Source organism: Canis lupus, chromosome 4, assembly GCF_011100685.1.
Source record: "Canis lupus familiaris isolate Mischka breed German Shepherd chromosome 4, alternate assembly UU_Cfam_GSD_1.0, whole genome shotgun sequence".
Lineage (NCBI taxonomy): Eukaryota > Metazoa > Chordata > Mammalia > Carnivora > Canidae > Canis > Canis lupus.
This window is the reverse complement of record NC_049225.1, coordinates 40,630,897-40,881,178: the sequence shown is the minus strand read 5'-3', so window position 1 is coordinate 40,881,178 and position 250,282 is coordinate 40,630,897. Positions and strand designations below refer to the sequence as shown.

At 46.1% G+C, this 250,282-nt stretch overlaps 1 protein-coding gene, 3 long non-coding RNA genes and 1 other non-coding gene across 11 annotated transcripts; 3 read left to right on the top strand and 2 right to left on the bottom strand.

The window, feature by feature from the left end:
* Nucleotides 1-25,241: 25,241 nt before the first annotated feature.
* On the top strand, nt 25,242-61,934 carry LOC119871509. 2 transcript variants are annotated; one of them, XR_005358184.1, is made up of 4 exons: nt 25,242-26,190; nt 58,166-58,422; nt 58,890-60,255; nt 60,759-61,934. It is a non-coding gene; the product is annotated as an uncharacterized LOC119871509 (long non-coding RNA). The 2 variants fall into 2 exon arrangements; XR_005358183.1 differs by having other exon boundaries at nt 58,890-60,372.
* Nucleotides 37,210-140,907, bottom strand: SH3PXD2B (SH3 and PX domains 2B). 3 transcript variants are annotated; one of them, XM_038534749.1, is made up of 14 exons: nt 140,801-140,907; nt 110,704-110,784; nt 99,718-99,793; nt 94,698-94,774; nt 82,319-82,410; nt 78,289-78,314; nt 70,579-70,713; nt 65,541-65,645; nt 64,125-64,208; nt 60,819-60,936; nt 57,569-57,795; nt 55,587-55,636; nt 54,561-54,686; nt 37,210-46,629 (listed from the first exon to the last, which is right to left on the bottom strand). In XM_038534749.1, the coding sequence occupies exons 1-14, from the start codon at nt 140,873-140,875 to the stop codon at nt 45,106-45,108; spliced, it is 2,796 nt and encodes a 931-aa protein (XP_038390677.1). In that variant the 5' UTR covers nt 140,876-140,907; the 3' UTR covers nt 37,210-45,105. The 3 variants fall into 3 exon arrangements, with proteins under 3 accessions (XP_038390677.1, XP_038390678.1, XP_038390679.1); XM_038534750.1 differs by lacking the exon at nt 140,801-140,907 and adding an exon at nt 118,085-118,151; XM_038534751.1 differs by lacking the exon at nt 64,125-64,208.
* On the bottom strand, nt 62,182-62,306 carry LOC119871697. The gene has a single exon (XR_005358767.1). It is a non-coding gene; the product is annotated as a small nucleolar RNA SNORD22 (small nucleolar RNA).
* A 676-nt stretch (nt 140,908-141,583) lies between the features above and the next one.
* LOC111095542 lies at nt 141,584-159,273 on the top strand. 3 transcript variants are annotated; one of them, XR_005358181.1, is made up of 7 exons: nt 141,584-142,225; nt 145,087-145,179; nt 146,339-146,630; nt 147,515-147,722; nt 157,196-157,403; nt 157,973-158,186; nt 158,756-159,273. It is a non-coding gene; the product is annotated as an uncharacterized LOC111095542 (long non-coding RNA). The 3 variants fall into 3 exon arrangements; XR_005358182.1 differs by having other exon boundaries at nt 146,336-146,630; nt 147,610-147,722; XR_005358180.1 differs by having other exon boundaries at nt 146,336-146,630.
* Nucleotides 159,274-214,223: 54,950 nt separating this feature from the next.
* Nucleotides 214,224-219,119, top strand: LOC119871634. Of its 2 annotated transcripts, none has more exons than XR_005357614.1 (3): nt 214,224-214,370; nt 218,707-218,870; nt 218,969-219,119. It is a non-coding gene; the product is annotated as an uncharacterized LOC119871634 (long non-coding RNA). The 2 variants fall into 2 exon arrangements; XR_005357615.1 differs by lacking the exon at nt 214,224-214,370 and adding an exon at nt 216,710-217,621.
* The last annotated feature ends 31,163 nt before the right edge of the window (nt 219,120-250,282 follow it).

Genomic DNA, 250,282 nt, shown 5'->3' with positions numbered 1-250,282 from the left:
ACCCGCGGCCTGGGCTCCGCGGGCCCGCCCGGAACGACCGGGGGGCGGGGCCGCGGGAGGCCGCGCGCTGATTGGCTGCGGGCTGGGGCCGCGAGCGCAGGGCTGGGGCGGCGGGGGCGCCGAGGCGAAGCGGGGATCCGTCCGGGGGCCGAGGCCGGGAGAGCGGCGAGGAGGGAAGAAGGACGGGGAGAAGGGGGAGGAGGCAGGAAAGGAGGGACCAAAGTGGGAAAGGAGAAGTGGGGGCGGTGAAATCGAGTTTCTGGCTCCTCCTCGGGCGTCAGCCTTTCTCTTTCTAGTGGAAGCGGGTCGGAGGGGGCGCAGAGAAGTAGTAACAGGAGCCTCGCCGACGAGGACGGGGCTGCACCCGAGCTGCGGCCGGGGCGGGCGGGGCGGCCCTGCCTGACGGTTGAGCACCTTTGGGGTTCTAGAATTCGGTGGACTGGAACGCCGAGCCTGCGCTCCCCGTGTTTGCCCCGCTCCCAAGCCACCCCCCCAAATCACTGTGCCCCATTATTAGACGTAGAGGCGGTCATCGTGGTCGCCAGCTGGAGCCGATTACGGAGGCGAGGCACTCCGTGTAGCAGAGATAAGCGCTGACCGTAGTTCCGAGGGCGTGGGTTCATTGCATCTTCGCGAGATTGATTATTCAGACACAACGCTACTTCTCAAGAACCTCCCTCTAGGTATCTTAAACCGCCTTTAGAACAAAATGAAGTATAAGAAAATAAAATACCCTGCTTTTTCTAAACTGGAATTTGGTACATGGACCACGCCCGACATTCTTGGCGGTCGCTATCTTAACCTAAGCCAAATCCTTAATGGTCCCTTCAGAATTGTGTTCTGCTAGGATGCCTTAAAATTTTTATCAGCCTGCTTGGGCCTTTATAAAGCTTATTTCTGCCCAAGCTGTTTTAACTATCCACTCCATTTTTATATCAGACTTTCTTTTTTTAACATCCTGGGTCGGCTTTTGCTTAGCATTAAAAAAAAAAAAAATTTTTTTTTTTTAAGTGAGACACCTAAGAAAGAGACTCTCTGCAGCTTGGAATTTGCATTTAAATATATTTTCATACACTGCTGGTGGGAGTGTAAATCGGTTCAGTCTTTTTGCAAAGTAACTTGGAAACAAGGATCAAGAACCTTAAAAATGTTGGTAACCTTTGACTTGGGATTATCCCACACATGGGTATCTAACAGAAATAGTCCAAAATGCAGAGAAAGGTTTCCGTCCTTGTATTTATTTGGTAGTCATATAAAAATGAGGGTTTGACAAACAAAATCCTATACTTCTATAAAAGCACAGAAATGTCTTGTGAGAAATAGAAATCTGCTATATTAAAGTTATACTGACAAATTATTGTTGCCCTGGGTAGTCATGAAAATTCAAAAAAGCTTATGTGTGACCGTGTATTTATGAGTTTTCAGAGGTTGCTCTGACATTCAGGTACTGCGTCACAAAGCCCTCTTCTATTTGATCATTCTCAGCTGAGTATTCACATTGGCAGATAGACATCACTTCATCACTTCCCTGAAGGAGAGAAGCTGCATGTTGAATATCTTCAAAGAGATTGCTTTCTCCCGAAATTTGCTCTAGAAATTACAGAAACCAAGACTTCCACAATGTCTGTTAAAACAGATGATCAGATGACTCTGATGAGCACTGAGGGGTTGCCCTAGGAAGAGAGCCATGTCATTGGGAGATTTTCAGTTATGGGTGTTCTCCACCTTGCCTTTATCTTAGAGTAGAATCACAAGTTCGCAGGAGACAGAATAAAGTGGCAGTTAAGGGCCCCAGCTCCGCTATCAACTTCCTGGGTTGGAATCTGGCTTCCATTCTGTGCTAGCTGTAGAACCTTAAATTTCTATACAGCTCAATTTCCTTAACCTGTAAAACTGGGCCAATAACAGTGCTCTAAACTCTGTGGGGGCTCTTTATTAACTCTCCTCTACTTCATGTCTAGCATCACCTACTTACTGCACGGCTCAATCCACTTAAGACCTTTGTATAGAAACTGTGCCTTCTTTGTGATCCTGTGTATATGGGTGTGTATGTGCTTTATTTTTTAGTAATGTGTTTATTGAGATATAATTCATATACCATATATTTCACCAGTTTAAAGTGTATGATTCAAATTGGTATAGCCACTATGGACAACAGTATGGAGGTTCCTCAAAAGGTTAAAAATAGAGCATTGATCTATTTTTATAGATCTGGGGATTTATATCTGAAGAAAATGAAAACACTAACTCAAAAAGCCATCTGCACCCCCATGTTTATTGCAGCATTATTTACAATAGCCAAGACATGGAAACAAACTTAATTTGTTTGTGCCCATCAATAGATGAATGGCTAAAGAAAATATGAGATACACACACACACACACACACACACATATCCACACAAAGGAATATTATTTGGCCATGAAAAAGATTGAAATCTTGCCATCTGTGACAACATGGGTGGACTCTGTGGGCGTTATGCTAAGTGAAAGAATTGAAACAGAGAAAGAGAAATACCTTTTGATCTCACTTATATGTGGAATTTAAAACAACAAAAACAAAACCACTCCAAGCTCAAAGATAGAGACAGATTGTTGGTTGCCAGCAGGGGTGGGGGCAGTGACAGAAGAATGAGTGAAAGGGTCAAAATGGATAAACTTTCAGTTATAAAATAAGTAAGTTGGGATGCCTGGGTGGCTCAGTGGTTGAGCATCTGTTTTTGGCTCAGGTTGTGATTCTGGTGTCCTGGGATCAGGTCCTGCTTCAGGCTCCCTGTCTCCCTCTGCCTAGGTCTCTGCTTTTCTCTGTCTCTCATGAATAAATAAAATCTTTAAAAAATAAAGTAAAATAAATAAGTCATGGGAATGTAATATATGTCTATACAAGCATGATGTCTAAAGTAAATACTGTATTGCATATTTGAAAGTTGCTAACAGAGTGAATCTTGAAAGTTCTCATCACAAAAAAAATTTAACATCCATATATGGTGATGGATATTAATTAGACGTAATCACAGTAATGTGATTATTTTGCAATATATACAAATATTGAATCATTATGTTGAAACTAATGTTATATGACAATTATACCTTGATTAAAATAATAAAAAATAAAGTGTACAATTCAATGGTTTTTAGTCTATTTACAATCAATTTTAGAATATTGTCATCACCTCAAAAAGAAACCCCATAGCTATTAGCAGTCACTCCCCATTTGCTCCCAATTCACAGACCCTGCCCAGGCAACACTCATGAATTTTTTTGTCTCTGTGTATTTGTCTATTCTGGACATTTCCTATAAATGGAATCATATTTGGTCTCTTGTGGCTGATTTCTTTCATATAGCATAATGTTTTCAAGGTTCATCCATATTGTATAATGTATCAATACTTCATTCATATTTATAGCTGACTAATTTTCTATTGTGTGGACATAGCACGTTGTGTTTATTCATCAGTTGATGAGCATTCGGGTTGTTTCCATTTTGGGGGTATTATGAATAAAGCTGTTATGCACAAGTTTTTGTGTGGACATATGTTTTCAATTGTTCTGGGTATATACTAAGGGTAGAATTGCTTGAGCCTATGGTAACTCTATGCTTAACTTTCCGAGGAACTGGCAAAGTATTTTCCAAAATGTCTGCACCATTTATATTCCCACCAGCAATTTATAAGGAAATGTGAAATAGTACAGCTGTTTTGGATACGTAGGGTATCTCATTGTAGTTTTACTTGCACTTCCCAAATGACTAATGATGTTGAATGTCTTTTTATGTACTTACCATTTGTAGATCAGTTTTTGGAAAAATGTTTACTCAGACACTTTGCACGTTTTGAAATAGTATTATTTGTCTTTTTATATTGGGTTGTAAGGGTTCTTTCTATATTCTGACTACAAATCCCTTAGCAGATACATGATTTGCAAATATTTTCTCTGATAGTTCCATAATTTTCTTGATAGTGTCCTTTGAAGCATGAAAGTTCAATTTTCATAAAGTTAGTTCATTTTTCTGATTTTTTCTCTGGTTACTTATGCTTTAGGACTCATATCTAAGAAAACACTGTCTAAAGTCATGAAGATCTGCACCTATTTTCCTCTAAGAGTTTTATAATTTTAGCTCTAACATTTAGGTCTTTAACCCACTTTGAATTAATATCTTAGTATGGTGTGAGGTAGGGGTCCAACTCCACCCTTTTGCATGTGGATTTCCAGTGTTCCACCATTTGTTGAAAAGACCATTCTTTCCCCCCTTTTAATTGTCTTGACATTCCTATTGAAAATCAATTAACCAAAAAAAAAAAATCAATTAACCATAAATGTATCAGTTTATTTCTAGACTTAATTCTATTCCATTTAGTCTTTTTTTTTTTTAAGTCAGGTTTGTTTGTTTGTTTTTAAGTAAGTGCTATGCCCAATCTGGGGCTTGAACTCACCACCCTAAGATCAAGAGTCATGTGCTCTACTGACTGAGCCAGCCTGGTGCTCCTATTCCATTGGTCTTTATATCTATCCTCAGGCCAGTACCACATAGTCTTGATTATTGTAGCTTCATAGTAAGTACTGAAGTGAGGAAATATAAGTCCCCTGATTTTGTTCTCCCTTTTGTTTTGGCTATTCTGGGTCCCTTATACTTCCATATGAATTTCATCAGTTTGTCCATTTCTGGAAAAAAAAAAAAGGAGCTGGAATTTTGATGGGAAATGTGTTGAATCTATAGATCAATTTGGTCAATCTATCTTTTTTATTTTTATTTTTTAGAGATTTTATTTATTTATTCATGAGAGACACAGAGAAAGAGAGAGAGGCAGAGACACAGACAGATGGAGAAGCAGACTCCCTGTGGGGAGCTTGAGGTGGGACTTGATCCTGGGACTCCAGGATCACAACCTGGGCCGAAGGCAGATGCTAAACCACTGAGCCACCCAGAGATCCCCTCTTTCCACTTATTTATGTCTCAAATTCATTTCAGTGACATTTTGTAGTTTTCAGTGTACAAGACTTGCACTTCTTAAATTTATTCCTAATATTTTATTCTGTTTCATACTATTGTAAATTCTATGATTTGCTATTTACAAATGGATTTATTGTCTTAACTTCCTTTTCAGGTTTTTCATTACAAGTGTATAGAAGTACGATTGATTTTTGTATATTGATCAAAATATTACAACCTTGCTGAGCTCATTTTTTAGTTCTAATAGTTTTCCCTTCATGTATTTTGGGTCTTTGTTGTTTGGTGTTACGTGTTTATAATTATTAGACCTCCAGAGCCTTCTTTACTTAGCTAATTCTTCAAGGGGAATTGGCAAGAGAGAAAGAAAAAGGAGAAGTGTGAAAGAAGGGAAAAGAAAAGGGGGGGAAATGAAGTCCAATAGCTGTCAAACTTTAGTATGGATTTCAGTGACCTCAGGAGATTTTTAAAATCATGATCTCACAGAGATTCTGATTTGGTCTGGGGTGGAGTCCGGCAACCAGCATTTTTAACTCACATATCAGGCATTTTCTGATGCAGTTTAGAACACAGATGGGATTTTAAAGAACACATGGACTTGAAAAACTCAATTCTCCCCACTCAGCCAAACTGTTCTTTAGTCTTTTTCATCCTCCACAAATGGCACCATAATCCATCCAATTGCTCAAGTCCCAGACCCAAGAGTTACTGATGATTCCTTCATCTTCTTTATCTCTCACACCTTATCCATTACCAAGTCCTTTTCATTCTATCCATTAAATATATTCTGAGTCTCTAGGCTCAGTCAGTTACATGTCTGCCTTCTACTCAGTTCATGATGCCATTGTGCTGGGATCAAGCTCCATGTTGGGCTCCCTGCTCAGCAGGGAGTCCGCTTTTCCCTCTCCCTCTGCCCCTCCCCACTGTTCATGCTCTCTCTCAAATAAATAAAATCTTAATAATTATATATATATATTAATTTTTTTCTGTCTCTATTGCCATCACCAACTCCCACCTTGGCTACTAGTCTTTCTGTGTCCTTTCCTGCCTCATCTTACAATACATTCTCTAGTCAGCATGATTTTTTAAAAATTTAATATACTACACAGCACATATTTAATACATGTACCTTTTCATAAGTTTGACATGTGTATACACCTGTGAAACCATTACCATAATCAATATGTCCATTCCTCCAAAAATTTCCTTAGGCCCTTTGGTAATCCCTCTCTATTGCATCTCCCCAGTCACCTGTCCCCAGGTAACCACTGATCTGCTTTATGTCACTATAGGTTTTTCTGCATTTTCTAAAAATTTCTGTAAATGAATATATACAGTATGTACTCTTTTGGTATGGCTAATTTCTTTTTTTAATTTTTTAGTGTTTTTTTTTTAAAGATTTTATCTATTTATTCATGAGAGACACACAGAGAGAGAGAGGCAGAGACATAGACAGAGGGAGAAGTGGGCTCCAAGCAGGGAGCCTGACATGGGACTCGATCGTGGGTCTCCAGGATCAGGCCCTGGGCTGAAGGCAGCGCTAAACCGCTGAGCTACCTGGGATGCCCTTTAATGTTTTGTTTTGTTTTTTTCTAAGATTTTATTTATTTATTCATGAGAGACAGAGAGAGAGGCAGAGAGACACAGGCAGAGGGAGGAGAAGCAGGCTCCATGCAGGGAGCCCGATGCGGAACTCAATCCTGGGACTCCAGGATCATGTCCTGGGCCAAAGGGAGGTGCTCAACCACTGAGCCACCGAGGCATCCCAATTTTTTTATGTTTCAAAGGTTTTGTTTATTTGAGAGAGAGACAGAGACAGAGAGCAGGAGCAGGGAGGAAGGGGAGAGGGAGAGGAAGAAGCAGACACCCTGCTGAGCAGGGAGCCCAATATGGGACTCAATTCCAAGATCCTAGGATTATGACCTAAGCCAAAGCCAGACACTTGACCAACTGAGCCACCCAGGTGCCCTAGTATGGCTTCTTTCACTCAGCATAATAATTTTGAGATTCATCCATATTGTAAGGTTTATTATTTTCAGTTAATGAATAGTTTTCCATTGTATGGATATACCAGTTTGTCATTTGTGTGGGTATATAATGTTTTCACAATCACAGGTAAAGTTGCGATGAACAGGATGCCTGGGTGGCTCAGCGATTGAATGCCTCCCTTTGGCTCAGGGTGTGATCCTGGGGTCCTGGGATTGAGTCCCAAATCGGGCTCCCTGCATGGAGCCTGCTTCTCCTTCTGCCTGTATCTCTGCCTCTCTCTCTGTGTCTCTCATGAATAAATGAATTCAATCTTTTTTTTTTAAAGTTGCTATGAGCATTCATATACATGTCTATATATGGGCACATATTTTCCTTTCTCCTGGGTAAATGCCTAGTAGAAGAATGGATGGAACATATGGTAGTTTGTTGTAGTCATTTTTTTTTTTTTAAGAAACTGCCAAACCATTTTCCAAGGGTCTTAACATTACATTCCTACCAGTATTACACGAAAACTCTACCTCCTTCACATCCTCGCTAACATTTGTTTTATTTTTTTATTTTTATTTTTTTAAGATTTATTTATTTATTCATTCATGATAGAGAGAGAGAGAGAGAGAGAGAGAGAGAGAGACGCAGAGACACAGGCAGAGGGAGAAGCAGGCTCCATGCTGGGAGCCCGATGTGGGACTCGATCCCGGGACTCCAGGATCGCGCCCTGGGCCAAAGGCAGGTGCTAAACTGCCAAACCACCCAGGGATCCCCTAACACTTGTTTTAGGTTAGTTTTTAATAGTAACCATTCTGATAGATGTGTAGAGAATATCTCATTGTAATTTTATTTTTATTTATTTTTATTTTTTAAAAAGTCTTTATTTATTTATTCATTAGAGACACACAGAGAAAGAGGCAGAGATATAGGCAGAGGGAGAAGCAGGTTCCATGCAGGAAACCCAATGTAGGACTCGATCCTAGGACCCTGGGATAACGCCCTGAGCCAAAGGCAGAGGCAACCACTGAGCCACCCAGGCATCCCTCTCATTGTAATTTTAATTTCCATTTCCCTAATGATTGATGATTTGGGACATTTTTTAAAATTTTTTTAATTTTTATTTATTTATGATAGTCACACAGAGAGAGAGAGGCAGAGACACAGGCAGAGGGAGAAGCAGGCTCCATGCACCGGGAGCCCAACATGGGATTCGATCCCAGGTCTCCAGGATTGCGCCCTGGGCCAAAGGCAGGTGCTAAACCGCTGCGCCACCCAGGGATCCCTGGGACATTTTTTTTTTCATGTGCTTATTTGCCATTTGAATATCTTCTTTGGTAAAATATAAATTCAAATATTTTGCCCATTTGTAAATTGGGTTATTTGTTTTCTTATTATTGGTTCTGATAGTTCTTTATATTTTCTGGATGTAACTCTTTTATCTGATATATGACTTGCAGATACTGACTCCCAGTCATTGTCTTATCTTTTTATTCTCTCAAAAGTGTCTTGTGAAAAAGCAGAATTTTAAATTTTTGATAAAGTCCAATTTGTCAGTGTGTTCTTTTATGTATCCTGTTTTAGCTATCATATAGAAGTAATCTTTGCCTAAACCAAAGTCAGAAAGGCTTCTCCTAGGTTTTCTTCCCGAAGACTTAGGGTTTGGAGGTTTACATTTAGGTCTATTATCCACATTTGGTTAATTTTTGTATATGGTGTGAGGTATGGATCAAAACTTGTTTTTTGTTTTTTAATATAGATTCAGCAACATTTGTTTTCATGTGTATCTGAGGTTTTTTGTTTTGTTTTGTTTTTGTTTTTGTTTTAGAGAAAGAGAGTGGGGTGGAGGGGCAGAAGGAGAGAATCTTAAGCAGGCCCCAAGCCCAGCGTGGAGTTTGATGGGGGGGGGGCACTCCATCTCACAACCCTGAGATCATGGCCTGCGCTGAAATCAAGAGTCAAAGACTTAACCAACTAAGCCATCTAGGCACCTCTTTTCAGCATTTGTTAAGTGATGCCCTTTCTCCACTCAGCTGCATTTGCATCTTTGTAAAAAAGAGAGTTGTCCATATACACGTGGACATCTATTTCTGAACTTTCTACCCTGCTTCGTTGATCTATTTGTCTCTCTTTTTTTTTTTTAAGATTTATTTATTCATTCATTCAGAGAGAGTGAAGAGAGAGGCAGAGACACAGGCGGAGGGAGAAGCAGGCTCCATGCAGGAAGCCTGATGTGGGACTCGATCCCGGGTCCCCAGGATCACACCCCAGGCTGCAGGTGGTGCTAAACCACTGCGCCACCAGGGCTGCCCTCTATTTGTCTCTCTCTCTTTTTTTTTTTTTAACAATTTTTTAAATTTGTTTTTTTTTTTTATTTTTATTTTATGATAGTCACACACACACACACACACAGAGAGAGGCTGAGACACAGGCAGAGGGAGAAGCAGGCTCCATGCACCGGGAGCCCGACGTGGGATTCGATCCCGGGTCTCCAGGATCGCGCCCTGGGCCAAAGGCAGGCACCAAACCGCTGCACCACCCAGGGATCCCTCTATTTGTCTCTCTTGATGGTAATACCATATTGTCTTGATTACTGTAACTTTATAATAAGTCTTTTTTTTTTTTAAAGATCTTATTTATTTACTCATGATACAGAGAGGGGGGGGGGGGCAGAGACACAGGCAAAGGGAGAAGCAGGCTCCATGCCAGGAGCCTGACGTGGGACTCAATCCTGGGACTCCAGGATCGTGCCCTGGGCCAAAGGCAGGCGCTAAACTGCTGAGCCACACAGTGATCCCCTATAATAAGTCTTGTTATTAGGTTGTATTAATCCTCCAAAGTTGTTCTCTCTTTTCTTTTCTTTTTTATTTTTTAAAAGATTTTATTTATTTATTCATGAGAGATACAGAGAGAGAAAGGCAGGGACACAGGCAGAGGGAGAAGCAGGCTCCATGCAGGGAGCCCAATGTGGGACTTTGATCCTGGGTCTCCAGGATCATGCCCTGGGTTGAAGGTGGCACTAAACCACTGAGCCACTGGGGCTGCCCTGTTCTTTCTTTTCAAAGTAATTTTGACTATTTTAGGCTCTTTGCATTTCCATATGAATCTTAGAATTGTCCTTTCAATTTCTACCAAAAAGAAAACCTGTTGGGACTTTGATGGAGATAACAGAATATATAGATAAATATGGGGAGGATTGACATATTAACAATATTGAATCTTCCAACCCATGAACATGGTATATCTCTCTTTATATATATCTTTAATTTCTCTCAGCAATGCTTTATACTTTTGATTGCACAGGTCTGGCATACCTCTTGTCAGATGTATCCCTAAGGAATTCAGTTTTTGATAGTATTGAAAACAGTTATTTTAAAAAGATTTATTTATTTATTTGAGAGAATAGGGAGGGGCAGAGGAAGAGAATCTTCAAGCTGACTCCTTGCTGAGTGTGGAGCCTGATGTAGGGCTTGATCTCACAACCTTTGAGATCATGATCCAAGCTGAAACCAAGAGTCAGATGCTTAACCAACTGAGCCACCCAGACACCCTGAAAATAGTATTGGTTTTATAGTTCCAGTTACTGTTTATTAGTACATAGATATACAATTGATTTTTGTATGTTGATATTATATGCTACAGACTTGCTAAGTTATTTGTCAGTTCTAGTACTTTTGGAAATTCAATTGGATTTTCTAAATAGATTATTATATTGTCTATGAATAAAGATAATTTTGCTTTTTCTTTTCCAATTTTTTTCCTTGCCTAATTTAACTAGTTAGTAGAATTACAATATTCAATGGAAATAGTGAGAGTAAGCATTCTTACTTGCTCTTTATCTTAGGGAAAAAGCATTCATTCTTCATCATTAAGTATGATGCTAGCTATAGGCTTATTTTATTTATTTTTTTTAATTAATTAATTAATTTATTTATGATAGTCACACAGTGAGAGAGAGAGAGAGAGAGAGGCAGAGACATAGGCAGAGGGAGAAGCAGGCTCCATGCACCGGGAGCCTGACGTGGGATTCAATCCCGGGTCTCCAGGATCGCGCCCTGGGCCAAAGGTAGGCGCTAAACCGCTGCGCCACCCAGGGATCCCTATAGGCTTATTTTAAAATAATGTGGCAACATATATATCACATGAAATTTTGGTATTAGATATTTTAATTTTATGGAAGGAAGAAAGGAACTCTAAAGAACACAGGAATGGCCAACTAAGAAGCAGCCATGTCCCTCCCACCCCAGAGCTGAGATCATGTATAAGGAAGAGGCCCGTCTAAGGTTAAGAGCCAGACTTTCTTAGGGAGCACATGGACCTGGATCTATGAATGGTAGAGAGGTTATTGTTGTGCCATACCAGTGAAGTTGCTGGAAACTACTCTCCAGGAATGGCTCGAAGTTTGTTCTGTAGGGTGCTGGGAACTGTTCATAGGATGTATCTCACTATAGCCATGAAACTACCTGACAGTCTGTGCCTGTGGAGGCTGCTACTTGCTAGGTATTGTTAGCTCCTGTATACAATGGGAGCAAGGGGGCTTAGGGAAACTGCTGTAGTTTCAGGGGCATGGCATTGGGGCAGCTGTGTATCCTGAAGTGCATTAGAGAAGCTCTTTTTACTGCAGGATCTAGATAAGGGACAGGTTTACATTCCTCAGAGGCCTGGCTCTGGAGAAGCCACCCCATGCTGAGCTTACTGAGTAAGTGAATAATTCTTCCTGCAACGTCTCTCCAGTGCCCTCTACTGTCAAAGCTTAAACATGTGCCAAATGACAAAGGCACAATGTTTAAAGGGCCCATATCCATTTTCACAGAGCAGGCAATGAAGAGTGAATTTGGATCTGAGAAACAATAATTTGATAACTGGCATAATTTCCTACCTGAAAACTTAAAACTTTTATACTTAACAATGATTAGGTATAAGGGAATTACTGAAGTTACAGAATTGCTGCATATCAGAATCTATGGGGCAGCCCAGGTTGCTAAGTGGTTTAGTGCCGACTTTGGCCCAGGGCGTGATCCTGGAGACCCGGGATTGAGTCCTGCATCGGGCTCCCTGCATGGCACCTGCTTCTCCCTCTGCCTGTGTCTCTGCCCCTCTCTCTCTCTCTTCTCTCTGTGTGTGTCTCTCATGAATAAATAAATAAAATCTTAAAAAAAAAAAAGAATCTATGAGATATATGTAAAACATATATCCCAAGGAAAAATTCAAGAAAAATTCATATCCCTAAAGCCTGTATTGATGAAATTAAACAATAAATTTAATTAAATTAAAATTCACTAAATTTCCAATTTAAGTTAGAGAAAGAACAAAAGAAACCACAAGGAAGGGGCATCTACATAGCGCAATCAGTTGAATATCTGACTCTTGGTTTTGTTTGTTTTCTTTTTTGTTTTTTTGTTTTTGTTTTTGTTTTTGTTTTTTGACTCTTGGTTTTGGCTCAGGTCATGGTCTCACAGTTGTGAGATCAAGCCCTGAGTCAGGCTCCACACTCAGCACAGAACATGCTTGAGTTTTTTTCTCCCTCACCTTGTGCCCACCCTCCTCCAAAATAAATAAATAGGGATACCTGGGTGGCTCAGCCAGTTAAGTTCATGATTTTGGAGTCCTGGGATTGAGGCCTGAGTCAGGCTCCCTGCTCAGTAGGGAGTCTGCTTCTCCCTCTGCCTCTGCCTCTACCCCCTTTGTGTTGTCTCTCTCTGTCTCTGTCTCTCTCAAATAAATAAATAAAATCTTTAAAAAAATACATCTTTAGAAAAATGCAAGAAACCACAAGAAAGAACATAATAGATAAAAAAAAAAGCAGGAATAAAGAACTAGAAAACAGTAGATCAAAATAAATAAAAATTCTGGTTCTTTGAATAAAGTCATAAAATAGATAAACCACTAGCTAATTTTACTTAGAAGTGTATGCAGAGGATAAAGCAGAAATGTGCAGAATAAGAAATGACAAGAGGAAAGTAATTATTAATACAGAGGAAGCCAGAAAGTCATAAAGTGTCCTTTATACAGATAGCCCTATACAAAAAAAATTTTAAAGCTAATGAATGGTAATACCTTAGGAAAATATAGTTGACCAAAATTGACCTTCCCAAGATGAAAAGTTAAATCAATCTCAAAGAAGAAATATAGAATGTTTTTTTTTGAAATATAGAATGTTATCAAAGAACTATCCCACATCAAAATACAAGCTCAGATAGTTTCACAAAAGAATTCTATGAAATCTTAGAAAATAGTCCTGTTACTACATAAATTGTTCAGAGAGAAAAAAATGGTAAACTTCTAAATTCTTTATATGAAGTAGTTTAGCATTGATGTTTCAAGCTAATAAAGATACCCTACACATGATAAAATTATAGACCAATATCATTTACAAATATTCTTTTTAAAAATCTGAAATAGGGCAGCCTGGGTGGCTCAGCGGTTTAGCGCCAGCTTCAGCCCAGGGCCTGATCCTGGGGAACTGGGATTGAGTTTCACGTTAGGCTCCCCGCATGGAGCCTGCTTCTCCCTCTGCCTGTGTCTCTGCCTCTCTCTCTGTCTTTCTCTCTCTCTCTCTGTATCGCTCATGAATGAATAAATAAAATCTTTTTTTAAAATAAAATCTTTAAAAGATAAATAAAAATATTTATTTTTATAAATAAAAAATTAAAAATTAAAAAATATTTATATATTATAAAATAAAAATATTTATATATTATAAAATACAAAATAGGGATCCCTGGGTGGCGCAGCGGTTTGGCGCCTGCCTTTGGCCCAGGGCGTGATCCTGGAGACCCGGGATCGAATCCCATATCAGGCTCCTGGTGCATGGAGCCTGCTTCTCCCTCTGCCTATGTCTCTGTCTCTCTCTCTCTCTCTCTCTCTGTGACTATCATAAATAAAAAATTTTAAAAAATTAAAATAAAATGAAAAAAATAAAAAAAATAAAAAAATAAAAAATAAAAAATATTTATACTGCCAAACTCAAACACCACATTAATAAAATAATAAATCATGACTAAATGGGGCTTATAACAGAAATGCAAGGATGGTTCAATATTAGGATATCCATTAATATAATTCAACAAATTTATAGATCCAAGAAGATAAATTATGTGATTATTCTCATATGTGCTTTAAAAACATTGACAAAATTCAACATCCATTCCAAAAAATGAACAAATAAAAACTAACTGAAAACAAAAACTCTTGTGGAAACAGGAATGGATGAATACTTCCTTAACATGATGAAATATATTACCTTAGTCCTAAAGACAGTATCTTATTTGAGGGGAAAATACTAAAGATCAGGAATAAGGCAAGAATAACAACTAACCCTACTATTGTTTAAGATTGTACTAGGAGTGTAAGCCAATGCAATTAGACAAGGGAAGTAAAGATAGGCAACATAACTGGAAAAAAATATATAACTTTCTCTTTCCCAAAGACATGATAGAATACCCAATAAACCTAGAGAATCAATGATAATACTATCTCAAACGATATGAGAATTCTGTAAGGTATAATATATAAAATTAACACAAAAAATTAATAGTTTTCTTTTTTTTAATATTTTACTTATGGTTTATTTACTTATTTTAGAGAGAGAAGGAGAGAGCATGAGCATGACTGGAGCAGAGGGAAATGGAAAGAGAATCTCAGGCAGACTCCAAGCTGAGCAGGAGCCCTGATGTGGGGTCCATCTCATGACCCTGAGATCATGACCTGAGCTATAACCAAGAGTTGGACACTTAACCAACTGAGCCACTTAGGTGCCCTTTAATAGCTATACTATACACAATAATCAATTAGAGGATAATATTGTAGTAAAAAGAACCATTACATTACAATAGCAAAGAAGATAAAACATTTATGAATAGTGCAAAATCCATATGAGGAAAACTGAAACACTCTTGAAGAATACAAAAGTAGACTTGAGCAAATGCAAAAAACATCCCTTATTCTTTATTAGAGCGATTCAACTTTCTCTCTAAATTAATTTATAACTTTAACCTAGTCCCCTGTAAAAACACCAACAAATACCAACAAACTTTTTTTGTAATGAGCTGGACAAATTGACATTATACTTCATATGGAAAAGATGGAATTTTTCTTAAGTAGGTGCTACAACCTGTGTGGAGCTCAACATGAGGCTTGAACTCATGACCCTGGGATCAAGACCTGAGCTGAGGGAATCCCTGGGCAGCTCAGTGGTTAAGCGCCTGCCTTCGGTCCAGGGTGTGATCCTGGAGTCCCAGGATCGAGTCCCACATCAGGCCCCTTCATGGAGCCTGCTTCTCTCTCTGCCTGTGTTTCTGCCTCTCTCTCCCTGTGTGTCTCTCATGAATAAATAAATAAAATCTTTTTTTTTTTTAAAGATTTTATTTATTTATTCGTCAGAGACACAGAGAGAGAGAGAGAGAGAGAGGCAGAGACACAGGCAGAGGGAGAAGCAGGCTCCATGCAAGGAGCCTGATATGGGACTCGATCCCCGGTCTCCCGGATCACACCCCGGGCTGCAGGCAGCACTAAACTGCTGCGCCACCGGGGCTGCCCAATAAATAAAATCTTAAAGAAAAAAAAAGACCTGAGCTGAGATTAAGAGTTGGATGCTTAACCTACTCAAGCATCCAGGTGCCCTTGCCCTGAAAAGATGGCATTTTAAATAAGTAGTGTTGGGCTAAGCAGAAAACTGTTGGGAAAAAGTGATAAAATGAAATTTCTTTTCCTTTCTTCTTTCTTTTCTCTTTCTTTCTTTCTTTCTTTCTTTCTTTCTTTCTTTCTTTCTTTCTTTCTTTCTTTCTTTCTTGGAGTGGGGTAGGGGAGAAGAGGGAAAGGGAGAAAGAGAGAGAAATCTTTTTTTTTTTTTTAAAGATTTTTATTTATTTATTCATAGACACACAGAGAGAGAGAGGCAGAGACACAGGCAGAGGGAGAAGCAGGCTCCATGCAGGGAGCCCGTTGTGGGACTAGATCCCGGGTCCCCAGGATCACACCCCAGGCTGCAGGCGGTGCCAAACCGCTGCACCACCAGGGCTGCCCGGAGAGAGAAAATCTTAAGCAGGTTCCACACCCAGCATGGAGCCCCAAGTGGAGCTTGATCTCATGACCCCAAGATCATGACCTGAGTCAAAATCAAGAGTCAGACACTCAGGGGCAGCCCAGGTGGCTCAGCGGTTTAGCGCCACCTTTGGTCCAGGGCCTGATCCTGGAGACCCAGGATAGAGTCCCTACGTCGGGCTCCCTGCAAGGAGCCTGCTTCTCCCTCTGCCTATGTCTCTGCCTCTCTCTCTCTCTGTGTCTCTCATGAATAAATAAATAAAATCTTTTTTTAAAAAAGTCAGACACTCTACTGACTGAGCCACCTAAAGTGCCCCTAAATTAGATTCATACTTAAATCCCACTGATTAGATGAAATTCCAAATGGATCCGAGTTCTATACATAAAAGATGAAACCAGATGACCAGATAAGGATTAGAGCAAAACATGGGTGAATTTCTCCATAGTCTGGATATAGGGAAAGCTTTAAAACTGTGTCTTAAAATCAAGATCCAATATTTAAAAACTCATTCATTTAGTCTGACTACATAAAAATAAAAACCTTTACTTTTTTTTAAATTTTTATTTATTTATGATAGTCACAGAGAGAGAGAGAGAGAGTCAGAGACACAGGCAGAGGGAGAAGCAGGCTCCATGCACCGGGAGCCTGATGTGGGATTCGATCCCGGGTCTCCAGGATCACGCCCCGGGCCAAAGGCAGGCGCTAAACCGCTGTGCCACCCAGGGATCCCTAAAAACCTTTACTTGACCAAAAACACCGTAAGCAAAGTTAAAAGACAAATGACCAACAGGGAAAAAATATTGTAATTTATATCACAGATAAAGGATGAATATCTCTAATACACAAAAAACTTCTAAAAATCTGAAGAAAAAGACAAAAAGATACCCTATAGAAAATTTGGCAAAAGACAGGACTATACAACTCACACACAAGATATCAAAATGGTCATTAAACATGTGAAAATATGTTTAACAACTCATAGTAAAAAAAAATAAAATGATCTTAAGAATTCTGTGTTAAGAAATAAACCATTTTAGGGCGGCCCCGGTGGCACAGCGGCTTAGCACTGCATGCAGCCTGAGGTGTGATCCTGGAAACCTGGGATCGAGTCCCACGTCGAGCTCCCTGCATGGAGCCTGCTTCTCCCTCTGCCTGTGTCTCTGCCTCTCTTTCTCTCTGAGTCTCTCATGAATAAATAAATAAAATCTTAAAAAAAAAAAGAAATAAACCATTTTATTTATGGTCAATTGATTTTCCACAAAGGTGTCAAAATAATTTAATGGGGAAAGAACAGTCTTTTCAATGAGTGGTTCTAGGACAAATGAATATCCACATGCAAAAAAATGAAGTCAGACTCTTGCCTCACAATATATATAAAAATTAACTCATAATGAATCAGACCTAAATGTAAGAGCTAAAACCACAAAATTCTTAGAAGAGGGATGCCTGTGTGGCTCAGGGGTTGAGTATCTGTCTTCGGCTCAGGGCATGATCCTGGGGTCCTGGGATCGAGTCCCGAATTGGGTTCTCTGAGGGGAATCTGTTTCTCCCTCTGCCTATGTCTCTGCCTCTCTCTCTGTGTCTCTCATGATTAAATAAATAAAATCTCTAAAACAACAACAACAACAAAAACTCTTAGAAGAAAATATAGCGGTAAATCTTTATGATCCAGGGTTAGACAGTGATTTCTAAAGTATAATGGCAAAAGCACAAACAATAAAAGAAAAAAATAGATACATTGGATTTCATCAAAATTTTAAACCTTTGTGTTGAAAACAACACTCAAGAAAGTGAAAGGACAACACACAGATGGGAGAAAATATTTGCAAATATATATGTGATAAGGTTTAATATCAATAATACATAAATCCTATAACTCAATAACAAAAGGACAACACAATTAAAATGTCAAAGGATTTGAATAGAAATTTCTCCAAAGAAGACATATGGGTAAACAATAGCACAGGCAAAATGACTCAGTATCATTAGTTATTAGAGAAATACAAATCAAAACCACAATGAGACACCATTTCACATCTACTAGACTGGCTAAAATGAAATAGACAATGAACAAGTGTAAGAATCTGGAGAATTTGGAACTCTCATACATTGTTGTGGCAATGCAAAATGGTACATGTCTTTGGAAAATTCTGGTAGTTCCTCAAAAAGTTGAATATATACCTATCATATGACCCAGCAATTCATCTCCTAGGTATATATCCAAGACAACTGAGAACATGAATCTACATGAAAACTTGTACATGAATGTTCATAGCAGCCTTATTCATAATAACCTAAAGTTGAAAGAATCTAAATGCCCATCAATTGATGAAAGGATAAATAAAATATGATATATCCATATATCAATAGAACAATACTCAGCAATAAAAAGAAATACATGCTATATGCTACAACATGAATGAACCTTTAAGATATCCTATGTGAAAGAAGTCAGTCAAAAAGACCACCCATTGCATGATTCCATTATTTGAAATGTATGGAATAGGCAAATCTCTAGAGAAAGATAGTGGATTAGCGGTTGCCTGGGGCTTCGGGGGAAGGGAGATTTGACTTCTAATGGACATGAGTTTTCTTTTTGGGGGGTGATGAAAACATTCTAAAGTCAGATTATAATGATGATTATACAACTCTGTAAAGCTACTATTAAACATTGAATTCTATACTTTACATGAGGGAATATTATGATATACAGTTGATCCTTGAACAACATGGGGGTTAAAGGTACTGATCCCTGTGTGGTGAAAAATTCACTTACAACTCTTGACTCTCCAAAACCTTAACTACTAATAGCCTACTATTGACAAGCTTTACTGATAACATAAGCAGTCTATTAACACATTTTTTATGTTATATGTATAACACACTGTATTCATACAATAAAATTAGGAAGAGAAAAGAAAATGTTACTAAGAAAATCATAAGAAGGGGCACCTGGCTGGTTCAGTCAGTAGAATATGTGACTCTAATCTCAGGATTGTAGGTTTGAGCTCCACATTGGGTATAGAAATTACTTTAAAAAGAAAATTATAAGGAAGAGAAAACATTAATGGTACATTGCTGTAAAAAATTTGCATGTAGGGGCACCTGGATGGCTCAGTGGTTGAGTGTCTGCCTTTGGCTCAGGTTGTGATCCTGGGGTCCTGGGCTCGAGTCCTGCATCAGGCTCCCTGCAGGGAGTCTACTTCTCTCTCTTTTTTTCCTTTAAGATTTATTTATTTGTTTATTCATGAGAGACAAAGAGAGAGAGGCAGAGACACAAGCAGAGGGAGAAGCAGGCTCCCTGCAGGGAGCCCGGTGTGGTGTGGTACTCGATCCTGGGACTCAGGATCACGCCCTGGGCTGAAGGCAGAGGCTAAACCGCTGAGTCACCCAGGTGTCCTGGGAGTCGGCTTCTCCTTCTGCCTATTTCTCTCCCTCTGTGTGTGTGTCTCTCATGAATAAATCTTTAAAAAATTAAAATTAAAAATTTGCATGTAAATGGACCCATGCAAATCAAACCCATGTTGTTCAAGGGTCAGCTGTATAAATTATATCTCAATAAAACTGTTTTTTTTTAAAAATATTTTATTTATTTGAAAGAGAGAGAGAGCAGGGGAAGAACAGAGGGTAAGGGAGAAGGAGATAATCTCCAGCAAATTCCTTGCTGAGCACAGAGCCCAACATGGGGCTTGATCCCAGGACCCTGATATCATGACCCCAGCCCAAACCAACAGCTGGACACTCAACCATCTGAGCCACCCAGGCACCCTCAATAAAACTGTGTTTAAAAAACCACAGTGAGGGCAGCCCCAGTGGCTCAGCGGTTTAGCACCGCCTGCGGCCAGGGGTGTGATCCTGGAGACCCGGGATCCAATCCCACGTCAGGCTCCCTGCATGGAGCCTGCTTCTCCTTCTGCCTGTGTCTCTGCCTCTTTCTCTCTCTCTCTCTCTCTCTCCTCCCTCTCTTTCTCTGTCTCTATGAATAAATAAAGTAAAAAATCTTAAAAAAAAGGTCTACTTTCTTAAAAAAATAAAATAAAAAATAAAAAATAAAAAAAACATTGAGATACCATTTCTCTACCAAAATTTAAAATATTGATAATTCACTCTGTTGGTGAGGCCTCATAGAAGCAGGCGCTCTCATACATTGTTGGTGGGAATGCAAAACAGTTCAACCACTGTAGAAGAGAATATGGCAATGTCTAACAAGATCATGTATGCCCTTCCTCTATACCCAACACTCTCACTCACAGTGGTCTTCCCTGAAGATATACCTCCAGGAGTAGTTAAATACATACACATACACAGAAAGTTTTTCATTGCCACATGATTTGTAACTGCAAAATACTTAAAATGACCTAAATGTCTACACATAGGAGATAGGTAGAAAAAAACTGTGAAACATACAGTGGGTTCTCTGCAGCTGCAAAAAAGAATGAGAACAATCTTATGAATTGACACAGAGTGCTTTCTGACATACATTATTAAGTATGAAAAGCAAAATGAATATATAGAAAGAGGATACATAAGAGGACAGGCATCTGCTTATCTTAAGTAAAATAAACAGTATATCTGATATCTGATTATCTGTCTATATCTGTATCTATATATAATTATTTTGAAGAATTGGCTCATGTGATTATGGAGGCTGAGAAGTCCCATGATCAACTGTCTGCAAGATGGGGACTCAGGAAAGCTGGTGGTATAATTCAGTTGAAGTCCAAAGACTTGGGACATAGGGGTGCTAATGGTATAAATCCTTGTCTGTAGGTCAGAGAAGATGAGATGAGATGTCCCAGTGAGGCAAAGGGGGCAAATTCCTCCTTCTTCTCCCTTTTGCGTTATTGAGGCCTTCAGTATATTTTTGTGATGTCCACCCATGTTGGAGAGGGTCATCTACATTACAGAGTCCACTGATTCAAATGCTAGTCTCATCCAGAAACCCCTCACTGATATCCCCAGAAATAATGTTTAATCAGTCAAATTGACACATAAAATTAACCGTCACATATGTTTATATATATGTATTTATATATGTATACATATAAGTAAATTTTATATGTGTGCACATGATTATGTATGCATGTGTAGCTAGAAGCAAAATAGTTATTAGCATGTTTCTTACCCAGATCTTGGGCTTTAATACCATTCCACACTACCTGGAAGCAGGACTACTTGTAGAAATGGTATATTTCACGACAGAAGAAAGTACAAAATGAGCTCAAAACATCTTATTATGCCATAAAATTAAAAGTGCCAAAAAAGAATAATGGAGATGTGTCACAAGGACACCAGAGCCAGTTTGAAGGGGCTGTCATTGGCCAAATCTAGGACAATTTGAGCACCAAAATAATTAAGGACAGTAATGAGTTATAAATCATTGAAGATAATAGAAATCCACTAATATATATACACATATATGTGTATATATACACATAACAATTAGATAAATAGGTGAGACACAGAGAAGGCTCTTGCATATAGTAGAATGTGGAGTGCTGACTGGTGAATATGAAGGAAATGCTGGAGCTGGAAAGTCATCATTTTTCAAGTGTAATAGTTGCAGTGGACTGAATGTATGTGTCCCTCCCCCCAAATTCATGTCAGAGCTCTAATGTGATGGTCTTTGGAAGTAGGACTGTAGGGAGGTAATTAGGTCATGAGAGTGGAGTCCCTATGATGGTGTTGGTGCCCTTATCAGAGAGGAAGAGAGGTAGCCCTTTCTCGTTTCTGACATCTGAGGATACAAAGAAAAGATGGCAAACAAGGAAGCAGGCCTTCACTGGAACCCGACCATGCTAGAACCTGATCTCAGACTTCCAGCCTCCAGAACTACGAGAAAGAAATGTTTCTGGTATTCTGTTATAGCAGCCTGAGCTAAGACGACAGCAAAGATTGGTTCAGGCAAAAGCCATCAATGGATGCTAACTATCTGAAGAAAATTTTGATAAAGAGCTGGATATTTGCATTGTCTTAAAATATCTCCCCACAGATTGCTTATTCATTCCGGGTGGAAAAACAGTAATGATACAGAAGTTAAAAAGTACACAATACCTTGACCAAATGATTAAATGGACATCATGTGCCTCCAAATGGGATTCTCTGAGGATTACAATGTCACTTCTGTGGTATTCTAACTAGAGATGTGTAGCCTGAAAGGAATTAGGAGAAAGTACTAGTTAAACACAAAAGGAAGACATTCTATAAAAAAATGAAGGGAGAGGTTGTATTTTTTAAAATGTCAATGTTATTAAACTCCAAGAACAGCGAAGAAACTGTTCCAGATTACAGAAGACTAAGGAGACATGATTCCATAGAGAACATTATTGGTTCAATTGATAACATTGAATGAAGGCCAGCCTCAGGCATCTCTCATTGCCCTTGGGGCAATATGTTAGACACAGTATGTTCTTCTCATGGCTAAGGCAGCTGTACAAGAAGACACAGTCAACTGCACAAATATAGGTTGAGATCTCTACTGTGGTGCATCTGCCAACATCCCCCTGGCCAAGGCAAGTGACATGGCCAACCCCAAAGTCAAGGGGTGAAGTCCATTCTGTCCCTAGTGAGAGAAAATGAAAAATCCCAGGCAAAAGGAGGATACAGGGATGGGCGAAAAATTGGAGGCAAAAATAATTTAACCTTTCACAGGCAGCCAACATGAATATGTGGTAACTATTTAGAAAAATACTTGTTAGGGCAGCCTGGGTGGCTCAGCGGTTTGGCACCTGCCTTCATCCCGGGACATGATCCTGGAGTTCTGGGATGGAGTCCCACGTCAGGCTCCATGCATGGAGCCTGCTTCTCCCTCTGCCTGTGTCTCTGCCTCTCTCTCTCTCTCTCTCTGTGTGTGTGTCTTGAATGAATGAATGAGTAAAATCTTAAAAAAAAAAAAAAACCTTGTTAAATTAGAGCAAGTCAGGATGCTAATTGGTAGGGATGAAAATATTGCTTTTTTTCTATAATTTTGCCTTTGAAAAGGGCAATGAGGCAGCTAACATGTAGCAAAGAGAGAGGCTGATTGGGATCCCTGGGTGGCGCAGCGGTTTGGCGCCTGCCTTTGGCCCAGGGCGCGATCCTGGAGACCCGGGATCGAATCCCACGTCGGGCTCCCGGTGCATGGAGCCTGCTTCTCCCTCTGCCTGTGTCTCTGCCTCTCTCTCTCTCTCTCTCTCTCTCTCTCTCTCTGTGACTATCATGAATAAATAAAAAAAAAAAAAAAAAAAAAAAGAGAGAGGCTGATTGCCTCAGCCTGCATTACTGACACATCATCTCCACTTGTGGAGCCTTCCCTAGAAGTATCTGATTTTTATCTTTTCATCAAGGGAGAAAGTACAGGGAAATGACAAGGAATAGATGCATACAGTGGAATGACACACTATTCATCTATGTCTGGAAAGACAACTATTGGTTATTTGTGCCAGTCTCTCTCCTAGTATGGCAGTGGGAACTTTCAAGAGATCAAGTTAAGAAAGTTGCTTGTTAAGCAAATAATTTGAGCAGATGGAGTTGGAGCTTACTTAGAAATGCTTGTTACCTTATGCCTTTTCTTTCTCTAGTCTGCAGATAAGCAGATGTTCTTTTCTCTAGATAGCTGCACTAATCCTGAAAATCAGAGTATTCTCTCTGTGTTGAAGAAAGTCTTTGCCCACAAAGTCTTGCCCTTCAACAATTTTCTGGACCCCATACAGAGCACTGTATTATGACTAGACGATGGACTTATTGAAGCAGCTGAATGAAGGGTCGATTTTAGTTTGTGTAGTTTGTGTTTGCCTTGGTATTCATTCATCCTTCCTCGGGTAATAGTGCTCTGAATTCCCTTTGAAGACCCAATTTCTCCCACTCATGACTCAATGCATATGGTTCTCATGGAGCCCATTCCATCCCCTACTCCAGGTGGTCCTGACACCCAAACTTGAGCCAATCCGTGTATTGCAAACCCATGATTGGTTTAGGAGGGATTCACTTTGGGAGACAGTAAGAATCAGATCCAGGACCTTTTTTTTTTTTTTTTTTCCAGCAACTGTTTAGAAGAAAGAAGCTCCTTTTTCCTGAACGCTAATTTGGGATGAAGTAAACTTAGAGCTGCTTGGATTCCCCATTCAGGGGAAAATTGAGACCACTTTCCAATGCGGGAGAGCCTACCCAAGAGGGAAGCCAACATAGAGGGAAACACAGCTGAGAAGAGAAGAAAACACCAAATCCTGAAAATCGTCTGAGCTGGATCCAGTGATGCCTAAATTTACTTTCAGTTCCATAAGTCAATACAGCTTAATTTTATTCCCCTGCACATTTTATTCCCTGTAAATCTGTTTCAGTGGGGTTTCTCTTGCTTGAGAGGAGGAGCAGGTTTTATTTATCTTTGTCTCCCAAGAACCTCGAACAATCCCTGTCACACTTGTGGAGAACCTTCCTTGTATGCCAATTTAAAGGGTTTAAACTATTGTGGGCAGGTGCGAAGTAACAGAAGGGCTCTAAGGAGCAAAGATATGAGGCCTTTTACGTATCAGAGCTTTAGGTGGGTAGAGCTTCGTGTCTTTGCTACATTCAAAAGTAAGCAATGGGGGACACAATACTATTACCTCATTGCCCCCTAGCTAAATCACATACCCTCTGACCACAAGAGAACAGAGCCCTGAGTTATGCTCCCTCCATAGGTATGTGAGAGTTCGGGTTTCTGTTTGGTAGTTCCTCACCAAACGCCTCCCCCTCACCTTACCTGGACTGCTCTCATATGGAGACTTCTAGGTAGGACGAGGCAGGTGGGCACACATTTAGGGCGGGCATAAAGCACACTTCATTCCGCATGGTAATAGCAGGCACTCGTTAAAGGCATACACTAGCTGTGGGTGATTAAAATCTAATTGAAATAGGCATCCTGTGAATGGCTTCCAGTACCCAGGCAAGAGAACACTCTTAAATGCCTGCAAATTGTTTTATGGTAAAGCGCCCATCATCCCTTCTCTTCTAGAAGGTCCTATGGCAGAACTGGTCTTCCTCTATCTCCTGCTCTATGACACATGTAGCCTCTCAATTACAACATGTATTATGGTATGACTGTGGAGTTTGCATTCCCTTCTAGATGTGGACCTTGAGAGCAGGGACAATCTTATTAATCTTTATGTTCCCTGCTCTCCCACACACCTCACAGTGCCTGTTGGGTGAATTGACTTGGTGAAACTCAATCTCTAAACATGCCTGATGCAAAAAAGTGATTGAAGATATACATACTCTCTGACTAGCTATGTTTATTAGGACTCTTCTGTGGCCACTGACAGAAACTCAACTCAAACCGACCCAAGCAAAAAAGCAAAACCCAAAACCCAATCATCCCTTCACCTCCAGGCACAGCTAGATCCAGAGTCTCAAACAGACTCTCTCTCTACACCTCTCTGCTTTTCTTCGCTTTGGACTTCATTCTCAGGTAAGCTCTGCACTTGAGGTGAAAGGCCGGTCACCAGCACCTGGAGGCTAAATTTTGCCAGCTAAGCAAGCCCGGCAGGTACGAGCTCCTGGTGTCAAAATCTCTGCAAAGATCCAGTCTCATTGGCTCGGTTGAGGTCACGTGCCCATCACAGAGCGGGTTGTAACCGGGGGACTGCGCTCTCCTGATTGGCCAGATGCGGGTCACGTGCTCAGTCGTGGCACCCGGGCGGGAGGCCCGCCCCACCCAAATCACGTGGACGGGGAGTCGGGGAAAAGTGGTTCCTCGAAGGAAGACGGGGGGAGTACTGCTCGAAGAAAGGAGGATAGATCGTGGGCAGCCAGAAGCCACAGTGTCCGCTCTATACAAGCATTTGACAATGCGCGTGTGTGCGCGGGTGTCATTTCGTGAATTACAACAGTAACAACGAGAGCTACCGTCCATGGTTTACTACGCTCCCGCGCTGTTCTGATCGCTTTGCGTCTATTAGCTCATCTGATCCTTACACCAACCCTGTTATTAACTTCAACGGGCAGGAATTCAGGTCTAAGCGAATTAATTACCATGCTACGAGGTCTCACAGTAAGAAACGTTGGTCGGAAGCCTACCGGAGTATTTGGGGTTTTCTCTTCCCCTCCCCCGCTGGGGCGGATTCACACAGCAGAGGCTGAGCGCTGCAGGCGGCCGAGGCCTCCGCCAAGTAAACACTCAGGAGACAGAAAAGTAACGGGAGATCCCTGCCCGGAAGGATCCCAGTCTGGTGGGGGAGACAGACGTAAACACCGGATTACCGTGCAATATGGTAAGTGTTACAGCAGCGTTCTCCACAAAGAATTCTCCCTTTTGTTTCCTTCCACATAAAGGGGTTTAAAAAGTCTTGTTATACTTCGGTAGTGCTATGAAGAGAGGATCAAAGACTTTCAGTTAAAATAGAAATTATTTCTACCATGGACCTCATTGAGCATTATTAGATCCAGAAGAGAGTCATCAAACGGGGGTGGTCCTGTTCAAATTACACTTTGCAATTAGGAAAATGTACACACTGCTCCCCAGCTGCCCCAGCTTCCTCGGTGCTGTGGCTACCCTTTCACATTTTTCCCACCACGTCTAGTCTTCTGGTTAAGCTGTCCTGTGCCCCCTAGACCTAACCTAACAAAAACATGGAAATTAATCCAGTATATTTGAAAGTGTGGGAAAGGCAATTTGGAGTGGTACTTTTATATGCATGAAATGATGTTGAATTACTGTCTGCAAGTCGTTACCATTTTCAGTACTCGCGATTCTTTTAATGACGTATAAAATCTCACCTTGGTGTTAGCTTATCTTTAACACCTCCTCAATATGTGCTGATTCCCTTTTAACAGGGGGAGAGAGAGAGAGAGAGAGAGATGGAGAACTAGAGGGCCCAGGCCTCAATGTCAGAACTTTGAATAGGTAACTAACTAGACCTAGTGGGTATTCAGTGACACTATTTGGCTTTTCTTATGTTTACTTTTAGAGTTACCTTCTCTTTATGTCACAGTGTAAAGCTTCCCTTCAGAGAAACATATTTAATCTTTGAGTTGGTCAATTTAAAGTAAAATATTAAGTAAATGCTGGTAGAGCTGGGATGTGGACATAGCAGCGTTCCTGTGTGCACTCAGTTCAAATTTTGGAAACACTGCCCTCACCTTTTGGATCCCCTATTTTTGGCTTTTCATAGTTTTTTACCCCCAGGCAGGTTTCCCTTCCCATTCTGTGCCCCTCAGACATTTTGTTTTTTTTTAAAGTTTTATTTATTTATGATAGTCACACGGAGAGAGAGAGAGAGGCAGAGACATAGGCAGAGGGAGAAGCAGGCTCCATGCACCGGGAGCCCTACGTGGGATTCGATCCTGGATCTCCAGGATCGCGCCCTAGGCCAAAGGCAGGCACCAAACCGCTGCGCCACCCAGGGATCCCCCCCTCAGACATTTTGCGCAGAAACTGTCTTATAGTTCTCTCCAGAATTGCCTGCAGTGGTTTCTAGGTCTTTCTGGCTAGACTAGACTCTCTGTCCCCAGCTTCCAGCACCAGGTCTGGCCCAGAGAAGTCCCCAGGATTAGGTTGCTTGCTCCTGTGCTCTCATGTATGAAGATGGAGCTTTCAGGACTGTCTGTGCAGCATCTAGGCTCAACTACAGCATGCCAAGGCATCTCCACCCCTGGAAATCTCTGTAGCGTGGATCCGTTAGAGTCAGAGAGGAGGCGTGTGAAGGAATTTCAGCAAGGGCACACTGGATTCCTAACTGATGTGAATGGCAAGGGAACCATACAACCCAGGGTGTGTTCTTGGCAGGTGTTACTGACCCACTGCTGGAGGCGAGGGGCAGACTCTGATTCTGAAGGGGACACATTGCCCCCATAGGCTGAAAGAAAGCAGTTTGCAAGGGGGGGCCTGCTCTCTCTTCTCACTGTCTGTCACCGGAGCTGCTCGTTAACCTACCACTGGGCAGCTGTCTTTTCAGGCCACATAGACGGGACACAAGTTGATGTTGACATTTCCAGCTTTCAGTGATGAGCGCCAAGCACAGAGATGGGAGCCCTCATCCTGTTCATTGAGCTTATGTATGTGTGTGGGTAGGAAAGGACAGGGGATGGGGAGGTAGCATCTGAACACCCAACCTTGGCTTTGTTTGGGTCCTTAGTCCCGATTCTGAATATTTGAGAATTCAGGAGTTTCCTTCCCACCCCAACCCCACCCCAAACTTGTACCCTTTAGCTGAGAAATTACCAAGTGTTTTCTGAAGGTAATTAAATACAGGCAGAATTTAGTAGAAGTGCTCCCCACTACATGACTAGAAGACTGAAGAGTTTTAAAAAGCAGGAGGTTCTCGGAAATATTTGCTTTGATAAACAAGCCCTTTCTGCCCACACTTAGAGCACTATCATGGGGCTTATTTCTGAGAATCTCTACGGCTCATCCTCCATAGGGTGTCTGGTTTTGATTGATAATGAGCCTCGTGAGAAGAGTACACCTGGAAGGAGAGTCTCCTAATTGGCTTTGGCCTACTTGCCAGTGGCAGGAGTGATGAATCACTTGGTTTCTCAAACTTTACTAACTCAAGTTCCCACAAGGGCATGGCCCGAAGCCCCCCTGAAGCCCATGTTTCTTTGAAGTCTACAGTTTAATCTTAAAACTGCGGGCACGTTTTATTTTTTTTTTCACATTTTATATTCTGCATAACAAGTCTTTGTTTGTTTCAATATGAAAATGTGTAAAATAACTGATTAAATTGCTTAAATCTCTAATCCCCACTGTTTTTTTCCTATCACCAATTTTTGGGTAAACATGAAATTCCCGAAGCAGCTTCGAGTATCTTTGAATACAGAGTCAGCCCCACTGTGAAAGTAAGTCACTAGGTGATCCCAGCACTTTCCAAATGCCTTCCAGAGCTTCTATACATTTTCTTCCATGTGGAGGGTGCTCATGAGATGTGGGGAGGCTGGTGGTGAAAAGACTGTCCAGCTGGGGAGGGTCGATGTGCTCATCCCTAGGGGTTGGGACGGTTAGAGGGAAGGTTAGAATTAAGCAGGAGGATTGTTTCTTCACTTGGGTATAAAACTTCTCTATGAAAATGTTTAAATTTTGCATTTTCATTTTGATGATTTTTAAAAAAGATTTATTTATTTATTCATGAGAGATACAGAGAGAGAGAGGCAGAGACACAGGCAGAGGGAGAAGCAGGCTCCATGAAGGGAGCCTGATGTGGGACTCAGTCCCAGGTCTCCGGGATCTCCTCTGAGCTGAAGGCAGACGACTAACTGCTGAGCCACCCAGGCGTACCTTGATGATTCTTTTTGTTTTTTTTTTTAAGGATGGATAGGCATATTCTAGATAACTGAATGTTGATCTTAACAACTGAATTCTGTTAGCAAATAAATTGGGATCCCAGGCTAGTACTTTCAGTTCCATGGGCTAATGAGAAAAGAACCAAGTTTGACTTTATATATGTTATGGAATGAATGTTTGGTCTCCTCCCTACTCCATTCATATGTGAAAATCTAATCCAATGTGATGGTATTTGGAGGTGGGGTCTTTGAGAGGTGATTAGGTCACGAGGGTAGGGCCCTCATGATTGAGAATAGTGCCCTTAAAAGCATAGGCCAGAGAACCAACTTGCTTTCTATCAAGTGAGGATACATAAGAAAGCACCAGAAGAAAGCTGTCACCAGAACTTGACCATGCTGGCACTTGACCTCAGACTTCCAGCCTCCAGAGCTGTGAGAAATATATTTCTGTTGTTTATAAGTCACCTAGTCTATGGTACTTTGTTAAAGCAGCCTGAACAAACAAAGATAATACCTAAGTGAAGTATTTGCACCAAAAGATGGCTAAATGCAGCATGAGGTACTGCTTCAACAAAGGTTTTCCTTGTATTTATATTAGAGAAAGAGGAATTGTCACAATGCACAGGATATATAGGCATATTGACTAAAAAAAAAAAACAAACAAAACAACAAACTTGTTCCAATGTGATTGTCTCCATCCTGTCACTGTGAGTGGAGATACAGTTTTGGCAAAGCAACATCAGCTCTTATATATATTTTACCTTTTAAAAAAAAAGCAATTCTTAATTCTCTTGTTAATGTTGTTAAGATAAACTCTATTAGGGGTTGCCTGGGTGGTTCAGTTGGTTGAGTGTCTTAATCTTGTTTTTGGCTCAGATCATGATCTCAGGGTCATGAGATCAAGCCCCACATGGGGTTCCATGCTCAGCAGAGTCTGTTTGAGGGTCTCTCCCTCTGCCCCAACCTCCACTTGTGCGCGCTCTCTCTCTCTAAAATAAATCTTAAAAAAAGAGATAATCTCTATTGGTTTTGTAGTTGTGAGTTTAACCTCTAAAAGTGTTCACTTTTTAATTCTCAAAGTTCTTTTTACAAAGAGAACATGTTTATGCCTGGTTTATGTTAGGTAATGTTATGATGAAAATCATTTCAGTCTAAACACTGGGTATCTATAAGACTTTTGTTATTTTTTAAATGAGTAGACACAGGGGGCATCTGGATGGCTCAGTTGGTTGAGCCTCTAATTCTTGATTTTGGGTTGGGTCATGATCTCAGGGTTGTGAGGTTGAGCCCCACATAGGTTGAGCTCCATGTCGACCATGGAGCTGAGATTCTCTCTCTCTTTCTCTTCCCCTCTGCTCTTCCCCACCACTTATGCACATGCACTCTCTCTAAAAAAAAGGGGGGGGGGGAGGAGGTACAAAATCAAACTTGAAAAAATCATTTTTTAAGGAATATTTTATGTATTTATTTGAGAGAGAGAACACACACAATAGAGAGAGTATGAGCATGAATTGGGGGGCAGGGCAGGGCAGAGTGAGAGGTAGAAGCAGGCTCCCCACTGAGCAGGGAGCCCAACATGGGGCTTGAATCCCAGGACCCTGGGATCATGACCTGAGCCGAAGGCAGACACTTAACTGACTGAGTTACTCAGGGGCCCCTGAAAAATAATTTATAAACATAAGAAGGTCCACCTTAAAAATGTGGCCCATGCCCACTCTTGCCACTTTTATTTAACATAGTACTAGATATCTTAGGACAATTAGACAAGAAAAGAAAAAAAAAAAAAAAACAAACAGCATCCAAATTGGAAAGGAGGAATAAAACTGTCACTATTTTCAGATGACATGATATTCTATATAGAAAACTCTAAAGATACCAGTAAAAAACTAGGACTAATAAATGAATTCAACAAAGTTGCAGGATACAAAATGAATATATAAAATCTGTTGTGTTGCTATACACTAATAATGAACTGTGAGAAAGAAAAATTAAGAAAGTCCCCTTTACGGTGGTATCAAAAAGAATAAAGTACTTAGGAATATAACCAAGGAGATGAAAGACCTGTACATTGAATACTATTAATATTGATGAAAAATTGAAGAAGATACAAATCATTGGAAAGATATACTCTGCTCATGGATTGGAAGAATTAATATTGTTAAAATGTCCATAGTAACCAAAATAATCTACAGACTCAGTGCACTCCCTATCAAAATTCTAATGGATGTTTTTCCCCACAGAACAAACAATCCTAAAATTTATATGGAACCACAAGAGATTCCAAATAGCCAAAGCAATCTTGACCAACAAAACAAAACAACAAAGTAGGATGTATCATGCTTCCTAATTTCAAACTCTATTACAAAGCTACTGTAATCAAAGCATATGGTACTGTATAAAAACAGACAATGGAACAAAATAGAGAGCCAAGAAATAAATCTACGTATACATGGTCAATTAATTTACAACAAAGGAGTAAAGAACATAGAATAGAGAAAATACAGTCTCTTCAATAGTGTTGGGAAAACTGGACAGCCACGTGCAAAGAAATAAAACTGGAGCACTATCTTACACCATACACAAAATTAACCCAAAATAGATTAAAGACTTGAATGTAAGGCCTGAAACTATAAAATTCCCAGAAGAAAAAATAGGTGGTAAGCTCCATGACATTAGTCTTGGCAATGAGTTTTTGAATTTGACACCAAGAGCAAAGGTGACAAAAGCAAAAATAAAGAAGTAGGACTACACTAAACTAAAAAGTTACACAGCAAAGGAAACCATCTGCAAAATGAAAAAACCTATCAAATAGAAAATATTTGTAAATAATATATCTGAAGGGGTTAATATCCAAAATGTAAACAACTCATACAATTTAATAGCAAAACACCACAGACTGAAAAATGGGCAGAGTATCTGAATAGACATTTTACCAAAGAAGATGTACAGATGGCCAGCAGGTACGTGAAAAAGTATTCAACTAATCATCACTAGTCATCAGGGAAAGGCAAATCAAAACCATGATGAGATATCACTTAATACCTGTTAGAATGGCTTTTTGTTGTTTTGTTTTTAAATAAGAGATAACAAGTGTTGGCAAGAATACAGAGGAAAGGGAACCTTTATACACTGTTGGTGGGAATGTAAATTGGTGCAGCCATAAAAGAGGGAAATCTTGCCATTTGTGACAACATAGATGGACTCTGAGGGCATTATGCTATGTAAAATAAGTCAGAGGAAGATAAATACCATATGATGTCACTTACATGTGGAATCTAAAAAAAACAACAGAACTCATGGATACGGAAAACAGGTACTTGGCAGAGGTGGGGAATAGAGGGTGAGCAAGATGGGAGAAGGGGGTCAAAATGTACAAACTTCCAATTATAAAATAAATAGGTCATGGAGATGTAGTGTACAGCATGGTGACCATAATTAATAAAACAATATTGTATATTTAAAAGTTGCTAAAGGGCTGGGCCTTAGATGTTCTTATCACAAGAAAAAAATTTTGTGACTATGCGTGGTAATAGATGTTAAGTATTGTGATAATTTCACAGTATACATAAATATTGAATCATGTTAAACATCTGAAACTTTTTTATGTCAGTTTTAAAAATGTGGTCTGGAAATTAACAGACATGGAAAAGTTGCAGCTACTATGGAAAAGAGTATGTCAGTTTCTTTTTACTTTTCTTTTTTCTTTTCTTTTTTTAAAGATTTTATTTATTTATTCATGAGATACACAGAGAGGCAGAGACATAGGTGGAGGGAGAAGCAGGCTCCCTGCCGGGAGCCCAATGTGGGACTCGATTCCAGGACTCCAGGATCACGCCCTGAGCCAAAGGCAGATGCTCAACTGCTGAGCCACCCAGGCATCCCAGTACGTCAGTTTCTTAAAAAATTAAACATAGAATTACATATAATCCAGCAGTTTCACTTCTTGGATATATACCCAAAAAGATTGAAAGAGACTTAAATAGGTATTTATACTCTCATACATAGCATCATTATTCATAGTAGCTGAAAAATGGAAGCAATCCAGTGTCCACTGGCAGATGAATAAATAAAGCAAAGTGGTAGAAACATATCATGGAATATTATTCAGCCTTAAAAAGGAAGGAAATTCTGACATGTGGTGGAATATAGATGAACTTTGAAGACATTAAGTGAAATAAACCAGCCACCAAAGAATGAATACTAGATGATTCCACTTATTTACCTGAGGTACCTGGGAGAGTCAAAGTCAGAGGCAGAAAGTAGAATGGTGGTTAGCAGAGAGTGGGGAGGAGTGGAAATGAGAGTTGTTTAATGAGTACCTGAGTTTCAGTTGGGGAAGATAAAAATGTTCTGGAGAGGTATGGTGGTGATGATTGCACAACATAGTGAATATGCTTAATACTGCTGAACTATACACTTAATAATGGCAAAAATGGGGATGCCTGGGGGGCTTAGTGGTTGAGCATCTGCTTTTGAGTCAGGTCGTGATCCCGGGGTCCTAAGATCAAGCCCCGCATTGGCTCCCTGCAGGGAGCCTGCTTCTCCCTCTGCCTATGTCTCTGACTCTCCCTGTGTGTCTCTCATGAATAGATAAATAAAATCTCTTTTAAAAATGGCAGAAATGATAAATATGTTATGTGTATTTCACCACAATAAAAAAAGAATACGTAGTGACAGTAGTTTAGCAAATCCATGTTCACAATAGCAAGGACATGGCCTGGTTCTCAAATCTCCAAGGACACACAGAAGCTGCTGTATACTTCCTAAGGCACACAGGTGCTATAATCACAGGCATTTGGTCATTCTAAGAGAGACTTCCTTGAGGTTCTCCAAGTGAACATTGTCTCAGTCCTACGATAAACACTGAGAGAAAAATCAACAAAATCTATAGTTCTTTCAAACTAAAGACCAAGTTCTCCTGGTTACTCTGCTGAAGACAGTAACACATACGACCCAAGTCAGATTCCTCAGATGTAGGCATTATGGGGCACAAATTCAATTTCATGCAGTGAAATTCTGCATAATGATTAAATTATAGGATCTATAGTATAATTTTCCAAAGTATGTTCTGTGGGATATTCTTAGATGTTACGTGAGAAAGAGAATTCTGTTATCAGATACATTTTGGAAATTCTGGATTAAACCAGGACAAACAGCTGCTTTACTGCAGGATTTTCAGAGCCTTTAATGTGCTAGCATGTGACACGGATCTCCAAGGAAGGAGGCCTGGAGAATCCTTATACAAGTGTCTGCCAAAGGGGTTTGGCCACATGATTCTTTTTCATGATCATATGAGGGGCTGATGTTCTATAAACACACTTTGGAATACTTCCATTTAGAGGAAAAGTTATGAAATAGAAGTTGAATGTAGACTAGACCAAGGGTCAGCAGACTGTAGCCCTTGGGCCTAATCTACGCAGCTGGGTATTTTTTCACAGATTTGTACATGTTCAAATGGTTACATTTTAAATATGTAAGTCCTTGCATAACATTCTAGTTTTGACTCTTGGCTCCCAAAGCCTGAAATATTTACTATCTGATTCTTTAAGGAAAAGTTTGCTAACTCCTGTAGTGGGCAATGAAAATTTCTGAAGACTTAATTCCTTTTACTCTTCATAGAAACCATAATAATTATGGTGTGCTATTAGAAGTGCCTACTATTTGCTAGGTGTACATTGTTTCCATTAATCTTCACAACTGTGTGAGAAAAGCATCATTGTACCCATTTTACACACGAGGATGCTAAGTATCAGAGACGTCAAGTGTGTATCAGAACCAGGACTCAAACCAGGATCTGTTTAACCTCAAAGGCCATAATTGTTCCTTTGTCGGTGTTTTACCAAGTGGGGTCCATACATCCCAGAAGGTGGATAAGACAAGTTCTTGGGAGGGTAGCTGTATTCAAAACTCTTGTTTTCTACCTGTGTCCCCTGTGTCTTTCTTTCTTGTGTGTCTCCTTTACTACTCACACAGAACACTTCACTTCTGATGTTTCTGGTCACCAAATGTGTGGGTTTTCCCCCCACACCAAGCAATTCTCTGCAAAACCAGCTGTGTGTCCTACAGCTTAACTTGATTTTAACACTATCTACCTGGAGACACTATCAGATACTACAGGTTAAGAGCTCAGTCCCACAAGATGACACCCCCCTCCCCCCGCCCTACTTCAGATGCTAACTGCAAGTATTAAGTCCCTAGGTTACCTACAACTTCTGATTTGGCTACAAATTAGGTTTCCATGACCCCCTCCTCAGGTTCAATCAATTTCCTAGAGTGTCTCACAGAACTCCGGGAAACAGTTATTTACGTTTACCAGTTTACTATAGAATATGATGAGGGATACAAATAAACGGTCAGTTGAAGAGATGCATATGGTGCGATCTAGGAAGGTCCTGAGTGCAGGAGCTTCTGTCCTTGTGGAGTTGGGGTGCATCACCCTCTGGGTGTTGGTGTGTTCATCAACTTAGGAGCTCTCTGAGCTGCATACTATTGGGGTTTTTATGGAGGTTTCCTCATGTGGACACAATCCTTAACTCTGTTTCTAGTCCTCCCTTCTCAAGAGGATGGGGATGGGCTGAAAGTACCCAGCTTCTGATCAGGGCTTGGTCTTTCTGCTGACCAGCCCCTCTTCTGGAAGCTGTCCAGACCCCAGAAGCACCTTGTTGGAACAAGAGCTACTCCTTTCACCTAGGAAATTACAAGGGTTTCAGAAGCCTTGTGTCAGGAACTAGGATCACAGAACAAATATTAGAACAAAAGATGCTTCTGATGCTCTTATCAGTCAGGAAATTCTGTATGAGGGTTTCAGGAGCTCTGTGCTACGAACTGGGAGCAGAGACCGATAGAGATCTCTTATTATCTCAGGGTAGTGAAAAATTACCTCTTTTAATTATTTTTTAGCTTATCCTTTACTTTTAATTACATATATTTTTATTATAATATATAAAAACTACTATAATAAATTAGCTAAAATTAGCCTAATCAGTAGCCAAAAGGCAGTTTAAAAAATAACAAAATTTATTCATGAGAGACAGAGAGAGAGAGGCAGAGACACAGGCAGAGGGAGAAGCAGGCTCCCTGCAGGGAGCCCCACGTGGGACTCCAGGATCACGCCCTGGGCGGAAGGCAGGTGCTCAACCACTGAGCCATCCGGGTGCCCCCGAATAGTCAGTTTTTAAGGAGCCTAACATACAACTTGCCTTTTTCCTCACCTGAGGTTAGAATTGAGAGAGACAGAGGGACCTGGGAACTGAAAAACAAAACGGCAGCTTTCTTCCTGAGAGAGCCATGGAAGCATCTGGCTCAGGTGAGATGGGCAGAAGTCACCTGAATTTCCTAAGCCTGAATCCCAGAATTAGACATGTTCTCCGAAAATCACAGGGCTCCTTTTGTGGGGGCTTCTTTTACCACTAAGCCTCCGCTGACTGGGGCCAGGTGGAAGGGGTGCTCCCTGAAGACGTCTGACCCTAAATAGGAGAGAAGGAGTGTGCTATGCTCTACGGGCCCTTGCTTCCCTAGATAGCAATCATCTGAAGAATTCCCTCTTCTCACCTAAAGAGAGAGAAGGCTGGAGTATTATCTTAGTGCAGCTCCCTTCATGTGGAACTGAGCACCAAGCATGGAGTGTAAGAATTTACTACCTAAACATACAGTACATAATATATTCATTTAGTAATACATTTCCATACCACATATATGCTAATTTTTAAAAAAATTTTTAAATTTTTATTTATTTATGATAGTCACAGAGAGAGAGAGAGAGGCAGAGACACAGGCAGAGGGAGAAGCAGGCTCCACGCACCGGGAGCCCGATGTGGGATTCGATCCCAGTTCTCCAGGATTGCGCCCTGGGCCAAAGGCAGGTGCCAAACCACTGCGCCACCCAGGGATCCCCTAATTTTTTTTTTTAATTGATTATACTCAGTGAAAACTGTTTGGTGATGACTATTGTAAACAATACTGTACGAGTGTGGCCCAGTTCTTTGTAGTTGAAAGGAAGCCAGAAAACGTAGTTAATTGTAGGATCTGGGCCCCCCGAGTCTGAAAAGGAGGTGAACCCAGGCTTTATTAACTTGCGTTGGAATGCTCTGAACACTGCTATTAATTTACAGATCTCTAATGGAGAACTTGCTTATGAGGTGGAAAACAAACTGTGTTCCTGCAGGCTGTTTTCTGAACAGTTTCCGACGGGGTGATTTCACTATAGGGAAGTCCATTCAGATTGCTTCAGGTTAGACCCACCTCCAGTAGGAAACCTTGACGTTCATGAGCAGCTCTCCATTCAGGGAAGTATTTTGTACTGGCGATGCTGTGAATGTTTGTCAGCTTTGAAGACTGGGTTGCAGTGAGGGGCAGAGTCACAGCCTGAATCAGGGTGAGGAATCAGCTAAGGATGGTGGCTTGGACAGAATTCAGGAGAGTTGAATTGTAAACTTTGAACTTTTCCAGAGTTTGTGACATGAAGCACTGTTTCTGCTAGATGCTCTGTGAATGGTTTCACCATCAAGTCTGTTTGAGGAACCCCCTATAAAATCCCCCTCTCGGACATTCACATTGCATGTTATTATGTGAAGCTTTGAGATGTCCAGTAATAAGGCAATTATTTAGCTTTCCTTAACCCAGTGTTTCTCAAAGTTTCCCAGTAAGTGTCCACAGAACATTTATTTCAGAAAGCTATGAACATTTGTTCTGGAAAACACACTTTGAAAAATGCTGAATGGAGAGATTATACGTTTGGAAGCTGTGATGGTCTATTAAGATCAGAGGCTTTGGAGTTAGATACCGAGTTCATTCTCTTACTACCTGTGACCATAGATCAACTTAATCTCTCAGACTATTAATTTCCATCCATAAAACAGACATATTAATTCTAGAAGAACTGTACTGAAGGTTGAAGACGAGTATCTATAAGGTACCCAGCCAATAGCTTGTACTCAACAGAAGTTAGACCTTTTTCCTCAGTTATAGAATTAGGTTTTTGGAAAAGGAAGTCTTTTTCTTTAAGGTTTTATTTATTTATTCATGAGAGACACACAGAGAGAGGCAGAGACACAGGCAGAGAGAGAAGCAGGCTCCCTGCGGGAAGCTCGATGCAGCACTTGATCTCAGGATCTCGGGATCAGGACCTGAGCTGAAGGCAGACGCTTAACCACTGAGCCACCCAGGTGCCCCAAGAGGAAGTTTTTTTTTTTTAAAGAGGAAGTATTTTTTGAATAAGATTTTGAATCCTGGAACTAACTATATCAGGACTAGATATGTACTTTGATTAGCATTTGGGAGGGGACATAGAATAGGATAAGAGTCAGCTTTAGGACCAGATATTGTGTACTAGCTATGTGACACTTTGGTCTGGTGCTTTCACCTTTCTGAAATGTACATAGTGTCTTCAAATATAAAATGCAGGTATCTACCTTACAGAGCATTTTGAGGATGAAATAAAAGTGTACGTAGCCTGGAACACAGTAAATGCTCAGAAGAATAATGGTGACATTGATAATAATAGTATATGAGGTGTCATTTTGAATACTGAAGACCATTACAGGTGATGTGCTGAGTCTGGCCATTTCTCAAAAGTGGAGTATACAGACCACTTCCTCATAAAGTACTCTTAAAGGATGCAGATATTTGCCGACTTCCACTTTCATGGGTTATGGCCCAGAAATGAGGACCATTACAGGTGATGTGCTGAGTCTGGCCATTTCTCAAAAGTGGAGTATACAGACCACTTCCTCATAAAGTACTCTTAAAGGATGCAGATATTTGCCGACTTCCACTTTCATGGGTTATGGCCCAGAAATGAGGACTTTGACAAACTCCCTGGTAAGCTGTATGTATGGTTTCTAAAATTTGAGAACTATTGATTGGGGGCAAAGGTTGCAAGATGGCGAGGAACCACAGCTAGACTGGATGGATACTAACTAGAAAAGTGATGGACATGAAACACTCTGGATTCGGAGAAGAGTGGCTCCATGACCTGAGTCTTAGACATAGATTTACAGTGACCTCTTATAGGGTCATGGTAAGGAAAGTGGGAGGGAACATGTGTGACAGCTGGATTGTGTTTGGCCTGGCATTTCTGAAACAGTATAAAAGGGAATGGCCAATGTGCCAGTTTCAACGGAGACCTAAAGACAATGGGTAAGCACCCTGAGAGAGTAAGTCAGGTTTGGCTCCTCACCATGATCCAGTCCCCATCCCATCCCATCCTGTGAGGGGAGGAGGGTCAGGTGCCCCTGCAGACCTGCTCCAGGAATCCCATGCCATTATCAGTTATATTCTTATGAAGGACCACAGTTAGTTTGAAGATTTGGGAGAGAATGCTCCCAAGGGGTGGGGCGCCTGAAGCACATCACGCTTTTTCCTTCTTATGGGAACAGAGACTGATACTTGAATGACCATTATTCTTAAGCAAGGTGGTCCATCAAGAAGGTCATTGCATTCTTTGAAATCATTCCTTCAAGGAAGGATGACTATTGAATGTAAGTTCCCCCTTTAGACATTCTGTCCAGGGACTCTGCTGGTTCTATTCTTTCCTCCCCAGGAAGGTGGGTGATGGTGTCATTGTGTTTAATTATTCACCTGAGGCCAAGGAGGCTCCACGTTGGGGGTTGGTTTGGCCTTGCCTCTGACCTTAGCAATAGCACATCAGGCAATGCCCTCCAGATCCCAGAAGCAAATGGCTTGAGCAGTCCCTGCGGCCCCACCACGGCTGCACCCCCATCATCCACCACATGCTCTTGCCCATCAGTAGGCAACACCAGTGAGGTTCAAGACATCTTAAACGTTTTCCATCTTTAGGCACAGAGCTAAGAATATGTGGGAAATGCCCAGTGAATACAAGGACACTTTCCCTTAGTTTCTGGACACTGTAATTAAAAGAATCAGGATGCACTAGGATCCAGAGGAGTCACCCCTATTGTTCCAACAGCTCACCCAGGCTTCGGTTCTTTTGATTCCCAAACTCGAGCCCAAAATGCCAGGGCAGAAAGCTATGCCTCACCACTTTAGCTAAATAAAGTCCATAGACACTGCATCTTCACAATGAAGCTTGAAACCAGTCAAGCATTTTTATTAAAAAAAAAAAAAAAAAGAGAAAGTCTAATGGTATATAGTCTATACATGCTACAGCTAATTGTTCACCACCCCTCCCCCCTCACATTATATATCCTCATGTATTTGTGTGTGTGTTAACAGGAAACAAACAAAACACCACCAGAATTTGTCAGTTTGCCAAGAGGGTATGAGGAGTGCTAGGATTTTCAGGGATCTCCAGGGTCACTCTATGAGTAGACATGAGGAGGTGAGGCAATGCTATCAGAGCCCCACCGTTCCTGGAGGGATGCACAAAATTTTCTGGTGACTTGGTGGTGCTCTGAAGCAGGAAATGTGGGGACAGCTAAGGTGACCATAGTTTATCATCTCCCCTGTATACGAGTGAAAGGGGCACTAGTAACAGTTACGTGGACACAAAGGCAGAGACAGGCACACACTGGGATAAAATATGGACACCTTACTTGCATCAGAATTGCTTATTGCTATAACAAGCCTGATTTTGGGGGGGGGGGGAGCGGACCGCCTTTTGTACATTTATAGAAGACCTGAAAGTGAAGGCTGCTGGCTGTGGCACTGGCTCTGGCCTCTTCAAGGACAAGAGTTGAGTCACTTGTCCTGATTGGCGCTGGGAGGCCTCCTTTGGAGTAGAGATGGGAAGGAGGGAATGCTGAAGCATGGTGAGGGCCTGGGTAACTTGGCAGGGTAGCACCAGAAACCAATCATTACCCCACGGAGCTGGATGTTCAAGTCTGTGGGAAGGGTCCCTGGCACGTGGTCCACAAGCAGGTGGAAGACCATGGGGCCTCTGGGTTTTAGCTCCGCAGATCTGGGACTGTCACAGGCTGTGGTCCATCCAAATGTCCAAACCTTAGCCAAGTTAGGAGTAATTCTTCCAGGCTAATGGAGGGCATCCTACACCCTCAGGCCTCAATGCAAACCAACTTCCCACTCCTCCGGGCCACAAAGTTTGACATTAGGTAATCTTTGGTCTATCATAGGGTATGGTGTGCTCGCTTCGGCAGCACATATATCATAGGGTATGGCTGGTTTGCAAAAGCTCTGGCCTGGATAACCAAGTCGGGGGGGGGGGGAGGGATGGACAGGACTGCCAGGCATGGCGCAGGCTCTTATGCACCCATGGCCACAGTACAAAGAGAAGGGCAAAACCTCCCAGGGAGCAGCCTGACCCAACACTTAGACTTGGGCATGATGAAAGAATGGGAGCCAAGCCACGAATGTTCCTGTTCTTGATGATGTTGAGTCACCAGCTCTTTGAGGGCAGGAGCAACTTCTTTATCCCACTCATTGCTTTGTACTCGATACAGGCTGTATAAATACTGGACTGTCCATGCCTTGGCCTAAGGACCTTCTGAAACCTGGGGCAATTTGGCACCTGCCCTTTCATGCGGCAAGTTTGTTTTCCTACACTCCACCTGGTAATGTGATCCCCAGTGGGCTCAGAAACATCTTAAGGCCAAAAGCTTTGCCTAAGAAACTGGCTACATGGGGAGGTGTTGCGGTGGAGGCTTAAAATGACTATTAGAAACTCACTATGGGCTCTAGCAATTCCTCAGTGAGGTAGGGCATTAAAAGTGGTTCAAGCCAGGCCCCAGCTCCCCCCTCTCAGCCTGGGACAATGGCATAAAGTCACCAAACAGCAGAGATTTTGAGTGAACATTTTGTGAAGGCCTGTTTTGCCAAGCAGTGATCCTAAAACTCAGATTTTCCAAAGATTTGGTGGCACTATGAGCTGTGGTTTTTACATGCCCGCCTTCTTTTTTTTTTTTCCATGTCTGCCTTTTGGGCTAGCATTTGGCCTGTGACCAACTTCCACGTGTGATCATGGGATGAAGAGAGTAGAAACCTAAATTATGTGGGAGGGTCACCTGTTGCCCTGGAAGGGCCATGCACATTTTGCTAACATCGGAAGAGGAAAAGCCATGGGCACTGGGGAGAAGGCACCCCTGGATTCAAGTCTCAGCTTGGTCATGATCTGGATGAAACCGGGCATTCGATTTCACCCCATGTACTTCAACCACCTCTTCACAGCTCGGGGCTGGTCCTATGCACCTTATAGGGTTGTCTTGAGAGTTAAGTTAAGAGGGAGTTTAAGCACCAGTGACCTGCCTGGAGCTTGGCACAGAGTTCTAACTGTGGTCTTGGGCATTTGCTGCGAGCGTAACCTCAGGGGAGTTTTGCATATGCTGTATCAATTGCTCACAGAATGGTGGCCACAGGGCTGGATGCTGTAAAGCTAAGTCCTCAGGCCTGGACAGCTAGGGGGAGCCCCCGGCCACCAGGTCCCCCTACTTCCAGTTGCCTGTATAAGTGCCCACCACTGTGGCACATGGAGCCGGAGAGGGGTGTCCTCAGGCCATAGAAGTGTCCTGAGCAAAGAACGGTGAACAGAAAGAAACGTGGTTTCAGTACCTTCAGTTCACGTCAGAATAATAATAAAAATAATAAAAATAATAAAAATGCAAATTCATTCATTTTCAGGAACACTTTTGCCCACAGAAAGGTGGAAGTAGTCCACTCCCACCCATCTGACCTTCAGCACGAGGGAATGAGGCCAAAGATAAACCCTTTGGGTGGAAGCAGCAAAAAATCCCATAGCTCTCAGAGCCAGGCATGGAGCCACGTGTATCCTGGTCTTACCCAGCGCCAAGCACGTGGTAGGCGCTCACAAAACACTTGAAAAGGTCAAAGAAAGCAGAGAGAAAATCAGAGAAAAAAAGGCTGAGTTCTGTCTTTTGAAATGTAGTCAAATCCTGCATAACAGCTTCATAAAAGCTGTTTCAGCCAAAGTGGGTCAAAAACTCTGGAAAACGTGCTATGGGCTTCGTTCCAAGTGAGGGTACCTCAAAAATGTGGGTGGCACTCTCCCAGCCTCCCTTCTTCCCGGACTGCTATCCTCCACTACGGTTCTGGGCACAGGGCCATGGGGCAAGTGCACACTGCCAGGAGCACCTCGGGGCCCTGCCCCCAAAATCCTTGGGGATGGGGCTTACACACTGCCTGAGGGAAGGAATAAAGATGCTACTGTGAATCAGAGAACACTCCTTCTCCTGTAGAAGCATCCAGAGCCCATGTGGCCTTGGGGGGAAGGGAGAGCAGAGGAGGGCCATTTACACAGAAATCTTTGGCACTGCAGGTGGACAGTGGGTGTCCCCAGGAAAGCTGGCCCTGCGGTCCCCAAAGCATCACAGCAGGTAAACATTGAGTTGGAGATCTCTGAGCTGGATCCTCTTCCGCAGGGTGGGTGGGGTCTGCCCTTTTACCCACCAGGGCAGCCTGGTCCACGGGCAAGAACTCTGGGCCGGGAGCCAGAAACTCGGGGTTCTGATTCTAATTCTGCAATGTTGCTTTGCCTCTACCTGCCTTAGTGAACACATCTGTCCAAATGGAAGGGAGATGACAGGGAGAGTGCTTGTACAGAACAGAGAGAAGTACTCTGCGAATCCCAGAGAGGAGCAGGAAGTAGCAGCAGAGAGGGCTGCGAGGTCTCTGCCTGTGGCAATCCAGCTGCTGGTCCTTGGCCATCCACGACCCGCCCCCACCCCGGCCAACAGGCTGTCATGCGAGACCACCTCAGCTCCACAAGCTTTATCTCCCAGAAGGGGCCCCAGCACAGCAGCAGGAAATGGGGCCCTGTGGCAACCGCCAGAGCCCTGGGCATTCCCCTGCCATGGAGGAGGAGCTGTGGAGGGTGCAGGGCAGCCTCCAGTATCAGCTGCACCAGGTCGGAGGGGTGGTGGGTGTGGGAGCAGCCACTAACGCCCCCTCACCCACACCACAAGCAAGCCACTTGGCCACCTGCTTCTGGCAGTTAGCTTCTTCCTGTGCCCCTGCCTGATGAGCCTCCTACGGGCACAGGCATCGAAGTCAGGCCAGTTCAATTCAAGTCCTCTTTCCTCTTCTTCCTAGCTAGTGTGCCCTTGGCACGTTGAGTTCGAGGTTCTTTGTCCATAAAATAGGCATAATTACACAGGAAAGGATTGATTTGAGGGATAAAACAGGAATGTAAAGGGCCAAGGACAGAGCCTGGCACCTACTAGCTACTCAGCAATGGGATGCTCACGAGGTACATGGATTGTGAGTGGCTCCTTTCTTTCTTTCTTTCTTTCTTTTTTTTTCTTTTTTGAGTGGCTCCTTTCAAACAAACTTTGAGGTTCTCGCTCTGTGGAGACGAAAGTGGAATGGCCCAAGGTGGGGTGGAGGTTCCTATTTAAAAAGCCCTGCGCAGGTAAATGAAGCACCCCTTTAGGATCTGTCAGGGTCCCAAGACAGACGATGGGAGGCAGAATGGCTCAGTGGACCTTCTGGCCCACTCTTGGGGCAGTTGAGATGCTCATGGGCCCAGAGCCTCGAGGAGGACATCTCCCTACGACTGGCGGTAGAGCCAACTTCCAGGGGATGGAGTTCTTTCTGGTACCAACAAGCATTTTGGAAACTCAGGAAATCAAGTCACTGGACTTTGAGAAACGTGGAGAGGCTGGAGCCAGCCATCAGGCTGGGTGGGGTGCCGGCAGTGAGACTATTTCTGCAGTTTCCAGACAATGGGTTCTGGTCTTGGAGAGTCATGGTCCCGCTGCAGGGCGGCCTACAGAGGGTGGCAGTGCCACTGGCCTTAAGGCAGGGATGCTGACTTGGAGAGGAAGCAGGAGGTTGGCCTCTGGGCTGCCAGGGGATGCTGTGATGGGAGGGGGTACTCTCTACCCCAGGGAGGGAAGAAACCACAGTATTCCAGACTCTTCCTTCCTTTGAAGCTGCATGAAGGATGATAAATTAAGAGGCATATTAAATACGTGGGTAAGCCAGCAGGGATGCGCGGGACCTCCAGGCAGGGAAGGAGGCTACGGCTTCTTTTTGAGATAGTTGGAAGGGATCCACCCTTCCCAGGAAGGTGCCCCACTCAGCACTTGGCAGAACCACCAGCCACTGCTGCTCTTTTCCCGGACCTCGAACACCGTCCCCTCCTGGAAGCTGCTGGTGTCTTTGTCTCCTTCAAAGTTGGCCACTGCCACGTATAAAGAGTCCTTCGAGCCGTCAGCACTGGGGAAGGGGGCGGCAGCTACTTTCTCCCTGTTTTCTCCTATTTTGCCCACCAGCCACGGTCCCAGACCACCTTTGCCTCGCATGTCATCGTGGCCGCCTGAGGAGTTGGAAAGAAAAGGTTTGGCTTTAGGAGGGACCAGTAGGGCCCGGCCTGGAGCAGGAGCTGCTTTGCCTTCACTTGCTTCCCGCTGTGGCCCTCTGACCTCCGGGAGGGGCCTGGAAGATGAGGTTTTTTTGGGGGGTGGTGGTCTCCGGGGCAGGACCACGGGTCGCTGCGGGGAAGCCTCTTGGAGAGGGGTGGGCACATTCTTAGGCACAGGATCTGCGGTCTTGACCGGCTTTGGAGGGGCTCTGCAGGGCACCTCCTTTGGGCTGAGCCCGTCCTGTTTGCCCGTCCTGTCCTGGGTGCGGCCAGGCCCTTCACCCGGGAGGAAGCTCCGGCTGCAGGCCACATCTTGGCTGCCCTCTCCATCCAGTAAGGGCTTCTCTTGGGACTTGGCAGGTCTCAGCTTACTCCTGAGGTTGCAGATGTCCACTTGGTCTTCGCCCTGAGGTGGTTCTGTCCTGGGGGAAGGAGCTGGTTTGGGCCTAACCTGAGGTTTGGATTTCAAGAAGGGATTCTGAGGAATCCCTTCTGGCTTCTCCTCTGGCAGATCAGCTTTGGATTTGGAGATGGGTCGGAGGTTGGGCTTCTTCACTTCTTTGGCCAATACCTTGTGGCCACACTCCAGCCCCATCTCATTTTTCAGCTGGAGCAACTTGCCTTTGTCAGGTTTGGGCTCTGACCTCCTGCCATCCCGGGCTGGAGGTGTGTGTTTGGCTGGAATCATTGGCAAAATCATGCCTGGAGGTTTGGGTGAGGAGCCTCTGAGCTGCTCCATCCTCTGCCGCTCCCTCTCCTGCAGCTCCCCTTCCGACTTGATGATAGATTCTTTCCGGGGGGGGAGGCTGGGTTTCTCCTCCAGGTCAGGGCTTGAGATCTCTTCGTAGCCAGCACATGAGGACATGTCAGAAGACGCCTTCCTCGGGACCTCCTTGCCTCCCTTCCAGTCCTTGGACCATGGCATCCCGGAGTCCATGGCGCCATGTGGTGCATCTGGCAGGGGCCGGGAGGGGCCGATGGCTTCGCTGCCTGTGTTGTTCTCCATGGCTGCTGCATCCCCCAGATGGAGCTGGGTCACCTCGTTGGGCAAGGGAGCCAGGAAGTTGGGCCTTGAGGCATTGCTGGTCTTCTTATACTTGTCAATGAAGGTTGCTGGGGCCCATCCTTCCTTATCTTCGATCTGAATGTACCACCAGCCACTCAAGTTCTTTTCTATCACCTGGAGAGGAAGACAGAGGAGAGCACTTGGTAGGTAAGGTCTTGAGGACAGCAGAGGAGAATACTCTGGGAGAACCCACATGTAACTAGATTCTAGAAGCAGGGAGTTTTCACTCAGCAGATTCCCAAACAATGGCTGTGGTGGACCACTTATGGAGATTTTACTGGGTATCAGAAACATCTTACATGGGAGTAGGTTCTTGACTAATTTAGGATATCCCCCAAAGCAGTCCTGGGGATGTGCATTTGGGTACATGTAATTAATTTGAGAGGTGATTTCAGGAAGTGCAAGTGAGGAAATGGGAAAAGAGAGAGCCAGTTATGACATTATTGTTCTGGGTTACTGGGGCATAATCTGCCAGGGGTCCCTTTGACACCATGCAGACTCATCCCAACTGGGGGATGGAGACATTTATCTCCAGATTCCTAGTCCCTGGCCCCCTTGGGTCATCAATCCCTTGGCCTTTCTGGGCAGGTGCCCTCAGGCAGGTGTAGGAGGTGGGAAGCTGGGGGATACAGGGACCTGTGTGTGGCTAGAGGTCAACTCAGGTGGGTCGGGGTATAGGGGTACAGGCTGCCAGCACTGTCTGCCACATTTCTAAAGCAGTACAAGGCAAAACCCACATAGCCAAATTAGCCTTGATTGTTGCTTTTTTGGTTGAGCACCAGATGAAGCTGTTGGCTGGTGTTCACAGTCCATGCAGTATAAAAAATGCATACCCTTAAATGTGGGAATCACATTCAGCTTGTGTTTAGATAGAGGGGAACCTCTGCTGATGAACCTCTGCTGATGATGAAGGTAAAAGAAACTTTTATCTTATCTCCTTCTCCCTCTGGGATACACACCCATTGACTGGAACAGTGGGTGGAATCACCCATGAAATTTAAGATCTTTGGTTTCCTGTCTCCTCTTTGTTTAGTACTATGGCTGAATTGACTGAATGGCTGAATGGTGTGTCTGTTGCATGTTGTGGGCTGAACTGTGTCCCCTTCAAATTCATATGTTGAAGCCCTAAGTCCTACATCTTAGCATGTGACTGTATGTGGAGACAGAATCTTTTAAGAGGTAATTAAATTAAAATGAGGTCATAGGCGCGAGCTCTGATCTCACATGACCCGTGTGCTTATGAGAGGAGATTAGGGCACAGAGAACATACAGAATGAGGGACAACCATGTGTAAACACAGCAAGAAGACAGCTGTCTCTAAGCCAAGGCGAAAGGCCTCTCGAGAAACCAAGCCTGCTGACACTTTGATCTTGGGCTTCTGGCCTCCCAAAGTGTGAGGAACCAAATCTGTTGTTTACACCACCCAGCCTGAGACATTTTGTGATGGCATCACAAATACACTAGATTCCCTAGCAGGCCCTGGGTGTAGGAGACCTGATTAATGCCTGTAACTGCCTTATGAGATGAGGATTATCATCCCATTTTACAGATGCAGAACCGAGCCTCAGGATACCTGAAGACCTGGAGAGGGTCATGTTAAAGTTAATGGTGGAGGCAGGAATTAAAGGCAGGTTGGTGGGTTCTAGAGTCCGAGCCTTTACCACTACTCGACCATGCCTGGAAAAGGGAAAGAGCCCTGCTTGAGGTAATTTTGAAAGCGCCAGGGGACAAGGGGGGTTACGGGTGCAGTCCTGCCCACCACACTCCTCTGCCCAGCCCAGCCCAGTTAGAGAGGAATGGTGGTTACAGACCCCTCAGGAGGCAGAGGCTGGGCTCTGGGGCCTGCATAGGAATCCAGTGTATTAGTTTGTTTATTGCCTGTATGGCCCTGCACAAGCTGCATGCCTTAGATTCTACAGCACGAGATGGGGAGGATGGTGAAAACAATAACACCCACTTGCAGGATTTTTCACAATGACCACATAAGCTAATGTAGACAATAGCCCTCAGTATATGCTGAAAAGTAAATGTTCCCTATTATGAAATTACAGTGGAGATCATTAACAAGGCAGGATGCATGTGACAGGTGTATACTTAAGGAGTCCAACTGATTTCCCAGAAAAGGTACTGATAAATGCAAGCCCTTTATGTGACAGGGAGCAGTGTCTGACCAACACTCGGTAGCTCTGGTAACAATTAAAATTGATTCTGGGCATACAAATCACTGTTGGCACATCCACGAATTCAAAAACTCTTAAGTGTGTATGTGAGAAAATGAAAATAGGACAATAATCACAGTGAAATATATGAATGAGGATTTGTTAAGCTTACGCTCTGTGTGAAGTACTATGGCAGAAGCTCTAAACATTTGTGTTCCTGATCACGATTTATGGGAGTGTTCATTTACTAGAGAGAAGCCAAGAGCTATTACAAATAAAAGCAAATGCCAGATCAGAAGAACGGAGGGGAAAGAAAAGAGTCTGGGTTTTAAAACCAGAGAGACCTGGGTTCAAATTCCAGCTCCACCATTTATTAGCTATATAATCTTGGGTACTTGACTTATCCTCTCTTTGTCTCAGGTACATCTGTGAAATGGGCTGAGACTACCAACCTCTTAGGACTTCTGTGAAGCCTAGTTATCAAATAGGTATGGTACCTGGCACAGAGGGTATCTATCGCAGCATCATCATCATCATCAGTAACACATGTTTTGAACATGCATAGACCAGGTAGGGAACTACGATGTTCTTAGTAGCTCCACTGCTAGACCACCGTGGCTCCATTAATGAACTCTGAAGGCTTAGATGAGATTGAAATGAACCAGGAAGCAAAAGTGGAAAATATTAGCAAGTACAGAATTGCTCATGAGAAAAGAATACTTGGTTAAGCCAAAAAGTTTAGTGGCAGGGCGCCTGGGTGGCTTAGTCGGTTAAGTGTCTGCCTTCAGCTCAGGTCATGATCCTGGGATCCTGAAATTGAGCCTCACGTGGTCATCAGGCTCCCTGCTTCTCCCTCTGCCAATTCTTCTGCCACCTGCCCTGCTTGTTTTCTCTCACTCTAGCTCTCTCTCAAATAAATAAATAAATAAGCAAAATCTTAAAAAAAACCCCCAAACTTTAGTGGTAATGACTTCCTACTTGGGTCCCTCAAGCTACCACTGGCAGAAACATGCTGACATCATGGAACAATAAGCAGAGAAGTTTCAAGGCTGAGTTATATCTGCGCTTTCTGGAAAAGAATGTTGGGTATGTGAGCTTTTTATTGGACCAGCTTTAGCAAAGAGAGATAGGATAAAGCCAGAAATTAAAAACAAAACAAAAAAACAACCCAACAAGGAGACTGGTTCTAGTTAAACTGGAAATGGGGCCAGGAGAGAGGCTCCCAACACCCCCAGAAAGCCCCAGGGACCCATGAACTCTTTGCTGCACGCAGAGTCAGCCCTCAGCTTCAGTGCATCGTCCACCATCCCGAGCTGCCTTGGCTGATTTCAGAACATTCTGAGCCAGGGAGTGGTGGTGCCTATCGGCAAATGTTCAGATTGCCAGTATGCTCGAACAATGGTGTGTGTTTGTACAAAATGCTGGAAACTCATGGTCTTAAAGGAGGTGATTTTATCATGTTTTTTTGCAGTGCTCTGAGGAAAAAAGAACCAAACCTTTATACTATGTAACTTAGACTTCCAATTCCAACATGAGAGATGGAGTGAATAGCAGCTTCCTCTTTATGCAACAAAGGCATGGAAATAAATAAATACAAAGCCAAGCTCAGAAGGAGGAGAGGGGGATGTCAGTGGAATGGGAATTATGAGGACTCACAGATGGATAGAAGCAGCAGAGGGTAGCTGTGGCCGAGGACTGCTGCAGGGGTACCTGCTACAAAAGGTAGGAGAGAGCTAAGGGCTGCCAGACTTCCAAAGTGGTGGAACGGGGGAACAGGGAGGTGCAAGACCAAGTGACAGGGAATTAAGAGATACCATTACTGAGAAGTAGCCAGGCTGGTTGGCCTCTTCTGCCCCTTATCCCATCCTTACAAGGCAGGTAGAATAAAGAAGGCGACTGTTCACAAGTGGAAGCAGTGAATGTGGGAGTTTGGCTTAGAGACACCCAACACTGTTCAGTGGCTGGCTCAGAAGTCCCCCACCTTGTGCTGAAACCAATGGCAGGTGTCTGGCCCCTGGTGTACCTACCCCGGCTGGGCCGCTTGACCATCTGCTTCCTTTTCTTGTGCAGCCCAAGGCAAGTACTAACACCATGAGAAGAAACAAAATGAACACCAACACCACGGGAAAGGGGGCACAACTGAGAAGAGATATGGGCTATAATAATAATAGGACCTTAAACTCAACATGTTTACTATCCTTAGAGAGAGATGTGGAAGGGCATCATGTTCCTAAAAGAACAGGCAATGCTGAAATACGAACAGGAGACCAGGAAAAAGAATCAGTAAAGAGCTCTTGGATATGAAAATTACAATGCTGAAATAAAACCAGAGAAGAGCTGAATTGTTAAAGAACAAATGAATGAGCTAGAAGGTGAAGCGGAATGCTCTAGGAATGCAGCACACAGGGATGAAGATAGAAAATGTGAAAGAAAAGTTAAGAAATGTGGAGAATAGGTCTTGAAGGTCACAGAGCAGTATAATAACTGCCCCAGGAGGAAAGAATAGAGAGAGTGGAGAGGATGCAATATTTAAAAAGGTAGAAGTGAGGAATTCTCTGGGAAGATCTCCTGAGGCCTAGATTGAAAAGGCCCACCACCTGCTAAGCAGAATAAAAATAAAGTCACACCTACACACACTTTAGTGAAATTCCAGGATATTAAAGATAATGAGGAACTCTTGAGAGAATCGGATAAATGACAGATAATGAACAAGAGGACAAGAATTAGGTAGGTAGGAGCTTCTGACCAGAAGCATTAGATGTGAGAAGAGGACAGAGTGATCTGTTCAAAATGCTGAGGGAAGAGGACTTTCAATCTGGAGTACAAAATCCAAATAGTCCTTGAAGAAGGAGAGGAAAACCATACTCACGTCTCATGATGTCAAGAAAGCATGTACAAGGGTGCCTGGGTGGCTCAGTTGGCTAACATCTATCTGCCTTTGGCTCAGGTCATAATCCCAGAGTCCTGGGATTGAGCCCCATGTTGGGCTCCCTGCTCCGCGGGGAGTCTGCATCTCCTTCTCCCTCTGCCTGCCACTAAATCTGCTTGTGTTCTCTCTCTCTCAAATAAATAAAATCTTAAAAAAGAAAAGAAAAGAAAAAAAGCATACATAGAAGTGAGGGACTGCCTTCAGCTAAAGATTGAGACATATGGTCCTAGAGAAGCCATGCAGGGCAGGGAAGGGAAATCAGTATGAATCAGGGGAGACTTCCCAGAGGAAGCAGGGATTTGAAGAATGAGTTGGATTTTGAGATGCCAAGTTCAGTTAAAAAAATGACCTTGCATGACTTCTAGGAGAAGGCAGGTGGAGCTCTAGGAGCTGGGTTAAAGCAAGGTGATTCCTTGCTTTAAGAGAGAGCAAGAGAGCTGGAGAAAGTCCAGCTTGACCAGCAGGGATGACAGAAAAGAGATGGGAACAGGCTTTGTTTGGAGAAAGCCTTGGATGTGAAAAGATGTTAGGAAGAAGGCACAGGTTTCAGGTGAAAATTGGATATATAAGTTTTACAGCAGCAAAATGGAGACCCTGGACATAGAATGATCTTGTAGCACAAGCAAGATGCCTTGAGAGTTCTCTCTGTAGATCTGAAGTTGGGAAGAAATGAAAAAAAATGAATGAGTGAAAAAATGAATGAAAAAAATGGGTAGGAGAAATAGCTAAGAAGCCTTTTAGAACTTTGTGGGTAGGGCAGCCCTGGTGGTTCAGCGGTTTAGCACTGCCTTCAGCCCAGGGTGTGATCCTGGAGACCCAGGATTGAGTTCTACATCCGGCTCCCTGCATGGGGCCTGCTTCTCCCTCTGCCTATGTCTCTGCCTCTATCTCTCTGTGTGTCTCTCGTGAATAAGTGGACTAAAATCTTAAAAAAAAAAAAAAAAAAAAAGAACTTTGTGGGTATTTGTTTTCCCCTCAGTCTGTCTACCTAGATTGCGATTTGCATTTTATAAAAATTAGTTTGAGAGACTAGCTCAGCTTTATTTATTTATTTTTAAAAGATTTTTAATTTATTAATGAGCGACACAGAGAGAGAGAGAGAGAGGCAGACACACAGGCAGAGGGAGAAGCAGGCTCCATGCAGGGAGCCTGACATGGGACTCGATCCCAGGTCTCCAGGATCAGGCCCCAGGCTGAAGGCAGCGCTAAACTGCTGAGCCACTCGGGGCCACCCACTAGCTCAGCTTTAAATATCCCTGCAGAGAGCCCTCCTGCAATGGGTTGAAAGACACTTGGCTTGAGGACAAGCTTCTGGAGAGGCCTGGGCAAAATCAATGGTGCTGAGGCCCAGCAGGACACACATTTAGGAAGCTACCTTCCACTGAGCTGACTGGGCACCTGCTCCAGGGCGCAAGAGGTAAGAGAGAGAGGCAGGAGGTATTCAGACTGGAGGGAAAACAGTAGGTGCTTTGCAGATCTCCTAGAGAGTGATTAAAGACCCTCAGGGCACACCTCACTTATGCACTGACTTAAAAGTCAGAAATTTACTTTCTTTCCTCTAGTCATCCACCTATTCATTCCTACAACAATGGCTTACTGAACACCTACTGTGGACTAGCCTCGATGCCAGGGCTATGGGCAAGAATGAAGAAGACACCCCTACTCAGGGTTAAGCAGGAGGCTAGTGGGGAGATAGATTTTCATTGGTTCAATAACATTTCTTGGGAATCCTTGGGTGGCTCGGTGGTTTGGTGCCTGCCTCCAGCCCAGGGTGTGGTCCTGGAGTCCTGGGATCGAGTCCCGCGTCGGGCTCCCTGCGTGGAGCCTGTGTCTCCCTCTGTCTGTGTCTCTGCCTCTCTCTCTCTCTGTCTCATGAATAAATAAATAAATTCTTTAAAAAAAAACAAAAACCAAAACAAAACATTTCTTGCAGACCTACCATGTGCCAAGCACTGTGCTAGCTATAAGGATATAGGAGTGAAAAACAGTTATGGTCTATACCCTCCCAAATGTCCAGCAGATAAATAACAATAGCATGTTAACATCCTTGGTTCAAATCTGGAGATAGGCATGGGTTCAAATCCTGGCATTGTCATGTTTTAGCTGTGTGATTTTGGACAGTACCTTTCTTCCTGAGCCAGAGCTTCCTCATCTGAAAAAATGCAGATTGTTAATGGTCCTGCCTCACAAGAGTAAAGGATTAAGAGAAAGACTGTATGTGAAGTATTCAGTGTCTGGCACCTAACTGCTCCACCATTATTTACAGGCTCTCAAGGAAACATGGGAAACAGCTCAAGCTCTAACTTCACAAGGAAAGAAAAGAAACGGAAGGGGGAGAAAGGATTTATGTTGGCCCTTGTGCAGGAACAGAGCAGACAAGCAATAGAGTGGGAAGAAAAAGGAGAGAGAGAAGCAAGAAGTGATGTAGGTGGTGATAAAAACAGAATACAACGCAGTCACAAAAGATCACACAGTGTATGATTCCACTTATATGAAATGTCCCAAACAGGCAAAGCTATAGAGACAGGAAGCAGATTAGTGGTTGCCAGGGCTGGGGGCAGGGGGTACTGGAGGGATTGGGAGGAAACAGGAAGTGGAAGCAAATGTGTACAGAGTTCCTTTTTTGGGTGATAGAAACGTTCTAATGTTCTGAATGTGGTGATGGATGCACAACTCTGTAAATGTACTAGGAAATATTGGGTTGCATGCTTTAAATCAGTGAATTGTATGGTGTGGATTATATCTCAGCAAAACTGTCACAAGGAAGGGAAGCAAGAAAGAAGAAGGAAGAAAGATAAAAGGAAAAGAGGGAGGGAAGGAAGGAAGAAAGGAAGAGGAAGGGAGGGAGGAGGGAGGAAGGAGGGAGAAGTAGGTGAGAGGAGAGAAATGAGAGAAGCAGGAAGTGGTGTGATGGCTCAATAATCACAAGTAGGCAGAGGGATACCAGGTCCACTCACCTCGACCTTCAGACCCGCCTGGAAGCTGATGCCATCAGGGATGGTTGTCTGGAATTCGGCAATGGTGTAATACTCTTCCTCCACTTGGGGTGGAACGGGAGGCTTGGGCAGGTGGAGACCTCGAGGCTGGCACAATTAAACACAGTGTTAAGTCCAGTCTGTTACCACTGGCTGAAGGGGGTAGGCGCTAAGGGACTGGGGCACACATTCACCCATGAGGGGCGCTGGTGGACCCATTTGGATTCTGAGAGGGCAAAACAGAGAGGATGGCTCAGATTGTCATCTCCCAGACGGGTCATGGGCCCATCAGCTAGAGCAAGGAGAAGAAACATGGCACATTTACCTACAGGTATGAAAATCTAGGGCGGGACAACAGCCTCTGAACTCAAGAGGTAGCGAGGGGGATGGAAAGAACACAGATCTGCAGGGCAGACCCATCTGGGTTGGAAATACTGCTCATGTGTGCTGTGTGCCCTTGGGCAAATCACTTCCCCTTCTCGAGCCTCAGTTTCATCTCCTGTAAAATGGGGATCCACCGGATGGGTCACTGTAAGCGTTCAATAAATTAATGTCATGAAGCACCCAGCACGTTGCACAGCACCCAATGGGTGCTCAATAAATGGGAGAAGGCTCATTTTTCAAAGTATTGGTTAGAAAGGTACCTGAAGAATTAAAAACAGAGTTTGATAGTAAATTACCAGAATGGCACCACAAAGCATATTTGCGCCTCATCCCGGCTTTGGTTTCAGGTTACCTTCTTTGAGAAGACTGATCTAAGGTAAAGCAAAGTGGGCTCAAGAAGCAGAGAGCACGTCCTGAGACCCAGCTGTCACAAGGCCATAGGGAACTTCCCTCACCCCCCACGACCCTAGTCTTTTCCTCCTTGCTGGGACCAGTACTTATACAGCCTGTTTGACGAGGCAGCTGTGTGGAGAGGAAAGACAGCATCTCTGGAAAAGGCAAGGTGGCCGGCTGGGGCCAGTTTCAGGTCGGGGGCTGGCTTCCTGGCAGCCAGGGTCCACTTACTATGGTCATATCCCGGCGAGGAGGTGGTCTCTGCCTCATCTTGGGCGATCCTATAAAGAGACGAGAGCTCATTGCACATACGAGCAGAACTCTACAGAGGAAATTCCTGAGGGGGACCCAAGGACAGATCTGTTCTGTCCTGCAGAGGATCACGCATCACGCTCGGGGCAGGCATTAGTGAACCACTGAGACCCTTCTCGTGGGAAAGAACAGCCCGACTGGGAAGGGGCTGCTCAGACTTGGCTCAGGACTCTCAGGACTGCCAGTGGGCCAGAGAGACGGGAAGCTTTCCAGGGAGGCCAAAAAGGGTAGGCTCCAGTACAACACAGCGTGGGTTGCCACCAGTCATCTGACTCTGATCCACAGGCCCCATCTGCAGAAGGGGGATAATGTCTGCCTCTCAGGGGCAGTGGCGGAGATGAAAGTTAATAGTACATACCAGGCTCTTGGCACCTGGAGGGCGTGCAATATTAAGCAACACACAAACAGAACCTAACAAACTGGGGCTGATGATAGCAGGGGTTTTTACTCTGGAATTGGGCTGCCCTTGCTCTGGGTCTCAGGGTCAAGAGGATGACTGCAGTGGTCCAGCCTCCTGGCTCAAGGTGGAACATGGGTCGCCCCTCGAGCTGGCTCAGCACGGGTCCACACAGGGGACCTGGAGTTGGGATGTGGAGAGCGCTGCTAATCTCTTAAATACCCATCTCCGCTGTCTTCTGTTAGAAATAAATAGTGACAGAGTTTTAGGCAGACACTTTGCTTACATAAAGACTGCATTTCTCAAACTCCCTTGCAGCTAGGTATTGCCACGTGACTAAATTCTGGCCGGTGGGACGTGACACAGTGCTTCTTGTCGAGTCCTCTACTTCGCTCTGCCTTCTTCATTGGCTGGACTAGTGGGGCGCCATTTGGACCAGAAAGATGAGGGCAACACAAGAGACAGACTCTTGACTGCATAGAGCTGCCATAGCAGCCCCAGACATAGAGCTGGACCGCTTTTGAGAAAGAAACAAACATCTCAATTATTTAAGCCCTTGTTATTGGGCCGGGGGTGGGGGGAGCGTCTTTGCTTGAGCATCTGAACCTATATCCTCACAAAGATGGGGTTTTCAGATTCTCATTCGCTCTAGTGTTAATGGGAATCCTGTGCTCTTGTCTGTGACAGAAGCACAGAAAGCTGGGGCTGCCCGGAACCCCCACCATGGCATGTCGGTGTTTTCTTCTGAGAAATCAGCTGAGCAGAGGATTGAGAAATTCTTGAGTTTCAAGAATTCACTGATTTCTAGAGGTTTGCTGAGCCACGATATACAGCTGGAGAAGCCCAGCCAGGGGGAAGGCAGGGGACTTTCCTAGCATTGGGCTTCCTCCTACCCTCTGCCACCAGGACAGGGCCATGTGCCCAAGGCTGGGGTCCTGGGCATGCCGCAGACCATAATGAGGAGCCCTGCTCTCAAGTGTGTTGGGAACATAAGTAGAAACAAATATATGGGAGGTGGGAGGTTTTGGAAAGTAAGATGGGTGAGGAATTGTTGTTCGAGTCAACTCAAGGTCAACTTCTTCCAGCTCAGAAAGGCCATGCAGAGAGGGCACGGGCATGGGCCTGGGTTCAAGTCCCAGCCCCACTGTTTATTAGCTGAGTGGCCCTGGGCAAACCACTTTACCTCCCTGGTTCCTAATCTGTAAAACAAAAGTAATTTAGCCCCTCAAAAGTTGTTATAAGGAGCCAATGAAGCTAACTAGAAGATTCCCAGCACATGTAGGGCTTGAGAAGTAAGAGCTATCATGATTACCATGAGATGGTGGAAAAACCATGGTCTGGAATAAGCGACTCAGGGTTTCTGTGCCTGTTCTGTCTGCAGGATGTTGGGCAGCAGGGCTGTTGTGAGGATGAGGGACATGTGAGGAACTCTGAGCATGGAGCCTGGCATGCAGTAGGCATGCAGCCCCCCAGAGCTTGGTAGGGTGGTGGGGGCATCACTCACTCTGCTTGATGTCGCCATCGGGCACCGGACGGCCTTCAAACCGGCCATCCCTCTGGTTGTTGAGCAGCTCCCTGTCCCGACCCACTGAGCTCTGCTGCCGGGAAAGTCCGTCCAGGTCGAGGATGCCAGTGTGGGCAGGCGAGCCGGTGCCCGGCTTCGGGGGTAAGGGCTCCCCACTACTCTTCTTCAGGTAGGAGGCTGGGGCCCAGCCCTCTTTGCCCTGGTACCTGGGAGGAGGAAGGATGCTGAAAAGGCTGCTCTGCCAGGCCCATAGGAAGAAGCTGTGCTCCTGTGCATTATACTTCAAGACCCAGATGGCAGGAATGATTGGCCAGAGGCTGGCACACCCCTCGCTGCCCTCAGCTCGGCATTCAAGGCCTTTCTAATCCAGCCTCTTCCTGCCTCCCCAGTCTCATCTCTCATAGCAACCTCCATGTCCCTCCCATCCCATAAGGCTTTTAGTCTCCCAAATGTACCACCACCTTTCACTCCCCTGGCCTCTGCTCATGATAACCCTGTGTCGGGAAAGCCCCTTCCCACTCTCCTTTCTGCTCTTCTTCCCTAGCTCTGTTTAATTAATGTCTTTTCCTCCCCAAGCCCTTCCTGAGGCTCACAGAGAATGAAGCTTGCCCTCCACGGTGCTCCACTGTCTCCTGCACATACGACCACCCCAGCACCCTATGACACAGAGACACTTGGCTATCTGTGGTGGTTCCGTGTTCCCAGTGAGCACACACACTCCTGGGGTAAAGGTGGCACTCAATTGATCTCTGTGTGGCAAGAGCCTCAGTGCCAGTGAATTGAATGAAGAAATAAAAGGACAAGTGGACAAACTACCCAGGGGCCCGGCAAAGGTGAGCAGCCACAAAGCATCTGCTACACTTGCAGTTCTGTTACAGTCATTGCAGTGATGGCAATGATGATAACTGGCACTTATTGGGCACCTACTGTGTGCCAGTCTGTTCTAACCACTTTATAGGTGTTGATGTATTTCATCCATCCAACCCTGGGAGGCAGCAGAAACGGATTCAGACCTAGGCAGCTGGCACCAGTCTAGTCTGCTCCTAACCTCGGTATTTCGCTGCCTCTTCCCAGCAGCTCCAGTTTCTGGCACAAAGCCTGGCAGGGGCAGGGTGGGGCTCCATCACATTGGTTAACATGTAGATTAAACATGTTCCCTTCAGAGGGGAATGAAGCCAGTCGGGGGCTGGTTCCAGGGCTTTCTAAGAATCGGCACGGTGACCAAGACCCTGACAGATAGCTCACTGAATTCCACAGGGATTCAGTGAGTGAGATGATCACTTCATTCTCTGCACAACAGAGCTCAGTGAAATAGCATGACTGGAGGGGCCCATCCGGACCAGAGGAGCGCTGGAGCCCACCTGCACCAGCTCGGGAGAGTCTGCTGTGTATGTCTCTTCCAAACTCCAGTTACTGACATGGCAACGGATGGCCTGAAATCACCCAGGGAGAGTATTTATACTATGCAAACTGGCAAACACCACAACTCAAGGGCAGTTTTCCCTCAGAGAACTAGATGTTAACTGTTTACAAGCACCTCACTGGTCTGGCCCACAAAACAGGTATCCACACCTTAGGGGACAGTTGAATAAACACAAATGGCTAGAGATGACATACAGCAAATCTCATGTCAAGAATCACTTTACGAACTAAATGGCACTGTGTTTCAATGACAAAAAGCTCCTTTATAACTGGAAGTCAATTTATAGGAAATCGAAATCTGCAGTCTGTGTCTTTTGATCTTAAAATACCCTCGGAGCAGGGAGTAAATCTTGTCTGAACTGGAAAATGTCATGCTACATCCAATCCAGGACCTCAGCACAAGATAGTTTACTGTTTTCAGTCAGAGCCATGCGCAGAGCAACACATGCAGACGTAAGTGGGGTACAAGTTTAAATCTTAGCTCTGTCTCTTGCCAGCTCCAGTTGAACCTTCAGATGATAGCACCCCTCACTGACCTCCTACTGCAATCTCATGAGGGGCCCAGTTAAGCCACTCCTGAATTCTAGAGCCACTAAGTTTTGGGATAATTTGTGATACAGCTTATACCATATATACTCAAGATATGTTAGGTGTCACTGCCACTACTCCTGCTTCAAACCTCAGTTCCCCAGTCCCCTCTCAAGAAGCCTTCCTGACTTCTGGGCCAAGGAGCCCCTCTTCTATGCTCCAGATCCCCACGCACCAGCCTGCCCTATAACGGAGCCTGACTTCCTTGCCTGCTGGCAGGAACTACTGTGTCTTTCTCATTGTTGACTCCCCAACTCCCAGAATAGGGCCTGGCCTGGAAAATACTCCTGGTGTGTATTGCTGAGTGAATGAATAAAGTGCCACAGGCTTGGGCCCCATATGAGTGGCTCTAATGCCCTGCCTCACATGGCTGCACAGACACCAGTTCCCTGAGACCTTAGGCTTCTTTCCTTGCCCTAATTTCTTATGGCCACAGTCTGCCTACTAGGATAACCAAGAAGGGGCTCCCAGGACTTTCATTCCCCAAAATGGGAAAGTGGCAGGCAGGCCAGAATGAGTTGGCTACCTATATACTCATGATGTGTTGATTTCACTCTATAGGTGAAAGAGTTTGAAAGCTGGTCTCCTGCTTTTACTATTGGATTCTGTGAGAGGAGGGCACATGATCAGCTCCAGGATGAGTTGCAGTCCCTCTGGTATTCTCATCATCCTGGTCTCTGAGCAGGGCTGGAGTGGGAAATCACCCACACAGAGCAGCACAGCTTCTCCTTACGAGAAACACATGGAGGTGGAAACCAGTCTTGCTCAATGAGGTTACTACCATCTGTGTGTTTGGAGGTTTTGCTTATTAGGGATTTTTTTTTAAATTTATTTTTTTAAAGATTTTATTTATTTATTCCTAACACACACACACACACACACACACACACACACACACACACACACACAGAGGCAGAGACACAGGCAGAGGGAGAAGCAGGCTCCATGCAGGGAGCCTGACGTGGGACTCGATCCAGGGTCTCCAGGATCACACCCCAGGCCAAAGGCGGCGCTAAACCGCTGGGCCACCGGGGCTGCCCTTATTAGAGATTTTTAGAGAAGGATCTGGATAGGGTGGGAGGTCAAAGGGCACTGAAGAGAAGCATCCTTTTATGGCTTAGGTTAAAACCTTATACTATCCATCTGTAATCACTTACAGACCTCTAGGCACCCAGAGACCGTGTGACTTGAAGCCCACCCAGCTGCAGCAGGTACCTACCTGATCTTCCACCAGCCTTCCAGGTTCTTCTGGATGACCTCCACCACGGCCCCTCTCTCTAGATTCATTTCATCCTGATCACGAGCTGTGTACGGGTAGATGACTGTGTACTTCTCCTCTGCAGGAACAAAGGGATGCTGGGTTAAGTCAAGGACAAGGGAGAGTCCTGGGATGCTGATTGCTGAGGCTGTGATCCATGAGATGCTCTTGCCCATCAAAGGGAAAGATTTCCTTTAGAAATTTCTGGGGACCCCATAGGCCTTCATTTAGCTTTGGATGACCCTGTGGAAGCAGGAACAGGACATAGGACAAAGGTCAGGTCCCAATACCTCTGAAATCCCTCAGTGTCACACATTTGTCCTCATCTTCCTCAAAGCTGTGCTTCAAGGTCACCTTCCTTGACCTTTATGCAGTATTCAGACCCATGGCATCCTTGTCCCCCTTACCTAGGTTTATTTTTTGCCCCATACCAGGAATTGCCTTCTAACAAAGCATATAATTTACTTATTTATTGTGTTTTGTGTCTGTGTTCCTTGCTTGAATATAAACGCCACGAAGGTAGGGATTTGTGTGTCTCATTCATTCCTCTGACTCTAGCACTGGGTACAGTCCTGGGAATATTGTGTAACTGTTTATTAGTAAATTAGTCAGCGTTTAGGAAATGAAGGGCCTAGTGGGAGCTGTCTTGCTCATACTAGAGGGAGTTAACTCATCTGTCCCTCCTCCACAGTTCTTGTTGGTAGAGGGGTCAGGGATGAGCTGGATTTTTGGCAGCAGATAGTTTCAGGCTGAAATCATTATCAAGGAGGTGAGAGCTAGTAATTTTCTTTCTTTCTTTCTTTCTTTCTTTCTTTCTTTCTTTCTTTCTTTCTTTCTTTCTTTCTTTCTTTCTCTTTCTTTCTTCTTTCTTTCTCTCTCTCTCTTCCTTCCTTTTTTTGTTTTTTTGAAGGTTAAACTTTTATTCAGCAAGGCTCAAACAATTACATGCTAATTTCCAGCTAGGTTGCACCAAAAATGACTTAAAAATTTCCTTTTGGGGGGATCCCTGGGTGGCTCAGCAGTTTAGTTAATGCCTGCCTTCGGCCCACGGTGTAATCCTGGAGTTCTGGGATTGAGTCCTGCACTGGGCTCTCTGCATGGAGCCTGCTTCTTTCTCTCTCTCTGCCTGTCTCTGCCCCGCCCCCCCCCACGTGTATCTCATGAATAAATAAAAACCTTTAAAAAAATTTCCTTTTGGTATCCTGAAGAACTGGATTCCTGTTATATAAAAGCTTTGTTCTTTCTTTAGACCTACAAAGGAGTATGTACAGTTGACTTCACCAAATGATTTATTCCCTTTTCCCATGTTTAGAAATCCCTTATGATCCCTCAGACAGTTCCTTCTGGAGCAAGTTTCCTCCTTTCCCCCAGCCAGCCCCAGTGGGTTCACCTTTACAGGCTCTGGGACTAGGACAGGAGGTAAGACATGTGACTGTTTCTTCACTGGGACCTTCCTTAATTTTTAAGGAAATTTTCATTACCTAGCTGGTAACTGATCTTTGTTTTTCATTAATTATTTTCAAGCCCCTGGATCCAACCATGCTTGAAGCTTTAATTTTATTTTTAATATTTTGGCTATTTTATTGAGATATAATTGACATTTAACACTGTCTCAGTTTTAAGTGTGCCACATAATGATTTTATATATAAACATACATACACACACACACATGCACAATAAAATTACTGCCTGCTTCAATTTTCATTAGTGTAACTGAGGTGCCTTCTACCTCTCTCAGTGGTTTCCCCATTCCTTCCCCTCAAAGCTACGGAGCCATTGCTCAGGCTCTGCTGGGAGACTGCTCATTGTCGCACTCTGTTAGGGCCCTCTGGAGAACAAGAGTAGAGCTCCCATGCTCCACACTGTCAGCAGCAACTGCTGAGACAGAACGGGTAAGTGTCCCGGGGGACCCTGGCGAGGACACTTTCCTGTTTTGCTTATGTTCCAGCCCCCAGGGAGTGACTGAGCCAGCTGTGGGCTGATGTTGATGGCCAGTGTGTTGGGTCCGACTCTCTCTCTTTGGGAAAACACCACAGGCTGTCTGCGGCCTGTCTGGCTGGTGTTGAGAGAGGTGGCAAGCACACAGGGAGTTTATTTATTGATTGATCTAGCCCACTGACCTGCTCTGTGGGGGTTGAGCTGACTCAAGTTACACATATCCTGTGTATAGCAGACTCAGCTGTTTCCCTCACTCACGTGGCAGCAGGGTGGGGTGTGGGCATTGTGAGGGGTGCAGGGGCTAATTCAAGCCCATGGAGGCACAGAAGTTCTATCTCGTTGGGTGAGAAGGGGTCCTGCCTGGGTCCTAGACTAAATGTAGTCAGTCCTATGGGCCCTGGACTCCTGTGGGGCCCCATTCTCCTGCTGAATTACACAGGGAGATTCTCTGGCACCCAGAGGCTCTCTCTGGGCTCCGTGAAACACTCAGTGATCCTTAACAAAGCTTAAAATGGGAGACCATGCTGACTGCATGGCAGGTGCCTGCTGACAGTGCCTGCTTAGCATCCATCTGTTCTTCCTCTGCTGGCACTACCAGCCTCTGTCCACACGGTCTGGGGAAGGCTGACCTCACCACTGCCTGGGGGGAAAGGGGGTACATGACTCTGTCCTGACCAGAGTGCCATATGCATTCCCCTGGCCACTGCTATGGATTCAAGGATAGCACGGGGGCCGTATGCATTCCCCTGGCCACTGCTATGGGTTCAGGGATAGGACGGGACCCAAGCTATCAGAACCAGTGAGAACCAGTCCTAGGACCTGTGTTGAAGGAGAAGCTCTCTCGGTTAGGTATCCCCGAAAGGTGCTTAAGATTGCTGTCAGGAGAAAATGGTGTCAGCAAGGCAGAAAGCAGAGCAGGGGTGGGGAGAGTGAGTCTCAGGGCCTGACAACATTTTCAAGCCCCCGGATCCAGTCATGCTTGAAGCTAGTCCTTCCCCAGACTTTTCAGTGATGAGCTAGTACACTTCCCTTTTTACTTAAGACAGTTTGATGTGGGTTTCTTTTCCTTCTAATGTGTCTGATGAAAGAAACAGGTCACTAGCTCAGCATTGTAGAGGCCCCAGGCATTATTTTTTAACCTGGGAAGCTTTAGAGCCCCAGGCTGAGAAATACTGCTCAAACCTCCATGCCAACACACACAGGGCACAGACAAGGGCACTGTTTCTCACATGCAACAGGCACGGGCAGTCCTCGAACAGGAAGGCGCATGCAGATGCAGGGACCCAGCTCCAAACACCGAACATGGAAGAAAACCACAGGGTAGGCACCTTGACGCCAGCTGATGGCATACAAGTCCCCCAGAGTCCGGCGGCGGCCCACGGGCCGGGGCAAAGACCAATACCTCCATGAGACTGGACAGGCAGCATGTGGAGGTGAAGCGGAGAAGGCACAGGTAAGGAGAAAGCACTTCCAGTGTCTGGAGGCAAAGGGGACATCAAGCACTTGTTCCCATTTAGGAGTAATTATTTCTGAGCCTCTACCAAGCCCCAGGTGTCTCAAAAGGACTAAATCCTTGAAATCCTTGAGTATTAACCTTGGACTTGGATGCAGAGGCCACCCAAGCATGAATTTATTCTATTCCTAGCATGATTTATAAAGAGACACTAAGAGAAGCCCTTGTGTCGGGGGAAGAAAAATGTACAGACTTAGGAAAATGTGGTATCTCTCCCATCTTCTAGCTGTGTGACCCCAGGCAAGTGTCTTTACCTTTCTGAGCCTGTCTCATCTGTAAAATGAGGTTAATAATCAATCCCTTACAGAGGGATGCCCGTAAATGGTCATCATTAACTATTTAAGGGAGTTACAATTTCTATACATTATACCTCAACCCCTGCATCTGAGTTGATTCTTTTAGCTGGCCCAACCCCTGGGGCCTGTAGGGCCCCACAAAACACAGAGCAAACCAACAGATGTTTCACTCTGAGGGGTGCTGGCTGTAATAAAACTAAATGCAAAAGCACATAAACATTTTTATTAACCTTTGAGCACAGAAATATCCCCTTTCTTATCTTCCTTTCTGATAAAGATAAAGTGGTTTTGTGCTTTCCCCAAACAGCTAAAAGCCCCAAATGTTCAACCCTGGGTAAGGCATAGCTATATGATAACTGTTCTAGTTACTTATTGTTTCAGGTTCTTTGCCAAAGGCTTTGCATGTGGAATCCCATTTAATTAAAAAAAAAAAATCCATGATATAGACATCATCATTTTCATTTTTAGAGGAGGGGGGTAGGGCAGACAGGGGTCAAGCTGCTGGCCCAACTCAGCCCGTAGTGGCACAGCTGATTCCCATTCAGGTGTGTCTGGCTCTCAAAGCCTTCTGTTTATTAGCTAAGATGAACTTGTCCTCCAGTTTCAGGAATGCTTCTAGTGGGGAACTTGGAGACAGTTGGGTGTTAGTATTTGGGGCATCGCAGAAACCACCCCTGGGGACACATGGAAGAGAAGTTTCCCCAGTAATGGAAGTGGGTAGGTGGAGAGGGTTGGCCCCTAAAAGCCCCTAAGAAAAGACAGGCTTGCCATCAGCCACAACCCCACGGCCTGGCTTCATGTCCTGAGCCTGTGAGCCACTGAGATTTGGGGGGCAGAGGCTGAAGGGCACTGAGGGAGTAGGCAGGGAGGCCCCCACATGGGTGATGACTGGCACAGGTCTCTGTGACAAATTCAAGGCTCCTGCTCCTTCCTACCTTCTTCAGGCTGTAGGGAAAACTCATCCTGCATACCATCCTGCCCTTCCAGGCAGGTTGCGGGGACCCAGCCTTGCTCTTCGGCTGTGCTGACGAACCACCAACCTGGGAAAATGAGAGTGCAGACTGAAGTTAGTTGGGTCGGGTGTGAAGCCTGGGGGTCAGAATATAACACATTCAGCCACTACAAGAGTCAATGCTTGGGGTACAGCAAAAAAGTCACCATCTTATTGAGACGAACACAACTCCCTGTGTTAGCTGCCTGCTAACTGCTCAGGGCAGCCTAACGAGAAACCCCACTCCTGAGTCTGCAGGGGAGAGAAAGGTCATCCTGAATGATGAGAGTAAAGAATGTAGCTACCTGCACTAGGGTATGTAACCATTTTACTCACACTATTTTTTTTTTAAAGATTTTATTTATTTATTCATGAGAGAGAGAGAGAGAGAGGTAGAAACACAGGCAGAGGGAGAAGCAGGCTCCATGCAGGGAGCCTGATGTGGGACCTGATCCCGGGATTCCAGGATCACGCCCTGGGCCGAAAGGCAGATGCTCAACCGCTCAACCACTGAGCAACCCAGGTGCCTGCACCATTTTTTTTTTTTTTTAAGATTTATTTCTTCATTCACTCATTCACTCATTCATTCATTCATGAGAGACAGAGAGGCAGAGACACAGGCAGAGGAATAGGCAGGTTCCCTGCAGGGAGCCTGATGTGGAATTCAATCCCAGGACCCTGGGCTCAAGACTTGAGCCAAAGACAGACGCTCAATCACTGAGCCACCCAGGCGCTCCTACTTGTACTGTTTTATCTAATCTTCACATTATCATCCCCATTGCATGGGTGAGGAAACTGAGGCCTCAAGAAGCTAATAGACTTGTCAAGTTCACATAGCTTAGGGCACAGCTGCTAGTGCACCCAGGGCTGTCTGATGCTGAAGCTGCTGCCCTCATGACTTAGCCGAGACACTGAGCTTGCATTTGCTCATGTCAGGGTAAATCTGTTTGTGATGTAACTGCCTGAGGGGCCTCTCACCCAGACCCAGGCCCTCCTTCTTTAGAGAGAGGGCTCATATCCTGTAGTAGGCAGAATAATGACTTGCCAAAGGTGTCCATGTCCTAATCTTCAGAACCTATGAGTATGTTAAGTTACATGGCACAGAGTAATTAAGGTCGCAGGCAGTGGGATTAAGGTCACAAAGCAGCCCAGCTAAAATAGGGGGTATCTGGGATCATCTGGGGGGCCCCCCTGTAGTTACAGGGAAAGCAGAAGAAGAGTTGGGGGAGATGCAGCTGTGGAGGAAGACAAGAGAGGTACAACACTGCTGGCTCTGAAGACGGAGGCAGGGACCTTGGGCCAAGCGATGTGGTGGCCTCTAGAAACTGGAAAAGGCAAAGAAGCACATCCTATCTAGAACCTTGCAGTTCGGAACTCAGCCTTGCCAACACCTTGATTTTAGCCCAGTGGGACCCACTTTGGACTTCTGACCTACATATAGGACTGTGGGATGATTAAATTACATTGTTTGAAGTCCCTAAGTTCGTGGTAATTTGTGGCAACTAGAAATCATCACAGGGCCCAACTGGCTGTGCACAATATAAATGGAGAAAGAGAATCTGGGGGCACCAGCTGACTCTTGATTTCAGCTCAGGTCATGACCTTAGGGACATGGGAGGGAGCCCTGTGTGGATTCCATGCTTAGTGGGGAGGCTGCTTCTTTCCCTACCCACCCCCTCCCCCCACTCACACAGGTGCTCTCTCTGAAATAAATATTTTTTTTAAAAAAAGAAAGAAAAAGAAAAACAAGATCTGCTTCCAAACATCACACACCTCCAAGCCCTGGAGACCCCCAAAAAGAAGGGAAGGCAGCGGCAGACTACTGAGCAGCCTTCCTGGTCTTACAGCGAAGCCTCTGCTTTTGACCTCCCTGAAATGGAAGTCATCTGCTTTACTCAACTGGACACTCCTTTTAAAATATAATTTTTTGGGGGGCACCAGTTGGTGGCTTAGTTGGTTAAGCTCTTGGTTTTGGCTCAGGTTTGTGATCTCAGGGTCATGGGATAGAACCCTGCATTGGGCTCCATGCTTGGCAGGGAGTCTGTGTGGGATTCTCTCTCTCCCTCTCCCTCTCCCTCTCCCTCTTGTCCCTCCCCCTGCTCTCTCTCTCTCAAATAAATAAATATTTAAAAAATAATAAAAAATAAAACACAAGTTTTGGTGGCTGGGAACTGTGTGCATGGGTATGAGTGAACAGGGTGGACAGATCTGTGGAAATCTAGAAATTAGGAGAGATGTTGTATGTCTTCTTAAGAACTCATATTTGTAGGTATTTGTGTGGGGATTAAGCAAACTTGTCACAATACAACAACGACAGCAACGTGTGCCAGGTTGTCAGCACTTCACATCTACTACTGACTGGCTGGGTCCTCACATGAGCCCTATGAGCTGTGTACTATGACTGCCCTATTCTACAGATGAGGAAGCTGAGGCTCAGAGAGGCAATGACCTGACTAAGGTCACAAAGAAAGCGGCAGAGTCAGGATTCAGTCCTAGGCTGTCCTAGCCTCACAGTCTCAGCTCGCAACCATCTGCACTAATGCTTCATCTTTGCTAGAGGGAGAATAAATTGCCATGGCCAGTTTCGAGGCAGGTCATTTGGCAGTATCTTAAAATTCAAAATATGTGTACCTATGGTCTAGTACTATGTCTCATATCTAACCTAAAGAAACACTCACTGATGAGTGTTTTGCATATGGACAGACTGTTCATGCTAGAGAAAAATATGGTTTATTCAGATCAAATAGTATATAGATGTTGAAGCAGTAAGAAGGGCTAAATGTTGACTAAAAAGCACATTGCAGATCAAAATGATTAAATATATAGAATGATGCCACTGGGGTTAAAAAAACTACAAAATTATATTCACACACACAAAATACTGTGTGTGCATATGGTTATGTATCTATGTATGAGTACACACCTGCACACATGCAGAGACACAGGCCACAAATAAACATATACATATATATACATATATACACGCATATGCACGAAGACATGTATACACACATACGCCTATGTACAGGACAGCATATGTGAACACAGGTGTATATGTGTATACAGTTATTAAGAAGGATTCATAGTAAACTGAAAGAAGGTCTATCTGGGGTTTGGAAACTTAAGGTTTGGGACTAAGGTTGAAGCTAATGGAAACAACAGATTTTACTTATTTTATTTATTTATTAAAGATTTTATTTATTTATTCATGAGAGAGAGAGAGAGAGAGAGAGAGGCAGAGACACAGGCAGAGAGAAGCAGGCTCCATGCAGGGAGCCCGACGTGGGACTCGATCGCGGGTCTCTAGGATCAGGCCCTGGGCTGAAGGTGGCACTAAACCGCTAAGCCACCTGGGATGCCCCAAAACAACAGATTTTAACTTTATCATTAATGTTTTAAGAAGAATGTGTCCACATATACTTGGGTCAGTAAAATATAATTAAACATAAGTGTTGCCAGTTTGGTGGCCACTGGAAGCCCCCTTCCCCCACTTGCCTCTGCACATACCAGGCTTATTATCCTCAACACCCCATCCTGGCTGCTACTTTCCTCCCGGCAATGTATTTTTCCTGACTTGAGGCACACAGGCTGCTCAGGGGGGTGGGGGCTGCCTTTCTAGTTTCATTGGGGCATCCCAGCCACATCCATAATCTGCATATACTCATTCCCAGGAATTAGAAAGTCACATGCATGGCCTTGGGGCCAGATGGAATTGGTTTGGAATGCCAGCTTGGTAACCTGTTTTGAGATCTTGGGTGAGTGGCCATGGTACTTGGAGTCTTGTTTCTTTAGCTGTGATGCAGGGATGGCAGTTGCTATATTGAGTAATTAAAGAATTTAGTGGGCTAATGCTGATCTTATGACTAATGGTAACATGATCCAGATGCTGCTGCAAACACAGGCCTTCCGCTCTGTTGGCCTGTATCTAGTCATTGGGATGTCTCTCAGAGGTAGGCCTACTAATGATATTGTTAGACAATGTCACATTTTAGCCACAACAAAGTGAGTTTATGCCATTTTTTTTCCTGGAAGGGATCTGCTCATCCCCTACTCCTTGCTCTTTGCCTTCAGTGGTGTCAACGGCTGCTCTGTGGCTAAGGAAGGCAAGAGGAAAGCAAACCACATCCTTGAGTACTTACTACGTGCTGGGCATGGGTGTAGGCACACTCTAAGTAGTATCTCATTTAATCCTTGTAACAGCTTTTTGAAGTAGAAGCTTTTTCTATTTTTAAAAAAGATTTATTTGTTTATTTTTTTGGGCGGGGGTAGGGTGGAGGGGCAGAGGGAGAGATAGTACCAAGCACACTGGGCTGAGTGTGGAGCCCAATGTAGGACTTGAATCCACAACCCCGAGACCGCAACCCAAGCCTAAAAACCAGGAGTCAGGTGCCCAACCGAATGTGCCACCCAGGTGCCCTGAAGCTTTTTCTATTTTGCATATGGGAGAATTGAGGGTTAGAGAGAAGCAGCAAGCTGGACTGCTGTATAATGTAGAGTTCAGATGGAAACTAAGGCTAAGTGTTTGATCATACTGCCTTCTGTTCCAGACCTGACCAGTGTACATGACCAGTGGAAGTTGTGATGATGGGTGGGGCAAGGAGATAGGTGGTATGACTGTCCCACCAGAGCCCACAGCTGATGGAGCCTTCATGAAGGGTCCTGTGGTAATCAAAGGCAAATTTCCAGTGGAATGCTAGACTCCATGTCTCCAAGTGCTTTGAAACCAGAAGACAGATTCATGAAATGTGGCCCTCAGAATAAATCGGTAACAAATGACCCAACAGGATGCTGGTAAGTTGTGACCAAGTTGGATATTTGAGCACTGTGATCAAACAGGGGTAGCTTTCTAAGAGAGTGTCAGCTGGATCTATGGAAACTGCCCAGCTTAGACCAGCTACTGTAGTTTCTGTTTCCAAATCTTTCCTGTCCTAGGGGCTTGGTGACAGTGTAGGGCAGGGAGGGAGGTGGCTTCATTCCCCTACCTGACTCATTCTTCTCGATGATGTCCACCACCTGCCCCACACTGAGGCTGATCTCCGAGCTCTCCTGCTTCTGGTAGTCTGCTACCACCACGTACTGCTCCAGGACCATGGGGTCCACTGAGGTCAGGTCACCCCCTGTAGATACAAAACCTTATCAGATGTCACATCTGGCCACCACCCACACATAAAGGAGCAGGAGCCAGGAGGGTAGAGGATGGGTCAGGAGAACATTGCAAAGCCTGAAAGAAGCTATTATAGGGCTTACTTCAAGGGTCACCTCATCTATTCATTCTTTCATTAATTTGCTCAAGCAACCGTCAAAATTTACCAAGTGCCTATTCGATGCAGAAAATGTGCAAGCCACTGGGGATTCAGAGTTGGTCAAGATATGGCACTTGCCCTGAAGAAGCTGGTGGCCTAGTGGGAAAGTGCATTCACCCACATCAGTCTTTCCTTCCATTTGTCCCTCTGCCATGACTCACCCATCCATCCAACCAAACATCCATTCATCATCCATCCACCCATCCAAAATCACCCATCTATGAATTCATGAGGTCACCAGTGATGTTCCAGACACTCTATTAGATGCTAGGGGGTACTAAACTGAACAAAACAGATATGACTCCCAGCCTCGAGTAACTTAATCTAGTGGGAGAGATAGACACATGGACAAACATAGATAATCATAAGTATACAGGATGATATAAAGTATCAGTATTTGATTGCTGCATTGCTGAAGACAACCAGGATACTGGACCAAGAATGATTGGGAAAGGCGATGCCACATTCAAGGGGGTCCCCTAAGGAGGGGACATGAGTTCTCTCTCCTTGAGAGAATGGGGAGAGAATGATGCAGGCAGCCTCTCAGATAGGAAAGGCCCTACAGCTTTCTAGGAATGGGGAGGAGGCTAGGGGGCTGAAGCCCAGTGAGTGAGGATATACAGGTAGGCATGAGTCAGAACAGGAAGTTTTGATTTTTTTTAACCCTCAAGCAGAAAGCTGCTAAAGAGCTTTAAGAAGGCAATGAAAAATGCAGATTGACATCTTGAGAAAGGTAATTCTGGCTGCCACATGGAGTGTAGATTAGAAGCTGGCAAGAAAGAACGGAGGAGACCAGATGGAGGTCATGGAGTTGTCAGGCAGGAGACGATGGTAGCTTTGGACCAGAGCAGTGGCAGTGAGAAGAGAAGGGTATGGACAGGTGCTCCAGGAGAGGCTGTTTCCGCAGGATGCTGTGCCCTCCGGAGTTGCATGGTCCTGGTTATGTACTAAGACATATCTGATAAACAGAGGAAGATATCATATAATATGGGTGATGTAAAGGGACATCTGAGTTCAGAGACTCCAAAGAGAAGGGAACAGCCTTTTCAGAGCAGCAGAGTGAATGTGGTGGGAGGGCAGCCTGACATTTGTGGCCACAGGGCCCTGATTTTGTGAAAGTCCTGATTCACAGTATTCCCTCCTATTGTTTCCATAAACAATTGAAATATCCAGGAAATCCCACATTTCTGTGTTCAAACACACCAAATAATGGAGTGGTGTGTGTGGGTCAGCTCACACTAAGCTGATTCTGTGCTTCCCTTCCCAGCTCTATTGGGTGACACCTTGCTGGTAGCTTGAAACTGGCCACAGTGGGAGTATTTACACCATGGATATTGGCAAATGCTACAAAGCAGGGCTTTCGATCAGAAAGCTGGTTGTGAAGTGTTTACCAGCATGCCAGTGCGCTCCTGCCTCTAGCATCCAGAAGCAGCACAAAAGCCCTTTGTTAGAACCATGTGCTCTGAATTTGTGATGTGGAAAACCAGAATAGGGCATTGTAGCAGGGTGAAGTGTCACTGCTTCTTGGCTCTTCTCGGATGAGGGTAATGGAGGGAAACAGGAACCCGGGAGGGTCCCAGTTTGCCCTGGGTAGAGAAAGAATGGGAACAGAGAAAGAGCAGAGGAGAGAGATGGAAATGTAGACCGAAGGATCAGGAGCAGGTCAGGAGGGAAGTAGCCCCCCATGAATGCCCATCACAGGCTACACATCATACATAAATTACGTCAACACACCTACCCTGGAAGACGGGTACTGTCACCTCCCCCGCCTTTAGAGACAAAAAAAGAGAGGCTTTGAGACATCAAGTGACTTGCCTTGGGTCCCACAGCTGGATGGTGACAAAGCCAGACTTAAACCAGGTCCACTGGGCTTAGAGGCTCTCCAGTGTGATGCGGCGTGGTGGGGGTAGGTGAGGAAAGAAAAGATGCTAGGGAAGGCAGGATGGTCTGAGGCCCGCTTGCTTTCCTTTCCTGTGGGTCTCCCCACAAGCACTCACTCCCTCAGACCAGTCAGGCTGGGTCTGATTTTCTTGTGTCTCTCTGGGCTATCTTCTCTCATCCTCCGGCACCTTCCCCAAGGTCAGGCTACAGGGCTGGTTTCCTCCGGTATGACAGTCCACCTCAGCCAGCCCAGCTGCTTGAGCCTTTCAGTAGCGGCCTTCGGGTAGGCTGGTTACTGCCCCTCCCGCTGGATCCATTAGATAGGGAGCTCTTGACAGCAGAAGGCTTGACAGTGTCCTGAACCACCTGGCACTGTGCTCACAGAGGTCCTATCATGTGAATGAGTGGGGGCAGACGCTGGCCTGCTGGAGGCTCCTGGCTATTGCAAGCTGGGGACAAGTTCTCCAGGGAATGCAACAGGTAGAGACCAGAGTCTATAGTTTTTATCCCAGGATATAGCCTGCCTTAAAGATCACAACCCGAGGCATGCAGCTACCTTTCTGTTCTGGCCTTCAGGTGGGCCATATGCAGGCAACTGTGCTTCCCTGTGCCTCAACCTGAGAGAAAGAACTGGAGAGACAGGAGAAAAGCAGCCACTACACAGACAGGTTGGAACCTGTGCCCACTGCTCAGATGAATACCCAGGGATGTGTCCAGGTCTTCCTTGAAGGAGGTCAGGGGGCTGGTAGGGTCAGAGGGGCTATGCTCTTGCCTGGGAGCTCTCTGCTGCCACCTGGAGGTAGGTCTGGATTCTTTCCCACCCAGCCACAGGTTTGATGCGGGTGGATCTTTTTAGCACCCTCTCATCTGACTTCACTCGCATCCTCATGGGGGCCCCATTCTCTGCACCAGGGTCTGAGTGAGGATTCTTTGGGATGGTGGAGGCAGGCGGCTGACACCTGTAACTGGTCTCTATCCTGCCAAACCGTGGCCTAGAATGTGGATGTCACTTACTAGGCTCAATAAATATCTGAAGGAAAAAAAAGATTTTTCTAAAACTCACCTTTAAAGGCTCAGAAATTCATTCAGAAATAAATTAAAATGCCTTTCTTTATAGCACCTATAACAGAGTGTTTAACCACCTCTTTTTCCTACCAAACTGTAAGAATTCTTCCCACATCTTGTTTACCTTTGCATTCCCTAGGGACCTAGAGCCTTGTCAGGTATACAGTAGGTACCTAATAAACACTTAATAAGTAACTGTGTCTGTCTTGTTCAGTCAACACTTAGCACAGACACTCAATGGATATCTGTGGAGTGAATCACCAAAGGACAAAGGGAAACTTCTAGAAACTCTTTTGCTTTTCATGGGTCCAGGCCTCCTCCTAAGAGCACATAATGCTGACAGTTATTGCAGGAACCTGTCCAATTTTATGTGCAACCAAAGACTACTCCTTCTTGCCTATAAGGAGGGACAGAGGTTTGATGAAGTCAAGGTGGAGTTAAGTCTGGTTACTCTGCCCAAAAAGCTAATTGTAGCCACCCAGTTTCGACAACTGATGGTTGTTATCCCAGTTTTTAGGATTCTGATCAATGGACTGATCTATTCATTTCTGCACCAATTCTCTGGAGCAACCAGGCTGCCAAGGGGGCTTGGGAGAATGAAGAGCAATGACAGAAGCAGAAAATCTTAAGACTCACTGCACACAAGACACCAATCCAGGAAATGAGGAGGTCAGGGAGCAAGGTTTAGGACTCTAGGCTGGCAAGAGAAGATCTTCTACTGGCACATGGCTCAGGGAAGCCAGCACATCCTCCAAGACTTGCTTAGGGGTCAGGTCTGTGTCTTACATCTCCTTGGTCTTCTAGGACAGCAGCTTTTACACTGACGTTTCCCTGCCATTCAGTGGTTTGGAAGAGAGTGCATGGGGCTGCTTTTCCAGCACCAGGTCTTCTGTCTTCATTTTACCCAGACCACTCAGCTTATGAAAATGTCATTCCTTTGACTGACTAGGATTCTCAAACTAGGCTTCAGGCCAGCTAGGTGTTAGGTGGAGACACCTACTGGTGGACAGCGATATTGTGCCCAAGCTCTATAACTCATTGTAACAGCAATCTCTAGAAGTTGATGCCGGTAGCTAACCAAGTACCAGCAACTGCAAGTTTGAAATCTAAGTATTCCTATGTATGGAACACCATTCCTGTGGTCCATCAGGAATAAGAGAAGGAAGAGGTTAGTAGAGAGATTCGACAGTGGAAGGGTGATTTTCACATTAAGCAACGACTATAAAATATTCTCAAGTAGTATAGTGCCCGAGGTACCATAGAATTTTCTAACTGGAATATTTTTATTCACAGATGACATGTCTTGAGTTTTAAAGATAACTGCCAAGGACTGAATTTTGTCCCTCCAAAATTCATATGTTGAAGCCTTAACTACTATGAGATGGCATGTGGAGGCGGGCCCTCTAGAGGTAATTAGGTTTAGATGAGGTCATGAGGGTGGGGCCCCCATGATGAGGACAGTGACTTTATTAGAAGAGACACTAGAGACCTTGTTCTTGCTCTCTCTCTGCCATGGAGGACAGAGCGAGAAGTCAGCAGTTTAGAAGCTAGGAAGAGGGCTCTTGATGGAAACTGATGGTGCTGGCACCTTGGTCTCAGACTTCCAGGCTCCATCCTTGTGAGGAAATAAGCTTCTGTTGTTTTAGCCACTAAGTCAATAGTATTTTTGTTATGGCAGCACAAGCTAGACTAATACAGCAAGTAATTTTATCAGTGGGATTTTCTTTCCAGAAATTTACTATACTGCCAGTATTTTTTTTTTAAGATTTTATTTATTCATGAGAGAGAGAGAGAGAGAGAGAGAGAGGCAGAGACACAGGCAGAGGGAGAAGCAGGCTCCATGCAGGGAGCCTGAGGTGGGACTCGATCCCGGGAGCCCAGGATCAGGCCCTGGGCTGAAGGTGGCGCTAAACCGTAGGGCCACCTGGGATGCCCTATACTGCCAGTTTTGTTGAAAGAACCAGTAAATCAGAGAATGCTTCCATAAGAGTAGAAAAATCAAGAAGAAAGATGCTCTTTAAATAATCTTATGGTAGGAGGCTTTTTTCCTGCAAGATGAGCAGACATTGAGACCACATTAGCCAAAGTCTGCAGGAGTCAGCTGGCTGGCCATGACTGGCAAATTCTGGAGACAGATGAGCTTGTCTCCAGTCCAGAGTTCTGGCACAGAGATCTCAGGGTTTGGGCTGCCAACCTTAAATCCCTTTCACAGCCAATCAAGAAGGCAAGTTCTAACAAAAAGGACACGTCCAAAGGTCAGATTAAAAAAAATAAAGCTAATCCCAGCACAGGTCCTTAGTTTGAAAGAAGAAAGATGCAATTTTCCATCCCTGAACTATAAATAAATCCATCCCCCATCATTGCAGGTGAATGGTGTAACAGTCGTCACCACAAATTAGAGCCTCTTCTTTCTTTTCCAGACCAGTCCCCTCATCAAGCCTGTTCTGACCGGACACTTTGGTTTTTGTAGACCAGAGCTGTCTCTTTCCAATCCTTCCTTAGCCGTTCCCTCCAGGAAAGTCTCTGCACCCTGGAAGCCAGAAACTCTGTGACCAGCCCAAGAGTGGCTGTTCGTCTTCTCCTCTCTCTTCTTTTCTAAGAAACCGATCATTATCCTCAGCAATCAAGGACCATGTGCAGCTCTAACAGGATGCCATGGTTCTGGCCAGTAGCTATTAAACTTGAAAGTGGAGCTGTAAACAGACTGGTTGGGGAAAGACGGGCGTTCACTCCAGACGCCCAACCTTGAGGCAAGAGATGCAGCTCCTCTCCATTCTGCCTTGCAAGAACAGTCTGAGCCCTGTAAAGCTGACCACAGGCCTTATACCCAGGGAGCAGTAAAGGGACCAGAGCTGTTAAATTTGGACAGGGACACCCATGTGCTTTGAATTAATGGTGGCAGTATAAAGACTGCAGCAAACATGTCACATTTAAAATATGCCAGGCATTGTTCTAAGTGCTTTATACATATTACTATAAATCCTCTAATAATCCTCCAAGACAGACTACTATTATTATTCTCCTTTTACAGCTGAGGGAACTGAGAGCCATGAAAGGAGGCATCCTTTTTTGCTTCTGGGATCTCTGCTTGGTCCCTCTCTCCCCACATCATTATCAGTGCCCTCAATCTTCCCAGAGTCCTGGATGTATAAAAGAACTCAGACTGCTGGAAGCTCTGAAGACCATGCTGGCTCCAGGCATGGTGGTGTGGGCAGGGCATTTTGCAGATATGTGGGGTCAGGGAGCATAATCCTGGGTCACTGGAAGTAAAGGTCACACTGTGTGGATCTAAAGTTATCAACTCCAGGGATTCATGGGTGGCTCAGTGGTTGAGCATCTGTGTTTGGCTCAGGTCATGATCCCAGGGTCCTGGGATAGAGTCTCGTATCAAGCCTCCCATAGGGAGCCTGCTTCTCTCTCTGCCTATGTCTCTGTGTCTCTTTCTGTGTCTCTCATGAATAAATTAAAAAAAAAAAATCTTAAAAAAAATAAAGTTATCAACTTTATTTATTGGGCCTGTGAGGACTCAGCCATTCCTCTGTGCAAACTTGAATGCTCACCTTCTCTTTTTACATCGTTGCTCTAGAGAGAAGAACTGTGCCATCCCAGGATGAGAAGGGGTGCTGGGAAGGAAGGGAAAGGATGCTCGGGAGAAGGGAGTGAGCGCCAGAGGTGCTGGAAAGAGTGGCCTGCTACTGCCCAGAATAGCAGCTGACTAACAGAAGCATAGAAGCTTGGTCCAAATATGTGAGGCTCCCGCCACCCGCCTGTGTGCCTCTCCTCAGCCTCAACCACCCTTCGCTCTGTGGAAAGCTCACTCCTCAAGACCCAGCATCCCTTCTCTTTTGAGATTTTACAACACCTGGGAGGAATGCTTTCCGCTGTGAGTCACCACATTCCTCCATCTAAAGCAGATGAGAAGTATCTAGCCCCCCACAGCTGGTCAGGAGATGTCAGGTTTCCCCACTCCTCTGAGGCATTCTCAGGGAAAGACAGCAGGTCTTAACCACTCTGTAACCTTTTTTTTAATAAATATTTTATTTATTCATGAGAGACACACAGAGAGGCAGAGACATAGGCGGAGGGAGAAGCAGGCTCCCTGAAGGGAGCCCAATACAGGACTCGATCCCAGGACCCCAGGATCACGACCTGAGCTAAAGGCAGATGCTCAACCACTGAGCCACCCAGGCGTCCCATCCACTCTGCAACTTTTTGGTATAGGATGCAAAAACCTCCAATTGTTTTTTTGAGAAACAGGCTGGAGTATCAACCAATCAATCAAGCATCAACCCATCCATCCATCCATCCATCCATCCATCCATCCATCCACCCACCCACCCACATGCTTATCCCCCAGGCAGTGCCCAGGGCCTGGTGATCACAGGTGTTCAGGAGGGTATGTTGAACGTTAAATGAATAGGAGAAAAAGGAAAATATTCTTACCAGATTTCTTTTTCCCAACATGCTCCCTGCACAGGAAAGAAGGGGGTGGCAGAGAGTAACACATCAGTACTGTTAAACAGCGAGGTGAGTTATTCCATTAGGAAACTGAGATGCTCCATCCCACATCATTTCCAAGGGAATGAATATAATCCAAGTCAGCCCCAGGAACCCAGACTCTTTGAAAAAGAAAGAATTCCTCTTAATTTTCTTACTTTGCCTTGATAAGAGCCCTGGCACCCTGGGCAGGGGTTGATGGAGGGCGGCACATGGGATGAAAACAAGATTAGGCCCCCATGTTGCACTGAGCCTGATGCTCACCTCATCAGGTACAGCAGAGGCCTTGCCCCACTTCTTAGGGCTGTTCTGCGCTCTACACATGGAGTGTGTAGATGGGATGAGCACTGGGTGTTATTCTATATGTTGGCAAATTGAACACCAATAAAAAAATAAAAGCTCTTGGGGGTAAGTGGTAAGTGTAATGCACTAAAACTGGGTAGATATCTGGATATCGGTGAATAAAACACATCTCCCTTGTGGTGACATAGAGAACACTGGTGTGGGCTAGAATTCATACAGAACAATGAGTAATGACTCCCTTGTATTTATCAACCACATCAGAATTTGTACACGCAACTGTATTACAAATCAGGGATTACAAGATACTTTCAAGTAAATTGTCCCATTAGTGAAAAGGTTTCCTATATTATAAAAAGAAAAGGGAGGTGACAGGATGGTTGAGTTGAGACAGATGTTGTGGCAGCAGTAACATTAGCTAATGATTACTACATGTTATTACCCCGTGCCAGTACCCTGCTAGGTACTTTAAGCTCACTCATTTAATACTTATAATAACCCTGGAAATAAATACTCTTTTAATATCTGTTTTATAGATGAGAAAATGAGGCCCAGAGAGGTTAGGTAGCTTGCCTAAGGCTAAACAGCTAGCAAGTAGCAAGCTGAACCCAGATCTACCTAATTTTTAAAAATTAAGCTATACTTCAAAATTAAGCTATGCTATAAAAATTCATTCTTCTAAAGCATAGAATTCACTGGTTTTTAGCATATTCACAAGGCTGTGTAATCATCACTGCTATCTAATTCCAGGAAATACTCATCACTCCAAAGAGAAACCCTGTACCTATAAACAGTCACTTGCTATTCTGACTCCTTCCAACCACTGGCAAATACTCAAATACTAATTTGCTTCCTGTCTTTAATGATTTGTCTATTCTGGATGTTTTATATGAACGGAATCACACAGTAAAAGGCTTTTTGTGATTGGCTTCTTTCAGGTGGCATGTGTTCAAGGGCCATCCATGTCGTACCAGTATCAGTATTTTATTCCTTATTATGGCTGGATAAAATCCCCTCTTGTTGGTAAACCACACTTCGCTGATGTGTTCATCAGCTGATGGGAATTGCGTTGTTTCTATGTTTTGGCTCTTATGAATCACGCTCCTGTAAACATTTGTACACAAGTTTTTTCTATTTTTATTTCTCTTGGTTCTATATAGGAATGGAATGTAGGTCATATGGTAACACTAGGTAACACTAGGTTTAACTTTCTGAGGAATTGCCAGGCTGTCTTCCACAGCAGCCGTACCATTTTACATTCCCACCAACAGTGCATGATGATTCTAGTTTGTTCACATCTTCAACAAGTAGCTGAAGCACTAGTATTTGCTATCTGCTTTTTGATTCTAGCCATTCTAGTGGGTGTGAAGTGGTGTCTCACTGGGGTTTGGATTCGCATTTCCTGATGGCCAATGATGCCGAGCATTTTCTCATATGTTTATTGGCCATTTGTGTATCTTCTTTGGAAAGATGTCAAATTCAGTCTGATTTTACAGTCTGGCTTTTTAACCAGCATGTAATGACCCTGTCACTGTCATTGTGGGTGAGGGGGCTATGCCAATCCCCGGAGCTTGGGGCTGCAGGTTGGTCATGATGTTCCCTGGCCCAGCATTACCTCACTGGGGCTAACCTTCATTGCCCCTGTTTAGGGGAGGGTGAGAGCAACAGTGGAATAACCTAGCTCACGTTTACAGGCACTTGCTGTATACAGGATGCCACTAGTCAGGGTGCTGTATCTGGACTGACCCAGTGAACCCTCACAATAATCCTTGAGGGTTACTCCATTTCACAGATGGAGACACAGAGGTCCAGAGAGGTGAAGCAGCTCACCCAACATCAGAACCCAGGAAGCCCAGCTGGGGCCCATCTCCTGACCACACCCTGGCCTGGTCCATGGGTGAAGCTCCCTTTTTGGTGGCCAGCTCCAAGACATACCCACAAAGGTCCCTCGAGGCTGCCTCTATGTAAAGCATAATCTGCCTGAGTTGCCATTAGGGGCTGTGACCTGAGCTATGGTCTGGGCTCCCTGAAGTCCTGGGCTCCTGCCTGCCATATATTCCTGCTGGTTGTCTTGCTGTCCTGGCCAGAGCAGGGAGTTAGGGGCAGCAGAGAACTCTTGGAACAGCATGTGTGAGCTCACACAGGCATATTATCTTCTCTGTGTGACATGCTTGGGACGGTCCCGAGTTTACCTATGCATGGCAGTAAAAAAAACCTTTCTTTTAATAGGACCATTTGGAATCCATGTTCTCTCTCCCTAGAGACTGTTGGGAACAACCCCCGGTTTCCATCTTAAGCCCTAACTCAGGTATGAGCTTCAGGATCCTAACCAAGGGACCAGTTGTTTCGCTGCTGTTCATTACTCCCTAAACCAACGATGAAGGCCCACCTGAGACTGCCTGCCTGCTGTGGCCCCATAGCCATCCCTTGGGCCCTCTGAAACCTTCCCTTCTTCCTTCCATATCAAAGCCTGGCTATCAACAGGAAGGCAACACCAGGTAAGTCCCTGCCCTGTGCCAGACTCCTTTATAGGCAGGATCATGCTTAATTCTTGCAACCAAGATGTGGTCAAGGTTAGCCACGACCACTTTACTGATGAGGAAACAGCAGCTCAGAGAAGTCAAGACACATGTTCAAGGTCATATAGCAGGGAAGGAACAGAGAGATTGGAACCCTTTCCTTCTTTACTGGAAGCCTCTTGGAGCAAGATACAACTACTCCAGCAGGATGCTGTTGGCTTATCACAGCTGGTACTCTGTGCTTTCTTTGGTATAGCCCAGGCTATGTTTTGTAGTTTTTGTGGCTGTTCTATTTGCGGGTGTGTACATGTGTGTGCACGTGTGTGTACACCTGTACACATGCTGTCTCTCTAGTCAAAGAGCCTGGCTGGCACTTATCAGCCCTTCCTGACAGGTGCTGGTTCTTGTTCCTGTGACCCCATGACAGCCCTGAACCTGTGAGCTGGTCTCCTCTTGCATACGATTGCTCCATTCAATAGAACTCTTCTTTCTGCAGACACCCATGGTAGTTTCCTCCATAATAAAACTTTTTAAAAAGCACTATGTTAATGTCAGTGTTTCAGGCTGGCAGGGCTATTGGTGCCATCAACTCCTGGTATGTCAAGCCAGCAGGCAGGCGGTAAGATTCTATACAGTGTGCCTGGGCTGCTGGGACCCCTGGCTACACACAAACAGGTGCCTGGGAGGGTTTTCTGTCTGCTGCAGGGGCTGGGGTGAACATTTTGGACAAGCATTAGACCCTGGATGACCAGGATCAAATCCTGGCCCTGGCCCTGTCACTTGCTAGTGCAGAGACTTTGAGTAGGTCTTGTCACTCATTCATTCATATCCCTCAAGGTCATGAGCACATTCACCCTTGTGGGCAAGGCACCAAGATGAATCTCCTGCACAGACCCCACCTGAAGGGAGCCTAGCTTTCTGCTCCCACCACTCTCCATGCATGCCCGCTAAGTATAGGTGTGTAGAGTATTCCAGGAGTGACCCTAGGCCAGCTTCCTTCTCCTGGGAGGGCCACATGGAGCCAGGCCCCAAAAGTGCTCAATCGGTGTGGTCAAGTGTAATTTCTCCCTTGGCTTTACACCAATTCTCTTGGGGCCAGCCTGGTAGCAGGGAGGGCCAGGAGGGCACACTCAGAGGAAGTCCACATCCCAACTTACTCTTTGGGGGGATTCAGGTCCTCAGGTCTTGTCTCAAAGAACTGCAGCACCTCATCACACTGAGAGATATAGGGGGGCAGCTGGATCAGGGCCTGCAGAAGAAACACAAATGAGACTGAAGGAAAGAAAGGGGTGTCAGGAAAGCCATGAGTCAGGGGTTCTCAAACTTGGGTATGAGCAGAATCATCTGGGGGGTCAGGGTGGAGAGCTTGTGAAAACAGACGGCTGGGCCCTGCCCCCCTGCGATTTTCTGATTCAGCAGGTCTGGGGTTGGGCCTGAGAATGTGCATATCTGACAAATTCCCTGGTGGTGCTGCTGGTTTGGGGACACACACACACACACACACACACACACGTCCATACACATTACAGGCATATCTGAACAAATAATATGTATATATTTATCTAAAACACTCAACTGTGGACTTCATACCATGCCATTATTCTTCAATTTCATCTCTATTGGCCATTGAGTGTGTCTCCTGCACAAATGTATCATAACTTCATTGACCAAGCCGCCTACTGGTGCGCGCTAAGCTTGTTTCCAACATGCCTGCATGGATGTCTCAACTTATGGATCTGCAGTGTTAAAGTGAAGGCACTGCTTTATGATTTGGGAAGAGGTCAGAAGTTCCTGGGTTAATGAGGAGTTGGAACATCTGGTATCCCTCACTGCCCCAGTCCATATTAATTTGCCATCCTAGCTCATCCGTTCAAGGAACCTCAAATGTCTGTCAATGGGCTGGATAAGGAGTGGAGGGAGGGCAGAAAGGGGATGAGGCATCTGTCGTATCAGTTCACTTCCCAACAGGTAGCCATTCAACAATTCAATGGACACTATCTTTGTGCCCAGAACTGCACCGGTTTCTGCGTCCAATACAAGAGAAGGATGAGGTACATCCTGATCATGAAAGGCTCTGAAAATAAGACAAAGCTCCATAATGAATGAACAGCTCAGTTTAGTAGATCTTTATTTAAGCCCCCTTCTGGCTCAGGTCCTGAGGATACAGATTGCAGTGCAGCAGAGCTGTTTCATAAACTTCTGTGTGGGGAGAGCGCCTGCGCGCATGCACACATTTAAATAGCACAGCCAGCCATTTCAGCCCACCAGTGCATGCTCTGGAGGGAAGCAGGACTCCCCTCCAGAGAAGGCCTCAGTTCCTGGGTGCCTCTTGTGTGCCTCCTTGCCATGCTGAGGGAGTTGGGAGTGGGAAAACCCCCATATCTTCGATTTCCTATGTAACAGGCCTCTAAAAGCTCACTCCCTATTCACCCCCTGCAAAGTGACGCTCTAGCCCTGCTACGGGCTAGGATGGACGAGTATTTTGACTTCTTTTTCAGATTTAAAAAAAAAAAGTTTTAATTGAGGTAGGATACACATAAAATTTGCCATTTTAATAATTTGTTTTTTATTTTTTTAAGTAGGCTCCATGCCCAACGTGAGGCTCAAACTCATGACCCCAAGACCAAGAGTCACATGCTCTACTGACTGAGCCAGCCAGGCACCTTATCATCTTAACTATGTATGTATGTATGTTTTAAAGATTTTATTTATTTATTAATGAGAGAGAGTGCGAGAGCGAGCGAGCAGCAGAGACACAGGCAGAGGGAGAAGCAGGCTCCATGCAGGGAGCCCGTCATGGGACTTGATCCTGGGTCTCCAGGTTCATGCCCTGGGCTGAAGGGAGCCCGATGTGGGACTCGGTCCCAGGACTCCAGAATCACACCGAGCCAAAGGCAGATGCTCAACCACTGAGCCACCCAGCGTCCCTCATCTTAACCATTTTTAAGCATACAGTTCAGCTGCATTAAGTACATTTGCCTCATTGTGCAACCATCACATCTATCCATCCCAGAATTCTATTTCGCAAAATTGAAGCCCTGTACCAAAGAAACCATTCTCTCTTCCCCTAGCTCCTGGCAACCATTCTTTCTGTCACTATGAGTTTGACTACGCTAAGTATCTCGTGTAAGTGGGATCATACAATATTTGTCCTTTTGTGACAGGCCACCTTCACTTACCTAACAGCCTCAAGGTTCACCTATGCTGTAGCATGTGCTAGAATTTCCCTCCTTTTCAAGGCCGAAATAATATTCCACTGTATGGCTATGCCACATTCTGTTTATTCGTTTATCCACCGACGGTCACTTGGGTTGCTGACCCTACGTAGCTTTGGGTCTGGTTCTGACTTTAATACAAATCCCAGGTTCAAGCCATCTCAGATCTAAAGTAGAAGAACATGTGAGGTGGGTGGACATGTTTTAGTAGGGTGATTGCCCTAGTCACTGTCCAAGCTCTATCCTTCTGTGGTGAAGGATGCTGACCATTAAGGGACTGGTATTTGTGGCTCATTGATTTTGTTAGCCTTGAAGTAGTTCCAGCTCAGCAGCAAATCCCCAGGGACTGATCTTTTCCAGGCTGAAGGCAGAGAGCCCAAGAGGGAGAGAGCAGGCACTTTCCTCTCTTACCTCTGACTTCTGACCTCCTTCTCTTTCTGGCTTGGAGTATTCATTCTGCCTGGGATGAGTTGCCATCTTGGGGGCCCCTGTGGGTCTGTCTTTCCTCTGAAATTCTGCAGTTTGTACAGTTAGAACCACATAATGAAGGGGCTGATTATATGCTGGACTGTGGTGTGTCCTGGCTGCTTTGTGTGCAGAAATCCTGTGGCTCTCCCCAGACTGCAATAACACTATTCCCTTATGTTGGCTCAGCATTTGCTGGCTCTCAAAATGTGTTCATCTGCTATGTTCCATGTAATCCTGAGAAGGCTGACCCATTTCTGAGATGGGAAAGTGGAAGTTCTGGTGAAGTAGGCAGGACTCGAGAGCCCAGGACTGGCCAACACCAGCTCCTCTACCCCAAATCCACAGAGGGCAGAGGTATGTGGCTGTTCCTCCTACACCTTCCCTACATATCTGAGTAGTGCTGGGGAACCCCTGATACCTGGTGGAAAGTATTTACAGGGGGAGGGGGACACCCATATGGCTCAGTTGATTGAGTGTTCGACTCTTGAGTTTAGCTCAGGTCATGATTTGGGGTCCTGAGATCGAGCCTGTCAGGCCCTGTACTCAGCGGGGAGTCTGCGAGAGATTCTCTCCCTCTCCCTCTCTCTGCTCCTCCCCCTGCTCATGCTCTTGCTCTCTCTCTCAAATAATTAAATAAATCTTTACACTTGATCTTAGCCAAAAGGTGGAGAAGCAATGAAGTTAAAAAAAAAAAAGAAGAAGAAAGTATTCACTGGATCAATGACTCGAGGGAAAGGCCTGGATGTGGCCACCTGGTCTGTTTGGGGGAGCAGGGTGGGCCCTGAGGTGGCTGTGGCTTCCACTTATGGGGCGGGGGCGGGGGGCCTCCCAGGGTGCTCCTTGCTGAAATGAGCAGAGGCTCTGAAAGGACCAGTGAGGGAAGAGACGACGAGGCCCATGGAAACCTCCTGACAATGCCAAGTTCCCTTTTGGTTTTGAGCAATTCCTAGGAAGTAAAAGCCAACCCCCAAACCATAAAATACAGCCAAGTTACTAATAAAAGGCAGCACTGAATGCTTTGATGTTTGTCCCTTTCATTTTGGAAGGACAGGCTAACAGTAAAAACATGACCTGGGGCAAAGAAATAAGTCTGCTTCTGAAATACTCCAGAATTGTCTTGTGTTCGGTCAGTAAAAACAGAGAACCATAGTTGCAGGAAAACTCAGTTCTGTCCCGGATAGAATCCTGGCCCTTTGGATAGATGTGGCTGGTTGATGCAGGGTCCAGAGGAGAGGTGAGCAGGAGCCCTGTTTGCTGAGAGTCATGATAGAAGGTCAGATAGATCCATTTCCTGATTCTGGCTCTGGCCACGACATCCCATCACCTGAGCCTCAGCTTGCTCATGTGTAAAATGGAAACCACGAACACCCACCTTGGAAGGTTGTGTTACAGAATAAGTGAGGAAAATGGCTTTAAGATTTCCATCATACACTAGTTGCTTGATAACACTAAGTTAACTCTTTGTCTCTCGGTACTGTATCAAGTACAGCAGTGTGGTGGTGCTCGGAGGTGATTCTAGAACCAGCATGATGGCTCTGCTAAACAACAACGCCTCGCCTAGTAAGGGAGATGAGTTTTCTCAGTTCTTTCAACCCTCTGGAACTTTAAAACGAATGCCCCAGAAAATTACCACTTCTCTCTCTTTATATTTTTGTAATTTTATTTTAGTGTGGTAAGAACACTCACCAAGAGATCTACCTTCATAACAATTTTAAGCACGCAATACAGTATTGTTGGCATTGTATAGTAGATCTCTAGAGCTTATTCATCTTGTTTGACTGAAACTTTACATCTGTAGGTCAGTAACTTCCCATTTTTCTGTCCCTCTAGCCCCTGGCAAACCACCATTTTGCTCTATGATTGAGGTTTGACTATTTCAGATCATATAAGTGGAATCATGTGGTATTTTATCTTTCTGTGGCTGGCTTACTTTGCCTAGCGTCCTTAAGGTTCATCCACATTGTGACATATTGCAGAATATCCTTCTTTTAAAAGGCGGCATAGTAGTCTGTGGTATGTATATACCACGTTCAGGCTGTTTCCACATCTTGGCTATTAGGAACAGTGCTACGACCAGCGCGGGAGTGCTAATATCTCTTCCAGATCCTGACTTCAATTTCTTTGGATATGTACTCAGAATTGGGATTGCTGGATCGTAAGGTAGCACTATTCTTGATTTTTTGAGGAACTTTCATACTGTTTTTCATAGAGGCTGCATTTCACATTCCCACCAACAGTGTAGGAGTGTTCCAATTTCTCCATATCCTTACCAAGGCTTGTTTTTTGTTTTTGTTTTTTTATAATAGCCATCCTGACAGATGTGAGGTGATATTACATTGTGGTTTTGATTCACATTTCCCTGTTGATGAGTGACACATTAAGCAGTTTTTCATATACCAGTTGGTCATTTGTGTCTCTTCTTTGGAGAAATGTCTTTTCAAGGTCTTAACTTACTTACTTACTTACTTACTTACTTACTTACTTACTTATTTATTTATTTATTTATTTATTTATTTATTTATCTAATCTATTTATTTATTTATTTATTTATTTATTTATGACAGAGAGAGAGAGAGAAGAGAAGAGAAGAGAAGAGAAGAGAAGAGAAGAGAAGAGAAGAGAAGAGAGGCAGAGACACAGGAGGAGGGAGAAGCAGGCTCCATGCCCGGAGCCCGACGCAGGACTCGATCCCGGGTCTCCAGGATCGCGCCCTGGGCCAAAGGCAGGCGCTAAACCACTGAGCCACCCAGGGATCACCTTAACCCATTTTTAAATCAAGTTCTTAGCTATTTTGCTATTGGAGTTCATTATATACTTTGGAGATTGACAAATCATATACCTTGACAGGTATATGATTTGCAAATGTTTTCTCCCATTTTTTAAAAGTTTTATTTATTCATTCATGAGAGACACACAGAGAGAGGCAGAAACATAGGCAGAGGGAGAAGAGGGGAGCCCAATGCAGGACTCAATCTCAGGACCTTGGGATCACGACCTGAGCCAAAGGCAGACGCTCAATTGATGAGCCACCCAGGCATCCCTATTTTCTCCCATTTTGTAGGTCACTTCTTTACTCTGTTATTTCCTTTGTTGTGCAACTTTTTAGTTTGATGTAGTCCCACTTGTTTATTTTTATTTTTGTTGCCTCTGCTTTTGATATTATATTCATGATATCACTGGCAAGAGCTCCAAAAACAATCCACGCACATGGGCCCCTGGTCTTTGACAAAGGCACCAAGAATATACAATGGGGAAGGGGGGACAGTCTCTTCGACAAATGGTGCTGGGAGAACAATATCCACTTGGAAAACAATAACATGGGGCCCTTATCTTACACCACATGCAAAAATCTACTCCAAGTGGATTAAAGACTTAAACATAAGACCTAAAACTGGCAAATTCTTGGAAGGAAAAGGTTTCTTCTTTTCTTTTCTTCCCTTTCCCTCTTTCTTCCTTCTTTCTTTTTTCTTTTCTTTTCTTTTCTTTTTTTTCTTTCTTTTCTTTTCTTTTCTTTTCTTTCTTTCTTTTCTTTTCTTTTCTTTCTTTCTTTTCTTTCTTTCTTTCTTTCTTTCTTTCTTTCTTTCTTTCTTTCTTTCTTTCTTTTTCTTTCTTTCTTCTTTCTTCTTTCTTTCTCTCTCTCTCTCTCTCTCTCTCTCTCTTCTTTCTTCCTAAGATTTTACTTATTTATTCATGAGAGACACAGAGAGAGACGCAGAAACCTCATGAGTTAAGGGGATACCTGGGTGGCTCAACGGCAAGTCCACTCTCCAGAATGGTGCATTGGGTCTAGGACCCTGAATCCTTTGTGTTCTGTCTCTTCTAGGGGATTTTACTGTCAGACCAGGGGGGTCAGCTAGTCCCGGCACTGGGGTATCATTCCATTTGTCACAAGGAAATGTCCATGCAAAGTCTGCCAGACAGACAGCTGGTATTTTAATGAGCTTACAGAACAACTTGAGAGGCTATTTGGGGAGCTGCTTGAAAATAAATGCTTGTATATGTGGCAGACTTTGGTCAAGTCTTATTTTCACTGTGTTCTTCAATGAACAGAGGTTCTGAAACTTAATGTCGTTGAATAAATTAATCTTTTTATGGCTCTTTGTTATCTATGGTACTTTGTATCTTTAGAAATCCCTCTATATCTAGAGATTATGAAGGTTCCCCCTACCCTGTTTTTATCTTCTAAAACTTTTTATAGTATTGCTTCTTATATCTAGGTCTTTAATTTCCTGAGAAATGATTATATGTGTGGTGTGAGGCAGGGGTTAGTTATCTTTTGTTTGTTTGTTTTTTTTTTTTTCCATAAAAATTCCCCCTTACTGAGGAATCCAACCTTTCCTCAATGACCTGCAAGGCTGCCTTTGTCAGTATTCAAGTGTCCAAATATACACGGGTCTGATTTCTGGCTTCTCTATTTTGTTCCAAGGTTTGTCTATCCTTGTGCCAACACCTTACTATGTTACTTACTACAACTTTATAATATATCTAGTAGAGCAGAAAGTTTTTTCCTAGTTGGAATTAGGTTTGGGATACTTACAGCCTTAGTCTAGCTTTACCTATTGGAGACTAACAATTTCTACTAAAATAAAGCTAATTAGTTATAGATTAAATTGGCTTAAGTCAGCTCACAACAGTGTCAATAACAGATACTCAAATGTTAAATAAGAGTCTTGTAGTCTGTAAAAGATTTTGCAGACCTTGTGAATAGTTTCATCTCCTTCCAGGAGGGCAGTTACCTTGAAGCCAAGCTGAGGAATTTGGCCAACCAAAGCCCCAAAATATCTGCTCTGCTCTGCTTCTTATGATGTATTAATAGCAGGGAGTGTAACTTCATGTGGCTCATATGACAAAGCAGTTTTTTCCCTATGGCTAATCCAGGTGAATTCTTGATGCCCATACCATTCCAAGCACGAGCCAGTTGCAGGCAGCTGCTATCTTTTTTCATTTCAGGATTAAAAAAAAAAAAAAAAAAAAGATTTCTTTCTTTATTTGGGGGGGAGGGGCAGGAGGAGAGGGAGAGAGATCCTCAAGCAGACTCCCTGTTGAGCACAGAGCCCAACACACGGCTCGATTTCATGACCCCGAGATCACAACCTGAGTAGAAATCAAGAGTGGGATGCCCAACCAAGCCACTCAGGTGCCCCTCATTTTAGGATTTTAAATCTCCTTTTCCAAATCAAATGTCCATGGGTTTGTGAAGCCCTGGGTATGAGCAAAGTATGACTCTGGAGAGAAGTTGTGTGTGCTGGGGAAGAAGCAGGATAGCAACACTTTGGACTGAGAGATTAACAGTTGCTATGGAAGGTACCAGCTGGAAATCCCCAGCTGGACAAGGTGACCTCAGAGGTCCAAAGTGCTTGCCAGCAAGGCCTGGACAATGGATGTTTAAGCTCTAGAAATTTGAAGACACAAAGAGGAGAAAATTCAAACTTTCATCTAAGAGCTGGGAGACAGTAGTAGTATCTTTGTGCCTAGGTGACCTTCCCTGCCCTTTACTCCCCAATCCCTTTTTAAGGATATCCTTAGGAGAGAAAGAGAGAGGCTGTAAGTGGTATGTGAATGTCAAGTCCTAAAAGACCAGTGTTCAACCATCAAATCTTCCAATACTATTGCTGGAAGTAACTCTATTGGGCCTCTGTTTCCTCGTGTACATAACAGGAATAATAAAACCAACTTTCCAAGATTACTGGAGGGATGAAACAAGGTCATGCCTGGCAAAGAGAAGATAGGAGTGATCAGGAGTGATTTTCTGTCCTTCCATGACATCTGCCAAGATGAGGGTCATCTATCCCCACACTACCCCCCTTTCATTTTTTTTTTTATAGATGTATTGAAGTATAATTTATGTACCATAAAATCCATGCACTATAAATACACAACTCAACGATACTTAGTAAATTACAGAGTTGTGCAACCATTACCACATTCCAGTTTTAGAACTTTTCCATCGCCTCAAAAATTTCCCCCACCTAATGGGTGGTCCATCTCTGCCTGCACTGTCCTCAGGCCTAGGAAACCACTGTTCTGTTCTCTGTCTCTATAAAGTTGCCTTTTCTGCACATTTCATGTAGATCGAATCATGTAACACATCCTCTTTTACATCTGGCTTCTTTTGCATCATGTGTTTGAGATTCATCCAAGTTGCAGCATTTACCAGGATGTCACGGCATTTTATTGTTGAAAAATATTCCATTGCATGGGTATTCCATATTTTCTTTATCTATGCACCTAATGATGGACATTTGGATTGCTTCCAGTTTTTGGCTATTATGAATTGGTATTGCTATGAACATGTACATCCAAGTCTTTGTCTGGAGTAGACAGGTACCCAAGAGTGGTCATACAGGAAATTTCACTTGTGGAAAAAAGTGCCAAATTATTTTCCAAAGTGGTTTCCCATCATGTGTTCCCACCAGAATGAGGGCTCCAGTTTCCCCATATCCTCACCGCTCTTGGGTTTGTCTGTCTTGTGGGGTACAGCTGTTCCAGTTGCTGTGTAGGTTTCTCATTATGGTTTTATTTTGCATTACCTAATGATTAATGAAGCTGAACACCTTTTCCTGTGCTTATTAACCATTGTGCATCTTCTTGGGTGAAATCCCGATTCAAATCTTTTGTCTATTTTAAAACTGGGCCATCTTTATTGTTGAGTTGTAAGAAATCTTTATACAGATTCAATACAAGTCCCTTGTCAGAGATATGATTTATAAATATTTTTTCGTAATCTGTGGCATATCTTTTCATTTTCTTCACAGGATCCTTTTGAAGTACAGAATTTGGAAGTTTAATGAAGTCCAATTCATCAATTTTTCTCTTTTGGTGTCATATCTAGGAACTCTCTGCCTACACATGGTCATGAAGATTTTCTCCTCTGTTTTCTTCTGTAAGTTTTATAATTTTAGCTTTTATGTTTAGGTCTGTGATCCATTTTGAGTTGATTTTTGGACATGGTGCAAGGTAAGGATCCAACTTAATTTTTTCCTTTTTTTTTGGCATATGGATGTCCTATTGTCCCACACTGTTAAAAAGATTATACTTTTCCTACTGAATTTTTTAGCACCATTGCTGAAAATCAATTGACCATAAATTTCATAAAAGTTTATTTCTAGGCTGTCACTTCTGTTCCACTGATCTGTATGTCTCTCCTTATGCTAGTACCACACTGTCTTGATTACTGTAGCTTTTGTAGGAAGTTTTGAAAATGGGTGCTACAAGCCCCTAATTTTGTCCTTTTTTTTCATAATTGTTTTGGCTATTTTGGGTTCCTTGCATTTCTCCATGTAACTTAGGATCAGCTTGTTAATTCTACAAAAAAGCTTACTAGGATTTTGGCAGAGATATATTGAATCTATAGATCAGTTGGGGAAGAGCTGCCATTTTATTTTATTATTATTTTTTAAAGGTTTTATTATTTACTTGAGAGAGAGAGAGAAAGCATGTGCACAAGTAGGCAGAGTGGCAGGCAGAGGGAGAAGGGGAAGCAGGATCCCCATAGAGCAGGGAGCCCAATGCACAGCTTGATTCCAGGACCCCGAGATCATAACCTGAGCCGAAGGCAAACGCTTGTCCCTATTTATTATTTTTTGCTATTATTTGTCATTGGGATTTGTTTTTTGTTTTTTTTTTTTTTTGTATTTCTAATCTTGTCCTTTGCCCATTTTTCCTGTATGGTTGTTTGCTTTTTTTCATATAAATTTCTACAACTTCTACATATATAATACACACACACACACCATGTTGTCCTTGTTAAGAAATTCACCTTACCCCTAAATTCTAATTTACTCTCCTAGATTTTTTTTAAAGTTTTAATTTAAATTCCAGTTAGTCAACATACACTGTAATGTTAGTTTCAGGTGTACAATATAGTGATTCAACACTTCCATACAACACTGGGTGTTCATCACAGCAAGTGCACTCCTTAATACCCATCACTATTTCACCCATCTCCCCACCTCCCCCTCTGGTAACCATCAGTTTGTTCTCTATAGTTAAGACTCCGTTTCTTTGTTTGCCTCTCATTTTTTCCCCCTTTGATCATTTGTTTTGTTTCTTAAATTCCACATATGAGTGAAATCATATGGTATTTGTCTTTCTCTGACTGACTTGTTTCACTTAGCATAATATTCTCTAGTTCCCTCTATGTCATTGGAAATGGCAAGATTTCATTTTTTTTTTTTTTACACCTGAGTAATAAGAATTACCACTTTAACACTATTGAATTTTCTAATTCAGGGGGATGGAATGTCTCTCCATTAATTTAAAGCTGATTTAATTTCTCTCAATAGTGTTCTGTAGTTTCAATGTATAAGCCTTGTATTTCTTTTATTAAATTTATTCCTAAGTATTTTATTCTTTTTGATGTTATTGTAAGTGGAATTTTCTTATTTTTTATAAGGAAAGATTTTTATTTTTTCTTTATTTTTTAAAGTAGGCTCCACGTCCAATGTGGGGCTTGAACTTACAACCCTGAGATCAAGTCTCACACTCCACACCACCTGAGCCAGCCAGGTGCCTCTACAACTGATTTTTGATATTGATCTTGTATCCTGTGGTCTTACTAAACTCGTTTATTAGTTCTAGCAGTTTTTCTAATGGATCCCTTATGATTTTCTACAATGGAATCATGTCATCTGTAAATCAAGGCAGTTTTACTTCTTCCTTTTTGAACTGTATGCCTTTTCTTTTCTTTTTTTTTTGCCTGCTTCCATTGGCTAGAAAATCCAGGAAAATGTAGAATAGAAGTGAGAAGAACAAATATACTTGCTTTGTTTCCAGTCTTTGGGAGAGAGAGCATTTGCTGCTCCATTGTTTTCTTTTTTTTTTTAAAGATTTTTAATTTTTATTTATTCATGTGAGAGAGAGAGAGAGAGAGAGAGAGAGAGAGGCAGAGACATAGGCAGGCTCCACGCAGGGAGCCCAATGTGGGACTCGATCCGGGGACTCCAGGATCACGCCCTGGGCTGAAGGCAGATGCTCAACTGCTGAGCCACCCAGGCGTCCCTGCTGCTCTGCTCCATTGTTTTTATTTATTTATTTATTTATTTATTTATTTATTTATTTATTTATTTATCTATCTATCTATCTATCTTTATTTGTTTATGATAATCACACACAGAGAGGGGGGCGGGGGGGACAGAAACACAGGCAGAGGGAAAAGCAGGCTCCATGCATCGGGAGCCTGACGTGGGATTCGATCCCGGGTCTCCAGGATCACGCCCTGGGCCAAAGGCAGGCGCTAAACCGCTGCGCTACCCAGGGATCCCCATCTGCTCCATTGTTAAAGCATTTCTTGCTTCTCCAGTCAGAGCTGCTATTGATTTTAAGTTAGAGAAATAAATACTAAGGGTAGGAAAAGCGTACTTCTTTCCCAACCACAGCCTCAAATCAAATGAGATACAGCCAAAAAGCAAGCCCCTTGTGGTTTAGAACATTCAAGGGATTGGAAGCCAGCTGCGTTGTCCAATGACAGGGACTAAATAACTTTTGGAACATCCACACACAATGGAATACTACGCAGCCATTTAAAGTAGGCTCAAAAAGATGTTGTAATAGTATGGGGAAATTCTTACTATCACAATATTAAAAAAGAAAGAGCAACAAAAATAACACATATGGGATGGTGTCAACACCATAAAGAAATGCATTGTGAGAGAAAAGAGAAACATGTAGAGACCTTAATAATTGTTGCCTCTGAGTAGAGGACTCACAGGTGATTGTTTTTCTGGTTTTACATTTTTTGCACCTGCAGATTGCTTGCAATGACTATTTTGTAGCCAGAAAGGGAAAAGAAGAAAAAAACAACCCAGAGGGAAGACATGAGACACAGGGAAGTGTTAACATTTCTTAGACTTACCTTACAGTACTCATCAATCGGTATCAGGCGTTTGACTGCCACATCCCGGATGTGGCTTCGTCGGAAGAGAATTTTGCCTGCAGGAGATGAGAGCAGATGTGGTATTGTAAGGGGGCAATGACAAGCTCTCAGCAACCCTGGAGGGTGCAGATGTGGCACTGGTAGGTCTGAGGGGTACCTAAATTCCTCCCCTAATCATCTGTTTGTAACAGAAAGGATCCAAGCCTTCCTAACTCATCAAAAACTAAGTGAGAATCTACTACTTGCTTCGTGATATCCCCAGCACTGGATGTGGTACCAGGACTTCCTGTGTGACATGTGGGCAGGTCACAAACAAAGACAAGTATGTAAACGATGCCACTGAGGATGTCTGGAAACATCCAAGATGCTATAATGTTCTGGATGAGGTTTCTTTAAAGCAAACTGGTGAGTTTCCATGAGCCTAATGGGGGAGAGTCATGGGGAGGTGGTGGCCAAGTGCATGCACTAACTATTAAGATGGCTTGGCCTCATGTTCTGGACCTGTCATAGAGGCAGGGGACGGGCAAAATCAGAAATAAGACACTGAGGGGGGGCCAAAGAGATGGGGGATGGAGACAAGCCCCTCTGCCACGCTTACGTAGAGTGCCAGGAGATCTCCATGGGGAGGTCAAAGAAGAGGGCACAGGGAGACCACAGCTTTTCAGACAGCAGAGTATAGCGAGCTACAGAGAGCTTCACCTACTTCTGGTCTGAGAAGGCAAGTCAAGGAGAGGAATCTGGGTCACAAGGCTCACAGGGCAAGGAGGGATCAACCAGTGCTCTAACATGGCTCTGGGGAGGCTGCAATCTCCACAGATCTAGCTTGGGTGAGCAGGAACAGGATAGTAGGAAAGGTCCAAACGAGTTTTCATAAGACAGAACCGAAATGAATGAGAACAGCCTATTGACTCCAAGATTTACAATGCAAGCTGTTAAGGGAGATTTGTGCCCCAAAAGCCAATGTGGTTAATCTAACATTTAAAATAATCTGATCACCTGAGTTTAGCAGAGGGGCACAATTAGGAAATTAGGTATATATGGTCAACCTAATGATGAGGTTTTCCCCCTCCCTAATTTCTACCAATTAAAAAGAAAACAATAACCCACAGTGAGATAAAATATATACTCCTCATATTCTTTAATAACAGGGAATTGCATTTGTTTATTATGGTGATCGTTTTAATTCTGATGAGTCAAACTTCTGACACACCATGTTTACTAGAAAAGGAAAATCTAGAACAAAACGCATCATGCAGGATTCAAAGTGGTTGTCTCCAAGGGACGGAAGACAACCTTTTTGTTTTCTTTTTTGACTTTCCCCAAATTTCCTACCATAAACATGTATTGCTTCTGGAATCAGAAAATGTTCATGTTGTTTACCATAAAAAAGCAAATGATGCAGCCAAGTGGGGAGAGTTTACAACCCGGTATTCCTGTTTCCATTCAGTTGATAGGTACACTCTAGCTACTGTCTCTCTGGGAGCCCTCCATGGGCCTGCGCAGGGGGCTGCCCTCTTGGCATTGACAGTCAGTGTTCCCCAACAGGGAGGGACCCTGTTGACATTTTGGGTAGGGCAATCCTTCCCTGTGTGGGAGTGTCCCCCACCCTGCAGGATGTTTAGGATCCCTGGCCCATCCCCATTCCACCCTGAGTCATTGTGATAATCAAATTACCACCCAAATTGGGTGGGACTGTTTGCAGTTTAGAATCCCTAGGAGAATCCCAAGCCTTTAGGAAAATTAGGAATGCCTGCCTGAAGAGAAACCTCCCACAGTTAATGTTTCCTGCCTCTAATCTGTTTCTCAGAATTGGAAAGGAGTCCCTACCAAAGCCATTTTGGTCCCATTTTGATAAAATGTCCCCTCTGTAAACCAGAGGAAGGGTGGGGAGTGGGGTGTTCAGGCTTCTTACTGGGGAGGTTGTGACCCAACTCAAACAATTCACAATATGCATGGTGCAAGCACCGGCCCAGGGGAACAGTATAGGCTGGTCTTGAGAGAGAAGGATGGAGAACTCTGGCATCTTCAATGTCTCCAGGGGGTGTGACACAGCAACAAAAGCACCACCCCTCTTCCTGCGTGGCCTCAGTAGGACACGAGTCTCTGGACATAAGGCAGGTACCCTGCCAGCGAGGGGAACAGGAAGCCCTGCGGCAGCTGCTGGGGAGGCCACAGGCTCCGTGGTTAGCCAATCCAGGATGACTGTGCTGCCTTGGGAAATGCATTTACCTCCCAGAGCCTCAGTTTTCTGATCTGTAAAATGGGACTGAAGCTCCTATTTCTTAGTAGTAACCTCCATGACACACCCACTAACAGGGCTTGGCCCTTCCTAGGTGCTCACAAGAGTAATCACTTTTTTCTTTAATGGGTTAGATGATACTGCCTCATACTCTGAGCACATGTTCTTTTCTCAACCTGCAGCTTGGTTTTTTAAGATCTGCCTCTGATGAGCTAGTTCATCATCTATCCGCAGCAGAACTGGAACCCGGCTCAGGCCCTGGGCTGTGGGGCAGAACCATGTGGTCTGGACCTCCTTGGCCAGTGGCTCTGAGTGAAATGGGGCAACGGCCCCTTATCTGCGCCTAATGTGCTTCTGCGTGAATTTTGGGGAAGGAGGGTGAGCCTTGCCCGGCAGGCTAGCCTTACTGGAGTGGAAAGGGTTGCTCAGCAGAGAGCCCAGCCTTTGGTGGGAATGGGCAGGCTTTTGTTTTCCACAGTGATGGAAGGCCAAACTGTAAGTCTTATTTTTCAAGCTGCATGCTCTGCCAAGTTGGCTTCCCCAGCTCTTGCTGGGATGGAAAATTGTACAGGGCTGCTTTCCCCTCCCCCTGCCTTTGTGCTAACAAGAGACTTGCTTTTGTTCTGCTGACGCGGCAGTCTTGGCAGAAAACTGACCCCTAGGAGAGGGCATGTGCCTCCCATGTATCCCTGCCCTTGGCCTTGGCCTCAGGGAAGAGTGAAGAGGCCGGCCACGAAGGGATGCTCTAGGGGTCCTGGGGCCCAACCCACCTCTCCAAGCAGCAAGTGGGTGTCCCAAGCAGGGAAAATGGGGCTGAGTCTCTGAGAACAGCATTTTCATAAATTCATGGGTGGAAATGGATTCCATAACCACGAAAGCTTTCAGGGGCTTAGGGGAGGGTCAGCTCAAGTTCTCCCCTGTCCTGGGAAGTTTTTTCACAGCTGGTTCTGCCTTTCATCCAGTAAAGAGTTACAATTCCCTGCTTTTCTTTCCTTCCTTGAAGGAAGGGCCTACATTTGAATCTAATTCAACTTGAATCTTCAGACTGATCATTTAAGTATGACTCTAAAATGTGAATTCTAAGAAATTCCAAAGGAGTGCCCCAGGATCCTGTTTCTTTCTTTTATAGAGAACCCGCTAGGTGCCAGGGAGAGAAGCTTTGTAAAGCAGGAGGGCACTGTCCCATTTTACAAATAGATAAACTGAGGCTCTGGGGCAGGGGGTTGTCACCTGCTTGAGGTCACAGAACTGCCTCTGAAGCACATGCTCTGGAGCAGCGCTAGTTGGCTGTTGGCAGTTGGTACACTGGGTTTTCTCCAATAGGAAACAAAAATTCCAGTGTGATTGCACACTTTCTCCGTGGAAGAGCTAAACACATTAGTTTTTTTTAGGCAAATGATTCTCCCAGGAGACGGGACCTGGCAAATACATCCATGCTGTCTCTAAATCCACTCAGTGATGCTAATATCTGGAAGAACCACTGGATATACTAACTGCAGAACCATGGAGTAGGGAGGGAAGGGTGGGCTCCTGTGTGACCCAGGGAGTCCCCTGCATCTCTAGGCCTGCCTGCTTCCTTGTCTGCAACATGGAAAGGATCCTAAGGGAACCTTCCAGCTCTCTAAACATTTGTGATTTAGGGAGGCTATCAATTCACTGATTATCGCTAATCCTCATAATAACCCTATCACTTAAGTAACATTATTATCTCCAATTTGCAAATGAAGAATGAAACTCTGTGTGCTAAAATAATTTACCAAAGGATAATAACAGTGGATCATGGGGCCAGCCAAAACCATGTCTGAATCCCAGCTCTGCTATTTGTGAAGACAATTATAATTTCTCTGAGTTTCAACTTCCTCATCTGTAAAATGGGCACAGGGTTATTCTGAAGACTAAACAAGGTAACGAATGTAGACCGCTTAGCCCCGTGACTGGCCTATGGTAGACATCCAATATTATTACTCAAAGCAATAACTCTGGTTTGGGTAGCCCATTTTTTTGAGCAGAAGCCTTAATGCTATTCCTTTGGTAAGGAATTTTTTTTGGGGAAAAGGAACACTTAATACCTTAAGGGCAGAAATCAGCCTAAGTGTGTCAACTCCCCCACAGTGCCTGGAGCACTGCCTAGCACTCAGAAGGGGCCTGGTAGCTGTGGCAGATAGGCCGGCAGAATTTCTAGAAAGGACTCCCAATGATGTTCTATCCTAATCCCCAAGCCCCAGAGCCAGCAAGGAAACAGGTATTTTACTTTTACAGCTGCAAAGAATTGAACGCTGTCAACAACTTGAATGAGGCTGGAAGTGGATTCTCCCCCAATCCTCCAGATAAGAGCCCAGCCTGGCCAAAATGATGACTTCTGCTTTGTGAGGCTTTAAACAGAGAACCCAGCAGCACCTGCCTGGACTTCCAACCAACTGAACTGTGAGATAATAAATGACTGTGGTTTTAAGCTGCTACATTGGTATGAATTCATTACACAACAAAAGCATAATAAAGATGCCACTCACTACAAAAACTTCATGAGATCTAATTATTCTCATTTTAGAGACAGAAAAAACTGAGGATCCTGGAGGTGAAGTATCTTGCCTAAGCAGATGGTGTAGCAACTAACCCCAAAGCCCGTATTCTTAGGCACTAATTTCTACAACGACTGGGACTCTGGCCATTAGGACAGTGCCCCAGAAAGCTGAGCTGAGAGATGTGGGGGTTGTCCTGGATCCCCTGGAGGCCCCTGCTGACAGCATGTGTCTCACCTACCTGGCAGAAAGGGAATGATCCGCTGTTTGGGGTCCTTCTGCCCTCCTTCCATGGGAAATTTGTCCAACATCTGCATCTAAACAGGGAGAGAATAGCAAAAACAGAAGCCTTTAATATGATAAATTGCACCTCTGACATTTTAAGGCAATTATGTGAAACATGTGATTTGATATATAAAGGCTCACTGTGTTCAGCTTTTCAGAAACCCAGACTAATGGGGAAAGCAAAGTCAACTGGACCTAGGACCTCCATGAAAACAATTCTCGATGTCCATAGCTGCCATATTAGCAAAAGCTCAGAGCTGAGAGAGACCATTCTCAGTTTTTTTGGGGGGGTTTCTAGCCACAGGAACTGAAACATGAACAATACCCCCAGAGCCACCAGAATTCCACTGACAGTAGGTCAATCTGTTTCCTAAGGATTGCAGGTTTTGTTAGGTAACAGACCACTGAGACTCAATTAATCTGGTTAGGTCTATGCCTGTGAGATCATTATGCTCCCCTACTACACACTAAGATTCCCCAGGCCAGTCCAACAGATAGATCTGTGCCTGGCTCTGTGCTAGGCACCTGGGGTTCGGAGATGAAAAGACTCATAGCCTAGAGAGACTGAAAAGGAAATGGATCATTACAGGGCGGTGTAGGAAGCACCTTCAGAAGTAGGGGCAGGCTGCTGTAGGGGAGAAAGAACAGGGGCAGAGTACCCAAGTTGGAAACCATTACTAGTGCAATAAATGCCTCTCTGATTGGATATACAGAATCCCAAGGACCTGTTGCTTGTGGTCTTGGGAAGTAACATACCTGGGGTCTCATCTTTAAGTTGGCCACAATGATACAAACTTGCAGTATTACTTTATGGATTAAAGCCAGGCAGGCCATGGTAGTGACTAAGACTGTCATCAGATTTCTGGTTCTTCTCCTGAGCACATGGTAGATTTGTACCTTCCCACCCCCTTGCAGTGGGATGTGGCCAGTTCAATGTGAGCAGAAGAGGTATGTGTCACTTTGGGGTGGGAGAGTTATGAGTGGTGCGTGATTCATTGCCTCCGCTTCTTTCTGCCGTGTGACTGGTCATACTCCAGACAGTGGCTTCTCTGCCACTGAGGGTCAGGTGCCCCCAACGACCTCCAATGGACATGCAGCCCGAGTGAGAGATGACCCCTTGTTGTATAGAGAGGTCTGTCATAGTAGCAGAACCACCCTATTGGTACCTGGGCCCAGGATTCAAGCAGAGCGAAAGGGAGTCTTGAGCCTCCTAAGTGATGGCTGGAAGGTTAAAAAGTCTGCTCATCATTTCACCTCAAGGAGAAAGTCACCCTGGCATTCAAGATGCCCCTCTGATAGAATGAAATAAGCTCTGAATAGCCCTTGAGAAATAAGCAGGGCTCTTACGTAGGGGGAGGGAGGAGAGGCTGGAAGAGTAAGAGAAACAGGTTATCATCTGTGCCAAGCATGGACTAGATTCTTTAGACACATGCTCTCACTAAATCTTCAGAATATTCCTTCAAGGTAGACATGATTAGCCAGGAAACTGAAGCCCAGAGAATGAAGAAATCTGCCATGGGCCTGTAGCCAGCAAGTGATGCGGCCAGAGAATAAAGCCCGTGGCTTCTCTGCAGTCATACCAGCTGCCTCTACGATGCAGTGAGAACAAAAATGCACTGCTCTGCAGGCCTGGGAAACAGGCTGGGGCTCCCTGCCCCCTTGGTGCAGTCTTCTGTGATACCCCCGGGTAGGCAGGGCTGCCTCAGCTTGGCCAGCACCCTGAAGGGCTGCCCAGAGGCTATGGTCTTATTTGTGGTTTCCCACTGACCCTAACTGCTGCGTGGTGACGGGAAATGTTTGGTCCACTGTCATTCGGCCACTGGTGAGGCCATGGCAGAACTGCTGGCAAACGCAGACTTCTTTCTTTGAATTCGAGAGCTTTTCGATGCCAGCACAAAATAGGCACTCAGTAAAAACTGACTAAAGCAATGAAAGCAAATGAGTGGAACACTTTGGGGACAGCTTCACGTGTTTGCAAGTGCCCTGGTTAATACTATTCATACTGCTAATATTAAATAATAATCAGTCACCACTACTGACATTTGTTTGTCAATTTACAGTCAGCAAGCCTTTCCACGCATGATTTTATCTGACCTTTACAGTAACTCTGTGACATAAATGTACACTTCCCATGTCCCAGCTAGGAGAAACCGGGGAGCAGAGAGAGGGACAGCTGCCTGAAGTCGCTCAGCTGAGTGGTGGTCCAGCTGGTTCAAGGACCTTCATCTAAATCCCACTCTCTTTCCCTAAGACCACTCTTGTAGGTGGCTTTGGAGTGTCACGCAAGCGTGAAAAATCAGCCTGAGATGAAGTTTAATATTCTGTGCACAAGTGAACAACACGCTTTCTTTTGAAAAGCAGGGTGATCAATCAGTCTCTGTCGCAGAGTCTTTTAGAGATTATTGGTTTTGCCTAATACCATCTTTTTTGTCCTTCTCAATTTTACTTGTTAAGAAAATGCTGGAACACCAATAAAGGGAACTCAGGAAAAAAGAAAAGGTACGCACCAGTTATCCATCCACCCTCCCATGCCCATTCTCCATTCTCCCAGCTTCCTTCTGAGCCTCCATCTGAAGGAGGCCCACTGAAGAGGTCTCCCTCCGAGCTGCCTGTGGTCTGAAACAGTCTGTCTTAGGAAGTTACTCTCTCGTCCCTTATCCTAACTTGTTTTTGCCCAGACAAGCATGGCCCAAAGAGCTGAAGTGTCTCCCCAAGTGTTATTAATTTGAGGCAGCAGACTTGGGTTTAAGGCTGTAAAGTCTAACCACAGATAGTACTCCTGGGGACCAGACAGTCCTGGGGTTAAGTCCTGATGCATCCTCACACCAGCTGTGTGTCGGGGGCCAGACTCCTCACCCAGGGAGCCTGCCTGATTCACTATCTGGGGAATGAGGACCACAGCCGGGTTGGCAGGGTCGTTTATCCGTGAATGCTGAACGTGAACCCTTTAGGGTCATAGAGGTGCTCAACAGCAGATCCCCCTCCTTGCACTCTACCCATAAAGAATACATTATTCTGAAAGTTATTTGGGAATAATTTTTGGTACTCTGTGAGGCTTTGTGTTTTTAGAAATTGTGTTAAATGGACTTAACATAAACCTTGCCATGTTGACCATTTTAAATATACGATGAGTGCCATTAAGCACGTTAGCATTGTTGTGTACCCGTCACCACCATCCATCTCCAGAACTTCTTCATCAGCTTAAACTGAAACCCTGTCCCCATTAAACACTAACTCCCTATTCTCCTCCCTAAGCCCCTGGCAACCACCGCTCCACTTTCTACCTGTACAAATCTACCTGTTCTAGGTACTGCATGTAATGGAATCATGCAGTATTTGTCCTTTGGTGTCTGGCTTATTTCACTCATCACCATGTCCCTGAGGTTCATCCATGTGGTAGCAGGTGTCAGAATGTCCTTTCTTCTTAAAGCTTAATAACATTCCATCATGAGGCCGTGTTTTAAGGATGGCAAAATCCCTCAGACTATCCAAGTACCCTCAGTAGCCAGAGCTCAAGAACTTTCAGCAATAATGGAAATGTTCTGTATCTATCTGCCCAGTCCCTACCTGTAGCCACTAGCCCTAGACTGAACTCCAAGGCTGAGCACCTGAAACACAGCTCCAGTGACTGAAGAATCAAATTTTTAATTTTATCTAATTCTTAATAATGTAAATAGCCTCACATGACTAGTGCCATCATCACCAACAGTGCAGGGCTAGACTCTAACACCCACTCTCCTCATTGAGCCATATCCGGTTTTATTTTACTTTCTTCATTACTCTGTCAATGGTTAATGACAATCTAAGATGACTATTTGCAAGGACAGGAGATCTCAGCCCTGTGAGCTATTTTGCTTTTGGTCTTAGTGTGCCCAAATTCACAAGCCACAAGCTGCATCTATCCAGAGAACTGTCATACTTGGCACCCACAGGCCACATTCCAGACACTCTGTGGGGACCCCCAGACCCAGGCTGTCTGCAACAGCAGGACCAGAGGCATGCCAGGCTAAGTCCAGCCGTAGACTGCTATCCTTGGAAACTAGAAAATCCCATGCCCCTCCCCTCAGATAATAAAAGGAAGTGGTGCTCGGGGTGAGGAGGACTGGAAACTGAGGAGGAAAATGAGTCAGTCTGGGGGGCAGGGAAGGAGAGGGAGCCACGTCAAGTGGCCACATTGCAAGCCTCCAAGGGGGATGAGAGAACACTCCATCAGCAGTTTTTAAGACAGCTTGTGGTAGAGAGAAAGGAGACATGCTGTCCAAGGAAAACAGTGTGGAAACTGGCGTGGAGGGCCACACGTGGTTTGTGTTAGTGGCAGACTGGACTTGGAGGGGTTTATTCCCTCAGCATCACAAAGCCTCACATCCCAGAAGAGCCAGAGCAGGCCATGGAGACTCATGCACAGCTGCTGGCTGGACAGAAGCCAGGTAGTCCTCAAAGCAGGACAACATATGTGGACCTGCCTGATGGCTCATTGTCTCTGGGGATTCCATCCCCTTGAGAAGCCAGTCTGGCTAAATGTTAGCATGCTCTGGTATCCGGTGGACATTCCACGTGGGGCCTGCCTCCCCTCCCAGCTATCCACCTCGCTTTTCTCCCTGCTGTCCCTTGGTCTAGGCCAGCATGTCCTACTCTGACTTCCTTACTGGTCTGCCTGCCCTCTGGCCTGCCCTAGCACTTCCTCACTGGTATGTGCTAGAGACCCGGCATACAATTGTGTAAAGAATGAATGAATGAATGAGTAAAAAAAAAAAGTGGTTATCTGGTTTGGTCAGCCACTGTCTAGGAGAGGAGAAATTAGGTTCCAGGTGGCAGCAACAGGACTTGGACTGGGATTCAGAGGCAACTGACCAACACAATCTTCCTTCTTTCTATTTTAGAAATAAAGAACTGCTAACTACGTGGGAAAGAGCGGCTACGGTACTGCCTCAGCTACACTCTGCTGAGATGGCCACAGCTTTTCAGATGGAAGGGAAGGAAGATTCCATCAAGTGTGTACAACATGTGGGAGGCACTGCAACTTCAGAAGATAATGTCTGTGGAAAAGAGTGTGTCTAAGGACCCAGCAAAGGCAGTACTTGCATAAATATGGCTGGCGGACTGAGGCCAGCGGTTGGCTAGGATCTTGCTGGAAGCCGGCCCGGCTGGGCCAGGGAGTGGGAACTCTTTGGTTTGGTCACCCCTATACCCCCGGAAAAGACGAGAAAATACTCCCTTCCCTTTGGCCTCTGGGGTGGAGCATGGGGGCTTCTGGGCAGACACTTCCCCAAGCTCAGAAGTGCACGTGGGGCTGTAAAACTCTCATGGGGGGGGGGGGGGGGGACAGGTCATTCCTGTCTCAATTACGACGGGAAACAAATGACTTTTGCTCTGTGCATTGGGGCAGCCTCTCCTATCTCTGGATCTCAGTTCCCTTCTCTGGGGAGAAACGAAGGTGCAGATCAGGATGCTGCCTCCAATCTGCCTTTAGCTCTGGGATGTGCTGCTTCTAGGGAACAGCTCCCCCTGAAAGCCCCTGTCCCTACAAACAGCTCTCTCTGGGTCCCCACAGATGGAGTGTCCCTGTGTATAGGACACATGTGATGGTGCTTCTCCTAAGAGCTCCCTGCTGGGCAGAGCGACCCAGCTGGCTCCATGTTCTCCGCCACTGGAATTCTGCAAGATGCCCAGCTAAAAATCCTGCCTCCACACCTTTGCACATGCGATTTCCTCTTCATGGAAGCCCTTCCCTATTCTGCCGGCAGGTAGAACTCCTCACTTTTTGTCAAGGCCTGGCTCAGACGTCAGCTCCGCCAGGAAGCAAGCTCTGCCTAGGCTTGTTTGGGACAGAGGTCCCTCTCTGAACACCTGGGGTCTGGCTCAGCATGTATTTAACTGTGCCTTCCGTGAGGGAAGCCCGTGACGTCGGCCTGGGGAGGCACCATGAGCCAGTGGGAAAACTCGAGGGCAAAGGTCGCCTGGCACAGCGTAAAGTGGACCCCTCACACATCAGAGGCCATTTGTGAAGGGCTCCTGTTCTGCTCAGAGCAGCCTCTGCAGGAGAGGCTCTGCCTGCATCTAAGAGGAAGGGCCAAATGGGCCTCTGAAGGCCTGCTATAGGCAGAACTCTGAGGCAAACCTATCTTTGAGCAGTCAGACGTGGAGGCAAGACTAGGCCTCAAGGAGGCCATGGGGCTCAGTGTTTAGGAGCACGGGCTTCAGACTCAGCCACGCCTGGGCCTGGATCCCAGCCATGCTGCTTCTCGGCATAGAAAATGGGTACCTGGCATATTGCAGTAAATGCTCGCTGACACTCTCACTGTGTCGCTCAACCAAACCCCGTTTGCTCTAGGCACGGCCCTCAACTCTCTGGGCATTTGGGCCATCCCCAGTCCCCTGCTCAGAGGCCAGCTCCCTCTGTCACGCTCTGATGGATTCTCCAGTGTGGGCCCCGGTCAGGGCAGAAAGGGAGGTTCAGAGAGGCTGAGTGGCCTGCCCAAGGCCACACAGGCAGTAAAACAGAGGGCTGGGACCTGACACCAGGTCTTCCCATTCAGAGCACAGGGCTCTATCGCCTGCACCCTTGTGTGAATGAGACATGTGGCCGGATGTCAACTAGATGTGGCAGGCATGACGATCAGGGTCTGGCTGTTTTAAGCACAAGAGGGTTAGGAAATCACTGTGGAAGGTGAACTGTCATAAAGGGGACACTCTCGCTGGTGACCATGGTCTCTTTTCCCACAGAAGAGCCTGAGTCCTGTTTCCCCTTTTAACCCCAGGGAGCCTCTCTGCAGACTATTTCCTCTGCCTGAATGTCCTGCCCCATCCAGGAGGATCATTTATTTTCTTTTATCTATAGGCTATTTCCCCTTCCCTGGCAGCCGTTGTCTGATTTCTTCTGGGGAATCTCCTAATCCTTAATTTACATGCATTCTGGGATGCCTGGGTGGTGTGAGTGGTTGAGTGTCTGCCTTTGGCTCAGGTCATGATCCTGGGGTCCTGAGTTTGAGTCCCGTATCAGGCTGCCTGCATGGAGCCTGCTTCTCCCTCTGCCTGTGTCTCTGCTTCTCTGTGTGTGTCTCTTATGGATAGATAAATAAAACCTTAAAAAAAAATCTACACACATTCTACTCCAGTCCCTAGGCTGGCTCTGACCAGCCCAGCTACTGATCCAAGATGAACCAATGAGACTTTTGCTTAGATTGCTAGGGGTGTTCTTTTTCCTGAAGCCACTGAGCTGACCTGTTGGATACAGCTTGGAGCTGTGGCCACCACTGTGCCATATACCACCCTGCTTGGGCACGAAGAATGCTAAGAACTGGAGGAAGGCAGGTCCTCACTGACATTCTTGTCCCTGGATCCAGCCACACCTGAAGCCAAGAATGCTTAGACATCTGTTACATTTAGCTAATCAATGTTCTTTTTGAGTAATCCATTTTGACTGGGGTTCTGTCATCTGCAACTAAAACAGTTCTGACTAAAACAAGATCTCACAGCCAGTAAGTGGCAGCATTTGGATCAAAGCCCAGGATCTTAACCACTCTATTAAACTGGCATCTTCTTTTCCTCTTATCTTTATGCCGGTTCCTAGAAGCAACCCACGCCCATCAATAATCCCAACAGCTGACATTTGCTCAGGGCTTGACAGCCCAGAAACTCACATACATCATCACTTTAAAAAAAAAAAGCAATTGAGATATACTTCATATACCATAAAATTTACCCTTTTGAAGGGTACAATTCAGTGGTTTTTAGTATATCCACAAGGCTGTGCAACCATGACTGTCATCTAATTCCAGAACATTTTTATCACCCCCAAAAGATACCCAGTACCCACTAACAGCCTCTTCCCCTCCCCCCGGCTCTTGGCAACTACTAATCTGCTGTCTCTGTGGCTCTACCTGTTCTGGACACACATCAGCACTTCTAACTCCATATAAACCTTGTGAAGTAGCCACTAGAGAGAGAGGGGCACTAGAAGCACGGTGGCTAAGAATGTGGTATCTGGTGTCACCTGCCCAGTTTCAAATCCAAGTTGTGACGCTCACTAGCTGTGTGGCCTTGTGCAAATGATGTATCTTCTCTGAGCCTAAGATTCTACATCTATGTAATTTAATAAGCTTAACATGAAGATTAAATTAGTCATTATACCTAGATGCTTAGCAGTCAGTGCTCCAGAAATGCCAGCTGTTTCTATTGTCATTACCTCATGTTACTGACAAGGACAGTCAGGCCACAAAGGGGTTAAGGGACGTGCCCAAGGCCACACAGCACAGGTGGCTGGGCCCCAAGTCTCCTGACTGAGTCCTCTGCTTTTTCCATTACGCCACACTGGCCTAGCTGTTCCTCCACGAAAGCTTGGCCCTTCTCATACTCTTTTGTGCCAAGTTACTTTTGGAAAAGCCAAGGCTACTCGCCAGACGGGAGGAAGGGGAGGGTGGGATCATGATATCATCTCACTTTAGGGTATCACAGCCCCATGCTGGCCGGCCCCCTTGCTTGGTCCTTGGAAACAGCTGAATTTGGCTGGTGGGGTCCTCCTCTGGGATGTTGGGGGTGGGTAGCAGGCTGTTTCTAGGACAGCAGGACCCTCTGGAGCTCCATGACTTTTTCATGCCACCCATCGGGACTCTTTAAGGCTGGCTGAGGCACTGCCTTTAGACTAACAGGGAGGGGAGTCTGAGGCAGCTGTTTATGTTATAGCAAACCCCCAATTATTGCCAATTATGCTGAGTGGGGAAGAAAACCTCACTTTTAAGTTCTGGTAGAAATAAGAAAGTTGAGTCAGAACAGAAGAGTCGAGGGAGGACAGGCTTTGAGCCAGGGAGGCTCGTGATTATACTCTGGCTCAAGTGTTCCCAAATGATGTCACCTCGGGCAAGTCTCATCTGAACAAGAGGGACAGCTAATAACAGCTAATGTGGTGACTGAGACAGGCACGTCTTGATTGACTGTCACAATGAATGCGTGAGGAAAGTGCTTTCATTCTTAACATGCAGATGGGGAAACTGAGTGAGTCTCAGAAACATACAGAGGTGAACCAAGCTGAGACCTGAAAGGTAAAGCTGAGATTTGAACCTGGTCTGTCTAACCCCAGAAGTCAAGGTCTAAAGCCCTGGGTATGATGCCTCACTGGCTGCAGAACAGCAGCAATGAACATTTCCATATGTACTTCCAAGGCTTCACCCCCACCCCGCCCCCCCTGCCTGTCCTTGTCCAGACCTGCTCCTCCAGATGATGCTGGACCAAACCCCCTGACCCCTGCGGCTATAGCTGACAGGCTCGGAGGTGGACCTAGGACCCCTGGGACAAACAGATTCTCTCTCTCTCCTGGAGACTGGACTCAGTACCTAAAAGGCCAGAGTGCTGACTACAGGGAAGGATACCTCACCTGGGGAAATGAAATGCTACCTGGGGGATGTGGGGCAATGGGTTGGGGGAGGAAGCTGGTACAGAGGGGCTAGCAGGAAAACAAAGTCAGCTTCATGGGAGACTCTGTGGCCACAGTGACAGATGGCTGAAGAGCTGATAGGCCTCCGAGGGTCATTCAGTTGCTGGTTCTGGGGCCCTGTGAGGCCAGCTGCATTTCCTGCTCTGGGCTCCGTGGGGCACACTTGCCTCCTCCCATAAATCTACCCCACTCCTCTCTTCCTGCCTGAGCTGCCCAGGAGGTATTTGCTCAGTGTGGATATCCCTAATCCTCAGGATAGCATTCCTGATCATCATTGCCACAGTTCTATCATCTCGCTGTTCTCTGCCCACTGTTATCCTTTTTGGAGGTGTTAGGCAAGCAAGAGGCATCTTGGAAGCAAATTCAGGTAGTCCTCTCTACACAGACCGTACGTGAAAAGTCAGTGTAGAAACTTGCAAAGGTGTTTACCCAACATTCAATCTCTGACTTGAAGACCCGCTGTAATAGATCTGCATAGATCACCCCTGCTTCTGGGTAAGACGGTGTGGATCTCAGTCATTCTCAGACAGGACTGTAGCCCCTGTTTATTGTGTTCATCTTCCTTGCCTTTCCGCCAGGGTTTCGGCCCCTTCTTGGTCCCTATGCTGCTCCTGCCAAGTCTGTTTTAGATAGTATCTTAGCATCTTTAACATATAGTCTCTTTGTGTATTTACATGTTCACTGTAGACCAGAAGGAAAATATAATTTACATATGGTACTGTTTGATTTTGTTGCATTTTGTGAACACAAAACATAACGAGTTCAGTGCATTTTAATAATTAGGTAACTGGTGTCTCAGTTGGTTTACATTACGCAATGACTCTTGGCAGTTTGTTATGTAGGCGTTGGAGATTGTTTTAGTGATATTGGGGAACTGGTTAGAAGCACATTATTATCTCGCCTCCCCCCTTAAAATAATGAAATACAGATTCTGAAAATTCTTTAACCAACATTTTTAGGAATGGATTAGTTCCATACAACCAAGGCTGTGGTTAATATCACTCAACCTTCTGAAAGAACATGTGAGGTCAGAAGATAGGATGGTGTGCAGAGGACACTGTGTTCACTGGGACTTCTGGGAAGTGACCTTTTATTCCTTCCTGCTGAGTATAAGCCCAGAGGATTTTGTAACCCTGTGGGATCTGAGGATAAAGCCAACACCACAAAAGCAGTATGCAAGGAAGGAGCTGGGTGAGATGGTACTGTGGAAACCCTGGATCAAGCTGTGTCTGAAGCCAGGCAGGCTTTTTCTCCTGGGAAGTCAAACATGTGCTCCACAAATTTGTGGGTCATTCTTGCATAGGAACCATGTTAATTTCTGTATCATTTCAATTTCAGTACCTGTGCTGCTGAAGTGAGCAGCACATGAACATCATTTTTAAGTATGGGAAATAAAAAGGAACCCTATGTGTCCACTATGGGTGAGGGTCTAGGCTTTGATATCAAAATGGAAAGTTAGTCCAATTAAATTTTTTCCTACACTGCAGTTCATTGGACACTCCAAATCCTTACCTGGAGGTCAAAGAACTTGCTGTAGCGCCGGTAAATGGCCTCCGTGGAGCCGCTGGACCACGTAACCCGGATGATATAGACCTATAGAGAGAGAAAAAGCAGATGGACATTAACACCAAGGGAGCCCTTCCATTTCCAGGACTCTGGAGCAAAGCACAGGGTTATGTCAGAAAGACCTGGATCTGAGTCTGAGCTCTGCTGCCATCCAGCCATATGGCTTTGGACAAGTCATTTGCTCTCTGGGCCTCAGCTTCCTTCTCAATAACATGGGTATAACCCCCACCTCTGAGAACTATACAAAGGATTAAGTGAAATCAAGAATGGGAAAGCATTAGCACCCTGCTCATCTCAGAAGATGGTGTTATTTGCAGCACTGTAGGGATTTCCTGCCTTCCATTCAATCCAGAGAGCCGCAGGGCTGGCTATTTTTTGTCATTTTTAAAGCTTTGCCTTTTGTCAGAAGTCACAGAGACTGGCAGTGCTTAGCCCTCTCATAGTTCTCATAAGCTAAGCCATCAGACCTCTTCCACCAGGCAGGGTCCAGGCCAGGTCACTTCTCCCTCCAAGTCAGTTTCTGCATCTGTGAACTGGGCTGACAGCATCTGCTTAGCGTGACAGTGTGAGGATCTCATGTGACTGAGGACGGGGAAGCACTTCACAAGACACAGCCCACAGAAACACAATGTATGATGACAAATTTGGGCAGAGTGATGTGGTAGTAGCTCAGAGGCTCCTGTCAGAGGTGGTGTCTAATGCGGCTCTCTGCACACCACTGTTCACGGGGGATGAGAAATCAGCCCATGCATAACCCATTCTTGACTTGCACAAATGATCTGTGGCTGCAGGGCTGTTTTGACAATTAAAAAGTATATATGTGAAAGCTCTTTGGAAACGCAGAAAATGCTGTATAAATATGAGGGGTTCAGTGTTGTCAGAGGCCATGAGCTAAGGACTGGCTGGAGAGACACGACTTAATAGGCGAAGAACCCCCCCTCCCACCCAGCACACAGCACGTTAGATGCCAAGTGCCATTCACTATCCACGGTGATTGGTTGAGAAATGAGCACATGACCTGTACTGAACCAATCAGAGCCAGTAAAAGTCAGTTCTGGGGCTTTTGCTCCAACCCTTGAGAACGACCACTTCGCTTTTCTTTGAAATTGCTGGGCTGTCAGGATGGGAATCTGGAGCTGCTGGGGGCTGTCTCATCACTGCTTAGAAGGAACCTGTCTGAGAATGAGGTCAGCATCAGTAGATTTCTGTAATAGTCTGACCCTGAGGTCCAGCTCTGCTTGAAGCTCAATCTACTCCTGGTCTGTCAAGTTTCCTGAGCTAATAAATGTTGGGCCAAACCTGTCTTCTCAAATTGTTTTTGAAGCCGGTTTAAGTTGGGTTTCTGACACATGTAATCTAGTCCTGACCGATGCAGGATGAGAGGTGGGAAGAGCTCTCTGAAGCCTGGAATCATCACTGTGCACTTTGAAGGACCTGGAAACTTTACTAGGAAACTTCATTCAAAATGCGACAAAGTGGAGCAACTATGGGGGGCGGGGGCCAGAGACCAGTGTGAATGCCAGGGACTTGTGGGAGAAGGTTCTCCAGGTGAGAAGACATGAATAATGGGAACAAATATTAGGACAAGATGGGAAGTGCCCTTGAATGCCAAGCCAAGTTCACCAGGAATGACCTCTCCAAATCCAACATGCATTTTCTTTCAAAGAAGCTTGATAGAGGGGAAAAAACATGGGCTCTAGAGTCAAGAAGCTCTAAACTCATACAATTTCCTAACCCTCAGAGCCACAGCTTCCTTAACCACAAAATGGTATCAGCAAGTCTATCTCATACCAAATTGTGATGACTATTGGAGGTCAAGCTCTGAGCTCTTTGCCTAGCAGAAAGGAAAAGTTCAAGAACTTTTAGTACCCTGTACTCAGATTCTCCAATGCCTGCCCCACCCCTCTTCATAAAAACAAGCTATTTCAACATCAGGGATTTGGGCATCTGGGCTCACCGCCCCACCTCCCTTGTTTGTGCTCCCCGGTCCTGGGGGCCTCACAGAGCCAAAGAACAAGAGGTCAAGGCATCCTTTAGGAATCACCTTAGAAAGGTGATTTTCTGACCAAGAAGAACTGTGTCTCCAAAGCCATCTGGGTAGTTGTCATTTTTAAGACTTAAATTCTGCTTCAAGACTCCAGCATAGAGAGAGATTTTGAATGGCTACCATTTGTCATTCGTTTTTTCAGTGTACAACATTTTGCATGCCAGGTGCTCTGCTGGGTGCTGGGATATGAGGAGCAAGACACACCTAGACTTTGCCCTTTGAGGGTGGGAAGATGAGCAACAGACCAGCCGACAAGCAAGCATGTATGTAATTTACACGTATGTAAGTTACAGTCAGCGCTTCTGAAGGACGCCAGCACCTGCTGTGAGCGCACCATGGGGGAAGGCAGGGCAGCTGGGTGTCCTTGGAAGGGAAGGCCTATCTGAGGAAGCCAGCATTGAACAGAGACCTGAAGGATGAGGAGCTGGCCAGGAGAAGAGCCGAGAACAGAGTATTCCAGGCATTGAGAAGAGGATGAATAAGGATACAGAGGCCAGGAAATGCTGGACATGTCTGAGGTGTAGGAAGACTGTCACAGCAAGCAGAGCTGGTGAGAGGAGGCAGTGGCATCACGAAGGGCTTGCAGGCCACAGGGAGGAGATGGGATTTTGTTCTAATAAAGAGTTTCAAGGTGTGTGTGTGTGTGTGTGTGTGTGTGTTTGACATGATTTTTTTTTTTTAAATATTTTCCTATATATCCTTCTGGCCACTGTGTGAAAAATGGTTTGACAAAGAGCAGGGACACTACTAAGGAGGCTTTTCCATCACTGAAAGGGACTCAGCCAATCTTAGGGCCCCAACATCTAGATGAGTAAATTGAGGCCCAGAGAAGACCATACCAACAGTCCTGTCACTAGGGGATGCTTAAGCAAAGTCTTGATGACTATCTGTCAAGAACAATGCTAATACAGATGAAAAAAACAAAAGACTGATCATGAAAGTTTCATTGTTTTCCTAAAACCAAAATGGAAAAAAAATTCTTACACAATTCATTCTCGATCTCTTGTTTATAGTTTTTAAAGTTCTGTACATACGGTACAAGGACTCTGCAGTAGTCCTAATTGGTTTATTGGAATCAACCTCTGAGCACAATTTGATGTCTGCATTTTTAGGCACAGATAACTTTTTAATGAGAATTGTCCCAATGCAGTCCTTATCCAGGATTTAGGGGTGGGTGAAAGGGCACACCCAGTGGATTCTGATGCCAGCCCTGCTGCTGGGGGAGACTTACAGGCAACAACCTCTTTGGCCACAGTATCCTTCTCTTGAAAAGAGGGTTAGTAATTTCCCTTGAGGATTCACTGCAATCGGTAATATATTTGCCCAATGCCTGGCACACAGGAGGTATGCAAAGTTAGTAGCAGTTGTCCGATATGCCTGCTTATCTGGTACTCCCTTTCTTATCTTGGTAATTGCACCTAATTCCCTTTGGAATGTCACCCCTCTCCCTCCCCTAGTCTTTGTGATACGGAGTGGGCCCGTGTCCTGGGTCTGGCCAACCAGACTGTTGCTTATCCCTGGTCATAGCAGTGGTTCAGGGATGGGCATGTGACCCAAGCCAGGCCAATGAGACTCAATTCTTGGACTTTTGATGGCATGATCAGGGAAGAACCCCTTTTCCCCACCTCAAGGGCTAACTGGGAAGAAAACTATGTGAAAAATATCTGTCACACAGGAGCAAGCAGCCAAGAGGGAGAGAAGGGGCCTGAGTCCTGTGACATCATTTGAACCCCCAGATCCAACATCCTGGACATCACCGACATAAGCCCAAACCTTCACTTTCTTGTTTTTTTTTTTTTTTTTTTTTTTTTTTAATTTATGATAGTCACAGAGAGAGAGAGGCAGAGACATAGGCAGAGGGAGAAGCAGGCCCCATGCACCGGGAGCCCGATGTGGGATTCGATCCTGGGTCTCCAGGATCGTGCCCTGGGCCAAAGGCAGGTGCCAAACTGCTGCGCCACCCAGGTATCCCTCTTGTTTAAGCCAGTTTTATTTCTGTTACTTGTAACCAAAGCAATCTGAACACATTTGACCTTGACTTTTAGATTATATCCCAAGCCCAGTTAACACTCATTGTCCTGACATTAAGGAATTAAAAGCAGACTTCTTCATGGCAGCATTATTCACAATAGCCAAATGACGAACAAAATGTGTTGTATACACACGATGGAATATTATTCAGCATTGAAAAGGGCATTCTGACTCATGCTATAACATGGATGAACTCTAAGGACATTATGCTAAGTGAAATAAGCCAGTCACGAAACACAAATACTATATGACTCCACTTACGTGAGGTACCTAAAATAGTCAAATTCATAGAAACAGAAAGTAGAGTGGTGGTGACCAGGGGATGGCGAGAGGGATAAGGAGTTAGTGTTTAATGGGTATGGAGTTTCAGTTTGGAAAGATAATAAAAGTTCTGGAGATGGACAGCAGTGATTGCATAACGGTGTGAATATACTTCATGCCACTGACCTGTACACTTAAGAATGGCTGCATTGGTACAATTTACATTTTATGTATTTTATCACAGTTAAAAAAATAATTTTTAACAAAATATTTCCTGCAGATTTATGTAGTCCATGTCATGTTCCCCTGGAAATGACACTGAAACTTTCTCCATGGAATAGCCCTCAAGACATGTGCTGCATATCCAGGAAAAGATTTATATTCAGAACATATTTTTACAAAAAAAACTCTCAAAACTCAACAGTAAGGAAACAACCAACACAATCACAAGATGAACAAGAGATCTGAACAGACCCTTCACCAAAGAGGAGATACGGATGGCAAATAAGTACACAAGATGTTCGACATCATTAGCCAACAGAGAAAGACAAACTGAAACCATGATGAGATATTACCACATATCTCTTAGAATGGCTAGAATAAAAAATACTGACAAACAAAAACAAGTGCTAACAAAAATGTGGGGTCACTGGAACTCTCATCCATTGGAGGGAAAGCAAAATGGCACCACCACTCTGGATGGATGGGAACTACTGGGTGAAAGGCTGTTGATAAGGATAGTCACACCATGTGAGAGTATCACCCCATGGATTACTTTCTTAGCAAAGGGAAGAATGTACCTTTTCAATGGAGATCTGGTGGTTAAACTCCAATGAGGTGATCAAAGCTAGCATTACCAAGAGAGACAAGCAAGTATCCCAAGGTGATACAACATGAAATATGCAAAATCTTCTATCAAGTATTGTTGCTAAAATGTTTAACCTGAATCTCAAGCCTCTTGACCTAAGTTCCAATTTATAGAAAGTAAAGGAGGAAGAGGAACAAGCTAAATGACACCATAAGGAAACAATCAGACAAATTCAGAATGTGGAATATTCTAGAAGTCTACTAACAGGGCATAGTTCAAGTGCTCTTCTCTGACTGCTCCCTTCCTACTAATATTAGGTTGGGTCTCCCTGCTGCATGTCTCCTTGGCACCCACTTCCCCATCACAAAGTCAATTATACTTTACTGCAATTGCTAGGTATCTGTTTTCACACTCGGCTCTAAGTTTTGTGAGAGGAGGGACAGTGCCTATCTCGTTCACTGAATGCTGTATGCCCAGTGCTGGGCATGATGGGAAATCTATGCTTTGCGAAAAAATCTGAAAGAAACTGAGATAGTAGGAGGTCAAGTGTTGCAGATAGCAATGCCTATGGGAGGCAGGCCTGAGGTCTATGGAAAGGGTGCTTAGCCCAGCTGTGTCTCTCAAATGTTCCCACAGGTTTGCCTATCCTCTCTGCTCTGTGCCCTGCTTTGCAACCCCTCCCACTGGCACATCTGCTCAGAGAGTCTCAGGGAGCAGCTGGGACTCCTTTCCTCTGGGAGTGAGGAAGCAGATACCACACTGGTGTCTGAAGGTCCCAGAGGGTTTCCTCTGGCTCCCGCCTTAAATCGGAATTAACCACCATGGCAATCCCTTCTTACTCAACCTCAGCAGCCAGGCCTGTGTGATTTACAAAGCCCAGACTCCCCAGGCCTGGGTTCCCATCAGGCTCAGTGTCATCAGGGCCAGAAGTGCTGGATTTCCTCACTTCCTCTAAGTCAGTACAGAGACGAACTGGTGGAAGTGGGGGCTGTGGGGTGGGGTATACGACAACCAGGGTGCTTGGGGTGGAGGTGGGCAGATGGCTGGGCCGTGGAATCTCCCAAATTCCCAAGAGCCTGAAGGTGAAGCTAACACACCTCACATTTTCCTAGCCAGGAATGGAGGTAAAGAAGTGCAGTGACCTGCCTGAGGTCACAAGCTCTATAAAGTTCAGAATGAGGGCTGTGATCCAGGCTACCTCTAACCCTGACGGCCTTGCTGCACCAGGCAATCATGCCTCCACCCCATCTGTCTGTAGGCAGATGCATGCTCATTCTCCTGTTTTTGAGAGCCCACCAGGAGGCTGTGGAGTTCAGGAGTTCAGATGGCCTTGATTCACCTCTGTTTTTGTTTCCAACTAGCTATGTGGTCTTGAGAAAGTGGTTTAAACTTTCTGTGACTCAGCTTCCTCTCTGTAAAAAACAGGAATCACAAGAGTATCAACATCAGAGTTGGGGTGATGATTACATGAGAATGTACATGCAGAGTGCCTTGCACGGTGCCTGCGTGAGGTAAAAGCTATCATCATCATCATCATCATTACTAGAAGTCAAGCACAGGGACATAAAGCTGAGGGAGACCTGGTCTCTGCTCACTACCTCTGTAGATGCTCTTCCCACAGCCCACCCACCTGTCCCTACTCCCCCATCCCCAGGGCCCTGCCTCTTTCTCTGTCTTCTCCAGGGCCCCTGGGGGTCAGAGGGACTGCCTCTGCATGGCCTGGGAATACAGGCCTCGCTCACCTGAGCCTGGGACACACATTTCCTAGCTGTCAGATGAATCAGGGCCCTGTCCCCTCCCTATGAGTGTCTGGAGGGAAGGAACTACCACCTCCCACCCCCACCCCCACCCTCAGGCCTCAGCCTCAGCCTCAGTGGAGGGGAGCTCTGTGTCTGGCCCAAATACAGGGCTGCCACAGTGCCAGGGCTTCACCTACCCTGGGCTTTCCTCCTCTGCCAAGAGTTGAAGACTGTTCCAGAGCCCTAGGTCAGTCTGACCTTGCCAGGAGGTACCATGGTGACCCCGGTCTTCTGAGGATTACTCTGTCTTAAGGCCTCTGGAAGCTACTTTTCCTCAATTTAGACTGCTTTCAGGAGACAAAAAAGCAAAGCCCTTTGGCAGAGGCTAAGAATTCCTCTTGGACAACCACCTCCCCACCCCTCACACTTGAGAAGTGTTACCTTTCCCTCCTGTCTCATGGCCACAACTGACTGCTCAGGGTGAACTTTCCTCTCAGGAAGCCAGAATCAGACCAGATGTCAGCTCCAGCCAGAGCCACCTCCACACTTTGTGACAGACATCTGGCATGCAGAAAGGGACAAATGAAGGAGAGGCACAGAGAGGAGAGGCAGGGAAGAGCCCTGGTTGGCTCCTGCCAGCACTCCAGTTCCTGCTTCCAGGGCCTGCCTGCTCACCCATGGCTTCTGCGATGCATGACAGGGAACTGGGCCTTCCAGTTAATTCCCCTTTTGGTGTGAAGAGGGTTTTTACGCAACTCAAAGAATTCTATGATACAGAGAAGAAAGTTCAGCCACTATCTTAGGTAAAAAGAAAAGGCTAAAAAAAAATTGTAATCCCAATCTCAAAAAAGTTATACATACTGTATATAAATATATGTGTGTGCACGTACCTACATAATATCTGGTAGCTATGTTGTATTAAGTATTTGTGAACACTGATTTAGCAAAGACTGAGCCACTGCTCCTGGGGGAAATACACGGTTAGGGTCCTGCAAGCCTCTGATCACAACATTTTCATTAACCGACCAATACATAGCTTGGCTGTTTTTGTTTAAAGACACCTTATTTGATGTATATTGTAAATGCATTAACAATGAACTCTGGGGGCAGCCCCAGTGGCTCAGTGGTTTAGCACTGCCTGCAGCCTAGGGCCTGATCCCGGAGACCTGGGATCGAGTCCCACGTTGGGCTCCCTGCAGGGAGCCTACTTCTTCCTCTGCCTGTGTCTCTGCCTCTCTTTCTCTCTCTCCCTGTGTCTCATGAATAAATAAATAAAATAAAAAACAAAACAAAACAAAAAACAATGGACTCTAGGCCAGAACCACTGTAACTCACGCCTAAATGAAGCTTCTCTAACACACGTGTTTGCCCCGTGAAGACACATCACAGCCTTTCTGAGCTTAGGAACGCCAGACAGCATGTCAGCACTCTGTGTCGGGTCATTTCAAACAGTTTGTCTATGAATGAAGATTTAAATCAGAACAAAGCTTAGAGGTCTTTGAAACATGCCAGGAGCTGGGTCGGGGGAGAGTTAAGTGGTGCGCCTGAAACAGGCCAAGCGCCTCCGTAGCCCCCAGGAGCCCTAGTAAGCTGACATCCCTGTCTCTGCATACCCACTGGCCAGATCTCTGCCCAGGGCTGCAGCTCTTGGAAAGGCCCCAGCACTCCATCTGCATGCCGTATGCTGTCCCCAGTGCAGCAGGATATGAGACAGCTGCTGCCCCACCTCACGAGTGCTCTGATTTCATACATTCTCATCATATGAACTAAAAAACACAAGAAGGTGTTTCTGCCCCATGAATAAAATCTCTGAGCGCAGGGGGGAATGTCCTCCAATATCACTTCGCTTTGCAAATCTATTTAGTGGGGTTTCTAGGATTAGCAAAGAACCTAGCTGACACCATTTAGAAGGGCTGGGGCTGTTGCTGTAGTCGCGACAAAGTGATTACATTCTGGTCTGGGTGACAATAGCCAGAACTTTAATTTTTGGGGAACAATTGCAGGTGTAGGTGGGGAAGGGTCTGGTCCAAGGGCCTTCCAAAGTGACATTCTTTCCTAAGATCACTGTGTCTCAAGGGACGCAGGAACCCGGGGTACACGAGCTGCTGGCAGCTGATATAGGATCTCGGCACTCAACTGCAGAGAATCCCAGAGAGACAGTTAGTCTCTGCCATTCCCTTCCCTCCAGGAGCCTGGCAATAGTGGCTTCGTAACACTCTCTCCAACATTTGTTGGTCTCTCTTCCTAGAGGGGACTGAAGACATCAGGGCAGGCTGCATGGCCAGGGAGAACGTGAACACACCAACTTCCCTTTTCCTTTCTATTTAGTTTCCCTCTAGTTCTAGCAAGTGCTACTGGTTTTCCATTTATGGGAGACAGCAAAAGCTTCACCTTTAAAAATAATTTAAGAAAAACAGTGGAGTCAATTCGAAGAAGAATACAGAGTTAATACATAGCACCAGGGGTTTGTGGCTATGTCAGACGCTTCGATGGTGCCCGCGAGAGGATGGAGAATGAGAGCAGTACTGTTTCAATGGAATCCTGAGCCCATTCTCACTCTATCTGCACTTGTGGTTCGCAGGCCAATGGGCCTACAACACTTCTCAAGTGGGAAGCCTTCTCCTGGCTCTGCAGTGCTGGTGGGCTGTCTGGAATGACCTGGGAGATGGAAGAAAGTATCTCTAGAGAGGGCACGAGTGGGGCAGAGGGGGCTAAGGCTGTTTTCCCACAGAGGCTATGAGAAAGGTGTGTCGGCAAGAAGACATTTGTGGTCCATTAGCAATGTCTGCCACAGGCACGGGGATCGGAGGTTGTGCATATGCAGCATCCCTAATCTGGATCAACCCCTCCATTTACAAATGGGGATACGGATGGGCCAAGAGGTGCAGCAACCTGCCAAGGGTTACATTCTCAGTCATGGGCTCCTTCCACTTCCACAGCCATGTCTGCATTTCTATGCAAGATCCTTGGGCCCCCTGGGCCTCCCACACAATGGCTTGTCCAGAGAACTTTAGAACTGATTAAGCCAGTGGTTGGATTGGCCTGTAAGAAGCCACTGGGATCCTGGTGAGGTGGCTGGGTCTCCGGGCTCTCCATCCTGGTTCCCACTAGGCAGCACCACTTTAGGCTCTTCTATATATGGAGGAGGGTGTAATCCAGGAGCTTGCAGGTCCAGCTGCCAGAATTTGGGGGTCCATACTGCCACCAGGCAACCATCCATGCAGGTTCTGACAGGGCCTGGGCTCTTCCATTACCCACAGCCCTCCTTTGCCTGCTTCAGGATGACAGGAGGGGATTCCAATACTTGAAAATATTTGAAAACCCTGTTCCAGGCCATCCCTTATTTTATAGTTGGGGTTTTGAGGTCAGAGAGGGGAGGGGACTTGCCCAGGCCACACAGAGAACAGATAGGACAGTTGGAACCACACCCGGGGCTCCTCCTGGGAGGTGCTGAGGATGCTGGAGCTCTGCTCCAAAATGCTGTTTCTCAGAGTTGAGGGGCAGCAGAACCCTTTTTAGATGGAGGGAGGAAGAACTGTCTCTCACGCAGCACACTGAGGAGCTCTGGCTTCTACTTGCAGGCCACATATTTGTGTGACGAGGCCTGAGCCCAGGGTAACGGAAGCTGTCCTATGCGGCAACCTGAACTAAAAAAGCAGCATATGCAGCCCTGAAATCAAGCAGTGGCATTAGTTTCCAGATCCAAGTGAACCCTCTTCCAGCAGAGAAGGCTCCTGGGAATATGCCTAAGGGCACCGGAGAGATGACAGATCCTGGTTTAAGAAACCAACTTTAAAGGATGGGTGTGACTCCCTCTTCCATACTAATTGGGTCTCTGGGTTGGCAGATCCCAGGCACAGCCTGGTAAGGATGGGCTGGGCTCCAGATCCATCATTCTGGTGATACGCCGCCCTGGCCTAAAGTGGAGGAGCCCAGTGTGATGGGGGTGGGAGAGAATGAGAGAAGGGTGGAGGAGAGAGGGAGAGAGGGAGAGAAGGAGAGAGGGAGAGAGCAGAGGCAGTTGGATGGGCTCCGAGGGCTTAACTAATGGGAAACATGATTCTGCTGCTCCCCTGGAGACCACGAGTTCCCTCTGGTTCCGATCTGTCGGCTCTCCACAGCTGTCTGCCCAACATCTGGCCTATGTAGGTCAACACTCCCAACCTCTTTTTTGGAATTGCGACAGCCTGCAGTTTGTCTGATTGCCCAACACCCCAGAGCAGCATCGTCCGCCGGAAGGGCTGAAGACTGTGCATTTATCTTTTCAGAGTAAGTACATTAAGTCTATTCCTAGAGAAATGCTGCTGAGTGTGGCGATGCCCTAGAGACCCAGGAGGCGATCACTGAGTGTTACGGTGGGCTGGGACCAAGAGGAGTGGGGGGCCCAAGACAAGATCACTGGCCACATAGGGGATGTGCTGGTATGCATCGGTGCTAAGTGCTTTTCAAACACAGTGTGCAGTCCTCAGGAACTGCCTGCCAGGAGGGTAGAGCCACCCTCAGGGCTGAGGAGGAAACCTAGGCCCAGAGCAGTGACGTGGCACGCATGAGGTCACACAGCTGGGAAGAGCAGCTGACATCAGATAGAATCCTAGCCCCTTCAGCCTCTGAGGTCCCGTCTCCTCCAAAGGCCAGCCCTCAGGTGTCCTGGCCCCAGGCCAGAACTTTTCTGTCCTCATAGTCAGGAATCACCAAGCCCAGGCTTCACGGCAAGTGACACATGGGGAGCAATCGTCTGCCAGTTTTTCATTTTTTCCTAATTTTTTCAATTAAATTAATGCTTGGAATGGGGCCCAAATACAAGTGCTGGTGGTGCTGGCTGTGGGTAAGATGTTCTGGTTTAGGGCTGGGTACCCACCGTTCCTCATCCGTAGGGGTACACAGTGAATGCGCAGGGGGAGCCGAGGGTCTCTGTCTCCCTGTGGGCAGAGGGGTGCCAGGCTGGGAGGCGGGAGAGCAGAGTGCTCTCTCCAGTCAACATCTAATTGTGTCTCTCTTCTCTGCTTCAAACACTTCAGCTTGTTCATCCACCCTTGCATTCAGCAAATACAGAGTGCCTACTGGGTACCAGGCTCCCTTCCAAGGGCTGTGGCTGTGGCCATGAACAAGACAGAAGCCCCCGCCCTTCTGGAGCTTTCAGCCTTGTCAAGGAAGGCGACAATAGCATGGTGTGGGGTTTAGGGGGCCTCCTCCCATGCTGACCCAGCCAGGCTCTCCCTTGCCTCCTGGCCCTGCACATGCCATGGCCTTTGGCAGAACATCTCTCCCTTTGTTTGTCTAGCACCTCTTTAGTTCTCAGATGGCAGCTGAGGAAGCCTCTGGAGACCCTGAATCTGGCTCTGGTCCCATTCTCTGGGTTCCCACAACCACTGGGGCTGCCCTCTCTCAGTACACATGCCTCTGAGTATGCTGGTCTGTCCCCTTCTCTCCCCTGGGAGTCCTGGAGGGGCAGGGGTCACCTCTGTCTGGTGCACCATGGTCCTGTCAGTGCCTGGTGACATTTGGCTCTTGGGAAATACCTGGTAAAAGACAAAAAGGCACATGGACAGACAGACAGGCAAGCAGGCAACGAGACAAAAAGCCAACACAGGGCCACACAGTCATAAATCAAGGTGACCTCACTCAAGGCTCTCTGTGTCTGGAGAGTAACAATGCTCCCGAAGTGGCTGAATGGACAGCTCAACTGCCAAGGGTACTGGAAACAGAACCAGCTTTGTGACAGAGGAGAATGCAGGCATGGGGCCCGATCCCAGAAGAGAAGTCCACATCTCACCCCTAGGCTTCTCAGAACAGGCAACAGAGAAAAAGAGAACACCACAGATGCAAGTTCAAGTGCAAGTGGAAGCATCTGCCACTGAATTCAAGAGTCAGGTCAGCCTGAGGGAGGGGATGATGGAATTGTTCTGTATCCTGTCTGTGGTGGTGGTCACAAGAAACCACACATGCATAAAAACTCAGAATGTTATACCAAAAAGGGAATTTTACTGCACACAAGTAAAAATTAAAAATAAACACACACACACACACACACACACACCCCAATCACTCCTTAATGTTATTAAAAACAGACAGGCACTGGCTTTAGACTACTCTATAGCTTGAAGCTGCTGCATGATTTTGTAAATCAATGCATGGCTCTGGGCCTCCATTTTCTCATCTGTAAAATGGAGAGAACAGTATCTACTTTCAAAGGTTGGCTTGTTGGATCACAGGAACTAATGCATGACAGGCGCCTGACACATGGCCTGACCATATGCAGCTTCCAGTGCTGTCACGGATAATCCCATTATAGAGATGAGGCACTGGAGGCTCAGACAGTCTGTCTCCCCTGGGCCAACTCAAATCTTTCGAGGTAAGCTATGTTAAAAGGAAAAGGCAGGAATGTTATGCTTTAAAACCCAATCAGCTGTCCCCTACTTGTGTGCCCACACACAGAGCTGCCCACCCTGGGAGCCTGTCTTCCTGTCACTGCCAGAGTCTTATCCAGATGGTGGGCAGCAGAATCCACTTCCAGGCTGGCCCGGCCACCTCAATTCTTCTACACTGAGACAAGGAACTGGTGGAAACACTCGCCGGCCCGGGTGTGCAGCTCCAGCCTGGGCCTCTGGCTGCCAACACACGTCCTCACACACATCTGGCCCGAAGCAGCATGGGGAACTTTCCAATGGCAAGCAGAGGTGCTGGCAGCTGGAGCCTAGGCTTGCTGAAACCAACCTGAAGGCTGGCTTTCTAGGAAAGCCTCCAGGGCAGGCACTTAGGGCTTGTGGGGATCTCCCTGGCTGCCAGGCGTCAGAGGAGCCCGGAGGCCATACAGGAAACAGAGCTGAGAGATTTCAAGTTGGGGCCTCTCCTGTGTTAACAGGGCCGCCTAGAGAGAACTGGGCAGTCCAACGTGAGCACCCACTCTGTGTGAGGTATACAGACAGGAGGGGTAAAGCTGCCCAAGTAATGAAAAATAATCAAAATTATTATTTTGATTGGGCTGATCAGGGATGTGCCAAGTACTTCATTTACGTTATGTTATGAGATCTGGACTTGGAAGGGGTAACTGGCTTACCCAAGGTCACAGAATCATCATGTAACAGAGCCAAGATCTAAACCCTAGCTGCGTGATGTGGTGGGAAAAGACCAGTGCACATGGTTAGATAGTTCTCAGCTCTTAACTAAAGGGTCCAGCACAGTGCTTGGAACATAGGGGGTTCTCAATAGAGAAGACATTAGTAGAATCTTCTCATGGCCACACACCCCCTAAGAAGTACTCTGTAGCCACTGTAGGGGCACAGGGGAGAAAAGGGCCCATTCTGCAGAGGGCACTTAGAGGCTTTCCAGATGAAAAAAACAATTGCACTGGATCTTAAGGATGAGTAGGAGTTTTCTGAATGAGGACCAACACCGAATCTTATTAAATCCCCAACACTCTGCTCTCAGGAAATCCTACGGAATGAACCCCATCATCCACCCATTTCATGGCAGAGAAAACTGACATTCAAAGACGTTAGGTCACTGGCCCAAACCCATGTAGCTAGTTAAGGAGGATGCCAAAATTTTTTTTTTTTTTTTGAATTTTAATGTATGATGGATGCCAAAATTTGAACTCAGTTTTATTTTACTTCTGAATGCCCATTCCTACCCAAGATGACCACGTGAAAGATGAGCATGTGGACCATTAGTGACTGTGTTCACTTCTCCTGGCTCCTAAGAACAGCAGAGCCGAGAATCCTGCCTCTACCACTTACCAGCCAGGTGACTGACTTCAGTCAGTAACTGTTGTGGTAAGTAAATGCAGCCATACAGGGGAAGCCAAAGGCAATGCTGTGAGCAGTAGGAGCTCTCTATCGTAGAGATTAAATGAGCTCATAAACCAGTGTATGACCCCAATCATGCTTACCATCCCTGACAGGTTCTCAAACCTGGTTGCACAGTACACTTGGGGGTGCTTGTTAAAACTTCAGAGTTTAACCCAAGTCAGCCCCTCCCACTGCCTGGGTTCAAACTGTGGCCCTGTGACTTCCTAGCTGCACGGGCCTGGGCAAGTCCTATCTCAGCCTGCTTCTCCATCTGTAAAAGGGGAGTAATAGCGGTGCCTACCTCATGGGGTGACAGTAAGGATCAAGTGATTCAATGCATGCAAAGCTCTAGGCACAGCACCAGGCACATAGTAGCTACTCAATAAAAATGGTTTTTGTTACATTTCCCCCAGTCTAGAGTCGGTGGGTACAAAGATGATGAAATGTGTGCAGAGGCCTGGCTATTCCTGATCCTACCAGGTAGAGATCGGAAGACCCCCCCAAATCTGGACCTTCTAAAAACAAGGTCAAATGGACTTGGAACTTCTAAGATGGGAAGGAGCTCAGAAGAGAAGGAGGTGGGAGCCAGGGTGGCTGGAAAGGTATAGGAGAGAGGCCAGAGCAAGGAGTCTAGCAACCAGCTCTCCTCCTGGGTCCTCCCTTCCCCACTGGATCATGCTGCCTCCTCACTGGCTATCTCCTCTACCACATAGCCCCAGCTCATTTTGGGCCACCTCATTTTGGATGCCAGCGGCTGTTCTTGCCAGGTCCTCCTGTCCCTCTGCTCACCCCAAAAGAGAGATTTCTAAAACACAGCATCTGACTAGATTCCCTTCCTCCTTAGAATCCCTCAGTGGTTCCCTCTTAATGAAAAACAGTAAAACAACACCAATTCACATTTAATGAGCACTTCCTTACTTCCAGCCATGCTACTGGGCTTTGTTCCTTTATGGGGCAGGACTTACTGTCATCCCCATTTTATAGACGGGGTAACTGAGTCTAGAGAAGCCGATGGCCTTGTTCAATTTAGACCAACACAATCACCAGCCTGAGTTTCTGCAATGGCTCCATGCCTGGTCTTCTGCCTCTAGTGGCCATTTTGGCTCTGTCTGGTTGGGGCTGTAGACAAGGGCTGGACCAGGGGACTCCAGGCCCAGGTCCAGAGTCTGGATACCAGGACCTGGATTGAACAAGTGAACAGGAAGGCTTGGGAAGAACACTCCTAAAGTCTGGAAAGATAGCTGACACCAAACCTTCCTGTCACCCTCTAGGCCCCCAACCAAAGCCAAAGACACTGCAGCAGAATACCATAGGAGCTGACTGCCTAAACTAGGGCCAGAAATGTGGGGTTCCACTGGCAGCCTCTCAGGGAGTCTCAGTCTACAGCTCCCAGCTGCTGGGCTGGGGGCCCCAGGGAATGCTGGGAGCTCTCCCAGCCCCCCGGCGAGGCCCCACACCACACAGAACAGGCAGCCCAACCTCAAGACAGCAACAGTGCCAACCACACGGATTCTGAGCTGGACTGATGTGGGTTCTAATCCTGGCTCTAACACTTCCTTGAACAAGCTACTCACTCAGGAGCCTCAATTTTCCCCCTGTAAAACAGGGATGCTAATAGTATTTCCTGTCTCTCAGGGCTGTTGAAGGGGATAATGGGATGTCAGCAAGATGCCTGGTCTAGAGATAGACATCAAAACCCCTTCCACATAAGGAGACTGGGTTCCTTAGACCCCAATCAAAACCAGATCATTAGGGTGAACCAAGTTTAACTGTTATTTGTACGGGTAACAAATTGACAAATTTCATGTGGTTCAACCTAATAGCATCCCAGGGGCCTGGAGGAGTCCTTCTGTTTCCAGTGGACTAGACTAAGAATCACGATTACTTTATTATGTGTCATGTACTGAGATGACTCCTCCATTTATAGATGAAGAAGATACAGAGGTTCTGAAAGGTTAAGTAACCCACCCAAAATTGCATAACTAAAAAGTGACACAACCACAAATCACATCCAGGTCTGGCTGCCTCCAAAGCGTGTGCTTCAACAACTATGACACAATGCTCAGTCTGGTGCCAACAAGAGGTCATCACGAGGAATCTGTCTTAGCTGAACGATGTCAGTGGCTATCACCCTAGAATCACGGGATCTTGGGATAGAGAGGGCCTAGGCAGTCATGGTTTCATTCAAGGAACACACTTGGCATCTGTTCTGAGTCAGGCCCTGGACTATGAGGGATTCAGGCCTGGTGGGAGAGAAGACAAGTCAACAGAGGACTAGCCCCAGTGTATGGGCACCGCAATGGGGTTGGGAAACTGGGAGGCTCCACATCAAAGTTGAGTGCCCTGGTTCGGTGACAGGTAGAAAGAAATGAACCAGTCCAGGATGCTCCCCAAACAACTGCCTCTACCCCTAAGCCCAGCCTCATCTTGTCCTACTGGGCTTGGGGATATGGAGGAGGAAAGAACAAGATGAGAATGTGGTCCCTGAGACCCTGAGGATGGCCACCTATTAGACGTGTCATAAGGCAAGAGGGATTCCTACACCAGAAGTAGGGTGGCTGCAGAAGTGGGTTCCAAGCTTCGTATACCCAAGGAGCCTCTATTCCTGCAAAAAGTGTATGTGATTCTGAATGGTCAGGTTCTGGGAGTGTCCTTGGCCATCCCTGTGTCCACGTCCTGCTGGGCTCACCTGGCAGAGACTATTCTGCCCAGCCTCAATTGGAGTCCCTATGTAGACATTTTCTGCCAGCTTCTCATGCTTCACACACAAGTCCCTGAGATAGGACAAAAGAAAATAAGAGATTCAGGCTCTCTCCTTCTCCCTCCCTCCTGGAAGCTTTCCTGTCTCCACTATACTACACTGTCCTTCTCCCCAGAGAAACATGAGATAATACACAAAAATATAATGCAATACAAAACAATAAAATTCCTCACAGCAACCAACAGTCTAGATGTATTTCCTAGGAGGCTGCCTTGTACTGCTGCTCCCATTCTGCAGTGGAGCAAATAAAGCATAGGGAGGCCAAGTAACTTGTTCTGTCTGGCTGGTAAAAAGTAGTCTTAAAACTGTCCACATTTCACCACCAGAAGCCATGTTTTGGGCATATTGTTTCCCCAGACTCTTTCCTATACATTGAAATACTTTTTGAAATTAAGATCCCATTGTATACATTAAGTTGTCTTTTTCACTTGCATTATATGGTGAGCATTTCCCATTTCATGAAAAACTCTTTGAACAAACCATCTCTAAAGGACCCTCCATAGTCCACCGAAGGTCATAGATCATTTATCTAATCATACCTCCAATGAGAAACATCAAGGTTCTTTTCAATATTGTTTTAATTACCATACTGCTGAATATCCAAATGTATAAATCTTCTGGGAAGATTGCTTTAAATTTCATGGGGCGCACCCTGGGCTAGTCCATTTTGAGCATCTCTCTCTATGTGTGGTCATGCCAGACCACCTGAGTCATATCATTTGAGTTGCTTATCATGGCAAGTAGTGTTGAGAGGGATGATGATAAAGATAATACTAGTGGGTAACTATCCAGCACTTTCATGTGCTAGGCACTTCTCTAAACCCTTTATGTGACACAACCCATGGTAGGTACTATCCTTCCTCTCATTTTTACAGATTAAGAAACTGAGGTGTACAGAAGTTAAGATGCTCACTCAAGGTCATGCCCCTGGTAACAGCAGAGCCAGGTCAAACCCATGCCATCTGGCTTCCAAACCCAAGGTTGGAAACTTCTACCCAGAAGTCTTTCTTTCTTTCTTTCTTTTTTGGTGCCACAGACCCCTTGACAACCTCATGAAACCTATGGACCACTTCTCAGAATGATTTAAAATTAATAAAATAAAGCATGCAGAATTCTAAATGAAACATTATACTGAATTATAATAAAAATGTTTCAGAAACGAAACGGTGAATATAAGTATCCCTTTATTAATGCAATAATGAAATCTAGTGGTAGGTTGAGTAGCATCACAGTTCTGAACTAGTAAATGATCTACTTACTACTAGCAGATGATAAATGAGCTTTGGGATCCATGCCATAGCTGTAAGGTGATATAAAAATAGAGCAGAATTTCTTTTTAAAAAAAATTTAATTTAAATTCAATTTAGTTAACATACAGTGTATTATTAGTTTCTGGGGTGGAATGTACTGATTCATCAGTTGCATACAACATGCAGTGCTCATTCCATCAAGTGCCCTCTTTAATGCCCATCACCCAGTGACCTCATCACCCCACCCCCCCGCAACAGAGGGGAATTTCTATTGGTGACAAAGTCTCAGGTATTATGAATATCACTAAAGGTTGTTGCCCTCATTCACAATGGAAGGCAATGCTAAATTACAGTCAGCGGTTGATGAAAATAAAGCTGAACTTTTCCCCTTCCAAGTTCAGGGCCCTCTGAACTCTACTCATGTTGAGAACTCCTCTACTAGTTTGCATTCCCTCTCCAGAGCATACCTCTCTGTCCTAGTGAGGAAGGGGCAGCCCAGGTCTCAGACCCCTACCTGTTCCCAGAGCCCCACGCCAGGCCTCATTATGGCCCTATTGCTGTGACGCCTTCCAAACAGATGGTGATCTCCACAGGGACAAAAGCTGCCTGGCTATCTTAGCCTCTCTCCAGCTTGGGGCCAGGCTTGGCCTGGGGCAGACAGTAAACCCACATCTGTGCAACGGACTGCCAGCCAAGGGTGGCCCGAAGCCAAAGGCTGCTGATTCACACCTTGGCTGGGGAGGAGGAAACGGTGACGCCGCTGCGTGGGTTTCTGGCTTTCTTTGCCAATGCAGTGGCCAAGGGGTCCATGCAATTCTGCTTAATTAAGCAGACTAGAAAATATTATCCTTATGTGCCTTATGGCCACGGTTTCCTTCACCCCCAGGGAGATAGCTGACTATAAGCTTCTAGTCAATGAGAGGCAGAGAAGTGGGTGTGATTGTGGGCAAATTAGTCCGCCTTTCCAAGCCTCGGTTTCCCTACTTGCAAAATGGGCTAATAACAGGACCCACATAGCAGACATTGATTGCTTCCACCTGCTCTTTCTTCCAGCAACAGTACTCTGGATCTCCAGTGACTATCTCTCCCGCTACATGCAACCTAGGGGGACTACCTATCCCAATACCTGGCACTTGCTGGGCCAAAGGATGGTAGGGGGATCTGGCTGCACCAATCAGACTCTCTCTTCCTAGAACTGAACTCTTGAGGGACCCAAGGACGGAGGGATGGAGCAGCTGCTCACCTTTGGTGATGCTCTGATGCCCCCTGGCAGCTCCTCTGCCCTGGCTCCAGCTGGCCAAGTCATTTCCCCACCCCTATTCTGCCCAGAGTCAGCTTTCCATATGTTCCCTGTGGCTTAAATTAGCGAGGGTCATTTCTGTCATTTGCATCTCACAGAGGTGCTGAGCAGATTCAGGGATCCAAAGTATGGAAAGCCTTGAGCACATAAGAAGCATTCAGATAAATGATACCCATTCTAGAAGAGTCATAGTAAATTATTATTAAGCTTTGAGAACAAGATAGGTCTGGAGTTATTTAATCCTTCCCAAACTTCAGAACTCCTACTGGCTCTCCCAGTCTCCTCTTTCTCTCTTACCTCTCCTGCCCCAGCTTCATCTTTGTCTGCATGCAGCCCTTCTGTGGACAGGTGCTCTCTCCCTCCAGCCTCCCACACTTTGTCTGTGCTCCACCCCCCTCTGTTTTCCTGTGGAAGGCCCACCAGCGGAAGGGCCCCAGGGACCAGCTCTCCAACTACTCCAGGATTTCTCTTGGACACGTCTGGGCCCCAGCCCCGGCCCCTGTGCACGGAAGCTGTGACCTTCCTGAGGGTAGGGTCCATGCTTTCTATTCTGTGGCTGTCGGCCCACTCCGGAGCTCCTGGCCCCCACACATCAGGCTTCATTTCCATCACTCAAACCACTCCTGCTTCTTTCAAACATACCACATATTGGGGTTTCCACTTCTTTGCCCTCCTGTTCTCGGCCTGAAATCCCCTTCCCTCTCCACTTGCAGCATCCCTCCTCAGCTTTGTGATCAGCTTTGGCTCACCTCCACCGCATGCTGCCTTGTCCAAGTCCAACTTCCCCAGAACCCAAGTGCACAGGCTTCTGCTTATTCCCCAAGTTCCAGGCTAGCTCTGAAACACCCTGCCTGTGACTCTCAGGACACTGACCTCCTTTGAAGGCTGAATTCCTGGTTTGTGTATCTGCAGATCATCCCTGCACTTCCAAGTGCCTGGCCCCTGGAGGGATTTGTATTTGTTCAGTGAATTCTCAGGAAACGTTGTCACTATTACAAAGTCCAAAGGTTTCTTGGTTGTGGTGGTGGTTGTTGTTGAAAGTGGTGGTTCTAGTAGAATTGCCAAAGTACAGGATGCCCAGTGAAATTTGAATTTCAAATAAGCAATGAATAATTTCAGAGTGAGTATGTCTCAAATATCACATGTTTATCTGAAATTCAAATTTAACTGGGCGTCCTGTTAAATTTGGTAAATCTGGCAACCCTAAGCCCTGGGATGGTCTGAAATAGGCCTGCAGAAGCATGTGGTAGAGCTCTGCCCACCTGCACACAAGATGCACCACCAGTCCCTTCTCCCTTCAGTACCTGAAGATGGTCCTGGGAGTGAGCTCCCTGCCCACCTGTAGGCTTGCATCTGAGCCAGCAAGCCCAGCAAGCCCAGGAGGAAAACACTCTGCAGTTTGGAGAAGAGGGTGGAGGAATGACAAGCATATGATAAAGCTGGGCCCTGTGGGCTCCCAGGAGAGCCCCAGAGGAGTGAGCCACACCAGCCCCTGCCCATGACGCACTGTGAGACACTGGGCTTCCCGGGTCTATTACATCAGGCAGCTCCCATGTCAGGCGGGGGCAGCGAAGCCAGTTCCACCAGGCGTCTGGCTAAGCCTGCCTACCAGCACTCCAGGGAAAGGACCGCAGGGCCCCAGTTTCTGGGCCTTACCCCAAGCTGGGAAGCTCCAAGGACAACTGTCCCAGCAGCACTGTCCTCAGGCATTCTGCACACAAGCTCATTTAATTTGCAAAGCCACCAAAGCCACCCATTTCCCAGAGAAGGGTCAGTGCCAAGAGCGAGTGAATGACAGAATCAGCCTAGAACCCAGCGCAGAAGCCACACTCACAACCCTCCAGACACACGGCCTTCTTAATAAGCCTCGTCTTCTCTCCTTCAGCCAGGGATGGTTGCCTATGACTCACTGCTTGCACCCACCATGCTGACAGGATCACTTGGCTAGTGGCTCTCTCCTTCTTGCAGCTACAGTGACCCACAGCTGGCCTTCATCTCCAAGGGGAAGGGAAAAAATGGAGTCACACAAAACAAGACTGTTCCCCATGCCGCAGCCCTTTCTCCCAGGAAAAAAGCACATACCACTTGCCATCAGGATATGAGTGTTCTAGATATTCACAAGTACAATGAATGGTCTGGTCCTTTAGTATTTTTCTGGCAGTGTGATGACTAACTGTACTTGGAGCTGACCCTTGTACACCTCTGGGTGGGCTAAGGTGAATGTATGAACACCCAGGGAGCGGGGTGTGGGGCCTACCTCTAATCTGGATGACCTTTCTAGTGTCCTATGGCCTCAGTGTAGGCCACAGGACTCAGGCCTGCAATTCTTTCCAACCCTCCTCAGCTGCAGGCGTTGTGGGAAGACCTGGACCTGCTGAGCAAGCAGCATTTTAACTAGAAAAGCATCTGTCCAGGCCTTCCCTCGAGGTATTTTAAACTCACTTCTTTCCACTTCTTGGGCTCTCACACTGGAAAGCTGCATCCAGAGACCTCCCTCTACAGCAGGAGTGGGGGAAGTCTTTGAGGCCAGCGCCTACATGGGAAGGACAGGCTCTCCGAGGAGCTAGAGAATCCCACTGCTTCGGGACAGGATGGGGCAGCAGGATGTGGGAACCTGGCTGAAGCCACCCACAGCTTGGCACTGCTTCTTTTTTTAAAATGAGCATTTGCTGTTTTTTTATTTTCACTAAAAACAGGAATATGTGTTCACTGCAGAACATTTGGAAAATAGAAAGCACAGACGAGAAAAAAAAAAGGAAAAGAAAGTGACATATTTTATCAGCTATCTTTCTATGCTTATACAGACACATATTTTCATCCTTCATTTGTAATCAGGTGGGAATCAGCCTGAGCATGTTGTTTTGCAACCAGCTTTTACTATTTAATATTCCCATGACAGAAGATAGAATACATTTTTACCATCTTGATGGTATCCTCCCATGTGGATATAGTGCATTTTATTTATCTTGTTCTCCACTGATGGGAGTTTAAGTGGTTACTGACTTTTTACTACCATAAACGATACTATGTTTATATGTTCCTAATACAGCTCATGGGGAAGGAGCCCTTACTTTATGATAGGCCCATTTAATCCTCCCGTCAGTCCTATGAAATGGGAACTGTTACTATTCCCATTTTATAGAGGTGCAGAGAGGGTAAGTCGTTTGTCTGAAGTCACATTGCCAGTAGGTGACAGACCAGGGATTTGAACCCAGACTGTCTGGTATACTTTCTCTGCTCACCAGAAGCATGGAATAGCAAAGATTTAAAGTCTGAACTAAAGTAACATGTAAGTGATCTGAAGATATGATAGCTCCACCTGCCTTGATCTTGACACAGCTGCAGGAGCCCAGAGTGTAAGAAGCAGGCTGATATCTCCTGCATCCAAGGGCCAGAGGGATCAAAATGGTACAAGGCAACTGATAAAGTCCACTGTTTTTCTTTTTTTTTTTTTTTAAAGTCCACTGTTTTTCACTCAAAGAAAGCAACAGTCATTTAAAAAAAAAAAAAAAAAAAAAAAAAAAAAAAAAGGGATCCCTGGGTGGTGCAGCGGTTTGGCGCCTGCCTTTGGCCCAGGGCGCGATCCTGGAGACCCAGAATTGAATCCCACGTCGGGCTCCTGGTGCATGGAGCCTGCTTCTCCCTCTGCCTGTGTCTCTGCCTCTCTCTCTCTCTCTGTGTGACTATCATAAATAAATAAAAAATTAAAAAAAAAAAAAAACCCACCTTACCCGAGGGGCCTTAATGCCTTACCTAGTGCACTACTCTGTGACACAGACAGGGTGCATGAGAAGAACCCACTGGCAGATAGATAGGAAGGCTCAGCCTTGCTTGAGGGCCTATGCCAGAAGCTGCAGGGTGTCCAGCCTGGAGCCGGCACCCTATAAATGCCTCCTGAATGAAAGAGCATGGAGAACATATAGCATGGCCTCACAGCAGCAGGTAGGAAAGAGGCATAGATTTGGATCATGGCTATTATTATTGCCAATATTATTTTTCAAGACTACTACCATTGATGAAGGGCCTTTTCTACATTATGCACCAGGCTGAGTATCGGGTGACCTGAATTAACCTTCACCATTGCCCTACACTTATAGATAAGTACTATTGCACCCTTCTGCTCCCTTTTTATAAACCCTCAGGTGGTTCGTCTACAAGGTCACCCAGCTCAGAAGGGCTTGAGGAGGACTCAGAGCCAGATCTTTTCATCATGAAAGAAATGTGCTTGTAGCTGGCATTTATCCCTCTGGCAGAAGGCACAGAGTACAGATCGAGTGTATACATTATCTAAAAAGCTCACAACAGTCTGAGAAGACACGACTCATTCTACAGATGCTGAAACTAAGACTGGGGGTTGAGTCAGCCAAGGCCATGTTTATTCCTAATGCCCAAGTTTGTTGCTCTGCCCTGTGTGTTTCTGCAAAAGAAGGGGTGCCAGGTAACTGGTAGCTGGAAAGAGAATGCAGCTAATCTGGGTAGCAGGTTCACACTTTGTTCCAGACCACTGAGCTCGCCAGCCAGAGGCTTCCCATAGACTGATATGAGCATGCTGGTAATACCTGATAAGGGTGTGATCTACCTTGCAAAACTCAATGGCTCAGAGTGGCGACCTTAGTGGAAGGAGGCTAAGGGGCTCCTAGTGGAAGGAGGTTTCAAGGCTGGTGGCACAGGGTCTATCACCCCATCACTCCGGGGGCACAATCAACTCAGAGCTTCCCGGGGTGAGAATGATGAGGGCTGGCGGCTGCCTGTGCTGCATCCTTCTAGGCTGAGGGAGCAGTGAGATGAGTAAAGGGCCAGGACGGGGAAACTAGGATCCAGAAGGTAGGTGACACACCTGAGGCTGCTTGGTGCAGGGGTGGAATCACAGGGCTGCCACCTCTCCCAGACCATGTATGCATCTGGCTCCATCCCTATGCCACTACTCCTTGCTGTGTGACCTCAGGTACAAGCCTTCCTCTCTCTGAGCCTCCAATCTTAAAGGAAGAGTGAGAGAGCTAAGGTAACTGGCTAAAGCATTAGGATCTTGCCTGTGTAAAGAAATCGTACCAATTACTAGAAGACAAATAACTCAATATACTGAGAAAGGAGCAAAAGATAAAACAGGCAATTCACAGAAGAGGAAATGTTAACAGCCCATGGAGGTAGGAAAAGATGCTCAACCTGGCCAGTGAGCTGGGAGATGCGAACACCACCAAGAGATCCTACTCTGTACCCAGCTGATTGGCCAAAACGAAAAGTCCGACCATTCAGGATATTAGTAAGGACACACAGCAAAGGGATGCACAGACACTGCTCCATGGCCTATAAATGTAAAGGGGACAACGCAGCAACCCCATCATAGGTACATGTGCAGGAAGCAGCTGCCTGGGTCTGTAGCGCTGAGGACACCCTGAAAGTCCCCAACAGAAACTAGGATAAATAGTAGTATATATAAATGGAATATTAAATAGCACTTAAAATGAACTGGGGCCACATGTATCAGCATAGATCTCAAAAGGATGTCTTTATATAGTTTTAAAACACTCAATACATGATTTGGGGCAGTGCTAAAAAGATAAAAACATTAAAAAGTGTGTAGGGCTGGGGTGGGATGGGGATTGATTGCAGACAAGTCCCAGGGATCTCTTTGGGGGTGATACAAAGATTATACAATTGGAATGCAGTGGTGGTCATACAGCTCTATAAATTCACGAAAACAGAGATGCCTGGGTGACTCAGTGATTGAGCATCTGCCTTTGGCTCAGGTCATGATCCTGAGGTCCTGGGATCGAGTCCCACGTCGGGTTCCCCAGAGGGAGCCTGCTTCTCCCTCTGCCTATGTCTCTGCCTCTGTCTCTCATGAATAAATAAAATAAAAATCTTAAAAAAAATTCACTAAAACAATCAGCAAACCATACACTTAACAGGAGTGAATTTTATGGCATGTACATTATACCTCAATAAAGCTGTTGGAAGAAAAAAAAGTCTATCTAGTAGATCTAATAACCTATTTTTGAAAATGCATGGGAATGATAAACACCAAATGCAGGACACTGGTTCATTTTGGGGTGGGGGGAGAGTTAGGGAGGATACACAGGGGCTTTGCATCTGCCATGTTTTATTTCTTAAAAAACAAAAAATAGTGATCTGAAACATGGTAAAATGTGAACATCTGACAGAGCTGGATGGTGGATAGTTACTTTGATTTTATGTATTTGTATACCTGAAGTAGTGTATTAATATAGTGAAAAAAGACTTATTTTAAAGGACTGTTGTGCCGACTAAATTATACAGAGAGCTTAATCCAGTGCCTGGCCCACAACAACTGATCAAATTTCAGCCATTATGATTACTGCTGCTGTAACTACTACTACCATCTTGCTCCTCCTAACGTCGAAAGATCTCAAGACAGAGCAAGCTTGGCTCCTGCAGCCAGGGACTCTCTTCTAAATCCAAGGCTTCTGTATATCCCACTCCAGTGCAGGAAATGGGGTGATCCTGCAAAACCTACAGAGAGCAAGCACTTCCTTCTCTCTTCAAGCCAGAAGATAACCCAGCCAGGGAGGGTCTCCCCAGGCCATCACACTTGAAAGCCCCCTTTCCATTCATTCAGAAAGCCCTGGGCTCTGGGAAAGGAAAGGTGCTAGCATGAAAGGGGAACAGCTCCCTGAGCCTTCAATCTTCCTGCCTCTGATAGAAGGAGGCGGCTTCAGGGGAGCCTCTCCAAATCATATTATCATCTACAATAACCCTTACCCAACTGTTGGGATCTCGGAGGTCCTGGGAATTTCTACCCCTGCATTCTTCAGACCTGGCCTGTGCCTCTGCCCCTGGGCCCACTGACGATGTCTATGCCCACAGGTGAAGGAGGGTGGGGTTGGCATGGAGAGGATGCCACCCTGATCATGGAGAAGATATCATTTCAGGGGGAACAGGTGACTCAGCCCTGAGCTCAGGTGCAGTTCTCCATGACATCTATAGTACCTGTGACCTGTTCCTTCTAAGGCAGCTGAGTGATGAACAGGCGGTAGCCAAGGTAGCTGCAAATGGGGAGGGGGTAGTGGAAAACTAGGGGGCATGGTTAACAGAATTCTCCTGTCATGGATCTGTATATTCTTACTCAGTGGTTCCGGCACCGGGCATGGGGTGGAGGGTAGAGATGTGTGATTTCGCTGCTGGGGGACATGTCTGGAGATAATTTTGGTTGTCACAATTCAGGAGGGGGATGCTACTGGCACCTAGTGGGTAGAAGCCAGAGATGTTGCTAAACATTCTACAATGCTCAGGACAGCCCTGCATAGCAAAGAATGATCTGGCTCAGAATGTCAACAGTGTTGAGGCTGAGAAATTCTGCCCCAGAGGGAAGGAACAACATTTACAGCTTGAAGATTATAGAAGATGGAGTTCAGAGAGATATATCAACCTGCCTAATGTCACACAGCAGGAAATGGCAGAGCTCAGGACTGTCTCACTCCCCTCGCCATGCTTTCTCTCCAGGGTGGCTGGGCCAGGTTCAGAGGAAGGGATATCAAGTGGGATGGAAGTCTAGGCACACACCAACAGTGACCTCCATTTCTTCCAGAGTGGTGGGCTGGATATGTCTCGAGAACAAGAGAAGGAGGCACTGGCAGTTTCTAGTGGGTTCAGGTCCTCTGCTATCATGGCATGAAATCTGCCCCGTTCCTATGGATGCCTCAGGCTTCAGTTCAACCCATCGCCCCTCTTCATCTGATGAAACCAAACGGCTGGATACAAGGGAGAGAGCCCCCATGAGTCACAAGGATAACTAAACCCACATGCAGAAAAACAAGTTTTTGGTGAAATCTCTCCACATGTGACTTTGGCACATTCCCAATCCAAGTGACATGGAAGCCATGGAGCAGAGAGGCAGGCTCTAACAGCTAAGGCACAACAACAGCCCTGGTGTCATGTGGTCCCTCCTTCTAGGAAGTGGGCACCATTACCCCCAGGTACAGATGAGAAAACTGAGGCTCGGAAAGGCTACACAGCTACCAAGTGGAGGCCAAGATTTCAACCCAAATCTGTATTTTAATTTGTTTCAAGGGGCCCCTAAAAAGTGATGGAAAGCTAAGCAAGATGCCCCTTAAAGCTGCAGAACCTTCAAAAAGCTGGCAGGGATGAATCTGACTAAGCAGAGAATGAAAAGCCACAGGGTGATCACAAATGATGTCAGACTTCCTGGTTCTTAAGGGGACTTTGCTTAAGGAAACTATGAAGGTATGGGATCTAGGAAGTGGCAGGGTCTAGTGGAACCCCACTTTTTGGGGTCCAAAAGACTTGGTTTGACATCTTTGCTCTGTCCGGGACTGTGATCTCAGGCATAGGACCTCATTTTCCTCAGCCTCGGTTTCCTCATCTGTCAAATGGGCTCAAGAACCTCAGTCTCCTACGTGTGTGTTGGGAACGGGCAGGAGAGAGTTAGTGGATGATGATGCCCAGTTTGTGGTGGCTGTATCTATTCTGGTTCTGCCCACTCACAGATTGGGTGGGAGGAGGCATGGAGAATTTTAGACTCATCTTGTTGCCATGTTGGTGAAAACTGTCTTCATACCAAAAAGGCAACTCAGTTACACACTCAACAAGCTCAAACAAGAAACCAAGATTTGGCAGCATTTGAAACAGTTAACAACAAAAAAAGACAATTTAGCTCTGCTGTGGAATCAAGGGAAACTTCACTCTATTTAAAGATGCCACAGGTCCAGGAAATAGCTTCCCACCGCCTGGCTAAGGGCTGAATAACTGGCTGCGCAGCCAATAACAATACGGACTCACACAGCACACCCTTTCTCGTGGAGAGTGCAGAGTGGATTCCGGTTATCTCCTTTCAGGTTTTATAGGCTATTCATGGAGGGCATGTAGATCTGCTTTATAAGAATGAGGCTCATAAGAAAATAGATCCAGAGGAGACTTGCAGGGAGGCCAAGGAGCTGAATTTAGCCAGCCAACGCCCTTTGCTATTCATTGTTCTACACTTCTTTGTTAGGATTTTTTCCCTCCCTCTTGCTCTTTTTTTCCTTCCTGGTTAACTTCTCTGCAGCTAGGCGCTGCCACTGCCCCCTTCTCACCACCAGAGACACCATAGTCCCCTTCCCTCCAGTAAGGAGGCCTCCCAAGGCCTCACCTGGGCCCAACATCCCACAGACCCATTATCCCTCCACCCAAAATCTCTAAGGTGATCCCAGGGCCCCCCTGAACCCAGATTCAGGTCCTAAACTGCTGCAGAATCCACTTCCCAAGTGGGGGTTACCGCCCCCTGGAACACGTTCCAGAGGCAAGGAAGGCCTGAATGCAGCTCCCATGTTCTAGAACCTGCAGCTTCTTTGAGCCTCAGCCTTCCCATCTGCAAAATGAGGGTACTGGCCCATTTTCTCAAGTCCTCACCAGCTCTAAACAAGATTCTCATTTTACAGAGGGAGGTACCAGGAGAAAACTTTCCTACATTTTTAAACAGAAGTTATTGGAGCAAGAGGGCAGGGACTTTTTTTTTTTTTTTTTTTTTAATCTTTTCACGGTGCGGGCACTCAAAGGACCCATTCTCTGAGATCGCTCAGGCTGGATGCTCCAAAAGGACGACGCCAAACTTGGCGATCCCTGGAGGGGCTACCTGTGGCCAGGCGCTGCGGGCCTGGGTGCCTCTGGGCAGGGGGAAGGGGCGGGTGGCCGGGGAACAGGAGCTTCTCTGGGTCTCTCTTCCCCCCTCCCCCTCTTTCTGTCTCTCTGTCCCCTACACTGGCCGGGGCCAGACTTTTCCACAGATGGGCAGGAGGAGTGGGGGCACAAGGGGGCCACGGAAAGGAGGAGAGCAGCTGCCGAGGGACGAGCGGGGGGGGGGGCGAGGCGGGAGGACGGGAAGGAGGGGGGCAGAACCGGGAAAAGAGAGGAGGGGGAGGGGGAGGAGCTGGGAGAGACCCGGGCGCGCCGCAGCGGGGCCGAGGGGGAGGGGGAGGGGGAGGGGGAGGGGGCCGGCGGGCTGGGAAGTTCTGGGAGCCGGGGGGCTCTCGGTCGGCCCGGGCGGGGCGCGGGCTCGAGGGGGCGTGGGGGCCGCGCGGCACTCACATAATGCTTGTTGGGCACCCGCCGCTTCTGCACGTCCAGCACCTTCACCTCCACGATGCTGCGCCGCGGCGGCATGGCCGTCGTCCGCGGGCCCGGCGCGGCGCGGCGCGGGGCGGGGCGGGGCGGGGCGGCCGCGGGGGCCGGGAGCGGGCGCCGAGCGCTATCCGGAGCCCGGGCGGGCGAGCACCGACCGAGCACGAGCCGCCGCCGCCGCCGCCGCCGCCGCCCTGCGCTCCGCGCGCCCTCGGCCCGGCCCGCCGCCCCCGCCCCCGGCCCGCCCCCGGCCCGCCCCCCGCGCCGCTCCCCGCCCCCTTAAAGGGCCCGGCCCCGCTCCCGCCCCGGCGGCCGCCCCGGGGGGCCCGCGTCCGGCCGCGCCGCGCCTTTGTCCCCGCGCCCCGCCCCGGCGGCCCGGCCCAGTCGCTGACCCACCGGCACACTCGCCCCCGCACTCGCCGGCTCGGGAGCCGGATCTGAATCCCGGGTTCGGATTCCGACTCTCCCGCAGTCTATTCCGTGGCCTGGGGCAAGTCGCTTTAACCTCTCCGGCCTCAGTTGCTTCATCTGTGAAATGGGCCTGGAACGCCTGCCTGCCGCGTGAAGACGCGTGGGAAGCCGTTGGCAGTGTCTGGCCGCGGTAGAGATGCTGGCAGTTTTATTTTTTATTATTTTTTTAATTTTTATTTATTTATGGTAGTCACACAGAGAGAGAGAGAGAGAGGCGCAGAGACACAGGCAGAGGGAGAAGCAGGCTCCATGCACCAGGAGCCCGACGTGGGATTCGATCCCGGGTCTCCAGGATAGTGCCCTAGGCCGAAGGCAGGCACCAAACCGCTGCGCCACCCAGGGATCCCGATGCTGGCAGTTTTAAACTCAGACCCAAGCCTTGGGGATTCAGGGAGTAGCGAGAGGCCAGCAGCTTCTTTTCCTAGGTGTACAGTCTGAGAGATGGGGAGAGAGGGAGACAGAAGGCGCAACAAAGGCAAGTCCAATATAATCGACGTAGCCGAACCGCGTCATAGGGTGGTGGATATGAGCGTGGGGCAAATGGGTGCTTGGTAACAGAGCCATTGATTCCCAAATGTGGGCCAAGTACTCCTTTGCACGTGCAGTGCCTTCTGCTTTTCTGAAATGTTCCCTGTGAATCCTCAAGACAACTCTGGGAGGAACCGGCGGTTGGCCCATACTACAGAGGAGGTGACTGAGAGCAGGCTCCAGACTCACAGAACTGGTGGAAAGAACCCATCACTGTCTGGCTCTCGGCATATTTTGCAAGCTAAGGTGGCTGGGGCAGCTCTACGTTTCTTCATCTAGTGCCTCCTTGTCCTGGCTTGGCTGGGAGTAGTTTTCAGGTGTTGGCTGAACAAACATCTGAACGAATGTACGCATCGATCCTGGGATAGAAGCCTGGCCCATGCTGTCACGCTAGTAAGTGGGGGCTTTTTCCAACAAACTGCATAGCTCCCCTGTAGGCCTGAAAGAGCCCTGGGCTCCTTCCCACCCTGGGGGCAAGGTCACCCTTTGAATGATGGTAGGGGTCATCCAGGGGAGGATGCTTCCCAGCAGCCCTGGCCAAATCCCTGGATAGTTTAGTGCAGATTCACTTTGGATCCACCCTACTATTTGTCTCTCCAACTTCCTTCCTTTAAAAAAAATTTTTTTTTAAGATTTTATTTTTTTATTCACTATATATATATATATATATATATATAGAGAGAGAGAGAGAGAGAGAGAGAGAGGCAGAGATACAGGCAGAGGGAGAAGCAGGCTCCATGCCAGGAGCCTGACGCGGGTCTTGATCCCGGGACTCCAGGATCGCGCCCTGGGCCAAAGGCAGGCACCAAACCGCTGAGACACCCAGGGATTCCCTCCAACTTCTTTCCTTCTCCTCTAACCACCCTGCCCTGGCCCCAGAGGATGGCCTGTGCTGATTTCACCCATGGGCTCCTTGTACTCCGCTTCCTGGTGGGCTTGGCCAATGGGAGGCCCTGGCAGGAGATTGAGCAGAAGAAAAGAGAGGTCTGGGTATTAATTTCCTGAGTTCTCTTCCTGCACGGTTGTGCTTACCAAAGGTGGCCTTGCACGTACCTTCTCCCTTAGGGTTCCCGGAACCACTTTTAACCCGCTAAGCGTGTTAAGAGTTCCACTTAGTGGGAAAGAGCTCTGGGCACTGCACTATCTCCTCATGGTTCCCCAAGCTCTGCCCACACCTTTGTAAGTGGACCCTTAGGTAAACGTCCCCCAGTGGCCCTGTTGAGAGAGTCACCCATTGAACACCAGGACTTTCACTGATACCATTTCTGTAAGGGACATTCTTCTGAAGCATAATTGCAAGTCACATCCTTGGAAATGTCCAGTATGTTAAAGGCCTGGCTTTTCTGTTCCTTTTACCTCATCCTCTGAATGAGCCAAGCCTTCCTAATAAGGCAGAACCACAGAAGGCAGCCGCTAGAGGAAATCTGTGAATCAGCCAGCTTCCTCGGTTTTCCCAGAAAGGCAATGCGACCTGGCCGAGTCGTACACTGAATGGCGAAGTTGGGACCTCAGCCCTCCTGTGCTTGCTTACCTCTTCTGCTGTGGCAGGCCTGGCCTGGGAAGACAGACTTTCCTCTTACCTGCCTGTAGCAGAAGGTGCAATACTTGCATCTTTCCCTGCACTTCCTTTGTCTCTCTTTTCTTCTTCTTTATTGTAGTAAAATGTAGGTGATACAAAATTTTCACCATTTGTAAGTGTTCCATTCTGTGGCATTAAGAACATTCACATTGTTGTGCAACTGTCACCAACATCCATCTCTAGGATTTTTTTGATCTTCCCAAATTGAAACTCTGTGCCCTTGAAGCGAGCATTCCCCATTCCTCCTCCCTCAGCACCTGGCAACCACCATTTACCAATTGTGTGACTTTGGGCAAGTCACGTGACCTCTCTCTACTCTATCTCCTGATCTGTAAGATGGCTTGTTCACTGGGGGTCTAAGTGAGATAATACACATAAGTACATGTATTTTTGTTATTTTGCTATTAGCTGATCTGAGACTGCTAAACATCTCCCTTTAAGTGCATCCAAATTTCAATCCTAATTTACTTACTTATTTATTTATTTATTTATTTATTTAGTGAAAAGATTTATTTATTTATTCATGAGAGAGACAGAGATATAGGCAGAGGGAGAAGCAGGCTCCTCACAGGGAGCCCGACATGGGACTCGATTCCCGATCCCAGGATCACACCCTGGGCTGAAGGCTGAAGGCAGACACTCAACCACTGAGCCACCCAGGCGTCCCTCAATCCTAATTTATTTATTTATTTATTTATTTATTTATTTATTTATTTAAAGATTTTATTTATTTATTCATAGAGACACGGCTAGAGAGAGAAGCAGAGACACAGACAGTGGGAGAAGCAGGCTCCATGCAGGAAGCCCGATGTGGGACTCGATCCTGGGTCTCCAGGATCACGCCCCGGGCTGAAGGTGGCGCTAAACCACCGGGGCTGCCCTCAATCCTTTTTATTTTTTTTATTTAAAAAAATTTTTTTTAAATTTATGATAGTCACAGAGAGAGAGAGAGAGAGAGAGAGAGAGAGAGGCAGAGACACAGGCAGAGAGAGAAGCAGGCTCCACGCACCGGGAGCCCGACGTGGGATTTGATCCTGGGTCTCCAGGATTTCGCCCTGGGCCAAAGGCAGGTGCTAAACCGCTGCGCCACCCAGGGATCCCCTCAATCCTAATTTAATACCAACTTTGCTATGAACTACATCTACTCTTTCCTAGTCCTGATCCTCTTTTTCGCCCCTGATTTTATGTCCAGTCTCATCTCCTACCAGTTGCCTCTGTTTTCCCTATATCCCCCAAATAGAAATGACTTGTGATTTTCAGAAGGAAATATATTCTGTTTTTTCCTCCTAGTATACCTTAGTGTAAGCGATTCATTTCCCTACCCTGTCTGCTAGTGACCTCTTATTCAGCCTTCAAAGCCCAGCTTGGATGTCACTTCCTCCAGGAAGCCCTTCATCCCAGATGTATAATTGCTTCCCCACCATCCTCCTTCCAGCTATCATCATGCCTTGTCACAGCCATTATTGCCTTCTTATAGATCTGATTCCTTTGCCAGACTCTGAGCCCCCAAGGAGCTGGAATGTGTCCTATTTGTCTCAAGTCCCCCAGCATCTGGCACAGACTAGCATTGAGAGGCCCTGAGGAAATGCCTGTGAGAAGAATAAATCCATCTCCATCTCTTTAACCTAAATTCTCTCCTGGGCTGGGCTTACTTTTGTCCCTACTCACTCCCCAGAGACCTCTTCCACCAAGCTTCACTGTGTCCATACTCCTGGGAACACTGCATTTTCCCTGATTGGGCTGTGAAGAGAACAGAGCAGAGAAAAAGGTAAATTTGCTGCTTAGCTGACTTAATTCTTTAAAATTTCTGTTCTAGAAGTGCATTTTGCAAGCTCAAGAGCTGTAGACCATAGAAAATCAATGCTGAAGCTGACAGACCACAGAATTCCATATGGTGGGTGTATTTGGGAGGAGGGCTACACATTTGAGGGGCATGGAGTCCATCAACCCGAATTAGGTTCTGGTCTTTTTGTGATTTTTGTTATCTACCTGGATGTCAGGCTGTACTCCCAAATCCCAAGTCCCCCGGATGGACAGCCGGGCCCAGGGAGCTGAGGCCCTGCTCCTTTTCTCTCCCACACCCCCCATCGACTGTCTGAGATGGAATCAGACCTCTTTTAAGAACAAAGGCAGGGAGAGATTCTTTCCCTCTGAGACTGTCATCTGATTGACTAGCACAGCAAGATGCTCATAACAAACACAGCCAAACCTACAAATGCTCAGTGGCCAGGCACATGTGGTCCTGGGAAATAGATCATGGGCTGTAAGGAAGTGAGCCTTAAAGCAAAGTTCCAGGTGCCCAGGCTGCAGGGCAGAGCCTAGGAGGTGGTGAGGAGCTTGAGTAAAGTTACATTTCAGAGTCTGAAGAAGGAAAGCACACTTTCCTTCCATCTTCTCTCTTCTCCTGGCTTCCATAATTATCTTCTTCCTAAAAGGAAGCTCTGTCCATAATCCTCCCCTGCTCAGAAACCCTCACTGGCTCCCACTGCTCATAGATGTTCATGTGCTATAGATTGGCATTCAAGGCCTCCAGACCTGGATCCTTTAGTACTGCTTTCAGCCCTACCTACTTTGTGTTCATAAATTGTGCCTATATCTGTCTTTTCCTCACTTTGTAAAGGGATGTGTGTGTAAAGTGACACGTGTGTGTCTGATCACGGACCAGGTACTATATATAGCACCAGACATTCCCTACCCAATTCCCTATCTAATTTGTCAAAGAAACTCATGGTGTGTTATTTTTCCCATTTTCAAGTGAGAAAAGCAAAGCTCAGAGAAGTTGCCCAGTGTCATAGCACAGAAAAGTGATGAAGCTGGGATCTGAATTCAGACCTGTTAGGTGCCCTAACCCATGTTCAGTAAGACCTCACTTGAGGATAGGACTGATGTTTTCTTAATATTCATACCCTCTCCTCTTCATTCAGTAGATATCTTTCTGCTACAGAGTGAATGTTTGTGTCTTCAGATCCATGCTGAAATCTGATTCCCAATTTGATGTTATTTGGAGGCGGGAGTCTCTAGGAGGTGATTAGGTCACAAGGATGGAGCTTTCATGAAATGAGATGAGTGCCCTTATAAAAGAGATTCCAGAGCGCTCCCTCACTCCTTCTGTCTTCATTGAGGACACAGTGAAAAGGCTGCTGTTTATAAGCTAGGATGTGGGCTCTCACCAGACTCCAAATCAACACCTTGGTCTTGGAATTCCTGGCTCCCAGAATGGTAAGAAATGACTTTCTGTTGTTTATAAGCCAACCAATCTATAGTATTGTTATTGTAGCCCAAATGGACCGACACCCCAAAAGCCACTGTCTCCAGCCAGATGGGTCTTTAGAAAAGTTAAGTTAGATAATATCTATAAAGATCAAGGCCTCACTATAGCCAAACCCCCACCAGGTTCCCCCCATATTGACTTCGTCTCATCCCCTCTCCCTGGCACACTACCCTCTAGCCATTCTGGCCTTCTCTCCATTCTAGAATACACACCATTTTGCACACGCTGTTCCCTCCTCCTGGGATGCTTTCCCCTTGACTGGCCCATTCCTATATTTCAGGCCTCAGTTTAAATGTCATCTATTCTTTTTTTAAAAATATATATATATTTTATTTAAATTCAATTTGCCAACATATAATAGCCTGTGTTCATCACATCAAATGTCATCTGTTCTGAGATCTTCCCTACTAAAGTAGCCCACCTCATCTCTCTCCTCCATGCATTTCCTTCACAGCGCCTATCACTGTTTCATGCTTTTATTTATCTGTCAATAGAACATCAGGTTCATTAGGTCAGTTCAGCTGTCTCATCATTGGTTATTATCTACAATGCCAGCACAACGCTTGTGGGCTTGTAGTATGTAAATCACTGTCGAATAAATGAGTGACTTTCTTCCCCACAAGAAAGGCAGGGCCTCTCTCTTCTTCCCCTGAGTCTGGACCCCTGGCAACTGCCCAGCAAATGTTTGTTGAAGGAATGAACAGATAAACAAATGGATGTGTGAGAGATCGTGTTGATTGCAGAAAGAGTTTGGGCTACATTTCAGGTCAATGGGCACACGTACCGGAGACCTCTGAGGGGACCACGCCTGTGACACCTATCTTGTTCACAGAGTCTAGAGAAACTTGCAGAGAGATATTAAAAGGTAGAGGTTACCTGTCCTTGAACAGCTTCGCTAAATGAGACTGGGTGCATTTCCTCATCTAGCCACCAGGTGGCAGCCAGCTTGTCGCCGCTGCCAGCGCATCCTCACTCTCCTGCTCCTGGGGGAACAATTGCTGTTTGATCATCCCCAGTGCTACCTAGGGCCCAACTGCCAGGTAAGTCTGTTTGGTCACCCAGAAGTTTGTTGCATTGAATATGAAGGTTATGGTTCAGCTTTGCCCCTTAAGATAAAGCGTGTCAGAGCATGATCCCAAAGCACAGGTAGCTCAGGGAGCCTACGTATATATTCACTGGTATTTATTTATTGCTCGTACATAAGTATTTATCACTTGCACACACAGAACTTATTGGGTCCCTAATATGTGCCAGGCATTGCCTGAGATGCTTGGGATACATCATTGAATGAAACAGGTAAAGATCCTTTTTCTTGTGGCACCGACATTCTAGCAATAAACATAAGAAATAGGGAAATTGTATAGCATGTTAGAAGGTAAAAAGTGTTAGGAGCAAAATAAAAATAGGGCAGGCTAATGGGAACTAAGAGGTTGGGCGTCAGGAGAGCAGGAGGCAATTTTCAATAGGGTGGAACAGGTAGGCTTCATTGAGGAGGCGATTTTGAGTACAGACTTGAAGGTGAGGCAGTGAGCCATGCCTGTGCTTGGAGGAAGAACCCTCCAAAAGGAAGGAACAGCCAGTGCAAAGGCAGGAGCATGGCTCGAATGCCTCAGAACAGAAAGGAAGTCAGCATAGTTGGAAGGGAGCAGGGAAAGGAAGGAGAAGCAGGATGCATGGAGTCAGAGAGGTAATGGGGTGCTGACTTCCAGAGGGCCTTGTCAGGACCATGGAATCCTGGTTTTGACCCTGAGGGGCAGCATGACCTGATGTATGTTTTACAGAGTCCGCTCTGTCTGCCAGAATGAGAATAGATTCTGGCTTGGCTTGCAGTCCTCCACCCACTATTCAGAGTGGGTTATGAGACTTGCTTGGCCATTGCGATGTGAACAGAAGCAAAGCGTGTCACTTCCAGGCAGAAGGGAAAGTAGTCAAGTTCACCTCTACTCTGTGCCTGGCAATGCCCCAGATGGTGGCTGCTCTGCCAGCTTGGATCCTGGAGAGACTATGATGATGCTACGATCTCAATGTGACCCCTGCACCCCAAGTTCATATGTTGAAACCTAGCCCCCAAGGTAATGATATTAGGTAGGGGGGCCTTTGGGAGGCAGAGCCTTCATGAATGGGATTAATGCCTTTGTAAGACTTGAGAGAGCTCCCTTGCCCCTCCCACCATGTGAAGACCCAACGAGATGTCTGCTGGCTGCCCTGAGGAGGTCATGTTTAAGTGGAGAAGTGATGGATAAATAGGACTCACCTAATCACAGGATTGGGTGCAGACCACAGATTCAGAGATTGAACAGTCAAGGAATGGTGAGAAGGCATTTGAGATGCTTTCCCTTCCTTCCCCCAGAAGGATGACTCCTCAGCTGGGCCTGTGGGATCAAGCAACCAGTCACTTGAAGCTCTGGCCACTTGGTGACACATCTTTGAATGGCTCCCCGTCCTGGGCCTCCCTCCTGCTCCCTGAATCCCAGTCTCCAGTGCTTCCCTTGACATCAAGCTCTGCTTTCCTGGGACCCCAGCCTGGACATTTTGGAGCTGTGAGGTGGCATCTCCTGCTGGGGCACTGAATGGTGGGTCACGTGAAATGGAAGAAAAGGATCAGACTGACCTGTGGAGAGAAGCAGGGATGGGAGGTGAACATGGAGTCCTGGCTTCCTTTCAGGTCTGGATTCAGAGTTTTCTGGAGGCCGGACTTATCTCTGCCCTGTAGTTAATCAAGACATCCAGTGTCCCATCAGTCTACCTTTGTACTTAATCCAGTGTAGCTGGTACAAAACTCAGGCCACAGATGTAGGTATCCAAGAAAGACTTAGTTTCTTAATTTTCTTAAATCAACTAGTTGTTGACTGTCTGTAACCTGGTGGGTTGTTGGGTAAATTAATCTCAGCCACTCTCAAGGAAACCCCTCCCCTAGGCTCTAATAGGCAGCTTATCTCCGGTTGTCGTGTCTAGCCATTCTTGAGAAGCTGCCCATGGCTCTAGCCCACATGGTTCTTTCATGTGCCCTGCTCAGCACATTCACACTCAGCTAGGGGTGCAGAATCTCTGGGGGCATTTAGGGGGCACTGCAGGTCAGGATGCAGCCCCTCTGGTAATCCTCAGAGTCTCTGCAGACCTCCCATCCTTTCTCAAGCAGTAGCTCTAGAGAGGACACAGATCCCTTCTATGGATTCAGATCTGGGGAGGAGGGTTCTTTTTGTCCTGGGGGAAACCCCTTAGTGATGCCCATCAGCCATGGAGCCCAGGCACATATCCGTGGGCAAACAGAGTTGGGTGTACCACCTGTCCCATTGAGTGGGACACACACCATGGAGAGCCATGGCATCTGGTAAGAGAGGTTAGGGGGCTTATTAGAGAGTTGGGGTCTGTATTAGGGGATGTGGGGGTTTGTTTTGGATTGGGTGGTTTCGAGAAGTGGGGCAATTAGGTGATTGGGTAATACTTTGTGCCTAGCAGGTGGGAGGAATGGGGGAACTAAGGAGTTGTCTTTTTTTGTCCCATTCCATTACTGGCACAAAATATCCTCATCTGATTGGTGTTCTGGGAGATAGTGTATATTCAAGATGGACCAGCATAGCCTGGCTGGGAGCAAGAAATCATCAGAACTGCTTCTTTCTTTTCCATCCTCTTCTTAAAGCCTGTTCTTATTTGGGGAACTCTGTTCTTACTTGGATTTGGGAAGGAAAAAAGGCCTGTTTCAATTCTTCCAAGAAGCAAGGGAGCCCAGAGCCTATTACTCACTTGAGTTGGAGAGAAAAAGCATGTCTTTTTTTTTTAAATTTTTATTTATTTATGATAGGCACACAGTGAGAGAGAGAGAGGCAGAGACACAGGCAGAGGGAGAAGCAGGCTCCATGCACTGGGAACCCGACGTGGGATTTGATCCCGGGTCTCCAGGATTGCGCCCTGGGCCAAAGGCAGGTGCTAAACTGCTGCGCCACCCAGGGATCCCAAAAAAGCATGTCTATAGGGAGGAAGTAGGAATTCATTTCTAGACACATGTTTCTGGTCTCATGGGCTTGAAGTTTCTCTTGAGCCTAACCATGGTCCTAGTGGCAGGAAGAGGACTTGTGCTTTATAGAACCAGAGTTTGGAGAAGGGAAATGTGGGGTCTCAGATATATAGCCTGCAAGGGGTAGTAAACCTGGATTCTAAAAAGTAGTTATTTAGTTGTAGACGGTCATTTTATGTTGAGAAAGAGGTCCAATTTGCATTGATAGAATGAGTCCTAGGCCGTGATTGCAGAAAAATAGATAAAGCAGAATAAAAAGAAACTCCATTGCAGCAAAATAGATAAAACAGAATAGAAAGAAATAGAAAGAAGCTCAAGACAAGAGGAGCATGTTATGACACCCATCTCCATCTTTGGTAAACCAAACAGACAAAAAAGTACATACGGACACAGAACGGCGATTCTTGACCTTTTTGGAGAATCTAATGAGCTCAGTGATCCCTGGCTTCAGAAAAATGCACATCTGCACATATGCTGGCATTTTTCACATAACTGGGGGGCTCATTATGTCCCCTAGGAGCTCCTGAGTCCCTGATAGGGAAGAGTTCAATCATAAGCTAGCCTAAGCTTAGCAATCAGACTTAATTTGAATCTCAGCCCCACACCTCTCATTTTGTAACTGTATACAAGTTATGGAACCCCTCTAAGCCCTAGTTTTCCCATCAGTAAGGTCGAGGATCACAACAGACATTTCTTACAGGGTGCTGGGGGATTACATGAGCAAATGTGTGGAAAGGGCATGGCACAGAGCCTGACAAGTCCCTAATGGAGGGTGGCCCTTATCATTGGTGCCATGGACACACCTGGAACTTTGTCCTTTGCAAATAAAGAATATACCTTCTTTATGATGTTCATGCACCAACTACAAAAATAGATCCTACTTGTAGCCACTAAGAACAGTTAAATTAAGCACAAAAGACAGATAACGTATTGCCCACATGTTTTGCCTACAAGGCAATAAAACAAAGACATAAGTGATACTAATTTAAACTAAAAGAAAAAACTCAAACTACTTAGAAATAGGAAAAATTAAAGCAAAAGGCATTCTCCTGAGTAGATCTTGTACCCAGGAGAAAATGAATGAAATGTGCCCTGATTGTGATTGAGAAGCTGTTAGCATTTCTGCTGGGGTACCTCGGTTTCCCAGTGTCTGGCAGCCCCCAGGGCCATGTTCTTTTCTCAGCAGAGCGAGGGACAGGCAGTGGAGGTTCCTGTAGGCGCGGAGAGGCTCGGGAGGACTTGGGGATACAGGCCAGGGTAGACGAGCTTCCTGTAAGTGGAGCCAGGATCCACGATGGCTTTGACTGTGGCAAAAGCCACAGTGACTGGGAGTGAAGTTAATCATAAGGGAAGGGGATTCAGGAAGGTGGAATCTTGACAAATAGATACATTAAAGGGCACTGGGGACAATCGGGAAGTACCCACGGAATGGAGATCAGCATATGTTGCTTTGAACTAAACAGGCAAGGAAGCTAGAGGGTAGAATATCAAGATTCTGAGTGGAAAGCAAGTAAAAATAACAGAAAATAGAAGAAAAAGCATTAATATGTTATGGAGTAAGAAAGGAAAAAGGAACAATTCAACGAAAGAAAGATTAATAATTGAGCTGTATTTAAAAGCTAGCTAGCCCAGGGAGGGGCTGGAACCAATGGAAGGAAGAGCTCGTTGATGGATGGCTCTAGGTCAGAAGATTCTAAGTCAGGAGGGAGGAGGATCTGCCCTGTGCTCCTGAGGTTTCTGCTCTGACAGAAGATGTACAACAGAAGACTGCTTTTTGTAAATGTCCTTCGTGAATTACTAGCGTGACCATGAAAAGGAAGCAAGATGATGAAGGCAATGGTGACAGGAGTGATTGAGATGCATTTGTTACTGGTCCAAGGAGGGGGTCCTGGAGGCTTGGAGAGTGTGCTGGGGAAATGATAAGATGTGATCATGGACAAAGATGAGTGGAGTTTTGCAAGAAGGCAGAATGGTCTGAGCGAGGAACCTTTCCATCCTTTGTAAAGGAACTGTGAGATTAAAAAGAATAGATGATTTGTTTTAAATATAAGAGCACCACCGAGCCCATTATATATTGTAGATGATTATGGGAAAATCCTACTTGATGTGAAGATGGTAAGAGGTGCCACCAAGCATGCAGTGACTATTGCAGTATTCATTTAACAGCCAACATCAACTGCGTGCTCCCTATGGCCCAGGCACTGTGGTCATAAGGACAGCTAATACTCAACTTACACTTCTGAGCTCTGGTTTAATCTCTGTACATATATTAGTTTATTTAATCCTTGCAGCAACATTGAGAGGGAGGTGCTATTGTTCTTTCCATTTTACAGAAGAGAAACTTAGGCATAAAGGAATTAAATAATTTCACAAGGCAAGGCAAGGACTATGGTGAGCTGAGTGAAGCACTCATTTCAGATGCAAAATTGAAAGGGGGTGCCCCAAACCCCTCAGTAATAAAGGTAAATAATATGTTCATGAAATATTTATTAAACACCAAAATTAGTGCAAAAAATGTGATAAAGGAAGTACCAGAATCATAAAGGCAAGATCAACAAGGTCACACATGTAGCTCCTAAGAACAGAACCAGGATCTGAACCCAGGCAACTGGCTGTTGAATTCACGCTATTTACTACCCGATACTGCATTTAGAATCAACCAGCAGACCACATCTGTCTTTCCCTCCCCTCTATGCTCAGTGTCTCGCCCAAGCTTAGCATATAGTAGGTCTGCACTTAATATTTGTTGAAAGAACGTTAAGTGAAGACATGGGCCCTGTTCTTAGTAGCACCCATACTCACCACGCAACTGTCCTAGGGTCATGCGAAGGTGTCTGTCACAGACACTGCACATACCTTATATAGCATTCCCATTATAATTAGTTTATCAGGATGAAAGCTATAGTTAAAGATAAGTCATTGGCAGCAGGAGCACAGGAGTAGGAAGGATGACTTCTGTCCTGTAACACCGTGGCAGGCTTTAAGAGGGTGTGACATTTGAGCTGGGCCTTCAGGAGGTGAAGGATTTCTTTAGATAGGGAAAGTGGGACGCTACCTGGAGACATGACTGAATAATCACGCGTTGTTCAGTCAAGAAAGCAGGTCTGCAGAGTCATGTTTATAATGTGATACCATCTATGGAGAGAAACCTTTTCCAAGTGTGCACGTGCTGCATGGATGCATGGGGAAGGGTCTGGGGGGAGGAACACCAAACTCTGGGGATGGCTGGCATGAGGGTGTGGGAGACTGGGGAAATATTGAGAGAGCCTTTAGCCTTATAGGCTTTGCTTTAAAAAAATTAATTCATTTATTTGAGAGAGAGAGCACATGATCTGGGGAGGGGGTCACCTTTGGGTTTTTTTTTCATTTTTATTATTTCTGCCTTACTTTTCCCGTGTTCCATTTTTACAAAACAAAAAAGGACAAATACATATAGCTACGTATGCATACATATATGTATGCAGGTTTTATTTCTCTTTCTTACGAACAGATCACATACTGTAAGTACTTTCTGGCACTTTGCTTTTTTTCACTTAAAAATACATCTTATAAGCTACTCCATATGAGTTCCTAGAGATCCTCCTCAATCTATTTGAAAAATTAATTTTTAATTACTCGAGCAATAATAGCTCTCTTCTTGTTCATTAAAAGCAGAGCCTGGGGGTGCCTGGGTGACTCAGAAGGTTAAGTGTCTGCCTTCAGCTCAGGTCATGATCCCAGGGTTCCGGGGATCAAGCCCCACATCAGGCTCCCTGCTCAGCAGGGAGTCTGCTTCTCCCTCTGCTCCTCCCTCCCCAAAAGACAAGATGTAACAGGTGTTGGCAAGGATGGGGAGGAAAGGAAATCTTGGGCACTGTTGGTGGGAATTCATATTGGTGCAGCCAATGTGGGGAAGACTATAGAGGTTCCTCAAAAATTAAAAGTAGAACCATGTGACCCAGCAGTTCCACTTCTGCACATATACCAAAAGGAAAAGCAATTGCTATCTCGAAGGGATTTCCATACCCCCATGTTTACTGCAGCATTACTCACAGTAGCCAAGACATGGAAACAACCTGCTTATTAAGATGGATGATTAGATAAAGAAAATGTGATATATATTTCTCTCTCTCTCTACCTATGTAGATAGATAGATAGTGTAGGTAAGCACAGGAATATTATTCAGTCATAAAAAAGAAAGAAATCCTGCCATTTCTGATAGCATGAATGGAACTTAAGGGCATTGTGTTAGGTGAAATAAGTCAGACTGAGAAAGACAAATACTGTATGATCTCACTTGTACATGGAGTGGAAAAACCTGAACTCATAGAATAAGAGAATAGATTGGTGATTGTCATGAGCTTGCAGATGGGGGAAATGGGTGTAGGTGGTTAAAAGGCACACATTTCCAGTTACAAGATGAATAAGACCTGGGGATGTAATGTACAGCCTGTTGACTCTAGTTAACAATACTGTATTGTATGCTTGAAAGTTGCTAAGAGAATAGATCTTAAAAGTTCTTATCACACACACACACACACACACACACAAATGGTAACTACATAAGGTAATGTGTTAACTAACCTTACTGTGCTAATAATTTTGCAATATATATGTATATCAAATCAACACTTTGTACACCCTAAACTCACACCATGTTATATGTCAGTTATATCTCAATATATCTGGGGGCGGGTAAGAAAGGCAATCTCTTCAAGCTGTTTAATGAGGTGCTCTTTTCACCTTCTATGTCAGTGCATGTAGTGCATTTATGTGCACGAGCTCACCTAATCCTCATGAGGTAGGTCGTGCTATCATTCCTGTGGCAAACCGAAGTGATGCCTTTCTGTTGTTCGAAGCCACCATATTCATGGTGGTTGGCTTAGCAGCCATAGGAAACTAATGTGATTCCCCATTTTAGTTGAGGGAATTAAGAATAACTTACAAAGGTTATGCAACCTGCTCCACCAATGTATTGGTCAGAAAGGGCTAAGCTCTGCTGTGGTAACAACCAACCCCTAGATCTCACCAACAAGAATTCATTTCTCACTCACCTAAGGCTGGCTATGTATCTTAGCAATTCTCCAAGGCTGCCCTTCTCTGCGTGATGACTCAGTGATTGGGCAAATTGGATCTCAAGTCTTTTTAAAATCTCCGCATGAGCTTTGTTGGTGGCCATGGAAGGGAAAGGGGCAAGGGGAGAATTGCCTATGTGCTTTTCACTGTTTTAGCTTGATGGTTACCTCTGACATTTCCATTCACATGTCACTGGCCAGACTGGCCATGTGACTCTGCCTCACTTCAGGGGGCTGAGGAATATAAGGAAGAAAATGGAATATTTGATGAGTCATCCTATCCTCATCATAATCAGTAATGGTGGAACTGAATTTTAATTAAAATAACAAGCTAGCATTTTCCTAGCACTTTCTACGAGCCAGGCCCTATACTAGGTGTTTGGCACATATCATCCTAAACAACCTTGTGACAAATGTAGTGTTGTTCCTAAAGATGAGGAAAATGAAGCCCAGAAAGGTTTAATAACGGGACCAAGGTCACCCAGCTGGTAAGTGGCAGAGCTGAGACTTGAACTTGGGTGATCTGGCTTATCACTGCACTCTTAGCCAGTGTGCTATTCTGATGCAAAGGGCAGCCTGATTACTAACCCTGAGGGATGAGCGGTGACAGTGAGGGGCTGTGAGACATGTGGAGGGTGATGAAGCACGAGCGCCCTCAGGGATCATCAGGGGGCTGAGATTTTGATCCGAAGGTTGCTGTGGGGACCCCAAAAGCACTGTGCAATGAGGCATACTTAGATTGGCATTTCTGCAGCTGTGGGATGGAAAGCAGATCAGAGTGGGGGTGGTGAGGTGGCAAGGAGACTGGCAAAGAGCAAGAACAGTCATTCAGGACAGGGTGGGGATGCCTAGTTTAAGATGCATCCTGTGGGGATGGAGGGAAAGGAGGACCTTCCAGGTCCAGGGCTGATTCACTGTCCCAGCCACTGTGCCTGGCTCTGGCAGGGAGTCGGCTGCCACCTTCTGAAATGATTTGAATTCCGATGGAGTCAGCGGGGCTGGCTAAGGGCTTGGATGAGAGGCTGAGGGAGCAGGGAGCGTCAAGAATGATGCATGAACCCCTGGTGACCACAGGTTCATCTCTGGAATGGGAGTCAGGAGCCGTGGCCCCAGGATGGTTGAATGTGGCAGTGAGTGCTCCTCTGAGAGGGAGCAGACAAGGAGGTTACACGCTCAGGCTTCAAGCCCAGCTTACCTCTATGTGACCCTGGGTAGGTTACTTATCCCCCGTGCTTCTCATATAAACTGGGAATACAAATAGTACTTATTTCAGGGGGTATCATGAAGGTTAAATTAGTTAGTTTGGGGAACGCTCCTACAACAGTACAGGGGTGAGTACATGGTTAAGTGTTGGCAGCTCTTATCATAAGGGAGCCACTCTGCCTGGGACACAGATGATGCTCAGTAAATGTTATTTTCACTCTTTTCCTCTCTTCTTCCCCAGCTGGCAAATAGAGCCTGGACTTTGGGACTCGTGGGTCTGGATTGGACTTTGGTTCTGCTACTGGATACTTGAGTGACCTTGGTCAGACCAGTAAACTTCGGGAAGCCTCAGTTTTCTCTTCTGTAAGATGGGAACTAGAAGGGTTACTGAGGATTCTATGGGATGGCTTATGAGGAGAGCTTGGCACATAGTAGCTGTGCACTAAAAGGTAACTTTTACTAACCATCATGTCAGCTTGGGGCCCTATGGGCTCTTGGGTCTTAAATCATGAGTTCTATAGTCCTGACTCCCTCCAGATGGGGGCACTCACTGCTTTGTTATTCCTTACGTGTTCAGGGAGGACCTCCTCCAGCATCAGGCTGACTCACCACCAGAGGGCTTTGTCACTTCTCAAAAGCAGCCTCTGGGTGGACAGAGTCCTGGAGGAAAGGCAAACCCATCAGACTCTAATTTGTTTTTCAATTGATTGTTTCCTCAAGTAAAATAAGGGGTCGAGGTGCCTGGGTGGCTCAGTCTGTTAAGCGTCTGCCTTGGGCTTAGGTCATGATCCCAGAGTCCAAGGATTGAGCCCCAGGTCCATCTTCCTGCTCAGCAGGGAGTCTGCTTCTCCCTCTGCCCCTCACCCCACTCGTGCTCTCTCTCTCTCTCTCTCTCTCTCTCTCTCTCTCTCGTTATCCCTCAAATAAATAAATAAAATCTTAAAAAAAAATAAAATGAGGGGTCAGAGAGCCCATCACTCTAAGCTCTGTATGGTTGAGATCAGCACTCCCATTGCAGGTACCCTGCTGGGTCCCAGTCTTCTAGAAAGAACATGCCCCAGGCACACAGGTGAGCCCCTTCTGGATCCTCCATGGAAAGGGGAGTCAGCTGGTGGTGGTGCTGTGCTGGAGCTGCAGAGCCAAAGATGTGTACACAGCCCATTCATCTGCCTTCTGCTGCTTGAGCCCCCACAGATGCGGAAGGTGCAGGGAATGATTCAGCTCCAGCTTTTGTAAGCGAGTTTTCACTCATTCACAATTTATTATGGTTTCACATAGGGGGCTGGGATGACGCTTAATGTTATTCTACAAGGCTTGCTTCTGCAAGAGGGAGGCAGGGATGGGAGATGCTTCTTCCAACCTGCCCAATGCAATGCTCTTCGAGGATCAGAGGGAGCGAGTGACTTGCCCAAAGTCACACAGCTAGAGGGGGCAAAGTGGATTCGAACCCTAGCTGTTGGGCTCCAAGAAACCTCCATGTGCCTCTATTCCGCATTTAGTCCCCAAATGGGGATTGTGGAGGGTCTGCCCTGTGCCTAGGCCTCTGCAGGCATCTCTGGAAGACCCAGGGCAAGATAGGGCACATTTATTGCCATTATTATTTATTATGACCTTCTGAAACCCTGAGCCTAAGAGAAAAGAGAAGCAGGAAGGATGAAGAGGAGCAGCGGTTCTCCTCCTACCCCTACCAAATTGCTGATTAAAAGAAAATAAATTTTCCTTTGGTACTTCAGTTTAGGCTTCTTAAAACTGTTCCCTTTTAGTGGTTTAACTAAATATACCTTTCTGTGAACATTTGCAGATTCTTGGTTGTCTTGTCATTTTTCCCCTAATGACTGGTGTGGTCGGAGCCTCAGCTGGAGTTATGCTGACCTAGTTTTCAATTCTGACTGTGCCCAAACAAGCTGTGTAACCTTGGACAAGTAACTTAACCTCTCTGTCCTATCTCCTTCATCTGCGAAACAGGAAAATTAGCATATCTTTCTCACAAGGTTCTTTGGAGAGCTTTCAAAATCTAATTTTCATTATGAAACATTTCAAACATGGAGAATAATACAAATAAAAACATGAGGAATAAAACAATTTTGAAGTCCCATGTGCGCAATGATCTTTGACCTCTGGCCACTCGTTTCATTAATTCTTTCACCATACTACTGCCTTCCCACTGGATTATTTTGAAGCAAATACCCGTCATCACAGCAGTTTATTTGTAGTGTATATTGCAATATATATCTGTAAAAGATAAGCATTCTTTTTTAAAACATAATTTTAGAGAGGTTTTATGGAGCCTTTTCTCTATGGCCAGGATTTTCTGTAAAATTTCCCCTATGTGATGTAACTCCCTGCCATTAGAACTCTTTAGTAATAATTATAATAAATATTCCAAATACTTTTACTTATTGACTGCTGCTGGATTTTTTGAATGCAACCATGTGTAGTATTGGATTGTGAGTCCACAGTGTTATGTACTATTGGAATTATATCCCTGGTGATCATTCATTAAGGAGTAGTATTTACTGAACTATATGGTTTTACAAAAGTTGAGGTAAGAATGACTAACTTCATCTGTAAGCAGGAAAAAAGAGGCATAGAGAGGTGAAGGATTTTTCCCAGGTCACATAGCAGTAAGCAATAGAGGAGTTTGAAACTAAAGCCTGCCTGACTCTAGAGTCCATGCTTTTTCCTCTGTCCTGTGCTGATGCCTTTGGAATTCTGGTTGGCTTCTCTGTTTGGATTGTAAATTCTTTAAGTTAAGTGCTCTACCTTAGATTTCTGTTTCCATAGTCCCCAGCTGTTTGATGATTGACTAATAGAAAGTCCTGCGTAGTCCCTGCAAGTGCAAAAGTCGTGCAAGTGCAAAGCCTATCATCCCCACCACCATCATCACTGGGTTTGCACAAACAACAGTGCTTGTGGAAAATCTCTATATAGGCCTGTACTCAGACCCCGTGGAAGGTACAAGACACAGACCCTGCCTTCAAAGTTGCTTATGCAATCTGCCAGGTGTCAATTTGAACATAATGGCAACAAGATGGGGAAATGTTTTGGGTATCTTACGGCCTCTGGGGGTGATTCCTCATCTGTTGGGGTGGCCTCGTGCTCCACGTGAAGGCAAAGATGTGGGTAAGCTGAACAAATAATTATCTGTATGCGCTTTGGGCTATGGGCGGTACTGGGATCTGGAGAGATAGTAGGAAATATGACAATGGGGCAGACAGATAATAATATAGACAGGCAGTATACAGCAAATGAAGAAATCTACATGATCTTTCAAGATCGTGGTAAGTGCTAGAAGGAAATAAGGAGGCTGATGTGACAGAAAGTAGCAGGGGTCAGGGAAACCTATGCTGGCCTGGGGTGGTCAGGAAGGCATCTGTGAGAAGGTGACATCTGAGCTACCACCTGAAGCTTGAGCCATAGGCAGCCAAGTAAAAAGCCACACAAGGCTCATTCCAGGCAGAGGGAATTGAACATGCACAGGCCCAAACACGAAGCAGAGCCTGGTGTCCTGCTTTCATCCTGCCTCACTGCCCAGAGCTCAGAGGACAATTTCTTTCCTGTAGCCAGGAGGAAAAGCTTTCTCAAGAGCCTCTCAGTTTCCCTTGGCCAGGATTGGGTCATCTGTGCATTCGAAACCAACTCCAGATGAGGAATTTGGGGTTACCTGATTAACTCAAACCAATCAATTTCTCTCCTTGGAGCTATGGAGGGATCATCTGATTGAAATTGAAGTTTAAATAGCAAAGAGGAAACGGAGGAAAGGGTATTACTTAGCATATAGCCTCCAAGATGGCCCCGGTGATCCCTCCTGCTGCCATTCACACTCTCGTGTAGTCTCCTCTTAGGTTGTCCTGGCTGGTCTGTGTGACCAATAGCATAGTGCAGAAGTGATGGCATCTCACTCCTGAGATTAGGTTACAGAAAACCGTGGTTTCTTTCATGGCTGGTCTATTGGTCACGTGCACACTCTTTCCTTCTCCTGGACCACGAGCTCTGGGGAAGCCATGTCATGAGCCGCCCTGTGGAGAGGCCCACATAATCAAGAGCTGAAGCCTCCAGCCAAACGGCCTCGTGAGTGTGCTTGGAAGCAGACACCCCAGTCCCTTCAGAGACTGCACCCCCGTGAGAGGCTTGGAGCTACCAGCTAAGCTGCTCCTGCCCCTATGGATTCCTGACCCTTGGAAACTCTGTGAGATAGTTACTGTTTGTTGTTTCAGGCTGCTAAGTTTTGGGGTAATTTGTTATGTCGGTACGTAACTAATATAGCCAGGGCACAACAGTGGCTACCGGGGTGCCCCCACTCAAGTGGCTCTTGCCCTGTGTCCTGTGAATCCCAGAGCACCATCTCTTAATCTGTGTCTCCCCTCCACCACACGCTTGTGAATGTCTTGGTTATACTCAGGGGGTCTAGAGAGTGTGTGTGTGTGTGTGTGTGTGTGTGTGTGTGTGTGTGTGTTTATGTGTGTGAGGTGCAGTCCAGTAGCCAATCTTCTCCTCCACGGCTCCTTCTGATCGGGCTCTCCCTGGACTCAGGCATGGTTTGTTTGCAATGTGTGTCTCTGCCCTGGCACGGGCCTGGGCACAGAGTGGCCTCAGGGAATACAGAGGGAATCCATGACATTACCAGGCTGCTGCGGCAGGCGAGAGCCCAGTTGGCTGCCATGACAACCACAGCACAGAGAACTCAGACCAGTCTGGGCCCTGCTGGGGAGTTGGGAGGGTTTGCAGTAATTTCTCTGTGAAATGGCATGGGGAGGCGAATGGCGGTTTCTGTTGTCACCATCTTGGAAAGAGGGCACCCAGAGCATGGGATGGGGCTGGGGGAGGCAGGTGAGTACCCTTTCTGGCTCAGTGCACACTCCTAGGCACAAAGCTCTCCCATTTCGTGTCCTCAGCGTCATCTCACCGTTACTCTTCCAAGTCTGCCTTTTGTTTACTGAAGACCCACCATATGCCAGTCTCTTGGCTGAGCATTTTCTGCCCAGCTCTGGTCTATAAGTCTCACAATGGCAGATGCTATGTCTGTCTTGTTGATACCATAGTGCCTGGCACGTAGTAGGCTTGTGATACATATTTTGTGAGTGAATGAATGATTGAGTAAGTGACTCTTGCTGACTCCTCACATAAAAAAGATAAAAGGTTAGTCATGGGAAGCGTTAGGTAAAGGAAGGGTGGGTGGAAGGATGGGTAGAATGAGAATAATATTCCAGGCACAGAAAATAGCATGTGCAAAGGTCCTGGGGTGAGAAAAAAAGGTCACAATTGGGACCCATGCCTCCTTAGCTCCATAAATAGATCTTCCATTATATCCTATGGAATAAGGGCTCTGGGGTAAGTCCTTTTGCTATCACCACTTTCAATTTGAAAAGTTCTTCCCATCCCCTTCAAAGGGGTGAGGTCATGGGGAGTATAGGGTGTCCCAATTTGAAGAACAGACTGCTTGGGCCTGGCTCTCCCACTAAGTAGCTGTGCTTACCTGGGGTCCTTGCCTCAGTCTCCTCACCTGCTGGGGATAATACCAGAACCTACCTCATAGAGTTCTTGTGTTACTTAATGAGTTTATGGATGTAAAGTATCTAGAATATATCAGATATTATCTTGTGGGGAACAGGGCTGTGCAGAGGCAAACCCAATCTGGGTACTTTAGGAGGGCAGCCCTCTTAGGGGGCAGCCAGGATAAGAGGAGGGTTGACCACCCCTGCTGGAAGTGGAACATAGTTAGGCCCATTTGAGTCCCCCTGTTCTACCTGAGTCCCCCACTCCTCTGCAGTGATCAGAAAGGACTTTTGGTGCAAAAGATTTGTCCTTGGCGCGAGGCCCCTAGCTTCTGAGAGTTGGAAATGATATTCAGGGCCCATTGTCTCCATTTCCAGACAGTTCTAGACAAACCAAGCGCGACTGCTTCAGAAGAGCATAGGAGTGAGACAAACCTACTATTTTAAGGCAGTGGCAGGAGCTCTGAGGGTGCTGTGTGTGTTCTCTTGTCACAGGCTTGTCGGAGGAGCTGGAGTGAGCCTGACAAACCAGGCTGCCAGGGCAGGTGAGGGGACACCCCCATCCCCCACCAGCTTGGCTGACTCACAGAGAGACCCTGAGAAAGCCAAGGTCAAAGAGGAAACCAGGCACAGCAGGGAGACTCTCAAGGAGGGCAGAGGAAATGTTTGAAATCACAGGTTGTGCAACTGCCCTTAGAGATCATTGAGGCCGATGTCTCTGTTTTACTGAGGTGCAGAGGTGTGGGGGGTGTGATGAGGGGCAGAGGTTTCCTTTCTTTGTAAATTGATATGAGTTTTTTGTTTTGTTTTAAATATCACCATATTAAATACTTAAGTAATGCACAGCATCTCAATACTATGGTTCTTTTTTTTTTTTAATTTTTATTTATTTATGATAGTCACAGAGAGAGAGAGGCAGAGACACAGGCAGAGGGAGAAGCAGGCTCCAGGCACCGGGAGCCCGACGTGGGATTCGATCCTGGGTCTCCAGGATCGCGCCCTGGGCCAAAGGCAGGCGCCAAACCGCTGCGCCACCCAGGGATCCCAATACTATGGTTCTTTGTGGCATTTAAGAACAAAACCGATCTATATGTTGACTTAGATCTCTAAGGCTTGTTAACAGAAAAGAAAAAGTTGCAGAAGGATAGGTACAGCATGTTGCTAATGACTGAGAAACAAAGCCAATCCAGGGTGACATATTTCAATACATTTATGTATTAAACGTTCTCAAGGAAGTTCTGGAAGGATGATCACCAGGTCAAGTAGGATGGCCACTTTCCATGGGGACTGGATGGGAAATGTGGGGCAGAGGGAACCTCAGCTTCATCAAGATTGTTTGGATTATTAAGAGAATATTTTCATACATTTCTTGTGTAATTAGAACACGGATTTCAAAATATTTTTTAAAAAATTGTAAAAGGCTTATTTGACCCTGGGCTCGGATTTGTCCAGGAAACATTTCTCTTCTGGGTATCAGATCTAATGAAACCTTGACCTCTGCTCTCTGAAGCTTTATCCCCCCCACACCCCACCATGTGTGAGATTTAGTAAAATATAGAAAAATGATGAAAATGCTAATTAAAAGACACTCACCCACTCCCTTTGCCCAAAGGCCGTGAGAAGATGGGAAGATGCTTTTTCTCAGGATGCCTCAGGCTTCCAGGAAATTCCCAAGCCCTGGGGGCAAGGCCGAAGGGGGTGCACTCCCCACACGGCGGTTAGAAGTGGGGAAGGGGAAGCCCCTGGGCTCTGTCTCCAGGCTGCTCTGTGTTTCCTCCACTCTTTGCCTTGAGATGAGCAGTCAGCACCCTGGGTGCTCTTCCCAGAGAAAGGCAGTTATCATAATTTAACTGTGTTCACGTATTTGATTTTTTTTTCAAAGAAGTTTCATTTATTTTTAAATTTCTGCTGCATTTCTAAATATTAACCACAAGTTGACAATATTGACCGATATATTTTTTGTATTCTTATTTTTTAATTTAAATTCAATTAATTAACATATAGTGTATTATTAGTTTCAGAGGTAGAGCTCAGTGATTCATTAGTTGCATATAACACCCAGTGCTCATGACACACGTGAGCCCAGCCCCCTAACGCCCTCCCCTCCAGTGGCCCTCAGTTTGTTTCCTCTGATTAAGAGTCTCTTATGGTTTGTCTCTCTCTCTGACTTCATCTTGGTTTTTTTTTAAGTTAATTTTTAAGAGCACAAATCAAACGAGAGTACATTCTCCTCTGGGGACAAGGGCTGTAGATGGGGCTCAAGTCCCTTTGAACAACACCCCACCCATCTCCAAGGTACACACGATTAGAGTTGGATGTGGATCCTCACAGGGGATTCGCTCTGCATTTCTATCTAGTTGTTTGTACTTGTGAAACTATATTTCATGTTGCTGTGTGTGTGTGCATGTGTGTGAGCATGTGACAGTTGTTAAGTGTCCCTGGAGCAGGCTGTGCACATCGGGTAGCTGTTATTTGATGTCACTAGGCTGACACCATGAGGTGACACTGCTTTTGTCCTGTTCCTACTTTCCCCCCTGGGGTACACAGTAGGCATTCACAAGAGCCCCTAACTTCAAACTCAGGCACTTTCTCCTGCCTGGGTACTTGGGGGCCACCTCCAGAGCCCCAACTCAGCTGGTGTTCCTAACTGTGCCTTGAGAGGGAGGCTCATGGGTGTCTTGCCTGGGGAGTGGCCAGTCAGAGCCATGCTGGTGGGAGGGACGGCTCAGGAGGTCCAAGCTTGCCTAGGGCCTCCCAGGGAGAACGTAGTAGGAGCAGGATCTGTGGAAAAGTGAGATGGGAGAGAAAAGGCTCTCCAGGGGGTTCTTGAGGACGAGCAGCAGTTTCGGTGTCAGGGTGCAGTCAGCCCCTGAGGGTGCTCACTGGGAAGGCCTGTGCTGGGGGTTCGGGTCATGGCTACCAGGAGGCTGGAAGAGAAGGCCATCACATGTGTGGACTATGTCAAAGAACTCGATCTGGAGGTCTCTGGGAGGCCTCTGGGAGGGAAAAAGAGACCTCCCTTCCATAAGAAGTAAGCCCTTGACCAGAAATAGGACAGCCCACTTCCCTTACTTCTGTGAAATTAATAATCAGATCAACTGGGCCCAAGTCCTGGCCGAGCCATTTTCCAACTCACATTTTGAGACAGGGCTTCACTTTCCCTATCTGCCTGTGTTCTGTTCCTGGCACATGGTGCGTTCTCGACTAGCCTCAGGTTATATTTACTGACACTAAAGGCCCTACAATGACTAGAATTGTGGTCGTGAGCACTGAAATAAAATTCAATTGAATAAACATGTATTGATTGTCAGCTGTGTGCCAGTATCAGTTAGGCTTCTTTGGTTGCAAGCGACAGAGAAGCTCATGTGACAGAGCAGCCCCAGGGAGCACTCAATCCAAGACTACTTGGTTTCTTTCCCCCTACTGTGTGGGTTGGCTCCCTCTATGAGGCCTCTGCCCTCAGGCTGACCTTCCATCTGTGGCCAGCAGCACCCAGAGATGTATGGTCTTCATTCACATCACCCAGGGAAGGATAAACACATTTCTGGCATTTTCAGGAAAACCCTGAGATTCATTCCACCAGGTCATCTTGGATTCCAGGCCCTCCCTCAATGGGTCAGGTCTATGGACACTTTAAGTGGATGTGCTGTTCACCAGTCAACCCTAGTATTGGGTCAGTTAGCTTCTCTGATTGCCCCGTGGACTGAGGGTTGAGGAGGATGCTGGGTGGCAAAACCCCAGTGCTCCTGAGGCAACAGGAACGTTGCATCTTTGCTCTGGGCCGGAAAAGTTGGATGATGGAGGGCATTTCGGTAGAATGCAGGCAAGGATGGAGGTGCCTATGTCCATACACATGGAAGCTGGCCCGCCTGTCTTGGAAGAATAAGTGCAATGCCACAGGGCTTTAAAAAATCACCTGTGAGGATTGTAGCTTCTAGAACCTGGATTTCTCAATAGAGAGCAATAAGATCTACTATTTCATGAATGAGGAGATAGGAAAATCATGACCCACCCCATCAGACAGAAGCTCTGTGGCAGAGCTCACGGGAGAATTTAGGATTTTGACTCCCAGGGCAGTACTCAGTCAGGTGTGTCATTCATTGCACTGGAGGTCACATCCCTGAAGTTGGAGGTGGTGAGTAAATGATCCTAAGTGGAGGTGAGTAGGGGGTGTGCTGTGGGGGATCACCCCAGGGAATGTCTTTTCATTGTCCTGGTGGGTTGAGGGAGGGAGGGTGCCTGGAGCAGGCTGGATCTCTCTAGTCTGATGTGTCTCCAGGCCCCGGCTTGATAGATTTCTGTTTATTTCCTTGGTGGGGAATCCTAGAAGCTCTCCCTAAATTCTTGCTGTTGTCTTTCGGTGTCACAGAGAGAATGTGCACACAAAGCCAGACACACCAGTCACTTGCTAGTGTGTGTGACCTTAGGCAAGTTATTTCACTTCTCTGTTGCCTCCTTAGCTATGTAATGAGATCAACCACTATTATCTCTCCAGAGGGATGTGGGGAAGGAATGAAATAAGACTCAGGACACGTCTAGCATAATGCCTGCCCTTGGCCAGTGTCCAATGAGTATGCATGACCCCCAGTGGAGCACAGCCAGTCCACCTCTGGGCACATGCTTGTCCTCAGAGTAGCTCTAGGCTTAATATTAGGGCTGAATCCAAAGATTCTGAGGGAGGAATGGGGATTTCGCCTGGCATCTGCAGATGTGTTGAAATTTCTTCTAGAATGATCTAGGCCAGCTTGAGTGCACCAATCCTGCCCATTGACCGCCTACACTTCCCAGCCCTGCCTCGGGGGCTCTGAGGAGAGGCCTCTGGCCACCTGCCAAGATGAGCTGCAGGGTTAAGATTGTGTGACTCATCCACAGAGAGGGAGGCCAAGTCAGGGCATCTAAACAAGACAGAGAAAGACTTCTTTTTCCCCCAGTGATTATGAGAAGCTCTAAAAGGGACCCAGGCATCATCAATTATTCATGGGGCCTAAAGGAACCCATGCAAGGAGCCCAGCTGAGAAGCAGGGTCGGGTGATGGAGTAAGAAGTGGGAGGGAGATGCTTCATCCCACGCCAGCCTGGGATAAGCTGAGCTGGAGCATTCTGGGGTGGCACGTGCTGGTTTCCTAGAGGATTTGCCCTAGGAGGGGCAAGCAGTAGCAGGCCTTTCACAACTGCTGTATTATGGCAGTCTCGCTGCACTGGGTAGCAGGGGAGGTTAGCCCTATTGTACAGTTGAGCAAATGAGGGGCAGAGAGATTAAGTGATTTGCCTAGGGTCACATTGCTGTGAAGTGACCAAACTGGAAATTAATGAAAGGGACTTGCTCCTATGAAAAGGGGATCAATATTTTTTCAACATCTGCTGTGTGCCAGGCACTGTTCTGGGTGCTGGGGGTACAGCAGTGAACACAACAAAGTCTCTTCCCATGGGGCTTGTATTTTATTTGTGAGGGGACATGCAACAAACAAGCAATAAAGGAATGTATGAAATAATTTTAAGTAAGCATAAGTGCTATGAAAAAAACAAGTGGGTGAGCAAATAGAATGAGAGACAGGATGGTGTGCAGGGATGACCTGCTATATATGATGGAGTGACCAAGGAAGGCCTTTCTGAGGAAGTGCATTGAGACTGGGGCCTGAATAAGGCAAGGAAATGGACTCTGCAATGATCCAGAAAAGCATGCCAGGTAGGGAGAACAGCAAGTGCAAAGACCCTGGGGCCGGGAACTTGATGTGTTCAAAAACACTATAAGAATGCTGGTGTGGTGTAGGGAGGGGAAGGTGGTAGGAGAAGGGGCAGAGGAGAGTAGAGGCTGGAATGTGGAGGACCTCAGAGGCCATGGTAGGGAGAGGTCCTTATGGAGGAGCATGAGGTACTGTGGCCCCTGAATGGGCAAATTTCTACTGTGCACATTTGGTTTCCTTTCTTCCTGGGTCAGGTCAGTCCAGGTTTCTTGGCTTCTTTCCCTTCAGAAGCACCACAAAGGGACAGAGAACACTCAGCCTGCAGAAGATGAGGATTCAGAGTGTACAAGTGTGTCATCACACACAGGAGAGCTGTTCCCACCATCCCCGCCTCATACCTACCCTTCTTTTAGTGTAGCTGCCCAGTGCCAGGCCTGAAAGATGTGTACCTTATCTTGTTGAATGTATGCTTCAAGGTAACCCTGGGGGAGGGGGCGGGGGCGGTAATCCCTATGTTACAGATGAGAAAACTGAGGCTCGGTGAGGACAGACTCACTCAAGGCCACATAGCTGGAAGTAGAGCTGATTTGAGCCCAGGCATCAGAGACAATGTACTTACCCTAGGGCAGGTCTTTGAAGATCCTGGCTCTGCTTCTGGAGCCCCTCCAGACTACAAGCCTCACCACTCCTCCCTGCAGAAGCAGAGGTGCACTTACATCTCTAGCTTCCCTCTCTCAGGCTTCCTCCAGCGACCCTGGACACTCCATTAGCCATTAGCGTTATCAGCCTCTGATAGGGAGCCATAAACCCTGCTGACCAGAGAATTTCTGGCGAGAAATGCCATCCCAGGGCCTTCTTGACCCATTACTAGGTGAATAGCTGTGACAATGGAAAGCAGGAATTCTGTTAGAGTGGTAATGAGGCTGGAGCCTTGTAGAAGTAGGTGCAAAAGCCTTAAAATGTTCACTTATCCTTTGGGCCACCCAGAAATTCCACTTCTTGAAATGTATCCGGGGGAAATCATAGGATGTGTGCAAAGATAAAATTACACACAGTGGGGACACATTGTGCAGACAAACCAGCCATTTAGGATGACTGCCCATTCCAACTGGTTGGTGTCCAAGCCCAGACCATCCCAGTTGTTAGATCCCAGTTGTTAGATATTTTGAAAGTCACTCTTGCACCTAAAGATGTTGCCTCCCTAGTGTCGATAGGGAGAAACTGGAAAGAACCTAAGTATCCAGTAAGAGGGGATTGGTTAAATAAATGAGTGTTATGTTCATTCATTGACTACTGTGCAGTAATTAAAAGTTATGCTTCTAAAGAACATATAAGTTTACAGGAAAATAATTATAACCCAAAGAAAAAGGGTTATAAAACAGCATACTCCTAGTCTAGAAGACATAATATAAATTTTCCTGATTTTGGCAACATGGCAAATTGATATGACACTTCTCCTTCCTTGCCACCAAAGAAATATCTAGAATTCCTGGGTAAAATAAAACCAAGGTATTGAAAACACTTAGCTGAACTTCAAATAAATAAGGAGAAATCCCCATGTGGTGGGAGACAGGTAGAACAGATCCTCGCAAGGCATCTCCTTTGGAGTAGTTGCTCATGTTGTTCACCAAATATTTCCAGAGCATTTAAATGTGTGTGCAGGTTGTCCAAACAGGGAATGTTCAAGAGAACGGCTGCTCCATCAGCCTGGCTCCCTGAGTGAGGATGCATGGAATAGACTTCTTAACTGATTCCTGATGGACATAGAATAAAAGAGCTAAATCACTTGTAGTGTTAAACTTCTGAAAGTTTGGGCTCATTACTGTGATATAACCTTGCCTTTCCTGACTGCCATAGCCCCCCATGAAAGGTGGGGCTTAGGGAAATCTCATCCAAAATATGGTCTCAAGTTTAGGCTCTGGGCAGAAATGAAAATGTACCTTTTGAGAATTTGAAATCTCAAGCCTATACCATGTGAGTGAGTAGAGATTGAATTTCCACTGTTCAACTGGTGTAGTAATCCCAGACCAAGAAAACATTGTAAAAATTGGTCACGACCAGCAAAAACTCAGGTGCACCAAAAAACACAAATGTAAAGCTGATTTTCAAAGACATTTCTCTACCTCAGGGCAGAAAACCCTCAGAGAAACCACAGCCCTTGGAAAAGATGATATTACCATAAAACTATAAACTACACAGGAAAATGAACAACCATAGGGCAGAGTCAGCAAACAGAACAAGTTAGGAAGATGTGTCTCCCAGTACCATGGAGAGCAGGACGGTCCAGAAAGAGACTAACATATATACTCTCTTTTACAAGGAGGATTGAAAAATGTAGCCTTCAATTATTTTATGTAATGGAATCAAAAGCATGAAGTTAGAGACATGATGAACTCCTTTGATCAACTTTTAGCCTGAAAACATTAATATACTTACGCTATGATTCATACATTACCAGGAATCCATAACTTCCTGACATTTCTATTTAAGGTTTCAGGTTTGTACTACTCATAATATTCTTTTCGCATCCATGCAAAAATCCCTCTTGATTGTGGGAGGACAAACCAAATAAATGTATCTAAATGTTCATATGTGTTTGCAAGTACCTAGCAAACATCTAGATATATGTACACCTGACTATATATATGTATGTGGGTATATATGTAAATGTGTATGTGTATTATTCACTGACAAATAATATACAATATTGTGACATTTTTAATCATCGTTAAGTGTGTAGCTCATACATACTTTAAAAATGACTTAAAAAATAAAAATGATTTTAGATGGTGACTTTAAGAATAAAAGAGAAACCACTAGGGGTAAGAAAAACCAAGACACCCTGAAAGCACAGTCTTCGGCATGGAAAAAAGACTAGACTCTCTCTCTGTGTCTCTCATGAATTAAAAAAAAAAAGACTAGAAAGAAATTTATTTTATTTATTTATTTTTTAAAAGAAATATATATATATTTTTAAATATTTTATTTTTTTAAAAAATTTATTCATTTATTTATGAGAGAGAGAGAGAGAGAGAGAGGCAGAGACACAGGCAGAGGGAGAAGCAGGCTCCATGCAAGGAGCCCGATGTGGGACTCGACCCGGGGTCTCCAGGATCACACCCTGGGCTGCAGGCAGCGCTAAACCGCTGCGCCACCGGGGCTGCCCAAGAAATATATTTTAATTCAAATATTATCTCTGGGTGGTGGGAAAACAGGTGATTTTAATTTTCTTTGATTTTCTTTATTGCTCAAATTTTCTATTGTGACTAAAATAGATTTTTTTCAGTTTGCATTAAAAACTAACTTTGTTTAACCATTCAGGTAATACATATGTATAATTAAAATAATACATTTAAAAAGAAGTTAAAGTAAAATATAGATAAGAGAAGAAAATTACTTCTGTACTTAGGACAAATAACTTTTTAAAATCCAGGGACATTACCTTTTCATTTTCCATTGTTTTTGGAAGGGGATTAAGGGAGATTCTCTTTGGCTTAAGCCATGCTCAGGCTCCTAAGAAAGGACCCCCATTGTTTTGGGGGCTCTGGAGAACGGGCAGTTAGGTACTCAAAGTGTGTGAGGAACCCCACACCTCCTGCATGTTCCAACAGGAACAGAGGATTTGGGAATCAACAGTCATGCCATATTTTTTAAGGACTCCTTAGCATACTTAGAAAAAAATCAAGCAATACATGTTTATTGTAGAAAATGAGGAAATTGACAAAAAACATAAAGATGACACTAGGAATGGCTGAGGGTCACACCATCCAGGGACTCCCGTGTTACTCCATTTCTCAAACGTGTACCCGGGGGCCTGCTCTGTGCCAGGCACAAGAAGATACAAGGAGTGTGAGACAAGGTTCTAGCCATAAGGATCTTATCACCAGCTGGGGAGAAGCAGTCTGTTCTTTGGTTGCAAGTAACAGAAATAGACTGTCCAACTTCAGCACAAAGAAATGTACTGCAAAAATATGGTGTGGCTTCCAGACTTCACTGAGAAGCCAGAGGCTTTAGAAAGGGCAGGGGTTCTGGGGGTACAGGCAGCAGGAATGAATGGACACTCTTCCAGGGATGAGTAAGCAACATGGTCATATGTACAGTGTCCCTCTGCTAGAGATGAGGTGTGAGTGGCCTGGCTGGGTGAGGGATGGGTGAGGCACCTTGATCGACAGCTCCACTGGACTATATGTATGGGGGGGCTACACCCACAGGACACCAGGCTGCTGGTTCCAGGAGGAGGGGAGTAGAGGCAGAGGAAGATCACACCCAGCTTCTTCCACCTGGTCTGAACCCAGGCTGAAACTCAGTAGCCATGTGGTCTGGGCAGGCTGCTTGGTCCTGCCAGCCCTTGCTTATCTCTTAAAGTGGGGATGATGGTACAGGGTTGCAATGAGGAGAGAATGAAGTACAGTTAGTCAGTCTGTGCAGTGAATTGAGCCCAAGACGGATGGTGCATTGGAAACCTAGAGCAGATATGGAAGGAGAGTGACAGAGGAGCCCCTAAACCCGGGCTGAGTTGCAAACTAGAGGTCTGAAGACCACAATTGTCTCCAGCTCTAGCCATTTCTCAGATGCGGGAGCTCAAACAAGTCATGTCCCCTCTTTGGGCCTCAGTTTCTGTGTCTACAAAGTGGTGGTAATCTGTGCTGCCCACCTTCACGAGGTGGCTGTGAGGATCCAAAGAGAAGGACAGCTTTGTGAATGGTGCCCATGGGGGTGAGTGGTCAGGGAAGACAAAAGAGGACATGCCCTGTAGGGACACCAGCAGGAGCAAGAGATGGAATGCACCTGCTCCTGTCCCCCAGTTGGTGGGTGCTAATATGCTAATAACAGCATCTGTTTCCTGAGCTCCTGCCCTGTGCCAGGCTCTAGATGAGGTACTGGGGCTATAGGGACAAAAGAAGGGACATAACTCCTGGCCACATGGCACCTGGGGGTGGGATTGGAACTCAAATAATCAGAGAGGTGCTTTGAGGGGGCACTTGTTTCTGCCAGAGCAGTAATGGGGTTCTGAGCTGGTGTGAAGTCAGGGAAGGCTTCCTGGAGGAGGTGACCTGAATTGACAACTGACCATCAAGGAACTCACTGGGCCTGTAAGTGGGAGAAAAGCACTCTGAGCAGTGGGGACAGCGCTGCAAAAGCCCTTTGGGAGGAGGGAGGAAGGTGTGCTGGGGAAACTAGTACAGGCTGAGGAAGTGCATGCTGAGGTTGCTGAAGGAGCTCAGCTGTTCTGAGGAACACACTGGGAAGTAGGAACAGTGCTACCTGGGGATGCTCTGTTGTTAGGGCCCAAAGACAAGCCAGTGAAATGGAGGTTCTTGCTTTCCATGGGCTCTGGCTCTCCAGGACTTTGAGCACCTTGTCCAACAGCAGTCAAACTAGGTAGAGTACAGCCAAAAGAGGACTCAGATTCTAGGGAATACGGCACAGAATGGACCTGAGAACGAAGAGAGTACTGTTGGAAGGCTGAGGAAAACATATTCCTTTGGGCTATAGGGAGCCGTAGAGGTCTTACAGCACAGCAAGTTCTTGGTACCCTCAGTAGCAATTTAGCTCCGTGTGGGAAGGCTGAAGACAATTGCTGGGGACAATGTGCCACGGGCTCCATGCCACATGCCATGTTTAGTCACGGCCAGCAGCAAACATCAGTGCTCTTTTGAGGCTGTAAGTCATGGTGGTAAGGGGGTAGGAGTCTATTTATTTATTTATTTATTTATTTATTTATTTATTTATTTATTTTAAATTTAGGGGTAGGAGTTTAATTGGAGGTTGTTGCTATGGCCCCTTTGTTCTTTGGAGGAGGGGAGGCCAGTTTCTTCCTGTGAGATCTCTCTTTCTGGGAGAGTGAGGCCAGAGAGAGGAGCACCTACTGTGCACCAACCCAGGACATCCCATATGTGCTTGAAAGGAGGAGACAAGATGCCCTGACAGTTCCCGACCTGGCCTTAGAGAACCCAGACTAGTGTTGGGAAGGAGTGGGAAGTGCACCTGAGGCAGGCAGATTGGTAGAAGTGTGTCTTTAACATTTTGACACCCATTTGCAGGTGCAGAGCCTTGCTTTGGCTTCACTGCATAAATACCTTCTATTTATGGCAAACGTGTCTGGTTTTCTTTTTAAGGTGGTGATAAGTGAGTTTCAGTAAATTGCTGATAAATATATCTGAATGATATATTATGATCCATTTAAAGAAAAAAAACTATTAGTGAATAATGCAGGGGAGATGTGGGGTGCTAAAATTTGGCTCTGCAACACAGGAATGATGGAAGTGTGGGTCATTCCCTCCCATGATCCTCACGATAGCTCTGTGGTGGGGCTTGCCAACCCCATTTACAGCTGGGAAAGCTGAGTTCTGAGAAATTCACTTTCCCTTGCCCCACTGCTAGTGAGGCTCAAGCCAGTTCTGGAACATGGGTGTCCCCTGGCACCCTGCCTCACTCTACCCCAGCCCCGGGTTCAGCATGTCTAGCTATGGAATGCCTTCCCCACTTCTCTGGGGTTCTCTTTGGCATCCAGGCCCTGACTCCACCACTTACTAACCAGTGGCCTGAGCAGAATGTCTGACTTCCCCTCTGCCTACTTACTCATCTGTAATATGGGGACAATGCTTGTGCCTCCGAGGACTGTTCAAGAGGTTTCATGAGATGATGTCTTTTATTATTCCCAACTTAAAAATGAGACAGTAGAGCCAAGGAAGCTCTACTTGTCCAACTTCACACAGGTGGAAAGGGGAGGAGCTAGACACGAATTTAGGTCGATCGGGTTCCCAAACTGCTGGTTTTAACGACTGCATGTGGAAGGACGCTGTGGAAGGACGCTGTGTCCCTGTGTTGGAAGAAGCTGAGAGGGTCTACAGTGCATAAAAGATACCTGAATGGCATGTCCACGGGGAGGGGACTCGGTTTTCCTTAGGCAGGAGCCGGAGGACTCTGCCAAGATCCCCAGAAGCATGCAGGGTCAGGAGTGAGGGAGGCCACTTTCCTGTGGGAAAATGTAGGGCGTTTCCACTTATAGCCTGATAACTGGGCCCAGCGAGGTCCAGAGCGCAGATGATGTCATTCATCCTCTGTGGCCTTTGGGGCTTAGGAAGCCTCCAGGGAAAGCGGTTGGGGGCGGAAGGGCTAGAGGGCAGAGAATCTGGAAAGAAAGGCCGACAAAAACAGGAATCGGGGTTTTGGGTGCGTGGATCGTGGCCAAGGGAGCTTTGGAGCCATTGCGGCAGGAGTAGGGGACACATACAGGAATCAGAGATAGATGCTGGGGGAGACAGGATGAATGAGCCGTGCCTGTGTGGATTTAAAGGGGCGCTCCATGCAGAACACAGCCTGGCAGGTGCCCCATGGACACTGCCGAGAGGGTGGCAGACTCCCACCCCCAGGGCAAGGTGTAGGGCCCCTCTTCAGCACTCCTGTTGCTATCTGCCCCTGACCCCCTTTGGCTGTCCCCATCGCCCCAGATGCAACCAACTCGGCCTGCCCCCTCCCCCTAGTCACCCCAGCAGCCCTTCCTGGTTTCCTGGAGACTATGTCACCCCCTGTAGGCTCTGGGGCTAGCTGTCCAGACTTGGATCTCAGCCCACCGCTTCCGCTATGTGACTGAAAATCCCCTAACCTGGTCACAGCTCCCACCTCCCCTGACAGCTGGGAGGGTACACAGCAGTAATTCGGCGCTGTGCTAGCATGCAACCAGTGCTCATCCAAGTCACCCTGATCGTGGGCAGGAAGGCCCCCAACACCCCTTGTGCTGGGTCGCCCTCTTCTCCTGCCCCAGCACTGGGGGCCCCCACCCCACGCGTGTCCCTGCCTCTCGCACACTCTAAACCTTTGTGCTGGCTGGCCCTAGCCTGGAATGTTCCTTTGCCCTTCTGCCTGCTTTTCTCACTTGGCTAATTTCGCTTTAACATTTAAGACAAATTACTTTTGTCACCTTCTCCAGGAAGTCTTCCCTCGCTCACCACCCCCGGGCTTCCACAGCCTTCTGTATCCCGTCTGGTAGAGGCATTTTTGCAATCTTATTGTCTGCATTTCTGTCTCCACAGCCCCTGGTCTGGGAGCTCTTTAAGAGCATGGCCTCATCATCTTTATGTCCCCAGGGCCTGGCTCAGGTGGCCCTGCGCTATCTGCTTTGTGTCCTCTAGCATTGAGACACCTGCAGTGGCCCAGCTGATGATACTGACAGCTAACCCGTATTTAGCATTTACTATGTCAAGTTTTCTCTCAGCTTTCTCTCACGTGGGCTCTGACCATTGGCACGATTCCTTTCATGTGCCCACTTGGCGGCTGGGGTGCCCAGCTGTTAGGCAAACACGAACTAGATAATGCTGTGGCGATATTTTCTAGATGTGGTTAGGACCTACAATCAGTTGACTCTAAGTAAAAGAGAGTACCCTCCCTAATGTGGGTGGGCCTCATCCAATCAACTGAAGGCCTTCAGAGCAAAAACTGAGGTTTCCCAAAGAAGTAGGAATTTTTGCCTTGACTGTAGTATAGGAATCCTGCTTGCATTTCCAGTCTGCTGTTGGCCTGACTTGTGGATTCTGCCTTTATATAGATCTCTCTCTCTCTCTCTCTCTGATATGTCTCCTATTGGCTCTATCCTTCTGGAGAACCTTGACTAATACAACAATTATCCCCATTTTACAGATAAGGAAGCCGAGGCTCAGAGAGGTTAAGTCTTATGGTCAAGGTCGAGAACTGCTCAATGGCAGGGCCAGAACTAGGACTCAGACAGGCTCTCCAGGACCAATATTCCTGACCACTGAGGTGATGCTGGGATCCAGGGTCTGATCCTTCCTCAGACATTTCTTAGTACCTGGAGCCAGGTTCCTGAGCCAAGGGATTTGGCAGTGAATGAGGCCCTTCTTGTATAGCCAGGATAGTTTACAACTCCTCTACTTTCTGTTTTCCAGGGACATGTAGTGAAGCTTCTCTAGGTATAAGAAAAAAAGAGAAGGGGAGGACCTAGAAACAAATTCTTCCTTCCACTTCCTGGCTATGTGACCTTGGGCAAGTATCGTCCCTGCTCTGGATGTCAGTTTCCACAACCTAAAATTCCCTTGACAGGGGACTGGTTAGATACATTATGATACCCCCATTCAATAGAACAAAGTCAGGAAATCCTCTGCATATTGTATAGAAAAATCTTCAAGATAAATTGTAGGGTGAAAGGAACCAAGTGTAGGACAGTATGACATACGTGTGTGTGTGTGTGTGTGTGTGTGTGTGTGTTTTGTATAAGAAAAAGGGGGTTTAAGGATATATTCTTATACTTACATAAATAAACCCTGGAAAGATACACCAGAAACTATTAAAATTGATTCCTTGAGGGAGGGGTGGGCAGGGATAGAGATGAAATGAGACTTCTCACTTATTTAAAAAAATTAAAGTAATGATTTTAAAATAGTGATAATGAGAGTATTTCCTTTAAAATGTTGTAGTCTGGGGGATCCCTGGGTGGTGCAGCGGTTTGGCGCCTGCCTTTGGCCCAGGGTGCGATCCTGGAGACCCGGGATCGAATCCCACGTCGGGCTTCCGGTGCATGGAGCCTGCTTCTCCCTCTGCCTGTGTCTCTGCCTCTCTCTCTCTCTCACTGTGTGCCTATCATAAATAAATAAAAAATTTAAAAAAAATTAAAAAAAAGTTGTAGTCTGGATTAAATTAGAAAATATATGTAAAATGCAAAGCATACAGGAGGTGCTCAAAAAGTGGAAGCTTGTCTTTTACCATGACTTTTTGGGGCATTCCTGAGGAAAGGGGGAGATGATCATAATAATAGCTTCACTTGCCACTGGAGCTCCCTTGCTGAATGGAGCACTTTGGCTGCAAAGGAAATATGCCACACAGGCTTTGCTTCCCAGGATTTAGTAATCTACCTGAGGGACATGGGTTAACATCCTTGGATGAGGTAGTGCTCAGCATTCATTCACTAAAGCATCAAAAGGAAACTCATTCGTGGAGGGTAGGAATGGAAAACGGTATAGCCACTTTGGAAGACAACTTGGCGGTTTCTTACAAAACTAAAACATACTCTCACCATACCAACCAGCAATTGTGCTCCTTGGTATTTACCCAAAGAATTGAAAACTTCTATCTACACAGAAATCTGAACATAGGTGTTTAGATTGGCTTTATTCATAATTGCCAAGACCTGGAAGCAATCAGGAAGCTCTTCATCAGTAGGTGAAGGGATGATCAAACTGTGGCGCATCCAGACAATGAAATATTATTCAGCCCTAAAAATAAATGAGCTATCAAACCAGGAAAAGACACAGAAGAAACTTAAATGCATATTATTAAATGAAAGAAACCAATCTAGTCTACATATGATTCCAACTATATGATGTTCTGAAGAAGGCAGAAGTACAGAGATGGCAAAGGATCAGCGGGTGCCAGCAGGGGGCCAGTGGGGAGAGGTGAAGAGGCAGCGCACAGAGGATTGAAGGACAGTGAAAACACTGTAGAATGTTCTAACGAGGGACACATGTCATGATACATTTGTTCAAACCTGCAGACTGTACACCACCAAGAAAGAACCCTAGGGTCAACTGTGGACTTGGGATGGTTATGATGTGCCAATGGAGGCTCATTCTTGGTAAAAGTGTGCCCTTCTGGTGAGTGCTGTTAATGACAAGGGAGGCTGTGCACGTGTGGCAAATCTCTGTATTTCCCTCTCAATTTTATTGTAAACCTAAAACTGCTCTAAAAAAAATAGTCTTAGAAGAAAAAAATTAAAAGGGAAAGAAGTTTCACCGGTAAGCAAAAGAAAAGGTCTTTATGGGATGGTAACAAACATTCATTGAGTGGTACCAGACGTTCTCTCTTGTAATCCTCCTAACAACTGTGGGAGGAACGGTGATTTTACAGGAAAGGAAACTAAGCCTCAGAGAGCTGAGCTAATCTGTCCAAGAACACACAGCTAGACGTCGGCAGGCAGGCTCTGACCCCATGTCTCCCTAACGGCAAGTATCCTCGTTGTCCCCTACATTGGCCAGATTCTTTTTGGGTTGAGTAAGTGAAACAGAGAGTAGGTGGTGAGATGGGGATGGGTCAAGGTGAATAGTAATAGCAGCATGAGAGTGACCCCGAGGCCCATTTCAAAAATCCTTTACACTGGACAACGATCCTAGTAGATAGGCAGAGGTAATAGTGTAATCTTCCCCCTTCCCTTCTTTTATTCATTCAATTCTCCATTTAGCCAACTATTAGCATTTTAGTGAGAATGAGTCCTTACCAGGCCTTATAATGGGAATGAGGGACACCAAAATGAATGAGGCATGGTGTTGGCACCCAAGGAGATTATTCTCCAGCAGGAGAGAAAGACCCACAGACTAATGTAGATAATTGAATGCTGAGTTTAGGATGAATATAAAGTAGTTAGGGGCAGAGGTCTTGGAAAAGAGTGTGTAGGAGTTTGCCATGTGTGAGGTGGGGCTCAGAGGGACCAAGGGAGCACAATGCTCAGTGAGTTTGGAGAACTAAGAGCTCAGTTTTGAGGGGGTTTGTGTGTGCAGGGTGGGAAGAGGAGGAGGATAGAGAAATGGTTTGGGAAGAGGTCAGACCCTGATATACTGTGATAGAGTATGGATGTCATGCTATAGGCCACAGAGAGGTAAGCAGACCTACAGAGTAGGTAGGCAAATTGGGACTTTGGAGCAACCACTGTGGGGGCCTGAGGGCAGAGACTGGGGACAGGGGCCTGGGGTCCATCCTGGGCCATCTTCCGGTGTCTTGGGTTCCTCTAGAGTTTCTCCTTTGCCACTGCCCCCTGTTTTATTGACATTTTTATTGAAATAATATTAGATTCACATGAAATTGCTGAAAATATTTCAGAAATCTCTTGTATATTTACCCATTTTCTCTCAACGGTAACTTTTTGCAAAATTATTCCTTTGCCTTGTTTCATATAGAAGGTGGATACTGTGATGGAGGCACCAGTATATTGAAGGACAGATGCCCAGAGAAGTCTGGCGAGTATATGCCTTCTTTCCCATCAGCTACCCTCCCTTCATGAGCCAAGACCATTTTATAGATATGCCATGGGACAAGCTTGGGAAGCCTTGCAACAAAACTCACCAGTTCATCATTACAAGCCTCTTACAGATCCTTTTTTATCTCCCCACAGACCAGGGCATCACCCTTGACATGGCCACACCCACACACAGTGGGTGTAGCTATGATGAGCTCACCAAGCAGGGCTCCAATTTCCCTTGCATTGTATGGTGCAGTACTGGGAAGTACCTGCCTGGCCTGGAACTAGGTCTCCTAACAGTCCTTGCTGGTCACGTGACTAGTTTGCACAATGTAGTATGAGCAGAAGGGAGGCACAGCACTTCATGATGAGGTGCTAAGTAGTGGCTATGCCATCTTTTTTTTCTTCTCTCACTCTGCTGTTTAGATGACTCCAGAATGATCTTGAGACCACAAGATGGCAGAGGAGCCACAAGATGGAACAGCTTGTGTCCTGGAGCAACCATTGGAGGGAAGCCACCCAGGAGAGCTAGGAGCTGGGAGTGTGAGCATTAGACTTTGGGTGAGTGAGAAATAAACATGCATAAATGTTTCAAGTATACAAAAGAAGTAGAGAGCATAGTATAATAACCTGCTTTAGCCATCCATCATTCAGCTTCAAAAAGTATCAACATTTTTCTATTCTTCTTTCATTCACCTGCTCTACCCTACTTATTTTTTTTAAGATTTTATATATGTATGTATGTATGTATGTATGTATTTGAGAGAAAGAGAGAGAAAGAGCTCATGAGCAAGAGGGAGGAGCAGAGGGAGAGGGAGAAGCAGACTCCTCCCTGAGTATGGGGCCCCACCCAGGCTCAATTTCATGATCTTGAGATAATGACCTGAGCCGAAATCAAGAGTCAGATGCTCAACTGACTGAGCCACCCAGGCGCCCCTGCTCCACCCTTCTTTTAAATTGTTTGCTGGAGTTTTAAAAAGTAATTTCCAGGAAAAATGCAGAAAAACCAAAACAAAACAAAGATCTAAACATACTTTATCATGCTAAGCCACCAAGATGAGGGGCCATTTGTCACAGTAGTTAGCCAGCCTTGACTAACGCAGTGGACACTTGGTACCTAACTATTGAATTGAACGTAAGTGACCTGTTTTTCTAGGCAGTGCAGCATGAGGAGGAATGTGTCCAGGCCTAAGGCAGCAAGAATGCCAAGCCTTCCAGCTCTCTGAGAAGTAGTTCCCTCTGTTCTTCTGGCCCAGCTGCACCCAGCTGCACCCAGCCACACCTAGCCGCACCCACCCACCCTACTGGCCCCTACCTCCCACTTCTTCCTTTTTCTAGGCCCTGGGCTGATGAGGGGAGAAGCAAACCTAAGGTGGGAGCAGGAATAGAGGGTTTTCAGGGCCGGGTCTCAGCTTGGTCTGGGCTGGGTGTGGTGGGGTGAAGCTGGAACAGATAGCAGGCACAAGGGATGGATGTTGGAAACCCACAGCTTAGCAGCAGGGTCTGGGGCCAGGGGAGCAAAACCTTTGTGTCTTTCAGCTTGGTCTGTGTTCATGACCCTGAAGCATAGTCAGGATGAATCTTTGTGGTCAGGCCCTCGGGTGGGCTTGAGTCTGTTCGAAAAGTCATTGTTACTGAGTACAGGTTGGGCAGCCCTATGCCTGGCTCTGGCATGCATGGTGGTGGGCCGGATCCTGGTTTCGCTACTCCCCAGCTGCATGACCTTGGGTAGGTTCCTTTACTCCCTGAGCCTCAGACTCCCCATATTGAAAACAAGGATGGAAATATCAATCTTACCAGGGAAATTGGTCATGACGTATGGAGAAAGCCTGGCATGCAGTAGGCTCTTGATGACTCACAGAGATTGCTATTGACTTTTGTGAACAGCAGCTAGGAGTACGGAGAGGGCGTGCAGGCACCCATCCAGGGAGTAGATCGGGGCTGGGGGATGCTGAGCCCCGCCCTGTTCGGAGCTGTTTTCAGAGAAGGAGAAACATGGAATGCAGGGAGCCAAAGAGTTTTTTCTGGGAGCAGTCAGGTCTAATTTTGCATGTCAGAGGAGGTGGGTGGGTGGAATCCTGCAATTCAGGGGCTCTTTCCTGGAAGCGACTAGAGAGGCAACAAAATGCTTCCTCCCTTGGAGACAGCCTTACAGCTGTCAGGAAAAAACAGCTGCATGGCTTCCCTTCAAAGAGGTGAGACCTCAGTCTGTGGGGGAGCAGGGCAAGATGTGACAGCAAACAGGAACTCCAAGGCAGATTTTCTCAGGGAGGATGGACCAGGTTCAAAGGCCAGTCCTGCTTCCTGGCTGTATGACCTTGGGCAAGTCACTTCACCTCTCCCGAGCTTTAGGAGTGACATGCTTTAAATGATTCATCTCACAAGGCTAGTATGAAAAGAAAAGATAAATGCATCTAAAATGCCTTGTGGTGTGCCTGCTATACCAGAAGCACTTAATAAATGGTCCTTGTACATCACCCACCCCTCAGGATAAAATGAAACTCCCTTTCTTCTCCCAAGTGACTTGTAAATGTGGAGGCACCTGTTACCTCTTCTTTTCCCTATGTGGACTTGCTGTATGGCCTTGTTCACTTCTGCAGCATCAAACCCCACCTCCGTGACAACAGCTCTGCAGATGGCATTTGAAGATACAGGGCCCTTGCTATTATTGGTCACAGGCTCCTGATGTTCCTCCTAAACACCCCCCCCAAGGCCTTCCCCGCCATTCAGCAGACAGGTCTTGATTATTCTCTCTCCCTCGGTCCCCAAGTCCTACCCATCAGCAAGTCCCCATGCCCCTACCTTCAGAATATATTTGTACTCCTTCACCTTCTCCACCGCGGTCCACGCCACCATCTGGCTCCTGCTCTGCTGACAGCCCCTCCTCACGCTCCCTGCTCCCACCTTGCCCTACCTGCAGCCTATGCAGCCTGACCTTTGTCTTTTAACTGCTTATTCCCACATAAATCCTAGATTTACAGAACAATTGTAAGGACAGTACAATGACTTCCTGTACACTGTTCCTTCAGTTCCCTACATTAACTTATCACACACACACACACACACACACACACACACACACACGTTTTTTTCTAAAACATTTGAGAGTAGGTTGCAAACATGATGCCCCCTGACCCCTTAGCAGTCCAGTGAGTATTTCCTATAAATAAGGGCACTCTCTTGCATAACCACAGAATGATAATTAAAAACAGTACTATTAGCTAATTTACAGACTTTATTTATGTTCTGTCCTATTGCCCCCAAAGAAAAGTCTGGAGCATGCATCACACTCTATCGTGAACTTTTAGTCTCTTTGAGTTGGAATAGTTCCTTGGTCTGTCCTCTTCTGTCATGGTGGTGGCATTTGGATAAGTACAGTCCAGTTATTCTGTAGCATGTCCCTCAAGTTGGGCTCGTCTGATATTTCCTCTTATAGAGAAAGCTTTTAAGAAGTCAAGGCGATCTCTCCACAAGTGGCTCTCAATGCCACGATGGCTGTCCATTCCCCACAGAGAAAGCATGGATGCCCCATGGCTCTTCCTCTGCCTGCTCTCCTCCAGCACTCTGACCTCCGTCCTCAGACACATCTCCTCCTTCTAGATGCACCCCCACCTCCACCATGTTGTTCTCTGCCCCTCATCATGCTATATTCTTTTTTTTTTTAATATTTTATTTATTTATTCATGAGAGACCCAGAGAGAGAGGCAGAGACATAGGCAGAGTGGGGAGCCCAATCTGAGATTCAATCCCAGGACCCTGGGGCCATGACCTGACCCAAAGGCAGACCCTCAACCAGTGAGCCACCCAGGTGTCCCCAAAATGCTATATTCTTCTTCATGATACCACCTGCCATGAGGTGATACATTGAGTTTCCTGCCCTGAATGGAGGTCCTGAAACAGCAGGGATCTGGCTTGTTTGTGTCCTGCCACAGTGTGCCCAGCATCACAGTAGTGCCCTGGTCCTGACACTCTCTCTGAGGGCTTTTGGCAGGCCTAGAGGCTCCCTGTCTCTTTGCTTCTTGCTGACCCCTGACCCATGTGAATGCCCCTCTTCTCCAATAAAGTATCTTCCTTCACCCATTCCACGTGATGTTGTAGGATCCATCCTAAGCCCTGGTGTATGACGGGGGAGACCCAGGAGGGATTCCTTTGCATGACACAGACAGACATGGAGTCCAATCCCCTTGTGCTACTTCCTAGCTGTGTGGTTTAGGCAAGTTGTTGAACATCTCTGAGCCTCTATTTTTTTCACCTGGAAAGAAGACTAAGGAGCGAGAATACTTAGCTGTGAGACATTGGATAAAGAGTTGAGATATGAAGTAGGAGTACCTGGCACATGTTCTCTCCTACCTCTCTCATTGGTAAAGTAATAAGACTGGTTTTATCTTCTGGAGAAATTGGGAGGGGATTGCAGTGGGTTGAATGGTAGGACCCAAAAGATAGGTCCATGTCCTATTCCCCAGAACCTGTGAATGTGATCTTATTTGGAAAGAGCAACTTTGCCAGTGTAATTAAGTATCTTGAGAGGAGATCATCCTGGATTATTGGTGGGCCCTAAATCCAATGACAAGTGTCATACTTATCAGAGACACCCAGGGGAGGAGACAGACACATGGAGAAGGTCATGTGATGAAGAAGGCAGATATTGGAGTGATGTGGCCATAAGCCACAGAACACTAAAGATTGCTGGCAGCACTGAAAGCTAGGAGAGTCATGGGATGGATTCTCCCCCAAGGTTCCAGAGAAAGCCAGTCCTACCAACCACTAAATTTGGATTGTGGCCTCCAGGACTGTCAGAGAATAAACTTCTGTTTACCACATTTGCAGTACTTTATTACAATAGTTCTAGGAAACTAATACAGGAATGAACTTTGGCAAAACAACAGATGGAAGTTCCTGGCCCTCTTGGAGTCCTTTCTTGATGAGATTTTCCACGTCTAGGGTTTTATTCCTTCTTCACCTAAGGTAGGAAAAAAGATATGCAAGATTCTCCTGGTAGGGCAGAAGCAGCCCAGAGGGCACAGAGTGGGAAAGGGCCCTGCCTTGAGCCTCTTGAACCAGACGGGTGCTCATATCCCATGTTCCTGCTCTTAGTAGAGTGGAGGGACCTCCCTGGCTCTCCCTTTGAAAGGGCAAACATGAGAGGGTAGCCAAGTCAGTGAGGAATCAGAGGCTACTTGGAATTGGGCAAGTGGGGTTGGGGTGCCGGCTGTTTACAGGGGTTGTCTGGGGATGCTGACTGTCTCCGGGGCCTTTGGGTGCCAATAGGATATTACAGTTCCCCTTGGGGGTGGCAGGGAGGAGGAAGGAACTCTTGGCTTACAGGAGCAGGTTGCCCCCTGATAACTCATTGCTTAGACAACACAGAACAAGATTCTGGGAGACCTTTTCAGACAGCTCTGCCCACTGTACCAGTCTGTCTCCAAATCCACACCATTTCTACCATATCACAATCTTCCCTGGAGAACTTGGCATCCTTGGTTTGAATATAAAATTTGATGATACAGCTCCTCCCTTGGCTCCATAATTAACATAACAGCTCCAGGAAGCAAGCAGGTGCAGGCAGCACAGAGCCCATGACCACAGATCCCCAGTGTGGCTGGGCACCAGGCGTAAGCTTACTCTTATCCAGAGACATTCCCAGAGTCTCTGCAGCCCCTAAAGAAAGGTGAAAGCTCTGTGTGTGCAAGTAGATCCTAGCAAAGGTGGAGCTTGTGATAACACTTCCTTGCAAGGTTCCTGGCCTGAGCTTTCTTTTGGAAAAGCCACCTCCCAGTTGCTATGAGTCAGCTGGGCCAGAGGGCAGGCTGAGGTACTCACGCAAGCTGCAGGTTCTCCCCACTGCACCCCCACCTCTGTTAGGGCCAAGTCAAGGACTGCTAATGAATTCTGTGTGGCTCACACACCCAACAGGAAGAGAAAATATGCTCTGGGAATAGCAGACCCCAGGGAGTGCAGACCCTGAGGAGGCAGGTGGGGGAGGCAATGGAGGTGGTTGTTTCACACCCAGTCACAATGGAGGTAGCAGTTTCCTTTTTGGGGACTGGAAATGTGACCTACTTCCTTGTAACAAGAATGCTACTTCAGCACTTGGATGGAAAACACAGGTGAAGGATGCATTCTTCCCCAGACAGAGAAAGAAAGAGAGAGGTCTGTGCCCTGACATGCTCCATATGTTGTTCCCCTTGCTTTAAACATCCTCACCAGCTTTTCCATCTGGAAAAGCCTTTGTAAGCCTGTGCTTTGTAAGTCAGAGGTGGGACTCCCTCCAGGGCAATCTTCTATCACATTCTCATGGTGAGCTGCCCAGGCTGGGGGTAAAGTCATAGTCTTTGAGCTGGATACTGGGCTTTTTAGGCTATCTGAGAAAGGAGCCACATCTGCTTTGTTTATGGCTGCATTCTCAGCTTTTAGGACAGAGACTGGCACATGGGAGGTGCTCAGTACTGTTTGCTTATCATCAATGGGTTATGGACATATGGACTTAACTCCCAGAGTCTCAGTGTCTTTACCTGACGACAAGGCTAGTGTACAACAACTGCCTTTATTGAGTCCTTCATATCAATAAACTCAGGAGGTAGATACTATTGTTAGCCTCATTCCACAAGGATACAGATTGACTTGACCAAGATCTCACAGCTGGTAAGTGGCCAGTTCATGATACCTTATAGACCTCTTTTGAGGGCCAAATTACATATATGTATATATAATATAAATATTCCTATGCACCCAATAGAACTGGTGTGAAGCTTGCATGCAGCCCCATATAGGGAGTCAGTTAATTAGGATCAAGTCTTCCACAGACGACAACTGGAAAAGGTATATGGCATATAAAAATATCTTAAAAGGACAAAGGAGCCAATAAGAGAGTGAAGAATTAGCTGAGAACACAATATACTAAAAAATGAGAACCCAGAGAAGTAAGTCTAGTGCCCAAAGCTTCATTTTCCCTAACGGCATTTACTAATTCAGAAGAAACAGCTGGAGTTTTGGTGGACCTAGGACAAAATTTACACTGAAAGTTATAATGAGTCATAAGCAAACTAACTTCCTCAGTTCCAATCATCTTGGTGACCCAGGTAACCTCAAGCCTTGAACTTAGATTACAGTGGTTCTAGACCCCTGGCAGAAACAAACAAATCCTCTCTGGAGAAAATGTCACCGTCTCTGGTGACAAATCATTCTTACAAATAAATTTTCAAATAAAATATCCAAAACACAGTGGAAAAAAAATCAAAGACTTAAGGAAATAATACACTTAAGTGAGAACCAGCAGAAAATACAAACTACAGAAAAACACTAAAACTTCAGTTATTAGAATTATCAGACATACAATACAATAATATAAGATTATTGTTTAAGAAATACAAAGGGACAAGAAACTATGAAAAAAAAATTGGAGATTTTAAAAAGAGCAAAATAGGGACGCCTGGGTGGCTAGCAGTTGAGCATCTGCCTTCGGCTCCGGGTATGATGGAGGTCCTGGGATCGAGCCCCACAGTGGGCTTCCTGTGAGGAGCCTGCTTCTCCCTCTGCCTGTGTCTCTGCCTCTCTGTGTATCTCTCATAAATAAATAAATAAAATCTTTAAAAAAGAGCAAAATAAACTTTGAGTACAGGGAAAAAAATTAAGAATTCCAAGTCAGTTTATTGGCAGATTAGATATAGCTAAATGGAAAATTAATGGCCTGGAAAACAGATTGGAGGAATATCTAGAATGCAGCAAGAGAGACAAAAAGACTCAAAATAATGAAGAAAGGAGAAAAGAATATAGTGAGAACATCTAACATATACGTAATTAGAGTGGAGCTCTAGAAGGAAAGAGGGTTATAAAGAAGTAATGGCTGAAAAATTTCCAGATCTATAGAAGAATACCAATTCCAATATTCATGAATTCAAGAAGTCCAAGTAGGATACAAAAAAAAAAAAAAAATCTAGGTATATCACAGTGAATCAGAAGAAAGCCACAAAATGGAGGAAAGGGATAATATCTTCAAAGGAGTGACAGAAGGACAGCTGACTTCTCAATGGCAATGGTGGAAGCCAGGAGAAAATGAAATGTCTTTAATGCAGAGAAAGAAAATAACCCCAACATAGTAGTCTAGACCTAGAGATGTATCTTAAGAATGGATGTCAAATATACATATACAGTTTTTGACTAACAAAAGATCACCAGGAGACTTTCACTAAGGTATTCTTCAGAAACAAGTTATCTTAGATGAGAGGTCAGAAATAAAAGAAGACAAGCAAAAAAGAAAAAAAGTGAACTGGACTTCAGAAAAATTAAAAACTGTTGGATTTAAAAACTATTATCAAGACTTGGGCAGCTGAGTGGTGCAGTTGGTTAAGCATTTGACTCTTGGTTTCAGCTCAGGTTGTGATCTTACGTTTGTATGATCCAGCCCCACATCAGGCTTTGTGCTCAGTGCTGAGTGTGCTTAAGAGTTTCTCTCCCTCTCCCTCTCCCCTGTGTGTGTACTCTTTCTCTGTAAAATAAATATATAAATCCTTAAAAATTTTTTAAAGAAATAAATGGTGTTCATCAAGAAAGCAAAGCAAAACAAAACAAAACAAAAAACCCAACCCATAGACTGGGAAAGAAATGTTTCTAAATCGTCTTATAAGGAATTTGCATCTAGAAAAAAAATATATATATATTTAAAGATTTTATTTATTTATTCATAGAGACACACACACACACACACACACACACACACACACAGAGGCAGAGACACAGGCAGAGGGAGAAGCAGGCTCCATGCAGGGAGCCCGACATGGGACTTGATCCCGGGTCTCCAGGATCACACCCCGGGCTGCAAGCGGCGCTAAACCGCTAAGCCACCAGGGTTGCCCTACAATATATTTTTAAAAACTCATATGACAATAATAAAAAGACAAGTGAACTAATTTAAAAATGAGCAAAAAAAATCTGAATAGGCTTTTCTGCATGGAAGATATACAAATAGCCAATAAGCACATGAAAAGATGTTCAACATCATGAGTCATCAGGGAAATGAAAAGCATAACCACATAGATAACACATCACACCTATTAGAATGGCTAGAATAAAATTAGATAATAAGTGTTGGCTGGGGTGCCTGAACGGCTCAGTTGGCTAAACGTCTGCCTTCGGCTCGGTTCATGATCCCAGGGTCCTGGGATCAAGTCCCACATTGGGCTCTCTGCTCATTGGAGAGCCTGCTTCTCCCTCTCCCCCCCCCCCCCCCCCGCTGTTCATTCCCTCTTTGTTTCTTGCTATCTCTCTCTCTCAAATAAAATAAAAATAAAATCTTCAAAAAATAACAAGTGTTGGTAAGGATATAGAGAAATTGGAACCCTCATATATTGCTGGTGGAAATGTAAAATGATGAACCACTTTGCAAAACATTCTGACAGTTCCTCAAATGATTAAACACAGAATTACCTATCATATGACCCAATGATTTTACTCAAGGATATATGCCCAAGAAATGAAAACATATGTCCACATGAAAACTTGCATATGAATGTTTATAATAGCATCATCCATAAAGCAAGAAGTGGAAGCAACCCAAATGTCCAGCAACAGATGAATAGATAAACAAGATTGTGGTATATCCATATAATGGACTATTATTTGGCATAATAGTCCTAGTTCCTTTTGGCATAAAAGGAATGAAGGGGCTTCAGTTTTCTGGTCCATATGTAAGAGATCAGAAATTGTCACTTCATCCTAATAAATTAAAAGCTGAACAAACTGAGAAATCCACTCTTTTAGATCTGTCGGAGAAGTGAGGACACGGGGCAAACCACTGCTTCCCCACTTCTCCTCTGCAGGAGCCATTGCCATGGTAGGAAAACCTGAACTGCAATTGATGAATCAATGGAGACTGAATGGACATGTCCAGGAGTTTCCCCAGAGGGACCCAGTCACAGGGAACCCCGTCCTTACACTTTTGTGAGTCTTACCTTTAGGAGCTCTATTAGATCCTCATGATGAATATTGAAGAACAACCCCTGTGTTTACAGTAGGGGAGGAAAAGTGGGACCATTTTGAAATACACCAGATCATTCTGTTTTTAACAAGGCTTGCCTTCAGAAGAAACCATTTTTCCAGACCCTAATCTGCTGGGGCTTTATCCAGCCAGCTCTAGGCTTCCATGTGGGGGAAGAGAAATACCCAACTCCAGCCCTCTGTAGACACACTGTCTCCCAGGAAGACATAACAATACTAAATATGTATGCATCTAACAAGAGAGGGTCAAATTACATGAGGCAAAAACTGGTAAAATTTCAAGGAGAAATAGCTGAATCCACTATTATAGTTGAATACTTTAACATCCTTCTGTCAAAAGTGGAAAGATCTGGCAGGCAGGAATTCAGTAAAGACATAGTTGAAGGCAACAGCACCATCCATCAACTGGGTATAATTGACATCTATAGACTATTTCATCCAACAACTGATGATTATACATTATCCTCTATCTATCTATCTCACATTAACTAAGATGGGCCATATTCTAGGCCATAAAACACACCTTAACAAATTTAAAAGCATTTAGATCATACAACATCTGCTTCCATATCACAGTGGAATTAAATTAGAAATCAATATCCAAGAGCTGGAAAATCCCCAAGTGCTTGGAGTTTAAGCAGAACATTTATAAATAACACATGGGGAAAAAAAATAACACATGGGTCAAAGAATAAATCTCAAGAGAAATTTAAAAAATATTTTGAACTAAATGAGATGAATATACAACTTAAAGTTTGTGAGATGCAGTGAAAGCAATGCTTTGAGGAAAACTTATAGCATTGAATGCATATATTAGAAAAGGAGAAAGATGTAAAATTAATAATTAAAGCTTCCACCTTAGGAAATTAGGGGAGAAAAGAGCAAAATAAATTCTAGGTAAGAAGAAGAAAACAAAAAGTAAAAAGTAGAGCAGAAATCAATGAAATTGAAAGTAGAAAAGCAATGGAGATAATAATCAACCACTCTTAAAGCTGGGGCTTTTGAGGTGAAAAATTGGTAGGAGCAATAAGCCTTTAGTCGGCTAACTAAGAAAAAAGGGAAAAGGCAAGATTATGGATATTAGAAGTGAAAAAAGCACAGCACTACAGATCCCATGAGCATTAAAAGCATAATAAAAGAATATTATGAACAACTCTATGCCCACGAATGTGATAGCTAGATGAAATGGATCCATTCCTTGAAAGACACATTCTGCCAAAACTCACACAAGAAGAAAACAGACACCTGGATAGACCTCTATCTATTAAAGAAATAGAATCAATAATAAACCTGTAGAACTGAAAGCACCAGGCTCAGATGGGCTCACTGGTGAATGCTACTAAACATTTAGGGAAGAAATTATACCAATTCTCTACAGTCTTTTGCCAAAGATAAAAGCAGAGAAACTACTTCTTAATTCCTTCTATAATGTCAGTATTACCCTAATACCAAAATCAGACACAGACATTAGAAGAAAATTACAGACCAATGTCTCATGAACATTAATACAAAAATCCTTAACAAAATATTAGCAAGTTGAATTCAATAATGCATAAAAAGAATTATACACTATGACCAAGTGAGGTTTATCCCAGGTATGAAAGGCTATTCAACATTCAAAAATCAGTTAATGTAACCCATCAACTCAGCAGGCTAAAAAAAAAAAAATCACATGAGCATATTAATAGATGCAGAAAGAGTATTTGACAAAATCTAGCACCTATGCATGATAAAAACTCTCAGTAAATTAGAAATAGAGGTGGACTTTTTCAACTTGATAAAGAACATCTACAAAGACTATATAGCTAATATTATACTTAATGGTGAGAAACTAGAAGATTCCCTGCTGAGGTAATGAAAAGGCAAGGATGTTTGCCTCATCACTCCTTTTCAACATTGTGCTGGAAGTCCTCATTAATGCAATAAGATAAGAAAAGGCAATGCAAAGTATCCAGATTGAGAGGGGGGGAAAAACCATTCTCTCTTTCAACAGATGACATGATTTTATATGTAAAAAATCTAAAGAATCAACAAAAATCTCCTGGAACTAATTTGCAGTTATAGCAAGATTGTAGGACACAAGGTTAATATATAAAAGTTAATTGCTTTCCTATGTCAGAAATGAACAAATAGAATTTGAAATTAAAAACATAATATTATTTACATCACTATTAAAAATGAGGTATGTCTTACAAAATATGTGCAAGATCTATACGAAAAAATTTACAAAACTCTGATGCAAGATATCGAAGAACTAAATAAATGGAGAAATATTCCATGTTTATGAATGGGAAGACTCAGTATTGTAACAGCACTCCAGACAGTCTTAAGGATTAACTTGCTTCAGGCTTATGCACTCCTTGCTTGCTGACCTCAACCCCATAGTTTGTAGCAGAACTAACCTGCTTCCCTTACATCTTGCAGACCGCTGGTCTTGAGGAACAAAGGACCAGTCTTTCTGGAAGATAAGACGTGACCACAGGTGGAAACAGCCACCACTGACCACGGCATCCTCCACATGGGAATCTTGGTTCCTGGCACAGGGAGAGGAGTCTGGACTGCCTTGCCAAAACATGGCTTGTTGGGCTGCAGCAGTACCCTTTACTAGGAGACACTTGGGAGATTTGATTACTGGCAGAGTGGAGGAATCTGGAAGTCTTGCAAAGACAAATGATTAATTGCTGAGCACCAGCTTCTCCTGCATGTAGTCCATTCACCATTTCTCACATCTTACCTTTCAAAAAAAAAAAAAAAAAAACAGTTTCCTGGGGCAACTGGGTTGTTCAGTCCACTGAGCACCTCTTGATTTTGGCTTAGGTCATGATCTCTGGGTCCTGAGATGGAGCCCCGCATGGGGCTCCACACTTAGTGGGGAGTCTGCTTGAGATTCTCTCTCTCTCCCTCCGCCCTTCCCCCCTTCCTTGCTCACACACACTCTAAAATAAATAAATGGATCTTTAAAGAACAAACAAAACACAACAACAAAAAACTCTTTGCCTGGAATGGGAAGATGGTCTTTGGGACATTAGTCCACCATCTTCCCAGGTTGTGGGCTTCCTGAGTAGAGCAATGTTCCATTTTCCACCAGTGCTTCTCTTTTGACTATTGGCTTTTGAGCAATGAGCAGTGGAGCCTGAGTTCAGAACCCATCCTTTGTCTGGTAACAGTATTGTCAAGATGTAATTTCTTCCCAATTTGATCTTATAGATTAAATGCAATCCCAGTCAACTCCCATCAAATTTTTTTTTGACAAACTGATTCTAAAGTTTTTATGGAGAGGCAAAAGACCCCAAATAGCCAACTCCATATCGAAGTAGAAAGAGCAAAGTTGGAGGACTGACACCAGCTGACTTCAAGACTTACTATAAAGCTGCAGTATTCAAGATAGTGTGGTATTAGCAAAAGAATAGACAAAAAGATCAATGGAATGAAGGAGACAGTCCAGATAGACCCTCATAAATATAGGCAACTGAATTCTGACAAAGGAGCAAAGGCAATACAATAGAGCAAAGACAGTGTTTTCAGTAAATGGTAATGGAACACCTGGACATTCACATGCAAAGCAATGAATTTTACACCCTTCACAAAAATTAACTCAAAATGGATCAGAGACCTAAATGTAATACACAAAACTATAAAACTCCTAGATGAGAACAGGAGAAAACCTAGGTGACCTTGGATGTGGTGGTGACTTTCCAGACAGAACGCCAAAGACACCATTCATAAAAGAAATAAATGATTAGCTGTATTTCACTAAAATTAAAAACTTCTGCTCTGTGAAGGACATCAAGAGAATGAGAAGACAAGCCACAGACTGGGAGACAGTATTTGCAAAAGATACATCTGATTAAGGACTGTTCTCTAAATATACAAAGAACTCTGATTTCTCAATAGTAAAAGAACAATCTCATTAAAAAACGGTCCAAAGACCTTGACAGACACCTCACCAAAGAAGATGTACACTTGGTAAGTAAGCATATGAAAAGGTGTCCCACGTTATATGTCATTAGACATTTGCAAATTAAAATAATAAGATATCACTACTTAGAAGGGCCCAAATCCTATATACTGACCACATTAAGTGCCAAGAATGTGGAACAACAGGAACTCTCATTCATTGCTGGTGAGAAGGCAAAATGGTACGGCCACTTTGGAAGCCACTTTGGCAGTTTCTTACAAAACTAAATATACTCTTGCTGTACGATCCAGCAATCTTACTTCTTGATATTTACCCAAATGAATTGAAATCTTATATTCACACAAAAACCTGCACATAGCAAGTTTCTTCATAATTGCTAAGATTTGGAAGCAATAAATAATAAATAAATTGTACATCTAGATAATGGAATATTATTTACGACTAAAAAGAAATGAGGCTATCATATCATGAAAAGACATGGAGGAAGCTTAAATGCATATTACTAAGTGAAATGATCCAATCTGAGGATTCCAACTGTAAGATTCCAACATGACATTCTGGGAAAGGTAAGATTATAAAAGATTAGCAGTTGCCAGGGGTTAGTGGAGACAAGGATGAATATGCAAAGCTCAGAAGAGGTTTTTTTTTTAAAGATTTTATTTATTTATTAATGAGAGACACACACACAGAGAAGCAGAGACACAGGCAGAGGGAGAAGCATGCTCCATGCAGGGACCCTGATGTGGGACTCGATCCCAGGACTCCAGGATCACGCCCTGAGCCAAAGGCAAATGCTTAACTGCTGAGCCACCCAGGCATCCCAAGCTCAGAGTATTTTTAGGACAGTGAATCTTAATATGGACTTTGGGTGATAATGATGTGTCATTTCTTTTTGTTGTTGTTGTTATTAATTACTGTATCAGAAATGCTTTAAATTATTTTAGCATCTAGTTTCTCTTTTTTAAATTTAAATTTTACAGAGTTAATATATAGTAGAATATTGGTTTCTGGAATAGAAATCAGTAATTCATCACTTACATACAACACCCAGTGCTCATCATAACAAGTGCCCTCCTTAATACCCATCACTCATCTAGCCCATCCCCCATCCCCCTCCCTCCATCAACCCTCAGTTTGTTCTCTATTGTTAAGAGTCTCTTATGGCTTGTTTCCCTCTCTTCTTTTTCTTCTTTCCCCCCCTTTCTATATGTTTTTTTTTCTTTTCTTTATTTTTTTTTAAGATTTTAATTATTTATTCATGAGAGACACAGAAAGAGAGAGAGGCAGAGACACAGGCAGAGGGAGAAGCAGGCTCCATGCAGGGAGCCCGATGTGGGACTCTATCCCGGGTCTCCAGGATCATGCCCTGGGCGGAAGGCAGGTGCTCAACCGCTGAGCAACCCAGGCATCCCATGTTTATTTGTTTTTTTTTTTTTCTTAAATTCCATATATGAGTGAGATCATATGGTCTTTGTATTTCTCTGACTGGCTTATTTCACTTAGCATGATATAGTCTAGTTCCATCCATGTCATTGCAAGTGGCAAGATTTCATTTTTTGGGGTGGCTGAGTAATATTCCATTGTGTGTATGTGTGTATATATATATATATATATATATCTCACATATTCTTTATCCATTCATCAATCGATGAACATTTGGGCTCTCTCCATAGTTTGGCTATTGTTGGTAATGCTGCTATAAACATTGAGGTACATATATCCCTTCAAATCTATATTTTTTATCCTTTGGGTAAATACCTCATAGTGCAATTATAGATTGTAGGTAGTTCTATTTTTAACTCCTTGAGGAATCTCCATACTTTTCTCCTGAGTGGCTGCACCAGTTTGCATTCCCACCAACTGGGAACAGTTGCATGCACCAACTAGTGCAAGAGGGTTTCCCTTTCTCCGCATCCCTGCCAACACTTGCTGTTTCCTGTGTTGTTAATATTAGCCATTCTGACAGGTGTGAGGTAGTATCTCATTGTGGTTTTGATTTGTATTTCCCTGATGATGAATGATGTTGAGCCTCTTTTCATGTGTCTGTTAGCCATCTGGATGTCTTCTTTGGAAAAGTGTCTATTCATGTCTCCTGCTAATTTCTTGACAGGGTTATTCGTTTTTTTGGGTGTTGAGTTTGATAAGTGCTTGTAGATTTTGGATACTAACTCTTTGTCAGATATGTCATTTACAAATATTTTCTCCCATCTCGTAGGCTGCCTTTTAGTTTTGTTGATTGTTTCCTTCACTGTGCAGAAGCTTTTAATCTTGATAAAGTCCTAATAGTTCGTTTTTGCTTTTGTTTCCCTCACCGTGGTGATGTGTCTAATAAGAAGTTGCTATGGGCCGAGGTCAAAGAGATTTCTCCCTGTGTTCTCCTCTAGGATTTTAATTGTTTCTTGCCTTATATTTGAATCTTTCATCCATTCTGAATTTATATTTGTGTATGGTGTAAGAAAGTGGTCCAGTTCATTCTTCTGCATGTTGCTGTCCAGTTTTCCCAGCACTATTTGTTGAAGAGACTTTTTTCCATTGGTTATTTTTTCCCACTTTATCAAAGTCAAACTTTCAGTATTTGCAGATGAGATGATACTCTATGTATAAAACCCAAAAGATTTTGCTAGAACTCATACATGAATTCGGCAAAGTCGCAGGATATAAAATCAATGTGCAGAAATCTGTTGCCTTTCCATACACCAATAACAAAGCAGCAGAACAAGAAATCAAGGAACTGATTCTATTTGCAATTGCATCAAAACTATAAGATACCTAGGAATAAATCTAAAGAAGTGAAAGATCTATACTCTGAAAACTATAGAACACTTATGAAAGAAATTGAAGAGGACACAAAGAAATGGAAAAGCATGCCATGCTCATGGATTGGAAGAACAAGAAGGTCTATACTACCCAAAAAAATCTACAACATTTAATGTAATTCCTATCAAAATGCCACCAAGATTTTTCACAGAGCTAGAACAAACAATCCTAAAATTTGCATGGAATCACAAAACACCCCAAAACAATCCTGAAAAAGAAAAATGAACTGGAGGCATCACAATTCCAGATTTCAAGCTGTATTACAAAGCTGTAGTAATTAAGACAATATGGTACTGGCACAAAAACACACATAGGTCAGTAGAACAGAATAGAGAACCCAGAAGTAGACCCACAGCTATATGGTCAACTAATCTGTGTCAATGTCATTTCATTGAGTGTAACAAATGCTCCATTCTTGTGCATTCCTCTCCATGTCAGTAGTCAGAGAGGTTGCGTAGGTATGGGGACAAGATGTATACGGGAATTCTGAGTTATAAATTCTGTTGTTTTGCTGTGAACCTAAAACTTCTCTAGAAAAAGAACATTTATTAATAACAACAAAAAAGAATGAAGTACTGAGACATTCCACAGTGTGGATAATCCTTGAAATAATTATCCCAAGTGAAAGAAGCTAGTCACAAAAGTCCATATATTTTACGATGCCATTAATATGACAGTCCATGGTAGGAGAATCCATAGAGACAGTGTATTTAGTGGTTGCTTAGGGTTGAGGAGGGGGAGATAATGGGGGAATGGGGTAATAGGCTTAAGTGTTTGGGATTTACTTTTGAGGTCATGAAAATATTCTAAAATTGGTTGTGTTGATGGTTGCACACTAAAGTCCATAGAACTGTACATTTTAAATGGGTGAATTATACAGTATATAAATGACAACTAAAGCTGTTTTTTAAATTTTTAATTTTTTGCTGTTTTTTTTTTTAATTTTTAAATTTATTTATGAGAGAGAGAGAGAGAGAGAGGCAGAAACACAGGCAGAGGGAGAAGCAGGCTCCATGGTGGGAGCCCAATGCAGGACTTGACCCTGGGACTCCAGGATCACGCCCTGGGCCAAAGGCAGGCGCTGAACCGCTGAGCCACCCAGGGATCCCTAAAGCTGTTTTTAAAACGATGATCATAACCTCAGCACTGACAAAATAGAAAAGAACTGAAAGAAAGAACAATGAAGAAAGTAGTAAAATAGGAGTATAAACCTAAATGAATACTGACAGTATAAAACAATGTTAAAAATGTATCACAGAGCCTTAAAAATAGGCATAGAATTAAGATACACAGAAACTATGATATAAAAGTCAGGAGGAGAATTAATGAGGTTAAAGTGTGTTCTGAAGTCATCTCTTTGTGAGGAAGATAAAGGAATTAATCAATTACACTTTGATAAATCAAGGATACATGTTAACGACTAAAAAGTATATGGCTTCCAAATTAGAGGAGAGAGAGGAAAAAAAGAACCCAAAAAAGTCAACACAAAAAAGGAAAACTGCATAGGCAGATAAAAAATGATCAGTAATTATGTTAAATGCAAATGGACTAGATAACTCTCTTCAAAGATTAAAACAGTCAGACTGGAGGGAAAATGCAAAATTTAAATGCTATTTATAAAGGTCACATCTAAAACATGAGAATACAGGATAATAGAAAATAAAATATGGAAAAAGTGAAGTACTGACCAGGAGAAGTGATGTAGTTCTATTAAATGTCTATCAAATAGGCGTTGAGGATGCACAAGTGTTGGCAGGATCACCCTTTGTACCACTCCAATCTGAAACCACCCACATATCCACTGAGAGTAGAATGGGTAAATTGTGGTATATTCATGCAATGCAAGTGAACAAACTATAAATACCCACAACCATTTGGATGGCTCTTAAAAACATAATACTGAGCAGAGGGAGTAAGACTCGAATGAACACATGCGGTATGATTCCATTTATAAAAGTACTCAGAAACAGGCAAAACTAACAATTTTATGTAGGGCGGTATACCTGGGTGTCTACACTATGAAACAAAACAAGGTGTGACTAACCTTCTACCCGGAGGTCCTATTCAGCCTGTCCACATTGAGGGAGTTCTCCCCCCAGAAATACAAGGAGGCTTTTGGCAGATTCTTTTTTTTTTTTTTTTTTGTAAAGATTTCATTTATTTATCCATCAGAGATACAGAGAGGCAGAGACACAGGTAGAGGGAGAAACAGACTCCTCGAGAGGAGCCTGATATGGAACTCGATCCCAGGACCCACACCCTGAGCCAAAGGCAGACACTCAACCACTGAGCCCCCTTTTGGCAGATTCTATATCTGGATGAGTCAAGGCTCTGCTCATGGTAATGAACAACCAGGGCAAGAAGGGGGAACTTCTGAGGCTGAGGTGAGTGTGAGTAACCACCTGCAATTTGGAGCTTCCTTGACCACTCCTTGCCAAGGGCAGGCAAGGTCCCTAGGGACAGGGGTGATGGAGGAACAAGCAAGGAGAGACTTTCCTGGCCTGAGCTGCCTGGCCCCACAATGTGCCAGTGCTGGGGACCTTCTCAGACTATCCTTAGGGCTGGACTGGCCATATTCAGGACCCTGTGACCCTTACTCCCAGCTGACTGACCCATCACAAAACAGGCCATGGAATTAGAGGTGTTCAGGGCAGTTTCCTTTCAACACAATGCAGGGCTCCCCATAAGGCCTGAGCTGCAGAAGCCATTAGGATGAAGTGATCTCTGGCTACTTATGATTAGGTCAACTTGGAGTGGGGTTTTGGTAGGAACTGGGTTTTCCAACAGTGGCTTCAGCTCAGTTCCCCATAGATGGCCTGATCCACCCCTCTCCTGCTTTGGCTCCATCTGCAGCTGGTCAGAGAACTTGTACCAGTGAGTGTTTCCACTCAGACCATCCGCAAGCCACTTCCTGATGCTTCAAGTGGCAAGAGTGGAGACTGTCTAGCGATGTATACATGGCTTAGTGATTTCTGCAGGGTTGGGGCCATGCACTACTTCCCTTCCTCCCTCTTTATTTTGCCTATGCTTGGTCCACACTAGAATTCTTAGCTGCAACCGACAGAAATTAATCTTGGCTTACTTAATGAGAAAGGGGTTTCCTGCTAGGGTGCTGGGTAAACAGCCTGCAGACTGGGTTGATGGGGAGGCTGACAGGCTGAGAGCACAGGAAGGCCATCCTGAGGGCATGATCTGAGTAGATCGAGGCTGCTACTGGGGCTGCCACTGCACTCTCAAGTGTGTGCCACCAGCACCGAGCACTCAAGATCCCAGGGGCCACCACCCCGTGGTGAAATGAAATCCGAAGGATTTTAGCTTCTCTCTGTCCCTCACCCAGACTTGTGTCCCAGATGGGGTCATGTGACAGGCTGGCAGAACCACTGAGTTTGGGAAAACACATGTCTGGGTGTTTTGGCTTCTGTAGAGAGGTGGGGCTCCCCAGGACTCACACTGTGGCCATTTCTCTGAACCCAGGAAGGGGGCTCAGAAGCTGGGCTGCCTTAAAAGTGATGAGCACATGCACTGCCTCCCACCCAGTGCTGGGTGCTGGACAGGGAGGCCAGAGGAGGGTGGGCCTGGTCATGCCAGCAGGTGGAGCAACAGATGCAAGAGAAACTGCAATTCATGAACCAAAGGGCCACAGCTTTAGCGCAAAGGTGGGGACAAGGAATCAGGCCTCAGTTTCCACATCTGTACAATGAGAGTCGTATTAACAGTGCTTGTCTCACATGGTTGTTGGAGAAATAAAAATAGAGTGTGGAAACTCCTTCCTTTGTATTTGCACGTGCAGGGCCTTAGACTAGTGGCAGGTGTCCTCATGAAAGAGGCAGTTTGGCAGAATGGTCCAGAATGTTGTCACTCTTGCTGTGGGGCCCGGGGGCCCCACCCATATCCCTTCAGAGGCAGAATGCAGGGGAGTTAAGCCCGCAGGCTCTGGAGCCAGACTGCCTGAGCCTGAAATCCAGTTCTTGGGTGACCTACTGTATCGCTCTGTGCCTCAGTTCCCCCATCCATAACATGGGAATGGCCACAACCTCACAGGGTTGCTGTGAGGAATAAGTAACATGTAAAAGCCCCTGAGCAGTGCCTGGCATGCAGTTACAACCTCAACAAGTGTTAGTAATGTTGATTAGTCAGAGGTCTCTTGTGGGCAGCAATCCTGACAAACTCCAGACAGCCCTGTTTCAGATGGGTACACCATTCATACATGACAGCTAAGAACTGTGCGCCACAGCGTCGTTCAAGGCCCAAGTGAGCCATTCAGACTCTATGTCAGCAGCCCTGCTACTTCATGGGCCCAGAATTCACGTCCACAGGCCGTGGGAATAGGAAGCTCCCAGCTGGGGTCTACTGGTCCCCATGTCCCTGTTCCTGTACCAAGCCTGCCATGCTGGTTTGGCCTATCAGGTCATCACAATTTTCCACGGTGTATCCAGTCTTGCTCATTATTTTTTTTTTAAAGATTTTATTTATTTATTCATGAGACACACACACACACACACACACACACAGAAAGAGAGAGAGAGAGAGAGAGAGAGAGAGGCAGAGATACGGGCAGAGGGAGAAGCAGGCTCCATGCAGGAAGCCCGACGTGGGACTCGATCCCAGGTCTCCAGGATCAGGCCCTGGGCTGAAGGTGGGCGCCAAACCGCTGAGCCACCTGGGTTGCCCTTGCTCAGTATTTTGAACCATAAAGCAGACTTGAGTGATGATAGACTAGAGCTACATCTGGCCCTCTGCCATCACACTCGGGCCCCTTCCCAGAAATCCTTCAACTCTCTTCTCACTGCCTGCTGGGCAGTGTCTCCTGATTTCCCATTCTGAGCCTTCTCCCAGAAACAGCTCTGCCATCTAGCCTGCCCTCACCTTCCTCTAGGACAGTGGTTCTCAGCCAGGTTGATCCTGCCTGCCCCCCCCCTCCCCCGGGTACATTTGGTGATGGCTAGAGACATTTTGGTTGTCATAACTCAGGGGATGGAGGAGTCCTACTGGCATCTAGTGGGTAGAGGTCAGGGATGCTGCTAACATTTTACAGTGCACAAGACCATCCTGCACAGCAAAGAACTTCTCAGACCAGTTAAGAATTTTCCAGTTGCTGAAGCTGAGAAATCCCATTCTAGGAATTCTGCTAAATAAAAGTGTGTATATCTTATTGTGGTACAAAAATATAAAGATGAAAGCAAAAATCCCCCCAAATCTCACTACCCAGGCACAACCACTGTCTACATTTTGGAGATCCGCCTTCCAAGTTACTCTCTCTGCATGCTTACATGTAGACTTACAGATAGATGTGTCTAATTCGACAGAAATAGGCTCCTATATACATGCTGTTCTGCAACTCATTTTTTTTTTCACTCAACAACATACCATGGGCATCCTTCCACTGTCAACAAATGGAGATTTGCAACATCCTTTTTAGAAGTCTTCATGACATTCCATAGTAGGGATGTAACACTTTATTTAGACAATCTCTTATTGATGGATATTTAGATCATGTCCAGTATTTTGCTGTTATAAACACTCCTGTGATGAATATCATTGTATATATATCTTAGTGCACTTGTCTGAGTAAATCCTTAAGATAAATCCTTAGAGTGGAATTGCTGGCCAAAGAATAACATGCCCTTTTAGGACATTTGATACTCATTGCTGAATTACCACTTTAAGAGTTCCATTACTTTACACAGCCTCTAACTAGGGCACAGGAGTGCCCATCTCTCTGCACCTTCACCCATACCAGATCATATCCATTTTTTAAAAGGATTTTTTAAAAGCACTCACAGAGAATAGCCAGGAACGCTCAAAGCTAAGTGTGTAAGTTTCTCCTTGGCAGCTGAATTCTGGGATTCGATGTGACCCTCTTAGAGTCTGATTTTCTGTCTCCTCTCCCTAATTCCCCCTCTCCTGTGGTCAAATCCTCAGCCAGGCCAGGGTGGACGGGGAGAACTTGATGAGCACACTGGGGCTCCCATTTGGGGGTGTTGCCCCCCCCCACCTGTGGTCCTGTTAGGCTGGGCATGCTCCTCTGTCTCCCTGTCTCTATGGTTATTCTCCTGCCTGAGTTTTAAGGACTTAGGAGTCTGTTTCCATCAGAGCAGTCTCTATCTATGGCCTTGACCTGAAACCCCCTGCTCTTTATGTTCTAGATGGGGCACTTCTCTATTCCTAGTGAGGACTAATACAATAAGAGCTCATATGGATAGAGTGCTTTTGAGTTGAGTGTGTGGTCTATCTTTTGTTTGCGGTTTACAATTCCTCCAAGCAAACCCATGAAGGCATTGCTATTATTCTCACCTGTTCTTCTCAGCGCAGCAACTGAGGTCCAGAGAGAGAAATGATGCACCCAGGTCCCACTGCAGGTGAGCAGCAAAACAGGGATTTGAACCCAAATAAATCCAGTTTGTTTTAATTAGGTATGGCAAGACACAGACATGGAAATGATGGGCATGAAGGGAGAAGTTTTTATTCTCACAGAGCTGTAGAAATAGGAGGCACAGCTCACCATGCAGGGCTATGTGCAGAAGTACCAGCGTCGGTCAGGAGGCAGGAGGAGTGAGAGGAAAGCACGGGCTAAAGCCTTTACTACCAGAGGTGCCTCGCCAGCAAATTCCCAGAGCGAAAGGCTTTTTAGCGGGTATATACTGTATTTTAGAATGGCGTGGGATTTCACGTTTCTGAAATCAGGATGCATCTCACAATTGAACTGCATATTTCACATATTACCAGGCAATCGAGCATGTTATTTAAAAGAGAGATCTGTTGTTGGATGACTTTAGTTCAAATCCTGGTTCTACCAGTTCCTAGCTATGTGATCAAATTACTTAACCTTGCTGAACCTCCGTTTCCTTTGTGGAAAATGGACTTGATCTCTGTCCCTTGCAGTTAAGGGATACAGGCATTGCCTGGGAAATCTACAAGGTAAGAATATCTTGCTGACTGCTCCAATAGCTGATATGGAAGAGAGGTGGATGCTGCACTGGGATTGGCCAAACTCACCAAGTTTTTTAGGGAAAGCATCTATAGGAGTGTTTCCCATGAACTAGATGAGAGCCACCCGGTTGAGAGGGCTGATAGGAGAGCATCATCCTAAGTCTGTCCATAAAGACCACCTGGAAGGGGTAGGCGCTCAACAGCTGGAAGCAATTTCAAAAGGCTAGATGGAGGAAGCAATGAACCCCAAGATAGAATGTTCCCATGACGAGGTATTAGCATTGAGAGGTCTCTGAAGAACTCACGAAAGCACCTCACAAGAGTCATCTTTAGACAAATGGGTAGAGGGCAGCTTAAGGCAGAACAATCAAGTAAGACCTTCCCTCTCCACTCACCTCTCATTTCTTCTCCCTGCCATGCCCACCCAACTTCAGAACAGTCAGTAACAGCAGCTGGCAAACATGAAAAAGGGATGAGTAATAATGAAAAAGAATGGTCTACCTTGTCCTCTTTGCAGAAGGGGGGCAGCTTTCCTGCAGCAAGCACTGGCTCTTATTCAAGCATCCTAGAAAACATTTCTAGGGCATCAATCAGAAGCCAAGTTCTTGAGGGTAGGGTCATGGGTTAAAGTGAAATAAAGGTGAGTCAAGTAGAGCCCTTGCCATCTAGAAGTTCCCTCTACTATAAGAGGCTTGGCATATGAAAAATAATCATAAAATGGTGGGATCCATATAATAATAAAAACTAAACTTCGTTGAACACCTAGATGCTGGGGGCTTTGCCTGAATCATCTCACTCAATTCTCGTAGCAGTCCTGTGAGACGGGTAATGTTATGCCCATTTTACAGATGAAATTGGAATGCAAAGAAGTTAAATGGATTTGAACTCGGTCCTTTCTGACTCCAAGCCCGTGTTCTTAACCACTCTGTTACTTAACGGTGCACAGAGAAGGCAAACAGTGCAGGTGAGTGTGGAAAATGGGATTTGAGGAGATGTGCCCATAAGAAAGAGAAGTACATCCCAGAAAAATGAACCAGCATTTTCAAAGACAGTATATTTGTGTGGGCGCCAGGCATTGTATAGCTGCTAATGAGCATTTATTGAGCACTTACCACATTCCAGGCACTTTGCACGGATTTAATCCTCATAGCTTGCTATATACTCATCTGCATTGTTACAGAAGGACCTAAAGCTCAAGGAGAGGTAGCCCGGAGGCCCACAGACAGTAAGAAAGAGGAGCCAGATCTAGAACCTACGTCTCGGGGCATCCCTGGGTGGCTCAGCAGATTGGCGCCCGCCTTTGGCCCAGGGGGCGATCCTGGGGTCCCGGTATCGAGTCCCGCGTCGGGCTCCCGGTGCATGGAGCCTGCTTCTCCCTCTGCCTGTGTCTCTGCTTCTCTCTCTCTGTGTCTCTCTCATGAATGAATAAATAAAATCTTAAAAGAAAGAAAAGAAAAGAAAGAACCTTCGTCTCTCACGCCCACGCCGTGTTCTTTCGTCTACACTAGCTTTACGGCGGGAAATGAACAGCAAAGGGACCCGCCCCCTGCTCCGGGGCGGACGTCCTCTGGCTTTACGATTGGCTCAGGGGTGGGCACGTGACCCAGAGTAGCCCAATCAGGGTGAGCGCTGGGCCTTGCGGCCGCGCTTCAGGAAGAGGCCCGCCCGGAAGCGGAAGCGCGTGGTCGCGGGCGGGTGGGGACGGGGCCGCGGCGGCGGCTGGGGCTCCCGGGGCTGGGGCTGCAGGTGTAGGGGGTGGGAGACCGTCGGGCCCTGCTGGTGTGGGAGTTGCGAGTGGGGCGGAATCGGCGGCCCTCCTTGGCGTCGGGCGGCCCCCGGTGCCCGTTCCGGGGAGATCAAGCTATGAAAGAAGCAGGAGAGTCCGGCACTAGTTGTCCTTTCGGTCATAGCCGCCCACAAGGCCAGACACGGGGTGTTCCAGGTGGGCCATCAGGCAGCAGCATTTCATGTCACGGCAATAAGCAGGAGGCTGAGATTACAATAAAAAACCAGTTTGGACTTCTCCGTGGGATGGCGCGGTGCCTATCTGAATTACGAGGCGTTCTTTCAGTACCTCCCGCCTGCCAGGCTCGTTCAGCCCCAGGCTTTGGCGCACCCAGTTCCTTCTGCCTGACAAGCCCTTTCTCCGTCTGTTCACCTGCCGCCTTATCATCCAGGTCCCAGCATAACTGACACTTTTCTCTGAGGCCCTCCTGGACCCCTGAGGCTGGGCTCAGAGCCCCGCCCCCTGGGCTTCCGTGGGTCTCCTCTACCACAGGGCAGCCTGCCTTGTAGCCAGGTTGTGATCCTCCCAAGGGCAGGGACACCTCCCTGGAGGTCTCTTCTCTGTCCCTAGTGCCTAACACAGTGCCTGGCATATGCTGGTCCGGGAGTCCGTATGGAGGTCAGGGATTGTGTCTGATTCATCCCTGCTTGGGGGCTCCAGCCTGGGTCAGCTTTATGGGCTTCTGACCATCACATTCAAACAGGGCTCCATGCTCCTATGGGATTTATGCTCTGTACTCACCATCTTAAAATTCTTAATGATTGTATCTTTAAATTTGTGTTTCGTAAGTGAAGTGTGATGGAACAATGGAGCATGCCCTCCCTGGGTGCGTGGAGCATCAGCTCAGGTGCAGTCCTGCCTTCTCTTGCCTTCCCAGGATGGGTTCTTGGACACGGACTCCTCTGCCCTCTGGTGCCCAGGGCACTGCCTCTGTCCCCCTCCCTGCCCCATGAGTGCTGGTGCCCTCTGCCCGGTAGGGGCACAAACACAGGCACATGGAGGGTTGTGGTCAGGTATACACACTTGGTGACATCTTGCACCTGGCATGGTCCCCACACTGGGTTACGCACAACAGTGGTGTTTGGCCAGCCAGAGGCTGTATCTCAAAGAGGTCAAGACTGATCCAGGTTCCAAGCCCACGTTAGCACCAGAGGACTGTGGGAAGCAGAGATGCCTGGCTGGACTTCCCCAGACACTGCCTGGGTTATAGCATGGGATGTTGGGTTAGTGACTAGGAGGAGGGTAAATTCAGCATTCATCAGATCCAATAAGAATGCAGGTGCCACTTGTAGGGGTGGCCCATGGGTACCTGTGAGCTTCTGTGGTCTCCTTGCTAGTGCCAGGCTTCCGGGAGTGCTCTTGCAGCTGGCTCTGTGCCTGGTCGGGGGTGGGAGGGGTGGGGGAGGTATCTCAGAATCCTCTCCTTCTTTTAACTTTCCTGTATCTGGCTTGTTTATCTCTTGTGGCTAGCTCTGGACACCCTCCTGGGATTAACCACATAATTTATATGGTGTGATTTCAGTGATTTTGTTTATGAATTAAATGCCCTGGTATTTACATTTAGAACTAGAATCGAACAATATACAGATGAAGAGTAAAGTCATGCTAATAATTGAAAATTTGTGTTTTCTTTACTTAGAATAACACCAAACAGCAAATGAAAAGCACCATAAGAAATCAAGAAAGAGACCATGGTAGAAAGAAGAAACTGTCTATGTACCTTTAAAAAAAAAAAGATTTTATTTATTTATTCATGACAGACACAGAGAGAGAGAGGCAGAGACACAGGCAGAGGGAGAAGCAGGCTCCATGCAGGGAACCCGATGTGTGACTCGATCCTGGGACTCCAGGGTCATGCCCTGGGCCACCCAGTGGGACCCAGGGATCCCCCTGTACCTTTCTTTTAAGAGCACTTTTTTCCTGTTTTTTGAACAAGGAGCTCTGAATTTTCATTTTGTGCTGGCCCTGCCATAGCTCGTATTTGTTGAATGAAAGACTAGATAAATAAATATTTTTATTAAAAAGTGGAATGCACTCATTATTTTCTGTTTCTGGACAATGCTGTGTGTAATTAGGATTGCTGGCGTGTTGTGAAATATAAGAATATCCGAATTATACAACTACTCTTGAATCGCATATGCTTCTTGTGGATTTATGTGCTGTATGTCTCCAAGGTCATCTTTTCTCAGTATCCTCATTCCAGACTCACTTCAGATTCGGTTCTGGTCCTGCTGGTGTAGCTTGTTTCAGGCGAATCCTTCCACAGACAACAATTATAAACTCTGGACAAAAATCTTAAAACAACTCTTTAAAGACTCCAGAGAGTAAACAAATGCAGACAGAAACTAGAGACTTCGACTCATGAGAAGAGTAAACATACTGACTGTGACACACACACATACACACACAGACATGTGCACACGCACACTCATGCACAGGCATACATTACAGAGGGACATAAGCTCTGTGGAGGAAGACCCCTGTTCATCTTATTGAGGGACATAGAAGATACCCAATACATATTTGTTGGCAAATGCACCTTTTGTTTGGTATATGTCTTTTTTTTTAAGTCAAGTTTATTGAAGCATAATTTGTCTAGAGTAAAATTCACACTTTGTAGTTATACCATTTGATGAGTTCAAATGTGTACAGTTGTGTAACATCTACTACAATCAGGATATTGAAAATTCCCATCACTGCCAAAGGTACCTTTTTTTTTCAAAGATTTAAAAATTTATTTTAGGGAAAGAGAGATCATGGGTGGGAGGGGCAGAGGGAGAGAAAGAGAGAGAGAAACCCATGCAGAGTCTGTGCTGAGTAAGGAGTCCGACACAGGGCTCTCTGAGGGAGCTCGATCTCATGACCCTGAGATCACAACCTGAGCCAAAACCAAGAGTTGGACACTTAACCAACTGCACCACCCCAGCGCCCCCCAAAAAATACTTCTTGTTCCTCTGCAGGCAGTCCCTTCCCCAGCCCCAGCCCCTGACAATAACTGACCTGATTTCTGTTACTCTATCTTGGTCTTTTTCAGAATATTGTATAAATGGAATCATGCTGAATGTAGCTGCTTGTGTCTGGCTTCTGCATTAATGGTTTTGAGATTCATGTTGCTGCATGTGTTAGTAAAATATTTGTAGTATGGCTCAGTAGTATTCCACTGCGTCAATGTATCTTAATGAGCAGACATTGGGGTTTTTTTTTGAACTTCAGGCTATTATGGATAAAGCTGTGATAAATATTTGCACATGAGTCTTTGTGTGGACATATTTTACTTCTCTTTAGGTAAATACCTAGGAGTGACATAGTTGGGTCACATGTTTAAATTTGTAAGAAACTGCCAAACTGTTTTCCAAAGTGGCTGTATCCACAATGTAAGGAGGATTCCAGTCACTCTATAACCTCGCCAGCACTTGGTTTTGTCAGTATTTAAAGAAATTTTTAGTACTTCTAATAGGTGTGTAGTGTTATATCATTGTGATTGTAAGGTGCGTTTATCTGATGACTAATGATGTTGAGCATTTTTTCACATTTTTATTTGCCATCCACACTACTTCATTTTGGTGATGTATTCAAATCTTTTGTCCATTAAAAAAATGGGATTGTTTCTTTTCTTTTTATTGAGTTGTAGGGAGTACTTTATATATTTGGGATAGAAATCTTTATCAAATATGTGTTTTGCAAATATTTTCTCTAGTCTGTGATTTGTTTTTTGTTCTCTTAATAATACATTTTGAAGACCAAAATCTTTAAATTTGATAAAGTCCTATTTATCTATTTTTTCTTTTATATTTTGTATTTTTTGTGTCCTAAGGAATCATTGCCTAAAACAAAGTCACAAAGATTGTTCTTCTGTGTTTTCTTCTAGGAGTTTTACAGTTTTAAATTTTGTACATTTAGTGATCATGGTATCTCCCCTGCCAGGTAAGTATTAAATTTTGTACATTTATTTTATTTTTTTTTTTTAAAGATTTTATTTATTTATTCATGATAGTCACACAGAGAGAGCGAGAGAGGCAGAGACACAGGCAGAGGGAGAAGCAGGCTCCATGCACCGGGAGCCCGACATGGGATTCGATCCCGGGTCTCCAGGATCGCGCCCTGGGCCAAAGGCAGGCGCCAAACCGCTGCGCCACCCAGGGATCCCAAATTTTGTACATTTAGATCTACAATTAATTTCAAGCAATTTTTTTTTTGTATATGGTATGAGAAAGGGGTTGAGGTTCATTGTTTTGTATGTTTAATGGTTTGTTAAAAAGGCTATTCTTTCTCTACTAAATCTATTAAAAGTTGAAAATCAACTTACCATATACGTGTGGATTTACTTCTGCTAAACTTTTGGACTTTGGACTTCTGAACTATCTCTTCTTTCCATTTATCGATGGGTCTATCCTTACACCAAGACCACACTGTCTCAATTACTGGAGCTTTATAATAAGTCTTAAAATCAGGTAACATAAATTCTCCAACTGTGTTCTTTTTTTTAAAAATTGTTTGGCTATTCTAGTTCTTTTGCCTTTCTATATAAACCTTAGAATCAGCCTCTCAAAAAAAAAAAAAAGCCTATTGGATTTAAATCGATATTGTGTTAAATCTAGAGATCAGAGATCTCTAACATCTTAACTATAGTGAGTCTTCTAACCCATGACCATAGTATATCTCTCTTTATTTGGGTATTCCTTGATGTCTCTTAATAGTTTATAGTTTGATAGTTTTCAGTTCCTAGTTATGCACATATTTTGTCAGATTTATCCATACGTATTTCATATTTTTCAATGCTATTTTAATTGTACTTAAAAAATTTCAAGTCCCAACTGTTTGTTGCCAAAATATAGAAGTTAAATAGACTTTTATGTATTGACTTACGATCCTGTGAACCTGCTACATTCACCCGGTTGTTCAAATTGCTTCTTCATTGATTCTTTGGGATTTTCACATAGAGATTGCATCTCTGCAAATAGGAACAATTATGATATTCCTGTAGACTCATCCTTTTGAGGACATGAAGTGTAGCTGTTGAGAAAGTTGCTTATAGTCAGATTAGCTTGGGTTGGATTCTGGTCCCTTTATGTCCTAGGTGTGTGACTATTGGCAAATTGTTTAGCCTCTCTGAGCCTCCTTCCACCATTTGTAAAATAGGAGAAAATAACTCCTTTCTAAGATTATCAGTAGATAAGCAATAGTTTCTAGAAGTGGGATTGTAGGTTAACAGGTAGTCACAATTTTAAGACTTTAAAAAAATTTATGTAGCTAAAATGTTTCCCAGAACTGGCATGCCACTGTTTACCAACCCCAGCAACCCTTCCCATTAACAATTCCATGTGCTTTAAGAGAATTAAAAGCTGACAGCAATCTCACCTCTGTTACAATAGTTACTCTTACCTGCTGTGTTCAAAATTGTCATCTAATTGAACTTCTATATTTCCTGTCTATTGTTTTAGACACGTGGATCATCTTCACTGTTAGCTTATATGTATTATTCTTTTGATTTGTGAAGTGTTTTTCTATATAGACTAGAAACTTGATAACCAACACATCAACATGAATTGCCTTGCTTAGGGCCTTTCCTGCATTTCAGCCACTGTGCTTCACAGCTCATCTCTGGGTCAGCCCCAAGGCTCTCTCCCTATCTCTCTTACCTAGGTGAGAAACATGAGGTGAGAAGTTAAGTTACCTGCCCAAGGGCACAGCTAGGCAGCAGCAGAGCTGGGGTTTCTTCCCTGGGCAGAGTGGCTCTGGAGCACAAACTTGTCATTCTTGCCTCTCATTCAGTAAACCTAAGGTCTGGGCAAACTGACCTGGGTTCTGGGCCAATTCCTGACCCTATGAGCTGGCCACCTCTGATCCATGAGGCCACCTGACCACAACTTTGGTTGACTCTTCTGTGTCAGGCTCTTTGTTAGGTTCTGAGCCTCAATTTCCTCAACTATAAAATGGGCCAAATGAGGATGCCTCTGGTGCCTGTCTGTTGGGAGGACTGGATAAGGTGCTGGGAACACAAAGGCTTGATGGACAGCTCAATGAGGGCTGTATTCCTACCAGCTCCTCGCTGTGAGCAGAGACCTTGGAGGTAGTGTCAGTTTTCTCGACCTCAGTCTCTGCCTGGCTTGTGTCTTCATCTCACTCTTAGAAAGTCTAAAAACAGAGGTGTTTGGGTGGCTCAGTTGGTTGAGTTTCTGACTCGTGGTTTCGCCTCAGGTCATGATCTTGAGGTCATGGGATCGAGCCCTAGTTGGACTCTGTGTTCAGTGGGGAGTCTCTTTGAGATTCTCTCTCTCCCTCTCCCCCTGCCTCACCCCCCATTTGTGTTCTCTTTATCTCCATCTCTTAAATAAATAAACAAACAAACAAACAAACAAACAAATAAATAAATAAAATCTTTTTTAAAAAAAGACTTAGAGACACAGAGAGAGGCAGAGACATAGGAAGAGGGAGAAGCAGGCTCCCTGCGGGAACGAGCCTGATGTGGGACTCGATCCCAGGACCCCAGGACCACGATCTGAGCCAAAGGCAGATGCTCAATTGCTGAACCATTCAGGTGCCCAAATAAATCTTTTTCAGAAAGAAAAAGAAAGACTAAAAACACCAACTCTGTCCCTTCAATTCCCACCATGGGAGGGAAGAAAGGAAAAGGACTGTAAGGTTCTAATCCTTGTCTCTGAGCTGAGGGAAGGAGGGTTGTCGTCACATGGAAGGCTGGAGAGCCAGGAGTACTGAGTCCTTATCCATGTCCCACTTTTCAAAATCTGCATGGCTTTGATCAAGACGACCTTTCCCTGAACCTCAGTTTCCTTTGCTGCAAACTAAGAAGGATTTTTTTTTTTTTTTGACCCTTGCGCCTGGGCTGAACAAGATACAAGAGAACCTGTGGGAACACGTGCTGCAAACTGCAAAGCTAAATGTGTTTTCGTCAGTGGGTCTACTTTGGGTCCTGGGGCAGGTGTGGTCAAGAGAATGGGCTTCAGGTTGGTTTGGCTCCAGGATCTGTTCCTTGGTCCACAACTAACTGGAACCTTAGGATTCCTCTTCTGTAAACTGGGGAGAATAGTGGAATGGTGTGGCTGCATGTGCATGGTGTGGCTTCTGTGCACATTGTGAGATTGCATGTGCTGGCCTCCAGCTATGGCCGATGAGCTGCAGGCAGAAGTGACACGTGTCACTTTCAGGTTGGAATATTTAATTACTTGAATCCAATCTTCCCTTTGTGGGTCTTGACTAAAGTGTACATAGATGAGGCCTCCCTCAACCTGGGTAAGGATAGCAGAGAACAGAGCCCCCTAGCTAACGTATATATTGTGAGCAAAAATGAATGCTTTTTAATCTCAGCCAATCACATTGTGAGGGGCTATTTGTTACCACAGCATTAATCTTGCCTCTTCTGACTGATGCAAATCTCTCCTTCCCAAAGTGGTTGTGAAGATTCAGTGTGAGGGTACATGTACTGTTCTTGGTACTGGACCTGGCAGGTGGTAAGTGCTCATTGAATGGTAGCCGTGATGATTATTATAGGAAGAACACACTTAAGAAACTGTTGGATTCAAATGCCAGCTTTGCCTTTAGCTCTCCAGTTGAGCTTGACCAAAAAACTGAACTCTATAAAATGGTAGTAGTAAGCCCTCCCCACAGGAGTTCCTGCAAGGATTACAGAGGGTGGGATGTGAGGAAGTATTGCATGAAGGTGCTTTGGAGTTAGGCACCGAGGTTCAAGTCTTGCTGGTACCATTATTAGCTGTTGTGTGACCTTGGGCAAGTCACTTTACCTCTTTGTACTTCAGTTTCATTGTCAATAAAATAGGGATAATAGATGTACCTACTTTAAAGGGCTACTGGAAGTATTAAGTAAATTAACATATGCAAATACCTCGAACATCGCCTGACACAGAATAAGCATTCCATAAATTTGAGTTTTTATTATTATCCGTTTACCAACATAGAACAGGGGTGGGGAGCCCTGGTGTGGATTCCTGCCCTGTGTCTCATTAGCTGTGTGACCTTGGGCCATCATATTACTTCTCAGAGTCTTTCCTTCCTCCTTCATTAAACAGGATACAACTACCTGCCCTCAGAATCCTGAGGGAGTTAAGTGAGACCATGTGCAGGCTGTGCCCATCGTTGGACCTGGCCAGCTGTGATGATTAAGACACAAAGAAACACCCAACACACAGCAAGTGCTCCCTCAATATTTGGCACCCTGCTGTCCCTTGCCTTGCGCTGTCTCTCTTCTTGCTTCTGCATTTGTGCCCTATTCAATTTTGAGGGGAGGGTCAAGGGTTACGGGAAGGGAGGTGCTGAGGGCCTGGTCTCCCCATTTTACAGAGGGGGAAGCAAGGTGCAGCCAGGTAAGGGGATCACCTCCTGATCCGGGGTAGGTGGCATCCATGCTGGGGCAGGGCTTCGCTCTCCACACCCCCCCTAAAGGCCCCCACCCCAGTCAGAGAGGCCACAGTCCTGCTGGCGCCTGAGCAGGCCTGCCGCTGCCCGCCTGCGCTTGGTGACCGGGTGGTGAGCACGGCAGCTGGGCTCCAGGGGCCAGGTGGCAGAGGGGCGCGCCTCTCCCCTGGGCATTGGCAGCCACTCTGGTTACTTTCTTGGATTTCCTCACTCACTGGATTCTTTCTGCGCATGTGGGGGCTGGTGAAGCTCTCAGAGCCTTCACTGCACCCTACTGCTCCCAGGTCCGGGGGGCTGCCTGAGCTGGGTGGTCCCAACCAGGGCCACCATGGAGAGACAAGGTCCTCAGAGAGCCTGTCCCCAGAGGCCACGGGGGAATTTTGAGTCTCTGTCCCTGAGGAGTGAGCTGAAGGTCAGGAGCTGCTTGCAGCCTCAAGGTAAGGAAGGCCAATGAGGCCCAGTGAGCCCTTCCTAACACTTCCACCTCCAGGTTCCCTACCAGGGAGGGGAAGGAGGGAGGCTCTCTGGGGGCCACGAAAGGGACCACTTGTTCCTTTTGACCTGTCCAGCAGTATGTGAGGATCGAGTTCTGACTCAGGCCTGGTCTGATGCCGAGCTTCAGCCCAGCTCAGAGTAGAGCCACAAACCTGGGGTCCCTGAGGGCTGAGCAGGAAAGTGAGGGGTGCTGAGGAGGAGGAGACCAACCATGTGGTGTTGGGACATTTAAATCCTCTTTTTAAAAACAGGTACACCAGGGGTGTCTGGGGGGCTCAGTTAAGCATCTGCCTTCGGCTCAGGTCATGACCTTGGGGCCCTAGGATCAAGCCCCACGTCAGGCTCCCTGCTCATAGGGGAGTCTGCTTTTCCCTCTCCCCTGCTCATGCTCTCTTTCTCTCTCTTAAATAAATAAAATCTTTTTAGAAGAATTAAAAAAAAAACAAAAAAACAGATGCACCAAACCAGATCTGTATTCCACACTAAAATGTAGCGAACACTGTATTAGGAGTCTGCAGGCTGCTGTAACAAAATGCCAGAGGCCGGGTGGCTTCAACAACAAAAATCAATTTTCTCATAGTCCTGGCAGCTGGATGGCCCAGATCAAGGTCCTGCAGGACTGATTACTGGTGAGAACTGTCTTCCTGGCTGGTAGGTGGCCACCTTCTCCCTGTGCCCTCACATCATCTCTTCCCTGCGCACACATGGAGAGAAAGAGAGAGGGCATGAACTTTCTAGTGTCTCTTCTTACAAGGACATCAATCCTACTGGATCAGGGCTCTACCCTTATAATCTCATTTAACCTTAATTACTTTCATAAAGACCCATCTCCAAATATAGTCACACTGGGGGTAAGGGCTTCAGTATGTGAATTAGGGGGGGGATCCAAACATTCATTCTGTAGCAACATCCACTATACACCAGCAACATAACTCACAAAGTTCTTGCTATGTTCCTCAGGGTGTGTGTGTGCACATCTGTGTGTACATGTAGAGTGTTATCAGGGATAAAGGCACACGTGGGTCTGTGGACTAAATGTGACTGGGTCACTGGCTTGCAGTGCCTAAGCAGAGTGATGACAGTGCAAGCTCTGGAGCCATAAGGACATGGGCTTGTACCCCAGTCTGCCACTTCTGAATTGTGTGTCCTCAGGCAAGCGACCTTATCTCTTTCTCCCTCTGATTCCTCACCTGGGAAGTGGGAGTAATGCCTACCACAGAAGGCTGTTAAAATGACTGAGGATGCTTTAGTGAAGTGCAGGGGTTTAATGCAGGGTCTGGAATGTGGGATATGTAAAATACAAGTCGGTCATTATCCTCATTACTGCTCATGAACAAGGAGATCACCTCTAATCTTCATCACTCAAAGGTGGAGGCTTTGAGTTGAAGATAGGGTATCCTGTGAGGTCAGATGTTGGAAGGTCTTAGTCATGGAGGGAGTGTAGCTCAGGAGACTAGATGCTATGTGGTTCTGATGCATGATGCTCTTCTCTGGTGCACATATTTCATTTATCTATTTATTGAGAAGGAGAGAGAGAGAGGTGCAGATGGAGAGGGAGGGAAAGAGTCTCAAGCAGACTCCCTGCTGAGCGTGGGGCCTGATGTGGGGCTCAATCTCATGACTCTGAGATTATGACCTGAGCTGAAATCGGGAGTTATTTTTTTTCCTTTTTTAAATTTTTTAAAATTAATAATAAATTTATTTTCTATTGGTGTTCAATTTGCCAACATGCAGAATAACACCCAGTGCTCATCTTGTCAAGTGCCCCCCTCAGCGCCTGTCACCCATTCACCCCCACCCCCCGCCCTCCTCCCCTTCCACCACCCCTAGTTCGTTTCCCAGAGTTAGGAGTTTTTACGTTCTGTCTCCCTTTCTGATATTTCCTACCCATTTCTTCTCCCTTCCCTTCTATTCCCTTTCACTATTATTTATATTCCCCAAATGAATGAGAACATATAATGTTTGTCCTTCTCCGATTGACTTATTTCTGAAATCAGGAGTTAGAGGCTTAACTGACTGAGCTACCCAGGTGCCCCTCATTCACTCACTTATTAATTCATTATATTTCCGTTTAGTTTTTCCGCTGTTCTCCCAAAGCCACCAAAACCAACTGGTACCTTGTTTGCTCTGCAACCTCCACCTTGTTATGCTGACTGGCTCAGACTGTTTGAGGACAGGACTGGAGGCAGGTGGGGCTGAGAGGGTCTGTTGGTCCATCTGGCTGCCCGCTAGGCACAGGCAGATGGGGCCCACTTCACATCCGTAGCACTGTTTTCAGTGTGCTGGAGGCTTACACAGCCTCCTGCCTGACAGGGAGCCTGAAGCCGCACATGTGGCAGGGCCAAGCACATGGGCGCCCTAGGTGAGAGATTACTTGGCATGGCCTCAAACCCAAATTCTTTACATATTTGTTCAATGAATTGAGCTGAGCCTGTTCTCTGCCTGGTAAAATGCAGAGAGCTAGTGGCTGCTGCGGCCACTCCTGCATCGTGGTTGGCACTGGAATTTATAGGGGAGAGTGAGCAGATACCTTAACTGATCTGAAGAGCAGGACAGTTTGGACATTTATGGAACACAGCAAGGAGACCAATGAAGCTCGAGCAGAGTGAATGAGGGAAAGGGTGGAAGGATCTGAGATGGGAGATCAGAGAAGCGTAGGATCCAGATTGCAGCGAGCCTTGTGGGCTATTGCAAGGATGTGACTTTTACACTGAGAAGGGGAGCTCCTGGGAATGAATGAAGAAGGAGAGGAGAGACATGACCCAACTTAAATTTAAAAAGGATCCTGTGGTAAGCTGCAAAATGCTCCCCTCAAGATGTCCACATCCTATCCCAAGGCCTGCAAATATGTTGCCTTATACGGCAAAAGGGACTTGAGGAATGATTAAGGTTGAGGTCCTTGAGATGGTGAGAAGATCCTGGATTACCCAGTGGGCCCACTGATGTAATCACAGATGTCCTTATAAGAGAGAGGCAGGAGGAGAGACTGCTCCAGAGGAGAAGATGTGATGACCAAAGCAAGATGTTGGAGTGATGTGAGCCAAGGAATGCAGGCAGCCTTTAGAAGCTGGAAAAGGCAAGGAACAGAGCATTCCTGAAGCCTCCAGGACGAATCAGTCTCCTGACTTCTTGACTTTAGCTCAGTGAAACTACTTTTGGACTTCTGGCTTCTGGAACTATAAGAGAAAAAAATGTATGTTGTTCTAAGCCATCAGGTTTGTGGTTATTTGTTGTAGCAGCAACAGGACAGTAATACAGATCCACCTGGCTCCTTGGCAGAAAAAAAGCTGATGGGTGTCAGGGAGAAGTAGGAAGACCTTTCAGGAGCCTCTTGCAATCATCCTATAAAGAGACCGTGGGGGTGTGGGCCAGAGGAGTGGACATGAAGAGGGGGTCGGAAGCAGCTGGATTCTGGATGCCTTTCAGAGGAAGAGCTGGAGTGAATTAGATATAGGGTGGGAGGAAAAAAATCAAGGATGGTCTCACAAGTTTTGGCTGGAGTAACTGGAGCCCAGGTGCCATTTACTGAGATTGGGAAAGGTGTGGAAGGAGCGGGTTTAATGGGGGTGGGGATGGAATGGGGAGCTCAGCCTGGTATGTATGAGGTGTGAGTTGTTTATGAAACAACTCAGTGGGAATGTCTGTCATGCAGGGGAGAGGTCCAGGCTACAGATATAAATGTGGGGTTCTCCAACCCAGATCCTTCCTGTCCTTTTCACCAGGAAGAGCTTTGGGTAGTTGTCCTAAAGAGCTATACTTGGCCCTTTGCACACACTCTATGACCCCATACCTTGAGGCCCCACTATCATGATCCTCATTCTACAGTGGATCCACAAGGCTCTGAAAAGAAAAATGAGCTCCTCAAGGTCATCAGGGGAGAAGAGGCAGAGCTGGGCTTTGAACCCAGTTCTTCAGGGACACCAGGGGAACTTCAAGGGGTAAGCTGGAGACTGGCTAGTTAAATTCACTCCCCCTGTGGCTTAGAAAGGTGGATGCCATTATTTCCAAGCCATCCTGGCAGCACAATGCCCCTTCCAAGTGGAGCCAGGCTTGGGGCTTTCACTAGCAGTCACCAGGTGGGAGATGGAGGTCCCATAGCCAGGAAACCTTGAACTTTCTCAAGGCCTGATACTCTGAACTTCTTGCCTTAGGCATCCCAAAGACTGATCACTCTGGAGGAAACCAAGGCAATATACCCACGTGTACTGAGAGTTAGGCCCTGGTCAGCTGCCTCTCTGCCTCCCTCCTAGCACTTACCGAATAATTCCTTACCCACAGTAGGTAAACGGCTTGGGGCTTTGGGCCTGATCACAGATCTGGGAAGGAGAACCAGTGCCCCAGCCCTTGTCTGCTTTATCCTTTGGTACCTTCATACTCCAAGCCTTCCCAGCAGCAGGGCTGTGGCAAAGGTGGGCTCCACGAAGCCCTTCCATCTGAGCAAGGTAAGCCAAGAAAAGCATGTTTGGGGCAACAGAGAGGGCATGTCAGGGGTTGAGGGATGTGATGAGAACTTCTCTCTCTGACCGCATGTCTGGAGCAGATGCCTGAGCTGTGGCTGCCCACCAGGAGTATCTGCCTTCTTCCCGGAGACCTGAGCTGCCACTGGGCCTCTAGCAGCAAGAAAGAGCCTTTTGTTTCTCCCACACTGAAGGAAAGCCTTTGATTGTCTGTTTGTTCAGGCTCTGCTGGGTTGTCGGTCATTAATAAATGCATTTGTTTGGATTTCACAAGAGTATTTGAATTCTCAAGTCTTCCACAGCATACCAGGAGCAAACACGGCCAAAGCTTTCAGAAGCAACACCCCATCAGGACATAGGTGGGACTAGATGGGAAGCTGCTAGAGTGCGAGCGTGCAGAGTAAGAACCTGGCATGTAGTGAGGACCTACTGCGTGTTGGGGGAGGTGGGCAGAGCTCTGCTATGGGGTCAGACCAGGCCTCCAAATCTCTACCTGCCGCTGACCAGCTCTGTGATTTGGGGCAAGGTACTCATCTTTCTGAGCCTTGGTTTCTTCATGTGCGCTGAGACACAAAATCCTAATTGCATGGATTGTGGGGTATATGTGTTGTAGAACGGCTGCGTCACCTCATCTCTTCCTCACTCTGGAAAGTTGGTGTTAGCCATCCCCACTTTGCAGATGAGAATACAGAGCCTCAGAGGTCAAGTCAACTGACCAAAGTCGTACAGCCAGGAGAGTAGCTCTGCTGGTTTCCAAAGTCATTGCTATGCTACCTGCTAATGTTGGCCTCGGACATTAGCCAGCCAGGTTAGCTATTCAGCCTTCATAACCTACTCAGGGATTGGAGCTAGGGGAGTGATATGATCTCACCCAGGCCTTCTTGTTGACCGGCTGATGGCTGTTGGGGGACCGGGCTGGGCAGGGAAGTGTGGGCCATTCCCATGGTGTCAGGCCTCTCCCAAAGTGCAGCTTTGGGCCTGGTGGCAGTTGAGCCAGTGATCTCAACACTATCCAGCTGCTCTCAGCCCGTAGGTTGTGGTTTGGGTGGCTATAGTTCCTCCTGAAACCCAGGGCCCTGCTGGGAGCTCCCTGCCTGCCTCCCAGGTGGCCCATCTCGATAGATGTGGATCTCCATGTATGGACTCAACACAGCTCATCCCAGACCCTTGGGTGACTTTGCACACTCATGGCTTTTTTTCTTCTCTCTCTCCTCTAGCTTCCTGGAAGATGGCCTGTTTGATTTGTATAGGTGCTGTCACTATAATTAACCTTCACTAAATTCTGCACTGAGCCTGACTCAGGCTTCATCCGGGAAGGAATAGTGAGGGAGTTTCTTGTTTCTGCAGCTCTCTTGCTGTGAGATTGGTCCACCTGTTGGATATCACTCGCCTGATCTCAGGTTCCTCATCTGTGAAATGAGCATGATAATGTTTGAAGGAGTCAATGAGATGGCGCTCACCTTCATCCCAGATGAAAGGAGGTGACACACAGGCCTGGGACAGTGTGTGACACATTCATGCATGAGAACAACCCCATGAGGGCAGGGCCCAGGCCTGCCTTGTTTTCTGCTGCCCCTCGCCCCCACCCTGTGCCTAGAACATGTCCTAATAGGGGCTTCAGAGACAAGTGCTGAATGAATAGTTACTGCCATGACCTATCTCTGGAGGCTTCCACTTAGAGCTTTATCGCCCTAGGACAGGTTCCTAAGAGGAAAGACAGATGGAACAGTTCACACTCACAGAGATGCCTGCAAGGAGGGAAGCTTCTAATGAAATGAGCTTCTAATGAAACACGCCAAGTGTTTAAGATACCAGGCGTTCCTGCCTGAGTATGGGGTGCCCAGAGTGGGAAGAGGGTGGGACAGACTTGGTGCCTCCCCTGTACGGGGCACCATACAAGGTTTTTTGTGCACCTGACTTATTGAATCCTCTCAAACATTCCTCAGAGTTGGGGCATCACCCCCATTGTGCAAATGAGGAAGTTGAAGGTCAGGATTTGTCCGACGTCACGCAGCAAAGATGAGACAGAGAGAGAGCCAGGAAGCGGATAAAGCCCTAGAGAGTGTGTCTTTCGGTTTCTGCCCACCCAGCTTCTGCTCCTTTGTCTGGCAACAGAGTTCCCTTTTCCTCTGCAGAAATACCCCTCCTCTGCTCTTGTGACCAGGCTTGGCTGCTTCAGGGTAGCCATCCCCTGGGGGCTGGTTCAGGACCAGGTACTGCACACAGGCAGTGCCAGGAAGGTCCTGGGAGAGACAAGCTCGGTCTGCTGGGGCAGCTCACCCAGCAGGATGGGGCCTCGGGCGCTGGTGGCTACATGGCCCCCGTGGGAAGGGCTTCCTGAGACAGGAGCCAGCACAGAGAGCAGAGCCCCAGCTGTGGAGAGGCCAGGTCTGGATGACGTGGCTGAGCCTCGGGCCAGCTCTGCCTTTGGGTTTTTCTGTCTTGAGAATCAATAAATGCCCATTTTGGCAGAAGCGGTCTTGAGTTGGTTGTCTGTCATTTGCAACCCAAACCATTTTGGCTTATATCATCTAGTATGGGAGAGCAGAGGAGCCCCGGGAAATGACCAAGCAAGGGGAGGCATGGCACACTTGGAGAAAGGGCTTCCTGGATGAGAGAGAATGTGAGCCGTGCCTTGAAGGGTCATGGAAATTCAACCAGCCAAAACGGCGTTGGTTTGGTCTTTCCTCTTTTCTCTTTCTGTCTCTGTCTCTCTCTCTATCTCTCTGCCCTCTTTCTGTCTCTCTGTCTCTCTCACTGGGGCAGAGCCTGACTGTCATAAATAGCTTGGCAAAGGTCTTCTCCTTGGCTAATTGTCTAACCCACCAAGATAATACCCTAGGAGTTGACTCGGATATTTGGGAGAAGAAGTTATGAATTCCCTCTTGGGCAGAACTTTTTATTCCAAGGAAGATTGTTGAGGGAATTTGAAATTAGAGGACCAGGAGAAGAGTGTGGTATCTAATCAGCAAAGGCTTGGAGGGCAGACAGATCTGGGGTCCAGTGCCAGTACCCACATTTCTTATAGTCAGAGAATTTGGGGAGCCTCTCAACCTCTCTACTCAACTTCCCTGAGCCTCTATTTCCATGCATGTGAATTGGGTATATATGTGATGGTGTTTGTAGGATCGTTGTGGGGAGAGAGCAAGTACTGGTCATTTATTGAACAAACTGGAGATAGGGCAGAGAACGACACATGGTTGTCAGCCTTGAGGCCCTGCTACCCCAAGAGGGGACGAAAGTGCCAGTTACATAGTCACACTCTTTCTTTACCCTTCTTCCAGAATAGGCAGAGGAATTAGTTTGGGTTGTAGGAACTTGAGCTAAGCTGAGGGTACAAAGATCCGGCACATGCTTCCCTGAGCCAGGGCCCATTCTTTTCTTTTTTTTTTTTTTAATATTTTATTTATTTACTCATGAAAGATACAGAGAGAGAGAGAGAGAGAGAGAGAGAGAGAGAGAGGCAAAGACATAGGCAGAGGGAGAGGCAGGCTCCATGCAGGGAGCCCGATGTGTGACTCGATCCCGGGTCTCCAGGATCACGACCTGGGCTGAAGGCGGCGCTGAACCACTGAGCCACCCGGGCTGCCCCAGGGCCCATTCTTTTTTTTTTTTTTTCCCAGGGCCCATTCTTAAGCTATTCCCTGAGAGCAAAGTCATGAAGGGTTGAGTTGGGGTTGAATGCTTGCTGCCCCACTCTCTGGCCCTGAATCCTTGGGTACTTATATGACCTACCTGAGCCTCAGTTTCCACATCCACAAAATGGGGCTTATACTTCCCTCTTGGTTATTGTATGGCTTAAATAAAATAGAGTCTCACTTAATAAACATAAAATAAAAGCCAGTTCTTTATTGTTTTTATTTTTAAATCCTGACTACCATCCTTTGGGTGGGGGGCTGAACATTATCATGCCCTTTTTATTGATGAGGAAACAGGCTCAGAGAGGGCTCAGAGCCCATAGGAATGGTCCCATTCTCTGAACCCTCCCCTGAAGGATGTGTGCAGAGCCTGGCTTCCGATTCCGGGGCCTCCACAAGGATGGGGAGGAGTGGGCTGCGATGGGGGCCATCTCCAGTGAGCCAGGACTCATCCACGTGCTGGTTGCCCCGACCTCTGCCTGCCAGGGGCTAGGTTGGGCAATGCTCCTGGTGACCAGCCTGAGGATCCCCAGCTGGGAGATTTGATGTGTCCGAGGAGGGCCGCCCCCGCCCCCCCCCCCAAGCCATTCCTTCCCTGCAACCCCAGCCAAGGGCAGGGAGAGTGAGTAACAGCTCAGAACACTTTGGCCTGTTCCAGAGCTCACACCCGCGGGGGAGAGCTCCCTCCCCAGAGCCTGGGAGATGCCAGGGCAGCATTCTTGGCCAGCACCCCCCCACCCACCCTCCAGGCCTCTCTCATTCTTCAGCAGCTCCTTCCCCATCACTCGAAGTCCACATCAGCAGTCCTGAGGGTGGTCCTTGCAACCGGCACACCGCTATCAACTCATGCTTGTCCCAATTGTAAAACTGCCCCCACGCCAGACCGGCCAGGTCAGCCTGCTTGGGCTGCCATCACAAAATTCCACAGACTGGGTGGTTTGAACAACAGACATTTATTTTCTCATGTTCTGGAGGCTGGAAGCCCATGATCAAGGTGTCAGTAGGTTTGGTTTTTCCTCAGGCCTCTCCTCAGCTTCAGATGGCCACCTTCTCATGGTGTCCTCTGCGAGGTCTTCCTTCTGTGCGACATGTCTGGTGTCTCTCACTGTCGGTATCCTAATTTCCTCTTCTTAAAAGGAAACCAGTCAGATTAGACTGGGCCCACCCTAATCACTCCATTTTAAAGTAATTACCTTTTCAAAGGTTCAATCTCCAAATATTCGCATTCTGAGGAACTGTGAGTTGGGGCTTCAATATAGGAATTTTGAGAGGACACAATTCAACCCATAACTTCTTTGAGCCAGAAACTCTGGGGCAGAGCAGTGTATGTTTTAAGGGGGCCCTTGGGGGTGATTCTGATGCATGGTCACATGTGGAAACCACCAGACTGGAGCTTAGAGTAACCCTAAGGTGCCCAGCCCTGTGCTATTCACTTAATCGGTCAACAAATGGTCTCAGCCACTGAGTGATGGGTGCTGGGGTCACACATAAAGCGGATCCCCACATTGTCTTCATGGAGAGCACACACAGTCAGACACAGACTGACTGAGAGACAGGCATGACAATTGATTAAAAATACTCCATCGAACAGTTACAAGTGAGCCCAGGGCTGCAAGGGAGATGTGTGTGTGTGTTTGGGGGGGGCGGGGGGGGGGGAGGCTAGAGAAGCAAAGCCTTCTGGGAAGAAGCGAGGTGGCAGCCTGAATCTCAGGCAGAGTGCTAGTTACCAGGCAGGGAAGCAAGTGGCTCCAGATGAGTGTCCCCATGCCTAGGGAGGTATACACTGGGAGCCTCGAGTGTGAATGTGGCACCCCAAGGAGTGTGCAAGGCAATTCCTTGGGGTGCGAGAAGAAAATAAAATCTCTATTTACCTTTCATCTTGTTGTTTAATTCATGTAAATTATACTTGAGTATATTTCAGATATGCAAGTAAGTTAGCACACCAGTACACAGAAGTAATTTTTAAATTAAAAAGTATATAGATATTGGGGTGTGCTGAAAAATTATAAGGGAGGGGGTACACATCAACAAAGTTCGGAAGTCACTGGTGTATATAGATACAAAGTCGGGGAGGCCAGAAAGAGCCAGAGAAGCTGGTGTGGCTGGAGTCCAGAAAGCGGTGGGGCAGTGCAGAGATATGAGGCCAGGAGGGGTACCCTGAGGGGCAGTGGAGAGCCATTGAAGGTGTCTGAGCAGGAGAGGGGCTCAATCAGATTTGTGCTTTAAAAATAACCATCTTGACACTATATGTTAATTAAATTGAATTTAAATTAAAAAAAAAAACCATCTGGCTATCTTCTCTCAGGAGAATGATGTGAAGGAAGCAAGAGCAGCTTCAGCTTAGCTGAAACCTCTGTGTTCTTGGGGTGGCCACTTTATGAGGAGGTGAAAGGACGTATTCTGAGGCCCACAGCCTCATTTCCAACTCCATCTCCACTTACTAGCTGTGTGATCCAAGTTATGGCGTTCACCTTCTCTGTGCCTTGTTTCCTCTTCTGTAAAATGCAAGTGGTGCTAGCCCACCACAGGGCTTGCGCTGTGCATGACGGGAGATCATGCAAGTAAGACTAAAAGGAGAGCTCCGTACAGAGAGCACCCCCCCTCCCGCCCCAGCATGTCAAGTATTCTTACTGTTCCATTATTGTTGTCTCTGCAATTTGCTGGGTGCTCCTCTCCGATGGGACGCTCGTCTGTTCCACCTTGCGTCTCCAGCAGTCTGGACCCAAACTGCTGTGTGCCTTTAGGCCAGTCCCTTCTGTTTCCAGAGACGGTTTTTCCTTGTGCAAAATGAATAGCTCAGGTCAGTAGATTTCACACTGGGTTCTTTGGGACCCTAGGGTTCTGTGGAGATGCTCCTCGGGAGGATGGACCAAGCACCTTTATTTTCATCTGTCTTATATACTAGGATCATGCATAAAATTTCACTTAGACTTGGACAAAGGAACCCATCACTTGAAGAAAAAAAAAAAACCTTCTCAAAAGGTTAAATATAAATGGATGAGACGTTCTCTAATGACTGCCAGGGCCCAGAGCTGATGAATCTTGTTGCAACGTCATAATGGGAGAGCAGTGTAAGTTGTTCATTATAAATGTCTCTCTGGCACAGAGTTTAGGTTTCTCGTGTATAATCCCTGCCCCCATTAGGCCCGGTAATGCCCGCACACCAGGATATATGATGCCTCTCAGCCTGGGCTGCCATCCGCCCCCAGGATTTATGTGTGGCTCCTGCTTTCCCTCACACAAACACTACCCTTGGTTCCTTCCATCTTTCCTAATAAGTCATCCTCCTCACCCTTGCTAATCTCTCTCACTTCTCCTGGGGCTGCCTCCAGCTGCCCTCTGTTTACGAAGTAGGCAGATGCCCATTGGAAGAGTCCATGGGAGGAGGGCTTATCTCAGCTGGAGTTTGAGCTCACTTTAGACCTGTGCTTCTCAAAGCTTTGGAGAGCACCAGGATCTCCTGGAAAATGTGTAAAGAATGCAGTTTCCTGGGCCTCAGGTCTTCTGATTCAGGGATAGCCAAGGGGTCCCGGAATCTCAGCCTTTAAAGAATCCCACAGAGGCTTCCGAGGGAGCAAGTCTACTGGTCTCAGTATTCTAGAGATGCTGGCTGGCCTGGGCTTAGATCAGACTATCCAGATGGGAACTACTCCCCTTTCCACTCAAATCATTTTTTTGTTGGTTCATTGATTCATTCATCCATCCAACTATCTAGCTAGCTGGTAGATCCTTCCAGAGCACCAGGCATTACTTAATGCCAGGTATTGAGCTAATAATAAAAAGATAAGCTAGACCTTGACTCTCCCCCTTGCAAGTGCATGGGACAGTTTGGGAGCTTCTGACTGCATGTCTAACTGGGCGAGATATCAGGGGCTGTGGGTTAGAGGAGACAACTCAGGCTTTGAAATGAGACAGACAGGCTGCTCAATAACTCGGCGACCTTAGGTAAATGAGTTCTGCTTTCTGAGCCATGCTTTCCTCAACTGTAAAGTGCTAATAATGGTATGCGCAGCTTAGGGTTATTGTGAAGAAACAGGATCATGGATGCGAAGTTCTTAGCCAATGTCCAGCATGCAGTCGTTCTCAATAAATATAATATCTTATTTTAGGTGGAATTGCTTTTGGTATTTAGTTTCCTCTTTAATCACCCAAATCATTTCACTGCAAGAAAAACATATTTCTGTACTTTGCTTCTTGTCATTCTCTTCAGATCAAAGTCCCTTTTCCCCAGTATACCCTGGGCTGAGGTATGGCTGGTCATGCTTCTCTAAGCAAGTCCATGGTTGTATCTGTTCTTGATGGTCCCTGAGGGCTCAGGCTCTGGTCCCAAGTGAGTCTCAATCCTGATTCCAGCTGTGTGACCATGGGAAGCCACTTCACCTCTCTGAGCCTAAAGGCAGTATCTCGATCATAGTATCACGGAGGTGTTAAATAAAATTAGGTGGACAGTGCTTATCTAGACACATATTAAGCAGACATGAAATATTAGCTATCATTAGTCATCTGCTGAATAGGTATGTATTGATGTATGACATATCAACATGTCACACATTGGACCACACACTAGCCATTGTAGCCAACAATGAGTGAGTAAGCACATAGATACATCGGGCGGCATTAAGGTCCAACAACAAGTAAGTACATAGATACATTGGGTGGCATTAAGTACCATGGAGAAAAATAAAGCAGGGAAGGATTCGAATATGATAGGGATGGTGTGTGTGTGTGTGTGTGTGTGTGTGTGTGTAGTCCTAGTCTAACTAGGATGCTCCAGGAAGGCCTCATTGAAAATATGATATTTGAGATTTGAAATTGAGGAGAAGGCAAGACTATCTATCTGGAAGAGCATCCCCAGCAGAGAGGACAGCAAATGCAAAGGCCCTGAGGTACGATTGTGTATGGAGTGTTAGAGAGAAACCAAGGAGACCAAGGTGGTTGGAGCACAGTGAGTGAGGGCAAAGAAAAGTCTTGTGATGTAAGAGGAAGGGGAAATGGGGTACAGGGAAACCTTGCCATAATGCCATAAGTGGGATCCAAGGTATTCAGGAGTGTAAAATGCTAGATTTTGTTAATTGAAAGTCAATGAAATGTTGAAAGAAGCTGAGCTGAGGAAGAGGACTGTGAATTACCACAGAGCAGGTGATGGTGGCATTGCTGAATGTTAGATTTTGTTCTGGTGGAGGGGAAAACAACCCAATGGAAGGTTGTTTTCAGGTGAGCTATGATGGGCACCTGACCAAGGCAGGAGTGGTGAAGAGTTGGACTGTGATTCTATTTTGCCATAGGTCTTCTTCCATTACGGGTTCTTCTTCCCAGCCATTCAGCCTCCTTCCTACTGGCTGTCCTTTCCTCTGGCAATCCTAGGAGGCTGAGAATGCCCTGGGCCCCTGCTGCTGCCCTGGGCCAGAGCTGTCGCCAAGAAAGAGTTCAGCCTTCCCCATGACATGTGGGTTTTATTCACTGAGAGGTTCACGATGGTATCCCCTACGGACATGTGGAATGAAGACACCCCAGGAGTTAACAGACGTGCTGAACGCCTGTCTCCACTCAAGTCACATATTTAGCTTAATCTCTGAGTTCTCTCTCTTGACCTTTCCTCCAACCATGTAGATAAATGGCCTTGCTCTGGTGCTTGGCTCAGGTCACCATAAATTAGCTGGCTGCATACACATGTATGCTCACTCTCCCCAAGCTGAGTTGAATCTTCCTGTGATAAACCACGAGTATTTATCTCAGCCATCCTGTGTGTGTGTCCTGGAAATAGGAATGACTTTGGATTGGGGCGTGTTTTCAGGATCATAGTCTGCTCTTCTTACTCTGGTGTTTGACAGACCTAAGCTAAACCAGGGTTAAGTTGACACACAAAACTGATGTGGACTAAATCACAAGCCTTCCAAGGACTGCTGAGAGTCATTATCCCAGTCCCAAAGGCAACCCCAGCTCTGAGTAAGAATGCCTACTGTGTGTCAGGCAACACGCATGGATGCAGATGGAAATAAAGCCCCCTCCTGCTCTAGGAGAGCTTGTAGGCCAGTGAGGAGGGCAGACAGCTTTGCCTCAGGACAAAAGTTACTAAAGTAATGACAAGGAGATATCACATTTCCCTGAATACTCACTACGTGCTGGGAGCTGTTTTAAGTACCCATTAGCATTTACACACTTAACCCTTAGAGTAGCCCCACATGGTAGGGATGTGCTTCTCTCTACCATGTGCACTGATTCCACACAGCCCAAGGATGGCCATACAGCCAGAGTGAGGTATGATCCTGTGGCCTGGAATGGGTGTCTAGTGGCTTTCCAGAAAGAAAATGCTTGATTGAACCCTATTGGTGTGAGTAGGCACTTAACAGGTGGAAAGTTATTCCAGGCTGAAGGACCAGTGTGGGATGAGAAAGGTATATGTGATCCTATTGAATACCCTCAATCACCCTATGTCCTATTATTGTGCCCATTTCTAGAAATTAGGGAGGTTGAGCTAGTTGCCCAAGGACACACAGGAGACACTGTTTGGATTTCTACATCTGGTCACTAACTGTTAGGTCTACTGTCTCCAGATAATGTATGTCACGGCTATACTTCATGTAGGGCCTCCTTCAGGTCTAGTTCTGGTCTCAGATGCCAGAAAGTTTGGCCCAAAATGTGCAGGGCTCTGAAGGCTCTGCTAAGAAGCTTGGACTTGAGATTGAGTGGACAAGTTGCAAGCAAAGCATGAAGGGGAAGACTCCAGAAGACTCCTTCTGGAGGCTCTGGCCCCTGGTAGTCCCTCTTGCTGGCAGGAAGCTTGACTCTCCTAGACCACAGCCCCATGTCCTGTCATGCTCTCCTTCTGACTCTGGGCCTCTGAGGGGCAGGATGTGACACCAGGGCCCCCAGACACCCTCCTCCCAACGCGTTCCCCCCTGCAGCCAGAAATCCCCAGCATCCTCCCCTTCTTCCTCAAGGCCTCCCTCGGGAGGGACATTTGCCTGCGAGGGGAGCGATGCTGCTTTAGGAGAACGGTGGGCCCAGCCCGTCACCCGTCACCCTTCGGCAGCCGGGGAAAGGCAGGAGGGTGCGGCTCAGGTCGCCTTGGACTCCGAGACTGCCGGTAGCGCGGGGCTGCGAGGACAGCGGGTCTTGCTGCGGGCGCAGGACTCCAAGGCCCCGGGGCGGGGCTGGCGGGAGGGAGTCGGCGGCGCAGGTCCTCCCGCTCCTCACCTGCGGCCCCGCGCGGCGGGAGGAGCGGGGAATCCGCCGGGAGGGCCTGGCCTGGCGCCTGGCGCACGGGGAGGAGGGCGGGGTGTCAGCGTGGCCGGTGGGCCACCTCCCGGGCGTGCAGCAGGAGACCCCGCCGGCGACCCGCGGCGGGGAAGGCGGCCCCGACCGAGCTCCGCCCCGCGGGGCTGTTTGGCTTCGGCGGCGGCTGTGGTCCGGTCGGGGTGGGGGTGGCTGAGCTCAGCTCTCAGCCTGAGATGTCTTGGCACTTGATGTGACACTGCTGTTGCTTTTGGCTCCATATCCAAGACTCTTGCGCGGCTAATTACTCATTGCCTTGGCAGACTGGCCCAGGAGCCTGAGAAAGGAGGGAGGAAAATGCTGGTTGCTGTTTTTCTCCCGGTTAAGGAGGCAGCAGCACTAGCGCCGATGAGTTGTCTTTTGCGGGCTCTCAGATTTATTGAGAAATAATCTACACACAATAAAATGCATGCGTTTAAGAGTACAGCTCAATTAGTTTGCATAAAACCCCCATAAACCCATAAACTCATAAAACCGCCAACCCAGTCAAGATACAGAATGCTTCCATCTCTGGGTGAATTTGCCTCCTGCTCCTTGTTGGTCAATACCCTCCACCTCTGCCCCACCTATCACCACTTATCCTCCTTGGCCTCTATATGTCAGTGTCATCTTTTCTAACGTTTCATGTGAACAGAGTCCTCCAGTATACATTCCTTTGCATCAGGGCTGCCTTCATGCCACATGATGCTTCTGAAGTTCACCTGCCTTGTTGCACGTGTCGGTGGTCCATTCCCTTCTATTGTTGAGTTGTATTCCAATAGGTGGATATGGCACAATGTATTTATCCATTCATTTATTGTTAAACATTTTAGGTTGTTTCTAGTTTTGGGCTATTATGAACACAGCAGCTATGAATGCTCTTGTACAAATCTTTAAGTGAATATATGTTTTTGTTTCTCTTGGGTAAATACTAGGAAGTGGAGATGCTGGGTCATATGGTAAGTGTATGGTCAGTTTTATTGAAAACTTCCAGACTATAAATTCACAGGGATAAAAGGCACAGCATGGAGCATACAGCCAATGGTATTGTAATAGTGTTATATGGTGACAGACGGCAGCTACACTTGCAGTAAGCAGAGCTTAACATATACACTTGTCGAATCACCATGTTGTACATCTGAAACCATGTAACATTGTGTGTTGACTACACTTCAATACTAATAATTTTAAAAAGTATATTAAAAAAAGAAACTTCCAAAAAAAAAAGAAAGAAACTTCCAGACCTTTTCTTTTTTTTTTTAATTTATTTTTTATTGGTGTTCAATTTACTAACATACAGAATAACCCCCAGTGCCCGTCACCCATTCACTCCCACCCCCCGCCCTCCTCCCCTTCTACCACCCCTAGTTCGTTTCCCAGAGTTAGCAGTCTTTACGTCCAGACCTTTTCTCAAAGTGGTTACACTATTTTACATTTCCATCAGCTATGCCTAAGCATTCCAGTTGCTTGTCAACACTTGATATTGGCAATCTTTTTAATTTTAGCCATTCAGGTGGCAGATAGTGGGATCTTATTGTAGTTTCAAATTTGCATTTCTCTGGTGATTAATAATGTGAAGCACCTGTCACAGGCTTACACCTTGTTGAAAGTGAATCAGTCCTTGACCTTCTCATGAGGAGACCATGGAAATTGGAGGGGAAATTAGGGGACCATATGCCATAATCTTTACCTTTCCCATCTTAACTTTTTAAGCTTGAATTGTTCATTGCATGAGTAACATATGTAAATAAATTCATACGATAAGAAAACATTTTGTATGAGAATTGAGACCCGTTTGATTACACCAAAGGCTCCTTTCCTAACTCCCTTGCTTCTACTCAGAGGCCCTTGTTTATATTTGTAGACAGAGTCCCATAGAAAACATCCAGCATTTATTTTTACATGTGTGTTCTTACATAAAGGATATAATACTATACCAATTATTCTTCAGCTTGCGTTTTCAAACTGTCTTGCGTCAGTTATCAAACTGTCTCTGAGAGCTTGCCACGTCACTACATATAGATCCATACTATTCTTTTTAGTTGCTTAGAATTCCAAAGATGAATCCTAGTCTGTGAATCAATTCCCCTACTGCTGGATATTTATGCTTGCTTCCAGTGTTTGCTATTGCAAACAGCAGAGCGGTGAACATCCTCTCCTTGCCTCCTTCACTGCCATTGCGTGTGTTTCTTAAGGCAGATTCCAGGGAGTGGAACCATCAAGTTGTTGGATCAGTCAGTTATCTATTGCCACAATAATGCTGTATAACAAACAACCCAATCATTAATGACTTAGAATAACAATTGTTTATTCTTTCTCACCAGACAACGCAGTGGTTGGGCAATTCTGTAGATCTGGTGTGAGCTCAGGGGATGGTGGCTGTGCTTGCTTCTATGTCTGAGGTCAGCTGGCAAGTTAGCTGGGGGCAGATTGGTCTTGAATGGCCTTAGCTGACACAACTTGTCTCTGTTCTAGATGGCCTCTTTCCCTCAATCCCATTAGCCTGGGCTTGTTCTCATGGTAGCAGAAGGGGTCCAAGAGGACAAGGGGAAGTGTACAAGGCCTTTTGAAGTCTGGGCTCAGAACCAGCACACATCATTTCTGCTCTGTTCTATTGGCCAAAACAGGTCATGAGGCCCCCTATAATCAAGGGATGGGGAAATAGAATCCATCTCTTGATAGGAAGAGTGACAAGACACATTGGGAAGATTATGGATGAATAGAGGCCATTTTCTTACAATCAATTCACCACAGTTTTTGAGTAGGCACATTTTCCATTTAATTGGATGCTGCCAAATTGTCCTCCCAAATGGCTGGTCCAGTCTTACACCCCATCAGCAGTGGACAGGAAGGCCTGCTATCCTATGGCCTCACCCACACAGAGTCTGTGTGCTTGGCCAGCACTTGGGCTGAATCTGTTATACTCCAGCACAGCTTATGGGTTCACGAAGATATAGGAGAAATGAAATCCATCCTCCCAGAGCATTAATTTTGCTCATCTTTCTGAGAGGAAAAGTGCTCCATTTTAAGAAACAAAAACAAACATAGATACAGTGCATCAAAATAGAAGGCTTATATGAAGTTTGAAGAAAATACAGGGTAAATCTCAAAGCACTGTCTTGCTTTCAAGGCCAGCTACTTCAGACATGACATTATACCCTCAGAATTCCTATATTTGTTCAGTTGTGTGCTTGTCTAAGACTTTGAGATTGCCTCCTACAGACCAGGCATGGCTCCTGGTGCTGGGATCAGAGGGGCAGATGTGAGTAGCTATGTCCCTGAACTTGTGGAGCTAAACCTTTAGGGAGAAGAGGAAAGAAAACTAGAAACATTAATATTGTGATTTCAGAAAATGATAAATACTATGAAAAAAATAAAACAGGTTGGTTGAGAGCTACCAGGACTGGGGCTTGCAACCTTAGATTGGGAGGTCAGAGAAAGTGTCTTTGAAGAGGTGATGTTTGGGCAGAGCCTTAAATGACAAGAAGGAGGCAATGAGATTGGAAATGTGAGGGATGTGCATGCCAGGTGGAAGAAACAGTGATACAAAGGCCCTGGGGTACGAACAAAGCGTAGTGCCGCCCAGGAACAGGGAAATGGAGAGTGAAGCTAAAGCCCAGTGCACCCAGGAGAGAAAGGTAGGAAAGGAAGGCATAGAAATTGGCAGGTCCAAATATCTACTGAGCGCCTAATGTATGCCAAGCTCTGTGCCAGCTACTTTCATCTTCTGCCATTGTGACAGGGAAGTCAGTGCACCCTCTGCTGGTCCACCATAAACTGGTTCAAATGGCTGTACGGAATAGGCAGTAAGAGTGAGAGGATGGTAGGGCAGTCCCCACACTGAAAAGATGATGGTGAGCCTTGGCTAGTATTGATGGGAGAGGAAGAGTGGCCTTCAGATCATGATTTGGTCCAAGGAACCAAGAGGAAAAGGATGGACTAAAAGTGCAGCAGAAGAGTTCCAGGGGCAATATCAAAGGCCACTAGGAAGGTGCTGCCTGCATAGACCAGGTAAGCTAGGCAAGAGTTCAACCACCAGGGCCCCACCAGCCAGCCAGACGTGGCTACACTTGACACCACAAGGAACATAAAGGAGGGTGGTTGACTAGTCCAGTGGTGCCCCTCATGGCAGCACATCCCAGGGATGTCTGGGTTATGTAGTTGATCTTCAGGAAAGATTTGCCTTCAAGACTATACTCCCACCTTTTAGCAATTCTAGGATGTTGGGCAAATAAGTCACCCCTCTGCTCACCCTTCATTTTCTCACCTATAAAATGGGATAATGGTATCACTTAACACCTCAGAATACTTGAAGAGGATTTTAGAGGATATTGTGTATCTGGGGCACCAGCCAAATTACACTCACTAACCAAGTACATCACCACTAGGGGTTTACTATACCACAAGGTCCATTACCACTGAAGGGCCCTGTAATCTAATGGACTTGGGTTCCAATCCCAGCTCCATCACTGTGTACTCTGTTGCTGTGTGACCTTGGACAAGTGACTCTAGCCCTCTGATTCTTGGTTTCCTCAGTGGTGAAATGGAAGTGATAGGAATCCCCCACTTCCCCTGACCTGCTGAATGAGATGATGCATATGCTGGCCTGGGCATATAGAAAGTAGAGTAGAGTAGCAAAGAATGACTGCAGTAATGGGTGTGCTCACCCTGACACCTCTCTGAGCTAGAGCCATCATCCTCACTCCACAAGTGAGGAACAGTGAGGCAGAGACAACATAAGTCAGTCCAGAAGCCAACATCCTAGCCAGATCCACCCCATTCCAGAGTCTTCTCTTTTCAGTCCATCTGCTGTCTCTCAGACCAATGTCACCAGGGACTCTCCCTGTAGAGGGGGCAGTGGTCTCATCACAGCCAGTGGACAGCGTTGAGGGGCCAGAGCTGGAGAGACTGGGACTGGGCCTCCAGACATGAAGGAACCCTATCGTGATTCCCCTGGAGGTCAGACCTTGCCTTGAGTCCCTCCTAGTGAGTCGTTCTTTCCATCCAGCCACATTCTCTCTCATGACCATTTACTGATTGCTTCAGCAGATATTTATGGACTTCCTTCGTAGGATCCATGCACCATTCTAAGTGCTAGGGGTACATGAGTAAACCGGATAGAGATCCCTGCCCTCCAGGAGCTGACATTCCAGCAGAGGCAGGATGGCAGAGACAGACAACAGTAAAGGTAATAAATAAGTTATGTGATGTGTTAGGTGATAAGGAGTATGGGCAAAACAAAACAAAACCAACAATAGAAAAACGGGATCAAAGGATGGGGCTTGCAAGGGACTGGGGGCAGTTGCTGAATGAAATAAGGAGGTACGGGGTGTTGTTGAGTGATCCTGGCATACCTGAAGGGGAAAGGAGGAGCCATGCCCTCATCTGGGAAGAGAAAGATTCAGGCTCAGGGCCCAACTACAGCAGAGGATAGAGCTGGTGGCTGAAGGAGCAACAAAGAGACCAGTGGGGCCAGAGCAGAGTGGGGAGGGGAGGTGGGTGATGAGGTCTGAGAGGAACCTCACAGGCTGTTGCAGGGTTTTGGGCTTTCACTCTGCACTGGTGGGGGCCATTGTAGGGTTCTGAGCAGAGGAGAAATGTGTTCCACCTTATGCCGCTGGCTGCTGGGTGGAGAATAAATTGTAGGGGCAGGCACAGGGGGGACCCATGTGGAGTCTTGGCAGCTGTCAAGGCAAGAGCAGGGTGCTGACAGTGGGGGGATATGGAGGGTGAGGAGTGGCCAGACTCTGGTTCCCTCCTGATTAAAGCCCATGTGCACTCATTTGATTCCCCAGGGAAAGAGAGCATCCAGCCAGCAACCTCTGCCCCCCATTTCCCTCTGGTGGTGTTCAGCACTGATGGCTGGGACTCAGGTTCCCAGGAGATGCAAATGTTGAAGTCTCCCTACTGAAGGCAGTGGGATTGCTGCCCGGTAGTAACTGAAGGAGGACAGCGCGTAGCCCTCTAGCTCGGGTCTCCAGTTGGTCCTCTCTGTGCAGAGGCGGGGAGTTTAGCAGAAAGACATCCAGACTGGAATCAGAAGCCCTGGGTCCATTTGCTCCTCCAGCTTCTTTGAGCTCAGTATCCTCATCTATTAAACTAAGGAAACCTCCTCCTCCTAGGTCCCATTAGATGGGGGGCCAGCTATCTTCTAGGGGAGAACCCAGAGGACCATGGTGCTGATAAGCATCTTCCCCTCTCCCATGCCATCACACACAGGGCAGGGCAGGGCAGCAGATGGGCACCCTGGGAGGTTACAGGCCCAATAAGCCAGCAAGAAGAGCATCAAGAAGCTTTTTGCCCCACCCAGAATGGCACCCAAGGATTCCTTGGAAGTTTGTTTTGGGGGCCACTGCTGGCACGTGGATCCTGCCTCTGCAAGGCAGAGCCTGGGAGGAGCCTCGTCACCCCTGAAAGACAAGTTAGATCTCTTTCCTAATCTGTCCCCTGAGCAAAAGCATAGTATGCTTCGAGGGTGGGTGAGCCGAGAAGAGCTGGGCCCGAGGATGGCGTCATATGGACCCACATGCAACATGCAACAGCAACACACATCTAGACAAACACTCGGCTTGTCTGTTCAGGTTCGAACACTGACCGAACAGCTGCTATGTGCCAGGGGCCTTCACCTGCATCGTTTCATTTGATGTGTTCCACGGAAGTAGGGGAGCAGCTTGGCTGCAGGAGCCAGTCTTTGTTTGTTTTTTAATTCCAATCAGCTACCAGGCAGCCTCATACATGTTTCCTCACCCAGTTCTTCCGACAATCTTTTGAGGTGAGGGCTGTTATCCCCCCTGTTCAGATGAGGACACTGAGGCTCAAAGAAGTGAGGTGACTCGTCCGGAGTCACACAGCGGGAAGAGACAGAGCCCAGCTTTCAACCCAACTCTGTGGTCTTGTCCTTCTTCCTCTGTCTTTGCCATGTGGGTGGGTAATAATCATACGTAATGATAATAACAAGAATAATGGTAGCCTGTATTCACTGAGCACCCATTATATGCTAAGCACTGCACTAAGCGGATTAGATGCTAGATGCGCTGTCTCATTTGCTCCTCTGGCGCTGGGTGGGGGGTGGGGGGAGAAGCAGGAAAGTGTTGGGGGGAGGGGGTCGCAGAGCTGGGCTGAAGACCCAGCACCTTCTCTGGAGGCCGTATGCTCTGCAGAGGGTTGGGGCGCACCTCACTTGTGATGTGGTGCCTTGGCGGAAGTGAAAATCTGGGCTGTGGGCCTGTGGCCAGCCTGAGCCCAGTGGGTCCTGCTGTGCCAACGGCAGCCCGTGAGGGCTCCATAGGGCTCTCCATACCAGCGGCCAGTGACTGTCCAGACAGAGGAGGCACCTCTGCCTTTAGCTGCCACTTTCTGGAAAGGAAATTTTCCAGCTGCCCTGGAAAGCAGAGGGGTGTGCCAGTTATGTCTTTGAACCCTCAGGAGGAGCGGGTCAGATCTGCATCTCTGGCCTGCCACACCTTAGCAGATGGCCCCTCTTCCTGAGGGCAGTCACCAAAGTGACCTCAGAGGCTGGCAGGAAGATTGAATAAGGATGCCACTCATTCAGTGGTTTGCCTGCCTGGTGCTGGGGACCACAGCAGCCTCAATGGGACCTCGAAGCCCTGCTCTATCTGGGACCTTCCCATCATGCGCAGCCTCCCAGGGAATGTTCCACAATCCGGTGGGAAAGCCCAGGTTGCTGGCAAATAAGGCCTGCCCCTCACAGAAGAGGCTGATGTATTTAGTTTGTTAGGGCTCCTTGTCTCTGTCTTTTTGTCTTGTCTGTCTTTCTTTGGAAGCTTATAGAAAGAGGTAACCGGGCTTGAGTTTTTTAAAACACTTTTCCAAGAAAAAGGCTACCAAATTCTCCTTAGGAGCCATGTGGGTTGGTAATAACCGTAATAATCATATAATTAAAATAACAAGAATAATGGTAGCCTTAGGAGCCCCTTGAGGACAGGGCCTAGACATTGGTCAAGTCTGTTTGACTCAGCCTGGCACGGGGGCCTGGCTGGTGAGGGTGAGGAGCTCTGGCCTTGGAGTTCTGCTCCAGCCTCTTCATTGCTGTGTGGCTTTAGGCAAGTTGCTTAATCTCTCTGAAGCTCAGTTTCATGACTGACAAAATAGATGTGTAAGAAAGCTTAGCACAGAGCCAGGCATACAATGGCAGCTCAAATAATGTTGATTCTTCCTTTACTCAATAATTTGATTGGATGAAAGGATGAAGGAAGAAGAAGTTACAGCTCTTCAGTTCATTGGTTTCCTGGCCATGTTCTCCTTTGAGAACTCATGAAACCCATGTCTGGCATCAGATGCAAATACCAGCCCCATCACTTATTGGCCTGTGATCTTGAGCAAATTACCACTACTTGGACCTTTAGCTCCCCACTATAAAATGCCCCCGAGAGTTGGTGTGATTATAAAATGATGTGATCCCATCTATAATGAGCTGAACCTGATGCTTGGCACATAGGCGCTCTCAGGAAGCACCAGCTCTCTCTTGGTGGCTGAACAAGTGTTCAGGTGATGGCAGATTCCATCTGCATGCAGGTGGTCTGCTGGCACAGCATCAGAGAGGCAAAAGCGTTTCCATGGTAGGTCCAGGCAGTGTTTCTATTTTCAGATGACACTTAGTGACATCTTAACAATGCTGGAGCAAGATAGGACCCAGCGAAACAGCTATTTCCTTCCAAGGATCTGAGCTTGATGAGCAGGGAGGGGGGTGTCTCTGACCCCTGTGTAGCTCTGAGCTGGGTTTTAGCTGAACAGTAGGGATTGGGGCCTCTGGAGGGGCCCCTGTGGCCTGTGAAGGCTACTGTCCTCATTCTTGCTTTGTCACTCTGGATTTCTCCTCCACCCTTGCTCCCTGGACTGGGCCCCAAAAGGCTGGCTTCATAGACTCTATCGGAAGCTCCCTCATGAAATGGTTTCTGGCTGGAGCTAGCAGACAGGATCCTGGCAGGGGTCAGGGAACTGCATCCCTGCAGGGCTTTCACCCAGGTAGCACCCCTCCCAACAGGTAACCTTGTCCCCTTACCCTTTCAAACTAGAGGTTTCACTGGCTTTCCCAGTGACTGGCACTATGTAGTGTTGATTTTACTACACTCTGTCCATAACTTTGAAAACATCCTCGAATTACCCCACTTGAGTGTACCTTAGGTTTCCTGTAGATCCTTCTGACATACGACCTTCAGTCACCAACCTCTCCCTCCCTCCCTTCCTCCTTGCCTCAGCTAAACCCTCATCTTTCCTCTCCTTCAGGCTAGGTGAATCCCTACTGACCCTTCCATACCCAGCCCAAGTCTCAGACCTCTGAGAGATGGGGGACTTCTCTCCTCCCAGTGCTCACAGCATCAGGGTGTCCCCACCCGAATTCTGGGTTTCTGTATTATCACAACCTGTGGCTAGATTTTATGACCCATGAAAATGTACTCATTTCTTATAAAGTCATTAAAAATAATTAATATAATCTCCTCTGGATACATTCATCTTCATGCCAATGCAGTCATAAAATACAATTTTTAGTAATTTTTTATAGGGCAATGGGCCATGAAGACAAAAGTGCCTAGGGCCCACGCAAGTCGCAGCGTGGCCCTGACCACTGGGAGGGCAGGGCAAGCTGCAGGGGAGGAAATGGGAAATGAGGCTCAGAACTGGGTGGCTCAAGGTCACACAGCAATTGGGTATTGGAGCTGGGATTTGTACAGAGGACAACCTGGCCCCTAAAATCCTTGTCTGTTGGTTGGTAATTTTGGGGGGTCATTTATTAAACCTCCATGTTTCAGTCTTCATAGAGGCCTCAGATTTCCTGGCTTCAATGGTCAGAAATTTGGTAGACATCCCCCACCCAAAGCCCCTCCCCCCACCACCACAGTAAGGCAGTCCCTTACACACCATAGGCATTCCCACGTGCAGAGCTGGGAGGGACCTTCCTGAGTGTCTGGTCCACTGGCTCCCTTTCCAGGTGGGGCCCTGAGGCTCAGCATGGGGAGTGCTGCTCATGGTCTCAGGGGTTGGGCAGTGGGATGGAGACTAGCCCTCCCACAGCTGCCAATTCATCATCCAGTGCTCCCCCATTCCCACTCCATCTCGTTTACGTTGAGCCAGAATTAGACAAGATTCTGACATAGTCCAGATGGAAAAGTCCCTTGGTTTTTGGCTAGAAAGCTCCTTGCTCAGGGGAACTGTTGGAGGCGGCTGTATTCCAGCCCAAGCCCTGCTGGAAGCACTCCCCCGGGTCCAGAGATCTGCTTTCTCTCCCGCCCCCACCCAGCCCATCCCACCTGTCCTGTCAGAACAGCTGGAGCCAGCTGAGAGGCCAGGCCCTCTCCCCACTTCTCTTGGGGTGGGGGTGAGCTAGCTGCGTCCATCCAAGGGTGGGCTCTCATCACATACTGTAATGAGGAGACTTCTCAGAGGCAGCCTGACTTGAAGACATCCCTCTTTTGAGCGCCTAAAATCCTACCATTTGTGCTCCATTCCAAGCAGAAAGGCTATTTACTGGGCATTTCCTTTAAAGGCAAAGAAGTGAATGACTGTGTCAGATCATCTTTCACTGTGGCCAAGTGCTGGGGCAGCATGGAGCCGCTAATGTTCTGAGAGTTTGTGCAGGGAGGGGGATGGGGACCTAAATTACCGCCTTTGCCCTATATGGCCCTTGACCTGTAGTCCAGGGAGGTAGCAGAGCACAGTGGTTAAGAATAGGGGCTGACTGACTGGGCCAGGATCCTAGCTTTGCCACTGAGCTTCCCGATTTTTACAATTCAAATCAGGATTTTTGAGGAGAAATAAGAAAGATCCCTCACCCCTCACCAGGGAGTTTGCCCTGGCTCTAGGAAAGGTGGAGGGCAGGTGTTTTTTTTTTTTTTTTTTTTTTTTTTTTTTTTTTTTTTTTTTTTTTTTTTTTGAGGGCAGGTGTTGAACAGGGAAAGAGGAGGATTTACCTAGGAGTGACCCAGCCTGACAGCACACAGAAGCGGGAAGCACGGGAAGCACGCTCTGGTCAGAGCAGAGTTGGCTGGGGGCGGGGTTGAGGGGGTGTCTTTGAGGCATGTCTGAACATTTGTGAATGAGGGACACTTCCTAAGCGCTTGTGAGGCAGAGAAGAGGAGGGATTTATCTGTAGAAGTGCAGACACAATAACCATCGGGGTCCCCCCAACAGTGACCTTCAGCCAGCCCACTGCTGGGGATTGTCGCCCCTCAATCCTGCACCCCAGCTCACACTTCTCTCTGGCTTCCCTCCCTCTGTCTTTCCCTCTATTCCTCCCCTGTCATCTCTCTTCCTCTCTTTTCAGAGCAAAATACATTCCAGGCTGTGTTTCTGGGTGCAGCCTGCGTTCCTACTCAGTGGCCTGGCTTTTTGGTACAGTGCCCTCACGGATCTCATTGGGTTAAGTGGTGCTGTGCGAAGACATCTCATGGAGCAACATCCCTGCCGGGAGGGAGCCATCACCATCTGCGTTCACTAGACGAGGAAACTGAGGCTCAGAGGGGAAGCTCTCTCCTCTCTTCCCAGCCCACCTTCTTGCCCAGGGTGCGCAGCACCTGGGAAAGAAGCCCGAGAAGCCCTGGATGGGTCCCAGGGGCCAGGAAATGGGGAGCAATCTGTTCCTGCATTAGAGGTAGCTTGTTATGTCAGGAAGCAATCATCGCCAAGTCAGGATTCACACTCAAGTTAGAGATAATACTCCCCCTTTTGTAGATTCCAATTAATCTCAATAAACTAGAATGAGTTGCCGATAGTCGCAAAGCTAGTGAGGAAGAGCTGGGATCTGAAGTCACCTCTGTGTAATGTCAAAGTTTGTGCTCAAAAATGAGCCTGTATTCAAATCATGACTTTGTTCCTTATATGCCAGGTGGCCTTGGGCAAGTCACTTGAGCCCTCTGAGCCTTAGGTAATTCATCCATTAAGTGATTATAGTAACATTTCTGCCTTTTAAGTTTGTCAGGAGGATGAAATGAGGTAGTGTCCAAAGCTGTGTCCCAGCGGGACTGCAGGGGACGGCTGCCCTGGACTCAGCTCCCATCAGGTGATGGTGATGAAAGCTGACAGGTTAACAGGGATCACCTCTACTTCATCCCCACCACAACCCTGTGAGGTGCTATTGTTTTCTCCATTGTACAGATGTGATAACTGAGGCACAGAGAGGGAGAGTCATTTGCCCAAAGGTTACATAACTCACATGAGGCAGGAGCCTGGCTTTTTTATGCTTTAAACCCTGTGCAAAGCTGCCTTCCTGCCCACAGTGGGACTCATCATAAGAAATGGTAAATGAGGTTAATCCCTTCAAAGGCATAACATCCAGAGTAGAGGATTTCAGCCCTTTAGAGAGTCACAGGCAGCCCAGGCACTTATGGGTGCTTGCTCTCAGCCAGGCCCTGTGCTAGCACCTGTGCTTCATGAGCTCCTAGTTGTGTGGGGGATTCTGGGGGACACAATAACAGCCCGGGGGTAAATACTGGGGCAGAGGGGCACAGGATGGGGTGTGAGGGGATGCTGTGGGAGGCAGGTGGCAGGAGCCACAAATTCTTCCTGGATTGAGGCCAGGCACGTTGTGTTGGGGTGGAGGTATGCTGGAGTCATGGAAAGCTTTCTAAAGTGAGAAGGGCAACGTGTCAGCCAAGCCGGCACACCAAGAGGGGAAGGCACTCCAGACAGGAGGAGCAGCATGGGCAAAGGCATGGCAACTGGAGAGTGTACATACAGTGCACTGAGGGACGAGTGGCAGTGGGCTGCTGGGACAGGGGTAGGGGTCAGCGACATGTGGGTCAGAAGGCAGGCTGGAGAGCCTGGTTTCTATCTGGAAGTCTGGGATCAAGAGCCCTGGAATCTGTTTTCAATCAGCAGCGATGTGTTTCCCATGTAGGTTGTCCATGATTTACACTCTGGGAATCACAGGCTATATCCCCAGTGGCCCCAGAGCTGGGAGAGAAAGATGATGTAGCTCACGAAGGAGTCAGAACGACCTCAGTGCCAGTCTGGGTCTGGCATTTGCGTGCCCTTGGGCAAGTTTCTTGGCCTCTCTGTGCCGCAGGCTCCTTACTCGTAATAACTCATGTTTAACTTCCAAGATGCCTATGAGAAATCAGACCAGCCCAAGTGTCAGAGACAGAAGCCAGCTTGAATCCGCTTAAGGGAAATTTGATGAGGCTAATGCCAGAGGGCCCAGCCCTGAAGGAAGCAATGTGGGTGCTGGACAATGAACATTCTGTCTCTCCCCCTCTTTGCCCATCAGCTTTATTTTCTCCTCCTGCTGCTGTGCCATCTTCAGGAGGCCAAGGCTGAGACTCTCAGAAGCCCCTACTCAGCAACCCAGTAGAGGAAGGGAGAGAGAGAGAGATGCTTTCCTCTGGTGACTATAGCTTGGTCCCAAGGAAGGACTCTGACCGGTGGTACGAGGGTCATGTGCCCAGTCCTTGGGCTAACCACACTGGCGAGTGATGGGAGTACTTTAAGTGGCCAGGCCTACAGCAGGGTGGGGAAGGTGAGGCACTGTTCATGACCAGAGGAATCAGGAGCCCTCACTGGACAGAAAGAAAGCAACTAATATATGAGAGGAGCTCAAGTCATATAGCTGAAGACCTAGTGAGGACTTCCCTGTTCTCTGTAGCTGTGCATCCCCAGTTCTTCTAGAACCAGCCCAGGCACCTCTTCCCTGGGCACCTTCCATGCTGGGTCTTCTTCCCCTGTGAGTTCCTCCAGGCAAGATTGGGCTCTGGATTTCCTTGCCCCGGTGGTCCTGATGTGAAGCCCAGGGCTGGTCACACAGCAGGGTTTCGAACCCACATCTTCACGCCAGCATCCAGCATCCTCTGCACGGCTTCCATCTGCCCAGTGGAGCCCTGCCTTCCCCTGGGGATATCGATCTCCTTGTCCTCTGGGTGGGGGCTGGGGGAGTGGGCCCCAGGCCTGCATTCCTTCTGAGTCCTCCAAGAGCTGGTTGGGACCCCCAAGGGCTAGCGTCCCAGGTCACATGCCTATTTGGCTTGCATGGTTCTACTTTTCCTTTTTTCCCCTCACTTGTTAAATGGGAGGCACCGAGGTCCTTCACAAAGTGATTGGGCTGCTCTGGCCATGAAGGGCCACAGCTGTCTCCACCCGGTCAGGCCAACAGCCCCTCTTCCTCTGCACCCCATTCTGGACCCCAGACCCCCCCCATGCCCACGCAGGAGCTAGGGGGCCGCTGACTTTCTCCGAGATGGGTCTCCGCGAGCACCTCAGCCTTGTTTCACCCCAGTGGTTCACATGGCTCTACAAAGAGGAGTTTTTTCTTCTCTTTCTTTCCTTTTTTTGGGTACTGTTTAAAAGAGAGTAATGTAAGTCTCAGATCCCCTCACATCATGTTAATGTTAAAGTAGGACTAAAAATAAATCTTGGGTTGCCATAGGAACCTGACTGTTGCTAGGTTGAGTCTGTGGGGGATTGGGAGCCCTGCTTTTTCTGGCCCTGCTGGAAGGTGGCCTCTATGGCTAGCAGAGCACCTGGGAAGGGCCCCCAGGGCATCACTCCCACCCCCAACCCCGCTAGAGGTGGCCTGGAGGTCAGCTGCCTCTGTGTCCTGGAGGCTTTGGGATCCGCCCTGGAAGGGGGACTGGGGCTCTTCAAAGCCTCTGCAGAGAAATTTCCAAGAAGGGGAGTGGAGAGGGGGAAAATAAAGGCGGGAAAAGAGAGAGATACTGGGCAGAAGGGAGGGGAGGAAGGGAGGAGGGAAAGAAGGATGCCTTCCTCCCCTCCCTTCTGCCCAGTACCTCTCTCTCTTCCTTCCCTCCCTCCTTCCTTCCTCCTTTCCCTCCTTCCTTCCTTTCAAGGAGGGAGGGAGGGAGGGAAGCACGCAGGGAGGGGAGGAAGTGAGAGGTCAGGGTTGGGGTTGGGGAGAGGGAAGGGTGCGCTGGATGCAACTGCCGTGCCAGGCCGGGCCAGGTGCCTTAGAACAGAGTGTCCCTCCCTCTGCACTACCTCCCTGCAGTGCAGATGTGGGGACTGAGGTTCAGAGAGGTGAAGGAACATGCCAGGTCACACAGCCAGCAGGAGGCGTACCTGGGACCCAGAGCACAGGCTTTCTGGCCCAGTCCCGAGCCTGAGCTACAGGACTCTCGCCCCGCTTCCCACGCCCCTCAGCCCTGTCTGCGGCTGGGCCTGTACACTGTCTGGGGGCTTTGGGCCACCGTGGCCCTGTTCACCTTTGCCTCCCCCGCAGTGGATTTCCCTCCTCTGATCTGGGCGCACGGATGACACAGGATGCCAACCCCCAGCTGTGTCCCATGCCTCTGGAGAAGTCCCTACGTCCTTCTCTGTCAGCCCTATTTGCTACAGTGCATGTGGTCCGGAGGGCAGACACGAGAGTCAGGAGCTGCGAGCTCAAATCCAGCCTCAGCACTCACTGCTGCGTGACAGGACCCGGGTAGTCTCCTCACCTCTCTGTGCTCTGGTTTCCTCCTCAGCATATTGGAGGCAGGATAGCTCCCTGAGGGGCCGCTGGGGGAGTGTGGGGGAGAGCACCTGCGGGCCTGGGCGCTGGGCCTGGCGCTGGCTCGCAGGGGGACAGCCCGAGGCATGGCCCCTGCCACTGGGGCTGCGTCCAGCGTGTTACCCAGCAACATATGGGGACACTGCAGTGCTGTGCACATGGGCCCGCACTGGCCCTGCAAATGATGCTTCTTCCAGGTGGAGCGCAGGCTGAGCTCTCACCTGTGTTTCTGGAACTGCTCCAGGGAGCCCCTTGCAAAGGACTGTCAGCCTGCATGGCAGAGGGCTGGCTATCGTGCAAACGCCCCGTTACCAGACCTCCCTCCGACCCTTCCACAAACATTTCTGTACAGGATCCCAAGTGCCGGACACGGAGCCTGGGCTTGAGGAAGTGGGGTGACCCCTCTGCTTTGTTGTCCGTGACATGCAGAATAAACACACAAGGAAAATGAGGAGGGGACCTGAGAGGCCCAGGAGCTTGGAGAGCTCACCTCCAGTGATGTCACAGGGCAAAGGGAAGCAGAAGCTCTCAGAGCCCCGGGGGCAGGGACATTGTTTAGTTTACGGGCCAGAGGCTAGAGCTCATGGATTCGGGGTCCCAGTGACTTTACGGGGCTTGGATGGTTCTGCAGTCAAGACAGGGCAGGACTTCCTCCCAGGATGAGGGGGGTGGGGGTTGGGGTGTATAAAAAAAGGCTGTCATTTGAAAGTGACACCTGAGGGGCGGGGCAGAGAGGTGCCGGAGGGAGGAGGCAGGATGGTGAAGTTGCCGAGGAGGCCGAGGGTGGAGGGGCAGCTCTTCACCAGGCCGTGTGGAGTCTTTGCCTTCTCCATGACCGGCTGCAGCTGAAAGCACAGCCTGTGGAGACCTGAGGGCTGGCGTGTGTGAGAGAACTTTAAATGAGAGAAAAAGAACAGAGAGGAAGACTGGATCCCGGAGGGGTGGCCTCCCTCTGTGCTGCCCTGCCCCACCCCTGCCCACAGCTCGGTCCTGAGAGAGAGCTACAGAGGAGTGGCTTTGGTTCTGATACCAGAGGAGTGGCTTTGGTTCTGATACGTAGAGTTCTTCAGGGGACGTTTGAACAATACTCTGCTGGGTGCATCTCATTTTATCCACATAAAAGCACCATGAGTGGTATTGTTATCCTCACTCCATAGAGGGAGAATCTGAGGCTCAGAGAGGTTAAGTGACCTGCCCAAGATCACATGGCTAGCTAAGAATCTGTAAGCCTCTGCTCTTTTTATTACCTGATACATTACCTGTATTGCACAAGAAAGAACCTGGTCAGGTAACCAAAGAAAAGGGAAGTAACATTCACTGAGCACCTACTGCATACCAGGTGCTTACCGTATTTAACGAAGTATTATTATTATACCCACTTTGCAGATGGGGAAATGGAAAGCTCAGGAGGCAAAGGCCCTTGGGCAAAGAGGCAGACAGAGCTGGGTCTTTTGCAGCCTCATATCCCCAGCACCCAGTTCATAGGAAGGGCACGACAGGTGACTGGTACATGTTTGGCAAGCCCAGAGATGGCTTTGAGGATGATTTCTCTCCAGAGCAAGGAGCCACCCACCTGGCACTGAAGAAACCCATTAGCTGACAAGACGTTGTCTAATTTTCATTCACTCTCATGTCCTAATCTAAGGTCCCAACCTTCCGACTCACCGAATGAAATGAAAATAATTAGTGCAATCTACTGCAATTGTTTTCAAGCTTAATCTTCTGCTTCAAACCTGCAGAGGGAAACATAATTGCATTTAAAACCACAGCATGAAAGAAGACGTTGAAGCCAGACAACCCAAGTGTGGGAAGGGAAGCTCTTTCTTCCAGACCTGCCAGAGCCTGAGAAGACCTGGAGGTGCAAGGGTTTCCTGGGCGAGATTTCTGACAAGCGGAGCTGAGGAGGGTGGGCCGGTAGTGACCGCTTTGGAGGGGCTCACTCTGCGGCCCTTCAAAGCTTAGGGGAGCTGGGGAGAGCCAGAGCCTGTGTCACATGAAATCGGTGCAACAAAACTGATTGAAATCTCGTTCCTCATAGCGTATTGTTCATTGTACTCCTCCCATGAGTTGCCTTCAGAAGAGGCTTCCTGGTCAAACAACTTTGGGAAGAAATGCATGGGAGTTATGGGGCTCAAGCTGATGAAGACTCTGAGAAACACAGGCCCTGTTTTATTTAACCCAGGCTGTCCATTCTCCATGTGGAGCTCAGAGCCTGCTGCCTTCTAGGGCTATTCACATCCTATCGCATAGCCTTGAGCAGAACTCCTGGATTGGTGTTCCTGTGACAAGGAGGCCCGCTCAAGAGGAAGGATAGATTTCTTTCTTTTTTTTAAGGGTGTGATAATAATATATAGTTCTAGCAAGGCTACATCTAACTTTGCCTCCTCATTAGGCAGAAACAAGTTTTGAGATGCTTGGGATTCATTCATTCAGCAAACAGTTGCTGAGCACCTGCTGTGTGCCAGGCACTGTTCTTGGCGATGGAAACGTCAAGGCACGAAACAGACAAAAATTTCTGTCCTGGAGGAACTTTGTGTTCTGGGGAGCCTTATCCTCTCCTCTTTCCACAGCCCTGAAGTTCTATGTGACCCTCCATCCTTGTGGACATCGCTGACTGGGCCAGGCAGGGACACCTGATCCAGGAACATCAAACCAGAAACCAAGTGGGGTTGGTCATTATCAGGGCACAGGCCTTGCAGTGAGGCTGCCTGGATTCAAATGCTGACTTCCCGCACTCAGAAGCTGAGTGATCCTAGGCAAGTTACTTAATCACTCTGTGCTTCTATTCCCTTCTATGATGAATATAATAATATAACCTGCCTTGTAGGGTTATTTTAAAAATGAAATGACAAAGCCCACCTAAGACTTTAGACCAGTGCCGAGTACACAACTGAGGCACCGGTGTTTGCTGTTAGGTGGTAATTCCTAAAAAAAAAAAAAAAAAAAAGTGGTAATTCCTGCTTCCACGGATGGAGAGACTGGACTCATCGGCTGGGCCTGGGGTTCTGCAAGGTTTGAGAACAAAAGCTGCCATCCTGACCCTCAGGAGCGAACAGAGGGAGCTGATCTCCAAAGAGAATCAGAAAACTGTTGCAGGTGGGCTGAGAGAGGTGAACTAAGGTAGAACAGAGACAGCTGCCCTCTTTGTGTCTGACAACATTCCTCTGTGGTGTGGTGGCCCCCGGTCCTGCATCCCATGTCGCTCCCCAACTTCCTACTAATTCCTGTTACCCTGACTGGTTTTCTGTTCCAGAGAAGCAAGCAATCCCTGACCAAGCTTAAGGTGTCTTGGAAATCCTGCTAGAGAATGTGATTAATCAAGGAAAGAGTTATTTACAGCGGACCTGAACTAGGGAACACAGGGGGCTCCCCCTGTCTGGCCTCCCCTCTCTACCCAGAACCCTGTCTGAAGACTCTCAAGAAGGAAAGAGGAGACATTTGGCAGGTAGAAGAAAGGCCAAAGTATGTAATCAAGAGGGATCCAAAGGCTCTTCCCTCCTAGTCCTCTGCCAGGCCTGAGGGAATTAGCGCTAATTAGCAGGTCCCCAGAGCTGTTTCCTGCGATTTTTCAGGCTGACAGGGTCACTCAGGGGAGAAGACATCTGCTGTTTCTTCCCCTTCTGGAGCCTGAGACCCTATCTAGCTAAAGAGAAGCCTGGAAATATTCCAGAAGAGCCCCACTCTGTTATCCCTCTTCCTGGAAGGAGAGCTGACAAGACTGTGCCCTCCACTGACCCTCTGACCAGCATTTCTGGCCCTGAGAGGCCTGAGCATTGGTGGTGCTTGGAGGAGGTGGGGAGGGCTAGCTGGGCAGCACTGGGGTGTGACAGCATGGGAGTGGTGAGGCCAGGGCAGCAGGGTCCCTGGATGTCGGGGTGGGAGTAAACCCAGAGAGTGGCTTGGATGCTGTGCCAAGGACTTGGGAGACATTGACAGTCTTTAAGGGAGTGTGTGTGGCATGGTCTGACCTGTGTTTTAGGGAGATTATGGTGGAAGCAGAGTGAAGGATGACCAATGATAAGGTATGGCTTGGTCACAAGGAACAGGAAGCCCAATATGAGGCAGAGAGCTCTATGTCCCACAGTGACCCTAGGGAGCCTGGCAGTGCCGGAGCTGTTGACCTACAGTTCCTTCAGAACTTCTACCCACTCATCCCTTGCCAGCTGCAGGGCTGCCGGGCTGCAGGGCTGGGCCTAGCATGCTGCCCTTGCCAGGGAGCTCTTCCATGAATCCTGGCTGACCAGTGGGGGCCAGGAGAGCCCCGGGCTAGAACTGGAGGTGGGTGTGGACATAGGACAGAGAAAAGGAGAACTTTTTATGAAAGAGAAGTATTTATTCCTTCCACAAATACTCCCTGCACATCTGGGCTGAGCCCTTAGCAGATACACTGCAAGCTTCTGCTCCTCCTCCTTCTCCTCCTCCTTCTTTTTCTCCTCCTTCAAATACCTCAGGCACAGAGAAAGACAATTATCATAGGGTCTCACTCATATGTGGAATATAAGAAATAGTGAAAGAGACCATAAGGGAAGGGGGGGAAACTTAATGGGGAAAAATTAGAGAGGAAGATAAACCATGAGAGACTCCTAACTCTGAGAAAAAAAAAACAAAGGGTTGCAGAAGGGGAGGTGGATGGGGGAATGGGGTAACTGGGTGATGGGCACTAAGGAGGGCACTTGATAAGATCAGCACTGGGTGTTATACTATATGTTGGTAAATTGAATTTAAATAAAATACACACACACACACACATACATACATACATACCTGGGGTGCCTGACTGGCTCAGTCAGATCAACTCTTGATCTCGGCTTTGTGAGTTCAAGACTCATGTTGCATGTAGAGATTATTTAAAAAGAAAATAAAACCTTAAAAAAAACAAAAACAACTTTTGGCCCTTTCTAATACTCAAGTAAGACAAATCCAAGAGCTACCATAACAAATTACCAAACACTGGGTGGCTTACAACAATAGAATTTCATTCTTTCACAATTCTAGAAGTTAGAAATCTGAGGTCAAGATGTCCACAGGGCAGTGCCCTCTGAAGGCTCTAG

Coding starts and splice junctions, on each gene's coding strand:
- SH3PXD2B (XM_038534749.1), bottom strand. CDS start 140,875: ATGCCGCCGCGGCGCAGCATCGTGGAGGTGAAGGTGCTGGACGTGCAG. Junction 110,785..140,800: donor GGGTGCCCAACAAGCATTAT/GTGAGTGCCGCG, acceptor CTCTCTCTATAG/GTCTATATCATCCGGGTTAC. Junction 70,714..78,288: donor TGTTGGGAAAAAGAAATCTG/GTAAGAATATTT, acceptor TTGTATCTACAG/GGGGTGACCTGACCTCAGTG.